General features: G+C 43.6%; 2 protein-coding genes, 1 long non-coding RNA gene and 1 other non-coding gene across 53 annotated transcripts; 3 read left to right on the top strand and 1 right to left on the bottom strand.

Annotated features, from left to right (window-relative positions):
* The first annotated feature begins 19,978 nt into the window (after window positions 1-19,978).
* On the top strand, window positions 19,979-44,146 carry LOC146338002 (CCN family member 2-like). Its single transcript, XM_084815684.1, has 5 exons — window positions 19,979-20,291; window positions 33,947-34,160; window positions 35,337-35,591; window positions 37,727-37,956; window positions 40,229-44,146. Exons 1-5 carry the CDS (start codon window positions 20,226-20,228, stop codon window positions 40,538-40,540), a joined length of 1,077 nt encoding a protein of 358 aa, XP_084671810.1. The 5' UTR covers window positions 19,979-20,225; the 3' UTR covers window positions 40,541-44,146.
* Window positions 44,147-51,303: 7,157 nt separating this feature from the next.
* Window positions 51,304-51,372, bottom strand: TRNAG-UCC (transfer RNA glycine (anticodon UCC)). Its single transcript has one exon. It is a non-coding gene; the product is annotated as a tRNA-Gly (tRNA).
* Window positions 51,373-52,876: 1,504 nt separating this feature from the next.
* LOC146338000 (uncharacterized) lies at window positions 52,877-66,044 on the top strand. Its single transcript, XR_014785137.1, has 3 exons — window positions 52,877-53,285; window positions 56,760-56,820; window positions 65,234-66,044. It is a non-coding gene; the product is annotated as an uncharacterized LOC146338000 (long non-coding RNA).
* Window positions 66,045-70,546: 4,502 nt separating this feature from the next.
* Window positions 70,547-244,909, top strand: EPB41 (erythrocyte membrane protein band 4.1). Of its 50 annotated transcripts, none has more exons than XM_084815657.1 (30): window positions 70,547-70,666; window positions 106,163-106,202; window positions 106,477-113,475; window positions 156,154-156,247; window positions 156,521-156,622; window positions 157,423-157,516; window positions 161,462-161,921; window positions 172,244-172,474; window positions 175,395-175,499; window positions 181,387-181,429; window positions 182,095-182,170; window positions 183,235-183,453; window positions 184,929-185,016; window positions 186,362-186,514; window positions 187,156-187,253; window positions 190,082-190,254; window positions 191,046-191,162; window positions 193,119-193,238; window positions 194,867-194,992; window positions 197,547-197,758; window positions 201,176-201,217; window positions 201,992-202,054; window positions 207,106-207,285; window positions 208,817-208,867; window positions 227,070-227,531; window positions 228,626-228,754; window positions 233,915-234,016; window positions 239,627-239,707; window positions 240,253-240,381; window positions 241,647-244,909. In XM_084815657.1, the coding sequence occupies exons 7-29, from the start codon at window positions 161,469-161,471 to the stop codon at window positions 240,346-240,348; spliced, it is 3,420 nt and encodes a 1,139-aa protein (XP_084671783.1). In that variant the 5' UTR covers window positions 70,547-70,666; window positions 106,163-106,202; window positions 106,477-113,475; window positions 156,154-156,247; window positions 156,521-156,622; window positions 157,423-157,516; window positions 161,462-161,468; the 3' UTR covers window positions 240,349-240,381; window positions 241,647-244,909. The 50 variants fall into 50 exon arrangements, with proteins under 50 accessions (XP_084671783.1, XP_084671777.1, XP_084671767.1 ...); XM_084815651.1 differs by lacking the exons at window positions 106,477-113,475; window positions 157,423-157,516 and adding exons at window positions 97,175-97,298; window positions 150,003-150,294; XM_084815641.1 differs by lacking the exons at window positions 106,477-113,475; window positions 157,423-157,516 and adding an exon at window positions 150,003-150,294 and having other exon boundaries at window positions 156,159-156,247.
* Window positions 244,910-265,700: the final 20,791 nt, after the last annotated feature.

Genomic DNA, 265,700 nt, shown 5'->3' with positions numbered 1-265,700 from the left:
ACGGAAGTTTGCAGGCTGTTTACATGAGGCAGTGCCGTGACCCATTCCTTCCCACGTCCATCTACTTACCCATCTCCCCTCCTATGGGGTGCGAGTCCTGCTTGACACAGCAAGTGGGTGGAGAGAATGGTGCATGGGATGGGAGGCTGAGAAACTGCTCCATCTTCCATTGGTGAGCAGAGGAAACTGTGGAAAGGCAAACCAGAGGACAGAACTGAGATGCCCACTGGAGGTCAGGACCTAAGAGCAAGTCAAGATTGAGGGACAAACCAAGAAGCAGAATAGTTGAACGAGCTGGAAGTCAGGAATGAGGGACAAACAGGAAGCAAAACCAAAGAGTATGCCAGAGAGAAGACATGCCTAGATGCATCTGGCTGACGACTGTCGGAAACAGAATGCTGGGTTACATAGGCCTTTGTCTGATCTAGAAGGGTCCACCTTATATAAGCAGTTTATATGACTGATTGTGTTAGGGCAGAATGGTAAGCCAGGATTCACAAGAGTCCTGGCTTATTGTGAACAAGCTGCATTCTCGTGTGTGCAGTTGTTTCACATCCATTTGGCTCCTCCTGACAAAGCAAGTGGCAAAACCAAGGGTGGGTGATTTCAGGGGGTCTGGGGGCCATTTTCATGGGGCACCAGGGAAAAAACTGCTGGCAAACTGCTAAAAAATCTAGAGAGTCAAATCTCACTTGTTTTGAAGTGAAATTTGGCCATTTTAGGCTTCCACAGCAATATTGATGTTTTTGCTGCCATCACAAATTTCATGAACTCGGTGGCAGCAGCGGGAAGTGGCGAGAGCTGTATGCAGCACATATGTTGCCCATCCCTGGGCTGAACAAACCAGGAATTATTGTTTAGCATGTCATCCAAGCCTGGAATCCTGGCTTGTTGCTCCCAAATAACTTTAAGAACCAGTGACTGAGCTTGCTTTTTCACTCCTCTCTGCCCATTTCTTTTTCTCTGTGTAGTCTTTTAGACAGGAAGCCTGAGGGCAGGGACTGTTTTTACTAGTGTTAAAAAGGCTTTAAATAAATATGTAAAGTTATATAAGCAAGCCAGGGTTTTTAAGCCAAGAACAGCAAACCAGGATCCCAGATTTGGACATCAAGTTAACCTTTCTGGTTAGTTTAGCCGCCCACACAAGCAGGAGTAGTCAAGTGGGAGCGAGTGAGCTGCGTGTACCAGCGCAATGCTTGCTCCTGGTAAGCCTGCATTCTGTGCAAATATAGTCAATAAGTCACCAGAAGTTTAAAGCCATAAAATAAATAAATAAATGTACAATTCCATAAATAGTAGTATCATAAAAATAATCCATTACATGTTCTGCTTGATATTTCTGACGTGCTCTGGCTGCTTGGCATGCAAAAGAAGCAACTTTCTGTATGATGCCCATATTTATGTTAGCAAGTAACCATTCAAATGATCCTTTCCTAAAACCATCTTACATTATTATCACTCTCTCAAAATTCTTGACTGAAGCCAAAACTTTCACAAAGTGTCATGAACATGCAGTTGGTATCTCGGAAAGAGGAGTGCCATCCATCCAACCTAGCTGTTGATCCTTGCCCCTCGGTGTATGTTTGTCAGCATTAAAGTGCATATGTCATGTTTATAAATGGAGCCAAGACTCATTCTGCGATCTTCCTGACCGAGAAGAGTGTCTCTGGACCTCAAATTAGCTGTGTGCTAGACCTGTTCCTGCTGGGGGTTGCTATTAGCATGTTTTTGAATGTTCACAGGAAGCCCTGGCACTCATCCAGCTCTAACTGTGAGAACCTTCCATGGGGCAAAATCTCTACTGGGTTTTCCAGCTTGTTTTGAAAAGAGAGTGCTGCAAATTATCCAGAAACTTAGGGCTGTTTTTAGAACTCTTTCTTGGCCTTCAAAGTGTGTGTGGTTTTATATCTATCTCCACCCACATACACATTAAATATATTTATACACATACACGCACACACACATTTAATACACACACACACACACACACACACATACAGTATGTCTGAATGGACCAGCTGTCCAGTGGAGAGAAACCACGCTCTTTTTCACACTCACTACAGCTACTATCTATCTATCTATCTATCTATCTATCTATCTATCTATCTATTTATTGCATTTCTATACTGCCCAAGAGCCAAAGTTCTCTGGGTAGTTCACAAAAATTAAACCCATAAAATACAACATGATAAAATACAATATAAAAGTTTAAAACTACAGTATAAAATAAAAATAAAAACCAAAATAAAACCTAAGAGCAATGCAAAGATTTAAAATACACCAATTAAAAACAACAGAAACTGAATTTTATTATTTTCAGCCTACTGTTTAGTAACAAGGTTCCCAAAAAAGCTTTCAACTATCAGTAGTAAGACAGTCCCTGCCCTCAGGCTTACAAACATGACACACAAGGAAAAGGAGTTGGGGAGGGAGGAGGAAAAAAGCAAGTTTAGGCACCAGTTCTTAAAGTTACAGTTTTTATAATGACCAGCTGGGAGGGAAATACTTCAGCTAGCCTGATGGAATGGGTGCCACTAGGGGGAAATTGAGGGAGGGCCAAAGACAATTGGTCTCTCAGCAGAGCTGATGGGAACAGCCCTGCTTTTCTCTCCCTCTGCTTTGCCTGATGGAATGGCTGCTGGCTAGGTTCCTAATAAGTTGGCTCCATTGATCAAAATCAGCATTGCAATCCTGTACATGTCTACTCAGAAGCAAGCTCCACTGGGTTCAATGGGACTTACTCCTGGGGAAGTGACAATGGGCTCCTTCAGGGCTCCTTCACACTGAGCTTTCATCCTGAGACTGTTCCTTCATGGAAGTTTGCGGGCTCTTTACATGACGCTATGATAAATTCAAGGCATCTCCTGCACTAAATGCCCTTCGTTCCATTTTTAAATAGATCTCGGATAATGAGCTATCAACTTACCCCGCTTGTGTTCTGCTTGAGTTCCCTCCATGAAAAGAGGAAAAGTGGCAAGAAGAGGAGCGAGATCAATGGAAGACTCAGATAAGGGGGAGAAGGAGGGGGAAAGGCGAGGGGGGAAAGGAAGCATGTGTAAAAGGAGTCCGTCATGATCCTGCAATTAAAATGGAAGCAGAAAGCTCCGTTTGAAATGTGAGTTTTTAGGCTCATGTAGAGATGCTCAGAATCTTAGCTAAACTTAAAACAAACCTCTGGCACACAGTGGCAGACACCCACAAGTGCTACTAAGAACACAAAAAAAAGACCTACTGGAGCAGACTAAAGGCCTGTATCAGGGGTGGGGAATCTCAGGCCAGGGGCCCCAATGCGGGCCTCTGGAGTTCCCACATCACCTTACCCTGGCCCCACCCCCTTCCTCCCGACCACTGATAATTCGGTGATTTCCTGGCTTTTGTGCCATTTTCCACCATTCCAAGAGGTTGAACTGCCTCTCCTAAGGCTTCTTTACTGGCAGCAAGAGCTTTAAAGTAAAGTAGGCTGGTATTGTCGGTATGTTTGCCCCGCCCATTTTGCTTTTGGCCCCGCCCAACCATTTGCCTTGGTCTCTGCCAACCACTGGAATGTGGCCCCTGAGAGCTTCTGTAAAAACAAATCCAGCCCTCTGGCTGAAAGAGGTTCCCCAGCCCTCGCCTATTGAGTCCAGCATCCTGTCCCCCACAGTGGCCAACCAGATACCCCCAATGGTAAGCCTACAAGCAGGACATGTGGGCAACAGCACCCTCCTGCTCATGTATTGCCAGCAACTCAGTGGAGGCTGGTGGCCCAATGTCAGTGGGTCAGTGAATCCGCTCCAGGTTTCAGTCAGAACTCTAAAGGAGCTATTCATGGAGCTGGAGGGCTGGTGGCTCCGGGACCATGATACCTGAGAGAGCGCCTTCTTCCTTACCAAGCTGCCCAGTCACTGAGATCATCGGAGGGCTTGCTCCTGGTGGCTCCACATGGACCTGTGGCCCGATTGGAGTCCACCAGGAGAAGAGCCTTCAGCATGGCGGCCCCCTTTCTTTGGAACTTCCTGCTCCTGGCGTTGTTTCCGGCACCTCCTGAAAACAGCACTCTTCCAGGAGACATTCCTTAATTGACCGGTTATGGATTTTATTGGCGTTGTGTTTTGAAACAAGTGTAATTTTAATGTGGTGTTTTAATCTTTTTATGCTCTTACTGTTTTGTCTTTGTGTTCACCGCTCCAAAATCTGTTCTAGATATGGAGCGGTATATAATTATTGTAAAATAAATGAATGAATGAATAAATAAATAAATAAATAAATAGTCAGTGGGGGAGTGAATCAGCTCCAGGTTTCAGTCAGAACCAGTCAGAACTCTAAAGGAGCTATCCGCCCCACTGACATTGGATCTCCACTGCAGCAACTGCTACTCAGAGGCATACCGCCTCTGATCCTGGCAGCAATATATAGCCATTGTGACTGGTGAGCCACACTAAACCAGTGCTGTGCTGGTCTAATGCACATGTTCCCCATTTAATTCACCCCCTGTCTTGAATAATAAGGCTAAGCTGGAGAAGTTTGTTTTCCTCCTCCTGTCCCCACTGATCCACACAGGACAGTGCTGTCTGTTGGAAGCGCATGCGAGGCTGTGGAAAACAAGAAGACATTCTTTTCTGATGATCGGCATGAAAACTCTCTTTTGTCCATTTCAGCTGTGGCCTGGGAGAGTGCTTTGGCGAAGCCCCTAGGGTCCAAATGTGTCCCGGGACAGAATTCCTTTCTGCTGACATATCGGCTCATGACCTTCAATGCATCATCCGCTTCTCATGTCACCCTGGTGGCCTCAGAGCATTCCTTGAACTTGCAGTGCTTCACTGGGGTGGAAATAGGTGGGGATGACGGAACAACCTATGGAGGGTTGGGATGGGGGTGGGAGGTATCCCATACATCCGAAGGGAAGATCAGACAGTGGAAAATGCTGGCACCTCCTTGTCGGGTCCTTCTGAAGCCTCTGTGTGGCATTCATTGTATATTGTGAAAAGATAAACATCTTGCAGACACATGCGCTCCCAGAGGAGGGTCGGTTTTGGTTCTACTCTCTACTGTTGTGATTCCTTTTCTCCTGCACTCTCAGAAAAGCAGAGCCTGAAAATAACCTTCTGAGACTCGGGTTGCTTGGAGATTGCGTCTGTCTCTTTTAACAAGTCTGCCCCTGCAAAAGAGGACACAGGCAGGGCTGGTGTCAAGGGTAGGCATGGTCGGGCATCTACTGAGGGCCCACATCTCAGCACAGGCCCACTGACAAGAGCTGCCAGACAAGGCAGGCCCAAGACATTTTGTTGCTTGAAGCACAGAACAAGATGGTGCCCCCCCCATTCCATGTATGAAAGCCAACTGACCTGCCAGATGAATCTGTCTTCAACACTGATGATGGTACAGCATTCTGCAGTGCACCTGAAGGCAGCAGGCTAACTTAGGGGGCACAGAGCAGGCTTCATGGCACATAGGTTTTTCCTCCAACACCTTGCTGCCACCTCCCAAGATCTGGGGTGATAGCCTCAGTTTGCCTAATGTTAGGGCTGGCCCTGCCCCTGGAGTTGCTCCTCCTCTTCACTATTGCAATCTGCTCTTCCTCTCCCTCTGGCCCAGACAATGGTGGTGACGAGGAGTAGCAGATGCCACTTCCTACTTGCTCCCTGGCTCTCTGCTTGTCAAGCAAGCCAGTATTAGCAATGATGAGAAAGTGGTTGAGGAGCAATAGCAGCTGGAGACAATGGTGGTAAGAAGGTAGTCATGCTAAAGGAGGGCCCCCACTGAGGGTGTCTCACCCCAGGACTCTCCAAAAGCTACAGCTGGCGCTGGACACAGGTGTGGTTTTTCCCACTCTGTTCCTGTATCCCATCCCGGTCCTTTTGCCTATTATATCCTCTCCTAAGGATGCCAGAGAATTTTGTTCAGTTCGTTTTTTGATGAGAACTTAACAAAATTAGCAAATTTCTTTATCAATGGGACAAAAAGAACAGGTCAGAAAGCTGTTTTGGGAACCTTGTTACTAAAGAGTAGGCTGATAATTGTCAGGAGCGCCCTAGCTGCCTCTTGCAGTCCCCTCCAGTAGCCCACTCAGGACACAGGCGACGAGGATTCTTTCCAAGGCTTTATTCCTTTATTACTTTATGACTCTTTCAGATACTAATCACTAGCGACTAAGCAAGGAACAGCACTGGGGAAAGATAGCAGAGTAGCCTAAGCCCCAGGTAAGGCAGTTGGTCCCCGTTTGAAGGGGTACCGCGGGAAGACTCTGAACATGGGCTATGGAGAGATCCTCCCTCTTTCCCTTGGGTCCTCAGGACGCGATTGTTGTTTGAGCGCCAAACGAGCGGAACGCCTCCTTTCGGCGCCCTCCATCTGTCATCGCTCCCTGCATCTGCACCGAGCATCCAGCAAGCCCCCCTCCAGCGCTCTCTGGCTGCCAGGGTCACTATCTATCCCAGGAATGCTGGCAGGAGGAATCTCTGCCAGCTGCTGTGCTTGTGAGAGATGAGCGAGCTCCTCTCCCACGGATTGCTGTTCTTCCTCAGAATCAGAACTGCTCTGGGGCTCTATGGGCTCAGTTTCCACCCTGACAGATAATAATAATAATAATAATAATAATAATAATAATAATAATAATAATAATTCAGTTTCTGTTGTTTTAAATCGGTGTATTTTAAAAAAAATTATTGTTGCTAGGCTTTATTTTGGTTTTTATTTTTATTTCGTACTGTAGTTTAAAACTTTTATAACATTCTATACTGTGTTATAGAATGTTATACAGTCATTTTAAACTTTTATAAACTTTAACAACATGCAAGTGTGGGGGAAAGCAAAATCAACAGATCTGTCCATCCAGGCAGAGGGTTTTGAGTGCTTAGCTCTTAAAAGTCTGGGTTTGAATCCCTGAGCAGCCAGCCATGTTAGTGCTGAATTTGAGTTGCCACCTCTTTTTTTCTGACAGGCTCCTCATCTTTAACAGCTTCCTGGCAGGCACGTCCAACATGGCCTTCTCTGTGGTGGGAACCACTGTCTCTATTACATTTGGCCAGTGCAGATAAGCAAGAATTTTGTCTCAGATCATTCTTGATAAGAATTTACCCAAATTTGCATATTTCTTCAAATACAGGACAGAAAGAACTTGAGATCTAAGAAATTAGAATGTGTGAGAAAGCGAAACTGACAGATCTGTCTATTCCCACCTTCTCCATCCACCTGCTGTGAGGGAAACTGCACAGAATCTGGTGGCTCAGCTGGAAGCACTGGGCATCTGTTGAGGCCCACGCTACAGTCAGGGATCCAGTACCAAACCATGAGAGCCTTCTCCTTGCTGCCTGTTCAGCTGTCCTTCCTGAGCTAGCAAGCAGTGTGAAGCAGCGGTGCCCATTGCATGCCTTTCCCTCTGCCTCTGGGAGGTGGTGCAGGTTGTGCTTAGAGGGGAAGGCCAGTGAATGGGCAGTGGCAACAGCAGCGAGGGACAGGGCCGGCCCTACCATTAGGCAGAGTGAGGTGGTTGTCTCAGGTGGCAGATGCTGGGAGGTGGCAGCAAGGTGTTGGAGGAGAGAGAACTGTGGGCCATGCGGCCTGCCCTGGGTCACCTAAGCTAGCCTGTTGCCTTTGGATTTTAGAAATACAAGGTAACAATGATATAAAAACAAAAACATCAACACATGCAGCCTGTTTTACATTATTAATCCAAGGTTTTGTTTTAGCATCGTTGTTCCTGAACATACACTTGTTATATGTGTTTTAAGTTCTATTACGGCCACAAAATGATCACTTTTCCATTATTAGCCTTGCTAGTTATGACACCCTTCCCCAGATAGGGCTGCACACTCAGTGGATGCTGATCTGCAGACCCCATATAAAGGTATGGAACGAAGGGGAACCGTGTACCTCAGAATGGGTCCTGCTTGATTATCCCTCGGATCAAGTGGTCATGTTGTGTTAGTTTTCCATTGTCAGCATTGAAGAAAGATTCAACTGCCTGTCCAATTGGCTTTGTACATGGAATGGGAAATCTTGTTCTTCACCTCAGGCAGGAAAAATGTCTTGGGCCATCTCTGGTGAGGGAGGAATAGGTGGGCCCACCTTTGGAGGGGAACCCAGTGATAGGATCTTGCCCAGAGCAGCTCCATAATAACCTGGACTGAGCACTGGACACCGGTGATGGTTACCTTGCCAGAAGGTGGTTATAATGGCATGGCTTGCACCTGTGCTTTATGAGGGGGGTGATGTACAGAATCAAGCAAATGGAGTTTTTTCATGGCCTGGAGGCCAACCATCATCTCCTGTTAAAAGGACAGCCACAGGGGCCCACAGAAAAGTTGACAGCCCTACGAGCTTTAATTCTGTTCAAACAGTTGCCTTAGTAATATGGAAAGCAGTTCAGTTATATGCAATTCTCCTGATCCATGCTAGACGGTCTCTGTTGGAATTTTTCTTGGGTGGATTCTTTGTTGGATTCCATGATGAACAAAGTCAGCTTTTGGAGATGGTGGTAGTGAAATGCTACATCCGCCCTTCTGCTGGTGTTTATGCTTGGGATTCCCAAAGAGGCCTTCCAGTGACTTCCAACATCTGCTTCAGGAACTGTGAGTTGGCTATTTTTAGTCACTGTTTATTTGGACTCAGTGTGTCACTTGTTAGAAATATCCCTACAGCTTTTACAAACACAACACCCGGGTCATGAAGGAAGGAACATTCATCCCACACAAGATGCTGCACTCAAAGACCTGGGGTCCAGCGACGTAAAGGGATGCTGTCAGAATGTATTTCTTATTATTTATTGATTACCCAGGGAGGTGGTGGGCTCTCCCAGACTGGAGGCATTCAAGACAAGGCTGGACAGCCATCTGTCGGGGATGCTGTGACTTGGATTCCTGCACTGAGCAGGGGGTTGGACTCGATGGCCTTGTAGGCCCCTTCCAACCCTACTATTCTATGATTCTATGATTATTAACATATAATACCTTATCTGCCAAAAAGCCATCAAGGTGGTGTACAACAATTTAAAACAATAAAAACAAGAACACTAAAAACAGTAAAAACATTAAAACAACATCTTTTAAAGGCTAAATTGAAAAGATGCATCTTTACACCCTTTCTATTTTTTATCATGACATTTTATTTTATTTCAAAATAGTTAACGAAGTGAAGGCAACAAAAAGAAGAATATAGCTAATAATAAATCAAGATCACTAGAGAAACAAAGGAATTCACTGATTATAATTCTGGGTCTATAACTGATATGCTTATGGAATATCTGCAGTAAAATGGCCTAAGTAGAAGCTCAATACCTAATGAAAGAGTAAAAATACAGTTTATGTAACATATCAAAGAAGTGTGTCTGTGAGTGTGTATGTGGGCACAATCCTATGGCCACTAGGCAGCATCTAGACAGCCATAGGATTTTTCGTTTATGGGAACCAAGCTCAGAGCCAGTCCTCTGAACTCGGTTCCCAGAAATCCGACTTCCCTCCCCTGACGCCTCATAGGAGGCATGGGTTGTCCTCGGCTCTGTGCTCGGAAAAGCAGTGCGGAGCAGCTGAAAAGGGGGTGTTCCTGGAGGCAGGGAAGGGAGGGGACAGCGGAAGCACCAGTATGACACTTCCTATGTGCCATCTGGCCTCCCCCCTTCCTGTTCTGAGGCACCCTGGCAAGACAGCCGAAATCGGCTGTTGAGCCACAAATGCAGGGTGGCTGGAATGTGGAGGAGAAGATCCCCTCCCCACTCCACCCACCCTGCATTGGATACTCAGCTGCCTCTGAGTTTGGAGGCGGCCAACTATCCCTATAGGACTGCATCCTATGTTTATTAGTCAGAAAAAATATAAGCAACTGTACTTAGTTGGAATTTGATCAAAAGCTTGAAGAGCTTCATAACCCTTTCTAAAGGCCAAGAGAGTGGGGGCCAATCATAGTTCTTGAGGGAGTGCATTCCATAGTTTGGGGGCAACAGAAAAGAAAGCCCTTTTGCACAGGCTCAACAAAAGGGTCTCTGCAGGTAATGGCACCCTTCAAAGACCTATCTGGCAGATATTAATACCTGGGCAGGTTCACAGCAGTGGAGGCTGGTGGTTCCAATGTCAGTGGGGTGGTGAATCGACTCTGGGTTTCAGTCACCTTGGATAGCTCCTTTAAAGTTCTGACTGGTTCTGACTGAAACCTGGAGCAGATTTACTGCCCCACTGACATCGGAGCCACCAGCCTCCACCGGTTCATAGTGAGACAGGCAGTGCCTGTCTCTTCACACAAAGACTCCTATGAATGTCTACGTGGGACTCGGAGCATGCATGTTTGCATAAAATGTGCAAACAATAATTTACCTGTATAGATACTAATTTAGAATTTACAACTCTAATTTAAATAGAGATACAGTATATCTTACCCTAGTGGGAAAGAAGGTGGCCAGCGGACCTCTATGGCTGCCTGCTAAATCTGCTGTCCAGGTTCTAAGTGCTGATAGACAACTTCCAGGCCCCTGCTCTGCTCTTCCTTCTTCAAGTTCTTTATCTTTAAACTGGACTTGGAGTGGACTGCCCTTCAAATAGAGGACTGACCTCTGTAAAGTAAGGCATATGGCTACCTTATTTCTAATATTGTTCTAAAGGTGTTTAAAAACAACAACAAACTATTGATGGGGAGAGGATAGTTCGCTCATCACTTTGTCACGTTTTAATTGGTCTTAGTAAAGGCTTTAGCTTGTTGCTACTTCTGATTTGTGTTTCCAGGTTCTGGATGTAAGCAGTCTGTTGCAAGCTCTGTCTTCCATTTCAGCAAAGGCCTTTGTACATGTGCAGAGAAACCACAGCATGCAGGCTTCCGGAGATCGTACCGCCGGATCCTGCTGATCACGTAGCTCAGTCCTGGGGGCGGGGAACACGTTCAGCGAGCAAACTGCAGTGATGAAGGGCTCATTCCAGCTTTCTTGCGCTTGAGCCACTCCATCTGATCCCAAATGACCATTTATGCCCAGGCAAAAGAATAAGCAGGACTTGTTCAAGCATGCTCCTGGTGAACAAAGTGGAGAAACCGGAATGCTTAATGAGCATAGAGGGTCTTGTTTTTCTTATGTTGGGCTCAAACAAGTGTACCAGCTGCAAAGGGAAACTTGTTGCATTCTAGCGAGAAATGTGTGCCTAAGTTATGGGCAAAGGGGACTCATTCATCTTGTCGTCGTCATCATTAATCATTTCTTTCTCTGTGAAATCAGTTCCCCTGTTTCGTCCTGGAATAGCTTTGAAGTCGATTCTCATCGCAGCAGTTTTCCTGTGGCTCTACAGTTGCTCCGCTGGAATTGATACAAGATCAAGAGCTGAGTTCAGCCTGTTGCTAAAGTCAGTGGTGCCATCAAAACAGGACTTTGGGGCAGGGCTCCACTCAGCTGAATGAGCAGGAAGGTCCCCAAACTCCAAACAGCCATATCAGGAGTTACCATATGTTGAAATCAGAAAATTAATACACATTATCATCTAAAGGGTGTGTGTGTGTGTGTGTGTGCATGTATGTAAGACCATTAAGTCCAGAGGGTACAACTACCACCAGCACCACCAGCTGGGGTTGCCATCTTTTGAATTGCAGTTTGATCTGCAGCAGCAATTATAACAGGAGATACAGTTTGGTGTGGTGGTTAGAATGTTGGACAAGGACTGGAGAGAGCTGGGTTCAAATTGCCACTCGACTACGAAGCTTGTTGGGAGATTATCTCTCAGCCTAATCTCCCTCCACAGGGCAGTTGTGAGCGTAAAATAAAGGGAGCAGGGGAGTCTATGTGGCCCTGAGCATCTTCAAGGAAGGGCAGGATGTTAATTGTAACTAACAAACAAACAATAGTATATGGCTCCATGCCATGAAAAGGCTTCACCTGCTGATTTCTGCATATCAAACTTCTCTTAAAGGGACAGGAGAGAACATGCTGCTGTTGTTTTTTTCTGGCTAGTTGGCCCCTTATCTGTTGCAAGCAATCATTTGGGGCCAATTGTCCCCTTTACAAAAGAACCGTAATGATTGGAGTGTCAGGCTCCAGCTCTGACTGGGGAGACGGAGGCCCAAAGTAGAATGCACTTTAATTACAAAGCAAATAACCAGACTTTGGCTTTTTGAACCATTCATAGTAAGTGGGAAAGGGGGGGGATTTTCACTGGGAGGTTTTGTGTGGGTAGGGGAGGTTTTGCTCTTCCCACTACAACTGTGATCCTAATTTTTTTTAAAAATTGCCCCCTATGACAATTAGCATTACAAAAAGAGCCTCCATCACAATGAAAACTGGGCACACTCTGGGGGGTGGTGCTTCTTCCTCTTCCTCCTCTTTTTCTTCCTCCTCCTCCTCCCCCTCCTACTCCTCTCTTCTTCCTCCTTCTTCTTCATGGGTACAGATCCTCAACCATGGGGGGGGGGCAAACTGGGCCAACCTGGGGTCCCAATCCAGTGCTCCAGAGTTCTCCAGATGCCCACACACCATTCCCCCCTGATCATTTGGTGGTTTTCCAGATTCAGTGCAGTTTCACCCCCTGTTCTAAAAGATTGAAATGCCTCTCCAAAGGCTTAGTTACTGGCAGTGAGAGCTTTAAGCTAAAACTTGGCCCCACCCACGACTGGAATATGGCCCCCGAGAGCTTCTCTGAAATGGAATGCAGTCTTCAGGCTGAAAGTGGTTCTGCACCCTGAATTAAAGTAACATCCAGGTTGGCCCCCAGGTTCAAATCCTCACTTAGCCAGGAAGCCCACTAGTGGCCTTGGGTCTGGCACCATCACTCAGTTTAACCTATCTCACAGGGTTGTTAAGAGGATAACAATGGGAGGAAAAGAACAACAGCTCCTTGAAGAAAAGGTGGGGTATAAATTAATAAGTCATTAAAAACCCTTAAATATACATTGTTTACAATCTCAGTCGTGAAGTATTCCCTACTGGGGGGAAAGGGACATTTTGGGGGTGGGAAGAAGAGAGGATTCTGGGGTATTTCAAATCATGTATTTACATTACTTCAAGCTGGGACAAAGAATTATTAAAAAGTGATCAAATAGCTAGAAATGGAATACCTGCTCATCTCCCCAAAAATCTAGAGAATGCTCTGTTTGGGCAACGTTTGGGCTTCAGTTATTTCAAATATGTGGGTGTGGATGGGTTACCACCCTGTTCCTGACAGTGGTTCTGTGCTTGTAACAGCTGCATGCAAAACACCCTAACAGGTGTCATTTTCCTAAGCCTACAGAGAAAGTGAGGAAGGGTTTTAAACTTGCCGGGTTTCTGCCTCTAACCTGTCTCTAAAAGGAAAAAGGTAGCGATCCTACATGCAATTCCCCCTCCACCCCATCCTGCTCTTCCAATGCAGGAGGAAGCCCTTTGTCCTGGAAAGCTTCGTGCTGCATTGGTCTGAGTGGGCCTAAAAAGCATTTGTTATGTGCTGATAAATAAACCCAGAGGGCTCTGAAACTGCAGCTGCACAGCTGAGCAGTGGCATTACATGTTTGTTTGTTTATTTCATTTATGTCCTGCCTTTTTTACTCCTTAAGGAGCCCAAGGTGGCATACATAATCCTCCTCCTCTCCATTTTATCCTCACAACAACAACCCTGTGAGGTAGGCTGGGCTGAGAGTCTGTGACTGGCCCAAAGTCACCCAGTGAGCTTCCATGGCTGAGTGGGGACTAGAACCCAGATCTCCCAACTCCCAGTCCAGCACTCTCACCACTACACCACACTGGCTCATCGTTGTTGCACAAGATATTGATGTTTCCACAGCATGTAAATAGGGTTGCTGGATCACAAACTGGAGGTCACATTTATTTCTTTTAACAGGTCTATGAGATTGCAGCTGCAGCATCCCTGCTGCATATGCTCCAACTGCCCTATTTCCCAGGGACAATCCCCTATTATTTAAAACTTCTCTTGATCCCACAACCTTTCCCCTGACCAGCAATCGTTTGTGGGTTTCCTGGCATTGCTGTTGTTGTTATTCTTATTATTTAGCTATTTGTTAGATTTGGATATTGCCCAAATGGCAAATGCCCTAAGGGTGGTTTACAGTGATAAACAACAGAACAGCCTCCACCAAAATAACCCCCCAAAATGCAACAATAAAAGTATGAAAATAATACAATATTAAATATTTAAAACATTTAACAATATTAAGAGCATTAAGGAGCCAGCAGTAAAATTAATAATCGGAGCAACAGATGAAAGATGAAATGCCGGCTGGAAGAGGAGGGTCTTAACCTGGTGTCCAAATGTATACGGTGAAGGTGCCAGACCAATCTATTTTAGCGCAGTTTTTTTCTAAAAGGTTGAAACGCCTCTCCTAAGGTGTAACAGTTACTGGGAATAAGATCTTTAAGCTACAATAAGCTTCAAGCACCACCCCTTTTGCCTTTGGCCCTGCCCATCACTAGAATGCGGCCCCCGAGAGCTTCTATGAAATGGAATTTGGCCCTCAGGCTGAAAGAGGTTCTGTGCCCCAGATTTGGAACCTGTTCCTGGTCAGTCAACATTCCCTATTTTGTCCCTATATTTTGTCTTTGGGTCTGACTTATTGGGAAAAAATGTGTGAATCCCTAGAATGGTTGCTTTTCAAGGTTTCAAGGCCCCACTCCAGGCTCCCTAGGAATTAAGAGAGAAATCCTAAAATCTCAGCTTTGCTGGTTGGAGGGGGTTATGATGGGGTGGAAGTAAACATAATAGCCTACCTGTTCTGGCTATTCTGTAATGATGCCACAACTCCATAGACCCCCTTACCATACCCTTTCTTGCTATGGGCTGGGTTGCTGCTATGGTCATGTCTCCAGTCTAGATCTTCCATCTGTCTCACACAATTACAGGGAAATTCGTTTCCGTTCCTTTTTGATCAAGATTTACTCAATTTGCACCCTCCGGACTGAACACGGACTCTGACGCAATCCGCAGTCAAAGTCCATATATTTCTGAGCTTGTAATGTGATCTGCAGACCGCCAAAAGTGCATTCAACAGCAGGCACACATTTGAAAAATATGCGTGAAAAATGTGCAATTTTGAAAAATAGGCACAAATATTTTAGCAATGGGAAAAGAATGTGTACATTTCAAAGATGCTCACAATTGAGGCATACAGTTGGAAAAATGCGCACAAAACTATGCACGGATTTTCATGTGAAAAGTAAAAAACAAAGCTCGCAATCTGATACGGACTTGAGTTGGAATGAGTTTCGAGATGGAATTCGGAGAACTACGGCAAGCTCAGGTTTTGCTGATTTGCATGTCCCTACACACGAATCGTAGGCAGAAAGTTGCCTATGAGGAGCATCTGGGAGTTTCTTTTCACACAGCCACAGCCCTATTTTTATAACAGCTTCTTGGGTCAATTTTGTCAGGCATGGGAGGGGGGGCAGGGATAGGTATGAATAAAGTAAATTCAGGAGAAAAGGATTTTTAAGTTTTATTTTAAAAGATGAATTAAGCAAGGAGCATTCCTTGCTCCAGAGAGATACTAAGTAAGTCTGACATCTTTATTTCTACTTCTAAAGCAGCTCAGGCAAAAACAAAGCAGAGAACTGCAAATCGCCCCAAACGTGGGTGTTGGCCTCTCTTTGATCGTAGTCTGAGTCACTTGGCTGGTGTGGTAGGGAAGGGAACAGGGACCCATTGTGTGTGGCCCCATTGACCACACCAAGCAAGGCACCCCCTATTACTCTGAGAAAAATCTGAGGCCTTGGTGGAACCTCAAATGCTTTTTTGCTCTCGTTTTGAAGTCCTGCTCCTTGTTCACTTTCTTCCTCTCTGTTTCCAGGCCCAGAGTTGAAAGCAGACCACATGATGCCGATGGTTCAGAAAGAATCCTGTCTGAAAAGACTTGGGAAAAGATCATTGCACATATGAATCTTCTTTATATGAGTTCACACCATTGCTGCATCTACCTCGGTATTATATACTGATGGACTGGAAGGGACAGAGCACATGCTTTGCATACAAAAGGCAGAGCATAGGTCAAAATCTATGAGTAGGTCTCTGGATGATCTGCACTACATCACCAAGGTTTCTGACTCCCAATACATAGTCCCAAGTGGAGATGTCGGAGAAATCCGCAGTGGAACCAAATGAGTTCGGATTTTTATGAATATGATTCATGGATTCAGCAGTGGACCAGTTTTTCCACATCAGGCAGATTCTTTGGACTTGCGGGCCATTTTTTTTTACTTTACAGAATTTTATGCAAATTTTGTCATAGAAAAATAAGCAAAATTAAAAAAAAAAAAAACTAGTCAAAAATGTGCATTTCCTCCATAAGCTAAAGCATGCAAAATACACATTTGGGGGGAATTTGCGTGTTTTTGCATATACAAATTTGCACAAATTTCAATTTGTGTAAATACAGAAACTTAAAAAAAGATGAAATTCTGTCCACGAGCAGATTACAGAAAAAGAGGTGCATGAAAGTCTGAGAAACACAGACAGAATGGCTTTTACACAATCCATACATTCCTAGTCCCAAGGCATGGTCTGAAGCCACATGAAGCAGCCACCTTGCTGAAGCTAAGCAGGCCTGGGTCTGGTCAGACCACCTGGGAACCACATGTAGCCACCTTGAGCTCTGCAATGGAAGAAAGGTGGGATATAAATGTAATACATGAATAAATAATATTGTCTAACCAAGGCAACAACAAATGGACTTTCTCCATTCCCTTCTAAATTAGGCTGCCAAGATGTTAGAAAGCTAGGTGGAGCAGAACCAGAAGTGGACAGGACTGTGAGCTCAGTTCTGGTACTTAAAAACGAATTATTTGGCTGTGCATGCGCTCAGAAGCACCCTTGTTACTTAATCCTAAGAGTATATTCCCCCTTCCCCAGACTCTTATTTTGTATCTGGCTCTAGTTGGTTGACCTTTAGTAAAAACAAACAAACAAACAAACCATAATAGGTCCTACAAGCTTGATGTCTGCCCACCCCTGACCATTGCTGAGTGGTAGAGCACATGTTTTGCATGCGGAAGGTCCATGTTCAATTCCTGGCATCTCCAAGTAGGGCCTTGTCTGAAATCCTAGAGAGATGCTGCCAGTCAGTATAGACCAGGGGTGGGCAACTTGTGGCCCTCCAGATGTTTCGGCCTACAATTCCCATAACCCCTCACCATTGGCTATGCTGTCTAGGGATGATGGGAGTTGTAGGCCAAAACATCTGGAGGGCTACAAGTTGCCCACCCCTGGTGTGGACAATACTGATCTAGATGGACCAATAATCTGACTCGGTATAAGGCAGCTTCCTATGTTCTATGTGCTCAAGGGTTCCAGATAGGAATCTTTCCCCCCAGTCCTATCTGGAAATGCAATTTGGGCCCTTCTGCATGTAAACCATAGCAACAGAAGAAGAGCCATGCTGGATCAGACAAAAGGCCCATCTAGTCCAGCATTCTGTTCACACAGTGGCCAACCAGCTGCCAACCAGGAAACCACAAGCAGGACATGAGTGCAACAGCACCCTCCCACCCATGTTCTCCAGCAACTGGTGTGCATTGGCTCACTGCATCTGACACTGGAGGCAGGATAGAGCCATCAGGACTAGCAGCCATTGATAGCCTTCTCCTCCATGAATTTGTCTACCCCCTTTTAAAGCCATCCAAATTGGTGGCCGTCACTGCATCCTCTGGTAGAAAATTCCACAGTTTAACTATGCGCTGTGTGAAGAAATCCTTCCTTCTATCTGTCCTGCATCTCCCACCAAACAGCTTCATGGGATGACCCGTTTGGATTCTAGTATTATGCAAGAGGGAGAAAAATATCTCCCTAGCCATGCCATGCATAATTCTGTACACCTCTATCATGTCTCCCCTTACTTGCCATTTTTGCAAGCTAAACAATCCCAGCTGTTGTCACCTTCCCTCGTAGGTGAGTTGCTCCAGCGCCATGATAATTTTAGTTGCCCCTTTCTGCCCTTTTTCCCACTCTACAATAACTTTTTTTTAGGTGTGGTGACCAGAATTGGACACAATATTCCATGTGTGGTCATATCCACAGAGTTGTATATGGGCAGTACGATATTGGCAGTTTTATTATCAATTCCTTTCCTACTTATGCCTAACATGGAGTTTGCCTTTTTCACAGCAGCTGCACACTGGGATGACATCTTCATCGAGCTGTCCACTAGCTGTCCACCTCTGAGCTACAGTTCCTCCCCTTAATTTATAGGAGTCTGAAGTTGCTTCTCCTACCTGCAAAGCAATCCGAGATCAAGAAGCCTGCCTCTGCAGCAGCATCTGTTCATGCCATAAAGAGGGAGAATTGGAGGAGGAGCCCATTAAACCTTCAGCTGAGGTTTGTTTGCAGACCCATCCAGCGGTGTGAAGTAAGAGCGCCAGTTGTGGGACGCAAAGTGGGTGGAGCTTGCTAATATAAATGGGTGGGGACTAGACGTGCTGCTGCAGGGCTGCCTGCTTTCAGCTGCAAGCTCCGCCCATTGTATGCATGATGCACCTACTGTGGGCAGGGTCACAGCAGCGGGCATGGCCTTGCCACTATTGTGTTTAGAAGCCACCCCTATTGTGTTTAAAAGCCTCCCCTACTGGAGGCTTTTAAACAGAGGCTGGATGGCCATCTGTCAAGGTGCTGTGGTTGCATCCTGCACTGTAGATTCTGCATTAAGCAGGGGTTTGGAATAGATGACCCCCAAGGTCCCTTCCAACTCTATGTTTCTATGATGGGGGAGATTTGGACTAGGGGTTTGCAGTGGTGGGAAAGGGTGAGTTTAACCAGTGGAGGCTGGTGGCTCCAATTTCAATGGGGCTGTGAATCCATTCTGGATTTCAGTCAGAACCAGCCAGAACTCTAAAGGAGCTATCCAAGGTGCTGAACCTGTTTTGTGGCTAGGGTTCAATCTGAAACAAAGCCAGTGTGGTGTAGTGCTTAGATAGTCTGACTAGGATTGGACAGACCCAGGTTCAAATCCCAACTCAGCCCTAAAACTTATGGAGTGACCTTAGGCCAGTCACTATCCATCAGCTTAACCTACCCCACAGGGCTGTTAGGAGGATAAAATGTTGGTGGGGGAGCACCATGTGTGCCACCTTGAGCTCCTGGGCAGGAAGGGTGGAGTATATAAATAAAAACACACTATTGCACACTGGCCTTCCACATTGCATCAGCTGTGTGGCATCTTGGAGGAACTGGACATGTTGGTTCAGGCAGCACATCTGACCCTCAGCCAAAGCACAAACTCTCTGATGCAGACATTCTTTAAGACAGGGATGAGGAATGTGTTTCTCTCCAGATGTCGTTGGCCTGCAACTCCCAGCATCCCTCACCATTAACTATACTCGCTAGGGCTGATGGGAGCTGCAGTCCAGCAACATCTGGAGGGCTCATATTCCCCAACACTGCTCTAAGAAGCCAAAGAAAAGTGAGGTCTTTGGACCCTGAAGGACTCCAGACTGAGAAATGAGTTGGAGATAGAGGCAGGTGCTTCTTTAAACATCCATTTTCCAGGCAGGAATCTGAAGATGTCACTGCCAAAGGCTTCTAAAGGTGACCCTCCCAACTTTTGAAATGATTTTGATGAGCCCAGATCAGTTTTACAGCTCAGGTGACTTATTAATCACTCAGTCATTTTGGCTGTGCCTTGACTCAGAAGAGGGGATCACGCTCTGCAGAAATGTGGGTATCTTGTAGCTTTCACACCCCCGGCATGTGTTGATGCACAGTTGCTAGCAGTACCTAATAGCAGTCAAGACAGATAAACGTTCCAGACGTTTTCCTCCTTCGAGGGAGATAAATTAGCCCAGCGTACCTTGAGTTTATTTAACGAGCACAGCTTGAATATCCAATAGAGACTAAACTGATGGAAGGGATGGGTTGGGGCACGGTGGGAGACAGAGAGAGGGAGAAGGAGGAAGGAGTCTGCAAACTCATTCCCATCTACATGCTTTTGTGATTAAAGAATGAAAGGAAGTCTTTTAAAGGGCTTGGCGAGAGATGTTGATTTTCCCCCATGTGGAATGTTATGTCTGTATCCCAGACTTCACCACCAGGCCCACAGGAATTCTGGAGGAGAAGAAGAAGAAGAAGAAGAAGAAGAAGAAGAAGAAGAAGAAGAAGAAGTGTGTGCATGTGTGTGCTTGTGTGTGTGTGTGTGTGTGTGTGTGTATTCTCTGGAATTCAGTGCATTTTTGGTTGCACCCACTTTGGGCTGTTCTCCAGGTTGTCACTCATAACCAGGCACACCCCTTTTAGAAAAGGCTATTTAAAGATGAGCCTGAGCACGGCACCCTCCAAACAGCAGAGACGAGGGATGTGCACAGCAAGGGGCTCAGGATGTTTGACACCTTGGGAGCTGTCATAACCGTCACCCTCTTTCTTTTTGTGCTTGGACCTGGCTGGGTATGTATAGATGCACCACTTAATTGTATGTACCGGGATAAATGCTCTGGATGTCGGCCTTTGATGCATGCTGAATGAGTTACTTGAGTGCATCAGTCCCAAACCAGCCTGGCAATCTCAGTGGTCATGCATTGCATGAACAAGGTCACAGGTTCGAACTCTGGCACCTCCAGGAAGCACAACAGTGTCAGCTTTGCTTTCACAAGCTCTGCACTCTCTCTGTATGGTGCTCCCCAGGACAGCTTAAAGAGAATAAATGGGAGGCAGAAGATGCTTTCACCCCAGAGAGGGGAAGTGATATAGACAGTTGCAGCTCCTGTATATGACAAGGGACCATAGCTGAGTCGTAGTGCACATGCCTTGCATACAGAAAGTCCCAGGTTCAATCCCAGGCATCTCCAGTATGCATGCATGTATGTATGTATGCATGTATGTATTCAATTTATAAGCCACCTATATACAAAATACTCTAGGCAGCAGCTGCTGCTATTATCATTATCATTATCATTATTCCGTTCTCTGCCTGAGACCTTGGAGGGCTGTTCCCAGACAGAGTAGATCTTAATGGGCTTGATAGACAAATGATCTGGGCTGGTGTAACATAGGCCTGGTATAACACTGGCATATTCCTAGGTTAGTGTGGCCCCCACTGCCCTCCATCACCACACTGCCAAAATTTGGTGGTGCAGCTCTGGTGATAGAGAAACAATATGTGTGCAGTGTAACAGAGGCTCAAAGGGGCCAACTTTGGGTGGGTAGGAGCCGCAAAAGTGGTGTACTCCCTGGGTGGGTCCAGGAGCTGGAAATTGGCCCCCAGTCCCCCTGAAGTTGCGCACCCCTTGTTAGCTGTCCCATAATACTAGAACCTGGGTTCATCTCATGAAGCTGATTGGCGGGAGGTTCAAGACAGAGAAAAGGAAGGACTTCATCACACAGTGCATAGTTAAACTATGGAATTCTCTACCACAGGATGTAGTGATGGCCACCACTTTGGATGGCTTTAAAAAGGGATTGGGCCAATTCATGGAGGAGAAGGCTATCCATGGCTGCTAGTCCTGATGGCTGTATGCTACCTCCAGGATCAGAGGCAATATGCCTATATACACCAGTTGCTGGGGAACGTGGGTGGCAGGGTGCTGTTGTGTTCATGTCCTGCATGTGGGTTTCCCGTGGGCAGCTGGTTGATTGCTATGTGAACCGAGCGCTGGACTAGATGGACCCTTGGCCTGATCCAGCAGGGCTCCTATGTTCTTATGCCTGCTGTTGGTGAAGGCAGTGTTGCTGTCTTCACCAGTGTATTACAGAGACAAGAGCATCCCCAGGGCAGGCTGACCTATAATCAAGGTACACATTGTATTTTGTTGGTGTTCAGAGATTTGGTGTTGCTGTGCTCTCTCTGGTGTACTCTAGGGGATGCTCAGGCATGTGAGACTGGAACCGGGCATTGCGTACAGTAACCATGACCTCTAATTCCAAGAGGGAATTCCTGCCAGGGAAAAACCCGTTTGTGCCAGTGGAGGTTAACAGGCAATGTGGCTTGTCAGCTATTTGGGCCAGAATTATAGCCCCCGTACCATGAGCTTGTCGCTTTATTCAGACCAAGATTTCTCAACATGGGCAAATGACCACCCAAGTGAGCGGTGGTGGGGCCAGGGAGGGGCTCCAAACGCAGCAGGACTGGCTTACCACACTTTGGAGTATTGTACATTACCTTCTAAAGAGAGGAGGCCTCCATAAGACTATTAAGTCCAGCATGTAAAATTACCTAACTGCCCTGCTGTAAGTGAGGGGAATACAGGAAGCATGGTGGTTGGTGGAAAAAGATGGGCAAACAGCTGTAGCCACTTGGTTTTTCTGTTGGCCCACGAACTGGTTGAAAACAGATGGGTGGGGCAGGCAGAGCCAATATACATGCAGATGGACTTTGACAGATCCTTGTGGGCTTGCAAGAGAAAGGATTGTGAAAGGTATCCCGGCTGGTTAAGAGGCAAACATCATTGGCTAGAAGGGAATAGAAAACGGAAACTCTGGACTTGGACTTGGAAGGAGACCTGGGGACGGGGTGGGGGACGGGGTGGGGGTGGGGGTAGATGAAAGGCTCGGGAAACTTCCTGTTCTAATACAATGTTGACTTTGGCCAGTGGTGTACCTTTTTGAAAACAATGAGCTTAAAATGAGTTATAATGCCAGAATGGCACCAAAGGAAATCACAAACCCCATTTGCAAAGAGGATAATTGAACTTGTACTCTGGGTTGTTACTATTAAAATCATTTAGTTACATTTTCATCCTGCCGATCCTGCAGTGAAGTCAGGGTACGTAGTTCTTCCCCCACTCTAGTTTATTTGCACAACAACCCTGCAAAGGAGGTTAAGCTGAGAGATGGTGACTAGCCCAAATTACCCAGTGTGTTTCATGGCTAAGTGGGGATTTGAACCCGGGGGACACCTCAGCCCTAGCCCAGCACTCTAACCACTACACCAGCCTTTTCCAGTTGGGTGCCCTCCAGATGTGTTGGACTACAACACCCAGCATCTCACTGAACCACGACTACCCCAGGGTGCTTCCAGACGAGGCTTTTATTGTTCAGTGGCCCAGCCTCATTCACATAATTTTACTGTGAGGGTCCAGATGAAGGCCTTTTCCCATTCGCAACCCTTCAGTGTTTTCTCACCATTCTTCTTCCATCTTTTTTTTTGTTTTGTTACCAGAGCAAATGTGTTAAGGAGAGAAAGATGGAAGAGCCCCACAATGTCTTTTAATTGGTAGTGCTTGGAGTCCTTTGTCTGGACGCACCATGAGTCTTCCATTGGCCCTACCATCCTAGCCTCTCTTGTTTACCCATCACTGCTGATTCTCCCTCTTCTCAACTCCTTCCCAGTGTGATGGGATGGGGCATGTATGCATATTTCCCTGCAAAACCTTTAGGAGCCAGAAGTTTCTCCACCCAAGAACTGCCTGAAAAAGACCTGGTAGTATTTCCAGTTGAGCCTTTTAATCCTGTAATCGCAATGCCTCATTCACGTAATTTTACCAGTGTGTGTGTGTGTGTGTGTGTGTGTGTATGGTCCAGGTGACATTGTCTTCCATTGTAACCCCATTGTACTTCTTCTATCTTTTTCCTTGCCAAAAAAAAATCCCATTACGGAGGAAAGGATGGAATAGGTACGCATTGAGCCAGTTCCTACGACACAGCAGCCCATGGGTTAAATAACCCATGGGCTGTCAGGGACAAGCGGGAGAGAGCAGACACCCAGCACACCCGCCACTTTTGCTTTTACTAGCAGCCCACGAGTGGCTCCTTCCTAGGTTGCTTTGTGTGTCATCCAAACCCAGAGTGTTGGGTTGTTTAGGGGTTAAACAACCCAGCGGTTAACCCAACAACAAACAATGGTTAATCATTGGGTTGTTTAGGGACTAAAACACTCTGGGTTCAGATGACATGCTCAGCAACTTGCCAAGAAGCTGCTTGTGGGTTGCTGATTAAAAGTGGAAGTGGTGCCCGCTCTCTCCCACTTGTGCATGGCAGCTCATGGGTTGTTTAACCCATGGGCTGTCATGTCATGCAAACCAGGTAAATGCCTTTTGATTGGTAGCGCTTGGAACCCTCTGTCTGGAAGCACCCCTAGTTGCAGATTTGTTGTTCAGTCGTTCAGTCGTGTCCGACTCTTCGTGACCCCATGGACCATAGCACGCCAGGCCTTCCTGTTCTGCACTCTCTCCCGGAGTGTGCTCAAGTTCATATTCATTAGTTGCAGATAGGGGTGAGCAAAATGGAAGATGCCACAGCACAGGATGGGTTTCTGTCTAGTAACCTCTGGGCACCTGAAGGTTATTAGTACCCCATTTTAGCTGCCATTGATCGCTGGAGGAAGGTGCTTAGGTACACTGCAGGAGAGGATCCTCTGTACTGAGGGATTGCGAAGATATGTGATGTTTCAAATTGGCAGTGATGCAATCTCTTTGGACAGCTGTCCCCAACCTGATACCCTCCAGATGTTTTGGACTAGAAGTCCCAGCATTGCTGACCATTGGTCATGCTGGCTAGGGCTGATGGGAACTGAAGTCCAAAAATCTGGTGGGCACCAGTTTGGGGAGCGCTGTCTTAGGTTGATGAGCAATGGCTGACAAAACGGCCTTAAAATCAGTGACTTTTTTCGTAGCTTTTACTGACTGTTTCAATGGAGGCTGGTGGCTCTGAATCCACTCTGGGTTTCAGTCAGAACCAGCCAGAACTCTAAAAGAGCTATCCAGGGTGCCGAACCATATCCCCAAATTAGGTTCAGCTTGTTGGATAGCCCCTTTAGAATTCTGGCTGCCACCAGAGCCACCAGCCTCCATTGTTCTAAAACCATGCTCATATGCATCTGTCTCTTCCAACTGAAGAGAACACTTGCTACATCTGATGATGATTGCTCCATGATTGCTCCTGCTGTCACAATAAATCTGTGAGCCTCTTGAGGCAGAAGTGCGGAACCTCTTTCAGCCCAAGGGCTGAATTCTATTTTGGAGAAGCTTTCAGGGGCTGCATTCCAGTGACGAGCTGGGGCAAAAGTAAACGGGATGGGGCAAAAATACAAAACATACCCGCACATTGTAGTTTAAAGGCCTTGCTGCCAGTAACAATGCCTTAGGAGAAACATTTCAACCTACTAGAAGGGGGAGAAGCAGCGCAAAACCCGGCAAATCACCAAGTGACCTGAGGTTGGGGAAAAGGCGATGGGATCAGGGGAAGGTGGCGTGGCTTTCTGGGAAACCCCAGAGGGCTGGATCAGGACCCCTGGCCTGAGGTTCCCCACCCCTGCTCTAAGACGCCACATGACTCCTTTTTCTTTTGCTGTAAAAGACCAACACAGCTATCCCTCTGGGATTGTTACAAGGGGTATTTTGAAGATAACTTGGTAGCCTTTACTGGGGATTACTGGCTCTTGCAAAATAAGCATGCCTCAGTCGTTAGTCATAGCACTTACGCTAGGAAGACACCCATGGCGTGTACGGGTTCATGCCTAGGGCAAACGTGGACCCATAGCTAATTTTTCCTAATTTGGAAAGATATGTAGGGTGGCTCTGTACATTAATTTATATGTATAGATGCAACTTGGGGTGGGGGGAGAAATGCTATAATTGATATTTAGAAATCCTTTCAGGGCTCACCAGCACAGTCCTATGCATGTCTACTCAACAGCAAGCCCCACTGAGTTCAAGAGGGCTTGCTCCCAGGTACATGCATATAGTATTGACTCGTCAGAGTGTGAGCCTAGACCTCTCAAACTGAAATCTCATTTCAGCCAGAAACACACTAGAACTAATCACTATTCTTGGTGTCAGCATTTAGTGGTTCGAGTGTTGGACTGGGAGCTGGGAGATCCGGGTTCTAGTCCCCACTCAGCCATGGAAGCTCACTGGGTGACTTTGAGCCAGTCATAGACTCTCAGCCCAACCTACCTCACAGGGTTGTTGTTGTGAGGATAAAATGGAGAGGAGGAGGATTATGTACGCCACCTTGGGTCCTTGGAGGAAAAAAGGCAGGATAGAAATGCAGTAAATAAAAATAAATAAAATATCAAGGTAATAATACTAGTCTACCTCACGGGGTTGTTGTGAGGATATCTAAATATGGAGCACTTTTTGTACTTAGAAGAAGCACCATAGAGAAAAATGATAACATATAGAGAGGAAGAGATCCAGTTATGTCTGGAAATCATTCTTAAATGCACTGCCTGAATTAAGAGAGAGAGAGAGAGAGAGAGAGAGAGAGAGAGAGAGAGAGCGAACTCTTACAGTACCCAAACAGCCTTTTCCAGGGCAGGGGATCCACTTTAAAAGTCCCATTTTCAACCTGCATTTGAATGAGTTGTTATTACATTCAAACTTTGCATTTATTTTGCAATCAGCCTCCTCCAAGACATGCTCTGCTGAAGACGCTTGACAGACAGAATCGTTGCTGTAGGACCTTTATTCTAAAAATAGCACAGTGCTTTGGAAAATGCTTGCTTCTCCTCATTGGTCCATGTGAGCATCTGACTGTGAGCCTGATTTACCCCAAATGAAACCATGTGCCCACGCTCCACCAGGAATTTTGCAGACCCCACTGAAATGAGAGATAGTTGGGCAAGGAGTGGATTGTTGGGTTGCCCAGGATGATTCCTCAGTGAATTGAACAGGACGTGGTATTTCTATTTTCAGTTTCCAGCTCCAGGGAGGGGGCATGTAGACCTGCAGTAGATTTTATAGACCAGAGCTGGGGAATACGTGGCACTCCAGATGTTGCTGGATTCCAACTCCCATCAGCCACAGCCAGCATGGTAAATGGTCAGGGATGAGGTGGTTGTAGTCCAACCACATCTGGAAGACTATAGATTCCCCAGCTGTGACTGTGATAAGAAAAATCAGTTCAGCATTTAACATTTTATGAGTTACAGATGTTGTTCAGTCGTGTCTGACTCTTCGTGACCCCATGGACCATAGCACGCCAGGCCTTCCTGTCCTGCGCTCTCTCCCAGAGCGTGCTCAAGTCCATATTCATTGCATCATTGATGCTATCTAGCCATCTCATCCTCTGCCGTCCCCTTCTCCTTTTGCCTTCAGTCTTTCCCAGCATCAGGGCCTTTTCCAGAGAGTTTTCTCTTTGCATTAGGTGGCCAAAATATTTGAGCTTCAGCATCTGTCCTTCCAATGAGCATTCAGGGTTGTTTTCCTTTAGGATGGACTGATTTGACCTCCTTGCAGTCCAGGGGACTTGTAAGAGTCTTCTCCAGCACCACAGTTCGAAAGCATCAATTCTTCGGCACTCGGCCTTCCTTATAGTCCAGCTCTCACAGCCATACGTTACTACTGGGAAAACCATAGCTTTGATTAGACGGACCTTGAGTTACAGATAGGTATACCTATGTGTTTCCTGCAGAGCAGGGATAAAAGCGGAGTAAGGGGAACAATTTTCGACAGGAAAGGTTCAGGAGAAGGGAGGGTTAAGAAGCCCCTCCCTCTACAAACACCCGTCTCCCCTTTCAAATTCCAGCCTCAGCAGCTTTACTTTGTAAAACAAACACCCATAAAAAGAATTGTGTGCAGTTCCATCCTGAGCTAGACCATTAAGGGCTCAAATGAAGTGTGACTAAAGTACATACAATTGCAAACGTTAAGAGATAGGATGTTGTTGTTTTAGCAGATCTGAAATCTATTATGTACTTTGCTCTGTATTGACCACTGAGATGGGATTGGAACTCTATTTAAAAATTGACACTAGAATAGGTGGCATTCACACTGCATTCCTCTTATCTTCTGCTTGGTGCTTCAGTGGTAAACTGTTTGAATATGAAAACATAAACGTGCAGGAGACCCAGTATTGTCTATTCCAGGCGTGAGCAGAGTTCAGGCTTGAATCATAGAATCATAGAAGAATAGGGTTGGAAGGGGCCTGCAAGACCATCGAGTCCAGCCCCCTGCTCAATGCAGGAATCCAAGTCAGAGCATCCCGGACAGATGGCTGTCCAGCCTTGTCTTGAATGCCTCCAGTGTGGGAGAGCCCACCACCTCCCTGGGTAATTGGTTCCATTGTCGTATTGCTGCAACAGTCAGGAAGTTTTTCCTGATGTTCAGCTGGAATCTGAATAGGATCTAGTTGTTGTTTCTTTACTAGAACCCCAAGATCCACCAACTAGAGCCTAATGCAAAAGTCATATGCTTAGAATTAAACAGGGGAGGCTGGTGGCTCTGATTTCAGTGGGGCTGTGGATCCATTCTGGGTTTCAGTCAGAACCAGCCAGAACTCTAAAGGAGCTATCCAAAGTGATGAACCCTATTCCCCCAAATGGGTTCAATACCTGGGATAGCTCCTTTAGAGTTCTGGCTGTTTCTGACTAAAATTCAGAATGGATCAGCGTAAATGGATTTTTTCTGCCCTTTTGGTTGCTAAAAGACTGGTACTATGATACTGGAAAGATAAAAGCTCACCACCTATAATGCAATGGACTGAAGACATAACAATGCCAGCAACATTTGAAAGAGTGGTATATGGGCATAACTTGCAAATGGACTTATATGTGGATATCTAGTCTGCTTTTACTGAAGTTTATGTGTAACCTTTTTTTCCCCTTTTTTCTTTCTTAAATACTGTAATATTTGAAACTGAGGATTTTAGAATATGTTATTGAATCTTTATTTTTATTTTGTTTTTAATTTTTTAATTGGGGGGTTGTTATGTTTTCTGTTTGTTTTGTTTTGTTCAAATTCACAATAAAAAATTGGGAAAAAAGCCAGAATGGATTCACAGCCCACCCACCCCCACCCCCGAAACAGGAGCTACCAGTTGCCACTGGAATTAAAGAATTCTGAGCACAGGAATTTGCTCTGCATGCCAGAACTGAATGGAGTTTGCAGTCCTTTTGCACAAAAATCCACTCCTGGTTACTCCAAGCTTTCGTCATTTCAACAGTATATACTTTACGGCAGTGGCGACTAGTGCCCATTGGGGCTGGTGGGGCAGAGGGCAGGACAGATACTCAATATTCTACTGTGATTGTCGGAGGAGCCCCCCCTTGACTATTCTGTCTGGCAGCAGCTCTCCAGAGTCTCAGGCGGTGGTGCACGTAAATAATTTTAGACTCTGACCTTAATGGTATTTCGCCCCCTCCCCCTTTAGATGGTAACGTGCAGGGCCGGCCCTACCATTAGGCAGAGTGAGGTAGTGGCCTCAGGCAGCAGAAGCAGGGAGGCGGCAGCAAGGTGTTGGAGGAGAGAGCTGTGTGCCAAGCGGCCTCCCCTGTGCCCCCTAAGCTAGCCTTCTGTCTTCCAGTGGGGCAGAGGAGGATGCCCCATAGTCAGCGCTGAAGAAAGATTCAGTCCCTGGGATCTTCTATTACAAAGGATCAGGGACCAGATGATCAGAAAGACCTCTACCTGAGCATATCGAAGTGCAATCTGCCCCAATCTCGGGCAGACTCTGCTGTAGAATATTTGCATGCATGGATAGCACTATGTCAAAGGCCTGATTAGTCTTCTGCCATTGTTTTTTGAGCACTGCAGTAGGATTTTGTCACAGACCACTAAAAGGCCAAGCTTGGGCCCAGGTATATCCATGCTGGTATTCACGGGGGTGGTGAGTGGGTGGGTGAGGGTTAGGGTTGGGTTGCGGTGATGATGGAGGAACAGTACTAGAAAAGGAATTTGCACACTGCCGGCCATGAATTAAAAGCACAAATCAAGCAAAAGATTTCAGAGATGTCAGGGCAGGGGGAGATAGAGGTTTGAAAGGGGTTGCTGCTGCTTTTCAAGCGTTTACTTTAAAATTAGTGCTGGATGATGGTTCCAGTCTTGCAGTAGTTCATGGACAGAGGACTAAATCACCCAGAACATGCAAACATTATGTTTAAAAGGGCATTGGAAGTTGTGTGTGCGGACGAGGAGTTGTGTTGTTCATTATACGTGATGTCACAGGTACTGTACAATCAGTGTCCACGATGCTTGGAGGACCACATACCACACAGCAGTTGTAACAGCCAGGGAATACACTAGGTGGAGGGAGAAGTTTCCCAGGGACGACACTGTTGCTGCTTGAATGCTGCAGGAAAGCAATTTATCTGCAAACAGAAGCAGTACCTGGAAGAAAGGTTTCTGGATCCTGCACTACAGATGAGGAGCAACAGTGCATTGATGGCAATAACTGAACGACCAGAAGGTCTTCCAAGTGGATGCTTTTCTGATTGCAGAAATCACTTTCTATGGGCCCCCACATGGCAACCAAATAATGCTTTCATATGGCAGCGCTTCCTGCAATGGTGCATGAGGGTTGTATTGCACTTACCTCTGGCTGCTGAGATTATTGGTCCATCTAGCCCAGAATTGTCTACTGTCAGTGGCTATCCAGAGTTTCAGGGAGTGAACATCTGTTCTCTTCACTGGCTTCCTGATCTTTTAAACTGGAGATGGGGAACAAACCTTGAATCTTCGGCAGGGCAGTGGAGGCTGGTGGCTCCGATGTCAGTGGGGCGGGGAATCCGCTCCGGATTTCACTCAGAACCAGTCAGAACTCTAAAGGAGCTATAGGATAGCTCCTTTAGAGTTCTGACTGAAACCCGGAGCGGATTCCCCACCCCGCTGACATAGGGGCCACCAGCCTCCACTGCTGCAGGCAAAGCACATATTCTACCTCTGAGCAGTGTTCTTCCTAAACAGCATAAAACAGGATTGTGAGACGGAACTGAAAGAGCCAAAGCAAAGGGGCATGCAAGCAGGGTGTGCTGAGCCTGCCACTCTAATGTCTGCGTTCCTACTTCCTGCATTTGGGCTCCAGCACTGGAAGCGAATGCACATAGGAGAAAAGTGGCTGGGGAGTGGGTTCGTGGGGGAAGCTGTGTTTAGGGGAAGGTTCAGCACACATGCAACCCAGCTTGTGCACCCCTTTGGCCATTTAAATTGCACTGCACACCTTGCTTTGCATGGGAGTGGGACAGGCCCTCATTTAAATACCTAAGTTTGCTACCATCATGTGTCATTTGGGCCTGGGAAGGCTGTTGATGGAGGGGACGGGGAATATCTTAATTCCCCAGCACGCTTCTGCAATCAGCAAAAAGCATGCAAATGATATACCCACTTATGGTACCTTCTCTCATTTAGTCCAAAGACAGAATTTGGATTTGGGGGTTGCAGAATCTAAGAACTGGGCCACAGAATTGTAGCCTCCTCCACTGCCCAGTAATGACGAGGCATAACTATACATCAGTATCACCATAGTCAAGTTGTTGTTGTTGTTATATTTATATCCCGCCTTTTCCCCAATACTGAGACTCAAGGCGGCTTTTGCAACATTAAAACTTGTACAGTTAAAACCTAGAAATAGAAATATAGAAATATACAGTATAAGTTGCTTATAGAGGATATGCAGGGTCTTTTATAAAGCAGAGGAGGGCAGGTTGTAGAATGTTTTAGGAAGCAGAGGGCAGTTTCTTGCCCCGAGGAGTTTACAATCTAAGATTTGACATGGAGGAAACAGTGTGCAGGGTTATTTATGAAGCAGAGGAGGGCAGTTGCCTGCCCCAAGGAGTTTACAATCAAAGATTTAAAACAGAGGAACAAAGGGAGGGAGGGAAATGAAGGATGCAGTGGCAGCAGGTCTAGGGGGGGGATATGTGTTTATTTCAGTTGTGTGTATTTAGGCTTGGTTTCAGTGGAGCCTGGAATCCCCAAATCCCCAAAGTGCCTTCCAGATATGTACTGGGACCTTAATAATAGCGGTTCAGCTAATCCCTTTGAATGTGATAGCATGAATCATAAACCAGCCTGACAGCATTGATGCTGCCTGTGTTAGCTCTTTCCCCGAGGTGAGATCTGTGTGGTTCACTGATCCAATTCAAGTCTTTCTTAGAGCCAGAACAGCTGCAGAGACAAGAGCTGGCTTCTTATCCAGAATGGTGGGGAAGGGTTGGTGATGTGAAGCAGAAAGAACATTCAGTGCGTAATTTCCCAGGTACCCAGGTTCGGCCTGAAGTGTTGGCAATCAAAACTAAATACATCTTGTTTTGACTTGTAGGCTGAGCAGATGGGGCCAGGGTGTCACTGAGCATATATGTAGGTAACAGAGCCCCGCATGGAGGCTCTTCTCACTAAGAATGATTTTTGGCTACACCGATTTGAGAGTATTGGGATGGGCTCTTTTGCAAATAGCGTGGCCTCTGTGGCAAGGAACACCTTCCGTTAGCTGTGGCTGGTGGTGTGCCGGCTGTGGCCTCTTCTCAATAGAGATAGGCTGGCTGCAGGAATTCATGCTCTGCTAATCTCCAGGATTGACTACTGTAATACATGGGGCTTCTCTTGAAGACTGCCCTAAAAATGCAGTTAGTTCATTAACACCAGTATGAGCCAGTGTGGTGTTGCGGCTAGAGTGTTCAACGGGAATCGGGAGATCCAGGTTCTAGTCCCCACTTGGCCATGGAAGCTCACTGGGTGACTTTGGGCCAGTCATGGACTCTCAGCCCAACCTACCTCACAGGGTTGTTGTTGTGAGGATAAAATGGAGAGGAGGAGGATTATGTACGCCACCTTGGGTCCTTGGAGGAAAAAAGGCAGGATATAAATGTAATAAATAAAAAATAAAATAAAAACACAGTTGCTAAGCTACTAACTGGAACCAGATGTTGGGAACATAGTGTTATGGGTTTGGGGGTTGGTCAAAATGACCTTTTAGGGCTGCCCCATGCCTCTGCAACAAGATTCAGGATTCCTTCCAAACTCTGTAATCCTTGACTCTGTAAATGGAGCTGTTGGTCTGGCTGTCCAGGGGCAACACCTCTTAAGACCTGATAACAGACAGTTGATAGCCAGTAACTTTCTAGTGATGTGTTTCAATGAACCCAGGAAGGCACAGGTGATGGGCAGAGATTACTCATCTTTCTCCCCCCCCCCCGCCCCAGACAAAGGGAAGGGCGCGTGAGTTCTTTGTAAGGATGTCAGAGAAATCCGCAACAGAACCAAATCCATATTGAACCAAATACTGTGGATTCTGCAGCGAACTGGCTTTTCCCCCTTTGGGTGAATTCTGCAGACTTGCAGACCAAGTTTCTAACTTTCCTGAATTTTGCGCAAATTTTGTCATAGAAAAATACACACATTTTTTTAAAAAATGAGCCCCAAAACGTGCATTTTCCCCATAGGCTAAAGTGTGAAATGCACATTTGGGTGGGGGGATTCATGCATTTTTGCACATGTGCATTTGTGCATTTGTGCCACATTCGGGGAAAAATCTGATTCTGTCAATTGATGGGCAACAGAACAAAAGGCGCCCGACAATCTGCGAAACACAGACGGAACGGATTTTATAAAATCTATACATCCCTAATTCTGTGTGTGTAGGAGGAAGTCCATTGGAACTGGAACTGAGACTGAAAGGGGCAGAGGACTGACGTGCTTTCTGCAGGAAATCCTATGGCACTATGGGTTCCCCAGAAATAGGTTCCCCAGATAGGATATAACTAGGGATGTTGGCGGAATGAGTTTGGCAGTTGGAGTTTGCTGAGCTTTCATAAGCTCGCCCCCCTGCACTCCAGCTTGCTTCTCTGGCATCTTCTGAGGCTTCCCTCCCCTGCAGAAAGTTGTACAAATTGAAGTCACAATTTCTGTAATTTGCACAAATTAAACAAATTGTAGCTGGTGTTTGTGCAAATTTGCACAAACTTTCTTTTTATCGAGGAGGGGGATGAAAAAAGTTCCCAGATTTCGGGGGGAAATCCTGAAAGCCAGGCAGGTAGCAAGGATCCGTCAGGCCCCCAAAGGGCCAGATTTTCAAATGACAGACAGCACTAGGTTCAGCAGGGGGACAGCCTTTTTTCCTGCCAAAGGCCACATTTCCTTGCAGGCAATATGTCTGGGGCTGCATGTCAGCAGCGAGTGGGGCCAACCCCAGCAGTGGCCAGGGCCAGAACCAAAATGGGAGTGGGGGAATGACCTAGATTAGTCTTCCCTGACCTGGTGCCCTCCAGATGCGTTGGACTCCTGGGGATGCTGGGAGTTGTAGTCCAACACATCTAGAGAGCACCAGAACAGGGAAGGCTGGGGTAGACCCCCAGCGGTATCACTCCTCAGGTGATGCATGTCTGCCTTCATCCTTATGGAAGTCTGGTTCTGAACTCATCATGATCCTGCTTTTCTCCTTTGATCCCCTAGGTGGCGTCCCAGCCATGCTCGCACCCTTGCCGGTGCCCCACTCAGACGCTCCAGTGTCCTGCCGGCACCAGCCTTTTGCTGGATGGCTGTGGCTGTTGCAAAGTGTGCGCCCGGCAGCTCGGTGAGCTGTGCTCCCTGCAGAAACCTTGCGATCACCATAAAGGGCTCTACTGTGACTCCTCCAAAATCCACACAGACAGTGGCATCTGCTTAGGTGAGCTGCGTCCATAGATTCTGTCCCCTGCCACAAATAGAAGAGGACAAAGACTTGTTCTCCCCTGCCCCAGAGGGCAGGACTGGATCTAAGATGGGCTTAAGTCATAGGAGGGTAGATTTTGGTTGAACATTAGGAGAAATGTTTTGACAATAAGAGCAGTTTGATGATGGATCCAGTTGCCTAGAGGGGCAGTGTGGGCTGTTCTCTTGCTGGGGGCGCTTATGTCTTCCTGCAGAGAAGGAAGCCATCTGTTGGGTGGCTTCCCAGCCATCTGCTGGGGAGGCTCTAGCTGTGGATTTCCTGCATCAAGCAGGGGGTTGGACTAGATGGCCTACAAGGCTCTCTCTCAGTCTCTGACCGGATTCGCATGTAACAACAATCCATGGTTTAATTAACCATGATTTGTTGAATTGTGGGTTGTTGTTACGTGCAAACCCGGAACTATGGCTTAACTGTGGGTGGTTAACCACAAACAACCTTTGAAGAGAACCGATGGTTTGTTGTTGGATTGTGAACTATGAGTTATTTAAACCATGGGTTGTTGTTAATACAAACCCAATACTATGGTTTGCTTTGCCAGCTACAGAGGCAGTGGCAAGAGTGATAAAAAAAACCCAGCCTCTTTATATGCCAGTACTATAGTGCCACAAAGGGAGTTGGGATAGAGGGAGGGAGTGGGTGAAGGAGGAGGGAAACAAGCAACCCAGAGACTAAGCTTGTTCTATTGTCTGCCAGACAAACTCTGGATAGGGCAAGAAACCATGGTTTAAATAAACCATGGGTCAGTGTTATGTGCAAACAAGGTCTCTGATTCTAAGAAACCAGAGTGCCCTGCCCCCAAGACATACATACAGTTCATAAGAGGCACAGGAGAAGAACCACTTTAAAGGACATCAGAAGTGCAGAATGACTAGGAGAGTATTATTAACTAAAAGTGTGCATATATGAATGGAAAGCAAAACAAACAAGCATTCATTCATTGTTATAATACAGCATCTGCGAGTCTGGTGCCCTCCCAATGTTTTGGACTACAGCTCCCATAATCCATGGCCATTGGCCATGTTGGGTGGGGCTGATGGGAGCTGTAGTCCAGGTTGCCTACCCATGACATAGACACATGGGTTCAGAGAGAAAGGATCCCTGCTCACACATACCCCTGTCTTTTCCCGCCAGCTCATGAAGGGGCCACCTGCGACCTACTGGGGAAGATCTACCTTAATGGCGAGAGCTTCCAACCCAGTTGCAAACTGCGGTGCATCTGCATGGACGGCGCCATCGGCTGCATCCCCCTTTGCACCAACAGCATGCAGCTCCCCTCCCCTGAGTGCCCCTTCCCACGCCGGGTGAAAGTGCAGAACAAATGCTGCGACGAGTGGGTCTGCGAAGGGGGCAGCAGCCAGCAGAACCACTATGGAAAGGGGATGGCAGGTGAGACACACCTCCAGGGAGTGATGGAATAAAGGATGCTAGTTTAAAAACAAACAAGCAAAAAAACTCCTCTCCTCCAGTGTGGTGTAGTGGTTAGAGAGTTGGACTGGGAGCGTTTCTACATGAGGCTGTTAATCCTCTGTATCTACTTTTGTTTTATTTATTATTTATTTTATTTATTACATGTATATCCCGCCTTTTTTACTCCTTAAGGAGCCCAAGATGGTGTACATAATCCTCCTCCTCTCCATTTTATCCTCACAACAATCACCCTGTGAAGTAGGTTGGGCTGAGAGTCCGTGACTGGCCCAAAGTGAGCTTCCATGGCCAAGTAGGGACTAGAACCCGGATCTCCCAACTCCTAGTCCAACACTCTCGCCACTACACCACACTGGCTCTCACAGTTTTGGCACAGAACTGAGATCCGAGCAATACATGAAGTGCATTTCTTTTCCTATTTTTCCACTATATAACCTCTGGTGGCATTGTGGTATAGCGGAATAGCACAATAACACAAGTGGAAAAGCATTTTCTTTCACTTTCACAAATAATATAGCATTTCCCTGCTCTAAAAAAAACTCACTGAAAGTGCTGTTTAAAAACAGAAGTGAAACAACTGAACATTGTTTAAAGAATCTGTAAACAATCGTGAGTAGGGAATGACCAGTGCACAATAAATGCCTCATGCAGAAAAGCTCTGGGACTTGGGAGGTCTAAATTCTAGTCCCCACCTAGCTATGAAGCTCACTGGATGACTTTGGGTCAGTCACTGACTCTCAACCTAACCAACCTCACAGGGCTGTTGTGAGGATAAAAATGGAGAAGAGGATCCTGTAAGTCACCTTGGGTTCCTTGGAGGAAAAAAAGGCGAGATATAAATGTAAGAATAAATAAATGGCAAATAACCAATGGATAAATGGAAAGTCAAGGGTATCCTGAATAACACTTAGGTAGTGTGGTAGGTAGAATGGCTCTTATACACTGCAGATGGGATGGAAAGGGAAAAGAGGAGAGGACCATCTTATTCATTCATTCATTACAATGATTTATAAACCACTTACATAGACAGATTTCCAAGCGGCGTACACAAATCATAAAATGAATCCATAGAATCAGTATATGGTATCTACATATCCATAAGAACAAGATATATCTGGCAGGTTAAATGACACTGGGGAGGCTTGTATAAATACACAAGTCTTTCAATATGTACCAGTGGCGGCTGGCGACTCCACTTCCAGAGGGGTGGTGATTCCACTCCGGGTTTTAGTCACCACCAGCCAAAACTCTGAAGGTGCTATCCGAGGTGCTGAACCTTATCCCCAAAATGGGTTCAGCACATTGGATAGCACCTTCAGAAGTTTGACAGGTTGTAACTAAAACCCTGAATGGAAGCACTACCCCTCTGGAACTGGTGTCACCAGCAGCCACTGAACGATCCTAAAAATAAGGATTGTTGGCGCTGATCTAATTCAGGGGGAAGATGATTCCACAGAGGGGGCACCACCATGCTAAATTCCCTGCTCTGAACAACCACCGAGTGGACCTCAGGACGATGTGAAGGAGGGCCATAGCTGCAGCTCTATGACTAACTTAGCCCCATTGATTTTGATGAGGGTATAAAGAATAGCTAACTTCCTCTGGATGACACCTATATATTTTATTTTTTTGCCATTTTTATTCTGCCCTTCATTCAGGGAGCTCTGGGCAGCACATGTGGGTCCCTTCCCCCCCTTTAATCCTTGTGGTGACCCTCAGAGGTTGGGTAAAAAGATAAAAGAAATAAAACCCCATATTAAAAATGGTTACGTTTAAAAACAGAGTACTGATAAAAACCATGGCTGGTGAGTCAAGGAAGTCTTCCTGGGAGAAAGATGTTTTCAGGAGGTGCCAGAAACAGCAGTGTTGGCGGCTGCCTGACCTCCAGAGGCAGGGGGTTCCTGCAGGGAGTTCCATAGAAAAGGGGCCACCACACTGAAGGCTCTTCTCTGAGTGGACTCCAGTCAGGCCATGTGGAACCATCAGGAACATGCCCTCTGATGACCCCAGTGACTGGGCAGGTTGCTAGAGGAGAAGGCGCTCTCTCAGGTTTGGCCTTTAGGCTTTGCTCACGGATGTCCTTTTGCCCGTCTCAGTTTACAGCAACAATCCAGCTCACAAGCCCAAGCCTGAGTCAAAGCCCAGGCACAGCAGCCTCCAGGAGAACTGTCTGGTGCAGACCACCGAATGGAGCGCCTGCTCCAAGACCTGCGGGATGGGCATCTCCACCCGGGTCACCAGCGATAACCCCAAGTGCCGTCTGGAGAAGGAGAGCCAGCTGTGCATGGTCCGCTACTGCAACGTCCCCTTGGAGAAGACCGTTAAGGTACCGTGGCAGCAAACCCGAGTGGGTGTGAGTGTGGGACGTCAGCATAGGGAAGAGGGTGGGAGCTGCAGGGGCAGGGGGAAATGGAGGTTTTTGGAGTGGGATGGGGGGAAGACAAGCTATGCCTTACATTGCCTCTGCAAGCTGCGCTACATGGAAATAAAGTGCCTAGTTCTCATTGAGGTGTCTGGTCTGTGCCGCTTTAGAATGCAGGCGAGGGCTTACATGAGTGGATGCCACTCTGTACTATAAATCCCACTCCTTACGTACGTCGATAGTTTACTGTAGGGTGTTGGAACATTTTCAGCCCGAGGACAGGATTCCACTTCGGAGAAGCTCTCAGGGGCTGCATTCCAGTGGTGGGCAGGGCCAAAGGCAAAAGGGGTGGGCCAAAGTACAGAAATACTAGCATGATGCTCTTACTGCCAGTAAGAAGCCTCAGGAGAAGTATCTCAGCCTTTTAGAAGGTGGGGTGGGTGGGTGGGGGGACTGCACAAAAACCAGGAAACCACCAAACAGTTGATAGTCAGAGGAAAGGGGGTGGAGTAAGGAGAAGGGAGTGTGGCCATCCAGGGAAACCCGGCTGAATTTTGCCCCGGGACCTTGAGTTCTGCACCTCTGTTTTACTGGATATGCATTTTAAGTGGTTCCTTAACATCACCATAGGGACTAGTGCTCTGCACTGTTCTGCGGCAGTTGTCATTTTGATGAGAGGATGTTTGTTTCAGAATGGTTTTTTATAATCAGCCACTCTGGAAGCACTTCTAGATCTGAAAAGCAGAGTAGAAAGGTTTAAAAAATAAATAAATGACACACAGAAAACTAGGGGATGGAGAGAAGGGTTCCTCTTGTTTTATTTTTCAATTTGTGCTTATTATATTTCTAGCCCTCTTTTCCTCCAAATAGCTCTGGGTAGCAGACATTGGTCTCCCCTTGCTCATGTTATCCTCACAACAACCCTGTGAAGTAGGCTAGGCTATGAGAGAATAATCGGCCCAAGTTCACCCAGTGAGGTTCATGGCGTAGTGGGGCATTTGAATTTGGACCTCCCTAGTCCAGGCTTCCCCAGCCTGGCTACCATGCAGACATTGTAGACTGCAACTCCCATCATCCTTGGCCATTGGCCACACTGGCTGGAGCTGACGGGATTTGTAGTCTGAAACATCTGAAGGGCACCAGGTTGGGGAAGACTACCCTAGTCCGTACCCCTGGCCCTAGCCCAACATTCTAACCACTACACCACACTGCCTGTCTTTGGTTCTGGCTTAGCCAGCTCCTTGACATCCTAGTTTTCTATGTGCAAGGATTTATTTATTTATTTTTGTATGGGCATGCATTCAGTCATGTGAGCCCAACTCTCCTGCAGTCCAAAGCAGCACAAGCTAGGGATAAAACAGACACTAGTATAAATGTGTGTCTAGCAGCTATGTCTTGTTTTCAGCTTTACTCTAGAATAGGTGCTAGGGCCCAATCCAGAACTTAACTCCCTTCCACACACACATACCCCCATGCTAGGGCCTCAGTCTAGATTGGGGGCCCTGCCCCTACTCTGGAGTAAAACTCTAAAACCCTCCTCTTTTTTTCTAAGATCATAACTGGATCATAAGCTAGACACACATTTAAAAGCAGTGCCTGTTTTGGCCCCAAGACACAGATTTACCAGGACCAGAGTTTAGTGGTAGAGCACATGCTTTGCATGTGGAAGGTCGCAGCTTTAATCCCGAGCATCTCTGGGTAGGACTAGCAGGTGGGGGAACTATCTGAGATCATGGAGAGCCACTGTAAGTCAGTGTAGACCAGGGGTGGGCAGAAAATAGATCCCCCGAGATGTTTTGAACTTCAACTCCCAGCATTCCTGGCCATTGACCATGCAGGCAGGGGCTTCTGGGAGTTGAAGTCCAAAACATCTGGAGATCAGTGGAGGCTGGTGGCTCTGATTTTGGTGGGTCCATGAATCCATTCCGGGTTTCAGTCAGATCCAGCCAGAACTCTAAAGGTGCTTGATCCTATCCCTTAAAAAGAGGTTCAGCACTTTGGATAGCTCCTTTAGTGTTCTGTCTGGTTCTGACTGAAACCCGGAATGGATGCACAGCCCCGCCAAAATTGGAGCCACCAGGCTCCACTGCTGGAGATCTACCTTCTGCCCACCCCTGGTGTAGACAGTACCGAGCGCAATGGACCTATGGTCCAACACAACATAAGGCAGCTTCCTAGGTTCCTCACCACAAGTATCCAGCCAGGGGTCAACCACCGCTGTGCTCTCTCTTTTCAGAAGGGAAAGAAGTGTGTGCGGAGCCCCAAGCCACGCCGGGCGATCCGCTTCGAGTTCACTGGCTGCACCAGCGCCCGCTCCTACCGGCCTAAGTTCTGTGGCGGCTGCACCGATGGGCGCTGCTGCACTCCGCGCATCACCAGCACCGTGGAAGTGGCCTTCCGCTGCCCAGAAGGCGAGTCATTCATCCGCAAGATGATGATGATCAAATCCTGCTCCTGCCACTACGATTGCCCCGCGGACAACGATATCTTCCTGGCCGTCTACCACCGGCGGATGATCGGGGACCATGTCAAGTTGGAGAGACAGTAGTGCTTCGCCATCCCGCCTACCTCGGGCCAGCTGGCTGGTGGGGTGTGGAACTATCCGAAGACATTTCTGCTGCCAACACCTTGGACAAAAGAAAGACTGATGGAGAAGGATCTCCGTTACTGGGGGTGGGTAGAAGGCAGCATGCATGTCCAGGTACTACACAGTTCTCTTTGCTGCAGCAGCAGCCGCACATCTGGCATTTTGTGTTCTGGGGCGGAGCTAAAGCACTTGGCTTTGCACCAACCAAAATTTCACCACAAGCCCCAGATCCAAACTTCCTTCTCAATCAACTGTCCAGGAAGTTCTGATCCAGCTCAGGCAACTATCTACTTTCAATATGCTGCAAGCTCTAGGCAATTTTCATAATGTGGATACCAGACACGGTCCCTCGCTTCTTCCCATGACCCCTTTCTCCATCCTGCAACTGCCACACAGCCAAGGCTCTGCAGTTCTCCTGCAGACCTCAGCCAACCACATCACCTTGTTCTTCAGATGCCCAAAGATCGAACAGAACTGGGGTGCATGGCCAGTGCAGTTTTGAGCACTCTTCCAGCCCCGTGCCTCTGGTTTTGGAGTCAGCCTTGTTTGTAGACCAGGGGTGCTTCCAGACAAGGCTTTTAATGTGCAATCACCCTGCCTTATTCACGGAATTTTACAGATGTCGTCATCATCCACTCATAGCCCTGTCATGTCTTTTCACTGCTTCTTCTGCCTTTTTTCCTATGCCGAAAATCAGTTAAGAATGTCAAGATGGAATAGCTGCACGTTGCCTTCTGATTGGTAGCACTAGGAGCCCTCCTTCTGGAAGGACCCTAGCTTGACTTGAGCGTGAAACCAGCCAGGAAATATGAGCTCAAAACAACACAGTTTGCTGTCAATGAAGGTACTGAATAAGTTCTGCAAAACAGACCAGTTCTGCCAAACAAACTCAGAGCAAAGCAAAAGTTTGAAAGTCTTGAACTATAAAGACATGCGACGGGATGTGCCACTTAAGATTATCTGACCTGCAAGAGTCCATCAAGTTGGGCATCCTGTCTCTTGGCAGAGGCTTCCACATCATATAACATTTGAAGATTTCTGTTAATCATCTTGGGTTAGAGTATCTTGGGTTAGAGTATGCAAGGATAGAACCTTCTTCTTTTCTCTATATAGCTCTGGCCCAAAAGAGCATCTGGAATCTGCCACTGGAGATTCCCCCCCCCCCCAAACACACACACTTTTGAAATGAAAATACCATGGAACGTATTATTTTTCAAAGTTTTTGTGCAGTTATGTATGAGAAGCACATTTTCATTGTGGCTAATTTTTATTTATTTCTGCTGTTTTGCTTCTCTGTTTACTGCTTTTCTTTAAAAAAATTTTTTTTTGCTTACTTGACTCAGAAGAGTCATATTAAGCCAGTGCTGCATCTAAAGATGAGGACAATAAATCTTTTTTAAAAAACAAAACAAAATGAAAACATGTGAAAAGCATTCCGAATAAATAGCAGTGTAGTTATACTGCAGGTATTAAGGGCAGTGTGATATTGGCTTCATATATATGCTGATGGAGCCTCTGGGCTGCCGATGACTGACCAGGAAATCGATCTTGGGTCACGGTTGTTAGTTCCATGAAATCATCAACCCAGTGTGCAGCTGCTGTGAAAAAGGCAAAGTCCATGCTAGGGATCATTAGGAAAGGACTCAAAAATAAAGCTTCCAATATCATAATGCTGTTTCAGAAATCTATGGTGTGGCCACACTTGGAATACAATGTGTAGCTCTGGTCACCACACTATAAAAAGGAAATTGTAGAGCTGGAAAAGGGGTAGAAAAGAGCAACCAAGATGATCAAGGGACTGGAGCATCTCCCCTATGAGACAAGGTTAGAACAGCTGGGATTGTTTAGCTTGGAGAAAAGGTGAGTAAGGAGAGACATGATAGAGGTGTGCAAAATTATGCATGGTGTGGAGAAAGTGGATAATACTCTCCTAATACTAGATCCTGGGGTCATCCCATGAAGCTGAACAGTGGGAGATTCAGGATAGATAAAAGGAAGTACAGCGCGCGCACAGCGCATAGTTAAACTATGGAATTCACTACCACATGATGTAGTGATGGTCACCAACTTAGATGACTTTAAAAGACAAAGCCTTCTCATGGAGGAGAAGGCTATTAAGGATAAGGCTACTAGTCCTGATGGCTAAATGCTACCTACCTCCAGTATCAGAGGCAGTATGCCTCTCAATACCAGTTTCTGGAGAACACAAGTGGGAGGTTTCTATGGCACTCATGCCCTGTTTGTGGGCATCCCATGGGCACTGTGGGAGAAGAATGCTGCACAAGAAAGGGCTTTGGTCTGACCCAGCAGGGCTTTTCTTATGTACTTAAGTACTGTAAGAGTAGTTTAACTGCAAGCACAAAGCATTCCCCACCCACTGTTACCTGTGTCCAGTGGAGTATATGCCCAGGTAAGTATGCCTAGGAACATCCTATATATTAATAGTGAATTTGTTTTCTGAATGCTGATCCTTACGTAGCCAAAATGGCGCCATCCATGCACAAGAGGGAGGTTATTAGCAAAAGTATAAGAAGTCTTTAGAAAACAAAACCTGGAGGAGGGGGGGGGATCCTCAAATGGTCCAATAAGGATTGAGCAAACTCTGTGGGCACAGAATGCTGACTGACTGCTTGGGGGGAAACAAAGAAACTGCTGGAAGGGAATGATTTTGTTCCAGGTCCTACTTGTTTAAACAGTGCTGCCTTAGGTGAGGAGAAGCTATCATTGCTGCTCCGGTTTAAATAGCTTTTGCCTTTGCATTGATGGCAGCAGCACAGGGGCTCCTAGGCTCTGGACCCTTTCCCTGACAGTGCCTCATTCCGAGGAATATCGGGTCAGGAACACAGGAAGCTGTCTTATACTGAGTGAGACCAGTGGTCTGTCTAGACAATATATTTGACTAGGGATGTACAGATTGTCTAAAATCCATTCCATCTGTGTTTAGGGATTGTCAGGTGCCTTTCGTTCCGTCATCCACCCATCCACGGAATCGGACTGTTTTTGTTTGTGAATTTGTGCAAATGTGTGCAAAATGCGCAAATTCCACCCAAATGCTTTAGCCTATGGGGACATTTTCATTTTAGCCTTTTTAAAAAAAGAAATGCACATTTTTCAATGACAAAATTTACGCAAAATTTGGGAAAGTTAGAGCTCCGTGGGAGAGGAGCTCGCTCATCTCTCACAAGCACAGCAGCTGGCAGAGATTCCTCCTGCCAGCATTCCTGGGATAGATAGCGACCCTGGCAGTGAGAGAGTGCTGGAGGGGGGCTTGCTGGATGCTCGGCGCAGACGCATGGAGCGACGACAGTTGGAGGGTGCCAAAAGGAGGTGCTCCACTAGTTTGGCGCTCAAACAACGGTCGCGTCCTGAGGACCCAAGGGAAAGAGGGAGGATCTCTCCATAGACCATAAGTTCAGAGTCTTCCTGCGGTACCCCTTCAAACGGGGACCAACTGCCTTACCTGGAGCTTAGGCTACTCTGCTATCTTTCCCCAGTGCTGTTCCTTGCTTAGTCGCTAGTGATTAGTATCTGAAAGAGTCATAAAGTAATAAAGGAATAAAGCCTTGGAAAGAATCCTCGTCGTCTGTGTCCTGAGTTGGCTATTGGAGGGGACTGCAAGAGGCAGCTAGGGCGCTCCTGACAGCAGATGTGTTGTTGTTGTTGTTTTTAAGGGGGGGCAAGTGCAGGCATTGGTGGTGGGCCTTGGCAAGACTTTGGGGTTCTGGCAGTTATCCGAGTGGGCCACCCGCTGACCCCAGGCTTGACTCTAATACATATCAATGTGAACTACATCTTTTTTTACAGGCATCCCTGCCACCCCCGAAACAAAATACCAGCAGGGATTTATCATGGAGAGGTACTAGAAGACCAGGAGCATCTCTACACCACCCTAAAATCCTGCATTTAAAATGGGGCTTTCTGCTTCCGTTTTAAATGCAGGATCACAACAGACTCCCTTCACACGCACTTCCTTTCCCCCCTCCTCTTTCCTCCGCCTTTCCCCCCTTCTCTGAGTCTTCCCTATGTTTCACTGATCTAGCTCCTGCAGCTTTTCCTTTTTCATGGAGGGAACTCAAGCAGAACACAACGAGGATAATTTGATAGCTCATTATCTGCGATCTATTTAAAAACGAAATATAGGTCATTTAGTGTGAGAGACGCCCTGGAGGTTCACAACATCATCTAAAGGGCCCACAAACTTCCGTGAGTGAGCATTCTCAACAGCAGATAAAAGCTCCATGTGAAGCAGCCTCAGGACTGCCCCTGCAAAATAGGGCGTGTTTAGAATATATGGCGCGTCTGTTGCTTCTACTCCAACCCGGTGGAAATGAAGGCAGACGCCCGCCCCTTAACTCCCTTCAGAAACCCAAAGCCCCTGATGATGAGCTACAAATAGCCACACAACAGATGTTCACAGCACCAGCTGGTTATTGTGACCTGAACGTAAGAGGGGCTTTATGGAGGCTTAGCAGCTTACAGACTCTGCACATCATCCCGTCGTTCCAGGGGGGCTGTCAGCCAGCTGTGGGACGCGTCTCCGATGACAGAAGCCTTCAGACAGCCAGGGCTGGCTCAGCCAGGAAAAAGAACGGATGGTCTTGTCTAGCATCCAGACCAAGGAATAATATTTCCTGGCTATAATCACTCACCAAGGAATCCAAGAGTTGTTGTTGTTGTTTATTCGTTCAGTCGCTTCCTACTCTTCGTGACTTCATGGACCAGCCCATGCCAGAGCTTCCTGTCGGCCGTCGCCACCCCCAGCTCCCCCAAGGTCAAGTCCATCACCTCCAGAATATCATCCATCCATCTTGCTCTTGGTCAGCCTTTCTTCCTTTTGCCTTCCACTTTCCCTAGCAACAGCATCTTCTCCAGGGTATCCTGTCTTCTCATTATGTGGCCAAAGTACTTCAGTTTTGCCTTTAAGATCATTCCCTCAAGTGAGCAGTCTGGCTTTATTTCCTGGAGGATGGACTGGTTTGATCTTCTTGCAGTCCAAGGCACTCTCAGAATTTTCCTCCAGCACCACAGTTCAAAAGCATCTATCATCCTTTGCTCAGCCTTCCTTTTGGTCCAGCTCTCGCAGCCATAGGTTACTATGGGGAATACCATTGCTTTCACTATGCGGACCTTTGTTGTCAGTGTGATGTCTCTGCTCTTAACTATTTTGTCAAGATTTGTCATTGCTCTCCTCCCAAGAAGTAAACGTCTTCTGATTTCCTGGCTGCAGTCAGCGTCTGCAGAAAACTTTGCACCTAGAAAGACAAAGTCTGTCACCGCCTCCACGTTTTCTCCCTCTATTTGCCAGTTATCAGTCAAGCTGGTTGCCATAATCTTGGTTTTTTTGAGGTTTAACTGCAACCCAGCTTTTGCACTTTCTTCTTTCACCTTCGTCATGAGGTTCCTCAGCTCCTCCTCACTTTCAGCCATCAAAGTGGTATCATCTGCATATCTGAGATTGTTAATGTTTCTTTCAGTGATTTTAACTCCAGCCTTGGATTCATCAAGCCCAGCATGGCGTATGATGTGTTCTGCGTACAGGTTGAATAGGTAGGGTGAGAGTATACAACCCTGCCGTACTCCTTTCCCAATCTTAAACCAGTCCGTTGTTCCGTGGTCTGTTCTTACCGTTGCTACTTGGTTGTTATACAGATTCCTCAGGAGGCAGACAAGATGACTTGGTATCCCCATACCACCAAGAACTTGCCACAATTTGTTATAATCCACACAGTCAAAGGCTTTAGAATAGTCAATAAAACAGAAATAGATGTTTTTCTGAAACTCCCTGGCTTTCTCCATTATCCAGCTGATATTGGCATTTTGGTCTCTAGTTCCTCTGCCTTTTCAAAACCCAGCTTCTGGCAGTCCTTGTTCCATGAATTGCTGGAGTCTACCTTGCAAGATCTTGAGCATTACCTTACTGGCATGTGAAATAAGTGCCACTGTTCGATAGTTTGAACATTCTTTAGTGTTTCCCTTTTTTGGTATGGGGATATAAGTTGATTTTTTCCAATCTGATGGCCATTCTTGTGTTTTCCAAACTTGCTGGCATATGGCATGCATCACCTTGACAGCATCATCTTGCAAGATTTTAAACAGTTCAGCTGGGATACTGTCATCTCCTGCTTGCCTTATAATTAGCAATGCTTCTTAAGGCCCATTCAACCTCACTCTTCAGGATGTCTGGCTCTAACTCATTGACCACACCATCAAATCTATCCCTGATATTATTATCCTTCCTATACAGATCTTCCGTATGTTCTTGCCACCTTTTCTTGACCTCTTCTGCTTCTGTTAGGTCCTTGCCATCTTGATTTTGATCATACCCTTTTTTGCCTGGAATTTACCTCCAATGTTTCTAATTTTCTGGAAGAGGTCTCTTGTCCTTCCTATTCTATTATCTTCTTCCACTTCCGCGCATTGCTTGTTTAAAAATAATTCCGTATCTCTTCTGGCTAACCTCTGGAATTTTGCATTTAATTGGGCATATCTCCCCCTTTCACTGTTGCCTTTTGCTTTACTTCTTTCTTGGGCTACTTCCAGTGTCTCAGCAGACAGCCATCTTACCTTCTTGGTTTTCTTTTTCTTTGGGACGTTTTTTGTTGCCGCCTCCTGAACAATGTTGCGAACTTCTGTCCATAGTTCTTCCGGGACCCTATCTACTAAATCTAGTCCCTTAAATCTATTCTTCACCTCCACTGCATATTTGTTAGGAATATTAGTGAGCTCATATCTAACTGCTCTGTGGGTCTTCCCTATTCTCTTTAGTCTGATTCTAAATTGTGCAATAAGACGTTTGTGATCTGAACTACAGTCAGCTCCATGTCTTGTTTTTACTGACTGTATAGATGTCCGTCACCTTTGTCTACAAAGGATGTAGTCAATCTGATTTCGGTGTCGACCATCTGGTGAAGTCCATGTATAAAGTCGTCTTTTAGGTTGTTGGAAGAGAGTGTTTGTTATGCACAGTGAGTTGTCTTGACAAAATTCTATCAGCCTATGTCCAACTTCATTTTGTTCTCCCAGACCATGCTTGCCTGTCATTCCAGGTGTCGTTTGACTACCCACCTTAGCATTCCAGTGTCCTGTAATGAAAATAACATATCTTTTTGGCATATTATCCAGTAGGTGCTGCAGATCCTCATAGAACTGATCTACTTCTGCTTCCAAGATCCAAGAGTGCACCCTGGTTATAGCTTAGGATGGGGGTCTGCTTCTCTGTTGTATCTTTGCAAAATAAGACAGCCTTCCTCCAACCTGGTGCTCTCCAGGAGGGTTGGACTACAATTCCCAGAATCTCCCATGCTGGAGGAAGGCTGGGATAAGATATGCCAGGGGTGTGACAATTTGTTTATGGTAAGGATAGACGATTCTGGACTTCTGTCCTTTCCCTCTTGACCTGTTCCTCCATGTTATTGAGGCCAGTGCTGGTTCGAGGTTATGGGGGATGGCCTTGGCAAGAGATGCTTTAGCAGATGCCCTTCTGGTAGTGTCCCCGTTTCTTCCTACTCCGTGCTGCTGTTGCCACTTCTCTCTCTGAGCCAAATAGGTACCCCCTCCTAGAGCAAAAGAGAGAGACAGAGGGAGAAGGCATGCAAAGGTTACTGCTGCTTCTCCTCTCACTGTTTGCTCACTCGAAGAGGGCAGGTGAGCAGGCAGCAACAGGAAGGAGGAGAAGCAGCACAGCCAGGAGACTCTGGGGTTTGCCAGTGGGCCCCCAAATGTGGAGTGGGCCTCGGCAGGTGCCCAATCATGACAGTCTCTGATGTTGGCCCTGCTTTGTCAGGCCCTCTGCTGTGGCATTGCTCCACCAGTGTGCTGGAGCTGACTTCCCTTCTGGAGTCAGCTCTGATTTGCTGCAAATCAAAGAAGAGAAAAAGCAGGAGCTCTGGTCTGTGAATCATGCTGTTCAGCACTAATGCAGTGGCCTCTGTAGATTCAGAAAACACACACCTATGCCCAGTCCTTTGGGGAATAAAATTGGAATGATCTGGTGGCTGGCACAGCTGATGGCCTTGTGGGGAAGAGGGGGCTGGTTTAGTAACACACACATACGCACACACCGCCTTATTTCTGGTTCGTCTCTGTCCTGGGGAAATCCTTACCTATGTCACCTCCCACAACTGGCCAGCTCTAGTTCTGAGAGGCTTCCTGACTTCTATACCCCCTCCCCCGCTTATTAAATTATACATTTCTCTACTCTGCCTGCCAGGCATGAGAAGGTCCACTTCAGGTTTGACTAGAAAGGGAACGGGGAGAAAGAAAGCGATGTTTGCGGGGCCTCCTTTCCATATTAGGCTCCTGATTTAAACCGCATTTCTTTTAATTTGCTGCTTTACTGCTTATCACCCAGGAGAGTAGATGCCAATCTACTTTCTGCCCACTGATTTTAGAGCACATTTGCACCAGCTGGTTTTATGTGAGTGATTTGTAGCTGTAAATACCATGATACACCGCCCACCGTTCCAATTAGCGGCAGCAATTTTACCACTACGTCACTTGTTTGGGTTTTGAAAAATGTCTTGCAAATGACGCATTATCAATCCACCCAGCTTTCTTTGTGCTTAGAGACCTCCCTCCCCTTGACTTTTAAAAAATGTATTCTATATCTAGTTTTGTGCATATCCTCCTATTCAAGAATCCCCAACCAAACAGACACCTTGGGTGTTTCCAGAGAGACCGCTTCTAGCAGTACCAGTCAAAAGGCATGGCACACCTATTCCATCTTTTCCTCCGTAATGGATTTATTCATTCATTCATTCATTCATTTCATTTCTATACTGCCCAATAGCCGAAGCTCTCTGGGCGGTTTCTTTTTCCTGATAAGGAATAAGAACTGGTGGGAAAACATGGGAGGGTTACAAATGGAAGACAACAACATCTGGACTCCAGACACACATACCTGTAAAATTCTGTGTTTGAGGTAAAACGATTGGAGGATAAAAGCCTCGTCTAGAAACACCCCTTGTTCCTTCTCATTCCAGGACAGAGCAGGGCTGTTTCTGAGCGAGCCACAAACCTGGCTATGGCGCCATTGCAAACTTCCTTCCCACCATCCCTTTTGTTGCCTTGCACCACATCCGTTATTAGTGTGTTTTGGGGTGTATGGTTGTTTGTACATGTTCTGGATTTTTATTAAAATAAACAAGCCAACTCAAAGAAGGCCCCAAGGCAATGCTAATAAGGGAAGACAGCCACTTCCCTTATTAGCCACCTCTCCTCGAACTGTTTCTCGTTCATAAGAACTGAAGAAAAGTCCTGCTGGATCAGACCAAAGGCCTATATAGTCCAGCATTTCTGTTCCCATAGTGGTCGACCAGGTCCCTCTTGGGAAGCCCACGAGCAGAACATGAGTGCAATATCACATCCCCATCCATGTTCTCCAGCAATTGGTATAAGGAGGCATATTGCCTCTGATCATATGGTAGCTAATTCCATACAACATGGTCATTATCAAACTTTGTCACTAAGAATTAGCACCTGATTTTGTTTTTTTCCCCTCCTCCCTCACAATCTCTTTTCCCTTTATGTTGTGTCTTTTAGATTGTTGATCTTTATAAGCCACTCTGGAAGCCTTTTTTGTGGCTAAAGAGCAGGGTCAAAACCTTTCAAATAAATACTGCAAACACACAAAGCGGAGCAGGGATAACAAGAGACAAATGAAACCAAAACGAGCTATGGATTGCAATAGAGGGCCCCTGGTAAGAATCTTTGGAGAGTATCTTCTCTCCCCTGTTGTTAGAGACATTGGGCTGTAGGTGGCAGCATGCACTTCGCTAACCAGAGAAACAGCAGCAGCACAGCAGCCCAGAAGGGGAAGAAAGAACTGCAGCATTTGTACAGATAAGGCTGCAGTCCTGTACATGCTTACTTAAAAGGAAACACCGTTCAACATAATGAGACATGCATAGTGTTGCACCAGGGCTAGCCCCCTGCCATGGAGCAGAGTGAAACAATCCAGGCAGGCACTGGCTGTGCTGGCTGAGGATGATGGGTGTTGTAGTCCAAGAATTTTGGAAGGTGGCGGGTTGACCAAGGGCAAATGCCTTAGGGCATTTGCACATATAACGCTAAGGGTCGTCACTCGTTCTACTTAAAGAGAGCAAGTGAACAGGCAGCAACAGCAAGGAGGGGTTTGGAGGGGAGGCTGCTGGGCTGTGGCCCTTTGCAAACGCTCTTGGCTGGCACCAGCCTCTGGGATCCTTGGGCAGCTGCCAGGGCCTTAGTACACTGGCAGGGTCCACACTTGATGCCTACCCTGGAGCCCCCTTTAATTTTTGTGGGTCTTGGTTTTTTTGCAGGGGTTAAAACTAGCCATGCTTTTCATTTCCCACAATGCTCCTGACCTAGCATCACCCTTGGGGATTGTGGGAAATGAAAAGGGTGGCTACAGCAAGCCTCCCAGTGCTGCTCAAACTGCTGCCACAGCCAGGTTTAACCCGCCAGGTCTCACTGGTGGAGGAGGGGGTCACCGAAGGACCTTTTACCCGCCAGGACCCCTCAAACGTGGAGTCAGCCCTGCAAATGGCCCTGAGTGATGACCACCTGATGCCAGCCCTGACTTCTCTGGAGGCTTTTTCTCCAACATCAAGAGCTTTCCAAGTGGAACATAGGAAGCTACCTTTATACTGAGTCAGAGCCTTGGTCCATCTAGCCCAGTACTGTCAACACTGACTGGCAGCAATGGCTCTCCAGGGTTTCAGGCAAGATTCTTTCCTAGCTCTGCCTAGAGATGCTGGGCATTGAACCCAGGACCTTCTGCATGGAAAGCAGGCGCTCTACCACTGAGCTACAGTGCAGGAAGTTGTTGCTGTTGATGTCAGCATGAGCCTCTGAAGGTTTACTCAGAAGGTACGTCCTGGTGGCTTGGATCCAAAGATCCATGAATGGAGTTCCACTCAGGGAACCCATGTACTCGTGGAAAGGGGTGAGGTAATGTCTGCTGATTCCCCCTGCAGCCCCTTGGAACTCCCTGAAAAATCACCTCCCCTGCTCCTGCTGTTATGAGCAGAAGGCTCTGCTGCATTGCACCCCCTTCTGCAAATGGAAGAGCGTCTTCCATATGCTGAACTGCTGCGCAGGATCCAGCCCAGTGATTTTGGTGGGAACTACTCCCTAATTACTAAGTGCTTCAGACTGCAACTTCAAACCTGCAATCTCCAAATGCCATTCCAAGTGATACAGCCCTCATGACAACACTGTACCCCATGCCTCCACAAATATCTGAATCACCTCCAAATATCTTTTGGAAGTGCTTTAGGGGTTGCCATTTTACAACAAATGGGTTTACAGATGAGTCGCAGATCCCTAAAAGAGCAACCAGGATATGCAAAGTGTTTTAAATTAAATACTGTCACTGCAACATGCACTGGATTTTTGGGAAACATATATTTGCAAACCCAAAAGAAACACAGTGAAAATCAAATACATTGTTTTTCTTTTTTCAAAAATCATTTAAAAATCCATGTACATAAAGCCTGAGAAAAACAGTAAACAAATATAAGGTACACTAAACCGATCTAGATTTCAGTTGCAACACAGCGCCTTTCTGAAAAATGCCAATCGCAGCTCAGTTTAAAATAGGTATTGGGTTATTTTACTTACAGGGTGACCCTCTATGTGCTCCCACTGTGTCCAGAGGGGGTTATTCCCAGTTAAGTATTCATGGGATTGCAGCCATATCTGATATTACTGAGTAGCTTATATTCATTATATAACTTCCTCCAAGTATCACCTTAACTCTGCTCTTTCACCTGCTTTGAGGAAACATCTGTACTTGCTCCTTATTAAAGAGACCCCCAGTTTCCCCACAAACAGATGTTGCAAGCACGCCATCTGTTGGGAAGCCTGGGTTCTGCAGGTGCTGCCTCTGTGGGAGTTTCTCTCTGCCCTTCCAGGAAGCAGCAGACAGCCTCCGGTACTTGCTTTGGCATGGTCAGCCATTCACTGCACTTAATTAGACGACAAAGGATTTGGCTGCTGGGTGGCCCAGCTTGGAGAGCAAGCTGAGCTCATCACGCAGGATGTGCCCCAGGTCCCCGCAAGCTGAGCTCAGGACTCTGCATCCCCCAACGGTCTAGCCATCAACATCCGTATCGCCTGATCCCAGGCCACTGCTACCCTGCCTGTGTGTTCGGCTGATGTGTTCCCATCCTGGGGCGTTTTGCCTTGGGCCCAGCTGGTTCGAAAGGGATAAGAGAACCAGAGAGAGTTTCTTGGTAATTGCCATTGGACCTTGGACATGCGTATCCCCAGAAACACTCTCTAGCCTAGCAAGAAGAAGCTGCTTATCAGCCCAGCCCAGCTGCCTCTGGGGCTGGAAGGGAGGATCCTCCCTTTGCATCTTCCTGCATTTGCATGACCTCTGCAACTCTGGGCAGCAGAACAAGAGGCGAGGGAGCTTGACATCAGCTCCTCTTGCCTTGCTGGGAGTTGTTCGAAGTGTGGAGCTGTTTGCCACACGTCCAAGTCTTCTTGGCTCAGGAGTGGGCCCTCTGTCTCCCCCAACGTGGTTCCGAAGAAAGGAGAGGATTGGACTGTCACAACGACTGAGTGGAAGCTGAAAAAGCTGAACATAACACAGTGAGAAGGGAAACAGGCTGGAACGAGAACTAAATTGTGCTGCAAAGCCATGCCGACAAAGACTGACGATTTAAATCGAAGCGCAATTGACTGCAATGGGACAAAGTGGGATTTTCATGCAAAGATTGTGAGCTCCAGATTTATTTATTTATTTATTATTTAATTTATTAATCGCCCATCTGGCTGGTCACCCAGCCACTCTGGGCGATGTACAACATACAATAAAACAATAAAATTCTACAATAAAAACATTTTCTGAAATACCCTAACCCACCCCAAATGCCTGCCTGAACAGCCACGTTTTTAATGCACGATGGAAGCTCATTAAAGAGGGAGCATGATGGAGTTCCCTAGGGAGGGAGTTCCACAGAGTGGGGGCCACTACAGAAAAGGCCCTCTCCCTCGTCCCCACCGGTCTAGCTGTCCTGGCTGATGGGACAGAGAGAAGGCCATCCGAGGCTGATCTTGTTAAGCGGCCTGTCTGGTGCTGCTGGAGGCGCTCCTTAAGATAGGCTGGGCCGGAACCATATAGGGTTTTAAAGGTCAAAACCAACACCTTGAATTTGGCCCAGAAAACAACTGGTAACCAGTGCAACTCCTTCAGCACTGGAGTGATGTGATCTCGCCAGCGGCTGCCTTTAATCAGGCGAGCCGCCGCATTCTGTACCAGCTGCAGCTTCCGAACCGTCTTCAAGGGTAACCCCATGTAGAGCGCATTACAGTAGTCTAAACGAGAGGAGACCAGGGCATGTACTACCGATGGGAGCAGATGGTCGGGAAGGAAGGGGTGCAGCCGCTGTATCAGATGGAGTTGATACAGCGCTGTCCGGCTCACAGCTGACACCTGAGCCTCCATGGACAGCTGGGAGTCCAAAATGACCCCCAGGCTGCGGACCTGGTCTTTCAAGGGTAGCCATACCCCATTCAACACCAGGTCAACATCCCCCAGCCTCCTCTTGTCTCCCACCAAAAGTACCTCGGTCTTGTCAGGGTTCAGCTTTAGCCTATTCCTCCCCATCCAGCCACTCACTGTCTCCAGACGTTTGGACAGGGATTCTACGGCCAACCTTGGTGAAGATTTGAACAAGAGGTAGAGCTGCGTGTCATCCGCATATTGATGACGCCGCACCCCAAACCTCCTGATGATAGCCCCCAGCGGCTTCACATAGATGTTAAATAGCATCGGGGAGAGGATGGAACCCTGTGGCACCCCACAAGTGAGTGGCCACGGGTCCGAAACCTCCTCTCCCAGTGCTACCCTCTGGTACCTGCCGGAGAGGAAGGACCGGAACCACCGCAATACGGTGTCCCCAATGCCCAACCCCTCCAGGCGGTCCAGGAGGATACCGTGGTCAACGGTATCGAAAGCCGCTGAGAGGTCGAGGAGAACAAGGAAGGAGCATTCACCCCTATCCAGAGCCCTCCTCATATCATCTACCAAGGCGACCAAGGCCGTTTCTGTCCCATGCCCAAGCCTGAAGCCCGACTGAAATGGGTCTAGATAATCACTTTCTTCCAAGTCTGCCTTCAACTGCATCGCCACCACCCGCTCAATCACCCTGCCCAAAAATGGCAGATTTGAGACTGGGCAAAAGTTGTTCAAAACTTGAGGATGCAAGGAGGGCTTCTTTACGAGCGGTCTTATCACTGCCTCCTTGAGGGCTGATGGCATCACTCCCTCCTCAAGGGAGGTGTTCACCACCACCCTGATCCCCTCACTCAGTCTCTCTCTGCAGCCCATAATGAGCCACGATGGGCAAGGATCAAGTAAGCAGGTGGTCGGCCTTACAGATGAAAGCACCTTGTCCACTTCATCAAGAGGAAGAAGCTGGAATCGATCCCACAAAACCGGTTTGCCACAGGCCGCCTCTTGCTCACTAACTGTATCCACAGCATGCGGAGTAACACTCCTAATCTGATCAATTTTATCTGCAAAGTGCCTTGCCAAGGCCTCACAGGAGGCCTTAGAATGCTCCAGTGGTTCCGGAGCCACAGGACCGACCAGGCACCGGACCACTTGGAACAGCCTCCTGGGACAGCACTCTGCAGACGCAATGGAGGAAGCATAATATTCCTTTTTTGCTGCCTTCACCGCCATGTGATAGGCTGAAGATACAGCTCTAGCCCATGTCTGATCATCTTCGGAGTGAGACTTCTGCCACCGGCACTCTAGCCATCTCACCTCCTGTTTCAGAGCTCATAACCACAGATTGAACCATGGTGCAGTCCGAGCCCTGTTCAGGGGAGAGGGCGTTTCGGAGCCACCCGATCTAATGCCCCAGTGATTGCGGCATTCCAGCCACCCACCAGGGTCTCGACCGAGTGGCCGCTGGTGTGCTCCAGAGAATCCCCAAGCGCATTCAGGAATCCATTCGGATCCATAAGACGCCTGGGGCGGACCATTTTAATGGGTCCTCCACCCCTGCGGAGGGGTTGTGGAACCGAGAAGTCCAACGTCACCAGATAGTGATCTGACCATGACAAGGGGGTGGTGGATATACCCCCAACTTCCAGATCACTCCCCGCTTCTCCAGAAACAAACACAAGGTCTCGTGCATGACCGGCTACATGGGTGGGCCCAGTTAGAATATGGTGCAGCTCCCAGGAGGCCATGGTCTCCATGAAGTCCCAAGGTGAAATATAAAACCAATTAACAGCTGTGATCAGCCCCATTGAACACAGTTGGATTTACTTCTGAGGAAACCAGCATAGGCTTGTGCTCAGGGCCAGCCCAAATGATTGGGTTGCTTGGGTGGAGGACAACAGGGTGAGGGTGTGTGTCCCCCCCCCCCCCGCTTATTCCATTTACAGAAGCCAACCGGACTCATAGTTTATTTTTTCTTATTTGTTACATTTATATCCCAACTTTCCTCCAAGGACCCCAAAGCGGCAAATATGATCCCCCCTGCACTTTATTCTCACACCAACCCTGTGAAGTAGGTTAGGCTGAGAGTGAGTGACTGGCCCAAAGTCACCCAGGGAGCTTCATGGCTGAGTGGGGACTAGAACTTGGATCTCCCAAGTCCCAGGCCAACACTCTCGCCACTACACCAGCTCTCATAGTTCAATCTTACTTCCAACACTGGCAATGGGACCCCATCCTACATTGTACCTGAAGGCAGCAGGGTAACTTAGGGGGTGCAGGGCCAGCCGCGTGATAGGCACAGCTCTGTACACGAACACCTGAACACCACTCTCTTCCTCCACCCCAGGATCTGCCCCCTGAGGTGTCTGCCTCACTTGCCCTAATGGTAGGGCAAGTCCTGTGCACTGCACAATAATGTACAGATGCATTTAAACTGAATAATAAAGTATATCCCTTGCATGCAACATATTAGACAGAATGGACCATAAAGTGGTTTATATTTTGACCAACTCAACAGAGTCCTTCACAAATGCCCCGTTTAAAATATGAGCTTCTTAAGCTGCATTAACAAAAGCATAGTGTCCAGATCATGAAAAGTAATAGTTCCTCTTATTCTGCACATCAGGCCACATCTGGAGCACTGTGTCCAGATCACGGCACCACATTTTAAAAAGGACATTTTTGTTATTATTACTTTTATTATTACATTAAAAAAAAACCTTTTTTCCTTTGCAGGGAGCCCAAGGTGGCTGACGTGGTCCTCCTCTCCAATTTATCCTCACAACAAGCCTGTGAGGTAGGTTAGGCTGAGAGTCAGCAACTGGCCCAAAGTCACCCAGTGAGCTTCATGGCCATGCTGGGACTAGAATCTGGATCTCCCAAGTCCCAGTACAACACTCTAATCACTACATCACACTTGCTGTCATTGACAGTCGGGAGCGTGTCCATGGGCGGGTGACCAGGTGTCTAAAAACCAAGTCCTGTGAAGAACAGTTGAAGGTGCTGGTTATGTTTATCCTGGAGAAGAGAAATTTAAGGGGAGACATGATAACTGTCTTCAGATATCCGAAGGGCTGTCGCTCTAGATTGCAGGACTAGAACCAATGGGTGGAAATGGCAAGAAAACAGATTTCAGCTGAAGTTCCTTTTTCTTTTTTCTTTTGATCTCTTAATTAAAATAAATAAATAAAATTGCAAACAAAAAACAAACAAAAGCGCAAAAGAAATACATATGTCAAGTTCAATACATTACAAATATAAAGTGAAAATATAATCTAAACTAAGAATAGAGATCTAATAACTAATATATCGTGATGCATAGTATACAATAAGTGAAGAAAAAAAATCTGGAAATGCAGTCTCACCAAGCAAACAGCTCAATGAAACTAGATCAAATTACTTGAAACTAGATCAAGTCCTCTTCTTTACCACTCGGTTGAAAAGAATCAGTTCAAATATTGGCCAAGAACACATATCACCTATCCAGTGTCGCAAGCTAGGACTGGATTTGTCTCTCCAGTGCTGTATCATAATCTTCACTACTTCCCATGCTTGATGAATCCAAAACTCTTGAGAGAGGGATAAAATCCATATGCTAGGGATATCTAACCTTAGCGAGCATAAGCATCTATAACAAGTAGCGATCATTGTCATGTCATGTTAACAATCTTGTGCATTTAAAACCAAAAATGACATAATGATAGGACATGTCCAGGTTGTATGAGTAATTCCAACATCTGAATTACAATCTCCAGTAACTGAGGATCCATAACCAGCTGTTATTAAACATTCTCTGAGGATGTTTAAATAAATAAGAGTTTACATTTGTATTAGACTCATTTTAAGATCGAAAGAATCTCATGTCACTGTTTTCAAAAGAACTGGCCATTGATTTAAAACAAGGCAGGGAACTGACTGTGTGACCCTCCAGATGTTGTTGGACTGCAAAATGGAAGAGGGCCACAGGGCAGTGATAGAGCACCTGCGTTGCATGGAGAAGATCTCAGGTTCGATCCCCAGCATCTCCAGGTAGGGCTGGAAAAACTCTAGCCTGAAACCCTGGGGAGTCACTGCCAGTCAGTGTTGACAATACTGGGCCAAGGTTCTGACTCAGTGTAAGGCAGGTTCGTATGTTCCTGATGCCCATCGTCCCTCACCATTGGCTATGCTGGCTAGGACTGATGGGAGTTGCAGTCCACCAATGTCTAGAGGGCCACACACTCCCCACCCATGATTTAAAAGAATAGGATGTTCAAGGTCATTATTCCAAAGGCCTTGAAGAATAATAGCTGAGTGCCATTTTTCTTGGTAGAAAGGCAGGGCACAGATCAATCAATCACACAATCAAACAAACAATATCAATTTTATCTGCCTCTGAGTTTCTGATAAAGGTAAGTTACATTAGAAGAAACTTCCTACAATAAGAGCTGTTTGATAGTGGTAGTTAAATACCCTTTCTGGAGGTATTCAAGCAAAGATGGATGGGGAACCATCTCCGGGTTTCAGTCAGAACTCTAAAGGACCTATACAAGGTGTGGAAGCTATCCAAGGTGACTGGTTCTGACTGAAACCCAGAGTGGATTCACTGCCCCACTGACATTGGAGCCACCAGCCTCCACTGGATGGCCATCTGTCAGAGATGCTGTAGTTGCATCCTGCATAGCTGATCCTGCATTGAGCAGGGGGTTGGACTAGATGACCTCTAAGTTCCCTTCCAGTTCAAACATTCTATGATCCTGATTTTCCTACCCAGAATCGCTGCCCAAGACCTCCCCCAGCTGCCATTACATTGCTGAAGGTTCTACTCTCCCTTCTGTTTGCTGTGTCTATTTACTCAGGAATAGCCTGCTCTTCACTGATTTAAAAGACGAGATGGTTATCCTTGTGGTCAAAAATATCCTAGAAAAAGAGAATTTGCATACGTTGTCAAGAAATCCCAATACACTTCTGCAGTTGCAGTGCATGAAATGGCTGGCTGAGCTCATCATGAGGGCTTAGCATCCATGCGCTTGCATATGCACGCATGCGCATGACAAAATGCATTAAACTCGGCCTGCCCCCTCCTCAGAGATTTAACTTTCTAGAGGTCTTGGGGAGGGAGCTGAATGCTAAAGAATTATAATGCTAGCCACTCATGCTAACAAAGGCACCCCCAAAGGCAAAAATGGGGACACCTACCAAGACAGCAGGACTGCCCCTAGTTAAGGGACAGGTACAATGTGCAGAATTTCTGTAGTGTAAAATCTGCACATGCTCTTTTCAATCTCCTCCAAGCATTTTGGTGCCTTCTCTTTGGCCACTTTCTTTTTTCTGCTCTGTCTATTTTGAGATCAACAGGCTTAACATCTAAGGACAGCATTCCAGGTAAGGGCAACCCATGTCTTTATTTAGAAAGGATGGCCTTATTTAGAGCTCTAATCTTTGTCAGCGAATAAGCAGAAACCTTCCAAGAGTGTTGTGTCTGTTCAGCTCAATATGCTTCTCAGCCGACCTGTTGTCTCTCCATTCTTAATCCAAACTAGGAGGCAAAAAATACAGTTAATTAGGGGGTGGAATTCAGGAGTGGTGCAGGGCTCAGTGGCTCAGTTTTTTCCAGCTAGTCTTCTAAACGCAAGACATTAAATCCTTTATTCCTTGATAATATGCTACATATATGCATGTTATATATGCATGGTGGTGACCTGACATGTAGACTGTGGATGAGATTGTGTGCTTGAGCTATTGGTTATGCAGATATCCGTTTTGATCTTGTGGAACATTGAACTAGTCTGGATTATGGTAGACTGAATAGTGGTGGTCTCATCAACTGTGTGGGGCCTATACCTTCTTCTTGAGTTAAACTTCCACCCCTGCTTTCAATCCAGGACTTCCCACATTTTATCACCATCTTTGCTACCTAAGAAGTGATATGCAGCCTGTGTAGCTTCAGGGCCAGAGCTCCAGGTTTGTGGGGGACCTTGGAGAAGTGCCCTCAGGTGGGCCCCCTCCTATGCTGGTGGGCTTCAGTGAGCTTACCTGGTGGCAGGTAGCAGTGGCAGCGCTCTGATCAGTGCTGGTGGACCGCTGGGCCTAGGAGGTGCCGTTTTAACTTCCCAGAATGCTCTTGATTACCATCGCACTGAGGTACACGCTGATCAGAGCTTGGCCTGAGGTGGAGTCAACAATGGCAACCCCCATCCCCACCCTGCAAAAAGCCAGCCCAATGCTTTTTGGCACCTGAGGCAGAAATCCCACACACCTCTTTCCCCCTCCCAGGCAGCACAAATACAAGAATAATAAATTAACTAATGAACCATGTGCAGCGCTGCCATGACGACACCCAAAATCAGCTGCCTGAGGCAGCTGCCTCAGTCTGCCAGATGGTAGGGCTGGCCCTGCTGCTTGGCACACTCAGCAAGTCTCACTTAGGCTAGTCACTGTTGCATGGCCAAAAAAGAGGGCAAAAGAGGGCCCATCTTTGCATAACATTTGCATATGCTGATTTATAGGTATAGATGCAGATTTAGAGATAATGATTAGAATTAAAATAGAAAGACAGTCCATCTCACCCTAGTGTGGAAGGCTGTGACTAGGGTGCAATCCAACATAAACTCTAGGTAGAGTAACCTATTGAAATAAATAGGTCTACACATTGCAACTGGTCTACTCTAAGTAGAACTTAAGTTGGATTTTACCTTATGTGACCTGCATGCCTGCAGCTCAGTCAGCTTCAAGGACCAGCTCTTCCTTCTGATCGTTGTTTATCTTGATACTGGATTTGGACTGGGCTTCCCTTCAAATAGAGGGCAGTCCTCTCACAGACCTTCAAATAGAGGACTGTCCTCTGTAAAAGGGGGCATGTGGCCACCCTAGGTGAGGCTCCAATCATGGACTTGGGGTAGGGGTATAGGAAACAGCACCATGCCAGGTCAGACTATTTTCCCCTTTAGGCTAGTATTGCCTACTCTGACTGGCAACAGCTCTCCAAAGTTTCAGGCAGAGAAGAGTCCTTCTCATCTCATCACCGGTACCTGATCCTTTAAAACACACACACCTGCAGGTGCCGGTGCCTGACATGTGCAAAGCATGTGCTCTTCCACTGCATGTGCAAAACGGGCGTATGCAGCTCTAGCACCGAACTTTGATCCCTTCTGCAATGCTTATTTCATAGGATGGTGTGAATAAACAGTGGTGCCACTAGGGTCAGGCCTTGGGGCTGACATCCAGAGCACCACAGTCTAGAGGGGGCCCAAATGACCAACCAGAGAGTGGTAAGTGATGGGGGCAGCAACAAAGAGACCTTGCTTCAGCACCTGGGTTGGCATGGACATACCAGGGCCCACCTCAGCTGGCACTGCTTACCACAGTACCCTTCCTTCCTTATTTTCAAAAAACATTTTATAGTCAGGGGCAGCGTACATGGCTACAGGTGCTCATGTCATTATTTTCACTTTAAAAATAGATTATCCTTTTCTTTTACAACAGAACAGTGCTTATTTCTTTAGCATCAGGGCAGCAGAAGATAATGTTGTTTTACATCAGAACATCAGAAGAGCCCTGCTGGATCAGACCAAGGGTCCGTCTAGTCCGGCATTCTGTTCACACAGTGGCCAACCAGCTGCCCACCAGAAACCCACAAGCAGGACATGAGCGCAACAGCACCCTCCCGCCCATGTTCCCCAGCAAATGGTGCAGTTATGATGATCCTGTGATTTAACTGCGTTTAACATGCAACACTGCCCATACACAGAGTATTTTGTGTATTAAAAACATAGTTTATTTGTTTTTATTTATTTGTAATATTTCTATACCGCTCCACATCAGAAGTTGGCAAACAGGTTTTTGTTTTGTGTTGTTGCTCGAATGTGTCAGGAATGTAGATACTGTTGTAAAGCATGGAATTGGGGAAGGGGGGAGGAAAGAAGACAAGTAATATACAGGGTTATCTAAAGGGAAGGGCGCATAAGACCATTAAATCCTCAGTTTAAAATTACCTAGTTGCCCCACTGTGCATAACCCCTCAGTCCATGCCTCTCTTCTGAAATTCCCTGCAGAAAGATGGCACTGCAGCCCGATGGCCGTCAGGTAGATTATGTTGCTCCAGCTCAAACTGGGCGCTATCCCACTGCTGGCCTGTTGATCTGCAACCTGAGTATGTGGCGCATGTACACACTCTATCACTCATTCACATACCCACACGCCGCTGCTATTCTGTTTGTTCCCCCTGAGTTTGTTTTTTGAAAAGCCTTTCCTGTGCCCTGTCAGCACAGCTCCTGGCTGGAGAGCAGTGACTCAGCTGGTTGGAGAATACTTGCCTGAAGCTGATAAGCCCAGAGACTGCACCAGTAAGCACAACAGGGCCAGCTTTGCTTTCGCATTGTACGTGCAGGCCATGCCCCGGGGCTGCTTAAAGAGAATACATGGGAGAGGAATCAATTTGCCTTTGCCCAAGAGAGCGGAGGTAAATTCCTATTATCGTCATCATCGTCATCAATTTATTCACCACTTGACTATACCTGAAAAGCCATCTCAAAGCAGTTTACAGCATAAACGTATAAAATACGCAATGTCCATGGCCAAAATGTTTAAAAACAGAAGACCCAACATCTCAGTGAAAAATGTAAAAACCAACCAACTAACCTTTCTCAATTAAAACCTTGAAAATCAGAGAACTGAAAATCAACAAACTGGGCGGCACAATCAGTCAGGGAAGGCCGGGGTGCAAACACAGGTCTTCAGCTGACGCCTAAAGCATCCCACAGTTTGCGCCTCCCACATACCAAGTCATGCAGGACAAGTCATGATGCAGACGCTGGTGGTTCCTCCAGATGGGGGGGGGCGCAGCTCAGTGGTGCGCATGCCCCTGGCATCTCCAGTTCGAAAGGATCAGAGCTTCTGCCAAAGTAGACGAACCTGGACTAGACAGACAACTGGCCTGACCCGGTAGAAGGCAGCCTCCGATGTTAACTGAGATCGCCTAGATTAGATCTGCAGCACTGCAGATGTCTGTTCTGTGTTGGGGTGGTGGATGTTTGCTGGACTGAGGGGTACGCTCCCACCTGTAGAAAGGCCCTTCAGGTTTTCAGATAGGTGCCCTTCCCAGCCCTACCTGGGGATTGAAGCTGGGATCTTCTGCATGCAAAGCCTGCGTTCTGCCACTGAACTCGTGTCTGGGTAGACCCATAGGGGATTGCATTGCATGGCTTCAAATCCTATGCGCCCTTACTTGTGATTATGCTCCATTAAACACGCTCGAACACTGACTTACAAATAGACACGCATGGGATCGCATTGTACAAATACCCATGATCCTATGGCGTTGCCTCACCCCAAAGGTCCCTCAGTCAATGTCTCAGGCAGAGGGACCACCAACTTAGCGGCGGAGTGCACACTTTGTATGCAGAAGGGCTGCAATCCCCCCACCCCCAAGCCTCTCTCCAGCCACTTTTCTTGCCTGGCGCCTACATGGTGCTCTTTCCGGTGATGACCTTTGTATTTTCCCAGGCATTTTAGCTTAGTTTTTTTTGTTTTAGCTCTGTTGTTTTAAATTTGTGATTGTATTCGAAATCTCTACATCGCTGCTAGGTTTTGTTCTGGTGTTTATTTCATTTTATATTGTAGTCTTGTACTTCATATTTTTATCGTACTTCTTCTCCTGTATGTTATGGTTTTAATTGAACTGGCCAGACAGCTTTGGCTACTGGGAGGTATAGAAATAAATAAATAAAATTTATCCCATGTGAGCTCACTTCCACTGCTAAAGCCTAAATGTGGGAAATAGGACTGTAGAGCTTAGGGTGGCAGGCCGGGGGAAGAGCTCAGAATCCCCTACTTCCATGTTTCTTTGGCCCTTTAAATTGGGCCTCCCAGACCTCTGCTTCAGGCTGTTTAGGGAGAGACCTCAGCTCAGTTAGTAGAACACTTGCTCTGAATGTAGAAGGTGATAAATGCCAAGTTCTGCACCTAGGGATAAATGCCAAGTTCTGCACCTAGGAAAAAGAAACCAAATGCACAGTTACAAGATGGGGGATATGTGGCTCAACAACACTACAAGGGAGAAAGATCTTGGAATTGTTGTCGATCACAAGCTGAATATGAGCCAACAATGTGATGTGGCTGCAAAAAAGGCAAATACTATTTTGGGCTGCATTAATAGAAGCATAGCTTCCAAATCCTGGGAAGTACAAGTTCCCCTCTACTCAGCACTGGTTAGGCCTCATCTGGAGTACTGTGTCCAGTTCTGGGCAACACACTTTAAGAAGGATGCAGACAAACTGTAGAGGGTTCAGAGGGGGGCAACAAAGATGATCAGGGCACTGGAAACAAAGCCCTATGAAGAGAGACTGAAAGAACTGAGCATGTTTAGCCTTGAGAAAAGAAGACTGAGGGGAGATAGGATAGCACTCTTCAAGTACTTGAAAGGTTGTCACAGAGAAGAAGGCCAGGATCTCGTCTTGATCATCCCAGAGTGCAGGACACGGAATAATGGGCTCAAGTTACAGGAAGCCAGATTCTGGCTGAACATCAGGAAAAACTTCCTGACTGTTAGAGCAATACGGCAATGGAACCAATTACCTAGGGAGGTGGTGGGCTCTCCCACACTGGAGGCATTCAAGACGAGGCTGGACAGCCATCTGTCAGGGATGCTCTGACTTGGATTCCTGCATTGAGCAGGGGGTTGGACTCGATGGCCTTGTAGGCCCCTTCCAACCCTACTATTCTATGATTCTATGACAGGTCTCAGTGGCCAGAGCCAGGGGAGGCTGGTGGCTCTGATTTCAGTGGCGTTGTGAATCCATTCTGGGTTTTAGTCAGAACCAGCCAGAACTCTAAAGGGTCTATCCAAGGTGCTGAAACCTATCCCCCAAATAGGTCAAGCACCTAGGATAGCTCCTTTTAGAATCCTGGCTGGTTCTGACTGAAACCCAGAGTGGATTTACAGCCCCTCTGAAATTGGAGCCACCGGCCTCTACTGGCCAGAGCACCAGGTAGGTTCCATGTCCAGCATCTCCAGGTGGGGCTGAAAAAGACCCCTCCCTGAAACCCTGGAGCCCTGCTGCCAGTTGGTGCATGTAATAATGGAGTAGATGCATAAGCCTGGTGTTCTTGCTGTTCAGGTTTGAATGTAATGTGGAACTACAGACACTTTCCCTGGGGAAAACCATTTGAAGCAATAATGGATTTCATCACATACTCTGCATTGCTTGATTGGTCTCTTGTTTGTCCTACAGAACAAGAACCACAGGGAGTGATGCAAGACCTTATGTTGCTCTAATGAATCCCCAAGCTACTGGATGTGAGCTGTTGAGTTACACCAAATTCCTCTTTAACTGCTGGTGTTCCAAGCAAAAGTTTAATTTTTTAAAGAAAGCATTCAGAAGGGTAATTTTTAATTTTATAATATTGACATTATCAGCTTTTAAATCTATTTTCTGTATATAACATATATGCAAAAGAGCTAAGCAAAGTGTAAAAATGCAACCACAGAGTCAATCACACGGCAAAGGAAAAGAAGCAGCAGAGGCAACAGAAAACAACAGAAACAACAGACAATGAAACACTCAAAGAAAATGTGGCATGTTTCAGACACCTCCTGAAAACACCCTTGTTCACCCAGGCTTTCCCTGGGCTGTAATTAAATTAATCCCGCTGCTCCAACTTACACCTCCTTGTACTGCTTTTATTGTCATCAGAAGTGTTTTTAATCTTGTGTTTTTAATCTTGTGTTTTTAATCTTGTGTTTAATATTTATATGTGAACTGCTTTGGGATATTATATTTAGCAGTATATAAATATCACAAATAAATAAATGAATACATACATACATAAAGCTTGCTTGAATTAAAAACAACAACCCATCTTTACTGCCCCAAGAGATTGGAAACAGACAGGGAGCCTACTGGATTTCACTGGAGAGAGTGTTTCACAGCTACAGAACCACGAGTAAGAAGGCCCTGTCTCTGGTACCAGTGAATGGTATTTTCAGTGCTGATTGGTCAGAAAGCAGCGCCTGGAAAGAAGATTGTAAATTTCATACAGGTTCATATGGGCCAAGGACGGTGCTTAAAATGAAAACACTGTTCACCTAATCATAGAATCATAGAATCATAGAATAGTAGGGTTGGAAGGGGCCTACAAGGCCATCGAGTCCAACCCCCTGCTCAATGCAGGAATCCAAGTCAGAGCATCCCTGACAAATGGCTGTCCAGCCTCGTCTTGAAGGCCTCCAGTGTGGGAGAGCCCACCACCTCCCCAGGTAATTGGTTCCATTGCCGTATTGCTCTGACACTCAGGAAGTTTTTCCTGATGTTCAGTCGGAATCTGGCTTCCTGTAACTTGAGCCCATTATTCCGTGTCCTGCACTCTGGGATGATCAAGACGAGATCCTGGCCTTCTTCTCTGTGACAACCTTTCAAGTACTTGAAGAGTGCTATCATATCTCCCCTCAGTCTTCTCTTCTCAAGGCTAATCATGCCCAGTTCTTTCAGTCTCTCTTCATAGGGCTTTGTTTCCAGTCCCCTGATCATCTTTGTTGCCCTCCTTTGAACCCTCTCCAGCTTGTCTGCATCCTTCTTCAAGTGTGGTGCCCAGAACTGGACACAGTACTCCAGATGAGGCCTAACCAGTGCTGAGTAGAGGGGAACTAGTACTTCCCGGGATTTGGAAGCGATGCTTCTATGAATGCAGCCCAAAATAGCATTTGCCTTTTTTGCAGCCACATCACATTGTTGGCTCATATTCAGCTTGTGATCGACGACAATTCCAAGATCCTTCTCGCTCGTAGTGTGGTTGAGCCACGTATCCCCCATCTTGTAACTGTGCATTTGGTTTCTTTTTCCTAGGTGCAGAACTTGGCATTTGTCCCTATTAAATGCCATTCTGTTGTTTTCTGCCCAGCACTCCAGTCTATCCAGATCACTTTGAATTTTGTTTCTGTCTTCCAAAGTATTAGCTATCCCTCCCAATTTTGTGTCATCTGCAAATTTGATCAGCATTCCCTGCACCTCCTCCTCCAAGTCATTAATAAAAATATTGAAGAGCACTGGGCCCAGGACTGAGCCCTGCGGTACCCCACTCGTTACCTCTCCCCAGCTTGAGAAGGTCCCATTGATAAGCACTCTTTGAGTCCGATTCTGTAGCCAACTGTGGATCCACATGATCGTTGTTTCATCTAGCCCACTTCGAGCTAGTTTGCTCATCAGGATATCATGGGGCACTTTGTCGAAAGCTTTGCTGAAGTCGAGGTATATGATGTCCACAGCATTCCCACGGTCTACAAGGGAGGTGACTTGATCAAAAAATGAGATCAGATTTGTCTGGCAGGACTTGTTTTTGACAAATCCATGTTGGCTTCGAGTAATCACGGCATTGTTGTCAAGGTGCTTCCAGATGGATTGCTTTATGATCTGCTCCAGAATTTTCCCAGGGATTGATGTCAGACTGACTGGTCTGTAGTTCCCAGGTTCCTCCTTTTTACCCTTTTTGAAGATAGGGACAACGTTAGCCCTCCTCCAGTCATCTGGCACTTCCCCGGTCCTCCATGATTTCTCAAAGAGAATAGACAGCGGTTCTGAGAGTTCTTCTGCCAGTTCCTTTATGACTCTAGGATGCAGTTCATCTGGCCCTGGAGATTTGAACTCATTCAAAGTAATGAGGTGTTCCTTGACCATATGGCTGTCGATCTCAAGCTGCAATCCTGCCCCTTCAGCCTGTACTTCGCCTTTGCCAGGGGGGTCATAGACCCTCTTTTGGGAGAAGACTGAGCCAAAGTAGGAATTGAGCACCTCTGCCTTTTCTTTGTCCTCTGTTATCATTTTGCCATCCTTATTTAATAGCTGAACAACCATTTCTTTCCTCTGCCTTTTACTATGCACGTAGCTGAAGAAAGCCTTTTTGTTGTTTTTAGCATCCCTCGCTAACCTCACCTCGTTCTCCGCTTTAGCCTTCCTGACGCCATCCCTGCAATTCTGTGCTACCTGCCTGTACTCTTACCTGCCTGTAATCAAGTTGAATGTTCTCCAGAAACATAGAGGAAGTTTGGCTTAAAACAGATACTATTGTGAAGCCTGACCCTAGGTATGTTTACTCTGAAGTAGGTTACAGTGTGATCAATGAGACTTACTCCTGGGTAAGTGCACATAGGATTACAGACTTAGGTTGCAATCGTATATTCACTTACCTAGGAGTAAGTTCCACTGAGCACAATGGGTCTTACTACTGAGTAGACCCATCCAGGATTGCACTGTTATTTGGATTTCCAATGCCCAGCCTTAAGTGGAAAGATCAAGTTACAGAACATTACCTTTAAAAATAAAGAAATACAGGTGTGTTGTGAACTTATACAACAGAAGAAGAGTTCTTTGCATCTTAGAGCCAGACCAGACATTACTTCAAATCTGTATCTAGTAGCTATATCTTTATTTTCTTTTTCAGTAGCTGCGGGGGCCCTGATCCAGATCATAAAAGCCTCCTTATCTATCCCCCATGCTAGGGTCCCAATCCAGATCATACCCACTGTACCTGTTCTAGAGTAAAAATGAAACAAGAAAGATGTTACTCCTAGATATGGATTAAAAATAATGTCTTACTTCCGGGATTTTAATGACCTAATTGGTTCAATAAAGCAATCACTCGCTTCTCTGTTTCTTAAGAAAAACAGTTATCAAAGCTCAATGTGAACAGCAGCTTACAGCAGCTGTTCCCAACACACACTCCAGATGTTTGGACTACAACCCCCATCAGCCCCAGCCAGCATGGACCAAGGGCCAGGGGTGCTAGGAGTTGTAGTCCAAAACATATGGAGGGCACCAGATTGGGGGAAGCTGGTTTACAGATGCTGCCCTCTTGACTGGTTTCCTGGAAACATTTCTAACAACCAACTGTGGTCTACAGAAAAGAAAACAACAACTCTGGCCATACTGGTAGCAGAGATTAATTAGAATTATCACCAGAACGCCTCTCTCTCACTCCGAAAGGACAATATTCATGTTGTCTGTAGTGAATGTGCCCTAGAACCAGCCTTCTTCAACCCAGTGCCCTCCAGATGTTTTGGACTGCAACTCCCAGCATTCCTGACAATCGACCATGCTGGCTGAGGCTGATGGGGGTCGAAGTCTGAAACCCCTGGAGGCCCCCAGGTTGGGGAAAGCTGCCTAGCACAATGCCTTTGGCTTGGCCTACCATTAAGCAGAATGAGGCAGCGGAGTTTGTGGTGTCATGAGAGGGGAACACATTTTTAGTTATTGAGAGTCAGTGTGGTGTCATGGCGAGAGTGTTGGGCTGGGAGCCAGGAGGACCAAGTTCTAGTCCCCACTCGGCCATGGAAGCTCACAGGGTGATTTTGGGCCCATCACAGACTCTCAGCCCAACCTACCTCACAGGGTTGTTGCTGTGAGGATACAATGAAGAGGAGGAGGATAATGTATGCCACTTTGGGTTCTTTGCAAGAGGAAAAAAGGCAGGATATAAATGCAATAAATAAATAGGGCCCAACCCTATGCACATTTAGACAGGAAAAAGTCCCACAACTCCCAGCATTCCACCAGGCAGCCATGTTATAGGCCTTTTTTCTGTCTATGCAACATAGGATCGGGCCTTTAGTTTATTATAGTATTCTTACTGCCAGACTGGGGAAGAGGAGTTTGTGGGATTTTCTGCCTCAGGTGCCAAAATAACTTGGCTGTTCATGGGTACTCTGCAGCTAGCTTTGTAGTGGGGTTGATAAAGGAGGCACACATCATTTGCTGTCCTGCCTTGGGCAGCAAAATGTCTTGGGCGGCTCTACTTGCAGTATAGGATAGAAACATGCCCACCCATTTCCACTGGGGAGGTGCCAACTATTCACTTAGTAACTCTAAACATTTCAGTGGATGAAAAAAGCTGGTGAAGTGGGTAAGCCTACATATGAGAAACTCTGGGTGTGGAATCCAGTGATGGAGTCAGGAGATCTGGGTTTGTGTCTCCACTCAGCCATGGAAACTCACTGGGTTACTTTGGGCCGGTCACAGATTCTCAGATCTACCTCACAGGGTTGTTGTTGTGAGGATAACATGGAGAGAAGGCGGACTATGTCCGCTGCCTTGGGTTCCTTGCAAGAGGAAAAAAGGAGGGATATAAATGCAATAAAGAAATAAATAAACTGAAGGCATTGCTGAGGACCTCAGAGCAGTGCCCAGGCAATGACCTTCCGTTGCTTGCGCCATGACCCCTCCTAACCAATCAGAATGCCGAATCATTCCATTCAATGACAGTTCGGGGAAGAGAAGAAAAGAACCCCCCACCCCGTCCCTCACTCGGCATTGGCTCCTTGCAGGCGCTGACCCTGTTTCGCCTTCTTCTTAAGAGGAGCAACTCCTTCTCCTCCTCGCTCCGGTAGCGCCGCCGCTTCCCCTCCCTCCGCCCACTGCAGCCGCTAACTCCGGAGAACTCAATCCCTTGGGGAGATGATAGGCGGGGCAGACAGCCAGTGACCGCTGCGAATGGTGGACGGGGGCGGGGCCGGATCGCTGGAGTGACGTCAGGAGAGGCAGATCTCCCGCTGGTGCAGGTGGACCGGGCTCTGGAGCCGGCTGGAAGGGGCGCGCGAGAGAAGGTTCTTCTTAAAGGGCGAGGGCCCCTTAACTCTCCCGCGACCCGCTGGGGCTGGTCCTGGCTTCCTCTGCAAGGTGAGCGGCTCAGGTATGGCCATGATCAGGAAGGGGAAGCGGAGGGCCAGCTTGGGAGGGCTGCTGGACTTCTGGGGCAGAGCCACAGACACCCCCCTCCCGCCCAGAAGGGAGAAGGCAATTTAAGGAAAAGGAAAAGGCAGCCGGTCTATGAGCGCGCGGGCCGTTGGGGAGGAGATCCAGGGAGAGGAAGGGTCCTAGACGCCGCATCCGAAAGAGGAAAGGGGCTGGCTATCCCTCCCCGCCCGTCTCCTCCCAGGTCAGCTTGCAAAAAAAGGACAGTTGGGGGGGGGGGAGCAGAAAGCCTGCCGATGAATTGGGCATTTTCGGAGAAAAAGCTTGGTCTTTGAGGTGGCGGGCTCTCTGATCTGACTCTGGGTGGATGCTCTGATCTGATTGTCACCGCTCTTTTCTCCCCCTGTACTTTCTTTCTGTTTTGTTTTGCTTAAGAGGAGTATAATTTGGGGTGCGTGCGTGCGCGCGCGCGCGCGCGAAGCGTGTTAGGGGGAGGGGTACGAAGATGCCACCCCCACCCCCCGCACTTGTTGTCTCTTCTGGAGCTCCCTTAACCTGCCCAGATTTTCCCGGCGCTCCGAATGACTTTGCATCTCCGGGCTCTGGGTTGTGCAGTGACGTTTTTTGGTTTTGCCATTACTCAGCAGAGAGGCCGAGAAGCGGCTGCAGGAACCTTCCTTGCATCGGCGGTGGCTGCTCGGGCTCGTCAACGCCTCCCCTCCCCTCCCCTCCCCTCCCCTCCCTCTGTGCATGCTCGCTGGTCTAGAAGACTTCCTGCTTGCCTCGGCCCAACTTTGACGGGGGCAGCAGGGGGCTGAGGGCACCTGTTTGTGTTCAGAGGCCATCTCTGCGGCGCGCCTCTCGCCCTCCGGTCTACCAGCTCCTGTCCCTTCTCCAGCGCTGACTTGATTTTTAAAGGTGGATTTTTTGCATTTTAAAAAAGTGCCTTGTAACACTGCAGTGCCCCGCAATTTGGGGCAGGCGCTTTGGTGCCTGAGGGGGATTTTCCTGGGCCTCCGAGTGAAAGTTCAGCGAATTCCGGGCACAGAGGGAAAGCTGTGCCAGGGTAGCACTGCGGAATTTCTGTCTCTCACCTTGGAGAACATCCACTCTGCGGCTTGTGTGCCAGAGCCGGCCAAGTTTCACACATTGCCGTGGAATTCAAGGCTCTGCAACCAGGGCAGAGTGCAAAGCAAACCATCTCTCCAGGAGACAAACCACAAAAGTTTTGTTGCCCTGAGTGCTGGTTGAAGTTTTGTCTAGCTCCTCCTAGTGTTAGTACCACCACCGACAAGTGGGGATGTGTGCAGGGGGCAGTGGGGCAGGAGAGGAGGAAGCAGTTTTGCAGGGTGATGGGGGGGCATCCAAAGAGCCTGTGATGGGGGGGAAGAGGGTAGGGCGTAGGGTGGCCACTAATGAATTGCCAAAAAAGAGGAATAAAAAAGGGCCCAAAAGGGCAGCCATCAGCATAAGATTTGCATGTGCTAATTTATATGGATAGAGGCAAAGGTATACATCATTATTATTATTATCATCATTATTATTAAAATAGAAAAACACTACATCTCACCATAGTGCAGAAGATTGTCACCATAAGAACTTAAGAGCTATGCTGGATCAGACCAAGGGTCCATCTAGTCCTGCATTCTGTTCACATAGTGGCTAACCAGCTGCCCATGGGACATGAGTACAACAGCACCCTGCTGCCCATGTTCCCCAGCAACTGGTGTACATAGGCATACTGCTTCTGATACTGGAAGTAGCAGGACTAGCAGCCATTGATAGCCTTCTCCTCCAGAAATTTGTCCAATCCCTTTTAAAGCCATCCAAATTGGTGGTCATCACTACATCTTGTGGCAATGAATTCCATCATTTATGCACTGTGTGAAGTCCTTCTTTTTCTCCGTCCTGAATCTCCTACTTATCATCTTCATGGGATGCCCCCCTTGGGTTCTAGTATTATGAGAGAGGGAGAAAAATGTCTCCCTCTCCACTTTGTCCACACCATGCAAAATTCTGTACACCTCTATCATGTTTCCCCTTACTCACCTTTTTTCCAAGTGAAACAATCCCAGCTGTTGTAACCTTCTCTCATAGTGGAGTTGCTCCAGCTCCATGATCTATTTAGTTGCCTTTTTCTGCACTATTTCTGACTCTGTAGTAGAATTGCTAATTGTTAAGTCTGCTGTTCAGCTGCTAATTGTGGATGGGCAACAGTTTTTATGGTTCTTTATCTTTAAACTGGATTTAGACAGCCCTTCAAATAGAGGACTGTCCTCTGTAAAGGGGGACACATGGCTACCCTAGAAGACGGGTCTCTGTCTCTCCAGGGTGTCATCTAGAGCTATGGGGTGCTTTCTTTTCTTTTCTGCCTTCTTTTAAAAAAACAGGCAGCAGGAAGATGAACTAATAGAAATAGGGGATAGTTTAGCTGTGGTAGTCTGTTTATAGCAGACGTGCGCCACAAAGAAGTCCAGTGTCGCTTTAAAGATTAACAGATTGATTGGGTGCAGAAGCTTTTGTTGATTAGAGCTGACTTCATCAGATACATGAAATGTAGCCTCAGTTGGCAGATAGACCGGGATGGATACGGGTCATATGGCATTTAATCACAAAGCTGGAATCTTGAAAGCAGTGGAAGCTGGTGGCTCTGATGTCAGCGGGGCAGTGAATCCGCTCTGGGTTTCAGTCAGAACCAGTCAGAACTCTAAAGGAGCTATCCAAGGTGCTTGCAGTCACTGGTTCTGTCTGAAACCCAGAGTGGATTCACTGCCCTGCTGACATCAGAGCCACCAGCCTCCACTGCTTGAACGTGACAAGGCCAGATCAGGGATCAGCCCTGGGACTTCTTGGCTCAATGCTAGGCCGTAGTTACAAAGAGCACAACCGCCTTGCACATGGTCCAGCTAATGACGTTCCTGAATGGACCTTGTAATTGACAGTGGCTATTTTTAAGTGCTCTCCTAAGGACGTATTGATGGCTGATACTGTATGCTTCCAAAAGGTGCACAGTCTGCTTATTTATATTGGTTTGGAGGTCATGCATTTAATATCTTGTGTGCATGGTGTATAATTCCTGTATGTATCCCGTTTAGGTCAGCAGTCCTCAATTTTTCAGACCTCTTAATCCTAACATGAGACCCCACATATATATGCATGTCCATTTTTCCTGTTTCCCTCATATCTGTTTTTCCTCTGCTTCTCTTTTTCCTCCTAAGACAACAGCCCCTCCCCAGTCCAAAGGACAAAGTAAATGGTGATCGTGGTGGTACCCAAAACCTAACCTGCCATAGGCTATTGTGTAGCCCAGTTGTAGGTCCCACCCAACCATCTGACGACCAATAATCTAGCTCTGCCTTCCCCAACCTGGTGTCTTCTAGATAGATTGAGCTACAACACCCATAATCCACAGCAGACATGGTCAATGGCCAAAGTATCTAGGGATGATGGGACTTGGAGTCCAACACATTGGAGTATGTAGAGAGCTTCGGCTATTGGGCGGTGTAGAAATGAAATAAATAAATAAATAAACACATCTCGAGAGGACCAGGTAGAGGAAGGGTAATCTAGGTTATCCCCCTCCCCCTTTTCCTCGTTTTCTTTCTGATATATTTTGGAGACTCCCTCCTCCTAGTTTTTGTTCCTGGTGTTATTATTTTATTTATTTATTACATTTCTATATTGCCCAATAGCCGAAGCAGTCTGGGTAGTTCACAACAATTAAAACTATAAAATTGTTGTTGTTCAGTCGTTGTGTCCGACTCTTCGTGACCCCATGGACCATAGCACGCCAGGCCTCCCTGTCTTCCACTCTTCAGCCTGATAAAACATACCATTTTTTAAAAAAATAAAACTGCGGTATGAAACCAAAGTAAAAACCGGCAGCAGTGTAAAGCTTTAAAAATACAATAGCAGATTTAAAAACAACAAAAACAGGAGAACTAAAATGCCTGGGAGAATAAGAAGGCCAGGACACAGGCACCAGGCGAGCCTCTTTGGGGAGAGAATATCACAACTGGGGAGCCACCACTGAAAAGACCCTCTTCTTAGTAGCCACCTCCCTCAACTCATTTGGTGGGGGCATTTTCAATGTTGCAATTTGATTACATATTTTGCATACGCTGTATTTTTGTGTATCTTAATTCCCCCCACCCTTCCTGTCCTGTTCTTTGTTTGTACTTGTGGCAAATTTGGGAGGTGGAAGGTGTTAGGCTTTGACTTACCAGAGTGCAGAACTTTGTCCTTTAAATTTAATTTTTCACAATAAACACAGAGTATTTCTACACAAGGCTTTTATTGTGATTGGTCACTTACAGAAGGTTGTAGGTCCTTTACATGACATCGTCAACCTCCAGAGCGTCTCCTGTGTTTTTTGAGTTTTCTCCTGCTTCTAAAAAGTTCAGAGATAAGCCAATAAGAAATGTTAATGCAAGGTGTCAGCAGTGTGCAATGATGGCATTGGGCTATAGTGCAATAGTCCACTAGATGGCGCTGTATAATGAAACATATAGAACACTGCAGAGAAAGGAAGTTTTCAATTCCAATCATGTGTCCCCTGTGTAAAGGAGCCCATCGTAATCCCGCAAAGAAACTGGAAGCAGAAAGCCCTGGTAAGGATGTGGGATTTCAGCCTTGTGTGATGAACCTCACAGTCCTGCTCAGGGTTGGTCTTGGTATGCAGCAGAGTGAGGTGAGGTGACCTGCTTTAGGTGGCACCATGAAAAGAGTGGGCGGTGCTGAAGAGATGGATGTTTCTATTTACTATATTTTTATTCTGCTCCAAAACAAGTGTTCTCTTGACAGACTGCACAATCCTAAAAGAATAAAAACACAGCACACACACACTGCATTGCAAACAACAGTAACAACAATCTTTAAACAATTAAGATGACAGGAATGTGCAGCAAGGCTTTTTTTTAACTAAAGGTTTCAGCCCTAGTGGAGGGCATTTCGGGTCTGCTTCAGGCAGCAAAATGACTTGGCCTGGTGCTGGTCCAAGTACAAATGGTTATTTCTTCACATACCGTTGTACTTCATAAATCATTATATCTTGCGTCCTGTAGGCCACAGAAACAAGTTAGCATAACCACACCCAGCCCCATGGTTTGGATTATGTGGGATGGGTGCTGGGAATTTCTCAGTGCAACAATCAAGCCGTAAATCAGGGATGTTGAACCTCTGGCCCATGGGCCAAATCCAACCTACCCGTGGTCCCAATCTGGCTCCACCTGCTTTCCCACTCGCTGATGGTTTGGTGGTTTCCCAGCTTTTGTGCAGTGTTTTCCCTCCATTCTAAAAGGTTGAAATGCCTCTCCTAAGGCTTAGGTACTGGCAGTGAGAGTTTTAAGGTAAAATCTGTTGGGTTTTTGGCCCACCACTGGAACGCGCCCCCCGACAGCTTCTCCGAAATTGAATTCAGCTCTTGGGCTGTAAGAGGTTCTACATATGTGCCCTGAAAGCATCATTTTGGAATATACCCCACTTGAGAGAATAAGCAGTGTTAGAAATATTGATTTTCTTGCTCATTCCTCTAACTTCCACCCACAGCTACCCCCAAAGACAAAGCAATGGAGCATTATTTGCATGCTCTCCATTCCTTCCTCAAAATGGCTTTCCCGTATCCCCTTTTGTTAGGTCCCAAGCACAAGACTGGACCCTCTCAAGGCCAGATGAATAACGCTCACAATAAACACGAAGCCTCACACGAAGCACGGGTGGGAAATCTTTTTTTCTGTTGAGGGCCGCATTCCCTCCTGGGTAATCTGTCAGAGGCTACATGTCTGGGGTGGGCAGGACCAGAGCCATAAGTGAGTGGGGCACCCCTCTTCTCTCTCTTTCTGCCACTCCCTTTTCTCTTTTTGCCACCTCCATTTCTCTCTCCCCACTCTTCCTTCCCATCCAGCAGGTTGCCAGGGAAGGCACAGATTGCTCTTGCCAGAAACCTGAACAGATCACATGTGCAGAGGGCTTTTGAAATTAAGCTGAGGGCCACATGAAACTGGGTTGTGGGCCTCACTTGAAGAAATGCACTGTTGCTTCCATTGCTCCACTGAATTCCTGCAGGGTTCGCCAACCCTTACTCTTTAGCCCACCACCTGATTTAACAACGTTCTGAGTTGTGAACCAGAAGAGCCCCCATTTCAAATCTTGCCTCTCTCATGAACTCACCAGGTGGCCATAGGCAAGCTCCTTCTCTTAGCTGCCTCATCTTATTTATTTTATGATTACATTTACATCCTGCCTTTTCCCCTCAAAGGAACCTGAGACAGTTTACATGATCTTCTTCCCCTCCATTTCATCCTCACAACAACCCTGTGAAGTAGGTTAGGCTGGCCCAAAGTCACCCAGTGAACTTCATGGCCGAGTGGGGACTAGAATCCAGATCTCCTGAGTCCCAGTCCAACACTCTAACTGCTGCACAACACTGGCTCTCATATCATACATTGATAATTATATGGTCCTACCATGCAGGGTGTTGGGGAGAATCCCTGAAATGGCATGCGTGAAGTGCTTTCAACACTAAGCTGCTGCTGTTAAACACATGCAGAAACAAACTGTTGAATTAAACATACATCGGGTGGTCTTTAAAGTGCAACAAGATCTGTGTTCATATTCATGCACATGTGTGTTTGTGGTAACAGATTAATGTGGCTACCCCCTCTGGAACTTGTCGCCATGCATGCTAAGTTGGTGCCTTCCATATCTTGCTTTCAGAGCTGTTACAGTGGGATCAAAATGCAATAGGGGTGTTCTAGAGGAATGGAAGATGGTTATTCCAGTACGTTGCTATATCCTGGGGCTCCAGGATGGTTTGGCTTGGCTGTGTGTCTGCACCACATTTTTGCAGCTATTCTCTCTCTCTCTCTCTCTGCCTGCGTTAACTGCAATGAAATGGGTTGATCTGCAGTGTCAGTGGGGTTAAATGGGTGGAGGAGCTTTCCTTGGAGCCAACAATGGTCAAGATGATGATCTTCTAGGACTAGGCTAGGAGTAAAGAACCTGGTGCCCTCCAGATGTTTTGGAATATAACTCCCATCATCCCCAGCCAGCATGGCCAATGGTCAGAGATTATAGGAGTTGTGATTCAAAACACCTGGAAGGCAGCAGCCGGCCTACCCCTGTGGTAGGTCATCTGCTAGTTTTTGCAGTGCTGGTATTCTGTGATGTTTTGGTTGCCTTCAGAGATTTGGAAGGTTCTCTTCAGCAACCCTGTCTCCAACTTTCCCCCTCAATCTCCTCTCTCACTCCTCTACTGGATCCTTTGATTGTTTCCTTCCATTGGACCATCATCAGAGAGGGCAATGGCAGCATCTGGGGGCAGATGGAGAGGGTTGTAGAGGTAATCTTCTCCCCCAGCACTGTTTGCCTGGTGACTGTGAGGGCATCTTGGCTGATTTATTTAGATGGTGACATTTCTTCCAAAGAGCTCAAGGTGGTGTATGTGACCCCACTCCCCCATTTTATTGTCAGAAGGATCCTGTGAATTTGGTTAGGCTGAGAGATGGTCACCATACCTAAAAAAAGAAAGAGAGGATATTGTAGAGCTGGAAAAAGTGCAGAAAAGGGCAACGAAAGATGCAATCCCGTGCATCTTTAGATGAAAAAAAAAGTCCTACAACTCCCAGTATTCCCCAGTGAGCATTTTCAGCTGGGGAATGCTGGGAGCTGTAGGACTTTTTCCACATCTGAATAAGCATAGGACTGCACCTTAAAATGATCAAGGGGCTGGAGCAGCTCCCCTATGAGGAAAGGTTGCAACATCTGGAACTGTTTAGCTTAGAAAAGAGGTGAGTGACGGGAGGCATGATAGAGGTGTACAGAATTATGCATGGTGTGGAGAAAGTGGATAGGGAGACATTTCTCTCTCTCTCCCAAAATACTAGAACCCACAGCCATCCCATGAAGCTGATTGGTGGGAGATTCAGGACAGATAAAAGGAAGGACCTCTTCAGACAGCACATAGTTAAACTATGGAATTCACTATGACAAGTTGTAGTGATGGCCACCACTTTGGATGGCTTTAAAAGGAGATTGGACAAATTCCTGGAGGAGAAGGCTATCAGTGGCTACTAGTCCAGGTGCATATATTCTACCTCCAGTATCAGAGGCAGCATGCCTATGTACACCAGTTGCTGGAGAACACAACGGGAGAGTCCAGACAGACACAAGTACCTTAGTATGATCCAGCACAGCTCTTCTTATGTTCTTATAGTGACTGGCCCAAGATCACCCACGGAGCTTCATGGCTGAGAGGGGATTTGAAATTAATCCAAATCTCCCCAGTCCTAGTTTGGTGTTTTGCAAAAAAAAAAAAAAAGGGGGGGGGGGAGGCCAGTAAAGGCTGGTGGCTCCGATGTCAGTGGGGCGGTAAATCTGCTCCGGGTTTCAGACAGAACTCTAAAGGAGCTATCCAAGGTGCTGAACCCAGAGCGGATTCACTGCCCCATTGACATAGGAGCCACCATCCTCCACTGGCAGATGCCCAGGCAACAGTTGAACAAATTTCTGCAGAAAAGGGCAACCTTTCAAGGTGATTCCTGCAACCTCCGGCTTGGCTCTGGAAATGCTTCTTCATCTGTGCCTTTGGGATTGCTGGGGTGGCATCCTGCCACGAGCCACTTGGAGAGTCCAGACAGACACAGGAATCATTTAGAGAATGCAGTGTGGCCACTTGCCAGTGCACAAGGGCTGCGATGGAGGGCGGTGAGTCTGCTTTGCTTAAACTCAGTCCTAATCGATGCTGCAGCAGCTTCGGAAACGAAATAACTTTGCCAGTGCTGTGTGGCTGCTGATGCCTGCAAAGGGGATGATCCTGTTTAGTGTTACGGCAGTGTGGTGTGCTCCTGTTAGGCTGGTCAGAAGCAAAGGCAGCAGGGCTCTTGCACCTTTCATCTTTGTGGGCAATCAAGAGGGCATTTCAGCAGATGCAGCTCGCATGACAAACTTCAGCTACCGTAATTCCTTCTTCTACAAAACTACTGAAGGTGCAGGAGCCCTGTTCTCCCTTGCATCTGACCACCCAAGCTCCCATTCAGTGGCCACGCCTTCTTGAAGGAGACTCCATACCACTCCACCCCCCAATAGAAACTCTGCATTCTGTGGCCACTGAGCATGCTTGGTCCACCTTAAGCTGTTTTGGGGTGGAGGAAATGATCACTTTAGGGTTTTCCCCCCTAAATATTTTTCTATTGCTGCAAAGCTTGGGTCTCTTCCACCCCCATCTCAAGCATGCTGATGCCTCCTTGATGCTCAATAGTCATGCTTTGGCTATACAACACCAGAGTTTACCATTACTATTTGTGATGTCAGTTTGGTTTGAGAAGTGCTATCTATAATGCCAGGTAGGTGCACTCTTCCAGTTGTAACATTGGATACATTAACTAGAAAGTCCTATAACCTGCATTATAAATGACCAGACACCAAAGCTACACGTTATATTATTCACGTCTACTTGAGCTGGCCACTTCTATTTTGAAGGAAAACAGCTGTGGGCAATTCTTCTGCTTGCACACAATTCTTTTGTGCAAGCAGGGCCCACCACTTACACAAGGGAGATTTAGTGCTTCCCAGGGGAAGCCCCGAAATGAGTAGAAACACTCATTCCTGGAAGGAGGCAGGTCGGTGGAGCTCCCTTATGTGGGCTCCGCTAACCTGCCTCCTTTCAGAAATGAGTGTTTCCACTTGTTTCAGGTTGCCCTGGAAGTGCTAAATTGCCATTGCGCAAGTGGTGGGGGCCACATGCGCAATGCAGCTGGCAAGGCAGAAGACAATTGGCAGGGGTAGAAGCCCCCTGTTGGATTCTGCCCATTACATCTCAGCTCTAGCCTACCTCACAGGTTTGTTGTGAGGAATATATATATATATATATATATATATATATATATATGGGGAGAACCATGTGCCCAGCCTTGAGCTCCTTCAAAGATAAGTGGGCCATAAAGAGAGAAAGAAATGTGAAGGGGTGCAGAGACAAAAGGGTTAAACTAGGGGTGGGGAACCCTGTGGATTTCTAGATGCTGTTGGACTCAAACTCTCATGAGTCCTAGGCAGCGTGGCCAATGGTCAAGAATTCTGGGAGTTGGAGTCCCAACACTATCTGGAGGGCCACAAGTTCCCCACTCCTGGGTTAAGCAAACCCTCACCACTTTCTTGATCAAATTAGCAGCTCGACACAGCTGCCCTGAAGTGGGAAATCCTGGTTGCATCATGTCTGGTTTCAGGGATTGGAGGATTGTTGTTGTTGTTGTTGTTGTTATTATTACTGTTATTATTAGTACATTTATATCCTGCCTTTTTTCTTCTTGTAAGTCACCCACAGCAGCTTACATGGCTGTCCTCCTCTCCATTTTAGTCCCACAACAACCCTGTGAAGTAGGTTCAGCTGAGCATCAGTGATTTGTCTAACATCACCCAGTGAGCTTCATGGCACGTGGGGACTAGAACCCAAATCTCCTGATTCCTAGTCCAACACTTTAACCACTGCACCACACTTGCTCTCTGTCATATCTGTCTGTCTCTAAGGCGCAGCATCAAGTTTTCGGGTACATGTCAATACATTCAGGGCAATGTATGATCTCTGCCCCCTTTTAACTTGACTGCTCTTCTAACTTGGATTTGTAACCATTGGCTTGCTGTTGTTTTTCAATCTGCTATTTTATCTGTTTTACCATTATAACTGTGACAGTGTGTATTTACACACACACACATGCACGCACGCACACACTATTTTTAGTGTTTTTGCCACCTGCATTGAGGTTATTGTAAAAGACAGACTATAAATACTTAACAATAACTGAACAACAACAACAACAACAACCAGTAGCAGTCTAAAGTCAGCTGATATCAGTGAGTTAAATTAGAAAGAACAGAGTAGCTCTGAAGGATCTGCTGACAATCAAAGGAAGAAACTTTTTAGAAGTCCTGTGTCTTGGTTCCCATATCACTTGTTCTGCCGTATTATTCTGATACCAGAATAGTGAAACTGGGAAAGTCAAGTTTTCACTTGATGTGGCAATATATTTAGCAGCACCAATGCAGTAGTGCATTCCCTGAGAGGTGTGCCTCAGCATTTCTCTAATCTATATAAGAATATGGTAGTGTACCACTTATTACTAGGGATCTACCAGACCAATTTTGCTCATTTTTTTTAAACTGAAGCTTGAGCAGTGCAGACATGCAGAAAATTTTGAAACTTCAAAAAAGTTCAAAGCTCGAGTTTTAATAGCAAACCAGTATGTTTATTTGCTCCATGCCAAACTGTCTCCCATAGCTCTACAGTTCAGTGCCAGTTTATTTGCTCTGCACCAAATAGCACCTGATCTGACATAATGTCTTTTTAATCTCCATTACCCACATCCTCCCAGTTTTTCTGTTTCTGTTTGGGTTTGTTTTTATTCATTTTACTTCACAGGCAGGCTTCACAGGATGCTGCTAGGTCTCAAGGCAGTTGCTAGGTCCAGCAGCCATGACCCCCCTCAGATTGTATTGTTTCAAATGGCACAAATCAAGGAGTGAGGAGGGAGGGGCTGCTCCTCCTCCTTCTGTGATGACCTGTTCATGGGTGGGGTTTGTGTATTTCTGTGTGTGTGTGTGTGAGAGAGAGAGAGAGGGTGGTAGTGGGCAGGGCAATGCTGCAGGAGTGGGCTGGCTGCAAGACTGGTGCCATATTGGACGCCTCTGGCTCAGGGCAGGTGAGAGGCGATGTTTTTTCTTCTCTCCCTGCCCCTCCCTGCAGTCTCACCTTTTGTTTTTCAGGCCCAGGTGAAGGTGAGGGTGGGGTTCTTGGGTGAGGGCTTGGAACACCCCCTTTCCGTGCAACAGAGGAGGGGTGGGTCAGTCTATGATGTCATGTAATGGGAGGGGGTTCTTATTGGAGTGGGGGAGGCTAATTGTGTGGATGAATGAGAGGGAGGGAGGGAGGGAGGGAGGGAGGGAGGGAGGCGGGTTGGAAGACTCCATTTGGTGGGGGGAAGCTTGCTTTAATGTAGTGGGAAGAGGTTGTATTATTGGGGTACTCATTGAAGGGAAGGTGATGTGGGACACAATTGGAAAGTTGAGAGAGGAAGAGGGAGGGAAAGAAGGAAATGCCCCCTGACAGTTGTTGCCGTCGGAAGGGAAACACCCAAACATATTTTCATCCAATCATTCTCAGACTACTAGTGCTCATGGCTACACGGGCTTTACACTAGTATTGGATGAATACAGAACACCATTTTACCAAGCGCAACATAGGGCAGAACTACACATCTAGTTCCATGACTGTTTTTCCCTGAGTGCTTTTTTTCTTTGTGGTGCAAAGCAGTTGCAGTGACTTCAGACCAGGGATGGGTGAAGGAGCAATTTTCATGCCCATCAAGGCTCTCTTTTTCTCAGCCCAATGCTCATCTGAAAGGCACAACATGCACACCAGTAGGCTAGTTCATAGCTTGATCATTAACATTTATGGTTTGGGTTGTGGCTTGGTCACCAGTTCGACACACCTCTGGCACCGATTCAGTTCTTGTTCATGCAGGAAAATCTGACTATGATTCACACTGCCGACTTGCAAAAAAAGGTGGAGCAAGTTAATTTGTTACAACGAAGACTAACATTCTTTGTGTGCATGCTTGGGGGCAAATCCCATAGAAAACAGTGGAACTTGCTAATAGTGCATAAACATGCCTAAGATCTGGCTGTGTGGGCCATCCCTAACCCATATCGGGACGTTTTATGAAGCATGCATGAAATAAAAAGAACGCGTAGGCCTGGTTCAGAAGGAATCCTAGAATAGTAGGGTTGGAAGGGGCTCCTTGTACTGCTTTTATTGTCATCGGAATTGTTTTTAATCTTGTATTTAAATGTCATTTTAATATTTATATGTGAACTGCTTATTATATTTAGCGGTATATAAATATCACAAGTAAATAAATACATACATACATAAAACTTGCTTGAATTTTAAAAAAACAACCATCTTTACTACCCCTATGAGAGTGGAAAGAGATAGGGAGCCTATTGGATTTCACTGGAGAGAGTGTTTCACAGCTGCAGAACCATGAGAAAGAACCACGAGTAAGAAGGCCCTGTCTCTGGTACCAGTGAATGGTATTTTCAGTGCTGATTGGTCAGAAAGCAGAGCCTGGAAAGAAGATTGTAAATTTCAAACAGGTTCATATGAGCCAAGGACGGTGCTTAAAATGAAAACACCATTATCATAGAACAGTGGGGTTGGAAGGGTCCTATAAGACCATCTAGTCCAACCCCCTGCTCCATGCAAGAATCTAAGTCAAAGCATCCCTGGCAGATGGCTGTCCAGCCTCTTTGTGAATGCCTCCAGCCCACCACCTCCCTAGGTAATTGGTTCCATTGTCATACAGCTCTAACACTCAGGAAGTTTTTCCTGATGTTCAGCCGGAATCTGGCTTCCTGTCACCTGAGCCCATTATTCCGTGTCCTGCTCTTTGGGATGATCAAGAAGAGATCCTGGCCTTCCTCTCTGTGACAATCTTTCAAGTACTTGAAGAGTGCTATCCTATCTCCCCTCAGTCTTCTCTTCTCAAGGCTAAACATGCCCAGTTCTTTCAGTCTCCCCTCATAGAACTTTGTTTCCAGTCCCCGGATCACCTTCGTTGCCCTCCTCTGAACCCTCTCCAGCTTGTCTGCATCCTTCTTAAAGTGTGGCGCCCAGAACTGGACACAGTAGATGAAGCCTAACCAGTGCTGGGTAATGCTAAACCAGGTTTTAGTATTATAGGAATGAACCTCTCCTCCTTTCACCTGCACGAGATCAAAATTGCTTTCTTTTCATGATCAAACTCAGGGAGCTGTGGGTTTTCCCCCACCCTTTCTCACCTACAGTTCTTCCATTTGCAGAGGCGTCGTTGCCCAAAGTTTAGGGGAACACTTGCTTCTCAGTGTGATTATCTGCACCGTTTAAATTGCAGTGGTGTTACACAGAAGGAAGCGCCTATTGCAACAGCCTGTTCAGGAAAGAACACCAAACGCCAAGCCTAGGAAATAGGTTTCAGATCGCTGTACCCATGTGCTGCCGTTGCTTCGCTCTCTGTCACGAGCCGACCTGGTGATGCAACTGCCTGAGCTTAAATTACTTTCTCCCACAGCTGGCAGAGAGCCTCGGCTTGGCCTCTGCCAGCTGGCTGAGGCTGAAAGGAGGCTGCAGTTTCCGTGTTCACAATGGATTTGGGGTGTTTTACATAATCTGGAACTTGAAAAACTGGCTGTGGGTCCTGGAAAGCCATGCTTGCTATTGTCCACTGTTCAGAGTTGAGTAAACTTCCTGGATTGCATTCCAACTCTGCTTTCTGGACTGCAAAGGGAAAAGTAGCAAACTTCTCAGCTAATGTGTGTGTGCTTGTGTGTGGCTGTCAGGCTAATTCTTTTCCCAAACAACAATTTGTGTGTTTTGTCAGCGGTTCTCTAAAGCTTGAGAGGACATCTCCTCTTCTCTCCTAATGGGAGGTGTGTTTCTTTTCTTTCTTTTTAATCTCTAGCCTTTTGATCCTCATGACAGAGCCCTTCAATGCTAAGTGAATGAACTAATGGTGTGTATCTGTGTGTGTGTGTTAAGAGTGGCTATGTGTCCTCTTTTACAGGGTACAGTCCTCTATTTGAAGGTGCCCTCTATCTGAAGGGCTGCCCCATCCAATTCTGGTTTAAAGATAATGAACCGTAAGAAGTGTTGCCATCCACAGTGAGCACACCTGGACAGCAGAATTTAGGGATGTCAGAGAAACCCACAATGGAAGCACATGAGATTGGATTTTCATGAATCCGAGCTGTGGATTCCGTCGCAGACCAGCTTCTCGGATTCTGCGGACTTGCAGACCGGTTTTCTAGCTTCCCTGAATTTTGCTCAAATTTTGTCTTTTAAAAATACACTTTTTTTTTTAAATGGCCAAAAATTTGTATTTCCCCCATAGGCTAAAGTGTGACCATGCACACTTTTGGGGTGGGGGGATTTCCGCATTTTCACATGTGTGCAAATTCGGAAATGAAAAAAATTCCGATTCCATTGATGGGCGGAAGATGGAATGAAAGGTGCCTGACGATCTGCGAAACACAGATGGAATGGATTTTACACAATCCATACATCCCTACAGCAGATTAAAGAGGTATGCACACTGCTCATCTGGTCACAGTCTTCCATGCTGTGTTGAGGTGTACCCTATTTCAATAATAATAATAATGATGATGATGATGATGATGATGTTTATTTATTGAGAGAGCAATCCCATGGCCCCTGGGATGCCACAGGATGCTGCAGGCCTCCTTCCCTGCACCTGTCAACAGAGCTATGAGCAAAGAGGAGGATCTTCCTCTGCCAGCTGCTGCAGGAAGCTTCTCTTATGAGGTTGCAACTAGGGTCGTAGTTTGTGTAAAATCCGTTCAGTGTGTGTTTCGCGAGTTGTCAGGTGCCTTTCGTTCCATCATTGACCCATTGACAGAATTGTGCTTTTTTTAGGTTCTGAATTTGCGCAGATTTGCACACGCAAACCCCCCAAAATGTGCATTTTCACGCTTTAGTTTTTGAGGGACATGCGCAATTTTGGCCAGGTTTTTTTGGGCATATTTTCCTTTGACAAATTTTTTGCAAAATTCCCAAAGGTTAGAAAGATGGCCTACAATTCAGTGGAATCCGCGCAACAGATCTGCAAGTTGGATTCATAAAAATCCAAACTTATTTGGTTTCTATTGCGGATTTCTCCAACATCCTTAGTTGCAACTGCAACCTTGTAAGAGAAGTCAGAGAGGGAGAAAAGGGTCTGTGCTGGTAGGTTGGGAGGAGAATGGAGAGGCCAGGATATGCATAATCCTATAGCCTCTCCAGTCCCCTCCCTGCCCACAGAAAGGCAAAGTAACTGCTTTTTGCAATTTAAATGGCAGAAAACAGAAATGGTGGAAAGCACAAAGGTAACTGCTTTTTGCAATTTAAATGGACGAATGAGATTGCCTCCCCGCCTCCTCTCGGCCTACCTGGCTCTTGCCGGCAGGGCCTAGGATAGACAGGGGGTTCTGATCTCAGAGCCCTCTGTGTATCGAGGGCAAAATCCACAGGATTGCGAAATCCATAGGATTGCACTCTTCTTTATGTTTTTTATAGCCCGCCCTTCTGCCCCAAAAATGGCACTCAAGGCGGCTATCAAAAACATCCGGAATAAAAACAAGATGTTAATAGCATAGCATGAAACATAGCATAAGCAGCAATTAAGAACACAATTAAAAACAACAACACCACAAAACAAATAAACTACACCAACCAATTAAAAAAAACCCTTCAGCAACAGAGCAGCATATATGCCAAAAGCCTGCCTGAATAATAATAATAATAATAATAATAATAATAATAATAATAATAATAATAAGTCTTTGCTTGCTGGTGGAAGGACAGCAGAGAGAGGCCCAACTTATCCTACATGGTCAGGAGTTCAAGAGCATTTGCATCTGCATGTATAAATTAGCATAAGCAAATTTCATGCCAATCATTGACCGATTTTTGGTGATGCATTTCCTCTCCTTTTTGGCAACTCATAAGTGACTACCCTAGTGTGTGCCTCTTGTCTCTGGAATGCCTTCAGACTCTCAAAAAGGCTCAATACAAAGTTGGATTCGGAGGATGCAAATGAGAAAAGGGGAAGAAGAAAGCCTCTGCAACTCCACTTTAAAAGCACAGGATGGGATTCCTTTGCATTTCAACAGAAGGGAGTACTTGGGGCAGGAGCAATTATGATTGCTTACACCATGTTGCAGATGTACATGGCACATTGCAAAGGCCAAAGAGACAGGCCCCCATCCCCAGGGGCTTACAGTCCAAAATTTGACACAGGGGAAACAACTAAGGAAGGACAAGGGAATGGAGGCAGGGGTAAAGAATACACCTTTCATACAGCGGAGGCTGGTGGCTCCGATGTCAGTGGGGCAGTGAATCCACTCCAGGTTTCAGCCAGAACTCTGTGGGAGCTATCCAAGATGCGGGGCACTGAAACCCAGAGCAGAGCACTGCCCCGTTGACATCGGAGCCACCAGCCTCCACTGATTTCATAAACAACCCTCAAATAATCCATGGCTTGTATAATTCTCAAGCAACCCTTGCCGCCTAATTTCGCACAATGCAGCAAGTCACGGCAAGCCGGGCGCCCCCAGATGCCCGGCACAAGGCAACAGCCTTTGCAGGTAAATCAGCCCACGGTGGGTTGTCGTGATGTGCGAATAGCCACGTCACTTTGGAGCCTCTTCAGATGAAAATGGCATTTCTTTTCCCTTTCTTGCTGCTACAGGCGAAGTAGTTTATTGTGTCATGGGCATCCTAGGCGAAGCCTAATTTTCCAGAATGGTGAGTGTGCCACATGTGTATACAGAGGGGTTGAAATATGCACAGTAAGGGTGGAAAATTCTTGCCTTTGAATCCTGTTCTGATTTCTGCTTCACACCTCACACCCATAGGTCTGGCTGGCTTCTCCACCTTTCATTTGTTTTGTTTAAATTGCTGGGTAGGTTTCTTTGACTAAATGGCAGTCTGAGAGCTTATTTATTTTTAAAGCTGGTTTTTAAAAAAATACTTGAAAACCTGCTCCCAGGAAATGGTGTGTGTGTGCGTGTCCGCGCATGCGGGCGCAAGGGAGTGCCCAACAGCACTGGTGTGTTTCTTCACTATGTACGGACAGAGCTGCGAACAATTTCTGGCTTGATCAGTCAAGATGGCGTATGATGCGATTGCCAAGATGGAGTACAGAATGGTTTGACTGCTTTAGAACTGTGGGAGAAAACCCCTCCCAGAAGTAGGGAACAGATTTGGAAAGGGAATCAAGGTACATTTTATTGGTCTTCCCTGGTTGGCCTTTCCTTGCTCAGTCTTTTTCTTCTGCCTATTGGCAGCCTAGAAATACCAGGTGGCCCAAAAGTAGGTATACAGTTGTTTAGAACGTTGATGGGAGGGGGAGAGAATGTGTGAGTAGAAGATGTGTGGGTGGAGTCAGAATGACAGCTGGGAAGAGTGAGTGACAGGGAGTGACAGTTAAATCAGTTAAGTGTAGAGAGTGAGGCCCTACTTAAGGGCCTCACTCCTTTCACTCTCTACACTTAACTGATTTTTAACTGTCATAAGCTATACTGTATACCTACTTTTGGGCCACTCTGTATTTTAAATAAATACTAAAATAACTAAATATATCATGTATGAGAGTTACTTGGGGTTTAAATGGGAGAGGAGATTTGTAGTGGCAGCATTCAACTCCTCCTTCCTGTATGGCCATTTGGAACATGGAATTTGAATTGGATGATGGCAGGTGCATTGGTCTTATTTTAGGGTTGTTACCCAGTGTAATGAAATCTTGGGCTGCAATCCAACACACCAGGGGTTAGGGTTGAACTCAGTGGGCTTACTCCTGAGTAGAAATACATACTCTTATGCTGTAAGTCAGTGGAGACTCATGGCTCCAAAGTCAGTGGGGTGGTGATCCGCTCTGGGTTTCAGCCAGAGCTGTGATGGAGCTATCTGAGGTGCTGTAACTTAGATAGCTCCTTTAGAGTTCTGACAGAAACCTGGAGCGAATTCACCACCTCACTGACACCGGAGCCCCCTGCCCCCACTGTTCTAAGTTGCACAAAGGCGCGAAGCAGGTTTCACATCTGGCTCAAGAACGGAAAAGTGGTATGTGATAGAAGCATTTGTGACAGTGCCCAGGGATGAATGCTAAACAGTTGCTGGGCTGCTGAAGATGAACATAAGAAGCCGGGCTGCTGAAGGTGGTGCAACCAGTGGAGGCTGCAACCAAAATCAATTCAGCACCTTGGGTAGCCCCTTTAGAGTTCTGGCTGGTTCTGACTGAAACCCAGAATGGATGCTCAGCCCCACTGAAATCGGAGCCAGCAGCCTCCGCTGGCTGCAACACTGGTTTTATGCTGCTGCACCAGCGTGAGCCCTCCTGGCAAAAGGCGGCCGAACGGTTGTGCCTCGGCTTGGCACGTTCCTGTGCCGCTCCACATTTGTGCGGCGGGTGGAGATGAGCCTGGGGTCACCGCACGGTATCCTCGGGCAGCCTCTGGGCCTCTAGACCCCTGGCAGGGTTCACAGCTACTTTGCCCTGCCACCCTCGTGGGGTTCAGTGCCAGACAGCCACCCTCTTTAAGTTTTCCAGAAGGGTCTGGATCAATACTACACTGAAAGCAGTGTGGGGAGATCAAAATGGCAGCTGCCTGGTGCTGATGTCAGGTAAGCCTGCTTGCGGGGGGCGGGAGCACTGTTGGAAGAGGACCCCTGGTGCTGATTTGTAGGGTGGCTATGCATCCTACTTTTCAGAGGACAGTCCTCTACTTGAATGGCCATTGGAGGGCACTCCTCTATTTGGAGGGCTCTCCAGTCCAAGTCCCATTTAAAGCTTAGAGGCCATAAGACGGGAGGGCAGATCAGGTGCCTTGAAGTTGCCCATCTACAGTGAGCAACTGGGCAGCAGACTGTGCAGGCAGGCACACAGAACACCTGGCCACAGTTTTCCCCACTATGGTCAGATGGATGATATTTCTATTTAAATGCTTACTAATGATTTCTAAATCTGCATCTATGCAGGTAAATTAGCATATGCAAATTTATATGTAGATGTTTTTCCCTCTTTGTTTTTTTGGGTGTGTGTATGTGTTGTATCTCCTCTTTTTTGGCGATGAGGGAGTAGCCGCCTTAAGCTGTGAGCCATCCTTGGGCTGAGACACTTACGTGTGAACAGATTCATGCTCCAGCTCAGGGCCAGCCCTACCATTAGGCAGGATGGGGCAGTCGCCTCAGACAGCAGATGCTGGGAGGCAGCAGCAAGGTGTTCAAGGAGAGAGCTGTGTGCCTTGCAGCCTACTCTTCACCTAGTAAGTTAGCCTGCTGCCTTCCAGTTCAGTAGAGAACATTGTCCCATCATCAGCATTGAATACAGATTCATCTGCCAGTCCATTCAGCTTTTGTACGTGGATGGGAGGGGGCACCTCAGGCAGCAAAATGTCTTGCTACGTGGAACTCCTTAGAAGTAAATCTCTCTCTCTCTCCCCCACCCCCCGAACTCACCCAGCTTTCCACCTCAGGCTTGCAAGAGACAATATTTCTTCTTTTTTTAAACAAAGTCTGTCCAAACATCCTGAGAAATGTTGCTGAGGTATTAATAGCTCTTTCATGAGGTTCTGATTTCCTTGAAACAAAACCTGGAAGTGAACCTTAACAGCCGGGGAGTGCATCTCATTGCTTTTCAATAAGCCATGCTCTGTCTTTCCAGACTCCAAATAAGACATGCTGCTGACTAGGGTGGCCACTTATACATTGCCCCCCAAAGAGGAAATCCATCACCAAGAAAGAAGACAAAAGAGGGCAGCAATTTCTGTAAAATTTGCATATGCTAATTCATATGTATAGATGCAAATTTAGAAATGATTATTATAATTTAAATAGAAATATGGCATCTCTCATCATAGTGTGGAAGACTGTGACCAGGTGTGCCTGCCCAGTCAGTTTGCTATTCAGGTCCTAACTGTTGATGGGCAACAGTTCTTATGGGTCTTTGTCTTTAAACTGGAGTTGGACTGGACAGCCCTTCAAATAGAGGACTGTCCTCTGTAAAAGAGGACACCCCACATACAATAGATTTCTCTTCTTCAAGATTTCCTTCTTGCTACAGAGCAAAAGATCCTTGCGCAAGAGATGCAAGCAAATCTTCTTCTTACAAGTGATTTGCAATTCATGTTGAGCAGGTCCATTGATAGTAATTACTTGTGGCCACAGTTGACCTCAGCCGGATTTGAGCAAGAGATCTAGAGCAGGAATGCTGTGTGTGTGTCCGTCCCATATCCTTACCAATTGTGCGAGATAATTGCTCCTGCAAATTGCAGTGCAAGCGATGCTCTGTTATGGGTGCTGGAGGACATTATCTGCAGCCTGGTAGAAGTTAAAGAACGGCTCCTCCGCTTGCCGTTGCAGGCAGTGGGGCAGACCTGTAGCTCACCACGTGCGAAGAACTTTGCCTATGTTCATATGAACGTGAGTGCGCAGCGGTGGGCACTTCTGGAGAGTTTTCCTGAAGAATGCTTCCAGAATGGCTCACCCAGGTTCTAAGAAATATACCATCTGCACTTGCTGGTTGCTCAGGGTTTGTGATTTATAGCATGATCCTGTGCATGTCTACTCAGAAGTAAGACTTGTTGAGCTCAGTTAGCTTTATTCCCAGGTAAGCGTGCATAGGGTTGTAGCTTTGGGCTATAATCCTGTACACGCTTCCTTGGGAGTAAGCACCACTGAACTCAGCTGAGCTTATTTGTGAGTAAACATGTTTATATAGGATTGTGCTGTAAATCACCTTTGGCCCATGGTGCATTTATAGCGTAGTCAGGACTCTGAATTGCTTTTAAGCATTTGCAACAGACTCTTACAATGAGTGGATATTAAAAACATATTAAATAAAATATTAAAATATTTTAAGCCTCTTTGGGAGGTGTTGGAAAGCCACTTTCAAAAGGTTTTTCAAACTAGTTTGAAAGGCTTACTGGTGTTTAAGGTACTTTAATTCAGAGACACATTGCCAACGACTGGCTTTCTCTCTGGGCTGAAGGTTTGTTTGTTTTTTAATTGGTCTGGATTCAGGTATGATTGTGGTGAATTGGTTGTCAAGAGTACGAACGTAATTCATAGCACTGTCACACCCCATAAAGCCCTGCCCTTTATGGCACATTGATGAGCAGAAACTGGGATTCACACAGCCCTCAGTTCATGGCCAGATTAGCCCCCTAGCAGGGATAAGGGCTGATCTATTTTTATGTTTTTATGGCCAATTCAGGGGATGGTGGCTTTGCAGTGTGATATAAGTTTTGCAGTGTGAGTTACATGTTGCATTTGAACTGGCCTGATGGCTCACTTGGAGGTCTTGCCTTCCCCTTCCCACCTTCCCTCCCTCTGCCATTAGAGCAGCCTGGCCCAATGTGAGGCCTTCCAGACACTTTGGACTCTGACTCCCATCAGCCTCAACTAGCATAGCCAATGGGCAAGAGTGATGGAAGCTGGAGTCCAAAACTTCTGGAAGGCACCAGGTTGGGAAAGGCTGCATTGTATTGTGAGTGGGTACAAGGATTAGGGCCTTTTCTAGTGTGGCACCAAGATTAAGGAAACCTGTCCCAAAGGCAGTTCACCTGATTCCTTCTCTGCTCACCTTTTGGTGAGCAGTGGAAATATATTATTTCAATATGCTTTTTAGGATACCTTGAACTGAGTGATATTTTAATGGTGTTGCCGAGATTTAAAAAAATCTTTGTTGTTGTTGTTGTTAGTAGTAGTAGTAGTAGTAGTAGTAATATCTTATGATGATTGGCCTGCCAATGTTTGTATTGTGTAGTTGTATTTATAAATTGTATTTTATAAATTTTGTAAACTGCTTTTGGCATTTTGTTGGCCTAGCAGTAGTGGTCATAAATGGGGAATGGAGAGAAGCTGAAATTGACAGGATTCACCCATCCCTATTCTCATTGGTTCTAGCCAGCATGGCCAATGCTCAGGGATGATGGGAACTGTAGTCCAACAACATCCAGAGGGCCACAGGTTTCCCACCTCTGAACCATCCCTTAGATCAGAGTTATAAAGATGATGGGACAAAAAGAAAGGGAAATGAGAGACAAGTGGCGGGGGTGGAAGAGGAAAAACCTGTGAAAATGTATTCGATGATTAAGAACGGCTTGCAAACCCAGTGACAAACAGAGTCTTAATAACGTTTACAGCAAAAAATAGTCGTGGAACAAGTGCGTGGAAATAGAAAGATGTAAAAACAAAGCAAAACAGAGAGCAATAACATATCTCCGTGCACCCAGAGGTCTTTAACTGTTGAGGCCAATTAACATCCTAAATAGTAAACATCTGATTAAGAGTCACTCTCCAGTACAAGCTTCATTAATTACAGCTTTAGGCATTGGCATAAGCCAGGGCGAAATGTGACCTATTTGTTCGCTTCCCCTTCCCCTTGGCCACGTTCCGCAGTAGCGTGACTTCCCCACAGTGTTGTTGATGTTGTGGGGAGCGCACGTGTCTATGACGTGAAGGTCACGTGCGGGAGGCAGATTGTCCCCATCCAATCTGCAGCCGTGTCTGAAGCAGCCTGATTCTGCAGGCTGGCTCATGGGGTCAGCATCACTTGGAGATTTTCTCCGATGAGGAATACAAGACAGGATTGTGCGCGAGCAAGTTTAAAATATTCTTCTGGCCATGAGCTCACTTGCATGGGTAGATACGCACATCAGCGGACACCTACTGCTTGCCTGTACTGTCTGCTTTCTCATTTTCTTCTCCATTGCGAGGGTTGAGAGTGATTGTTTTTCTGTTCTGGGTAGCAAGGAGCTGGCATGCCTAGCTCGTGTAAGAAATTGCTTTTTATAACTGGGCTGTTACGTGCAGTGGTTAATGTTGAAGTGCGGGTGCTGGTCATGACAGTCTCCATAGCCACACCACCAAAGAGAGACAAAAATGCAGGCAGCTGCATTGATCCATATCAACAAACCATTTTGAGCAGTTTTCTTCACCCCCAGGCGTGGGTCTTTTGTCAAGCGAATGGGTCTTAACTGCCCATTCAAAACCAAGCCACCCCCAAGATACTTTGCATTACAACAGGGGACAATATATTGCAGCAGGGAAAATTCATATCTCCCCAGCTACTGTGAGGATTGCAGTTAAGCTCAGGGGAGACAGGGAAGTCTGAGGGGGATGGCAGATGACGTCAACATCCTTACTAATCAAAATGTCTTGGTGCTTTGATCCTGGGAGTCTTGGCTCAGCTACACCACTAGTTATGGGCCCAGTGTGTGTTGTGAGAGCAATGCATGCTCTGTGGACCTAATCAGTCATGACGGCATAAGAAGGGCCTTGTCTGGATTAGATCCCAAATCCATGCAGTCCAGCCTCCTATTTCTCTTCTGTCCTCTCTGCGACAACCTCTTCAAGGACTTGAAAGGTTGTCACAGAGAGGAAGGCCAGGATCTCCTCTCGATCATCCCAGAGTGCAGGACACAGAATAATGGGCTTAAGTTACAGGAAGCCAGATTCTGGCTGAACATCAGGAAAAGCTTCCTGACTGTTAGAGCAATACGACAATGGAACCAATTACCTAGGGAGGTGGTGGGCTCTCCCACATTGGAGGCATTCAAGATGAGGCTGGACAGCCATCTGTCAGGGATGCTCTGACTTGGATTCCTGCATTGAGCAGGGGGTTGGACTCGATGGCCTTATAGGCCCCTTCCAACCCTACTATTATATGATTCTGTGATCTCTTCTCAATCATCCCGGAATGCAGGACATGGAATAATGGGCTCAAGTTACAGGAGGCCAGATTCTGGCTGAACACCCAGGAAAAACATCCCGACCTTTAGAGCAATTCGACAATGGAACCAATTCCCTAAGGAGGTGGTGGGCTCTCCCACACTGGAGGCATTCAAGCCAAGGCTGGACAGCCGTCTGTCAGGGATGCTTGACTTGGATTCCTGCATTGAGCAGGGGTTGGACTCGATGGCCTTGTAGGCCCCTTCCAACCCTACTCTTCTATGATTCTATGAAAGGAAGACAGACAAGGAAGCAAGAGTTGGAAGTGCTCGGAACTAGAGCGGCTTAAAGAGCCTGAGCCACGTCAGAAGCCAAGGCTTGTGGACAATCCTGGCTGCGCCACTGCCCCCTCCTCCCAATGGAACCAATTCCCTAGGGAGGTGGTGGGCTCTCCCACACTGGAGGCATTCAAGCCGAGGCTGCACAGCCGTCTGTGAGGGATGCTTTGACTTGGATTCCTGCATTGGGCAGAGGGTTGGACTCGATGGTCTTGTAGGCCCCTTCCAACCCGACTGTTCTATGATTCTATGATTCTCACAGTGGGTCAGTCAGATGCCTCTGGGAAGCCCACAAGCAGGATGTGAGGTCAATACCATACTGGATCATAGCTCAGTGGTAGCACACCTGCGTTACATGAGGAAGGTCCCAGGTTCAATCCCCGGCATCTCCAGGTAGGGTTGGGAGAGACTCCTGTCCGAACCTCCGGAGAGCCACTGTTGCCAGTCAGTGTCAAGAGTACTGGGATACATGGACCAAGGGTCTGACTCAGTATAAGGCAGCTTTCTGTGTTCTGAACCAGGGGTGCAAAATGTATTCGGTCCAATGGCTGCATTTCATTTCAGAAAAGCTGTCAGGGGCTGCATGTACTGTCGAGTACTGTCAAATAGGTATGCCAGTGGCCTTTAAATCATTTTCCAGGAGCCACTGGACTCTTTGGAAGCTTAGCCTGGGAGGGGCCAAAGGCAAAGTGGGCAGGGCCAAAAACATGACAACTACCAATCATACCAGCATATTTCACAAAAGCTGGGAAATCACCAAATGATTGGTGTTGGGGGAAAGCATGTGGGGCCAGGGGAAGGGGGCATAGCCTTCTGGGGTTGCCCAGAGTGCTGGATTTGGGACCCTAGGAAGCTGGATTTGACCCCCCCGGCCTGAGGTTCTGCACCCCTGATTGATGCAGTGCCCTCGTGAATATTTATTTATTTATTTAATTTCTTAATCGCCCATCTGGCCAGCCACCCGGCCACTCTGGGCGATGTACGCAATATAAACATTACGCATTAAAACATTATATTCTAAAATACCCTAACCCACCCCAAATGCCTGCCTGAACAACCACGTTTTCAATGCGTGGTGGAAGCTCATTAAAGAGGGAGCATGGCAGAGTTCCCTAGGGAGGGAGTTCCACAGAGTGGGAGCCACCACAGAGAAGGCCCTCTCCCTCATCCTCACCAGCCTAGCTGTCCTGGCTGATGGGACAGAGAGAAGGCCATCCAAGGCTGATCTTGAGCGGCCTGTCTGGTGTTGCTGGAGGCGCTCCTTGAGACAGGCTGGGCTAGAACTGCATAGGGTTTTAAAGGTCAAACCCAACACCTTGAATTTGGTCCGGAAAACAACTGGTAGCCAGTGCAACTCCTTCAGCACCAGAGTAATATGATCACACCGGCGGCTGCCTTTAATAAGGTACCTTTAATATGGCACCTTAAGAGTGTTACATAGGCCAGGCCTTGTCCCTGTAGAGCTTGCGATTATCCATGGTGATGGCCAAAAGGGAAAATAATGGTGCAGGGACAGGGAGGAAGAGGACGATGTGGGCAAACTCCATGAAATGAACTTAAATATGGGTAATATTTTTTAAAAACAACCTGGGATGTTATTGTAACCATTTGGGTGTTTGGAAGTCAGATTGCCCAAAGTGAATGAGGAGCTCCAGATGTTTATCAGCTTTGCCAACTTCGGCAGCTTTTACCAATAATGATGGGGTGACCATGTATCCTCCTTTACAGAGGGCAGTCCTCTCATTTGAAGGGCTAAAAGAGAACAGTCCTGTATTTGAATTGATCTCTATTTGAAGAGCTGTCCAATCCAAATCCAGTTTAAAGACAACCATAAGAAAGGAGAGCAGGGTCTGTGTCCCCTTTTGTCCTCTTTTTTGGTGATGCATTTCTTCCTTTCAGGAAATGCAGAAAAGCGGCCACCTTATAGGGATGATCTTTGTCTTCCCCTTTCCCACCACCACCCCAGTTTGGTTTCAAGATGACTTCTCATGGATGGAGGTCAGGACATAATCCAGAAAACCTGGTAATTATGTGCTTTGGACAAATACTCAAAAATTCCATTTTTTCCCTTCATTTCTGGGTTCTCCATTCAGAATTTTTCAATGAGAACCTTTGAAGCAAAGCTCTTCTCATTGTGAAAGTTTAACTTCAAGCTCAAATTCAAATATTGGCATTGCTTGATTGAATATTTGAAGCCTGCCAAAACCCCAGTCCCATAAACTGTCATCCTGTTAAATATAATGACCATTGCACACTACTGCCAAGTGATGTCAGATGCTAAATACCATTGCATGGTACCTATAAAATGCTATCTGATTCAGTGTAAGGAGAATGGCACTGGTTGTTTGCTAATGGTTCACATTCGCCAATTGATCTTTCCTTAATGGGAGTTAAGGATTAAGGAGATTTCCTTAATGGACCATTGGACAATCTACCTGCAGGGTGGAGTCTGAGACAGCCTGTGTGTAGTTGGTGGAGCAGAGAGGGCAGAAAGAGAAGAAAACAATTTGAATGTGGACAGAAAAAGCTGTTGGGTTTTTTGTAGTTTTTTTAGTACTTATTGGCTGAAGATGTGTCTTCACAGATGTGTCAGTATTTGTCCACCCCTGGACAAATACTGGGGGCGGGGTGGGGTAGGGGAGGCCTTTTAGCTGAGTGGGAGAACACATGCTTTGCATGCAGAAGGTTCCAGGTTTAATCCTTGGTAATACCAGCTAAAAGGATCAGGTATCAGATGATGGAAAAATGCCTGCCTGAGACCCTGGAGAGCCACTGCCTATCAGAGTAAATAATCCTAGACAAGATGGACAAATAAGATGACCTGGTATGAGGCAGCTTTCCCTGTTCCCTGAAGCATTCTTGGGCTGCCATTGTTCTTTGGGGAATCTGATGCAGGATTAGCAGTTGTGCTGCCTGCTTTAGGAGTTTCTGTGATCTCTACTTGTACATTTTCAAATACTGTACAAATATGTAAACATATTTATACAGACACCCCCAGTGCACTCTTCCTCTCATCGAAGCTGCAACCTTGCGCGCACTTCCATTGAACTCAGTGGGAATTACTTTGGAGTAATAATAATCAGTTCACTCTGCAAATCCTGCAGGGCTCCCCTGGATGTCATCGTTCAAGGAAGTGGGGAAGAAAATAACATTACCACTGCGTGTTGTCCTCTAATGGTATGATTTTTTTCCCCCAATGATGGCATGCTAACCCTTGAGTACTGTCAAGGAGGTATGCCAGTGGCCTTTAAATCATTTTCCAGGGGGCTCCTGGACTGTTTGGAAGCTTAGCTGGGGTTCTCTTCAATGAGAAGAACAGCTGAATAGCCTGTCTCTATTTTCAGCTCCTGTATGTGGCTGCAGGGATTGGCTTCCAGAGGTCTACACATTGCCAAAAACATCACTGGCGACACTGTTCCCAAGCTAACTTTAATAGTAAGGTGCCTTACACCATTGGTCCAAATTGTTCAGTATTATCTGTACTGTCTTGCAGCAGTTCTGCAGGGTTTCAGAGAGGGGTCCTTCCCAGTCCTGCCTGGAAATGCTGGGAACTGAACCGTGAACTTTCCACATACAAAGCAGGTGCTCCACCGACTGAGCTATGACCCCTTCTCCAACAGTTCGGAATACAAGAAGCTGCTTTATATTGACTCAGACCATTGGTCCATCCAGCCTTGTATGGTCTATGCTCACTGGCGACAGTTCTCAAGGAACTTGGACAGGAATCCTTCCCAGCCCTACCTGGAGATGCTGGGGATTGAACCCGGGACCTTTTGCATGCAAAGCAGATGCTCTACCACTGAGTTTCCATGCTTCCCTGTGTGGTAGGCACTTCAAGTAGTGATTGGCAGGTTCTCCCAGGCTTGAATCAGATTGGCCAGGAATAAGCTTTGCTGTTTCCCACAATTTGGGAAAGAGCTCGGCTGAATCCAAGCTAGCTGGAATCAGTTTGGACCCCCAATGTGGCTGTGTGGCAGGGGGATAGGAGTTGACGTGTTCGTTAAAGTCACATCATAGCTGAGATGAGGATTACACAGTGGAGGCTGGTGGCTCCGATGTCAGTGGGGTGGTGAATCCACTCCGGGTTTCAGTCAGAACCACTCAGAACTCTAACGGAACTATCCAAGGTGCTGCACTTTGGATAGCTTCTTTAGAGTTCTGACTGAAACCTGGAGCGGATTCACTGCCCCACTGACATCGGAGCCAACAGCCTCCACTGGGATTAAAGGGCTCTGTGATTTGTCTTTCTGAGTCAGGAGATGTGAATCCTGGCAGCAATGCTAATCTTTCACTCCTTTTTGACATACTTACGCGAGAGTAAATCTCTCCTGAGTGTGACTGTGTAAGCAAACATGCTTGGGATTGCAGCCATCTGCGCATTTGTCAGTGTCCGTGTTCATTGCTGCTTTGGTTTTTTTCTTTTCCTCCTTCGGTCTGTGCCCACTGAGACCGTAGGTAATTTATATCCCAAAGGGTCCCATGTCTAGTTTTACACCAGAAGTGACACAAATGAGATGGAACCAAGAACACAAACCCAGCATAATTTCTCCTCCCATTCGATCTTTTTAGACCAAGCCTTTATGGTTGCTAAAGCATGCATGATTGCCACCTCCCCACACCCCCCAAAGCAAAAGGATTCAGGCTTTTTCACTGAGATAATATCAAATCTTTCTTTTTTCCCCAGCACGATCAATCCCCAGCTGCACAGCTTTCGCTTACAGTAGCTCGGTTGCACGCTGCTGCCACCCGAACATTAATCGTTCTTAGGAGACTATTAAAACCCATAAAGGAGATCGAAGACGCGGGACGGTCAATGTCACCGCTCACAGTAGGCGACTGGCCCTTCCTGTTTCCAGCTCTGCCGCTGCCTCTGCCTCTGCCTCTGCCTCTCTCTTTTCTCTTTCTCCTTCCTTCAAGCCTTTTGTGTACCAGGCTTCATTTGCACGCTGCGTAGCAGGATACCAGAGGTAAACCATTTGGAAGGAACACCAGCACCAGTGTCCAGGAGCACCTGGCAACCCCCGGGAGGGTTGAATGAGGAAGCTCATTTGTGCAGCTATGTTTAATTCCTTCTACGTTATAATCTCTAGGACCATCTGTGTCCCTCCCTAGGCTGGGGAGGCCTGAAAGCTCTTGGGATTTATTCCAGAAGGTGAACGTCAAAGAGGGATGTTTATTTCGCTGGCTACCCGGATAACATCCCCAGGTCAGGGGAGGACAGTTTTTGTATGCTTTTGAAAGAGCAGCTGAGCTGGATCCTGACTAGGCAGGGAGCCCTGTGCCCAGCAAAGCATTGGCAGAGAGAAACGGGGCTTAAACAAAACAAAAAAGAAAGTGGTCCTTGCCCAACACTGTGCATTAAAGTTCTTTGTCATCGGTGCAACTCGCCACTCCAAAGGCAGATAAGAACATAAGAAGAGCCCTGCTGGATTAGAGCAAGGATCCATCTAGTCCAGCATTCTGTTCACACAGGGGCCAACCAGCTGTCGACCAGGAACCCGCAAGCAGGGCATGAGCGCAACAGCACCCTCTCACCCACATTCCCAGCAACTGGTGTACATAGGCTTACTGCCTCTGCTACTGGAAGTAGCACATAGCCATCAAAAGTAGAAGCCACTGACAGTCTTTTCCTTCAGGAATTTGTCCAGCCCCCTTTTAAAACCATCCAAATTGGTGGCCATCACTAGCTTGGATTATTCCCTTGCCCAAAACAGAACCTCCAAGTTCAGAGACAGTTTGCTGCCTACTGTCAATTGCTGGACAGCAACAGCAGGAAAGGGCTACTGACTACTGCCTTCAGTCCCCTGGCTCATGGTTCCTGAAGGTATCTGGTTGGCCATTGTGGGAAGATGGATTAGATGGGCCATCGGTATGAACTAGCAGGTCTGCTGTTATGTTGAGAGATATATAGCATTACATATAGTCCCTGTTCAAGGAAATGTCCTCCAGTTGCCTGCTCTCTAACCAAGCTTCTTGTATCCCATGTTGGGAAAACAAATTTTGGAATGTGCTTTGGGAAATGGGAAGCATGGACAACATTATGTCATGGTGCTGGGCCTGTATATAAGTTGGATGTGAACACCTTCGTGCTGGATCCATAACTTTGAGATGTACCTTTTATGGATTATTCATGTATTATATTTATTTCTCACCTTGCTTCCATGATGGGAATGAAGGTGGTATCCATAGGGTTCACAGGGTGTCCCCTATTCAGGTCCTGATTAGCTTCAATAAGGTCTGGATCCATTGCGTGGATCCAGACCTTGACCTGGGGCCATGGTCTTGTTACCTTGTATTTCCTCAATTTGATTAGCTGACATTATTGACTGGCTCAGTTCAGATAAAATGCTAAATCACGGTTTAGTATTACGAGACTGAGTCATGGCAAGCCTCAAGGTCCCGTACTCCTTGTTCCTCCTCCTTTGCACATGAGGGGAGATTGAAAGCTTCAACTTTTGGTTTTGACCAAACCTCCCCATTACTGTTAATCAGGTTCCCCATAATCAGTTTCCTGCTACCGACAAGCTTGGGGAAACTGTGGTTTATACTACTTGTGATTTTAAAAATCCAGGCTCTGAAACCATGGTTTAACGTTGGTTTATTTAAACAAACCACAGTTAGGATGAACCACGGTTTCCCGGTTCAGATGTAACAGGAAACTGCAGTTCATTCAAAACCAAAAGTGGAAGCTTTTAATCTCCCTTGCATGTGAAGGAGGAGGAGAGGGGAGGAGGGCGCATGATTGCTCAAGGATTGCTGCAGCTTGTCCTCATAACACTACCATCTGCATTTGAACATTATGCTATATCTGAACCGTCACTGACTGCTTTGGCTTGAGTCTGGTGATGGCAGCATACACAGGCAGAACCCCCACCTGACATTGCTCACATTCCAAGCTTATTATTTCATCTCTCCCCCCGCCCTCTTTCTTCCATGTTGCTGAACACAGCATAGATAGGGGTTACCAGCATTGGAAGCTGGTGGCTCCAATTTCAGTGGGGCTGTGAATCCACTCTGGGTTTCAGTCAGAACTCTAAAGGAGATATCCAAGGTGCTGAAATCAGAGCCACCCGCCTCCATTGGATGGCAGGTGGTCTCCCATTGAGGGAGTGGCCGACCCAGCTCTGCTTAGCTGCATCATGCACTTTCAGACCATGCTCTGGGATTGTTCCTATGATCTCCTGCCCACAATCCTATCTGTCCTCACCTCTTTATAGAGTGCATATTCTCCACAACCTTTTAAAGCCACAGGGATGTTGATAGTGGTAGAGCAGAATGGGATCAAGGGCTATGGCAGTAGCTCTTCCTACTCTGGTTTTAGCTCTGCCTTTTTGTTGCCTCCTTCGAGATGTTGGGATGGTGTTGCCTATATGTTTAAGAACATAAGTTGATCATGCAAAACCAAAAGTACATTCAGGTACTGTCAGGAACTGCCTGGCCTTGAACTGGGAGCCTTTGGGTCTGTGTGCAGCTGCCCTGTGTGGTGAGCTGCTGAGTGAATGGTCTGTTGCAGCATCTACCTAGGCAGCTTAGTATCTGCATGCCCTGCACTGACCCCACCCACCTAGGCTGGTCATTGGATCTTCCTGGACAGGAAGGTCTATAAGAGGGCTTCCTGTTCCAGTGAAATTTTGCTTAAGCAATAGAGTCTTCTTGAGCTCTGGCATACTTGTCCTTCAGTCCTGATTTCTGGCTTGTTCCTTGTTCCCTTCTGGTTTGTCCCTTGGTTTGACTTGTCCTTTGGTCCCAGCTTCTGGCTTGCTTCTTGCTCCTGCCTTCAGTCCCAACTACTGGCTTTATCCATCACAGCTACTGGTTCCTGGCTCATCTGCGATTGTCGCCCACAGCCCAGCCTTGACAAATACTGAGGTAGCAGGTGCAATACAGATGGGGCCAGTCATGTCTCCTAGCTCATTTAGAATCCCTCATCCATCTCCTGTGACGGCAGACAAAGAACTGCTGGGGAGACCATAACCTTGGTTCTGGTGGCCAGTGGGCTGGATTCATTACATTTCCGTTGTCTGGAGACAGGAATTCCTGGTTCCTTTTGATGCTGTTTCTCCCTCTCCTACAAAGGTAAAGGAGGCAGCTGTTCACAGAAAACAATGGAGAAGTCCAAGACTTTAGCATGGCTGTGATTGGGCAGGAGTGTGTGTTTCCCCTCACCTCCCCTGAAAATAGGGTTTCCTGTGCTTTCTAACCTGGATGTTATTTTGTGAGGGGAAAACAAGGATCATTTTTGGAGGCTTATTCCCCCCCCCCCCGCACACACACACACACACACACACACTTTTCAGGCAACATAAAATGAAACTTCCAGATCAATCCAGAAGCCAGGCATGTTTGTAACTCTAATTCAATTGTTGTGAACTGCCCAGAGAGCTTTGGCTATTGGGTGGTATAAAATTGTAATAAATAAACTGTGCCTCTGTCTTAAACACTATAGAGTAGTGTAGCCCCCACACAGTTGGCAGGTCTAGGATGGAAAGCATTGTGCAAGCAGTGAAGGTGTGTTGCCGTTTATATACCAGCTTAAAAACCCCCAAACCTGTGTGTTTATTTGTTGCTGCTTTCTGCGAAGGATTTGGGATGACCGGCTGTCTGGGAGTGTTAATTTAATTTTAAAAAATATTTTAAAAAATCCACTAGAGGGATCAGTCAGAACCCGATGTCAGGGTGGATATTGAGCCATAGAGCCCCAGAGTAGTTCTGATTCTGAGGAGGACTAACCACCCGTGGGAGAGGAGCTCACTCATCTCTCACAGGCACAGCGGCAGGGAGAGATTCCTCCTGCCTGCATTCCTGAGAGAGATAGTGACCCTAGCAGCGAGAGCGAGGGATGGGATCTTGCTGGATGCTTGGTGGAGACGGAGGGAGCGGCGCCTGATGGAGGGTGCCGAGAGGCGGCGCTCTGCCCGCTTGGCGCTAAAACAATGGTCGCGTCCCGAGGATCGCCAGCATCAACATCATCAGCGGCCCTTCTCCGTGAGCCCCTGCCAAAGGAAGTGAGGCGGGTGGCTACTAGGAGGAGGGCTTTTTCTGTTGTGGCACCCCGGCTCTGGAATGAGCTCCCTAGTGAGGTTCGCCTGGCGCCTACATTGTACTCCTTTCGGCGCCAGGTGAAAACCTTTTTATTTTCCCAGGTGTTTTAGCTTTCTAAATTTTTATCTTTGCTGTTTTAAATCTGTATTTTAAACTCCTGTACTGCTGCTAGGTTTTATTGTGGTTGTATTGTTATATTGTGGTTTTAATGTTCTATATATTTTAAATTGTTTTATTGTGTGTTGTTTGGTTTTAGTTTTTGTGAACCGCCCAGAGAGCTTCGGCTATTGGGCGGTATAGAAATAAATAAATAAATAAATAAATAAATCGCCGGGTAAGAGGGAGGACCTCTCCATAACCCATAAGTTCAGAGTTTTCCCGCTCTTCCCCTTCAAACGGGGACCAACTGCCTTACCTGGAGCTTAGGCTACTCTGCTAACTACCCAGTGTGTTTCCTTGCTTAGTCGCTGGTGATTAGCATCTGAAAGAGTCATTAAGTTGTAAAGGAATAAAGCCTTGGAAAGAATCCCTTTCGTCTGTGTCTGAGTTGGCTATTGGAGGGGACTTAAAGAGGCAGCTAGGGCACTCCTGACACCCATCAGTAGTGTAGTGGCAAACTCAGAAGTGCAGGGTCACACTTCGTGACAGTCACAGCCACGCCCCCTCACAGCCACACCCCCTCTAAGATTGTACAACCTTGTAAGATATACAGCCTTCAACTGGGATCCAAAAACAGTGCAGCTCAGAGTAAGGCAGTGGTATTTCAACTGGATGTCTGAGAAAAAATGCAGGAGTGTTAAAATCTTTTTCACACACACACACACACACACACACACAAACATTTTAGGTTTTCAAAATATGATACTCTATGGAAGCTTCACCCTCTCAACTCAGCCCTCATGGACAGATCCCTTCTCATTTAAACAGCCCCCTTGCACTCCCCTGTAACACCCCAACATTACCCATTAGCCTTCCCTAAGCTCCTTCATTATAACTCACCTCTCCCCCTCCAACAGAAACATCCACACACCCAGCTGGATTGAAGTACACACACACACACACACACACACACACACAGAGTGGTGTAGTGGTAAATTTGGAAATGCAGGAGCTCATTGTGACAGTCTCCAAGGGCAGTCCAAAAATTTCAGGCAGCTGTGTTGATCCATATCAACAAACTAGGTCTAGGAGTTTTCATCTCCACCAGGAGCATGTCTTTGGTAAAGCAAATAGGTCTGAATTGCCCATTCCAGACCAAGTCATCCCAAATACTTTGCATTCCAACATGGAACAATATATTGTTGCTTGGAAAATTCATTCCCCCCCACAGCTGTAGTGAGGATCGCAGCTAAGCTCAGAGGGAACAGGGAATTCTGAGAGGGGTGGCAGATGACATCAGAGTCCCTACTAATGAAAAAGTGCTGGGGCTGTGTCCCTGTGAGCCCTTCCTCCACTACACCACTGGAACCCATTAGAGTTGGAGTTTGACAAATTGAACCCACCCTCTACTTAGTCTCCAAATTCCATATCATATTCCCCCACCCACCCCCTGCGCATCTCCATTGGATTGTCTGCCATTTCCTTGCAATCTTTTGTCTTTTTCCTTCTGAGGTTGTGAAAATCTGTTCCATATGTGAGATTACCACTGAAAGCTGCCATAAATCCACACTGCTGAGATTAAAAAGCAAGAAATGCTGCTCCCACAACCACCAACATATGCAGAATTTTGGAGCATTGTCTGTGTTTTAAATAACACATGACTTTCCCTTGCTCCAGATCTTTTTATTATCAGAAAATAAGTCCAGTATGAATTTCTGTTTGGTTTAACTGTCTCTTACTCTCCAGGAAATAGTCTGCTAGACTTTAGAAGAAGGAAAACCCATAGGTATGGACTCTTGACTTTGTGCCTTAAGGATGCAAGTACATATGGCTATTTTTAAAAGCTATGTTGGTTGGCTAATAAATATGTTGTCTCTCTCACTCTTTTGCATATGTTGCGCTCTGATGGATTCTTCTGGCTCACCTGTGGGCTTCTTCTGATTGGCTCCTCGTTTCGGTGAGTACGTGCTTCATTGCATCGTGAATGAGTGGAAATATGACTTCTGGAAATGGGTGATGTTCTCTCTCTCTCTCTCTTTCTCTCTCTCTTTCTAATTCAGTTCTCCTGGTTTTTATCCTTCAGCACTTCCCCTCTAATGCGATTGAAAGACTAATGTTGATTGGATTCATTTTTGCAAAACAGGAAATGCAGTAAGATATGTGAGACAGAAATTTATACAGTAGCAAGTTTTTCTCATGCAATGGATTGGTTATTTTAGGACTCTGTTTTGCCACTCAGTTCTGGATTATTATTTGCCCTTTCAAGTGTAAAACTACTTCTGAGCCTTGGTAAAAAGATAAATATTTGATATTTTATTTGCATCCTGTGTATTTATGTAAATTCTCATGGAAAAAATGTCAGTTGCTGCATTGATTTCTATAAAGGAGATCCTGAATTTTTTTTTTTTTAAAATAGAAGAATGGAAGGAACTTGATCCAAATGTTCTTGTTAGCCTGATGACATTTAAAGGAGAGAAATTAACAGAGGATGAGTATCAATGACTCTCCAGGTTCAGAGGAAATATACCTCTAAATACCAGCTGTTGGAGAGCAAGAACAGGGCAGGGTTCCCATATATGCATCTGGTGGGCCACTGTGAGAAAACAGGATGTTGGACTAGCTGGACCTTCAGTCTTATAATCTGAATGGTGCATAATATCGGGGCCTTTTCTCCGGTGGTGCCACAACATTGGGACTAGCTCCTTAGAGATATTTGGCTGGAGCCATTGCTGTCATCTTTTAGATGCTGGGCTAAGTCTGCCCTGTTTTGTCTAAGCTTCTAAGAACAATTAATACTGTTCTGCTTTTAAATTGTCGCTGAGCCTTGCTGTTAGAGTATTTGACTGCATGTTGATCTTATCCATTGTTACTATTTTGCATTGTTTTAAACTGTGAACTGCCTTGAGCACAAGAATGGTGTAAAGTTAGGCATAGAAGTCTTTTAAATAAATCAGATTCCGAGCATATTTGCTCACCAGAACTTCATCCTGAGCTAAATGGGACTTATGCCTTAGTGAGTGTGCTCTGAATTATAGCCACTGTGGCTGCTTCCTCTTACTATATTCTTCCATCTTGTTTGTTGTTATTACGTTGGGTGCTTTCATATTTAGCCACATTCTCTTTGGTATTGACACCATTTGCTTTACTCATTTATTCCTAAGAGTCCAGACAATATTAATCCCATCATTCCCAATTGTCCTCCCATTCCTCCCCACTCCAAGTGCTGATATCTCATGCTTTAAACAAAAGAAGAAGAACCTTGGTGGTGAAATTGACACCTCAACATCAAAATCAGAACTGACAAGGCATGTCAGTTTCAGCATTACTAGCTGCAATGGTGAGGAAACGCCTTGTCAATTCCACAGAATACCTCTTAGTAATATTGATTTAAACAGTGTGCTCAAAAGCTGATGCACAATGATAAGGAAGAGGATCACTGCCTTGTTGTGGTGAAGGGGCTTGCTTAACTCAGTGAAGCCATAAGCTATGCCATGCAGGGCCACCCAAGATGGACAGGTCATGGTGGAGAGTTCTGACAAAATGTGGTCCACTGGAGAAGGAAATGGCAACTCACCCCAGTATTCTTGCTGAGAAAACCTCATGGAACGTATGACAAGGCTAAAAGAGATGACGCCGGAAGATGAGCCCCTCAGGTCAGAAGGTGTCCAATATACTACTGGGGAAGAGCAGAGGGTATTTCCAAGTAGCTCCAGAAAGAGTGAAGCGGCTGGGCCAAAGCCGAAAGGACACTCAGCTGTGGATGTGTCTAGTGGTGAAAAGAAAATCCGATGCTGTAAAGAACAATATTGTTTAGGAACCTGGAATGTCAGATCAATGAATCAAGGTAAGCTGGAGGTGGTCAAACATGAGATGGCAAGATTGAACATCGACATCTTGGGAATCAGAGAACTAAAATGGACAAGCATGGGTGAATTTAATTCAGGTGACCATCATATCTACTACTGTGGGCAAGAATCCCTGAGAAGAAATGGAGTAGCACTCATAGTCAACAAAAGGGTGGGAAAAGCAGTACTGGGGTACAATCTCAAAAACGACAGAATGATCTCAGTACGAATCCAGGGCAAACCATTCAACATCACAGTAATTCGAGTCTGTGCCCCAACCACTGATGCTGAAGAAGCTGAGGTTGATCGGTTTTATGAAGACCTACAACACCTTCTAGAACTAACACCAAAAAAAGATGTCCTCTTCATCATAGGGGATTGGAATGCTAAAGTAGGAAGTCAAGAAATCACCGGGATAACAGGCAGGCATGGCCTTGGTGTACAAAATGAAGCAGGACAAAGGCTAATAGAGTTTTGCCAAGAGAACATGCTGATCATAGCAAACACTCTTTTCCAACAGCACAAGAGGCGACTCTACACATGGACATCACCAGGTGGTCAATATCGAAATCAGATTGATTATGTACTTTGCAGCCAAAGCTGGAGAAGCTCCATACAGTCAGTAAAAACAAGACCTGGAGCTGACTGTGGCTCAGATCATGAGCTGCTTCTTGCAAAATTTCGGCTGAAATTGAAGAACGTAGGGAAAACCACTAAACCATTCAGGTATGACCTAAATCATATCCCTGATGAATATACAGTGGAGGTGAGGAATAGATGTAAGGGATTAGACTTGATAGAGTGCCTGAGGAACTATGGACGGAGGTCTGTAACATTGTTCAGGAGGTAGCAACTCAATCCATCCCAAAGAAAAAGAAATGCAAGAAAGCGAAGTGGCTGTCTGATGAGGCTTTACAAGTAGCTGAGGAAAGAAGGGAAGCGAAAAGCAAGGGAGAAAGGGGAAGATATATCCAACTGAATGCAGAGATCCAGAGAACAGCAAGGAGAGACAAGAAGGCCTTCTTAAATGAACAATGCAAAGAAATCGAGGAAAACAATAGAATGGGAAAGACTAGAGATCTCTTCAAGAAAATTGGAGATCTCAAGGGAACGTTTTGTGCAAAGACGGGCATGATAAAGGACAAAGAAGGCAGGGACCTAACAGAAGCAGATGAGATTAAGAAGAGGTGGCAAGAATACACAGAAGAACTATACAGGAAAGATCTGAATGTCCCTGATAGCCATGATAGTGCGGTCACTGAACTTGAGCCGGACATCCTCGAGAGTGAAGTCAAGTGGGCCTTAGGAAGCATTACTAACAACAAAGCTAGTGGAGATGACAGTATTCCAGCTGAGCTATTTAAAATCCTAAAAGATGATGCTGTTAAAGTGCTGCACTCAATATGCCAACACATTTGGAACACTCAACAGTGGCCACAAGACTGGAAAAGGTCAGTTTACATTCCAATTCCAAAGAAGGGCAATGCCAAAGAGAGTTCAAACTACCGCACAATTGTGCTCATTTCAAATGCCAGCAAGGTTATGCTCAAAATCCTACAAGCTCGGCTTCAGCAGCATGTGAACTGAGAACTACTGGAAGTATAAGCAGGGTTTCGAAGAGGCAGAGGAACTAGAGATCAAATCGCCAACATTCGCTGCATCATGGAGAAAGCAAGAGAATTCCAGAAAAACGTCTATTTCTGCTTCATTGACTATGCTCAAGCCTTTGATTGTGTGGATCACAACAAACTGTGGCAAACTCTTAAAGAGATGGGAGTACCAGACCACCTTACCTATCTCCTGAGAAACCTGTATGAGGGCCAAGAAGCAATAGTAAGAACCGGACATGGAACAACCGATTGGTTCAAAATTGGGAAAGGAGTACGACAAGGCTGTATATTGTCGCCCTGCTTATTTAACTTATATGCAGAGTACATCATGAGAAACGCCGGGTTGGATGAATCACAGGTTGGAATTAAGATTGCTGGGAGAATTATCAACAACCTCAGATACGCAGACGATACCACCCTAATGGCAGAAAGTGAAGAGGATCTAAAGAGCCTCTTGTTGAGGGTGAAAATGGAGAGTGCAAAAGCTGGTTTGAAACTCAACATTAAAAAAACTAAGATCATGGCATCTGGCTCCATCACTTCCTGGCTTATAGAAGGGGAAGAAATGGAAGCAGTGACAGATTTTACTTTCTTGGGCTCCCAAGATCACTGCAGACGGTGACTGTAGCCATGAAATTAAAAGACGCTTGCTCCTCGGGAGGAAAGTTATGGCAAACCTAGTCAGCATAGTAAGAAGCAGAGACATCACCTTGCCGACAAAGGTCCGTCTAATCAAAGCTATGGTTTTCCCAGTAGTAACGTATGGCTGTGAGAGCTGGACTATAAGGAAGACTGAGTGCCGAAGAATTGATGCGATCCAACTGTGGTGCTGGAGAAGACTCTTACGAGTGCCCTGGACTGCAAGGAGGTCAAATCAGTCCATCCTAAAGGAAATCAACCCTGAGTGCTCATTGGAAGGACAGATACTGAAGCTGAAGCTCCAATATTTTGGCCACCTAATGCGAAGAGAAAACTCCCTGGAAAAGACCCTGATGCTGGGAAAAAAATTGAAGGCAAAAGGAGAAGGGGACGGCAGAGGATGAGATGGCTAGATAGCATCACCGATGCAATGAATATGAACTTGAGCACACTCTGGGAGAGAGCAGAGGACAGGAGGGCCTGGCGTGCTATGGTCAATGGGGTCACAAAAAGTCGGACACGATTTAGCGACTTAACAACTGAACAACAACAACAATGAAACTGACAAAGCTTGACACAGTTTTGCTTTTTAAAGGGCAATGATGAGGCATAGGATGGAATGGGCTACCTTCCCCTTTGCACACAGGCCTAAAATTATGCACTGTTGCCACCAAATAGGGTTAGCACCAGTACAGCATTAGTAAAAAAAGAAAAGAAGGCTGTTGTTGTTGTCTGGAAGCTCCTTCTGTTTCTGTTTATTAGAGATCACTGCCTTCCCAAAGTGTTGTTGTTTGTACTGATTCAGTACTTGACTGATGGCTTTTGGAATCTCTTTTGGCCAGGCGTCAACAAGTCCCTTCCCCCTGGCACCATGTTTACCATTGACCACTCCCACCCTCTCAAAAGTGAATGGAAATAGCAGGAAGTGTGCTTTTATCATATTTACATCTTGCCTTTCCTCCATAGAGCTCAAGGCAGTGTAAATTTTCAAAAGTTTTCAAACAGTCTCCCATCCCGCTGCTAGCTAGATGCATACCTGTTTAGTTTCAGTGAGGCTGTTGGATTACGTCCTTTTGGACCGTTCCTTGGGATCTAGAGTTTAGTGACATGGAAGCTGAACTATTCAGAGAGGGGCTTTTGTTCAGACTAAAAAGATGTGGAGCAAGGCAGTGATGAATGGTGACTTAGGGCACAATCCTGTACATGCTTAGACAGAAATAAGTCCTGCAACTCCCACCATAGCTGGCTGGGGCATGCTGGGGGTTGTAGGAGTTATTTCTGTCTAAACTTGCATAGGATCTCACCCTTAACTGCCTATGTTCATGTATGTCTTTGGTAAACTCTTTCTCTATGCATGTACTGTAAGCAGCAATATGGCTGGCATGCCAAAGTGTCGAGTTTCAAACCAAACAAATCAATGGATGCAAGAAGTGGTATATTATACAAAGGAGCAGAATTATACACACAAAATTGAAAGTACCAACCTTTTCCTTCAAATGTATGTGGAGTGTAAGTACAAATACATGGGAAGTAAAAGGTTGATACTTTCAGTTTTGTGTGCATCATTTTGCTCCTTTGTATAATATATCACTTTGGGGTCCATTGATTTGTTTGGTTTGTGTCTTACATTGAGGGTCCTCTTCCCTTTTGCTTTATAAAGTGTTGCATTTCAACACTAAAGGCTTGCTAAAAACTTTTCCATGCTTGTCTGGGGAACAAAAGCTTTAACTGGATCCAGCAGCTGGCCATTATTCATTGATGAAGGAGGTAGATCTTTACCTTTGCCAGTACGCAAGGTACTTAGAAGACTTTGACTAAACGTTACTATGTTAATGATGGCAGTGATAAAAGGTGGAGTATTATTGTTTTGCTCATGGCCACAACTGATATTTTGCTGATAGAGGATTTGTTAGTTCACTTACGTTGCCTTCAGACTCATGTTTACATACCATATCTTGTAGTTACACTTGAATCGTCACTGCAAACCTTTGGCAGGCTAGGCTCCTTCAGTAAAGCTTGCTTTCAGCTTATCAGGGGACAGTGTATATCCAGCTCTATAAATGCTGTTGCAACAGTTCTGCTGTGGGTCAGAGGGCAATATTTGTTTGAACTTGAAAAGTCTTTGGTGTGGCAGTCACAGTGAGAATTGTGGCATTGCACACAGCATGTCAAGTGACCTGGTCAGGTCAAGAACACCCTTGACCTTTTTGGGTTGGTGGGCACCTTTGGAATTTTGAGAGGGTGTTGTGGGCACTCTCAAAAAATGTCTGCCATGAGCTCCCTTGCCCATTCATAAAATGGCTGTTTTAATTTTAAAAAAATTGTTTTAATTTTAAAAATTGTAGGAAATAAAATTAAAATCAGGAGGGATAGGAAGGCTGGTGAGTGCCAAGAGAGGTATCCGAGGACACATTGATGCTCATAGGCACCACGTTGGAGATGCAAGAATGATTTGCAGCCACATTACTTAAAGGACCACCTACATCAATATGAACTTGCCTGAGCATTATACAAATATTCTTTATTATGGTTGTTTAGACCTGTTCAGGTTAAAATATCAAGACAGATACACAATGATCAGGACACAGGCTACAGTTTCTGCAGTTTAGCTAAGACAATCAGCTGAGCTCTTGTTCTCATGATGATTAGAAAGAAATTAGCCACCTGTTCAGTGATATGTGGGATCCTCTCTGAAAGACAATTGATTACCAATCTTTCATCTGATGCCCTGGGAAGTTAGTCAGAAGAGGATAAATTATACAACATCTCAAATCAGAGTAAAAATGAGAAAGTAAGAGTGCATGTGTCTGAGTTTCAGGGACTCCTGCATTACATGGACACAATCTACTTTGAAGTGGGATTTCCAGAAATCTGCCCTGGAGTACTACTGTTGGTAGAACATTACGTCGTGCAAGTATGAATGCTCTGCGAGCTTGTATATTCATAAGAGATGTCAGATAAGAAGGTGAGGTACCATAACTGGGCAGAATCCCATTGGTCCTGGTTCTTCTAGCTTGCCTGAACTTGCCTGAGCATTAAGATCAGCGCTGAGGACGCTGCTTATGTATCCTCCAAGAGGAAAAGTTTGGTTGGTGGGCACAAGAGAAAGGGTGTACTTGGTGGTGGCTCTAAGTTGTGGAAATCCACCCCCTGAGAAATGTATTAGCCCCCTCTTTATTTTCTTTTAGGAGGGCCCTGGAAATGTTTTGGTTTTGGACTGCTTTTAATTGTGGATCTTTCCAGATGAAGTTTTTATCTAGCAATCACCATTGCTCAGACATGGAATGTTATGGCGGCGGGGATTACAAATGGATCATCTGCCATTTGTAACTCTCCTGTTTTTTCCCACTGTTTCTTCCACCTTTTTTTCTTATCAGAAAGAAATACATTAAAGAGGAAAAGACAGAATAGGTGCACAATGCCTTTTGATTGGGAGTGCCAGGAACAGCGGACTCTGGTGGATCCAATTTTGGTGGGGCAGTAAATCAACCCATTTTGGGGATATGGTCCAGCACTCTAAAGGATATAGGTCCTTTAGAATTTTGGCTGGTTCTGACTGAAACCAAGAATGGATTCATAGCCCCACTAAAATTGGAGCCAGCAGCGTCCACCTGCTAGGGGCTTTCTGTCTGAAAGCATGCTAAGAGTGTAGGTTAGGGTTTTATTGATTGTTCTCAGTGGCACTGGCTGCTTCCAGACAAGGATTTATTGTGGAATCACCTTGGTTGTTCACTCACATTTTATGGGTGGGTGAAGTGGGGTTCCCCACAACATCGTCATCCTTTTGCGGTACTCCCATGTTTTCCCAGTGCTGCTTCCCAGATAGTGTGGAAAGTTGATCGCAATTCCCCTTGTATCTTACAGCAGAAGAGTAATGATTTATTAGTGCTTGGCGCTGTCCATCTGCAAGCACTTTCTGTTTTGAGACATTATGGCTAAAATGATTTGATTCCTCATTTATCCTCTTCTGTTTATTATTGCCTGGTGTTTATTCTTCTTCTTGTGTTTTACATTTTAAAAATTTTTGAGGAAATGTTCTATTTTGAGAGGCAGTTTATACATTTCCTAAATAATAAATAAATAAGATTAAAGAGATGACTAACTTACACCCACTGATTAATGACACTGGGCACTGCCTGGGTTAAAATTATCTCCTATTTAAATCAGTGTGGTTTACAAGGGCTTATTATATATATATCCTGACTCACAAGTTAGCTTACAATAATGTTTTAATGAATACTACAGTTGTTGTTCAGTCGTTAAGTTGTGTCCGACTCTTCGTGACCTCATGGACCATAGCACGCCAGGCCTTCCTGTCCTCTTCTCTCTCCCAGAATGTGCTCAAGTCCATATTCATTGCATCGGTGATGCTATCTAGCCATCTCATCCTCTGCCGTTCCCTTCTCCTTTTACCTTCGATCTTTCCCAGCATACAGTACGATAAATATTAATAGATTTTTTTTTTAAATGGCATCTGATAAAAATATACAGGAAGTCAGCAGTAAAATCAGTACAAGGCTTGGTGGACTAAAGAATTATAGGGTCTGTTTAAAGGCTACAAGAGAGAGGGCCAAAGTACTTGGGAGAGGGAATTCCAAAGGTGTGGGGCCACCAATGAAAAGGCTCTGTCTTTGGTACCTGTCAATATGTTCATCCTTAACAGTGGTATGCCTGAGAGCAGGGCCTCTGAGGTCAGTCTTAAGACCCAGGTAAGTTCATATTTTTAGGTGTGATACCCTGCTTAACCATCATTCGATACCTAAGGCAGCTTACATAAAGGCAGGAAGTTATGAATGATAGCATTATAAAGATCTGTAAACCCTCACAATGAATGAATGAATGAATGAATATATATATATATATATATATATATATATAGAGAGAGAGAGAGAGAGAGCTTAATTCTCCTGTAATCAGTCAAACCTAAAAAGGGCTGTACTGTGGTTGGATTGTGCCCCGTTGCATTCGTGCTGTAATATTAAAAGATGTACATTTATGTCCCACTAGTCTATACCAGCCTTCCCCAAACTGTTGTCCTCAAGCTGTGTTGGACTACAGCTCCCACCATCCACAGCCGTGTTGGCTGTGAATGATGGGAGCTGCAGCCCAACACACCTGGAGGGCACTGGTTTGGGGAAGGCTGGCCGAGAGTCATTGAGAATCTAGTGGTAAATGGTGCAACCAAGCTCTTTTGCTTCCATCTGGCTCTTGGCACTCTGACATTGTGCTGCGAGGCAACCAGCTGGGCTAGGTGATATGCTGGGTGAGCTTGTATTCTGCTCTAATGCAGTCGGTGTGATGATGAATGGCAGGGGGAGGGGAACAGGGCAGGACATGGTACTTATTCCCTTTTTTGACTGTGCTGGCTCTGGTGTCTAATTGGTGTGCGAAAGCAGCGGCTTTTGAAGAGGTGACCAGTGGAGCAACATTATAGAGCTCTCAGAGCAAGATAGATATTAGGGTCGAGAGGGGCTGTAGCGATGGCGGAAGATGAGCAACTCTGCAATGGCTGCAGGGAGAGGAGCTAACACTTGTTTAATGCATGGCGTTAGTACATTATACACCAGCAGGTGTTTTATTTTAACCATTGAATTAGTACTTTATTTGGCAGGGTGGAGGAAATTAAGGCTATTAAGGATAAGGCTACTAGTCCTGGTGGCTATATGCGACGTCCAGTTTCGGAGGCAACATGCCTAGGTATACCAGTTGCTGGGGAACATGGGCAGTAGGATGCTGTTGCACTCATGTCCTGCTTGTGGGTTTCTTGTGGGCAGCTGGTTGCCACTGTGTGAACACAATGCTGGACTAGATGGACCTTGGTCTGATCCAGCATGGCTCTTATGTTCTTAGGGGTGGCATTCTTTTATTTTGTTCTGTGTTTATCCTGCCCTTCCTTCAAAGTGTAGATGTTTTTTGCTCCCTTCTGTTTAATCTCCTTTCTCTTTAACCTCACAACAACCCTGCGAGGGAATGTGTGACTGGCCCAAAATCATCCAAGCAGTTCCATGGCAAAGTAGGGATTTGTCTATGTCCAACCCTCTAACCCAGCCTTCCCAAACCCGGTGCCCTCCTTCAGATGTTTTGGATTTTAACTCCATCAGCCTTGACCAGCATGGCCAGTGGCCAGGAATGCTGGGAGTTGTAGTCCAAAGCATCTGGGGGGCATCAGGCTGGGAAAGGCTGCTCTACCCAAGGCACCATACTGGCTCTCCAGAAAATCCAGTGAGTACTGGCTCTAGGTGCCCCTTGGTACACCAGGAGACAGAATTAGAACCCGCAGCCTCAGCAGGTAATTCTGGGCCAAAGCAACATACTAAATACAAGTGTGTTGAGTATGCGTTACAATCTGTGTAACTACTGTTCTCATACCAGTCCCTCCACCTACTTTGGGCTCTTCTGTCCCAGTTATCTCTCAAAAGCTGTGCCACACAGTTGATAATTTATTTAGGGTGCTTCCGATTGGAGGGCTCTAACACTCCCAGTTAGAAGGTGTTGTGCAACTGTTCTGTCTTTTTCTCCTGAATGGATTTTATGTGGTAAGGATAAAGCTGGAAGAAGTGCTGGGAAAACACAGAGGGGGTTACGAGTGGAAGACATAATCATCTGAACCTATAATGAAATTCTGTGATTGAGGCAGGGTGATGGTTGGATAAAAGCCTTCTCTGGAAGACCCCTTTGTTTCCTCTTTTATTCTCCCCCACCCCGGCCTCTTTGTCTTTGGCCCTGCTCACCCCTGGAATGCAGCCCCTGAGAGCTTCTCCGAAATTTAATTCAACTCCCTGGCCTACAACTGTCTCAGACAGTCTTGCCAATTGCACCTGCCCCATTTCCTTCCCCATCAGCCTCGATGTGGGTGCATGTTCCTGGGCATTCCTCTGCTCATGTTGGGTACAAATTTGTTGCAGGTGATGGGTGACCCTTGACATCCCTTCCCACTGTATGGCTTTGTAATGGCCTGTAAGCACCTGATTTTCTAAGGAGCAGAAAAGTTTTTCAAAAGCAAAAAAAAAAAAAAAGGCTATGGAAGCTACACATAACCATTTTTGAATGAGTGTATTGATATTTGTGTATGGCTTTTCTTTGGGAGCCATTTATATCCTATAAAGAGACAGTTGAAATCATCCATCCCAAAGTGTGAAGCTGCTGGGGAAAATGTACTTTCCCTTTTGACTTTTCACCGATTTGCTGAACCTAACGGATTTAATGGGTGGGAGGGAAGAAGGCAGATAAATGACAAGAAAAACACAAGCGAGATCAGTGTGAGAATCCAGTGTGGGATGTGTACCTCAAGAAGAGCCGTGACAGCTTTGGAAAGGTTTAATATGGTGGGAAAGCATCAGTAGGTTCATCATGTACATTGCAATATAATGATGCTGCGGCTATGCACACCTTGGTCCATGGTGCCCGCTGCTAACCATCTTAATTATTTTCCTGCCAAAGGAAATACATGGAGACACAGAGGACTATTTGGCTTGGTAGGAAATGCCTTGATTAGGACTGCAAAGTGCTTTCTTGTAACTCCTGTACCTTCAGGTTCTCAAGCAGTCTTCACTGTTATCCTTTGGGGGCTGCAATTTTCCTTGGCTGGTCTTTGAATGTAAATGGCAATAGTTATTTATAGCCTCGGAATAAAATCCTTTCACTTTTCTTGTTCCAGACCACAAGAGGCAGCCAGATTCAATTCTTATTATTTTGTCATGAGCTCTGCAGTATTTTCATCTTCTTCTCTTCTCCCCTCTCTTATAAAATCCCAGCGCCCAAAGAAACATTCCAGACCAGCTTACGCGGCTTGTTTTTCTTATTATTTGGAACACAGAGGCCATAAAAGCAAATCTGGAAACTCTTTTTCATGAAGCTAAATAAATAAAAAAATAAAATAAACAAGGTTAATGCTAGGATTAAGGAGGATTTTTTTTTCTTTTACAAGAAAATAACATTTCTTAAACAGAAGCAAGTTGAAGCAGGCACTGGTATAAGCTAGTTACAATTTAATTTACAGGGGTTTAGCGAGTGTGTGTCTCTTTGGTGTGTCGTCAAAGAGCCTTTTCATCATTCTAAAATCATTATTTGCCTGAACCTTTAAAGTCTGAGGGAAAGTGAGGAGGGGAAGTATAAATCAAACTAAATGTCACATATATAACTCTTTTCTTGCAGTACATCAGTTTGTTCTAAAAACTAATTGTTCTGAAGGGTATTGGGTAGTATAGAAATGGAATGAACAAATAAATAATTTGTGTGTGTGTCTCTCTCTCTGTGTACTTACATCTGTATCTAGATTTATGTGGTTTTTCCTAAATACAAAAAGATGTAGATAGAGTCAGTGTGGTGTAGTGGTTAGAGTGTTGGACTTGGAGAGTCCCAAGTTCAAATTCCAGCTCTGCCACAAAGCTTATTGGCTAACATTGGGCCACTCACTGTCTCTCCACTTAACCTACCACGCAGGTTTGCTGTGAGGATGAAATGAGAGACTATGTATGGTGCATGCCTTGAGCTCTTTGGATGATTAAAAATGTAATAGCAGTAGTATTAATTTGTCATCTAGATCTGGTATGTTTTAGCTGTAATCCCAGCCAAATAAAATCTCATATTGATCACATATGTTTAAATTCCATTCGCCTTTCATCAATACATTTGCTTTTGGTAAGGCAGATTTAAAAAACAACCATGATGACTCTGATGATTCCATTGTGGCTTCAGTGACAATGGAACAATTTCTTCCTAGAAAGTCTTCATAGAAGACTTTCCCCCCTTCCACTAATACAGAGATGGCCTGTGGGCTGCATCTAGGCCCAGAGACCACTTGGTCCAGCCTCTCAGAGTCTAGTAGGGAGACTTTCTGCACACTTTAAATGCAATGGATATTTCTAAATTCAGCAATCGGAAGTAGTAACTGGTTGTTCTAAAACCTTTTTTTCCTCAATGGCCCCATCCACTCAGGGGTAATTTGTTGGGGGGCCCACTGGTGAGTGGGGCCATTCCTTCTCTCTCTCTACCATCACCTTGTCTATGTCTCTCTTTCTCTCTCTGGGTGATGGCAGAGAGAGAGGGGGGTTGCAGTGGCACATGCCACCCCACCTCTCTCTGTGTTATCACCCTCTCTCTCTCTCTCTCTCTCTTTCTCTCTCTCTCTGTGCCACTGCCACCCCCTCTCTGCCATTACCTTTTCTCTCTCTCTTTCTGTGCCACTGCCATCCTAATCTCTCCCCCCTGCTATCACCTTATTTCTCTTTCTATGCCACTGCCACCCCCTCCCTCTGCCATTACCTCTCTCTCTCTCTCTCTCTCTCTGTCTGTCTCTCTGTGCCACTGCCACCCCTCCCTCCCTCTCTCTCCCATCACATTGTCTCTGCCTATGTTTCTCTCTCTCCCTCTCTCTCTCTGTGCCACTGCTGCCCCTTCCTTCCTTCCTTCCTTCCTTCCTTCCTTCCTTCCTTTTCTCTCTCTCTCTCTATCCCCCCATTACCTTGTCTCTGTCTCTCTCTTTGTGCTACTGCCACCCTTTCTCTCTCCCCTTTCTCTCTTCCTCCCCTGCTCTCTTCCTCCCCATCCAGTGGGCTGCCACAGAGGGACAGATCACTCTTGCCAGACGTCTGCACTAATTGCTTGCAGGGGCTTTTGAAATTAGGCCACGGGCCACATGTGGCCTGCTCCTGTTCTAACATAACATTGGATGACATTTCTTTAGTTCTAACACTTGCAATTGTTCTGGTTACAAGATATTTTTGTCTTTAATTGAGATGTCGTGCTTTTACCTGTCTAATCTGTAGGTAGCTACAAATAGCCTCAAAACCAGGGAAATGCACCCTAATCTAAGGGGTCTGGGATGCAACTCTGGACAGCGCTGTCTTGGTGCCATATTGGGAAAGCCTCTTCTGAGGCTTTGCCTTTTAACAGTGCAATCCTATACGTGTCTACTCAGAACTAAGTCACATTTATTTCATTGCGGGTTGCTCCCAGGAATGTGGATTTAGGAACAGTAAAGATCTCCTTTTTGAGAGGCAGCAGAGCTGGCGTCAAGAATAGGCATGGTTGGGCACCTGCCAAGGGCCCACATCCCAGCAGGGGCCAACTGACAAGAGCCCAGTGGACATGCTCCTCTTCTTCACCTGCATGTTCCCCTGCCTCTCACTCTGGCCCAGAGAATGGTGGCTGAGAAGGAGGAGCAGCAGCTGCCACTGCTACTTGCCCACTAGCTCTCTGCCTGTCAAGCAAGCGAGTAGTAGCCATGATGAGAAAGAGGATGAGGAGCAATAGCAGCTAATGACTCTGGCAGTGAAAAGGTAGACTCACAGAGGGAGGCAGCCCATTGACAGTGTCTTGCCCAAGGGTCCCCAAAAGCCCAGTGGGGAGGCACCGTAGCTCAGTGGGAGAGCACACATTTTGCATCAAGAAGGTCCCTGGTGCAATCCCAGGGATGTCAAGCTAAAAGCATCAGGTAGCAGGTGGTGGGAATGAACTCTATCTGGAACTGTAGAGAGCTGATGCCAGTCAGAGTCAACAATACGGGGCTGGATGGACAAATAGTCTGACCTGGCATAAATCAGTGTCCTACCTTTATCTTTGCAGCCATCCACTGCCACAACGGTTGTCCTTTTGTGGAATGCACTCTGCATGACTGAGCTGGTTTCTAGTCAGCTGGGTGCTCAGTGTATACAGCCCTCTTGGGCTTCAGAAATTGGCCATCTCTGTTTAAATGCATGGACATGCCAAGCTATAGGTAGGTGGGACATCAGACTGGATGGACTGTGTATGGGGCAACACCATTTCCCCTTTTAATATGGATTTTTTTAGCAACAGATGTTCAATGGTTGCTCCTGTTTAAATCTTTTCTGTCCCATATGCTACTTAATTTTGACATAGGCTGCACTACATGTGTGTAATGCCACTGTATGACGTGTTTCTTAAATCTCATTTCGGATGAATTCCAGCATAAACAAGTGGGATCTCCAACAACATGTTGTAGCATGGAGTTCCTGTTCAGGATGCCAGCCATTCCATCTTCCAGCATCTTCCATCTATTCCCCCTTCTCCCTCTCTCAACAGTCAGCACCTTCAGTCCTCATGGGCTGTTTTGAATTCCCCCACTTAAGTCACCCTCCTAAACATGATGTGTAATTCTGTAAACCTTAGGGCTGCCTTGAACCTGCTGATGCTTCCCTCTTATCCAGAGATTGTGCTATTTTTGCTTCATAAAGATGCATACTGGGAGAATAACTATGCTATTGGTATATAGAGCTTCTGCAATTCACTTAGGTTATAGATAATTGTACTCCCTTTCTGCAGGCTGGGTATAGTGTTTGTGGTGCTTGTTTGGAAAAATAAATAAATAGAGGTTTAGGTGTATTGAGCCTCTGATAATGCCATTAGGCAATTCTGAGAATCTTGGTGAAATACCAATCTAATTTATTTCGTTACGTATTACATTTCTATCCTGCCCAATAGCCGAAGCTCTCTGGGCAGTTCACAAAAATTAAAACCACAAAATACATCATAGAATACAATATAAAATATAATAGATTAGAATGACAGTATAAAAATACAACTAGAGTAAAACCTAGCAGCAATGCAGAGATTTAAAATGCAATAGCAGATTTAAAACAACGGAGCTAAAAAAACCTGGAATGCTAAAAATGCCTGGGAAAATAAAAAAAGGTCTTCACTTGGGGCTGGAAAGAGCCTCTTTAGGAAGCCCATTCCACAACTGGAGTGCCACAGCAGAAAAAAAACCTTTTCCTGGTAGCCACCTGCCTCACTTCTTTTGGAAGGAGCTCTCGAAGAAGGACCACGAAAGATGATCTTAGGGTCCAGGCAGGTACATGTGGGAGAAGACAGTCCTTCAGATCACCTGGTCCCAAGCTGTTTAGGGTTTTGGATGTTAATACCAGCACTTTGAATTGGGTCTGGAAAAGTACTGGCATAATATGATCATGTTGGTCAGTCCCTGTTAGCAATCTTGCTGTCCTGTTTTGGACCAGGTGAAGGTTCTGGACCATTTTCAAAGACACCATTTTAATGGTGGAAATGTCTATGGAAATGTGGCCATAAAATCAAACTGTCACTGATTGGTGTGGGAAATGCTACATACTGTACATGCTGCATACTGGTGAAGAGCTTCCACCAGTTTTGTCCAGTAGAGCCGCTATGGTGAAACGATTAGCCATATACAGCAATATAAGCTCAGATCTTCTCAGACGGGCAACAGAATGAAGTGGGAAAGAACTGGTAGAGTTTTGAGGTGGTGGAAGGGACTGTACCACTTCTGACTTCAGGTGGGAGATACCATTTCTAATGTTTGCTTGCATTACAATCCCCACCCCCTTGCAAATAGTGAATTAGCACAGCAAGGAATGAGCTGGGATATAACATTCTCTCTGGTGCATTAACTTTCTTCTTGCAGGGAGCTCTTTTTAATGCAAGGCAGTAGTTAGATATGGTGTCTCCAACCTGCAGTCTGCAGTGGTGCAGCCCATTCTACCACCTCAGGATTCTACCTCCACACTGTGCTGCATGTTTTGACCAGACCAAAGACTATTCATTTATTTGCTATATTTATATGCCCCCTTTCTGCCAATGCAGTCAAAGGTGATTCATTTTTAAAACATTGGTATATGATTTAATACATGATTTAAAAAGAAAAGAAAAAGAAAGGAAGAGGAAGATGAAGACGAAGACGAAAATAAAACAAATTTAGGTACAAGACAGTTCTGGGAAGGAAGGAACTAAATGTTCTTGCTGTCTCTTCTCCCTCTGATACAGTGAGGTGGAACGTTTGTTCAGTGGGCTACAGCTTATATTGCCCATCACTTATGCCAGATCAACTTTTACCCAACACAAAAGCATTGCAATGTATTAGCAATGGAAATGGCACTGTTTGAATATTTGTTTTATGTGCCTGAATGTTGCGTAGTTGTAAAATTTTCAAGGGCCTTTACAAAATAATAACACTGCTGCTATTGGCAAGTTCTGACTACTTATGCTGCCAAACTTTGCTAAAATAGACAAAGTAATGGGAAGATATAGGCAAGGAACAAAGCAGAGAGTCTGTCGTCTTAATTTTTAATGACTCCCGTCCCTCCTGCTGCCATTGGATTTAGCCCCACGTTGTCCGCCTATTGTGAGAACACACTGTTGGTCAGTGTCGACTCTCTGTTTTTATAGTAAGTTTATTCCCTTGGAAATATGCCTTGGTTTCCAACTGTCTTGAATGCCCTCCAAATGTGTAATATTGGTCCACAATTTGAGTGCTGAAAATGCATTTTTAGTGGGAAAGGAATCAACACTGAATGTCTCTAATGAGGAAGCTCTTCAGTTCTGCCTATTTGTAGGAAGCATAATTGAAGCCCAGTTTTTTTTTTAAAAGGGCTTTTCCTTGTAATGAGGTTGTACTGTTGTAAAGTATACTAATAACTACACAAAGCAATTGCTTTGCCTAGCTTCCAACATTGTTGTAGGGCTATCGACTTCCATGCTATGGGATATTCCTCATATGAACTGAGTGTATGTTAGTTTTGGAACAAATAGAAAATTGGGACCATTCTTATTTTTTATTTATTTCTATACTGCCCAATAGCCGAAGCGCTCTGGGTGGTTCACACTCTGTTGCATTTCCATTTGTTTCTAAAATAATGCACAGCGGAATGATTTGTTCAATTTATGGGTGGGGGGATTACCTTCTACTTTGACAACTGCTCATGGCAGCCATCATTTTGTTTTTCCTAGGATGTCATAGTCACTGTGTCATTCTGGGGGTTGGGGTGGGGGAACTGTCCACCTATGGAAGCACTATTCCTGTTGGCTACCATTTTGTTTCCCCCACAATGCCTTGGAACAGCACAGTGTCTAGGGCATTCTTGGAAAAACAAAATGGCAGCCACCAGTAGGGGCCACTGATGTTTACTCCACTTGCTGTCATAGGCAGGTATAAAAAATGAAATGAAAGACAAAAGAACAGCAACTAAAAAAAACCCCTGAAGATGAAAGTGAGTACCAAAACAAATGAGAAGGTAATGTATAAAACATTAAAAAAAAAGGATTTTGATGAATGAAATTATGAATGAGGCTTTGAGCAAAGAAAACAAATAAAATCCTGAAAGGGAGGGGGGAATTTAGCATACTTCTACCCAAGATCCTGGACAGTGCCTTGGTTCCAGCAAGCTTGGTGTCCCATGTGAAAATTGGTATCAACACAGGAACTTAATGATTTGAAACTTTAATACCACTTTTGTATACAAAAATGCACAAAGCAATGAACAACATAAACATTACACATATTATAACAGACCATGAACAGCAGCAGTAAACCTGCATCAACAACTTTGGATATGCAAAACCTGGCAGCCACTCAGTTGCTCAAGTGTCTTGTGCATTTGCTTATTTCATTGCTGCCATAATGTCTGTTTGGAGGATTTGCATGGGAAAAATGTGCGAGCTGTGCGTGAATGCACAGTCTGAATCTTTTTCTTAGCAAGTTGCTCTTTGGACATGACTGAGTAGTGTAAGAACTGAAAGCATGAGGTGCTTGGGCATATGGGTGCCAAAGCATCCAAAGCTAATTTGACATCATAAAAGGGGCAAGAAAACTTTAGCCCCCCCTTCTATGGTTTTCCCAACGATATGGAGGAAATGAACATCTCAGACTCTAAAGTGACATAACTTAGGGCTCAATCCTATGCATGTTTAGACAGAAAAAAGTCCACGTTGGCTGGGGAATGCTGGGAGTTGTAGGACGTTTTTCTGTCTAAACATGCATAGGATTGTGCCCTTAGTAAGCCTTTTTGGGGAGTGGATTGTGGTGCCATCACAGGGAAGGCCCTACATAGGGATACAGAATCTCTTTCAGCCGAAGGTTGAATTCCATTTTAGAGAAGCTCCTGGGAGCTGCATTCCAATGGTGGGTGAAAATGCTACAAAATACATTGTTGAAACATAAAAATACCTCTCTTCATGTTTTGTATTTATGTGCTCTGATTCAAATACACAAAGATATTGAGGTGGTACAGTCTGTCTCCTCACCCCAATTGTTCATGTGTCCAAAGTATAGAAGCCAATATGACACAGGTTTTGTACCCTCCCCCAATAAGAATAATTAGAATGATAAAGGATCAGTTTTCTGCCCTGATCTCAGTACCACAAGGATCACACTCTGTGTAAGTGATGGTGAAGACAGAAGCAGGGGTACTAGTGATGGCAGTTTGAACTAAAATGGAATATATGTGAGATCTTGTGAATGTTCCCAGGTAAGGTGGCCATGTGTCCTCTTTTATAAAGAACCATCCTCTGTTTGAAGGCTTCTTCTGTTGGAAGGGTTATCCTGTCCAATTTAGAGATAAAGAACCATAAGAACTGTTGCCCATCAAGAGTTAGCACCTGGACAGCAGACTGAAGAGGCAGGTCACCTGGTCATAGTCTTCCACACTATGATGAGACTGACTGTATTTCTATTTAAATTTTAATAATAATTTCTAAATTGCATCTATACATATAAATGAGCATATGCACATTTTATATGAATCACTGTCCTTTTGTGTGTGTGTGAGACGCATTTCCTCTTTTTTGGCGATTCATGAGTGGCCACCATAGATGTATCAGGTTCTTAAGTAACTGTTATATGGCAAACAATGTGTTATGTGTGTGTCATTTTATGTCTCTGAGGCACAGTCAGGTCTCTTTCGGCTTATGCATGTGTGGAAAGCAAAATGTGGCCAAAGCGTTAAACAGCTGCCACTGTTTTTTCCCTGCTGAAGTGAAACACTTTAAAATATATATAAATAAACTGTGATTAAAATAGTACCTCTGTACTTCTGAGATATAAGTCTTCATTCTCTGGAAGAAAATTGTGATCAACAGTGACCTAGTCTGTTTTCTGTCTTTGAAATCCCCTGATGGTGGCCTGCCCATTTCCCCACCTGCATTGTTCCTTGCAAACCAATAAACTTTTCTGATCTCTTAGCTTGACTGCTCTTTCTTTCACTATAATCCCTTCACCTCTCTATCCTGTTAACTATTAGCCCTAGGAGGAATCACGACTCTAATCATGTCATTTCAACCCCTCTCTTAATGACCAATGTTTGTTTTTGTGCTAGATGACAAGTTGAAAGAATCTAGGATTCAGCAGCTACGCCTCCTCAAATGGCATCCATTCAAGAAACTGTCAAGCACTGAATCTGTTTAATACAGCCCAATGTCTTTATTTTAACGAAATCTTTATAGTTGCCTGTCATTATTAATATGCATGACTAGAAACATTTCCCCCCAGAAAAGGCCCTTAGCACGTGGGGGGCTGCATCTGTGTGTTTCTTCCACAACATGAGCAGTCTATTGTCAGCAACTAGCATCTCCTGTGGTGCTGTCTGTGCCATGGAACCCCAAGGGAGAAAGCAAAATGGTTTGAAATTCCCCGAATGCAGATTTGCAGCCAGCTGGCTCGGACACACAAAACTGGAGGTGAAAGGATGACGCTTCTGACTTTGAACGGAGCCTGTTTGGTTTCCTTTCTTTTCCCTCTTGAAAACAAACATTGTTTTCCCCTAACATTTATTTGCCCAGGTTAGTAGCAAGGCTCTCACTGAATTATAATAGATTCAGAACAGTGTAGGCAAAAGCTGTATCCATACGCCCCCAGTTCTTCCTTGGTACCTTGCAAGTATACCTTATGTATGCATCTGCATCTCAACTTTCTATCCTATTAATCAAGATGGCAAATAACAGAATCACCAGGGGGAAAATATATAACAAGCTGAAGACTATTGGGTTGGTTCTGGGCTTTACCCCCATCGGTGGGAGCACTCCCAGAGTGGAGTTCTGCTCAGGACACTCCAGCCAGTGGGAAGAAGGGGGAGGTATTCTTTGCTGATTCCGCCTCTCTCTGCAGCCCCCATGCTGTTCTGGAGGCTCCCCCAACTGGCTACAGCGTATTTTCAGGGGGCATAGGGGACTGGAGGGGAAGGGGGAACTGGCGAAATTCACCTCTTCCCCCGTTCTGGCAGTGGAAATGCTCTGCTGAATCAGAAGCCGTCCACAGATGGAAAGAACCCTTCTATCCACAATAGGCTGACTCTGGGTCATGTAAAAGCACCAGCAGCCAAATAGAAAAATGCCCATTGGAAAAGGTGCATCCTAGTTGCCTAGTGGACAGGTAGAGCAGAGATGGGCCCAGGTGGCTTTCACCTGGAAGGGTGTTCCAAAGTGCTGGTGCCACAACAGAAAAGACCTTGTCCTTCATGCTTATCTGCCATACTTCTTATGGTGGAGGGACCCAGAAGAGAGCCTCAGGGGTTGACTTTAATGCTCTGCACATTCATATGGCAGGAGAAGATGAATGTAATATATACTTGAATACATACATATATTAAAAGCCACTTAAAAGGAATGTGTTTCTCTTTATAGGAACATAGGAAGCTGCCTTATACCGTCAGACCATTTGTACATCTACCGTTATTGTTGACTGGTAGCTGCTCTTCATAGTTTCAGGCAGGATTCCTTCCTAGCGCTACCTGAAGATGCCAAGGCATATGCATACAAGGCATATGCTCAGCCACTAAGCTGTGGCTCCTTCTTCCCCAAACCATTACACATGTAGCCATCCTGCTCAGCTTGGCAGGCAGAAAGTTACTGGCCTAAATGAGCTTCATGACTGAAGGGGGTATTTGAAACTAGGCCTCTCCAGTCCTAGTTGACCACTCTTAAGTACTACACCATACTAGATGGTGGCAACATCACCACTGATATTATGTTGGGGAGCAAGCATTGAAGGAGAAATTTTTCTCTTCTCTCTCTCACATACACTTCTAATGACAACTGTAACCCCGTGACTATTTTTACCGGAGTGATATGAATTTCTCTTCTACCTTAAGAACCTTGGGATATTTGCTCTTCTCTCGTGCTTTGGCAAAGTAGCCCTGCTGGTGTAAGAGTTGCATTTCACGTACATGGGTACCAAGTTACAAGTTTTTTTTTGGCATGCTGCTTAAGCAAGAGGTGTACAGGCACCAGTGTTCATGTCAGTGAAGAGGAGAAGGAGGCCTGGATGTTGCTTATCTATACAGTTATGGAATGTATTCTTAAAATATCATGCCTCACCTTTCTCCACTGTACCTAGGTATTATTTTATTTATTAAGAATACTTGTATTAATAGGATAAAATAATTATTAATAGAATAAAAGCTCTAAGCAGTTTACATACAAAAGTATTAAAAATAACTTAAAATAAACTGTTAATGACCAATGACAATAACAAAGATAAATTAAAAATACAATGAAAAGAAACAATAAAATGAAGCAGTGCCATAATCAATTATATGCCAGGGAAAGCTTGCGTAAGCAAGCACATTTTTAGGAGGCCAAATTTTTGGCCTCCTGAACCACATGGGGGAGGGTGTTCCAGAGGGTGGATGCCACTACTGAGAAGGCTGTTTTCAAGATGTTACGTGGCAACATTCTATTAGTCATGGAATTGCTAGCAAGGCCTCCTCTGAAGATCTTACAGGTTGGCTGGGTGTATGTAGGGGGTGGCGGTCTGCTAGGTACCCCAGTCCTGAGTTATTCAGGGCTTTGTATGTCAGCAACAGAACCTTGTACATTAGCCAGGCAGCATAACTACATCACATTCTGGTGCTGTAGCATCTGAAATAATAGACTGGTGTACAACAGAGCTGTTGTGCATCACTGGCAGTCCTAAGCTGCCAAGCGCCTGCCCTAGTCTTTGCCTACCAAGTTCCTGCCCTCTGTGTATGTATATATGTGTGTGTGTGTATGAATGAGATCCAGAGTCAGATATGTACAACTGGGCTAGTGGAAGCAGACTTCCCCACCCCTCCACCCCATGGCACCCCCTCCAGTCCAGCCAAAATGCTGAATGGGGTAGACTATAGTGCAAAAAGCTGAGGGGAGAATTGGAGAAACCCCCAACCTTGGGTGGAGGCACGTGCCATAGGTGGAGCTCCACTCACAGAAGATGCTTCTACTCTATTTGATTTTCAGGGATCCACCCCCTTCACCTCGTACCACAACTTACCCAGTTCAGTAGGGTCCTCTGACCCTCTGTGCAGCATTTTGAGGGGGCTGAAGAGGCTGCTGTGGGGAGGAGGTGTGAGGAAGTCCACTTCTGCCAGCTCAGCTGTGTGCACCTAAATCTGGATTCCCCCTTCCCCCCATACACTTCCCTTCAAAACAAACATTAGGTGGAAACTGTCCCTTTCCCGTTTGAAGGCCCTATCTCATTACAACTTCCTTCTTCAGTGCCCATTTGAGCAAGCTGGTTTGCTTTCAAATTTAGGTTTAAAAAAGATGCAGACAAAAGACTTAAATGATTATGGCACAATTCTTCTTCCTGATCTTACTATTACTCATTATTGTTCTTCTTGTTGTTACTATTGCTATGCCATCAATGTGCATGGTGCTGTTCTACAAAGTAGAATAGGACATGTCTCTGCTTTAAGGACCTTACTAATATAAAATGTTCAGGATGTATGACTTCTTTTCCAGCCCTTAAAAAAAAAAAAGTTGATATGGTAGTCACCCTATCAAGTTACTGGCAACCTCATAAGAATATAAGAAGAGCCCTGCTGGATCAGACCAAAGGTTCGCCTATTCCAGCATACCCATTTCACACAGTGGTTGAGCAGATGCCTCTGGAAAGCCTCAGAAATGGAGAAGGGGAGGCAGTACATGGCAGCTTTACCACTGAAAGCAGTACCTATTCTCCCCCTACTCCCGTGGCACCTTGGGGAAGAATCATTCCTTATCTCAAGGATGCTGAACCTCTGGCCCATAGAAGTTCTGCATATGACCTGCGGAGCCTCTTTGGTTTTCTACAGGAGGGCTGCCTTGCCTCCAAACCCTGCTCCCTGGAGGAATCCCACCCCCTCTTGAAGGAATATCCACTAGATCTGGAGAAAGAAAGTCTGGTCCTGCCTCTTGCTCCCTAAAATTAATTAATTAATTAATTAATTAATTTATGTAACACCATCTACATACATTGCACTTTACAAAGAACATGTTTGACAGATCCCTACCCGAAGGGGCTTACAGTCTAAAAATAGACACAGGGAATCAACAGAGGAAGGAGAGGGAAATGGAGATAGAGATAAACAGGAGAAGAATATGCAATTATTTCAATTACATGTACTCTGGCTTAGTTACAATATGATACACTGAGATTAGGGGATTGTTCCAATGGGTTCAAGGAAAAGGTGGGGATTTGAAGGAAGTTAGAGAGGTGGTCAAACAGAGGTGACTGGGAGGCAATTACCTCTATGAGGCGCAGCAAGGGAGAAAGGGCGGAGTCTTTTTCAGGGAGCAGGAGATCTTTGGACAGCTGAGGGTGGTAGAGCTGGATGAGCAAAGATCACAGGAAGGGATGTGTTGGGATATAAGAATAGAGAAAGAAGTGGGGGAGGGGGGAAGCCATGAAGATGGTCAACTATAAGGGATGTTGCAGTAGTGGATTTCTTGCATAATAGGGATTGGACTAGATGATCTCTGAGGCACCTTCCAACTCTATAAGTTTCTGTGTACAAGAAGCATGTGCAAGAACCAGGAGTGGGCAAGAACTTGGTGTAGGGATTTAGTGAGGGGTACCACAATGACCGCAATAGTTGATGGAGAGGCGAGGAAACAAGCCACCATTGAGGCTGTTAGCACAGGTACTGGTTCTCCAGAACTTCCATGCTAATGAGTGGATAGGTGCAGTCTGAAGAGTGGAGATGCTAAATTATGAGACATGAGAGACTTGAAGCAAGGGGTGCGGGGCGGGGGGGAGGTAGGAGCAGGAAAAGGCTAAGGGGAAGTCAAATGGCTGCATTTCCCTGTCACCACAAATACCAGCATCTTGTTCTTAAGTGGTTAGTGATCAGGAACGAAGTGGAATAAAGATAGGAAGCACTGTGTACATTACAAACACTATATAAATAATGAGGATGATCAAAAAGCAAGGGACACTGCAATGGTGCTCATAGTGCTATCTTACAGGGGAAGCAAAGTAAGTAGCATGGGACTTCTTTGTTTAAGGGTGTGTGTGTGTGTGTGTAGGAATACTGCTACTTTTTAAATAAGAGCCTGCTGGCAAAGCTGCCTAATAATGTCTGTGCTAGAAAGAAAGGTGTCACCCCTATCAAACTTATTGGCAGTAGATGCAGGGAAGACAAAAGAAAGAAACTTCACATCGAACATGCAATTACTTTATGGAATTCGCTACCACAAGATGTGGTGATGGTTACAGCTTAGATGATGGTAAAAAGAGAATAGTCCAGGAGTAGGCAAGGTGTGCCTGTGGTCACAAGTGTGCCCGTGGTCACCTTTCTTGGTGCCCGCTGAGGTGCCCTCCCCCTTACCAGGATTGCTTCAAAGGAAAGTGAGGGCCTCCAGATGCTGCCACCTTAATTTCCCATGAATGACTCTGGGCCACACATGGGGTTCAGAGATGTTCTTAGGAAATGAAGATGGCGGGCAACTGCAGACCGAGACTTCCCTCTGCAGCGTGCCCAGCCACCAAAGAAAAGGGAATAAAGAATAGGGGATTCTTGTCATTTCTGCCTGGTAAGCAAAAGAAATAGGAGGGAATAGGTTAGCCGGCAGAGGTGGGGGAGAGAAAAAGAATTTGCATTTGGTAAAATAGGTTTCTGTGAGCACTGAAAACTATGGGTTCAAAGTTGTTGTTTAGTATGCTCAGGCTCAGACCCCACCTGTGCCTCGTATTCAATCTTTTGGGCAGGTTGTCCTTTGTGACTAACCACACCCCATGGTAGCCATTTGTGGAGGCAGCCAGAGCAGTGTCTAAAATTGCCAAATGTGTCCACAGGCCCCCAAAGGTTGCCAATCCCTGGACCAGAGATGCATCCATGCCGGAGAGGTGTATCAAAAGCCATTACGCCACGAGGCCTAAATGAACGCTCCACGTGGAGAGGCAGTGTACCTCTCAGAATACCAGCTATTTTAAGACCAACAAGAGGGAATGCCTGTTTCCTTGAAAGCATCTGGTTGGCCATTGTGCGAAACAGGGTGGTTGACCAGTTGGTCCGTTCCAGCAGGGCTGCTCTTAGGTTCTTATTCTGTGCTTAAAGCCCACCTAAGTGTAATGTTAATGTTGCTGCTGTTTTATTGCACCGTGGCGCCCCTGCCCTTTGAGAAGGGGCCTGTGGCGAGAAATTATCAGTATTGTTTTCCTCAGTGTTCTTTATGTGGGGAAGATGAATCTTGGCCACTGCTGACGCGAAACGCAGCCTTTTCATTCCAACCAGGCTAACACGATTAACAGGAGCGCGCGCGCCCGCCCCATCCCCTCACAGCTGGCCCAGATGGCCGTTGGGGTTTGTTTGGGTCTCGAGCCTCCACAGAAGCGCGCGCCCCTTCCCCCGCCCCCGGGTCGTTCTGGCGCGCGCGCCCCTCTCTCTCTCTCTTCAAATAAACCCTCCTCCCCCTCGCGTGCCCCGCGCGCGCTGCCCCCTTTCTCCCTCCTCCCTTTTACCACACGCTGCTTCTCTTCGCTCCGGTTTAACCCCCCCCCCTTTCCCCCACCCCGTAGCGAATGGTGGAGCCTCAAATCGGCTCCGCCTTCTCCTCTCGACCAATAGAAATTTACTACTATGTTATGGGGCGGGGCGAGGCGGTTGAGGGAGATAGATTGAGAGAGCGAGACCGAGCTGGGGCCCTCTCCTCGGCCGTCGCGAAGTGCTACCAGCGCCCAGCATCGCCCGCTGGCAGGCGAGGGAGGCGACCGGGGGCCAGGCGGTTCCACAGCGCGCCCTTTCTTCTCTCCAACCGCCCCCCCCCTCTCCTTCGCTTTACCTCAGCGAGGTGTGCGTGTTTCTGTGTGGGGAGCGCGAGAGAGACGGACGGTGAGTGCTGAGGGGAGAAGGCGACGCGGGCTCGCTGGCGGCGGCGGCGGCGGCGCAGAAAAGGACCTCCTCCTCCACGCGGGGCGGGGAGAGGAGAGTGATGTATGGCCCGGGGAATGAGGTTGCGTGAAGGCGCCGTTTGCTTTGGGCTGGCTGCGGCTGCTGTGGTGAGCAACCGTCGTACAGCGCAGCCCCCCGGCTCTGAGGCGCGGGAACAGCTTCCTGTGTTGTGCCATGTGGGGGGCATCAGGATGTGGTGCGTGGACGAGGAGGAGGAGGAGGAGGGGTCGTGAGGAGGGGGCTCTCTGCTGGGTTCTTGCCTGGCTTGGTAGAAAACCACGTTTAGCAGCAGCAACGCCTCTGGAAAAAGAGTGTGTGTGTTTATGAGTGTGATTTGTACACACACACACACACACGTACACGCGCGCGCACACACATATATGACTCGCATCATCCGTGTCAGAGGATGGAGAGAATTATGGGATGGAAGGCACTGTGACTCAATAAGGAGATCTCATTGGATTGGGCAGGGGTGGGGGTGGGGGGGGGAGAGGAATGGGAGATTAAATGGAGAGATGGCATCCATTTAGTAACCCACTCTTTCCCCCCTCCCCTCCCCTCCCCTCTTGGAGATTTGCTTGTAGAGGGATGGAGGCGCTGAATTAAAAGCTCTCCCTCTTTCTCCCCCTCCCATTTTTAACCCGCTGTATTTTTGTTGTTGTCATGACAGGAATGGGGAGGTTGATGGTGGGCACAAGGATATGGCGGTGACAGGTTGGAGTTTCAAGAGGGGAGGACCCTCCGCAGTTGTATAAGCATTTAGAGGGAGGGGGGAGAAACAAAGCACCTCAGGTAGAGGAGAAGCCTTGCAAACAGATAGAGTCGGTGCAGTTGTTGTTAACCCTAGCTGTTCTCCCTGTGTCTGCTGCCTACGAGAACACTGTCACTGACCTAAAAAAACGGTTTACCCACAGAGAGAACTAATTTTAAATGCTACCGTATATTTTAATGTTACAGTTAGAGTTTGATGGGGTTCCTCGTCTTTTGTGTTGGTTATATTCAGATACCGTTTGGAAATACTTCTCTGATTTTACTTCTGTGCCTCTTTATGTTAAAGGGTACTGTGCAAGTAGTAGAAATTATTTTTGAGATCAATTCCAAAATGCCATCCAGCATGCTTTAAAGCTAAAACATTCAGAGAGACCCAATGATCTGAATACTGCACCACTCACTCCTAGACGTAAGATTATGTAAAATTGTTTGGATAATTAAGTTTTTAATTAGATATGATAAATATTTGATGCGTGATGTGTATACTTCCTGTTTTTACATCAGCGGGAAATGGGATGGGTGGTTTGTTCTTCAGACAAGACTGTGATATTTATACAAACTTTGAAGCTGAATTAGTACATGGAATTACAAATAACCTGAACTACCTTTTAGCCCTTTTGGAGTGAGTTACATTTCTAGGTACTTGTTTTCATTTTAAAAGGAGTAGAGTTTCAATTTTGGTTGTAACACAAACTAATCAACTTAATTTTTAGAGTTGCACATGCTCAAATCACTTTTTCTTTTTAAAAGCATCAAGTAAATGTTCATTTAGCTATTGATACGCTGAGGTGCAGTTTGGTGTTGCAGTTTTTAACTACATCCACTTAGCAACTAGTATACATGGTAGCATCTGCTGTAGTGAGTTTTGATCCACAGAAACTTATGCTGCAATAAATGTATTACAGTGCAATCCTATGCATGTCTAGTCAGAAGTAAATTCCATTGAGTTCACTGGGTCTTACTCCCAGGTAAGCATGCATAGGACTGTAGCCTTAGTCTTTAAGGTGCTACAGGGATCTTTGTCATTTTTGCTGCAACAGACTTGCAGCAATTCTCTGCAAATACTAAATGTAGTTGGCATTATAAATTTTTTATTCCAGATGTACAGTACAGTGCATGTGTAAGATCGGGGACTTTGACATACTATAGCTGTAGACCTTTTGATACATTGAGCACCTTAAGCTTTCAGTAGAAGCTGGTAATAAAGGTTGTATACTTATAAATAACATATGCCCACCTTGATGAAATATTGCAATATCAAGTTGTAAAATATAGGTTCAGGAGAGAAAATGTTTTTCAGAAATAATTATCCCCCAGGAATCTAGTATTCATCAGTTCAGCAAATATCCGGTTTATCTTGAGTCCACTGGTAGCTTTATCAATTGTGCCAGCTGTCAGAATTTTGTTTAATAATGTAATCCTCAGTTAATAGGAGAATTCCAGCTGCTGAATGTGTTGAAGCAACTTGTTCAATATAGACTGGGCATAGCCTTTTATAGACAGTAGAAATCTGTGAGGCCTTGAATTTCATATATATTTGTTGCAGTTTTCTTAATTTTATCAACCTCAAAGAGGACTTGGATTATGCAAAGATAAATTGCTTTAATTTTATATGTGCGGTTTACTGAAACTGAACTTTCAAGACAACTCATTTGTTATGAAGTTGTATTTTACTCTTCCATTGAGTAAATCCTTAGAGCTTTCCTTAGAGGAAGATTTTATATGAAATGTTGACTTCCTTGCTAAGGCAGATTTCATACATTCACTTTCTGGTGATCAAAACATAGCAGCTTTGCCAGTCCTACCATTAGGCAGGGTGAGGTGACTTGGGTAGTAGGTTTTTGGGGACAGCATGAGCTTTAGAAGATAGTGAGGTCAGGCATTTGCCAGGGCTCCAAGACCAGCCAAAGGCCTATTGCTCCCATAATACTGCCATTCTCACTTAGCACCAACCACCCTCCAAAATCACAATCAACCATCTTAGTTTGCACATTCCAGCTCTTCCAGGATTCCAGAAGCCTACTGAAGATTTATTTGCCAAGAGATACAGAATTTCAGAGCTGGCACTATTTGGGATACAATTTAAGGGTATCAGATAGTCAATATATTTTTATGACCATGAGGTAGACTATTAAGATTTTTTTTTTTTTTGCATCAGGTATGAATGGTTGGCCTATATATCAGCAGAAAAGGTCAGACAGAAACTAACAGACACTTGAACGCTTCAAAACATGTGCCCGTTTATTACAAAGTAAACTAAACATTGCATGGCTTAAAATAGACATTGGGGCAACCTGTGCAAGGGTTGACCTGGTATATATTTTCTCAGTGATGTTGCCGCTGCTGCACACTTGCAGTCCCAGCTAGGGGTGTATGAGAATTCCATTTTGGGGATGAAATCTTGATGGATTTTTCCAGTGTGGCCCTGTTGGACCTTATTCTGTTTTCCCCCACTGGCATCTACTCAATCTCTAGATAGTTGATCCAATATGCAGATTCCATGGTTTGTTTGTTTTGAAAATGGCGGCAATTTGTGCAAATTAGATCTTTTTTGTGAGGGGGATCTTGAAATTGGCACAAATGAGGTCATACTTTTAAAAAAAATTAATTGGTGATCTTGTGGAAGTGCACATGACTGCAAGTCCTCCTGTCTACATAGCCCCACAGAGGCATAGTCCCCATTTGTAAATACCCTTGTCAGTTTCATCCTCTCCACACTGTGGGTAGTATTAAGTATGGCTGCTGCCTGCGTGCCCTGCCAGCCCAGGTCTGTGTGCGGCTGTAATATAGCGCCTCCAGGGGCAAGCCCCAATGTATGCAAAAACACTGGTTTCTCGAAGGAGCAGGTCGTGCCCCTTCCAGAAACCAGTGTTTTCACACACGTCGGGGCTTGACCCTGGAAGCACTGTTTTGTGGACCTGGGCTGGCTGCATGTGCACTGGCCCATTTGGATACTACCCACTACTTCCTTTAGCCCAGCAGAATCATATTCCCTACTTGTCAATGTCATCCTCCACTTTGGTGCTTCTGTTCTGAAGTGGGGTGTGTGTGTGGAAATTGACAAGTTCTTTGACAAGTATGGAATATGGCTCCACTGGGCAAAAGGAAGCAGTAGGTAAAAAGGATGAAACTGGCAAGGATATTTGCAAGAGGGAAATATGCTTCTGCGGAGCTACATAGTGGACAGGAGGACATGCAATCATGTGCACTTGTGCAAGATTGTCAATAAACATTAAAAAATGTATGACCCCCATTTGCACAAATTTCAAGATCTGCTCCCAAGGAAAAGAAGAAAAAAAGACCCAATTTTTGCAAATGGTGATTTGTGCAAATTGCAGAACCAGGAAAAAAGCGCAAAACATTTCTGGAATCGGGAAGAAAAAAACATCGCAGCTACAGGCCACTTACCAGAATGGAAACACTGCGGAATCCCATTGGACTTAAATGGAATGGAATTCTGAGTGTTTCACATCCCTAGTCACAGCTTACCCATTTTCCTGGTCAAGGCAACTGTATGTGGGATGTTTGTGTACCACCTATCCAGCAATGCTCTTCCTGTCAAAACAGTGTTGAGCTAAAGGAGCCATGTGTCTAGAAGCTTCAACAGTGGTGTACTGGGAATTGTCAGGTTTTTTGAGAAAACTTTGTGACAGCTGTACTACCAGAGGAAAGAAGCTGGCCATCTTATCAGAGAACCAATGCCCAGCTGGCATTGTTGAGGTCAAGCATAGCCCTTCAGATAGAAAACTTTAAATCATGTACCTGTGCTTGTTTGTCTTGGATGATCTGAACATTCAAACTGACATTCTTGGATATGAATCGCTTCCGTTCAAAGTGTGCTCAACTGTGAAGTTTAACTCTTTTGTAAGATAAAAACATGCTGGCATATGAATCAGTGAAAATATATACTTCATCCATATATTGATGGATATTAGTCTCTGTATGAATGTATCTCCTTTCAAAAGATGGGTGAACACAGTTATTTTGTGTCTTTGTTTAAGCCCCCCACCCCCTCCCAGAGTTGCAAGAATATTTTCAAAGTCTGAGTTATGGAAGATAGTTGTCAGATAAGTCTTCTCATAAACCATAATCATGGCTTGTTTTGCAATGGGAAAAAAAAACTCCTGGAGTTTTAAACAATTGGCGACAGGTCTAACCCTCTTGTATTCCAGTAGTGTCAGCAACTATGTTTTTGCTGCTGTGCCCTTTGATGTTTGCTGCTCAGGAGGACAAGTTGACAATGATCTTTAGCCTCATTTGCAATAAACAGGTGCAACATTTGATGTTGGTGTTTTGATCTGTCCTACTGGAATTTGATTACTGTTTGCAAAAGTATTGGTGGAAGTAACCTTAAAAGGCTACATCTCAGTGGAGTGGATGTGCTGCTCTCCATATGCTTTACACAGGTTATCTTTCTCTTTGAAACCAGATGCATCACGTTGATTTGTAGAATACTGGAATAGCATCAGATAGATATCTTTATGATTACAATTTCTTTTAATGTACTGCGCTTGGTTGCTTTATATATCACATCCTTGTTGGTTAGTTTGACTGTGTAGATGTTGTAGGGTTATGGTTTTCAGACTATGTTCTGGGGAATATGGGGCTGCTTTGGAAGTTTATTGGAGTTCAATAATGGCAGATGAAAGATAACTTGCTCATCACTACTGATTTTCTTTTGTCCTATGTATTTATTTATAGCATTTTTATCCTGCCCTTTAGCCAAAAAAGCTCCCAAGGCAGCTTACAAATATAAGTAATAAGACAGGACCTGCCCACAGGCTTACAGTCTAAAAGATCTGACACAGAAGGAAAGGGGATTGGGAGGGAGGAGGAAAAAAGGTAAATTCAGGCACTAGATTCTTAGTTGCAGAGTTCTGTGTAGTTGCAGGGGGGCGTTGGATATGTTTTAGGTCACACTCTTGGTTCATGAGCAGTAGTGGTGAGTTTCAACAGGTTTCGCTGGTTCCCTACGTGAACTGAGTGTGTGTCCTAGAATCTGATCACATCCTAAATCTTCTGCAACACACTAGATTTCCCTGACAGTCATTCAGGGGTTCTTTGGCAGATGAGTCAATGTGGAAAGGGTGCCCTGAAGGTAGATAGTTTGAAAGCCATTGTTGTAGAGGGATGAGATTATAAAACTTTTAACTTTTCAGAGGGTTGTACAATGAAGTGTGCGGACAGATTTGGCTTTGTGTATCAAATGGATTAGACTGGAATGTTCATGGCTTGTAGTTAATCCAGATAATATTATTAGTTGCTAATGCGTGTCCTGTTTAATCTTGTGAGCAGTAGTTCCATATTAAACTTCTAGATATTAACTCATGCAGTTCTAGCTTTCATCTAAAGATACAGTTTTATGTTAGGACTATATTCTTTCCTGAATGGTTAGGTTTTGGGGTTGCAAGAAACATAGGAAAACCTTTGGGATTCTGATACTCAAGCCTTTGTAGAAACGGTAAGCTTGTTATAATTTCATTTGTCCTATTTGTAAACCACAAGTACGCTGCCTAGGCAATGCTATTGTGTTTGTTTTGATATGCAGCTTTAAAAAGTCTGCTAAAATAGATACACACAAGATATCGTCTCCTATATTCATTCTTGTGTTCATAGTGAAGCATCTGTGCTTATAAACACGCATCTCTTTTCATCTTGTGATGTTTTGTGCTTGCCATCCCACACATGTGGTGTTACGAAGAATAGTTGCTCCCATCTGTTATTTGGAAATAAGAGTGATGTGATATTGTTGAAATTCTGAAAGGGCTTCCGATAGGTTCAACATGTGAACTAAAAAAATTATGAATGGAAGGAAAATTTGTATTAGGTTGTGTAAGGATTCATATGTTGTCCTGTGTCTCAGGAAGCATAAATTCTCATTTTGAAAGTTTAGGCAAATTAGTTAAATCATCTTAGAACTGTGGTGTTTCTAACTCAAGTGATGGTCAAACATTCAGTGATAAGATTTTTGTTATTAACCTAGTTGGTAGTTGAGAAAAATGTTTCTCTAGAACTCCATTTCACCTTTCCTGTGTTGTTTCCCAGTGTCTGTTTTCTTATGGGGGAAAATGTAAACCCTGGAAGTCTACCACAAATGTGTGTAGTATGAATTTATGTCACTATGCCACCATTGGTTTGCAAAGTTTTGTCCACATGAGAAGGACAAAAACCTAGGTATTTTCCCATTAAACACCTATGTTTATGGTATAGTCAATCCCTGTGACAATAATATCCCCATAGGCAGTCTGGATATGTTATAGCGATCATAGGATAATCCCTATCTTCTGCAATAACTGTCCTTTAAAATGTTTCCTCCTAAGTTGGCTGTTCCTTTCCCAGTTTCTTGAAAAGTTGAGACTGGCAATTTTTATTCTGAAAGCAAGGAGAAACCTATTTTAGATTAACTGAAAAGGCATATAGAGAGCCAGTGTAGTGTAGTGGTGAGAGTGACGGACTGGGAGCCGGGAGATCCGGGTTCTAGTCCCCACTTGGCCATGGAAGCTCACTGGGTGACTTTGGGCCAGTCACAGACTCTCAGCCCAACCTACCTCACAGGGTTGTTGTTGTGAGGATACAACGGTGAGGAGGAGGATAATGTAAGCCGCCTTGAGTTCCTTGCGAGAGGGAGAAAGGCGGGGTATAAATGCAATAAATAAATAAATATGAAGTGTCACATTCCACATTATGGCTTCATTGGTGTGATTTAGAGCTAGTTCATATATTACCAGCAGGGATGTAAGAGCTGCATTTGAAAAATGTGGGTCATGAAACCAGTGACATGGTTGCTCCCTGTGCATGCATTGCCCTACCCAAAGGGCCAGTAATAGTTTCCTTGGGAAATAACAATGTCTGTGGTCCTGCCCTCATGATCCATGTCTTTCAGACTTTACCTGGAATTCTATAGGTAGGAGCAGCCATGCTGCCCCATTTCCTGTACCTCTCCTGATGATATATGGATTGGATCATCAGTTATATGTGCCTCATGTTGGGTATTTGAATGATCTGAATACTGCATCTGGATCCAAAGCCCCTTTGTTCCCCTGAGAAGACATAGGATCAGCACCCTCAATTACATTAGCCTGGTGCTGTTGTAGTTAATGCCCCATCATAGAAACCATTTATAAGGTTTATAAGCCAACTTTTAGGGGAAACCTTTCTAATCAGCAGAATGTTTTAAAGAAGAAAAAACAGCCCTCGCCTCCCATTTTGGCCTGCAAGAACCAGCAGGACTTTTAACATGTGAATTCTCTGCCACTTCACTCCTCCACTCCAGTTAGGATTGCTCTGTAATTTGGAATTGGCTTTCATGGCCAAATTAACAAATGTCTGTCCCCCCACTCCAACTGTTATCTTGGACCTGGAATTTAGACTGCTTGCAATATTTTGCATACAAAACTCTAGCTGTGGTGACCATATATTATTCTAACAACTGGTGCCCTAGCTTTGGAATGCTTTCCCTAAAAAGTTGTGCTTGGTGCCTAATTTATATCTTTTTTTCAGTGCCCAGGCATTTTAATTTGTATAACCTGTCAGTCTGCCTTTGTAATTTAAATTGGAATGGAAACTTTTATTGCTGTCTTTCATTGTTGTTGTTGGGTATTAGTTTTATTGTACAGTATTGCATTGTATTAGGTTGGAATCTCATATAATGGAGGGCAGTATAGAAATGTTTTAAATAAATAACTCCATATCTTTATGTAAATATCATCATTACTGTATGTCAGGAGTAACATTAATGTGTCTAGGTGTAACATATAACCCAATATTCTGTCCAAAAACTTTTTTTTGTTTCCCAGTATGTTTTGGCTAATGGACAGATCCACAAAATAAGAAAAAGTTACCCTATGGTGTTTCATAGGGATGAGTTGGGGGAGGAATTTTAGTAAAGGATTTCAGAAGAATAGCTTGATTAGAATTGCTAGGAAAGCTTCTGAGAAATCGTTATCTCCCTCAGAATAACATAAGCTGTCTCTATAAAATGCCAAATAATGAGCAACTAAAATGCTTAATGATACATAATTAACAATTTGAAAATGTAAATAAGTAAAATGAAATAATTCTGCAAAGGGAAGATGCACAAAGACACAAGCAGGTTCACAATGAATTCTGAGAAGTTTATGAAAACTAATTGGCAAGGTGACCAGATGTTATAACCCCCACCTCTTGCACCTTCCAGTGTGCAGCAGACCATTCTAATGAGGACTAGGCACAGGCTACTTCGTCAGGGGTAGGACAATCAGTGCTTACTCAAGGTCCTCCCAGCCAGGGAACACAGCCCTGTCATCATCTTCTTGCTCAGAGTCCCTGAGAGAATCTCCCATTACCCCAGCCTTACAGAAGTCTCAGGCTACAAAATCAGGAGGGGTGGAGCTGATCACATAAGGTTTCAGTTGGTTTTAGCTCCCAAGCTGAGACAACATCCTCCTGTTGTCTTACTATGAAAGAATTCCAGCCAGCAGGACGCTCTTGGAGCTATCCAAGATCCTGCTTTCTCCCTGCCTTGATACACCTTGTCTTGCTCTTGCTACCAGCTTCCACTGTGGGCCTCTAGGGACCACAAAATGGGACACAAGGAAAACATTTTTTGATCTATGCTTTGTTTGAAGTGCATTAATTAGCTAGTATTAAACAGCAAAGACTTCCTAAATGCCAGAACTATACATTAAAAGCACTTAGCAAAGCCCAAATGTGTATATTTCCAGCAAACTGAACTGCATATTTATCTCATGTCTAATAACGGGGGTTCCATACTGCCTTGATAACATTTAAAAGTAGTTCCCTTAATGTTCAAAGAAAAAGATATCCTTTGTTTCAGAGGTCTTCTCAAATCTCCATGGGTATATTATCTCCCATGACTTGTGCTGAGCATACTGTGTAGTTTTTCACCTACTCAATTTCTCATTCATATTCAATGAATAATTTGTATATTTTAGACAAAAGGTATTTGTTATTTACCACTATTTTCTTAAAATAGTCTCCCTCTAAGCTTTGATCTTAAATAAGCACTTAAAATGAAACTAATTTGGAAAAATTCAAACCAAGAAGGATTAATATGGCTACTATATTTATAGTATTATTACAAGAAAGTGACTTTTTATGCATTGGTAAATCTGTATTGGTAAAATACATGTTCCTTCCAAACCAAACATTTGAGAGGTGAGTGTCACTGTTGTGGTGCTGCTTCACCAGAAATGGGTGTGATCTGTGTACAGTGTTGCAAAGTTCAAGTGTATTTTTTTTTTACATCCTGTTCTCTTCCATCATTCAGCTACATTAAATGTTAAATTATCAGTAGTGTTCACAGGTGATTTTTCAGTCCAGAGGTTTTCCTGCAAAATGGCAAATTCAGAAAACAAATTAATGTTTGATTGGCTGGCCAGGGTCTTGATTTTCAAAGTTTGTGGTATTAACTACATTTGACTGTTTTAATTCGATAGAATACTTATGAATTGTGTGGAAACCAGAAATAACATTCTGGGTAATTAGTTGTAATGAGTTATGTAGTTAGTATGAGTTAGCAAGGACTAACCAACAAACGAAGCTGCTTCCATCTCACCTTATCTACAGAAGACTTAGGAGGACAATAGCAGTAGAGTACATGCTGTTGCAATATAAAATGGTCCAACTCTGTTTAGACTGTGGTTTTTGTGTTTTGGCTTTTGTTTTCTGCTGTCTTCTACATCTTAACGTTCAAGTAAATACTGACACTGTTGAAGTTTCTTAATTGTCCTTTAAGAGGTGCAAAGTTCCACATTAACAGTTTTTGAAGTAGAGATCTATAATGTAATACATGGTGTATAATATTTGGAAAATATGAATTTGCACCGCCCAGAGAGCTTCAGCTATTGGGCGGTATAGAAATAAATAAATAAATAAATCAGGTATTGAAGGAATCTTAGGGCAGGGGTGGGAAGACTTCAGCTTTGCAGGATCTTGGGTTTTTTTTTAACTGGAACTCCAAAGTCTACCAACCAGAGGCAGGTGAAAAATAGTGGTTCAGGAAGGTGGATGTATTCTTACAATTAAGAAATAGTGTGCCTCTAGGCACATGTTTAGCCTAGAATTTGTTTTTGAACCAGAACTGAGCTCAGTCATTTTACACACAAATTCACTTCTGGGTTCTCCCCAAACTTTCAACATTTCAGTTTGGGGTGCTGGGAGGGGGAGCCTTTTTTTGATGTTGCTATTGCTAAACAGTTGATCAGAAACCCCTGTCGATCACCCAGAAATCTACTAGTAGATCCAAATCTACCTTCTGCCCACCCTTGTCTTAGTGCCACATGTATTTTACCTACATTGAGAGAATATCCATGCAGGGAGAAAAGAGGTGGTTTACTCATGAGGGAAATAGCACGTGGTTATTTTTTCAAAACACATTTGGAAGCTACTGTTCTTTTACACATGTGTTTTTAAACACTTGTAATCTTTTATTTGTAGTTATTAGGACTTGCAAAAACTTAATACAATTCTTGAGAATTAATTTAACCATCTGTTTGGGGCATTGTTCCATCTGTTTGGGGCATTGGGTGCTCTTGGATCCAGAACTGTCACTTGAGGCACAGGTGAACTCAGTGGCATGGAGCACTTTTTATCAGCTTAGGCTGGTATACCAACTACGCCCTTATCTGGACAGAGATAGCCTAGCTACAGTTATCCATGCTCTGATAACTTCTCGTCTGGATTACTGCAATGCGTTATACGTGGGGCTGCCTTTGAAAACGGTCCGGAAACTTCAGCTGGTCCAAAATAGGGCAGCAAGATTGTTAACAGGGACTGGCCTGCGAGCTCATATTACGCCAGTACTTTTCCAGCTGCACTGGCTGCCAGTCCATTTCCGGGCCCGATTCAAAGTGCTGGTGTTAACATTCAAAGCCCTTAACGGCTTGGGGCCAGGTTACCTGAAGGATCGCCTCCTCCCATATGTGCCTGCCCGGACCTTAAGATCATCATCAGCGGCCCTTCTCCGTGAGCCCCTGCCAAAGGAAGTGAGGCAGGTGGCTACTAGGAGGAGGGCTTTTTCTGTTGTGGCACCCTGGCTCTGGAATGAGCTCCCTAGTGAGGTTCGCCTGGCGCCTACATTGTACTCTTTTCGGCGCCAGGTGAAGACCTTTTTATTTTCCCAGGCATTTTAGCTTTCTAAATTTTTATCTTTGCTGTTTTAAATCTGTATTTTAAACTCCTGTACTGCTGCTAGGTTTTATTGTGGTTGTATTGTTATATTGTGGTTTTAATGTTCTATATATTTTAAATTGTTTTATTGTGTGTTGTTTGGTTTTAGTTTTTGTGAACCGCCCAGAGAGCTTCGGCTATTGGGCGGTATAGAAATGAAATAAATAAATAAACAAATTGTTAGCACTTCAGCCACAATCCTCCCTGCCCCACCCCCTGGTTCTGAAAAGATTAAAGATTGCATATTGGACAAAGTATGCTTTCAGAAATATCACATGGTACCAGTCCCCACTGAATTTCATTTTGGAATACTGCTATTGCTCTGTCACTCTTATAATTCTTCTTTGATTTATCAGTGTACAACAGTCTAGTTGAAGTTTATTTTAAATTTAATCTTTGCTCGCTGTTAATAAATTACAGGGAAGAATGAAGATTTTCTGCTTAAAATTATATTCATAGTTCACACTGTATTTGATTGGGAATTGTTATACTGACTTTTTTGGACTACTAAGTTTAACAAAATGTACCCAAGCATAAGATTATAAAATACAGAATATGTTTGGTATAGTAAAGTATAGTATACAGGTCTCTGGATTATTGAAAAATGAATTTCTGAACTGCAAGAAATGCTTAAGTACTATTTTAAGTAACAAGAATCAACACAATTGAAACAAATGCTGCTTCACTTGGTGTAACTTTTTGAAAATGATAAAAGTAGCAGATTGCGGGCCTGTTAGGAATCATGGCGGGGAGGATAAACGATGCAGAAATGTATCCCCTTCCCCTCTATAGTGTAGCCATATCTGAACCATCTGAAAACAATGCTGAGGTGTCTGTGTATATCCCATCCTCCATGCTGTATGGAAGATTTGGTGAGAGAATTGGAGTTGAACAGCACGTCCCCAACCCCAATTTCTTCCTTCCAGAATCCTTTAAACTGCTAGGGGATCTGCCTCCTTGGCAGGTGAAATAGTTCTAGGAGGGGTGTGGGGGGGGGGATTCAGTTTGGATCAGAGGAAGAGTTTTCCTCTCCAGTCCCTTTTAGCCATTCTCCAAAGACCCTTTAAGCTGCAAAAAGGAGGAGACCCCTTTAACACTGTAAAGGATCTTGAAGGTGGAGACTGGGTTTGGGTGGTGTGCTTTCACAATTTGTGTATCCTCCAACCTCAGTTCCTTCCCTCTCCACACAATTAGGTTTAAGGGATGCAAGTGGCTGGCCACTTGTTTCTCATCAGTCTAATGGGAGTCTGAAACACTGAGGGCTTGTGTCACCTGCACTCTGCTCTCATGCTGTCACTCAGTCTTTCCATTTTGGTTCTTCCCATATTTATTTCTTTTTCCACAAATACCTGGGGAGTTTCTTGGGTATGAAGAAGCCATCTCCTCCTTTCTGCATGGGTTCATTTAACTCTCATGGTCATTGATGTATGGCTACCCATTTTGCTGTTAGAGAGAAATTATACTAGAAGGTAATTTTAAAACAAATTAGTTCCAGTTTAATCAATCAAAACGTTCAGGTATGTTTAGGTCTGAATTTGCCCACCCCTGATGTATATGTTACTGGTTATTTCTTTTCAAAGATCTACACAATTAGTTCCAGGCTCTCAAGAGAGCTTCAGACCACAGTTTCTCAAATAGTAAGCCCCATGCTATATTACAAACTATTTTTGAAATTGAATGTGGAGAGTTTCAAGTTTGTGATATGACATGGGAGTCTGATGTTGAAAAAGAAAAAGTGGAGGAAAAAAATCCCAGCAGGCCACTTGCAGTCCTTTGGGTTCCCCTGATAGCTCTTGGGATTCCAGCCATGGTGTCATCTTGTGAGCCAAGGTCAGACACATGCTTTTAAATTTGCTCAACTTTTCATGTTGTATAGGACTCTTAACACTGAATATGCACACTAGTTCAGCCACCTATTTTGCTATACTTAGCTTGGATATTAAAAAAAGTGAGAATTATCTTTACTGTTTTGTATTAATACAGTTGTGGCACTACAAGCCTTACAGGGTTCTAGCTAAAATGGGAAAAACAAAGCCATCCTTTTATTTGAAGTGTTGAATCCAAAATGAATATGAACACATTTCTCTGGTTATTGTGAAATAACCAAGGTTGCAGTCCTGTGCACATTTAATAAGGAGTATGCTCCATTAAGCTTACTGCTGAGTAAACATAGAGTATGTTTAGGTAGAAGTACGCTCTCCTGAGTTCAGTGGGACTTACACTTTCATACAGCCTTCCCAACCTGGTACCCTCCAGATGTATTAGACTACAATTCCCAGCATCCCAAGCCAGCCCTTTTGGCTGGGGAAGCTGGAAGTTGTAGTCCGACACTTCTGGAGGGTGCCAAGTTGAACAAGGCTGCTTTAGTGTGTGCATTTAGGATTGCATCCTTATGCAGCTTGCTGGACAGCTCCTTACTAATATGAAAGCTACAAACAATGTGAAAGAGCAAGGGCTCTCATACATACTACATACTGCTGTATGTAATATGAAACAATGATAGCCTTTTGATGGTCATCCATGTTACAGTATGGCGCTTGCAAAATATTAGTGTACTATCCAGCATAATTTCTTATCAGGTGCAGTTTTAATAATTTATTTTAATTCTATGTTCTATGAAAGTGCTTGCAGTCTCTTAATTCTTACAATAATTTAACAAACAAAATAGTTTCAATTTGTCAAGGGCTCCTTGGAGGCCTCTCTCAGTCTAATCCAGTAGCCAAGTCCAGACACAAAGGGATTCTTTTCAAAGCTTTATTCCTCTTTTACAACTTAACAACTCTACTGTTAGCAACTAGATATGAGCAGCAGAGTACCTATGCCCTAAGTTGGAACAGTTGGTCCCCGTTTGAAGGAGAATCACTGGCAGACCCTGAACGTATGGGCTAGGGAGAGTCCCTCCCCTTTTCTCTTGGCTCCTCTGGGTGCAACCATTGTTTGCGCGCCAACCGGGCACTACGCCTCCTTTCCGCGCCCTCCATTTGGCGCCGCTCCCTGCGTCGGCATCACGCGTCCAGCAAGTCTGCTTCCCGTGGTCTCTCACTCCTGGGACTGCTATCTATGCTAGGAATGCCGGTGGGAGGAATCTCTGTCAGCTGTTGGCCCTGGGAAGGATGAGTGCGCCTCTCCCAGGAGCGGCTCCTCTTCCTCAGAATCAGAACTACTCTGGGATTCTAGGGGCTCAGTGTCCACCCTGACACAATTTGCTTTTGAGGAAATTCAAATTGGGTGGTTTTAAGACTGTTTTCACTGCATAGACAGAAATACAAGCCATTTATCTGATTGGGACTGAATATGATCATAGCCAACTTTTTGGTCCCTCACTGCATTTTCACACTTTGAGTTCTTTTGAAGGGGCATCCTCCCTATGGTTTTAACTTTAACAATGATATCAACCATGCTTGCAGAAAAGAGGATTTGTGTGGCTTTTTATTCCTTTATGCTCCATGAATGTGGATTTTGACAAAATTGTCTTGGTTGTGCTGTCAGCTACATACTGAAACTAATAGGTAATTTGTCTGGTATTATGCCTTTAACAATTAAAATGATTTTTGGATCTGGATGTAAATTGGGTGCATTTTTTAAATTGTGTAAGTTGAAGCTTAATGGTGGTTGTAGGACAAAGTATTACTCATCAAACATATTATTTGCTTAAGCACCAAAAAGCAAAGAAAGCCATGGTCATCCACAAGAAAAAAAATCAAAATCTGTAGCTGGCATACCTTTAATACAACCAACCATAATGTCATAAAATAGTATCAAGCTTTTGACTTCTCCAAAACTCTTCTTCATCTGAACATAAAATCATAGAATCATAGAATAGTAGGGTTGGAAGGGGCCTACAAGGCCATCAAGTCCAACCCCCTGCTCAGTGCAGGGATCCAAGTCAGAGCATACTTGACACGTGGCTGTCCAGCCTCGTCTTGAATGCCTCCACTGTGGGAGAGCCCACTACCTCCCTAGGGAATTGGTTCCATTGTCATATTACTCTTAGCTGTAAGGAAGTTTTTCCTGATGTTCAGCCGGAATCTGGCTTCCTGTAACTTGAGCCTATTATTCTGTGTCCTGCACTCTGGGATGATCGAGAGGAGATCCTGGCCTTCCTTTCTGTGACAACCTCTCAAGTACTTGAAGAGCGCTATCTTATCTCCCCTCAGTCTTCTCTTCTCAAGGCTAAACATGCGCAATTCTTTCAGTTTCTCTTCATAGGGCTTTGTTTCCAGTCCCCTGATCATCTTTGTTGCCCCCCTCTGAACCCTCTCCAGCTTGTCTGCATCCTTCTTAAAGTGTGGTGCCCAGAACTGGACACAGTACTCCAGATGAGGCCTAACCAGTGCTGAGTAGAGGGAAACTAGTACTTCCTGGGATTTGGAAGCTATGATTCTATTAATGCAGCCCAAAATAGCATTTGCCTTTTTTGCAGCCACATCACATTGTTGGCTCATATTCAGCTTGTGATCGACAACAATTCCAAGATCCTTCTCGCTTGTAGTGTTGTTGAGCCATGTATCCCCCATCTTGTAACTGTGCATTTGGTTTCTTTTTCCTAGGTGCAGAACTTGGCATTTATCCCTATTAAATGTCATTCTGTTGTTTTCTGCCCAGCGCTCCAGTCTATCAAGATCACTCTGAATTTTGTTTCTGTCTTCCCAGGTATTAGCTATCCTGCCCAATCTTGTGTCATCTGCAAATATGATCAGCATTCCCTGCACCTCCTCCTCCAAGTCATTAATAAAACTGTTGAAGAGCACTGGGCCCAGGACTGAGCCCTGCGGTACCCCACTCGTTACTTCTCCCCAGTTTGAGAAGATCCCATTGAGAAGCACTCTTTGAGTCTGATTCTGTAGCCAACTGTGGATCCACCGGATCGTTGTTTCACCTAGCCCACTTTGAGCTTGTTTGCTCATCAAGATACCATGGGGCACTTTGTTAAAAGCTTTGCTGAAGTCGAGGTATATGATATCTACAGCATTCCCACGGTCTACAAGGGAGGTTACTTGATCAAAAAATGAGATCAGATTTGTCTGGCAGGATCTGTTCTTGACAAATCCATGTTGGCTTCGGGTAATCACTGCATTGTTTTCAAGGTGCTTTCGGATGGATTGCTTTATAATCTGCTCCAGACTTTTCCCAGGGATTGATATCAGATTGACTGGTCTGTAGTTCCCAGGTTCCTCCTTTTTACCCTTTTTGAAGATAGGGACAACATTAGCCCTCCTCCAGTAATCTGGCACTTCGTCTATCCTCCATGAACACTCAGAGTGATGAAGAATTCTGGGGAACTCAAAAGCTTGCTCACTATTCTCTGACAATTTAGTTGGTCCTAATAAAGGTATTGCCTGCCCATGGATTTTAGAATATTAATGGCTTGTTCTCATGAGCCTTGGCAACATACTTGATGTAAGGTAGTTTTTAAAAAAAAATCCTTGAGGACATGAAGCTGTGTTCACACAAAATGGTAAGCCAGAATTGCTGAGAACTCTGACTTGTCAATATGAGCAATCGTGCTGATGCATTCTGTCTGCTTGCTCCTGCTTGGCTCCTCTCGCAAATGGGAGCGGCTGAAGTAACAAGGAACTTACCAGCTGTAGAAAGCTTTGGGTTATATCCAAAGCTGAACTCCTGGTTGTCTCTCCTAAAAAGCCAGAGTTTGAAGCCAGGGTTTGTAGTTGGCTTCTGAATCCTTGCCTCTTAGATAAGTGACAACCAGTATCTGGGTTCAGACGTAACACTAAGGTTTCTGTGGCTGGTAAGTTCCTCGTTACTGTAGCCACTGTCACTTCCAGGAGGAGCCAAGTGGGAACAATTAGGCAGTGTGTACCAACATGTTTACTAATTACTGGTAAGTCAGAATTCTCAGCAATTCTGGCCTACTGTTTTATGCAAATGCAGCCGCTAACTGGTACGAGAGTTGGATGAGGTACTACTTACTCTGTTTTGGCGAACGTGAAACAAAAAGTGAAATAAAGGCTTCTAACTATAAAAACAGCCATGGTAGGCTATGAATTTGATCAGAGGAGTAATGAAGTGGGTGGGGATGCTTTTTCCATTCAAAATCACAATCGCAACTACTTTTCTACCACAGGGGAAAAGATATGGGACTGGGCTTATGACTCTAGCTTAATTAGGGGAGGAACAAGCCAGAGATATCAGTTCAATATAACACTAAACAAACCACAGATGGAGGCTTCCTGACTTGTTTAGCTCCTCCCTCTGGCAGAAGGAGCCAAGTGGGAGTGATTGAGCAGCGTGCATCAGCATGCTTACTTGTTCACGATAAGCTAGAATTCTTTAGCATTCATTATGTGTGAATTGTATCTTTTTCTCTGCAGGTGGAAAAAAAAGGTTGAGGAGAGTAACTCCCATTGGAAAAGATCGCCCCCTTCATTACTCCTCTGATCAGATTTGTCAACTCCTGTGCTGTTTTTCATAAATAAAACAGAATTGACTAAAACAGGGAGGCTATTATATGGGTCTGCCATATGCCTTAAACTGGGGCCTGGTCCAGCCAGGACCCACACACTAAACAAATTCAAGGATACCAATATGACTCAAGTCAACTTTTATGAAAGAATGATAGAGTTTATTGATGAAAAATAGATGCAGAGAAAGCAAAAGCAAAGAAAGCTTACACATGCCCTTAATTTTCGGTTCAGTCGCTCTGGTTCCCAGGGGAGCGACAGGCACCATCCCATGGGGCTGGTTATCTGAGCAGGTGGTGCACCTTCCTCCTCTCAGACGAGAACAGGTAGCATGCCAATCTTAGGATTTTATAGGGCCTTGTCTCATCATTTAGTCAGAAAACATACCCCCTCCTCTCTTCATCTAGAAGGAGAAGGGGGGGGCTTTCTCTCTTGACAGCCACATACATTTCTCATAGCATAGGAAGAAACAACCCTTATCAGCTAGAAGGTACAAAACTGTACAGCTACAGTTACAAAGCAACTACTGGGCATTGTCTTTTAGTTTCTGATAGTAGCAAAAAGTGTGGCCTTTACTCTGTGAATACAGCTATGTGAACCCACTCTAAAATCATGACAGTTGCCAAGTGCTCTAGCAAATTAGTGTACTAACGCCCTTAATTACTGCATTAAATACTGCATATGACTCTGGGTAAATTCACACCTGACTGCCCACCATTCTTCCAAAACCAAATCCAATGCACCATATAGTAGACATTTCGCCCAAGGAGATATAAGCAAGATCAGCTAAAATCAAGGAGGGTTTGTCATTTATTTCATTGATATGTGGATTGCAATCTAAGACATTAACATTAAACAGTAGCTTGTAGGTAGAAAAGTTCATGATACCTTTTTCAATAGTTCAGTTCTTTCAGAATATGCAAATTGATGTCTGAACTGGGCCACATTTTTCTACTGTATAATACTCCCCCCCCCCCGTTTTCCTGCTTTTTTTTTTTTTTTTTTGCTACTAGCTAAATGGTGATGGTTTTCTTAGATTTCTTATTTAGTGTAATGTTGTTAATAGAATGATTCCTATTTAAATTAACATCTTGGGAACTACTTAGGTTGCAATTCAGTGCATGTGTATCTGGGAGTAAGCTTTATTGAACAAAGTAGAGCCTATGTGTCAGTAAACATGCATAGGATTACACTGTTAGTCTTTGAAATTGAAACTTGCAGACTATAAGTAGTCCTGTCTTTGGACTTCTAAGGAAACCTGCAGTTAGCACAACAGAGAAATCGGACAATAAAAACCTTGCCTAAAAACTGGCCAGGTTTTCAAAGCATATGCCCCCTGTTGTCCTCCTGGCAACATCTGCGTTAGAGGTTTCCCTAAATGGAGTCAGGGATATTAAGCATTTCCCAGTTGAGTGTTTTTAATACAAAATGAAACAGAAGCTTAATAGGGCAGCTGGTGGGGACTAGGGATGCATTGGGGAAATCTTCATTAGCTGCCTCTGTATTTCAAAAGAGGTCCCAAACAGAAGGGAGAGGTGAATCCAGAATTAATGGTAAGAACAAAGAGAAAACAAGCACATTTATACGGCGTGATGACTGAGTGGCTGTGCTTGTAAAAGATAGAGGGTTAGATTAAAGAAATTCAGCTTGAACATGAACATGTGCATATCAGTTATATTATTGCAGTATAAAGATAATATCTGAATAGATTAGAATCTATTCCAAGTTAACACATTATATTAATTTGAGAGATTGAATGACTGAAACTGCTGAATATACCAATTGCATACTACAAACGCAACAAAAAATGATCCTTGATTTCATATTTGAGGATGGTTTACCTTCTAATTTTCCCTAAATTGATGCCACTCATCCTAATCCTTTTATGGTTGCCATTCATCCTTTTTTTTTTAGTGTTTTGTTGTTGTAAATTATTGGTTTTATTCTTGCTACCTGCTCTGGAAAGTAATTTTAATCAAAAAGTGGACAATACATTTTCTAAATATAAATAATAATTATAAACTAGTTCTTGCTATCAGAAATCACATTTGTTGCACACATACTGGGGTATATGTGTTATATAGTAGTGTTAAACCTCTAAGAGCTTCTTAGGGTGATTTAAGTCACCATTTACATCTGAAATGAGAGAATATAACTGTTTGAAATACTTTATCCAATATAATGCAAAACTGCTAATCAAGCTCATAATACATAAAAACCTAGAGGCTGTTTTTTTTTAAGCTGAGCGGAATCAGGTAAAAAGTAACACAATGAGTTATTTACGTTCACTGTTGCATGTTTCATAGCTTATCCCTCCTTTGAGGCTTACATTACTCAAAGTGCAAGCCAGTCTTAAAGAGAATTCTGCCATGAAACAGGTTTTTAAAAATTAAGAAAAAGGTTTGCCTCATGCCAAGAAGATAATGAAACCACTGAGATGTCCAGGAGAATCAGCAGGGTTGCACATCCTCTGCCTCTCTGCTGGCACAGGTAATCAGTTAGGGTGACCAAAGCACTTTCTGTTTCAATACCAGAAATGTGACTGAATTGCATCTAGATCATCAGTCTCATCTAAGAACTCAAGAGTCTGGAGCTGTACGCAGCAATCACCTACTTGAGCATCTTGCCCAAGAAGGGGATATTAGCAAATGGCCAAGTGTTCCACACCCAAGGTTTTTTTCCCCCATGAGTGGCCAAGAATGGTCCCAGCTGTCAGAATAGTACACATCTTTGGCCATTTTTGGCCTCTGTGCCGACTCATGTAAATAGAAGAAGGGAAAGTTAATGTTTGAAGAAAGGGCTGAGGGCAGCTTCAGGACTGCTGTGATTCTTTTGCTAGTTTCCAAGTTGATGCTTTCTTGGAAGGTCCGTAGAATGTGTCATAGAATTATTTTTATTTCTTTTATATGGGCTATTTCAGAGTACACATGGACTTCTATATAGAAAACACACATCTTGTTACTGAACACTTGCACCTGTAAGTGGAACTTAACAGATAACAGATCAAGTATTTGAACATTGGACTCAGTTAGGAAAAGTGTGAAAAAGACTTTCTTGCTCATTCTAACTGGAATGGTAAATGCATACACAGGATATACTTTAAAAAAGATGAATTTTGTGGAAATTCAGAATGTGAGAAAATCCAGAATTACTGAAACAGAAATTGTTAGAGAGATCTCCTTGTCTAATTGCCCCTTCCACATTAACTTCCTTATTTCGTTGTACACAATATCTTGTGCTAAGAAAATATCAAGAAGTTATTGCTAGTTTAAGTAGAACCTCAAGACTTCAGTTAGCCAGTGAATGGAAGTTAATTGAAGGACTTGATTAGATGATTAGTTAAAAAAGAACCAGACCACCCCTGGACTGCAAATCAGTCAATCCTACAGGAAATCAACCCTGATTGCTCATTGGAAGGACAGATACTGAAGCTGAAGCTCAAATATTTTGGCCACCTAATGCGAAGAGAAAACTCCCTGGAAAAGACCCTGATGCTGGGAAAGATTGAAGGCAAAAGGAGAAGGGGACGGCAGAGGATGAGATGGCTAGATAGCATCACCGATGCAATGAATATGGACTTGAGCACGCTCCAGGAGAGAGCGGAGGACAGGAAGGCCTGGTGTGCTATGGTCCATGGGACTCATGAAGAGTCGGACATGACTTAACGATTGAACAATAACAACAATATTTAGTACCAAGTTTTAGATCATAAGTAAGATCTTCATGATCACCATTTTCTTCATTCTGCCACTGTTCTTGGGGAACACCATCTTCTAACATGTCATTTTGGCTTGGAACTACATGATACTGGAGACTCAGGGCTTCCACCCTAAACAGAATTCCCGGGTCAAGTAGTTTACATTTCCAATGTGTGTAGTAATACTTTCTTCCATGATGTTATCCGATCATATATTGCCCTGCCCCACTCCCCCTTCAGGAGCCGCTGGATTGCAGAACTAGACTGAACTTGGGTAATTTTGTTTTGATTTTCTTTTTTTATTGATGTTTATAGTTGTGGCTGTAACACTATTACTGACAGACATAATGCTTTGGAGGCAGATCATAGGGTTGGTTACATTGATCCATGAGCAGAAGGAATACAGCCACTAGTGCTGTTCTGCAAGTGCTGGTTTCTGCTTGTGCGGGAAGTTGCATAAGAAGAGCACGCTTTGATTTAGTTTCAGTTTTCTCAGACAAGGCACTAGTGTGCATTGTTAAGCCCTCCCATGAGCAGAAGACCTTTCTGTGAGGAGAACACATTTGAATCTAATCCAATACATATTTAAAGTTAATGTTAATATATGTGCCGTGTTAATTTATAAACCTCTTGCCCTCTATTTTACAGTCTGAAAAGCAAATACCTCATTTACTCTTGTTTTCATTTGTAAGTGCAGAAAAATGGTTCCTGGTGATGGAGGTTTGAAAATTCAGAGAAAAAAATATGAAGGTGGAGGAAAGGGAAGCACAAGAAAAAGAACTGCTTGTATGTGCCCATCTCAGCTTCTTTCATTTTTCCTCCTGCTAAGCTCGTTTGTCTGAAGCCACTATGGCTTCTCTGTAAAAAAAACAGCATTGTGATCTAATTGTCAGGAAGACATGGAGACATTAATCTAACCCAGTCCATAGGTGGGGTTTGTTTCAAAGCGGCATATCCTGTCAACAGACCAGGCTAGTATAAATAGATAGCTATGCAAACAAAGTTTTTATCCTGGGACCGTATTTTAAAATGGGAAATGTCCTTTTTTCCTCTCCCTAGGGAGTGTCTTGCTTACTTTGTCGAAATAACAATTCGGGCTGTAGCTGCACATCAACCAAACTCTCATCCTCCACTTCAAAGCCTTGGGTGGTAGATGGATAGGTTTGTAAAGCATAATGTTTTTGTTTGTATTTTCCCAAGTGAACTGCATAGAATCTAGTAACAAAGGAGGTTGTTTTAGCAAGCAGCCCAAAATATAGGTCAATTTCTCTCTCAACCCGCTCTTATTGCTGAATGTGAAGGTATCTATTTTATACGGATTCTGTGCTGTGATAAATAAACACAAGCTAAATAGGAGGGAAACCTTAGTGTGATGATGGTATTGGAGATATGGTTGCTTTAAGCAATATACTATTCAAGAACATTGTATCAGCTCTCATTATCCTATCTGGTGTAATTACAGCATTAATCCCATATTTTTATTATAGTCATACATTGTTGGCAAATCACTTTTCCTAGATAAAATTTTCACATTTTCCCATATGAGAGATTTTAAATTTATAACGTTTGAAAAAGAAAATTGGCTACTAGTGTGATCTGGGATGGCTGAATTTTTTCCACTGGTGTGGCAAATGAACTCCCAACTTGCATTTGGTGAAATACTGCAAATGATGTTTTTCCAGTTTAAGGAAATGGGTACTGAAGTGATATTTCATAGTTTAATTTTGAAGGAAGCCATAATGTACAATATGTTAAATCCTCAGAGAGGCCCTATCCTAAATATGTTTCTTCAGTAGTAATTGAAAAAAAAAAGAGTTAAAACTATAGCGGACTGAAATATGTGTTGGCTTTATGCTGTTTTGCCCTGTGTAGGTAGCAGTAACTTACTTAAATATACATGTGAAGCCGCTTAATTATTTGTTCCATCTCTCTAAATCAATACTATATTGTACCCCAAACAGGTACAATATAGTTCCAAACGGGAACTGGCATAGCTGTGGCTAGCTAGGAAGTCCCTGATGCAAATCATGCATGAACTCACTAGGTAGCCTTAGGGTAAGCCATTCTTTTCTCAACCCTCCATCTGCAATATAGAGATAATAAGACTAACCTATATTACAGGAGTGTTGTGAGGATTACCAAGCTAATGTGTGTGAAGCCCTGGGAATTTCGAATGCATTATATAAATGATAATTGTTGTAATTCATATGTGACTCTTATCTTTCTCAGCAGCCATGCTAAACACTGCATCGCGGATTCCATGAACTAGCGACTCCCTTAACCGAAACATGAAAGTTTCCTTCCTTCCTTCTTTCCATCTCTCTCTCTCTCTCTGTCTCAATGCAGTAGCCTCACATGAACAGAGTTGCACAGTTTATCAGATTTTAGCAGTTCATTGTGATTGGATTAAGTCAAACTGCTTAAAGGCGTATATGGTTTTGTCAAAGAAATGTGTTCTTCACTTAACGTCCAGAAACACCATTGCATGAAACTTTTCCGTAGACAAAATTAGAGCTGCTGTGTTGGATAGTGTTTTACTTGGAGCACTTGAACATTGGGTTCAAATGTTTCCTCATCTATGGAATTCACTGGATAATTATGGGCCAGCCTAACCTACCTTACACACTTATTGTAAGGGTAAAATGAGAAAATCCTATAGATGGCAATCTGAACTCAATAGAGGAAGGGTAAAACCAAATAAAATAAAAGCTGGAGAGACTTGTTCTACTCCATGTAGTGATGGCCACCAATTTGGATGTCTTTAAAAGGGGATTAGACAAATTCCCAGAGTCTGTCCATGGTTACTACTCCTGATGGCTATGTGCTCCCTCCAGTACTGGAGGCAGTATACCTATGTACACCAGTTGCTGGGGAACATAGTTGGGAAGGTGCTGTTGCGTTCGTGTTCTGCTTGTGGGTTCCTGTCAGCAGCTGGTTGGCCACTGTGTGAACAGAATGCTGGACTGGATGGACCCTTGGTCTGATCCAGCATGGCTTTTCTTATGTGACAGTGTAGCTCAGTAGTTCTCATGCTCTCTCTTTTCAGGGAATCCTTTCTGTGTGGACCTGTTTGCTGAGAAACCTGTGTGTATTTGCCATGGATTCCCTGTGTACTGCACAATGTTGGGGCTTGTGCCTTAGGACACACCCAGTTCACAGGCCAAGCCTATTATGCTTCACTGTTGACCTGCATGAGCAAGGACACACCTCCCCTGGGACTCCACATTGTAGGAGAATAGTGCTAGTGATGGATGAGCCACCTTTCAGGGGAACTTGTCCACCATTACTGATTTGTCTCCTAATAAACCTCAAAGGAACCACAGGGTTCCAGAGGACAAAGTTCAAAATCACCAGTACTGCTTATAAGCAGGAGAACGTACAGTTATTGGTCTCAACGTTTTTTGATTCCATTTAAGAGTTTGATGTTTAGAATCTTGTATTTGAAAGAAAACATAGGGCATCATCAATTTTATTCTGCAGTTTCCTATTTTAATTGAGGAACTATACGTTATTACACTAAAGAATACATGGCCAATTCGTAACCCTTTATGGCAATGCAACCAAGTAGCTGAACAGAACTAGTTTTCTGAGAATATAGGGGGAAAAGTTAGCATAAGAGTAATTTGCTTTGCTTTTCATACAATATTTATATCCAGTGAGCAACTTCTTAATAAATGTGGGCTATCTTGCATAGGCAGAGCTAGGTCCTAAGCCCTCAGCATTGCCATGGAACTCTCCTGTGGCCACCAACTGAAGTTCATGGCCATTTCTACAAGTTTTACAAATTCGGAGAAGGTTTCAACTTAGCATTGTGCTCATGGATTATTTTTTAAGAGGAGATTATATAAGTGCTTATATAGGGAAACATGGTATGTGGAAATTTGTTATCTGTGTATCTTTTCTGTAGGCAGAGCAGTTAATGAATTCAGCTGCGCAGATAAAAGAAAAATTTTAGGTGAAATATCCACATGCTCACACTCATTGGATCACTTCAGACTCCAGATTCATGATTGCTATAATTGTAATCTGCTTGGTCCAATAAACCATGGTTTGATAGTCTGGTTTGAAGAGAGGTCTGAAACTAGAGTTTCCCATTTTGGATATCAAAGGAAACTTGCTTTAAGAAGTCAAGAAAGCTTTCAGGAAGCTGGGTGCATGGGGGGAGGAGGGATGAGAGAGGAGCTTTTGGGCACGTAGCTTGCTCCCCAAGGTGATATTCCATCAGACCAACATTGTTATGTCTGAACCAGGCGATGTCAGAATCAGCCCACAGGTAAAAAGTGGGCTGGGTGGCACTTTTCAAACAGATGGCCAGAATTTTGGATCTGAGTAATCCATACATACATTCTAGATAAAAAATATAATAAAAGGATTCATAAACTCTTCCCCACATTATGTTCTAAATTCCTGTGTCCTTGTTCTAAAATTTACTGGGATTGTAATGCAATGCACCCTCAATCACTTGATATTGTCAATCTTCTGGTTAAGAATTATGTCAGATGGGCAGTCAGATGCCTATGGGAAGCATCAAAGCAGGACATGAAGGTAAAAGACCTTTCCTCCTGTTATTCCCAGCAAAAACTTAATTCTCTTTGCCTTGTGATTGTTTAGAGAGCAAGTGATCAGTGTGGCCACATTACTTATGTGTTTAGGAGAGCTAGGCCTGGTTTGTACATAACTCTAACCCATGTGTTTTTTTGGAATCTGGTTTGTTGTCTCTGAACCCATTCCCACAAACAAACCATGATTTGTTAACCAGCTACCAATCAGAACTAGAACCCATGGTTTGTTGTTAGCTTGTGAAGTCTGGCTTGTTTAAACCATGGCTTGTCATAATGTCTGAACCCAGAAACGTGGCTTATCCCTGGCTCATCTGTGCTGCTCTCTGCCCTAAAACAGAGGTACCTAGCAAAAGCAGCCTGAAAAAGACTACTCTGAAGGCTGCCAGGATGGGCAAGTGAGAAATAGGGAAAACTAGAAATAGGGAAAATAAGCTGTGTTTTATTTGCTCATCTGCAAGACAATTCATGGCTAAAGCAACACATCATAATTAATATATGGCTAAGACCCAGTTTGCGTGTCATGACTAACTATGGGTTAAATAACCCATAGTTAGCCATGGCCACACTGCAGCGAGCTGCATGCCTGTTACTTACGCTTTACACCTGGCTTTGTAAACAACCCAGGAACGTGCTGTGAAGTGTGAACTTGGCACTCCTGGTGGTTTAGGGTAAACAACCTAGAGTTTTAACCCAACAATCACCCATGGCCTTCCTGGGTTGTTTACAAAGCTGGATGTAAAGCAGAAGCAACGAGTGTGCAGGAAGCAGCATGCTTGCTCACTCCTGCTGTACCCTGACAGTTCATGGGCTAAGCAACCCATGAATTGCTGTTACATGCCAATCAGGTTTTAGTATTATTTGCGAACATAGCCTTACAGTGCAGGGTAAAAAGTGAGTTGAGGGCAGTGTGAGTGCCTGATGTTTGTGCAATTTGAGAACTCTAAGAGCTGAGTATTTGGCAGGAACGACACAGTAACAACAAACATCTGCTGTGCAGTAAAACTAGTTCTGATACTGGCATTTGTCATTTGTTTACAATATTCTTTTAAAGTTTTTTAATCATATGTTGTCTTTTTTAGGCTTAACAGCAACTTATAATAAATTCTAATACTGATTTCTAAGATGATGCACTGGAATGAAGAGTAGTTTGGCACAATTGGGAATTCGATCTTTGAGTTGCTTCTGTGATCCTTATTGAGAATGACAGCATCTAGATTTCCTGGATTTTTTTTTAAAAAACCCATCTAAATGTTTATATACTTTAAACTATGCATTTGCATGCAAAACTATATTTGTATGTAAAAGCAATTATTCATAACAAAAATTGCTGCTGTCATGGCAAGCACTCTGATAATCTTTGGATCTTTGTGATTGGCTTGTATTTTGTGCTCACATAGCATTTCATCAGTTTAAGTTTCTTACACATTTATCTCAACAGAAACATCATGACAACTGAAAAGAGTTTAGTGGCAGAGGCTGAGACTCCTAAGCAGCAACCACCAAAAGAGGAGGAAGTAGCACCTGAAACAGGAACACAGGAAGCTTCCTTGGAGAAAGCACCTGAGGGGGATAATCAATCAAAGAAGAAGCCGAAAGCATCCAATGGTGGCACGCCCACACGAGAGGACCAGAACAAGAACAAAGAGCGCACTTCTGAAAGTCGGGGCTTGTCACGCCTGTTTTCATCATTTCTCAAGAGGCCCAAATCTCAGGTCTCTGAGGAAGACGGCAACGAGGCAGAAACAAAGGAACTTGGTGAAGGAGGCCAGAAAGAGGCGGATATAGGAGTTGATCTCAATGAAGAGATTCTGCTGAAAGCCCCAATAGCTGCTCCTGAACCTGAGCTAAGGACTGACCCATCTTTAGATCTTCACTCCCTAAGCAGTGCGGAAACACAGGTAAATATGACACAAGCCACTTTTTTGTCTTCCTAACTCATTAATAGACATCCAAGAAGGTTCTTACCTTATCCTATGCATGTGACTTTAATGGAACTTATTCCTGAGTAAGTGTAACTAGAACTGTAGTGTTAGTATTTTGCTGGTGAAGAGATTTGTTTAAACAGTTCCAAACTGTGAAATATCTCATACCTTTAGTATAGAATCCAAAGAAGAAGATAAGCATTCTGGTAGGTTCTAGATTCTAACATAAATTATGCAGTGTTGTTTAAATAGCCAACTATTCTCTTTGACATTTTATGCTTTGTTGAGTTCCCAGTGTATGTATAAATATCAGTTTATTAAACAACAACAACAACAAAACCTTTGAAGACTTATGAAATCACTACTGCATATGTGTGTGTGGCATAGTAGCTTGAGTGTTAGGTTTGGATGAGGGAAAGACAGATTCAAATACTTGCTCAGCCACAAAGGTTCCTGGGTGGATTTGGGAAGTTGTTGTTTTGTAGCTTAACCTACCTTGCAGGGTTATTGTGAAGCTAAAATAAAACATTTGTAAAAATGAATAATTGCAAGTTATACTGTAACGGTGTCATTGTATGGTAGAGTTTTATACTTTTGTAGATAGTATTTCTACCATTTAATTCAAATCAAGAGTACCATAGGAGTATCTGTGGTATAAAGGTTACATAATTCATGATAATGAGAAATGCAAGTTTGATTTGACTTCCACTTGTAATTTCCTAGATGATTTTGAATGCCATGCTTCAATTTGGACATCTCGAACCCAATCCTCCAAACTTTGCTTTGGAGGCTGTGGAATTTTGTGCTCTCTTCTCCGCTCTTGCATGTGAGTTCTTTCTTCTATTTCCTGGTTTTCTCTAGCATGATATCTGACTTTGCAAACTGTGGTTAGCATTACTTCCAACCCACAGTTTGCAAAGCCCCTCCAAATAATGTTTCCAAATTACAGCTTGGAAACAAGGTGCTAACCATATTTGCCAGTTCGGACGTCATGGCAATATATGCTTAGACAAAACCAGGATTGAGAAGAGGAGAAGGGAGCATGTGAGCCCATGGCTGGCTTATTCCTGTCCTCCAAACCATGAACTGCCAAGTCCCATGCATATATGGGCCAGGCTTAGAGAGCAGAACTGATAGAGTCCAGGATACTGCCAAGAACCAGTACCAGCATGCATTAACTTTTTACGTGTCTTGCCAGGTTCCTGAAAATGACAGAGGCGGACTTCTATTTAAGAATATTGAATTGTGAGGAGTCATCCTTTTTAACTAAGTTGTTGATCCTCTTTCTTCCCAAACTGCAGGTCCTGAATTTCAGGATGGCCATTTATCTGATAAATACTTGGTGTCTTCACCAGTAAAGTATTTATTTATTTATTTATTACATTTATTTGTTGTTGTTGTTGTTCAGTCGTTCAGTCGTGTCCGACTCTTCGTGACCCCATGGACCATAGCACGCCAGGCCTTCCTGTCCTGCGCTCTCTCCCGGAGCGTGCTCAAGTTCATATTCATTGCATCGGTGATGCTATCTAGCCATCTCATCCTCTGCCGTCCCCTTCTCCTTTTGCCTTCAGTCTTTCCCAGCATCAGGGTCTTTTCCAGGGAGTTTTCTCTTCGCATTAGGTGGCCAAAATATTGGAGCTTCAGCTTCATTATCTGTCCTTCCAATGAGCACTCAGGGTTGATTTCCTTTAGGATGGACTGATTTGACCTCCTTGCAGTCCAGGGCACTCGTAAGAGTCTTCTCCAGCACCACAGTTCGAAAGCATCAATTCTTCGGCGCTCAGCCTTCCTTATAGTCCAGCTCTCACAGCCATACATTACTACTGGGAAAACCATAGCTTTGATTAGACGGACCTTTGTCGGCAAGGTGATGTCTCTGCTTCTTACTATGCTGTCTAGGTTTGCCATAGCTTTCCTCCCAAGGAGCAAGCGTCTTTTAATTTCATGGCTACAGTCACCGTCTGCGGTGATCTTGGAGCCCAAGAAAGTAAAATCTGTCACTGCTTCCATTTCTTCCCCTTCTATATGCCAGGAAGTGATAGGGCCAGATGCCATGATCTTAGTTTTTTTAATGTTGAGTTTCAAACCAGCTTTTGCACTCTCCTCTTTCACCCTCAACAAGAGGCTCTTGAGATCCTCTTTGCTTTCTGCCATTAGGGTGGTATCGTCTGCATATCGGAGGTTGTTGATAATTCTCCCGGCAATCTTAATTCCGACCTCTGATTCATCCAACCCGGCATTTCTCATGATGTACTCTGCATATAAGTTAAATAAGCAGGGTGACAATATGCAGCCTTGTCGTACTCCTTTCCCAATTTTGAACCAATCGGTTGTTCCATGTCTGGTTCTTACTGTTGCTTCTTGACCCTCGTACAGGTTTCTCAGGAGACAGGTAAGGTGGTCTGGTACTCCCATCTGTTTAAGAATTTGCCACAGTTTGTTGTGATCCACACAATCAAAGGCTTTAGCGTAGTCAATGAAGCAGAAATAGACGTTTTTCTGGAATTCTCTTGCTTTCTCCATGATGCAGCGAATGTTGGCGATTTGATCTCTAGTTCCTCTGCCTCTTCGAAACCCAGCTTGTACTTCCGGTAGTTCTCGGTTCGCATACTGCTGAAGCCTAGCTTGTAGGATTTTGAGCATCACCTTGCTGGCATGTGAAATGAGCGCAATTGTGCGGTAGTTTGAACACTCTTTGGCGTTGCCCTTCTTTGGAATTGGAATGTAAACTGACCTTTTCCAGTCTTGTGGCCACTGTTGAGTGTTCCAGATTTGTTGGCATATTGAATGCAGCACTTTAACAGCATCATCTTTTAGGATTTTAAATAGCTCGGCTGGAATACTGTCATCTCCGCTAGCTTTGTTGTTACTAATGCTTCCTAAGGCCCACTTGACTTCACTCTCGAGGATGTCCGGCTCAAGTTCAGTGAGCGCACTATCATGGCTATCAGGGACATTCAGATCTTTCCTGTATAGTTCTTCTGTGTATTCTTGCCACCTCTTCTTAATCTCATCTGCTTCTGTTAGGTCCCTGCCTTCTTTGTCCTTTATCATGCCCGTCTTTGCACAAAACGTTCCCTTGAGATCTCCAATTTTCTTGAAGAGATCTCTAATCTTTCCCATTCTGTTGTTTTCCTCGATTTCTTTGCATTGTTCATTTAAGAAGGCCTTCTTGTCTCTCCTTGCTATTCTCTGGAACTCTGCATTCAGTTGGGTATATCTTCCCCTTTCTCCTTTGCTTTTCGCTTCCCTTCTTTCGTGAGCTACTTGTAAAGCCTCATCAGACAGCCACTTGGCTTTCTTGCATTTCTTTTTCTTTGGGACGGATTTCGTTGCTGCCTCCTGAACAATGTTACGGACCTCCATCCACAGTTCCTCAGGCACTCTGTCTATCAGGTCTAATCCCTGAAATCTATTCCTCACCTCCACTGTATATTCATCAGGGATATGATTTAGGTCATACCTGAAAGGTTTAGTGGCTTTCCCTACGTTCTTCAATTTAAGCCGAAATTTTGCAAGAAGCAGCTCATGATCTGAGCCACAGTCAGCTCCAGGTCTTGTTTTGACTGACTGTATGGAGCTTCTCCATCTTTGGCTGCAAAGGACATAATCAATCTGATTTCGATATTGACCATCTGGTGACGTCCATGTGTAGAGTCGCCTCTTGTGCTGTTGGAAAAGAGTGTTTGCTATGATCAGCATGTTCTCTTGGCAAAACTCTATTAGCTTTTGTCCTGCTTCATTTTGTACACCAAGGCCATGCCTGCCTGTTATCCCGGTGATTTCTTGACTTCCTACTTTAGCATTCCAATCCCCTATGATGAAGAGGACATCTTTTTTTGGTGTTAGTTCTAGAAGGTGTTGTAGGTCTTCATAGAACCGATCCCGCCTTTTTTCCTCCAAGGAACTCAAGGCGGCGTACATAATCCTCCTCATCCTCCTCATCCATTTTATCCTCACAACAACAACCCTGTGAGGTGGGTTGGGCTGAGAGTCTGTGACTAGCCCAAAGTCACCCAGTGAGCTTCCATGGCCGAGAGGGGACTAGAACCCGGATCTCCCGACTCTCAGTCCAGCACTCTAGCCACTACACCACACTGGCTCTCTATTTCTATTTAAAGCAGGGGTGCTGAAACTCAGGCCCATGGGCCAAATCCAGCCCTCCTAGGGTCCCAACGCAGCCCTCTAGAGGTCTCCAGAAAGCCATGCTCCCTTCTTCTGGCCCTACCCCCTTTCCCCTAACCACCAATTGTTTGGTGGTTTCCCAGCTTTTTTCTGTTTTTTCCCATTCTAAAAGGTTGAAATGCCTTTCCTAAGAAATACTTATTGGCAATAAGAGCTTTAAGCTAAAAAATGCTGGTATTTTTAATATTTTGGTCCTGCCCACCACTGGAAGGTGGCCCCCAAGAGCTTCTCTGAAATTGCATTGGGCCTAGCTAATAGAGGTTCAACACCTCTGGTTTGAAGTATTTTGTACCACAAAGAAAAACACTTACACTTGGTTTGCATGTGAATGAAGCAAAAGCCTAATCGTTTCCCCAGCAGACACTCTGACCATGGGTTGTTAATTGTGACATCCAAACCCGGAATTGTGGGTTGTTGGGGGAGAGACATTCCAGACATTGAACCCAAGAACCAACCTTGCATTCTAACTCTGGGCTGTTTCTCCCATAACAGCTTACAATTCTGAGTCCAGACATCATGATAAACAGTCCTTGTTTAGCTCAGTTGGCTGGCAGATAGCATGCTTGCTGGCTCCTTGTTGTTCACAACTACCCAGAGCTTAAACAAATCTTGGGTAGTGATGACATGTGAACCAGGTTTTAGGTTAACTTTAAAATCTTAAATTAGTTAACATGATGAAATTTGATGAATTCACTTCTAAGCTTTTATAATTAAATATTATTTATAGCTAGCAATAATATAAGAACATAGGAAGAGCCATGCTGGATCAGACCAATGGTTCATCTAGTCCAGCATTCTGTTCATACAGTGGCCAGTCAGCTGTCAACCGGGAACCCACAAGCAGGGCATGAGTGCAACAGCACCCTCCCACCCTGTTCCCCAGCAACTGGTGTACATAGGCTCACTGCCTCTGGTACTGGAGGTAGCACATAGTCATCAGGACTAGTAGCCATTGATAGCCTTTTCCTCCAGGAATTTGTCCAAACACTTTTTAAAGCCATCCAAATTGGTGGCCATCACTACATCCTGTGGTAGTGAATTCCATAGTTTAACTCTGCGCTGTGTGAAGAAGTACTTCCTTTTATCTGTCCTGAATCTCCCACCAATCTGCTTCATGTGATGACCCTGGATTGTAGTATTATGAGAGAGGGAGAAAAATGTCTCCCTATCCAATTTCTCCACACCATGCATAATTCTGTACACCTCTATCGTCTCCCCTTACTCTCCTTTTTTCCAAGCTAAACAATCCCTGCTGTTGTAGCCTTCCCTCATAGGGGAGATGCTCCAGCCCCTTGGTCATTTTAGTTGCCCGGTTTTGCAGTTTTTCCAGCTCTACAATATCTTAGGTGTGGTGACCAGAATTGGACACAGTATTCCAAGTGTGGCTACACCATTGATTTGTATAGCAGCAGTACGATATTGGCAGTTTTATTCTCAATTCCTTTTCTAATTATGCCTAACATGGAGTTTGCCTTTTTTACAGCAGCCATACACTGGGTTGACATCTTCATCGAGCTGTCCACTACAACCCCAAAATCTCTTTCCTGGTCGGTCACCGCTAGCTCAGATCCTACCAGGCTATACTTGAAGTTGGGATTTTTTTGCCTCTCATGCATCACTTTACACTTGCCTACATTGAACTGCATTTGCCATTTAGATGCCCATTCTCCCAGTTTGGAGAGATCCTTTTGGAGCTCTTCGCAATCCCTTTTTGTTTTAACCACCTTAAATAATTTGGTGTCATCCGCAAACTTGGCCACTTCATTGCTCACTCCTATTTCCAGATCATTTATGAACAGGTTGAAAAGCATTGGTCCTAATACAGATCCCTGTGGGACCCCACTATTTACTTCCTTCCATTGGGAGAATTTACCATTTGTTCCTACTCTCTGCTTTCTGTTCTTTAACCAGTTACTGATCTATACTTGGACCTGTCCTCTGATTCCATGACTGCTAAGTCTGCTCAGGAGTCTTTGGTGAGGGACTTTGTCAAAAGCCTTTTGGAAGTCCAAGTAAACAATGCCTACTGGATCACCCCTGCCTACATATTTATTATGCAAATACACAATTGCATTACTCAAGAGACTGTACAGTTTTTCTTGGCTTTTATCCTAGAAATTCATGACTGGATTGTCACCACTTATGTCTTGTTATTATAATGAACAGATTTTACTAGGGATAGCGGAGAAATCCGCCACAGACTCCAATGAGACCGGATTCTTTAGAATCCCTGGAGCCCGTGGCGGAACAGACTACCCACCGCCATGCCCCGAAATCCCCCCCGGACAGACCCTACCTGCCCCTGTGCGGTCCGTCCGCTGCCATCCGCTGCTCTGAGGCCGCAAATGGTGTCCAGTGTAGTGGATGCCATTTCCGTCCCTGCTTTAGCTGTGATATGCTATGTAAATATTTACGTAGCCTATCACGGCAAAGAGCAGGGACGCCAATGGTGTCCGCTACGCCATTGGCGTCCCTGCTCTTTGCTGTGATAGGCTACGTAAATATTTATGTAGCCTATCACGGCTAAAGCAGGGACGGAAATGGTGTCCCCTATGCCGGACGCCATTTGCGGCCACAGCCCAGCAGCGGATGGAAGTCTGGCTGCGGATGGGCCCGGCCGGCAGCTCCGCAGACTCGCCGCGGAGCAAGCCGAGGAGGATTCTGGGGGGAGGGATGAATCGCCTCCCCCCCCCTTACCGCGGACCCCCCCGGAACCTGGAGGTGAGTATTTTATATATCCCTAGATTTTACAGTAAGGATGTGTTGGGAGATATGTCTGTCTGGGATAAGAGAGGCATATATTCAATAAGAGACTTTAAAGAGAATGGGAATATTATGCTATTCAACCAAATAGTACAGAAATTGTACCCTGATAAGTCTAGGTTTGTTCAATTCTTTCACGTCAGACATGCAGTTAGCACTTTGTTGCAGAAACATGATCCCATATGTGATTTAACCCAAATACAGGAATTTTTTTTATCAACAATTAATAAGGGATTGATTGGTAAAATATATTTGCTAGTCAAAAAGATGCGACATAGAAGGGAAGTAAGATACCAGCATAAATGGGAGAAAGATTTGGGACTGAATATATTTTAGGAAGTTTGAAATTGGATAGGGAAAAATGTAGGTAAATATTTAATTGCTATGAATGTGAAACAGAACTATTTTAGAAACATACATCAGTAATATTTAACCCCATATAAGATCAAAATAATCTATATGCTGGAACAGGGTACTGCTGGAGATATAATAAATCAGGATCTGATTATGTTCCTATCTTTTGGAAATGCCCTAAGATTAAAACTTATTGGAGATTTATATTATTTTATATTTTATTGAACACAGTTACAACTTCCTTTGAAGATTTTATTAATTTTTAAAGTTGGATAATGATATGATTGTTAATTTATTGGTGGCTGTTAAATACCTACCCTTACTGGAAGAAAAATGTTCCTCCTCTTTTGAGTTGGTTTTATAGAATTTAGAATATAGTGATAATGATGAAATTAACTATTATATTTGCTGAAGAGAGAGACCGTTTTATAAACATATACATGTTTATTATGTTCTGGATGATCAGTTTAAGGAAATGTTTGTCCATATTCTTTATTTACCATGATAGTATTATTCTTTTTACTATATATTTCTCTCTCTATATATAGTGTGTGTGTGTGTGTGTGTGTGTGTGTATATATATATATATAGAGAGAGAGAGAGAGTGTGTTATTAAGTACTTTATACTTTCTAAGTAAGAAATTAATTTTTAAAAATTTAAAATCTGGGGAAAAAGGAATCCAGGAATGAAACAAAACACACATGGCAACTTGAAAAGTTAAGAGGCAATTTTTAAATATGGTTGTGATTATAGTGCAGGATAGGAGATGTATTCTCCGAAATAAAACTTGCCCATACACAGACTCCTAAACTTGTAGGGAGTGAGGAGCCTTCACTCAGTGGTGGTGTTCAGACAATCATGGGCGGAAAGGAAGCCATTGTGGCTTCTCCTCCCACTCTGCATGTGCTTTGTGTGCACCTGTCATTTACATAATTACCCTCGCTGCAGCGCAGGTTGCTGTGTTGTCTGAACCCGGTATGTGGCATGGTGGGGGTGGCTTCGTACCCACCCTACCACCCCTCATGGGTTGTAGGGTGGCAATGAAGCCACCCCCACTGCGCTGCATGCTGGGTTTCAACGACATGCCAACCCACGCTGCAGCATGGCTAATTATATAAATGGTGGGCACATGTGCAGCATGGACAGGGGTGGTGGGGAGAAGCCACAGTGGCTCCCCCCCCCCCCCCGGTTTACCCATGATGAGTTGGTTTGGGGGAAAGGGAAGGCAAGTGGACTCCATGACAAATGAGAGTCCTTTTTCAGGCCAGTCCACTTGTCCCCTCCTTTCCCCCTCCCCTTCCCCTAGAATTATCACAATCCTGTATAGCTAATAGATCAGTTCTGAAAAGATAGGGGGGGGCAATGAAAAAGGGGTCCTGCTGACTTGGATTCACATAGAGATGGGGGAACTCCCGTGGAAGGGGGGAGACTTTAAATGCGCGGGCTCAGCTAACTAGGGGATCTGGAGCATTTCCCCCACCTATCAGAAGTGCTAAGATCTCCCAGTTAGCCAAGGAGCCCTGTGATTTAAAGTGCCACCCCAGTCCCTGTGGATCCCCTCATTCTAGAGCACCCCTCCCTGGGTCTTAGCACCCCATTTCCATAGAAAAGTGTGTGCCACCCTACCCCAGAGTAAGTAAATGCTTCTGTTTTGACAATTGCCAAAAGAGAAGAGTTACGGCAATCTAAGGAGAGAACGGGGTGGGGGAATGGGCACCCATAAAAAGTGGTGCAAGTGTTGCTTTGAGTGTTCTCTTGTATGCTTGACATGTAAGGGAGCAGCCGAGATAAGCCCCAATATTTTTGTATGCCTGCAGATGTGCACTTCCGCAACTGTGAATAACCAAAATAAAAATTAAAAAATTAATTAAAGGGCGGTGGAGGCAGGTGGCTCTGATTTCAATGGGGTGGCAGTGGAGGCTGGTAACTCCAATTTTGGAATCCATTCTGGGTTTCAGTCAAAACCCAACAGAACTCTAAAGAAGCTATCCATGGTGCGGAACCTTATCCCCAAAATAGGTTCAGCACCGTGGATGGTTTAGAGTTCTGGCTGGTTCTGACCGAAACCCAGAATGGATTCACATGGATTCACCAAAATTGGAGCCACTAGCCTCCACCGATAAAGCAGATATGCACACATAAAACAAGGCTGCGGAAATGTGGAAAAAAAATTCCCAGCCCGTCTTTTGCGCAAAAAACAGAAAAATAATAATAAAGAAAGGGCTCTGACTGCAGTCGTCATCATAGCAGGAATGGGGGGCTTGGCGGGAGCTGGGGGGCAGTGGCAGTCCCTCCGAAGTGCCCAAACAGCACTTTGGAGGGGCCACTACTGGCAAAGGGAAAGGGTGCAGGAAAAAAAGAGTTCTGACCTCAGTGGCGATGGTGATCGGAGTGGGGACAGGCAGGCTTGGCGGCAGACAATATGGGTTCTGCTGCCAAGCCCCCTGGGATGCTAGGTGGAGCCGGCTGGAAGACTGAGGGGGAGAGGAGTGGAAACAAGCTAGGTACTGTGGGTGGTGTGTCTAATTGTCTGTCAGGCACACCAACCACACACTGTGGGTTGTTTGCAAAACTACCCACAGTGCATAGCTTGTCACCCATTGTGGGTTAGCATGTCGTGTGAATGCGCCCTCTGCTTTGCTATCAGATGACCTAATTATGCAATTAAAAAATGTCATCATAGCATTCCATGTTTTGTTGAAGATTATTTAAATAATTTTTAGTCTCGGAATTAGCACTTACCTGATCTCCTATTGTTGATAAGTTAAATTCTTAGCCACTACTTCCAAGTGCAATAAATGTTTAAATGGAGTTAAAGATTCCCAATATATAAAATTCCTATCCATTAAGAAGTTGCTTGCTTTGCTACCATGAGTATGTTTTCAAATATGAGACAAGCCAATCATATGCAAAATATAGTACTATGATTGTTAAATACTATAAGGCAGTATTTGTTAATTAGAAAAAAAGCTAAATTTTGTTCTATAATTTTCAGCCTGCTCAGGAAGATAGGAGAGAAGATCAAGATCCAGAGAACAGAGATCTTGAAATTAAGGAAGAAGGAGAGCAGGTGGAGTGCTCCAATATAGACGAAAAAAAAGAGAGCACCAAGGAAAAAGTAGACAAAGAATTAAAAGGTGCTCAGAAAACAATAAGAAGATCCAGAAACAGCATGCACTGCAAGATTACTTTGCTGGATGACACAATTTTTGAGTGTTCTCTGGATGTAAGTGTATTTATATTAGAGAAGATATATTAAATGTCTGCCTGAGTTCTTATTCCAGCAGAACATGTTGGCTGTGTGTTACCTCTCCTTCCTCTGCTCCCCACTGTAGGCACAATCTATATGGCAGTGAGCACTCATGTTGTAACATTGACCTGGTTTGCACGTCACGATAAGCCATGGTGGGTTGTCACTGTGGGATGTTTCAGGGTGGCTTGTTGTGATGTCTGAACCCGGAGCTGATTTTCCATTGTTGGTTGTTCTCCACAAACAAGCCACCCTGAGAACCCATGGCTTGTTGTTGGCATGTTCAGGGTAGGCTGTGTACAAGATGGCTTGTGGTAATGTTCGAACCTGGGAGGGCATCTTCATTGTGGATTGTAGGGAATGGCTAGACAGCTGCTTGGCAAGAGCAGCGAAAAACCCTGCTGCTTCTCGTGATTTCACTAGTGCCTCTGCCACCATCCCTCTTCCCTTGTCAGCGCCCTCTGCCCCATGCGCCTAAAAACTGAGAAGAAAGGACACCAGAGAGTGTCCTGAACACACTCCAACCTTTTTAATTTTTTTTCTGTCTTGTGTAATTGCGAACATTCAAAAGTCCGCTGCTACGAAATTTGCTTATTTTTACCGGTCCCCTTCACTGCTCTGCCTTGATATTTGCACATATTTACCTTGAAATTTGCGTATCTTTACCGATCTACCTCACACTCTTCTCTGCTTTGAAATGTGTGTATGTTTACCAATCCCTTTCACTGCTCTGGCTTGAAATGTGCATATGCTATGCTGCTGACATAGCGAAGCCTCAAGGGTTCCTGGGATACATGCTAGGAGCAGGTGGGAGGACTAAGGGGAAAACAAACCATGGCAAGCTGCAGAGCACCTGATCATCTGTTGGGGGTAACATGGGTTAGCGAGCGAACAACCCACCTACTGTCACTTACTTTTAGCATGGCTTATCATGACATGTAAATCGGCCTAGAAGGAAACAGGTTTTTCCGCCACTGTAAAACCAAAGTCTAATTAGAAAAGAAATCTTCTAATTTCTGTTAGATCTCTACACATAGAATACACAATATCCATTTCACTCTTTAATAATAACAGTGAAAGACTATACAAGTAGGAGACATACACAAATCGTAGTTTTAACATAAATGCTACATAAATGCCTAGAAATTCGAAAACCATAGTATCAGCAGTATTTTCTTAAGATTGCTATCCCAGCTAATTTCAAGATGGTCCCAGACTGGATAATACCAATTTAATCAAAACACATTTCTGAAGCGCGCACAGTCTAGGTAAATTTACAGAGAGAGAAATGAAAAGGGATCAAGTGTCCAGATGCTTCCGTCTCTCATTTTTCACAGGATGATTTTAGGTTAAGCAATAAATTATATATATTTTTAATTCTATATCTGAAATACTAGAGAAGATGCTTTATCAATCTAGTTCTTAGCACCATGACCTTTCTGAGCTTGTTAATGCCCTGAACAACGTGGTTAAATCTGGGTGTACATACATGTCCTGGTTGAGTTTCCATGGTTGCTTGAGCAAAACAGTTATTTCAGCTGATCATATTGTAATTAGGCCAGTGGATCTATGTACAACACTACTTACACTATTATTATCACATAAGATTAACTTCTGCCCTTTAGTATAACAGTGGCTGAGTGTGTATGTATTTTATAATTTTTAGAATCTCATCCTATGTGCTGAGACTAGGACTGGTGTTGGCTTTGCACATTGAAGTGGAAGTTATTGGAGATACTGCTTCATATGGGGAGGGACCATTGTTCACTGATAAGCATATGTTTACCTTGCATATGGCCACATGTTCCATCCCTAGTATCTTTGATTAAAGGATCTCAGGTTGATATCCTGGAGAACTGCTGCTAACCAGAGCAGACAATGATCTGATAGTATACGGTGGCTCTTTATATCATTTGGTATGGGATCTGTTTTGGGGAAGGATTGCTGGAGTGTAGAAAGACAAGCCATAGCAAAAAAAAAAAGAGAGAGAGAAGAAAGCCTCTCACCCATCGGTGGCTCAAGGAATGTTCTTAAGCTGATTGATGTGTTTGAGGCTCTAGGGGAAACTACTGGATTGGCTTTCAGCCAGCATCACATGTACAAAGTTCTAGAGAAATGCAGTTGGTTAAACAGGCTGTAATTCACCCGCCTGTTATTGGGTTTGTTGACCTAATTCCTCACCACCAAGCTACTTCTTGTTTCCCATCATAGCAAACAAATACAAACTGGGTTTCTGGGGCTTTCTGCTTCTCAAGAGAAAAGTTAAGAGCGGACTCTCCAGTCAGAACTATTTTTTTAAAGGAAACAATAGGTTCTCAAACCTGTATTTTCTTTTATAAGGCAAGAAAGTGCGTGCGTGCGTGTCTGTGTACTTGCATGAGAAAACAGGTGATGCGTAACCCTCTTCCCCCAGCAGCTTCCCCACCCCAGCCATTTTTAATGTCCCCCCTCCCAGAAAAAACAGAAGTAAACCTGAATGGGGCTAGGTGTGGGAAGGCTGGATGGGGCTGCAGTGGGGGGAGGCTAAATGCCCTCTTCCCCCGGCATTTGTATTACCTTGGCAAGCACAATTTGGGGAATTTGTGTTTGGCAAGGTAATATTCCCCAGATAGAAATAATTCCTAAATGTTGTCCTGAGCAGTATGAGTATACCTTTTAAGTATACCTTTTAAGTCTCCATTGGCATTCAAGGGAACCATCCTAATGAAAGAGTCTGTTGTATTAATTCCTTTTATATACATGAGGCCTCTAAAAAGTAAAAGCATCGTGACGTTGGAGCCAGTGCCCAAAATAGGAATGGAAGGTAGCCGTGTCCTGTGAGCCTGTGGCTGTGTAACACTGAATACAGAAGGTAAAAGTGACCATAATGGTATATCATATTTGTGTTTGTATGTAGAAACATGCCAAAGGACAGGATCTTCTTAAGAAAGTATGTGATCACCTCAACCTTTTGGAAGAAGACTATTTTGGACTGGCCATTTGGGATACCCCAACCTCCAAGGTAAAAAAAAAAAAATGCAAAAAAAAGTGTGTGTGGGGGGGTTAAAAAGTGTAAATCTGCTTAAGATAGTGTGGCAAAACATTAACTAAAGAAGGAATTATACAGGGGAAAAAAAGATATAAAACACTGAAATTCAGCCAGTTTAAAAGAAAATAAAAGGTAATACAAACTTCTATAGCGGGGGTTCTGAACCTCAGGCCCACAGGCCAAATCCAGTCTGCCTCAGATTCTGGTCCAGGCCTCTGGACTTCCCCAGATGGCTATGCCCCTCTTCTCGGACCACTTATCATTTGGTGGCTTCCTAAGTTGTGCATGTCCCCCCCTTTTTTTTTTAAAGGTTGAAATGAGTCTCCTAAGGCTTAAGTACTGGCAAAAAGAATTTCACACTAAAATATGCTTGTATTTTTGGCTCCACCACTTTTACCTTTGGCCCCATCCACCATTGGAATGTGGCCCCTCAGAGCTTCTCTGAAATTGAATATGGCCCTTGGGCTGAAAGAGGTTCAGTACCCTTGTTCTATAATTTGACCTGGTGCTGCTGGAAATTTGCTTTATGCTCTGACATAAACCACAGAACCTGCATAGTACAGTACACATAAAGGTATTATGACTGATCAGTACCATGGACAGCATCCCCTTCCATAGGACAAAACCTTACTTAAAAAAAAATACAGTTTTGAGGAGTAGTTCTGTGGGAGCTCTTAGCCAATTATGCCAGTGTTCCAGAAATTAGTGCCATTTCAAGATTTTGATCCAGTCAATAAAAGCTGTCTTTACAATTGGCTGTCCCTGGGTGTATTTTATTACTAAGTGCAAATGGTGTAAGAAAGTTTATTGTTAAGGTGATGGCTCTTCTTTCTGAATATTCTTTCTTCTTAGGGAGACATTATAGACTATTGATAGCCTTCTTGAGGTGAACCCACCTGCATTTGAAGATGGCTGCACCATGGTCAATGAAAATGTATTCACACTTGGCGGTCTTGAGGCAATATTTAGTTTAACGTTTAGTTTATAGATAGCTTTTGTATCAAAATTATCCTAAATGGGGGAATTGATGATGATTTGACTAACTGCCCTGATTCAGATGCCAACTAAGATCCAAGGAGTGTGCACAAATAAGGCAATTATAACAGCCATTTTCTTTACCTGTGAACTAGATGTTTTTGGTGAAGTGCAGAAATCCAGCTATGGGTAGATCTTTGATTGCTGCACTCTGATGATACATAACAAAGATAACAGCTTTGATCTTCATTCTCTCTATGCCCTTTTTCTGTTTCAGAAGGCATGTATTTCAGTAGTTCTTTTTGTTGGTCGCTTCCTTCTGAGCAATTGCCCAACTAAAATTTAGTCAAATTATGGAATCAGATGGGACCAGTGGAAAATTTCTTCCTTCAGTTATCCTTTTTGATGGAAAAGGAGAACTGTCCTTTTGGTACTAAAAGGTTATTTGGGAAAGGAGATGGAATTGGGCTCTTAGGATATGTGCCCTGTGGTGAATATCTTTAGAACCCAGTTCCTTCTACCCATCTCACACACATACCCTTTTATTGGCTCCCTTTTGCTGGTGAAGGGATTTTGGGGGGTAGCAGGCGATTGGGCTTTGAGGAAGAGTAACAGAGGATGCATGTCCATGACCAGCTCCCCCTCCTAATCTTCTGATGGGCTGAACTTCTCTTTGTCACAAAAGGATATCTGGGGCTCAGAGGACCCATTTCGGAGGGTGTACATTATCTCTCCCTATTCAGCCAACAAAATTGGCAAGAAGGAAGTATGTGCATGCAAACTGTGGCTGGGACTGTTATTTATGGTTTAGAGGTCTGAAGGTTTCTTAGTGGGGGAGGGAGGGGTTGGTCCCTCTTTTTCTTGCAACGGTTCTTCTGCCCTATCCTCCATGTGCCTGTTTATGTTCCTGGCATATCTGCATGTGGTTATTCCACTTTACTAATATAGTGAGTGATGCTTAACAACCACATTTTCCGCTTGTCTATTAAAGTGATCTTTATTTTAAATAGAACCTCTCAATAGGCTTAGAATCAAAGCAACTCTATAATAGTTTGTAGCCATTTGCCGCCACCATCATGTTTGTTAATATGTATGTGTGTGTACATTGCAGCTATATGCAAATAGATGTGGGAGCCTTCTTATGGGTGGTGAGACATTTGTTTATCCCCAACAGTCATTTTTGTGTTTAAGAATGCACGTGTAACACTTTTCTTCAGGGTCTCTAAAGGGACTCACAGCACAGGCCTTGTACAGAGACCATTAACATACATCATTTTAATTTCTTAATTAAAAATAATAATAATGCACATGTAATAACTGTACCTGGATAACAATTCACATAGCACCAAAACAATAAAACAGAGCACAGCTCTCCCAAAGTTCTGTCTTTCAGCTTGAGTCCACAACAAAAATATAAATAAAATGTCTCTCTGAAGCTTGATTTTTCTGCTGGCCAAAGAAAGAAAACAGTCTCTACTCAGTTCACTCCAGCTCTGCAGCAGTCTTCTCAAAATGGACCAGGATCCAGCAACACAGGAACAACTTTGTAAACATCCCTTTATATAATATAAAAGAACATAAACAAGGAACTCATAGTGTTTATAAAAACAACAATATGTCTCTTTAAAAAATTCTAAAGGAAATCTCCCTACTAACCTGTCTCAAGGGTTCAGGGTCTTACAGAGAGGAGAAAGCAAGCTTCTTCCACACTGCATTCTCATTCCTTTACTGAGCATGTGCAGGAATATACCCACTCAGAATTCTTAAAGAAAAATATACCAGTGGGTTACACATGCACTGAGAACAAATATCCATGTGTATCCCTAACGTGCTGATATTACGTGTGTGTGTGTGTGTATAGTACAGCGAATAGGAAAGCTGCAGCATAACATTTCCTGCTTATAGATGTGAGAAATAATGTATTCTCAAGGAAAGGCGTATTTTTCCACTCAGCCCAATCAGAGAGTAAAAGTTAATGGCCTATCTATTGAACATTGAAGGAGCTTATGTAGAACTTCTTGCTTGCCTGCAAGAATTGTTTCCTGCTGATTTGTGATATAGTATCAGGATAAATGTATCATTAATTATCCAGACTCCTCAATGTCTTTCAGATTAGTCAAACAGGGTGAGTTTTATGAACACATGATTGCATTCAGAGCCAGTAAGCTGTGTTTGGGGTGGCTTTCCACAGTGAAACAAGCCAAGAGTTGCAGTATCAGCATGTGTACGTCTTTTTAAAAAAAATTCCTGGCTTGCAGAATTGAAGTTCCACAATAGTTATTATGGATGGCCTTTGTGTCCACATGTGTGGATTTTGTAGCTCTAGATCACTCAGAATGATCTAGAATGTTGTGTAGCAGGCATACTTTTAAAGTGCTTCATATTAAACCTAACCATGGCTATACCAAGAATAAGTAGAGCAAAATGTTGTGTAGGCTAAGAAAGATGAGCTTAAGAGGCTCAGTGGGATAAGAAGGCTATTCTTTCACCTCAGTAGACCTGGTTTCCAGATCCTGCTTAAGTCATGTAAAAACAAAGCAGGTAACCTCATTCTACTCTTGTGTACACCACCTTGATATTGTACAGGCTGATTTTAAGAACTGAAATACAGTCTGTCAATTTTGTTCGATTGCACAGGCAAAACTCTCTGTAGAATTAGGCTACAATCCTATACTTCTGAGCAGACATCCATACGATTGTCCTGTTAATATTTCTTCCTTCACTGTTTCACTTTCACGTTAGTTAACTCATTATACACAGAAGAAACAAATTAAAATTGTTTTAAAATACCATCCCACTGAGTTGCCATACATTGTTTTAGATACATATATTAATTGCAAGACTCACAGTCAGAGATTTGTTTGTGATCAGATAAGCACATGAAACAGCATAAACAATACTGGTTGTTAAAATTAGTTCTAGTTAAAAGGTTCTTAGGTGATAGTTTGCAGAGGTAAATACAGCGGTGTGTATATTCATTTGCCTAGATACTTAAATGTCCTAATGCTCTAGTGTGGCAGAAATAACTGAATTGTCACACACTCTCAGTATTTTTTTAAAATAAAGTAAATTTAGAGAACTTTGGACAATTTGGAGCCCCACAGAGTGAGAGATGAAACATATATGTCAATCTTGTGTCTGTGAACCAGCCGTTCCAGTTGCGAGCCATAGAATGTCAAACCACAGACTGGGTTCGCACAATCGTGAGGGTAAAAGTAGCCATTGTGGCTTCTCCCCCTGCCCCTGTTTATGTCACAACCCATGCTGCAGCATGGGTTGGCATATCATGCAAACCCGGTGCATGGCAGGGGTGGCTTCATACCATCCTACAACCCAAGATGTGCAGTAGGGGTTGTGGGGTGGGTACAAAGCCAGCTGTGCTGCACGCTAGGTTCACACAATACACCAACCCATGCTGCAGTGTGGGTAATTATGTAAACAACTAGCACACATGTGGGGGCAGGGGGAGAAGCCACGAAGGCCTCTTTTACCCCTGCAATCATGTGAACCCGGCCATAGTCTTGTTTCTCTTTCCATGAAGGTCTGTCTGGTATTATCTTAACTAAGTTTTCCTTGCCAAATAAAAATGTTTTATTTTGTCAGGTTTGGGTTTTGTTGGTTTAAATTACCTTTAATTTGTCACTTTTTATTATTTCAAGGATGTGAATTAAGCTACTCACTCATCAGCAGACGCAAGTGTACCTAACTGTATATAGCATGGGGCTCTGTCTTTTATTAGATACATTTTTAAAATTTTATCTACTAATATCAAACTCATTCTGTGAATGTGGTTCCCAATGTAGCTTCAACTGCAACATCCATGCACAAGAAAGAGGTATCATTGTCTTATGGGTAGAACCCTGAACAGGAACACTCCACATTGCAATCTGTTACATGTCCCACTTGTACTTTTTTATTCACCAGTTTGATCTCTGTACAAGTCTTTTATAAATTTTAAAAATAAATAAAATAATACTGCACGTGATTCATCCTGTCAGACTGAGTTCTTTAAGCAAGAGTAAAGACTAAAATATATGTGACATTGACGCTGGAATCCTATGCATACTTACCTGGGAGTGAGGCTCATTGAACTCAGTGAGCCTTCTCAGTAGATATGCATAGGATCATACTGTAATGGCAAGTTTGCAGTTGCTGGGGGCTGATAATTATTGGATTTGTGGCAGAAATGGATGGGGAATTTAACCCTTTCCTCTCCTCCTGTGGTCCTGATGAAAACCAGTCCTCTGAAGCTGTTATTTGCAATGAGAAGAAATCCCTCATAAGTGTTGATGGGAAATTTCCTCCCAATGCAAATAGTGACCTCAGAGGAATAATTTTTGTCAGGATCACAGCAGGGGAGGAAAATGTTAAACTCCCTGTTCCTGTTTGGTGCAGTCCTGCTAATTATTAACACACACACGCCATTCAGCTGCAAAAATGCTTTTTTAAAAAATGCATGTTTTAATGCAAAGACACCTTTAACATCAGGTGTAGTTTGAATATAAGAGAAATTTAACTTTGCCTAAGTAAAGACAGGTGCTTAATCCATAGTTTAATTCCTAATGCATTGATCACCACAGCCTCCCCAAAGGTCGGATTGTAATTAATCATTTACAGTGTAATCCTACCCAGAAGTAAGCCCCATTGAGCTCAGTGGGACTTACTTCCAGGTAAGTGTGTATAGGATTGCAGTGTTAATCATTTATAGCATGGGATTTGAATTAATTTAAAATAATGCAGCATCCAGCTCTACTGCAAGCTAAAATAACCCAATTAGCATCCAGAAATGGTTGCTATTTAACATGGTAACAATGCATTTTCATGTGATGTTCTTTATAACGCTTGTCAAGCTGTGTAATGACTAATTGGTACTATTTTCTTACAGACATGGTTGGATGCTGCCAAAGAGATAAAAAAACAGGTTCATGGTAAGTGCCTTGAGTGTATTTTTTTAATTGTAGGTATTCATAGCCTTGGCATACAGTCACTCATAATCACTGGAGTTCATGTAAAGATGATGGAAGCGATCGGCACAAATTTAAACAGGATGTGATTCTTCTGTTTTGAACTTTGTCTGTGGGGATTTTTGTTCCAGTAAAACTGCTTCTTCGGTATAGGAATATGAATTTTATAGGTCATACCTGTTTAAAGCATGAATTTATTTAAATTGAGAATAGAAGAGCATAGATGAAAGTCATACGATAGGAACTTCAAAAATTAAATTTGGAGGATGCACTTGCCAGGTTCATAGTTGTGGGTCAGGATCCACTAGAGTCATGATTTCATCTACAATGCACCGCTCTGAATGGGTTGTAATTGGGGTCCATCAGTCTCCATCATTACAGGCTTTTAGGACAGATCTGAAGACCCATCTATTTTCCTTGGCCCTTTCTGTGTTTTATTAGACTGTTCCTGGTTTTTAGCCCAGGTGGTGTGTTAGATTTTAGTACTGTCTAGCCTGGATATTTGCTATTTTTGCTGGTTGATTGATTTTATTTTATTTTTTAAAATTGTATGGGATTTTATTATGTAAGCTGTCGTGAGAGCAGTGTAAAAATATTATTAATAAATAAATGATTTTTTTAAATTACAGGAGGCCCATGGAATTTCACTTTCAATGTCAAATTTTATCCTCCAGATCCAGCACAACTGACAGAGGATATAACAAGGTTTGTAATATCCTTAGGAAAACTTAAGTAATCCTCTTGTTTAGGGAAGGGTAATGGCAGGATATAAATGTGACAAAGACATTATAAGATTTAAAAAAAAATTTAAACACAACAGCTGGGATCCAGATAACTGAATGACTAGTTCTGCAAGCCCAAGGCACCCTTAGACTTGTATTTCCAAAACAGCAGCTGCCCTGTGACATATAATTTGAAATTGGGGATGTTCCAAAAGTAGTTTGTAATGTGATGTTTTGCAGTGGGGTGTATCTAATATCCAAAGGGTAAAAATTCCATTGGGTGCATACAAGTTCTTGAGTGCACCTAAAGTAGCTGATTGGGTCCTGAGAATAATATTTATTATTTTACTCATGTCTGAAACATGAGTAAAATAATAATTAATTATTATATGAAGTAATTATATTTAATATAATTTAAAACCTTTGGCTTTGTGTACCTCATATAGTGGCATAGGACATCTGTAATTGCTGCTCCATGCCCTACAGAGAAGGGCATGCTCTAGACACAACTGCAAAACAGGAGGCAGGGCCTCTGTGAGTCTGCTGGCCCCTGGGAGAAGAGTATGGTGGTGATTGCACTGAACACATTGCCCCAGGCTTTATTTGTACACACATGGGCCTCTGTGTCCTGTCCTCCATTTTATTTGGCCTAGCTTCATGCTCATTATATATGTCTTACTTCTCCAGTATCCTTTTCTTTTTGAGAAAGTTATTTTATTTTACGACTGGCAATTCAGAAGCTGAATAACAAAGAGATCTGAAGAGGTGTGCTACATAATGATGATGATTCTGTTTTAATTCCAGATTTGCAGGGTGAGCATCCTCACCTGATTGCTGCATTATAAAATGTCTATGATGAATACACGCAAACGATATTTGGGTCTCAGGAAGGCTCTCTGTTCATCTGTCCTGGACCAATTTTCAGTATAGTTAGTTGCAGGTGAAGACTAGTTGTATAGTCCCAGGTGTTTATGGAGAAAGTACCCATCATCTTGACATTGGAGCTTTGAACTCCCTGTTGTGATGCTTCCTTTCCTTCCTTTGCAGATATTACTTGTGCCTCCAGCTGAGAAAAGATATTATCACTGGGCGGCTTCCTTGCTCCTTTGCTACATTAGCTCTGTTGGGTTCTTACACAATCCAGTCTGAACTAGGAGACTATGACCCAGATCTGCATAGTACAGATTATGTCACTGAATTCAAACTGGCTCCAAACCAGACAAAAGAACTGGAAGACAAGGTCATGGAACTACACAAAACATATAGGTGAATATTAAGTCTATTCAATATAAAGTAAAAATTTTGTATATCTTTAATGAAAGTGATTTATATAAAAAAGAAATCTGTAAACAGTAGGGATGTGCATAAGATTCACCCGAAGCCTGAGCTTAACCAGGCCCCTTCGGACCATTCTGGTGCTCCTTGAGGTGAAGCAGGCTTTCCTCTAAAGTGACCAGAACTGCACCTGGACCTTGAACGAGGGGTTGTTCATGCTTTGAATTTCAGAAGTGTACTTCCAAAAATAGCATTTTTTCCTTTCGTTTCTCTTAAATGCCGATTTAAGAGGGTTGTGTGACTGATAGGTCCACCTTCTAATCATATGGCATGTTTCTCCAGGGGCTCTCCAATCACTGTGCTTTGGGAGAGGGCAAGGATGGGAATGTAAAATAGTCACTCTTATGCCAACAGGCTTTAAAAAACCCCCAATGGGGTGGGGATTTAAAAATAAATAAGAGAACCAGTGGAAAGGGAAAAAAAGCCCAATTCCCACCACCTTCTGCCCAGCCAGTGAGAGCCAGCAAGGCTTTGGAAGTGGTGGGTCATCCACCACTTCACTTCCCCACCCCAGTTAAGATTGCTTTATAAGGCTACAATTCTATGGGAATTAACTACAGCAGCTAGAGGCCTCTGGAGCAGCTGTACCCCACAGTCAGCAGAGCTCCTGGTGGAGAGGTATCTCTGCCCCATTCTACCCCCTCCAGCCAGTGGATCTGATAGTTAGGATTGCTTTCTTAGTTACCTTCCTGAGCAAAGGTTTTGGGGAAGCAGCTAATATACTCTTTTCTTTTGCCTTTGAGGATTTGAATCTTAACCATATTTTTCTGCCTGCTTTGGTTTTTCTCTATACCCATGCCAAGAATGTGGTATAATTTTATTTTAAAAAATTACTTTGCATCAGTAAATTGATAAGGAACTATCAAGGGTTATGAAGAACAAGAGGTTTGCAAGATCAAGTTCCTGTTCGGTGCGAGGAGACATCCATCGTGGGTTAACTCCTCCCACTGCCCAGGACAGGCAAGCTACATGCGACCAGGCTTTTTGCCTTGCTCTTGGCCATTGCGGCTTCTTCCAGCCAGTTCTTTTCTAGCTGAACTTTTAGACAGAATAGTGATTGGGGAGCCAGAAACAAAGAAGGAAGAAAATGTAGAGACAACTGAAGAGATAGAACAAAGCCCTATCTCTGTTAGGGATCAGCACACTTCATCTGGAAAAACATAACTAATGAGAGTGCTCAGCCTGCCACAGGGTGCGGTATTGATGTCTCCTGTGCACCGAATCAGGATGGAACTTTACAGTAAGTACCCAACTTTCCATTTTTGTATATAGTGTTTTTTTAAAAAAATCTTCATATTGTAGCATTGGACTTAACAAATAATTGCAATTAATGATTTACAAAAAAATCAATCCCTGCTAAGCAAGCAAATGTTCGGCCCCTTATCCTTACCATTATATTTCTGTAGATCTATGACTCCAGCTCAAGCTGATCTGGAATTTCTTGAAAATGCCAAAAAGCTGTCTATGTATGGCGTTGATATTCATCAAGCCAAGGTAATTTTTTTTTTCATATTGTATAACATTTTAAATTTTTATATGTTTTCATATTTGTGTTTTCATCCTTGAGTCAATTCTCCCTTATCAAATGCAAGATCATAAGCAGGGATGTACGGATTTTGTTAAATCCGTTCTGTCTGTGTTTTGTGGGTTATCAGGCATCGTTCGTTCCGTAGTCTGCTACGGAATCAGATTTCTTTTATGGATATATTTTGTTGCCTTATGCAAATCATGCAAACATGTCCTGTTCCAAACCTGAAAGGGAATGCGAGTAGGAACGCAAATATGAGGAAATGTTTGCAATTTCCTGAACTTGTGTTGAATGTATGCACTTGTGAAAATACCTCCCAAAGTAAAAAAAAAAAAGTGGTCCACAAGTCTGCACGACTCAGAAAAAGTTGGTCTGCTGTGGAATCTGCAGGTTAGATTCATAGAAATCCGAACTCTCTAACATCCCTAGCAAGGAGTTCTTGATTTTGGAGGAGTACAACTGAGATTGCGGCCAGGGTTTTTCTCAGCCTATCTATAACTTAATGGAGCTGCACCCCAACCTCCAGTATATAGTAATGTCATTGACAATGTCAATGTCATACAAAATGAGATGTATTTATTGTCTAAAGTGGAGTATCCCTCCTACAGGTGATCTAGTACAACCTCCATTCAAAAATGGCATAGCATAACACTTTTTAAAGTTGCTATATGCTGAAATTATGCACGCTATAATCAAATCTTTACAACTTTTGGTTTATAGGTAATGATCAGTCAGAGGTAAATAGTAAAAACAGAGTCTTGTGATACCTTAAAGACGAACACATGTATTGTGTCAAATTTGATCCTGCAACAGATCCTGAATCTAGGATCTGAGTAGTCTCTCACAAAGATTTAGGCTGCGCTCCCATACACACTTACCTGGGAGTAGTCCAGATTGGGACTACTACATGTGAATGGCAGGGGTGGGGGTGTAAACCTTCCCACCCAGCTGCTTCCCCTCTTTAAATTTGCTGTGCTGGTTCTGGAAAGAGCTCACTGGCACCAATGGTGTTTTTTCTTTCTTTAGCTCCCCACGGCCTATGTGCAGAGGAGGGGGAGATTTCACAGGGGAAAGCAGCTGGATGGGAAGGTTTATCATACACCCCCTCACATGCAGTGGTCCCAGTCAGAATTGGGGCCATACACATTTTACACTAGAAAAAAAGAGAGTTGAGGTCAGCTACATTTTATGCATTCAACATAGTGTGTAGTTTAGCCCTGAGAAAGGAACAAAGGCCAAGTGTTTTTTATGTTGAAATGTGGATCTCCAAACACCTCTAAAATATGTTCCAATGTTTGTTAACTTTTGTAGGACTTAGAAGGTGTGGATATCACTTTGGGAGTCTGTTCCAGTGGCCTTCTTGTCTATAAAGATAAATTGAGAATCAACCGTTTCCCTTGGCCAAAAGTGTTGAAGATTTCTTACAAGCGCAGCAGCTTTTTTATCAAGATTCGTCCTAGTGAGGTAGGCTGTGGAGTCATATACTATTTTCATTCCAATTTTCTTTATCTTTCTTCTATCTCAGAAAAATATTGAAGAGAGAGAGAGAATGAGCTGTTCTGGCTTGATTCCTATAACTATGTGAGGCTACCCTTGACCATTGTTTGAACATTGTACAAAATGTGGCTTCCTAGCTATTGGCTAGAAGCAGCCACAAGGGAGCATGTTATACTCTATTAAATGAGCTTTTCTGGGCTCAGGTCAATGTGGTGATTCTTTCCTATAATGTGAAGATATTAATTATGGTGTTGGTTTTGGAAAGTGGATATTCGCTTCAGTTTTAGATGTATGTGTCTGGTGTATGTATTACTGATGGACAATGGCATAGTTTAGGGCTGAAACTGTTTGCATCAGTCAGATTAAGAGATTCTTCCTTAATTTCTTGAATTTTGATGAAATCTAAATTTGAATTTCAGAATTTGAGAAATAAAGGAACTTCATGAAATTTTGCTATGGTTAATTGGTTCAACAAATTTCTTTTTCCTATTTTGGAAAAACTTTCAAAGAGTAATATTTTTGAACAATGACAATTAAGAATCTCCCCATTTTAATTCTGCACAGTTAATTTGTGCCAATGGGAATTTATTCTTTACTGTTCTCTGTAGCATGAACAATATGAAAGTACAATTGGATTCAAACTTCCTAGTTATCGAGCAGCTAAGAAACTGTGGAAAGTCTGCGTTGAACATCACACATTTTTCAGGTATGTAGATTTTTTTAATTGCAAGATTAAATTATAAATAGTGTTTATGTGTATTTAAAGTCAAATTAATTGTGACTCCAGATGGTATACATTGTCCAGGAAGTAGTGTTTTGCTGTGACCTCTAAATTCAGTTGGGTAGGTTTATTTATTTATTTATTTATTTATTTATTAAATTTATTAATCGCCCATCTGACTGGTCACCCAACCACTCTGGGCGATGTACAACCCACCATAAACAATTTAAAACAATAAAATTTTACCATAAATTTTTTTTAAAAAAAATACCCTAACCCACCCCAAATGCCTGCCTGAACAACCACGTTTTTAATGCACGACGGAAGCTCATTAAAGAGGGGGCATGACGGAGTTCCCTAGGGAGGGAGTTCCACAGAGTGGGGGCCACCACAGAGAAGGCCCTCTCCCTCGTCTCCACCAGTCTAGCTGTCCTGGCTGATGGGACAGAGAGAAGGCCATCCGAGGCTGATCTTGTTAAGCGGCCTGTCTGGTGCTGCTGGAGGCGCTCCTTAAGATAGGCTGGGCCGGAACCATATAGGGTTTTAAAGGTCAAAACCAACACCTTGAATTTGGCCCGGAAAACAACTGGTAACCAGTGCAACTCCTTCAGCACTGGAGTGATGTGATCTCGCCGGCGGCTGCCTTTAATCAGGTGAGCCGCCGTGTTCTGTACCAGCTGCAGTTTCCGAACCGTCTTCAAGGGTAACCCCACGTAGAGCGCATTACAGTAGTCTAAACGAGAGGAGACCAGGGCATGTACTACCAATGGGAGCAGATGGTCGGGAAGGTAGGGGCGCAGCCGCCGTATCAGATGGAGTTGATACAGCGCTGTCCGGCTCACAGCTGACACCTGAGCCTCCATGGACAGCTGGGAGTCCAAAATGACCCCCAGGCTGCGGACCTGGTCTTTCAAGGGTAGCCGTACCCCATTCAACACCAGGTCAACATCCCCCAGCCTCCTCTTGTCTCCCACCAAAAGTACCTCGGTCTTGTCAGGGTTGAGCTTCAGCTTATTCCTCCCCATCCAGCCACTCACCGTCTCCAGACATTTGGACAGGGATTCTACGGCCAACCTTGGTGAAGATTTGAATGAGAGGTAGAGCTGAGTGTCATCCGCATATACAGGTTCCAAATGATAATACTAACATACAAGTCAAGACCTGCTAAAATACTCAGGGGGAAGAGCGGTGGGACTGGACTCAAAAGAAGCATGCCCTTTGAGCCCAGTACTTCCCTTTAAACAGTGATGAGCAACACGCAGATCCTGGGCTGCATGTGCCCCCTTCTTTTGTGTGGCCCTTGCCACAACATTGAAATTTGGTGCTGTGGCAGCAGCAATTTTTTTTTTTTAAATGGTCGGTTTGCCCCCAAATGTCAGCAGCAGACCACTATGCAGTCTTCAAAAGGACAAATTTAGCTTGTTTTCAGTGTAAATTTGTCCTTTTGATGGCTTCATAGTTTGCTGCCAAATTTTGGTGGCATGGCAGCAGCAGCAGGAGTGCAGCCCTTGGTGGGGAGGAATCTGAGGGGCTGTAAAATGGGCCCCAGACCCCTGAAGTTGCCCACCCCTGCTTTAAACTATGAAGACAGAGTATGCATCCTCAAAGCCCAATTCTTCTCTAGTCTCTTTTAAGCCCCATGTTGAAGGAAATCCAGCAGTGGGCTGTATTTATCACTTCAGCTGACCAAATTCCCAGTCCTAGCTGCCCGACGCTAGCAGATGCATGTTGCTCCAATTCCCTGCTATTTTTCCCTGGGAGTATGAGTCTCCAACTTAAGTGAATACTCTGTCCTTCACTTTTCCCTTTCCCCTCCAATTTGGGCCTTAGATATGTCCACACACAGACATCCCACTTTATTAATGTAAGAAGTGTTGATACCTAAGTCAGTTGACCATATATGTTGGTAGAGTTGAGCAGAAGCCTTTGAATTGTACAGAACTTTTCAGGCAAGAAGGTTGAGACATTATACTCATAAGTGAGTAATAAAAGGTAGGCAGTCAACTTTTTCCATAATAATAATAAATGAATTTACTGAGAGTAGGATTCCCTTAATTGAGAAACAGTGTGGTATACTGGATAGTATGCTGTATGACCTATGTTCAGATCTCTACTTGGCTTTAAAACTCAGAATGACCTTGGTTCAGTGATTATCTTTCAGCCTCACCTACCTCTCACAAGATGGCTGTGAGGATGAAATGGGATAACACCTTGTGCATTGTTCTGAGCCTATTGGAGAGGAAGGGTTCAACTGTAATGAATAACAGAAAATAATTTACTTAATGAGCATATATAATTTCTGTCATGAACTAACTTTAGAATGTTTGTATTCGTAACATTTCAGGCGGTGTATAATAATGTGTTCTTCATTATATGTATACTTGCAAAATCCTGATTGTTATTAGAGATGGGTGTGCATGCAAATGGGAGAACTGTATATTGCAGAGAATTGAGAAGGGGATGAATAATGCATCTCTGTGTGCACAGTGATGAGTTGCACCCTCCCTTGAGTCCCTGTTGATGGATCACTTGAGTGGATTTCTCCCCTACTGCAACATTATTCCTAAGTGCAGCAATTTATTTTCCCTGTATGAGCAAATGGCACTCATATGTGGTAAAAATAAAGGAGGGCACTTGGGGGCACCATTGGGGTGCTGCACTCACCCTGTCATGTTAAATCAGAGGACTAATACGATGGTTCCTACTGATTTATGCTATGCAGGTAGTTGCCATCATGTTGGATCTTATTTTATTTGGCACTATTGATTCCTTGGTTGGAAATGAGTAAAATTAAAACACTGTGTGGCTTTTAGGCTAACATCCACTGAAGCAATTCCCAAGAGCAGATTCCTGGTATTGGGCTCTAAATTCCGCTACAGTGGTCGGACACAGGCTCAGACAAGACAAGCTAGTGCTCTGATTGACAGACCTGCACCACAGTTTGAACGGACAGCAAGTAAGCGGGCCTCTAGAAGCCTTGATGGCGGTGAGTATCTAAACTTTCTCCAGTTTGTCATAAGGATCCCCAGATTTCAGTCTTAATCTGTAGATTTACTGCCTACAGATTCTGCTTAGCGCTTCAGTTTAAGTTGTTAAGATATTCATATTCATTCTAAAGTTGTACTTTACCAATTGATATTTGAAATAATTAATTGGTTTCACAAGGTCATTAATTGTGTGTGGCATAGAAGAGGAAAGACTTTGGGATTCAGTAATGTAAGGCTTAGTTCTTACCTTACCTTGACTGCATGGGAGCAACTTTGCTCCTTTCCACACTGCTGGTTAATGTGAGGAACCACTTTCTTGACTCCAGAGGATTAATGCTGGTGTGGAGAAGAGCCACAGTGTAGGGCTCTTCTATTTAGCCCAAGGCTTCTTATGTTAACAGGTGGCATGGGGAGGAGTGGCTCTGTAACAGTTCCCATGCTCATGGGATAATGTAAGAACTGACCCTAGAATTTTGAAATGTTCATAAGCGTAGCACTTAAATTATCCTAAAAGAAATAATGGTATGCATTCTAATGCATCCTTTTAGATATAATTGACAATTGTGCACTTGGTGAGATAGAATTCTAATGTCCTTTCAGATTTGGAAGTAATAGTCTTGTAATTAAGGCAAAGTTCCACTTTCCTTAATCGCCCTACTGAAAGTCAAATTGAAAAACCAACAACAAAGAACAAGAGCAAACAATAATTATATCCAAACTGAAATCTACAACCTTCTCTTTCTATATACTGTGTTCTGTATATTCTGTAACATGTGCACAATTTCTTCAGCTAAACGTGGCTCTCAAAAAATTGAGTTCAGACCCATAAAGGAGGAGAAGCATGAGGATGTGGTGTTGGTTGGGGTTCCGGAATCAGAACCTGTGGAACAGTTTCAGGAGAAGCCAGGTATCATTGTGGGTAGCTCTGATTCTCTCTCCATCTCTCTCTGCGGTACCTTTTCTATCTTTTCATGAGCTGAGACATCTTGTCTCTGACTTTTCCTTCATAAAGAAATAACATGAGACTTCACTGGTCAGAACACTGCTGGTCACTTCTGTACTTCAGTCTTCAAAGCCCTTCCTTCAGCAAACTTCAGTGGGTTGGGAAAATGCTTTGCACAATGGATTAATTGTCACTTCTACTTCAGATCACCCATCAGATTGTATTTTACCAGATAATGTAACAGAATACACTTTCTTCTAAGCTACTTGTGAAGTTAAATATCTAGCACAATTCTGCCACCTGCACACTGAAATAGTACAAAGGTAGTACAACATGCTTCTGTATGTGCTGTGGTGCTGTTGTCTTTGTAGAAGGATGCCAGCTCTCTCAAGAGGCTTTGTTCAGCCTCCTAGTGTGTAGGAAATGATTCTCCGGTGTTCAAATATAAACACTAGATTTTTGAGAAAGCTGAATTTATGCAGAAGGAAATATACAGAAATAATCCTATTTCATTTGTTGAGCTACCTACACCAGGTGAACTACTTACATCAGTGAGCAAAATGCTCTGACTAGCTCCTGTTGTTAAGAAGAAGTGGCAGAATAGAAGGTTAATGTGAAGAAGCAGAATCGAGACCAAGTTCAAGACCTATTACTACAGAAACGTACTCAGCTATTATAACAAATGAATTCCAAAATGTGTATCAGAAGAAATGTTATGCAGTTTCTAAGCATCACTTCTCTGAGAAAGGAAATGTCCAAAAAAGTATGCCTTTAGAGACATATCTAGGTTTTGGTAAGAAAATTATTATGACCCTATGAACAGTAAAGCTTTAACAACATTGAAAGTAGCAAATATGTCCTATAATCCTGGGAGAGTTTGAATATAATGTTAGGACTGCAAGTATATTAATATTCTCCCACACAACAATTGAAAAGGACTCAAATATGAAAGCATGGATGTGAGGTGGGGGGACCTCCATCTGAAGATCTCTTCCTTCTTTTCAGATGTGTGCATTAGGTGGTTAGAACAGCGCAAACAGCATATTTGTGTAGCACTATAACATTCTAAATTCTTCATGTAGGTAAAACATAAAGCCCTGTTATAGCTTAACTAAACTCCAATTTATAGAAAGCAAAGATAGCTGCGTTGGTCTGTAAGAAAAAATGCCAAAATCCACAATTGGTGAATATCTTTATTACGACCAACCAAAATATCAAAAAGTACTGAGCAAGCATTCATGTTCTCCAGAATTCATCATCAGGCTGGATGGTATAAAAGGTGGGGGAAAGAAGGAAAACCAAGTATGACAATTAGGCTAGATATTGTAGCCATTATTAGTATTAGTATTTTATTATTTACATTTCTATACCACCCAGTAGCCAAAGTTCATTGGGCGGTTCACAAACAGTAAAAACATTTAACATACCATCAGAGGTTAAAAGCCATTTACATAAAAACACACAAACAGGCAATATACCCAAGACATCATATATCTAAAACAACTTCAAGCAAGCAATCTCAAGCAATCAACCATATCCATAAGACAATCCAGGATCGATTAAAACAATAAGGTCTATGTTTAGAATCAGTCTCAAGATGGATATTGCAGACTAAATGAATAGTCTGCTAGGTGCTACAGGTATCAGGTTATATCTAGGATTCTTAAATAAAGAAGAAATGGCTGATCCCCATTTTTGAAAACATAAAGTCTGGCTGGGTCTTCTTTCCCCCACCCCCAGCTTTTTGTACATCCAGCCTTATGAGTTCTGGAGAACCTGAAAGCTCCCTCACTGTTTTGTGACACTTTAGTCCTAATAAACGTATTGCTGAACTGGGGATTTTAAAGTTTCAACATTATAGATAGTGTGTTTTTTAATTGAAGCCATACTGGTGATATATTAACTATGCAATTCTTCTAGCAAAAGATACTCTTGAGAATATTGAAAAACAAATAGTGACTGAGGAGGAGCTGAACTTGGAAATGTTTAAAGTTCCTGATCCAGAAACAAAATTAGTGGAACAATTAAAAAAACAGCCAGGTACAAGTGTGACAGTTTCTCATTTCAGTGTGGTTCAACATTCCTTACAGTAGTAGCTAAATCTGCTTTTCCCCTCTTCTCTTGCATGTAAGCAGTAGTATAAATCAGAGGGCACCCAGGCATTTATTTTCCAGTGCTGTTGTGAACCCAGTTAAGCCAGAGGAGGCGTTGCTAACTAATTCAAAAGAGTAGAAACATAGTGCTGGTTAATGAGATACAGGGATCAACAATACCCATTGCTAAGGTCTTGTTAGTGTAATCAAATGTTGGAAAATTTAAATGCTTTAGCTGGGATGTGGAGAGCCATATGTTTATAAAGAAACAGGCTTTTGCTTATAGAGCAGCCATTTTTTTCCCTATGATAACCTTGTCCAGAGCCCTTTTCTATGCAGAAGCCTATTTTATTCAGCTAATTATGCAAACAGCTTGTGCAAAAGTTTGTATGTCCCCTGTATGGAATCTCCTAAGGGGCATTTGGTTCCCATCTCCTGAGTATACTTCAGATAATTAAAGGATCTCTCATTCTGAGCGTTACTCTCAATTTATACGGCTAGTTGGGATGTCACGATTGCCCCCACATGGCTCCTTCTGCCAATGGGAGCAGCTAAACAAACCATGGATCTTCAGTCCATTGTTTGTTTACCATGATGTGATTCTGGCTTGTCTCTCCCCAAACACACAAGAGTCATAAGCCAGCAACAAATCATGGCTTATGAATCTGGTTTATTTGGGGAGAGACAAGCCAGAATCCCCAATTCAGACATCACACTAAACAAACCACAGACTTAGAATCCATGGTTTATTAGCTACTCCCACTGGTAGGAGGAGCCAGTTGGGAGCAATCGGATAGTTTGCACCACCATGCTTGCTAGATCCTGAAAAGCCAGGATTCTCCAGGACTCTGGCTTATCATGATGTCCAAATTGTGCTACAGAGAAGGGTACAGAGACAGGCAGGCAGGAAGCCTGCAAAGCTACAGATTTATTTATTTATTTGTTTGTTTGTTTATTTATTTATTACATTTCTATACCGCCCCATAACTGAAGCTCTCTAGGCAGCTTACAAAGATTCCCAATCTTTGTTGCGATCTTGCAGCGTGTAGATATATATGTTGGGGTTAACATGAAAAGAGGCCCATATATACCTAATTTTCTCTTTTTCAAATGGTTTCCTTGGGAATTAGGAAAAGGTAATGCTTGGGGAGGGAGGAGTTTGTAGTGAATTGCTGCTTGTGAGTAGAGGGTATAGATACATTTCTCAGAGACAGGGTCTTTCCTGAACATTTGATTCCTAATAATAAGCAGTGAGCAGTGTGTGCATGCATGTTTACTTCCACTGTTCTTGCTCAAGACAAACAGTTGTCGAACAGCTTACCAAACATGAAATATGCCACCTTTATAAATAAACCAATAGCAATTCTATGCTGTTTCTGTCTGTATGTAGTGCATGATTTACTGAACACATAAAAGGACATTATTGGAATCTTATTTCTCAAAACTTAAGATGAGACTTAATACTCTGTAGGGTTAGTATTTAGGCAAGACAAGCTCTGCCTGCACATTTACTCCCCAGTCGTTTTTTTCCTTTAATTCTTTGAAGTTTTTAAATGCATGCATAACTTTTTTTAGCCATACATGTTCTTGAAATGTTTGACATAAGCACAATAAAAGAAGAGGAGGAAGAAGAAAGAGCAGTTGTGGTGCTCGATCTAGAACAAAAGCCGCTATTTCTTGAAACAGTTCAGGAGGAGTCAGGTACACCAGTAATGGTTTCTCACACTTTGTGGCTAATACGTCCTGCTTTGCAGTTAATATGAGTTCTCTCTCATTTACCACATAAGAATTCAGTAGTGCTCATTACAATGAGCAACACATACCAGTGGCATGGCTCTGTCACAGAATGGAATGTGAATGTAGGGGGAGCAATAGTCCCTTCAAGGAGCTTAATATTATATTGCTTTATGGAAGAATTTAAGTGAATTTGGTTCTTCTGACACTATATGGCATTGTGAAAGTTAGGAAACATCCAGAAACAGCACCTCTGAAAGGGGCTGTATGTGGATTGGATGCAATTCTGTCCTTTGTGGTATGCACGCTCTGCAGCACTCATGCTATGCTGTACTCTAGAGCAATTGCATGATCAGTGTGGGTAAGCATGAATTTGCAGTGGAAGGGTGGAGCAGGCCCACAGCGTGGGGGAAAGGAAAAGAGCCTTTGGGGGCTAGCAAAGACGTAACAGAGAAAGGACAAAATGCACGATCCCACAGCCTGCTTACAATTAACCACACATTAGTACTTCCAGTTTAGTGCTAAAGAGTCAAATCTAGAGTGTGAGAAGGGTTGGTGTCCAAGATCGCACTTCAGCTTGAGTATTACTTAATTTGTGGATGATCAAGTATACTTAACTGATGAAACATATACAGTTTTTGGATTTAGGCTTTGAAAATGACTTTTGTGAGGATATAGGACTTTTTGGAGAACATATAACATTGTGGACTGCTGAGAATTTCTAAATGCTTGTTGGGTATCCCATACAAATTTGGCATTAATTGGGTCAGTGGCAGATGCGACCCCCTGTTGCCTCAGAGCTCTTTGTTAGGGTCCCTTCTGAAGTTGTTGTTACAGTGTGGAGGTGCTACAGCTTTAGTTCTTTTCTGCACTGCAAATAGTGTCAGAAGCTTCAAATCATGTGGGATGAGTCCATGATGTGGCTCCTTCTGCTGCTAGCATTGCCCCAGTTTCCCGGAGAGGTAAAGTTGGTGCAGGAAAGAACCACTTCTAAGGCTCTTCCCACATAACCTAGGGCTTTTGACATTCTTCCTGCAGAAGAGGAAGGAGCTGGGACCTGGCCACCCTTCCTAACAGAGAGATGCCAATTCATTTTTTAAAATTTATTTATTTCATTTCTATACTACCCAATAGCTGAAGCTCTCTGGGCAGTTCACAAAAATTAAAACCAAACAGCACACAATGAAACAATATAAAATATATAAAACATTAAAACTGCAGTATAACAGTACAACCAGAATAAAACCTAGCAGCAATGCAGGGATTTAAAATACAGATTTAAAACAGCAAAGCTAAAAGTCTAGAAAGCTAAAATGCTAAAATGCTTTGGAAAATAAAAAAGGTCTTCACCTGGCACCAGAAAGAATCCAATGTAGGTGCCAGGTGAACCTCACTAGGGAGCTCATTCCACAGCTGGGGTGCCACATCAGAAAAAGCCCTCCTCCTAGTAGCCACCCGCCTCACTTCCTTTGGCAGGGGCTCATGGAGAAGGGCCACTGAGGATAATCTTAAGGTCCAGGCAGGCACATATGGGAGGAGGCGATCCTTCAGATAACCTAGCCCCAAGCTGTTAAGGGCTTTGAATGTTAATACCAGCACTTTGAATTGGGCCTGGAAATGGACTGACAGCCAGTGCAGCTGGAAAAGTACTGGCATAATATGAGCTCTCTGGCCAGTCCCTGTTAACAATCTTGCTGCCCTATTTTGGACCAGCTGAAGTTTCTGGACCATTTTCAAAGGCAGCCCCACATATAACGCATTGCAGTAATCCAGACGAGAAGTTATCAGAGCATGGATAATCGTAGCTAGGCTCTCTCTGTCCAGATAAGGGCGTAGTTGGTATACCAGCTTAAGCTGATAAAAAGTGCTCCGTGCCACTGAGTTCACCTGTGCCTCATGTGACAGTTCTGGATCCAAGAGCATCCCCCAAACTACGAACATGATCCTTTAGGGGGAGTGCAACTCCCTCCAGAACAGGTTGAATATCACCTAGCCAGGCAGACGAACCACCCACTAACAGTGCCTCTGTCTTGTCTGGATTGAGTTTCAGTTTATTGGCCCTCATCCAGTCCATTACCGTGCCCAAATTTTCAGTTGGACAGAAGATTCATACAAGTTTGTAGTTGGCAACAAACTCAAAGGGTGTAAATTTTCTTGTTTGGAGTGTATCATTAGGAGGTTAATAGCAGTAATCAGCTGGTAATATATTAGTGAATATTATTCATGCCATAATTAGCCATTTATTACAAAGACACTTGAAAGCTCTTTACACAGTGTGGTGCTCACTAGCATTAAATGTGTGGCACTCTGGCAGTACCTAATTTTGCTTTCTTAACTTTTTTGTTCAGTACTTGTTAAAAACAAATTCTCGGCTTCTGCACTAAATATGCCAACTGCTTTGCACATCTTTCTTTTGCAGTGCTGTGACTTGAAAATACTTTTCCTCCTCCCTGCCCCGCTTTGGTGGTGGGGATCTTTATCCCCCCTCCAATTTTGCCTAAAAAATATTATTTCTACTCAGCAGTAGCAGTGGTTACACCTGATCGAAGTCCACGCCCTACATCTGCACCAGCTATTGCTCAGAGCCATGTAATTGAATCAGCTCCACCAGCTGTACTTGATACCAAGGAACCAGCCATCCCTAAAGCTGAAAAGGAAGCAGTGAGAAAAGAAATAAAACATGAAGAAACTCTACCAGAGAAGGCCAAAACAGAGCTGCCTGAAGGATTCCAGGTATGTTATACCATTATTGTGAGCCATATATCATTAGTTTGTGTGTGAAAGAAGTATAGTGGTGGAGTGGCATTTGTATGAGATTTGATCCAAGTCAGGGCCAGATCAAGGCATCTTGCTGCTATAAGCAGCCTGTGAAAACATTCCCTTAGTTTAGAGTTTGCCATTTATTCTGTATTTTCACCCCATACTAGAGGGCAGGTTACAGCACTTGCCCAGCTCTGTTGTCATTGCCTCCTGATGCAAAAGAAGAAGGTTCAAGCCCAGCATTCTTGTCCTCAGTGGCTAAACAATTTCCACTTGTGACTGATCAGGACATTTCTAAAACTCTCCTTCCCCATGGCTGTTTTCCTTTCCCTTTTGATTCCAAAGGTACCACATAGGCCTCCTTCTCCAACCTGACTATTCTACCTAACAGGGTGACTGTACCTTCCAGCTCTATTTAGTTGCAGTTGGAGAGACTTGCCACACCCTCTGGCTCTTCTCTGACACCACTTAGGATCCTTGTGGGTTTCCTCCTTGGCCTCCCAGCAGAGTTACACTGTCGAGGGTTGCACCCCAGTATTCACCCCAGACCCTGTGATCCTGGTACATACTTGTCAGATTGGCACCCCAAGTGACTACACTGGTTGCTTATGCAGTCAGAACTCTTGTGATCCCAGTGCTTCATTTGAAAGTAATAAAATATATTTAACTTCCATTGAAATCCATGGGAGTTAAGGACACAATTAAGTACTTAATTCCTATTAATGTTGACTGTACTCACATGTGCTTTTACTTTCTGATTGGGCTCAGTAAGAACACTAATGCGATTAGAGGTAAGAAGGGATCTACTTTCCACACTAAAAGTTTTGATTGTAACCCTCTTCTGATTTTAAACATCGTATAAAGATTACTTCAACATTTCATAAAATTTGATTTGTCATAAAGACAGAGCATGAAACCAAAATAGAAAGGCTCTAAATACAATAGAAAGGCTCTGTTCTCAGAAGTGCTACAAAATTTTATTCAGGCCCAATGTGTTTTGGAAACAAAATTTCCTTCTTCAGGGGCATTTGGCAACCTGTAAAGGTGAACTCTTTGACTCACTCATTCACTGAATCAATTCTCAATGTGAGAAAAAAGGTACTGCCTTAAGTATAAAAGGTATTGCCTTAAAATTGCATTTTTATGGTGACATTGACATTTTATTTAATTATGTGAACATGATTACGTGTCTTACATGATGATCTTTTATTAGTTTGATTGCTTTTTAATATTTGACATGGGACTGTTTTTAAGCATTAGAGACCTGTAGCCTAAATAAATAAAATGGCTGTTTAATTTAAACTAGGAGCAGGTAACTTTTTTGGGCCCATGGGTACATCTGACATTTTGAAAAGGTGTCCTGGGTACCACTACAAATTGATGTGGGGGGCATGGCCAATCCGCAATGTTTGTTTGTTTACAATATTTATATATCACTCCATATCTAGAACAGGTTTTGGAGTGGTACAAAAAATAAAGCAGTAAAATAATAAAAATATTAAAATACCACATGGAAATTATACTTGTTTAAAAACACAGTGCCAATAAAAAACCATAACTGGTCAGTTAAGGGCTGCCTCCTGGAATAGTGCTGTTTTCAGGAGGTGCCGGAAACAACACTGTTGGTGCCTGCCTGACCTCCAGGGGCAGGGAATTCCAAAGAAAGGGGGCCACCATGCTGAAGGCTATTCTCCTGGTGGACTCCAATCGGACCATAGGTCCATGTGGAACCACCAAGAGCAAGCCCTCTGATGACCTCAGTTACCAGGCAGGTTAGTAATGTTGGCCCCGCTCTCTTGATTCTGACCTCTTCTCCCACCCCAGATTATGGCAGTTCTCACCTTCTCCCCCCGCCCCCACTGTTTTTAGGCAGGGCACTTGTCCCCACCTCTATTCAAATTAGTGGAGCAATATAATATAACCTTCTCCCCCCGCCAAGCCATTTTTCATCAGGAGACTTTTGTCTCCTCCTCTATTCAAGTCAATGTCACTTCATTTACTTTAAATAGAGGTGGGGGAAAGTGTGTTGATCAGGAGGTGAAGGGGCAGTGGTGGTGAGTGGAGGACAGCCCAAGGGCCTGGTGGGCAGACTCGAGGTTCTTGGCAAGCACCAGTGAACCCATGGGTGCTGCATTGCCAACCCCTGATTTAAACCAATAAGTGAAATTCAGGCCTTTCCCACATTTTTTTGATCCTCACTTCCCCCTTAGAATTGCCAAATCATAATGTTGCAGTGACAATTGAAGCCACAATGGGTAGAATTCCCCTGGCAGCGTCTTCTAGAATTAGCAGTCCTGTGTCTCTTGGCTCCCAGGCCCACAATCTACAGTATTCCAAAGCTCCCTTGTATGCATATCAGTTGTCCACACAGTCCCTTCTGTTTCTAGGCCTTACTCCAGCCTTGTTTTCTCCTTGGTTCCTCATGTCTTCAACTCCACGGGCTAGAGGAAAGTATCTTCCATTTACGGAAGGGCTGTTTTACACCATGTGTTAAAGCATTGCATGAGAAAAATGAAACTAAATCCAACAGTGTTCTTCTAATTGTACAAGCATAAGAAGAGTTATACGGAACTGACTTTTTTAGCACAAACTGTTCTGCTAGTGATTGCTTACACAAATGTTTGCAGAGGGTGTTGCTGACTATTTTTGTTCTGCTCCCAGTTCTTTGAACCCAGCAGCACATTTGAACTATATATTATTTCAGGTTTGTGCTTAAAGACTGCCTCCTTTATTCCACTTCCTTGGCCATTCTATTTCTAGGTTCCCTTCCTAATCTCTTCTGTATCTCCCATTCCTCCCCCACTGCCCCCATAGTATACAGAACCTCCTGGTCTTAAGTACCATGAAGTTTTTTCAGAGCCCCTTGTTATTTTCTGTCTTTGATGCAACTATGAATTCATCAAAACATTTAAAGATATATTTTCAGGTATATAGTTGTATAACATGTATTAATATTCTAAACTATTTACTGAGAAGAGTTTAAATTATTGAGTGCAAAATAACTTCTTAAAAATTATGCTGAACTAACAAATTGTCACTGTAAGGTATACTGTCACTTATTTCTGTACCTCTTCAACAGACTGCATGTTAATGCATGTTTACACAATGTTTCAAAAACAAATGGCTGTTTTTGAAACAAAGCTGTCTCAAAAAGCCTACTAACAACAACAACAAATGTTTTTACCGCTTTATTTTTTAATGTAGGTGGGGAAAGTGCATATCGAAGTGTCAGTACCCACCACAAATGGTGACCAAAATCAGGTTTGTCTGGTTAGGTTGCTTGCATTCTTGCCTTTTTTTAAAGAAAAAGAAAAAAGGCTAAAACATGAATGTTTCAAAATAAATAAATAAATCCACTTTTTTGTCTTTTTAAAAATTATCACAAAACAGCAGCGTGCAGAAAAAGAGGAAGACCCGATAAGAATGAGGAAGGTTAGCTGTTTTTTTCAATTCCATCAAAGCAAAATTATCATATCACTCATGCATATGTGATGTATTTAAAAAGACAGTGTTCCAGTTTCTTCATGTGGCTTTATTTTAGTCAGTTGATGCTTTTGTATAAAATAGCCTCCTTTGTCCAAAATTAACCGGATGAAGTTTTTTAAAAAAATTCTGAATAAAAACATATTCTACACTGCATTTCATAGTGCTTTACAAAACTCTAGCAATACTTCCATGAGAACTGTGAACAGTCAGCATTTCAGGAAGTGAAAAATATTCGACTGTAGAAGTAATAAGATATGAAAGTATGTTAGATTGTAAACGTATGTTGGTATATCATGTATTAATAAATCCTGGTTTTAAAAATGCTTTTTTTAGATACACTGGGAAGCCAGGAGGACAGTTCTGATGTCCTGCACAGCTGTGCTATTTAAAATCTGTTGCCTTGTACACAAAGTACTAGATCACGTCTTTACAGCAGGAAGGCTCACAAAACAAATAGGCCAGTGAAGCTCTGGGGACTGTCTTTTTAAAGGAAACTCATTACATTCTCCCATAATTCATGAGCAAGACCTTACACTTTCCTCAGATCCTTCACATGATCTTGTGGCTCCATACTCTATGCCCCATTGGCCTACCACAGCTCTCCAAATGTTAATTTAACCTTTTTCGTTTTCCAATTTGCAAATTCCTGCAAAAACAACCTTTTAAATTTTTTTGTGCTTTTTTGTTTGTTTGTTTCCCCCCCTTTCTTTCAATTCACAGAAAAGATCAAAGAGACTAGATGGTGAAAACATTTATATAAGGCATAGCAATTTAATGTTGGAGGTTGGTATGAATTTGAAGCTTCTTTCAGTTGCCTTTGCCTGGACCTTCTGCATTCTTTGCTGAACTCTTTTTCCTCTTCTGCTGCTGCATTTGTGTTTGGGGTGGATTTTTTTTTGCATGCTGCATGAAGTTGTGTAAAATAGGCTTTTGCATGCCAGCAATAAACATGACACTATGCAGCCATTTTTCCGACCTGTTTAGATTTTTTTCTGTTGTGTTTACCTGAAAATATGTGATTGAGATACTCCTTCACTTAAGTGTATTTCTAACAGTTCAGTAACTCAATTACACGGTTGTCTCTAAATAGCCATCTTCAAGCCAGGGCCCCCAGGGGTATGTCTCACACCAAGGAAGTAGCCAGGATTTCAGAGCTGTATTTTGTGATGCCATTCTGTTACCTGCAACCCCAGTGCCATCTTGAGGATATTTAATTTGTGTTTATTCAGTACACCAAATGTGTGTCCTGATCTTTACTTGCTTTTTTAAAATGGCTTTTCATTTTAGCTAGAGGAACAATGATTTGATATCAGAAAAGTTGCTAGAAATTAGGATAAGACTTTTATTAGGACCAACTAATGCGTCATCAAGCAAGGAACAAGCATTTGAGATCATCAGAACTCTTCTTCAGGCCCAAGGTTAAACGAAAACTAGAAAAGGTTCCTGGGCAGAGTGGAAAAGCCTCAGTCTGCACTTTGTAAGAAGGGCTAAGCAGACTTAATTAGACTTTGCTAACCTACCTCAGAAAATTCTCTAATGTTGTACTAGAGAGAGAGAGAAAAAAGAGGATGTTCTTCTGTTTTTATTTGTTATTTATTATTACATTTATATCCTGACTTTTTTTAACCTCTTGCGAGGAACCCAAGGTGGATTACATGGTCCCACTCCTCTCCATTTTATCCTCACAACAACCCTGTGAGGTAGGTCAGGGTGAGAGTCAATGGGGCTGTTCACATGTAACAACAACCTCTTGGTTTAAGAACCGATGGGTTGTCAGGGGCACATGGATGCGCTGCCTGCAGTGCCCCTGCCTGTTCTGCTTTACTCCACAATCCACAATCAGCTCAGCAACCCATGATTGGCTCCTGCTGAGTGTGATGTCCAAACAGGGACTGCTGGATTGTTTAGGGGCTAATCACTACACCACACTGGCTTTTGAAAGTATAGAAGCAAGTAGTTATTTGGAAATGTTTCTGACACTAATTGGAATGTGGGGTCTCTGTAAGGCAGAGAGCAGAAGTGAAGAAAAGTATTGGCCAAACTGGAAATGAAATTTCAGATGGTGCACTAGGTAAAGAATAAATGAAGCCAAATTGGGTAGTAATACCTAGTGACTGGAGGGCATGTCTCTTCCCACCCCACTGACAAAGTCCCATTGTTAGGTGACTGGAGGTTATCTTCCTCCAGTTCTAGTGTCCTCCTTCTGGACAGTTAACTTCAATATTCTTCAAAACTACCTGCAACCTAGCAGAATTACATTTAGCATTCTTGCCTTAACCTTCGCTGTTTTATGCTAAGGACCATGGTCACAGTTCATTGTGCTCTACTGTATGCTCAGTACTGCTACTGAGCCACTTGTTTTTAATCAATAGAATGTACATATCCACTGTAATTGTAGCCTCTTGTAGTTACTTTCTCTAAAAGGGAGCAGGACTGGTTTTAAAAATGGAGTGACACCGGTAAATGATCAAGGCAAGGGAGCATGCTAAAGACATCATTTAATGCATAATTTAACATTCCTGTGACTATCCTACATAATAGGATAGACATAGGAAGTCGCCTCATACCATGTAAGACCAAGCCATCTAGCTTTGTGTTGTTTACACTGACTGGCAGCTGCTTTATAGGATTTCAGACAGGAGTCTTTCCCAGCCCTACCTGGAGATGCTAGGGATTGAACCTGGGACCTTTTGGTGCAAGCATGTACTCTATCACTGAGCTACTTCCCTTCTCAGCCTACATAAATGTATCATATCATGAAGCTATGAGATGAGGGAAGACCAGAATAGTTGTAAATCTCCATGGGATGAAAAGGTAAAATCAGAGAAGAATTATCAGATGAGCTTGGCAATATCAGTAAAATTATGTAGAAATATCATTTTCTACCTCCCCAAATGTAACAGATTCTTCAAGAGCACTTAAAGGATTGGTGTTAGAAAGTTCATTTCTTAAGTCTCCAAAGAATTTTGAAAACAGGAAGTAGAATGTCCTCACAGTAGACTTTCTCTGAATGCATATTTTAAGAAATGCACTTAGCTGCTTCTGCATCAGAGAGAGGTTCTTTTCCTTTCGAAGTACAATTCACTCTAGTTCAACTGATTTAACTAACAATTTCTTGTAATTCTAAAGTCACTAAATTTTCTGTAACTTTGACTACATCTTGGCTACCTTGCCTGGATTATATTTGTATCCTACATCTACAGGGTCTTGGAAAGTGCTGAGCATTCCAATCACATATTATTGATACTGGAAAATGTGTGGCTTCATATACTGACTGTATTCCTGTGTGTTACATGTTTATCCACAATTACAGAAGCAAGAGTTTATAGGAGTTTCTTGAATAGTGTCCTTTTAAAAAATTGCACTAACTACTTCTTTGACATTTTAATGTAGTGCTTTGATTGCTACAATGCAGAGCTTTTGGACATCAGTAAAATGGTCTGTAATCCAGTCAACAGGAGATCTTCTGACAAGAGGCACTGAAGATTTCACCCATGATCTTTTAGTCCCTCAATCAAATTGTTTAATCTATTATCTCCTCCCAGTAGAGGTTTTTAATTTGATGTGTTTGTTTCTTTGCAGTACTGTTATCCTCCTATTGCCATACAAGGCTGTGTCACATAGCATATGTGATCCAGTGCCTACTACTAACTCTTTTTCACATGCCTGATCTGACCCTTAACTGTTTTGTTGCAGTTGTTCACAGTTTTTGTTCACCAAAAAAAGTGGCTAATCAGACAGTTTGGAATAATTGCCTGCTATTCTTTTTTCTTTTTCTTTTTGGCTCTGTGCATTGGGCAAGTAAGATGGGTTCCCTCTAACTGTGTTTAGCAAAAACAACCCGAAAACAACCCCCGTTCTACTGAAGTTCTTAAGTATATGCCTTAGCTAATCAAAGAAATCAGATGAGCACAACAGTAATTAAAAGAAGTGCAATAGGCACAATTAAACTTATTTTGAGATATAGCTTACTACTGTTTTCAAGTTGTGCTATTCATCATAGATTTAAGCCACCATACAACCCTTCAAAACAGTGGCCCAGGTGGTGGGGGGGGTTTGCTTCTTCAGGCATCTTCCTCATGTGGGTGATGTTGCTGTGAAGCAAGCGCAACTTTAATTTTTTATGGGTTATTTATAGAACAGTGTAGGATTTTACAAAAACGGCCCACAGAAATTGACTGTTTTGACTAGGACAACTTTTTTTCTGCCCATACTTGTGGAATAAAACAAAAACATTAGGGGATATTAATATGTTAATAGTACAGCACCTCTCCTTTCCTCTCCGTGGCTGGTAACTCTGCCTAAATGTTGTTGACAACCTACTTAATAGGACATAGCTATCAGGCATTCTTCATCAGCACCCATACCCAGCTGCTTGTTTATTGGCTTTTTTATGTCCCAGATTTTCTATGGGCCCTTCCCTGGCTGTATCTGTATGTATTATTTTTTCCCAGTAGCCTTTTGTGTATAAGCATTTGGCCTTTGAAAATCTTACGACTTTAGGTCTTAGATACTACATCACTGGCACAAGTAGACCTAAGGGGTATACCTATTAAATAGAAATATGCCATCTATTTTTATGTAAGAGTCAGTGTACACATTCAGAAAAACTATGTCGCATAGCTTTCCTTGGGTCTGTATCACTTCAGAGTTGTTATGATACACCCTTTGGATATTGATTTTGAGACAAAGGGGCCTGTGGAGATCGCACAATTCCCAAAGCAAAAATACAGTCCAAAGGGGAACAACCCAGAGATATACCTAATGCAGAAGATGTTTGCTGGACTCTTGGTCAGGGACTAACAATTCAGACTTTTCTTTGGGGAGTCTGAACTAGGGATGTGATCGCCTGCGGAAAAAAATGAGAAACATTATGGGGGGAAATTATTTATTTTCCATTTTTTTGAAGGGCCCTTTTTGTTTTTCTTCTATCCCAGATATATATAGTTTTCCATGAGCAGGATATTTTTGTCATTTGTGGGATTGGGTGGTATTCAACCATGTAGTCCCCCCTTCTGCATTCTTAAATAGTACAGTCCCAGGGAGACTGTTTTATGTATTTTTTTCTAAAGATGATAAAATAAATCGCCAAACCATTTTACAGTGGAAAGTGCAAGGAGGAAGTAACATAATTTTCAAGATTTAGGTTCACTAGTGACTCTCTCTGCCTGTTCTATAGCAGGCAAAATTTACCTTTTGGCTCTTTTCAGAAAACGTGTGTGTGTGTGTGTGTGTGTGTGTGTGTGGCTTAAACCAATTTACACTAATGCTTTTGCCAAAAAAAGGGTGCAGAGAAACTGCTTTTTTATGCTCAATAAGGTATCATACAGTGTAGGAATAAAGAGATACTGGAATTAGTCTCTTATAGTGCAATCCTATACCTGTCTACTCAGAAGTAAGTCCCACTGATTTCAATGGGGTTTACACCCAGGTAAGTGGGTATAGGATTACAGCCTTAAATATGCTAATAGTATTTGTTGTGCATTGGGGGATGTATAATAACTTACCTTTCAAAAGTAATAGAAAATAGGGGAAAACAATGCTGAATTAATAATTGAGAGTTAATTTTGTTAGACTAGATAAGAAAGAGTTGGTTGAAAATTATTCTTAGATTTACTAGGGGAATGCCTTTCGCTCACTAGTAAAATATGTCCCTCCATATCTAAGGGAAGAAGAAAGGTTTTGTTCCCAATCTACTTTAGTTCCGATTGTAAGTACAATTAGTGGAGATTGAGCTACTTAGTGCAGCAAATTTGATAGCATGGGGGACTGTAAATACATTTTCAATAAAATTTTCAATACTTTTTGTTTTGGATTTTTTTCTTAAATGATAGGATCTAGATAAAACTCAAGAGGAGATAAAGAAACATCATGCTAACATCAGCGAACTGAAGAAAAACTTTATGGAATCGGTTCCTGAGCCACGGCCAAGTGAATGGGACAAGCGCCTCTCTACTCATTCTCCCTTCAGGACCCTTAACATCAATGGACAGATCCCCACAGGAGTAGAAGGAGTGAGTATTCTACATAGCATGTAACTGGTGATTTGTTTGGCTTTGTTCTTAAATAAACGAACTTTTAGTTGTCCAGGAAACAAAATGCCATTAGAAAAATGAACGAAAGATTAAGCAGGAGTATTTATGGTTTGTTACTGATTCATTTTCTGTATATTGAATGGGATACATTTTCACATCTTAGCTGACAATTTTTGTCAGCGTTTTTAAACCACTTTTCCTGAAGTGATTCTTTCTCACATCTGTAAGACTACTGCAGAAGTCAGGGGGTTGAAAAGTCATAGTGTGACAGATCATAATATATTTTTATTTATAGCACTTCTCTCAAGTGAGACCCATATTAGTTGACAATTTTCTTGTAATCTATATTATGAACATCTCTGCCATTAACTGTCATTAGAGGGCAATTGTCACAACCCTTCAAATAGTGATTCTGTATTAGTAATAAAATATCTGAATATGTTTTTGAAACTTATTATGAAACTTAGAATTATAAACGTTGCAGTGCAATTGTAGTTACAGTTAATTGGATTCAAAGGTGCCCTTCCACATTGTAGAAGGTGTCTTCCATTTTCGTGAGAAAAAGTTGCATGACAGAATGGTAAACGAAATCCAACATCATTTTTCTGTTTGCACAAGAACTTGTGAAACCGCTTGCACGTGCAGAAGTGTGAGAACTGCTGTAGAGCCTACCTGTTATAGTACTCTCTGAACTCTTGTGCATGTATTGTGGAACAGTGTTAGCAGCTATTTCCCTTCTGATAATGAGTCTCTGGATCCAACCCGGTAGCTTGAATGTGATAATATATGCAGATAATTAAATTTCCAGTTGCAATGAATACTGCTTGTAATTTAATATTCAAGGCATCTGGTATTTTTAATGTGGAGTAATCTTAGAGTATCCAGAAATTACTATTAGGTAATTAGTTAATGGGGAGATGATGAGAGAGAAGGCAGGGGGGTGACAGTTGATTTTAATTGGATTTTCATTGAAAGTTAAAAATGTGAAATGATGAATCCTTGTTGATGACAGTGAAACAGCATGCAAGACCTCATAGCTGGCTCCTGGAGCTCTGATCAAAGTAGCCTTTCTGCAGAATGCTCTTGAGTGGATATTGCAAGGATTGCTTGCTCATAAGGGTTGATCATGAGCAAGGGGAATAGTTCATTTGCACCATCCTACAGCACTGGTTACTGTACCTTGATGGTAATGTTGGCGAACGCTTATCTATTTCTCAGGTTCATCTCCATGATCCTGTGTGCAAATGTTGCTTCAGTAATAACTTAGACTAACAAACTTCTCAATAAAAGTAATTAGTGGTTGTAATAAGAGGCATATGCAGGCACCTGTATGTTGTCTGTTAAACTGCTGTCTTACACAGAAGGAAGAATGTACTATAATTAGCAGTCATTGGAAGCTACGTTTTCATTTAACTGTTGCAAAAGTCTTGATATTCTGGATGGTGATGGTCATGATGGTCATGATTAATTCACAAGACAACTGAACTTTCCATACTTTGTGCATGTCCAGGTCAAGGAAGCCACGTTTCAGTCCTGTGAGAGGCAGGTTGGTGGGCCAGAGGTAAAACTGCTGTTTTGATATGTGCTTCTGAAGCAGATTTTTGCTATTGTAATGGCACTGAGCAAAATGAAAACCCTCAACAGCAGCTGCTGAGTGGCATTTTCTTTTGGCTGCCTTTTAAAGTAATTTCATCTCTCACAGCCTCCTGATCTAACACCTTAAAGGGATTTGCACTGCTGCAAGCCTTTGCAGCTTTTCAGTTGCTTTTTTCAGCGCATGGCTGGTTGACAAAGTTGCATGAAGATGTTGCCATATATTTGGAGAGAAAGAGCGATTATGAAAGTTTAACTGTACCCTGTTCTTTTTATGTTGTCTTCTTCTCTTTTTCTGTTTTTTGTTTTAACTCTCATGTTACTCTTGCATTCTATATAATTTCTCTTTTGCTGCCCAGCCCCCCAGCTACTTTTTCCCTGATACCCATCACTTAGGGGTGTGCAAAGACCCTGTCCCCAAATATCAGTCTGATCAAAGAAGATTGACTCAGCTGAGAGAGCTTAGAGCCAATTTTTTCCTATCCTAGATATCTCATTTCATTTGCCATACTTAGCAAAAATAAAGGGATGAAACATCTTTAACAAATTAAAGCAAAAATTTCCCACAGGTTTTCCTGTCTATTGCTCCATTTTGACATAGTGTTGCAATATTGTTTATATTGTTTTACACACTTTACACTCCTGGTGACACAGATAAAATAAAATGTGGAACAAAACTCAATTCTTTGTAATCTTACTATTAAAAATGAAAATGGCATTTTCTTGATTTTTAAGGGGCTGAACACTTTGCACTTTAACCACAGTATAATTTTGAAGTGGAAATTTTGATACTATCTTCCTTGGCAATACATTCTACAAAACCCAATCGAGTCATATTTGCACTACAATTTGCGTATCAAATCTAACAAATAATTTAATGCCAATTTGAAGATCACTGTAGCATAGAAAGTTATGATCAACATTTTGTATGAGATTATCTCTCTTTAGAATTCAGCAAGATGTTCCACACACATTTCTATAATTTAACTCTCAAATACGTATTTTAGCATGTGGGTGGAGTTAATATGAAATGGGTTTCTGTACAGAGAACTGTTAACAATTTAGGACTAATCTACACAGTTAGAAAGCAGCTGGTTTCTCCATGCAATTTGGCCCCATGTATAGGATTAATGGAGGAATGTACTGAATGCACCAGCAGTGCACATCTTGACTCTCATTCACTGTGGCAATCTCTGTGATTTTTGTCCTTGCACATCCCCAAGTATCATTTTTTAGCACTTTCCATCTGTCATTTTGTTCATCTCTGTCTCTCTTGATCTTCTACCATAAAAGCAGACACAGGAACGTCCTCTGTTAGTGCAGGATGAAGACAATATTAAAAGGCAAGAGATACCTACTGAGGGAATTTTGCTCCAACAAGCAAATGAAGAAATCCAGCCAAAGATTTCTATCACAATTCCTGAGGAACAGAAATCACTCAAAACATGCCGCCTCTACTCTAGCATTTTTCCTTCTCCACGCATTCCTTTTATGATGTCTTTTTTGGTGATCCTTGCACTGACTGTATGGTGGCTGGTTTTTTTGTGATGTTGGAAACAGAGGGGCTTATGTGAAACACCATCAAGACTAAAGCTCTTCAACTCCTGGCTGAAGCTGTTGTGTCTCCTTCCATATTAACCCTCCTGTCTCTGTAGTTCAGTTTCCCAGGAAGTCTTTTGAACCTCTTTTTTTAAAAAACACACACATACACACAATACTTGGAAGAGGCATAATGGATCATCAGGCAAGCTGTGCTATGACAAATGTTGAGGTTTTGCAGTAACTGAATAATATCACACTGTATCAAGCATATACCTGCTCAGGAGGTTTCTAAAATGTTTTGAGCTCTCATGTCTGCATGCATTCAGTATGTATTTCAATTTTATAGTTAGCCTTTGACTTCAGCAACTTGGTGAGAGAAACAAGATGATAATTTTCTTGAACTCCATATCTTGCCATTTGCAAAGTTGATTTATAACAAGTCCCATTCTAAGAGAGCAAAATAAGCATATAACTGCCATCTGTAATTAAACAAAGCTTTTCAGGAATAATTCAGCGGTGTGGGCTCATATGGTACAGTATAGAGAATTGGGTTAGTCCCTTTAATATAAACTGAAATGAATTTCACTCCTCACTACTAAAGACTTTTCACACTTCAATCTTAAAGACAGTTCTTTGGAAATTGTGTCCCACTTATCAGTATGACTTCATGCGCTGGGTTAGGATGCCAGGAGCATGCTGGTTAGGAATAAAGTGGACTTCTGCCTGACATTGGTGGCGAAGGTGACATATTCTTTTTCCATCTGCCTTGTGTATAAAACAATACACCACTATGCATTTATTGTCTGTCTTGTCTGTATGACTCTCCTTGAGATGAAAGGATTGTAGCGTCTAGTTTCTGTCTGGGGTGGGGTTAGGGTGATAGAAAACCAAGAATTTATTAGAAGCAATGCTTTATAACTGTGAATTTAAATTGCTTTCTTGTTATGTTTTCTGTTCTTTCTATGCTTTTTTTGCTTTATTTCTTTTATCTGTATCTTTTCTCTGTCGTATTTATTGATTTTTTTTTCACTTTGACTACAGCAGTGATTTGTGTGGAATTAACATGTGTTAATATGTGTTTCCTGTTTTTTGCATGTTCATTTTCATAGTGTATGTGGTTAAGATGACCTAAACATTTGATAGAGCATTTGTTCAGATTGTAACTCAGACATCTAACTATTTATTTATTAACTGTGTTTGTTTAAACCTTTGCATGTTGCTTCACTTTTGCAGTACCCAGATGTAAACCTCTGGATAGCTATTTGAAATCTACATTATTTATATAACTTTAAAATACAAAGTTCAAAGTTTGGCTCTTCATTTCTGTATTGTGCTAAATTTAGGGATGGGAGAGAAATTCGTTCCGTTTGCATTTTTATGCAGATTCACCAAATGCACGTTACCTGAACCTGGAGACAAACCAGAATGCAGTTAAATGCCGATATCTGCACTTTTTCAGAGTTTGCACATTCGTTTTAAAAAAAGCATATAAATGCATATAGTACAGGAAAAGTGCACTAAAATGCATATATTACAGAGATGTGTACGTAAGAATGCTTTATCATAAGGAAATTGACTGTAAAAATTTATATAATTTTTTTTAAAAGCATACAAAATGCATACATTTTGAGAAATGCACGTGAAAATACATACAAATTTTCATGCGGACTTACAAAAAAATAATTGGCAAACTGTTGAGGAAATGGGACAGAATGAACATAATATAGGAAAACTAAGAAAACTGATCAGAATCAAGCTTAAAGGATTAATCCATCCCTGGTGCTAACATGGGTGAAGGGGTCTTATACCCAAATAATATATTGAGGAGAATTTCACAAATTATTTGAGAGCACAGGTGCAGTACTCAGCTAGGCTGAGAAACTAAAGCTCTGAGGTCAGAAGGAAGGTACTGGGCATGCTGCTTATTAGCAGATTGGGGGGTGGGGGAGAAAGTTGAGAAAAATAAGCCAGAGGCAATCTGCATTCCACTGATAAAACATTGGGAATAGATGAATCTATGGACAGATCATGACTTTGGCAGCTCATGTTTGTGTAGTTATATGTGCATATGCACAGACAAATGGGAGGAAAGAAAATGGAATGGGGGTTATGTACATATCTTTCTCTTTGTGATAATATTGAGTTATAAATTAATTCTCCTGTATGGTATTGTGCACTTGTAACTATGCAGATAAAAATCTGTTTCCTGAAAATAGTGATGAGAAAGAATGAATTTAGCCAGTGATTTATGGCTTGTCCATAATGTTCATGAATTTTGCTTGAACTGTTGTAATAGTTAATGTAGGTTACCTCAGAGCTCTCTAGACAAATATGGCAACTTTTCATCCTTTGCAAATTATCATTGCAAACACTTCAAAACTTGTACTGTCTGCAATTGTCTCCTGTTAAGCTTAAACAATAATACATACTGTATTCTTCTTACAATTGAAGAAACTACTCATCCTGTAATAGTTTGTAGAGTGGTTTTGTCCTATTTATTTTTAGAAAATAGACACAAGGCTTTTGCCCATAGAAGCTGGTCCTTAAGAATATCTGTTCTTGTGGTCTAGCATTTTCTGTACAGAAGGAATGAAAAACATTGGTGAGAGGGAAGCAATATAGATCCCAGGAGTTGGGCCCAATAGAGACTAAGAAGGATACTCTCACTTAGAATTAGCTGCAGAACATGGGAGCAGTGAGGGACCTGGAAGCTAGGGAAAATGAGGAAGAGAAACTATGAAATGCAAATAAGCTGGTGGGAATTTCTGGACCTTTTTCTAGATTTCTCTGCTCATTAATTTAACTTCAAAAAAACTGATAGAGAAATGATCAGTTGATAGGGGTATTATCCACCAGCAGCTGATGGATCCAAATAGATTCTTGAGAGCCCTTGGGTATTTTCCAGTTGTACCAATCCTATCAAAGCCTTAGCCACTCTGTGGGATGTGTAGATGACTGAGATATATCTCCCATATATTTGCTGGGAGACAAATTCTGCAAAACATGGCCCCTCCAGGAAATTCCTGACTTGTGTGGCGGATAACTTCCTCCTACAGAAAGTAGAGGAAGGAACTAGAGGATAGGCTATCCTTGGCTTGATCCTAACCAACAGAGATGACTTACTGGATAAAGTAGCAGTTACAGGAACTCTGGGGGAAAGCGACCATGTTGTACTTGAGTTCTTGTTTCTAAGGGAAGCAAAAGCTGTCTGTAGTCAAAACACGTACCCTGGATTTTAGGAAAGCTGATTTTAATAAACTCAGAACAATCAGTAAGGTCCCATGGCAAGTGACGCTAACGAGAAAAGGAGTCCAAGATGGGTGGGAGCTTTTAAAAAAGGAAATTCTCAAGGCACAATCACAAATAATTCCAACAAGAAGAAAAGGTGGAAGACAACAGAAGAATCCAATGTGGCTTCACAAAAAGCTTAGGGATGACCTGAAAACAAAAAAGGACACATATAGGAAGTGGAAAGAAGGCCAAGTAACAAAGGAAGAGTACGGGCAGGTAGCACAGAATTGCAGGGATGGTGTCAGGAAGGCTAAAGCTGAAAACGAGCTGAGGTTAGCGAGGGATGCTAAAAACAACAAAAAGGCTTTCTTCAGCTACGTGCATAGTAAAAGGCAGAGGAAAGAAATGGTGGTTCAGCTATTAAATAAGGATGGCAAAACGATAACAGATGACAAAGAAAAGGATGAGGTGCTCAATTCCTACTTTGGCTCAGTCTTCTCCCAAAAGAGGGTCTATGATCCCCCTGGCAAAGGCGAAGTATAGGCTGAAGGGGCAGGATTGCAGCTTGAGATCGATAGGCATATGGTCAAGGAACACCTAATTACTTTGAATGAGTTCAACTCTCCAGGGCCAGATGAACTGCATCCTAGAGTAATAAAGGAACTGGCAGAAGAACTCTCAGAACCGCTGTCTATTCTCTTTGAGAAATCATGGAGGATGGGGGAAGTGCCAGATTACTGGAGGAGGGCTAATGTTGTCCCTATCTTCAAAAAGGGTAAAAAGGAGGAACCTGGGAACTACAGACCAGTCAGTCTGACATCAATCCCTGGGAAAATTCTGGAGCAGTTGATAAAGCAATCCATCTGGAAGCACCTTGAAAACAATGCCGTGATTACTCGAAGCCAACATGGATTTGTCAAAAACAAGTCCTGCTAGACAAATCTGATCTCATTTTTTGATCAAGTCACCTCCCTTGTAGACCGTGGGAATGCTGTAGACATCATATACCTCGACTTCAGCAAAGCTTTCGACAAAGTGCCCCATGATCTCCTGATGAGCAAACTAGCTCAAAGTGGGCTAGATGAAACAACGATCCGGTGGATCCACAGTTGGCTACAGAATCGGACTCAAAGAGTGTTTATCAATGGGGCCTTCTCAAACTGGGGAGAGGTAACGAGTGGGGGTACCGCAGGGTTCAGTCGTGCGCCCAGTGCTCTTCAACATTTTTATTAATGACTTGGAGGAGGAGGTGCAGGGAATGCTGATCAAATTTGCAGATGACACAAAATTGGTTGGGATAGCTAATACTTTGGAAGACAGAAACAAAATTCAAAGTGATCTGGATAGACTGGAGCGCTGGGCAGAAAACAACAGAATGACATTTAACAGGGATAAATGCCAAGTTCTGCACCTAGGAAAAAGAAACCAAATGCACAGTTACAAGATGGGGGATACGTGGCTCAACCACACTACAAGCGAGAAGGATCTTGGAATTGTTGTCGATCACAAGCTGAATATGAGCCAACAATGTGATGTGGCTGCAAAAAAGGCCAGTGCTCTTTTGGGCTGCATTAATAGAATCATAGCTTCCAAATCCCGGGAAGTACTAGTTCCCCTCTACTCAGCACTGGTTAGGACTCATCTGGAGTACTGTGTCCAGTTCTGGGCACCACACTTTAAGAAGGATGCAGACAAACTGGAGAGGGTTCAGAGGAGGGAAACAAAGATGATCAGGGGACTGGAAACAAAGCCCTATGAAGAGAGACTGAAAGAACTGGGCATGTTTAGCCTTGAGAAGAGAAGAGTGAGGGGAGATAGGATAGCACTCTTCAAGTACTTGAAAGGTTGTCACAGAGAAGAAGGCCAGGATCTCTTCTTGATCATCCCAGAGTGCAGGACACGGAATAATGGGCTCAAGTTACAGGAAGCCAGATTCCAGCTGAACATCAGGAAAAACTTCCTGACTGTAAGAGCAATCCGACAATGGAACCAGTTACCTAGGGAGGTGGTGGGCTCCCCCACACTGGAGGCCTTCAAGACGAGGCTGGACAGCCATCTGTCAGGGATGCTCTGAGTTGGATTCCTGCATTGAGCAGGGGGTTGGACTCGATGGCCTTGTAGGCCCCTTCCAACCCTACTATTCTATGATTCTATGAGAGTGGGATTGCCAAATGCTGTTTTCCAGTGAATAGAGACTGTTTGACTCTCTGGTTTACCAGAGATGTTGGAGCAGAAAGGATGATGGCTTGAACTCGTGGCAGAAATTTCTGAATGACTCTGACCAAACAAGGTAAAGAGCACATCCTAGAACTTACTCTCTGTCAGTGATGATGGCAAAAAATTAATTCATTTTGAGCACCATTGGATCTGTGCAGTGTCTTTTAGCAGAAATTTATCAGGTGGTTTGAGGCCTTCAAGTGACTTTATAGAACCCATGGAAACCTGCTGTAACTTATTTTTTAAGTGCTTTGAGGATACAGTCACTTGCAACTGTTTCAGTGTAGGTGACACTAGTCCTGCAGCCCAGTCAGTGGAAGTATCTGGAACACTGGTTCAGCTTTTCAGATGAATTTCAGTTGTTGAGGCCTGATGACATGAGCAAAGTGATTGGAGGAATGCATACTACTATCTGTTTGCCCAACTTTTGCCCCTTCTGGCTTATAACATTTTGCAGGAGAGGGTTGACTGGCTGGGCCTAGAACATGATAAATGCCTTCTTGTCAGAGGGAGTGCTCCTGGCTACTTTAAAGACTACCAGCCAATCACTATTCTTCCCTTTTTAGGCAAGTTGCTCGAGCAAGAAGTGACTTAAATAACTCAACTAATTCTTGGATGGCACTGATTCTCTAGATAAGGGTTGGGCAACTTTTGGCCCTCCAGATGTTTTGGCCTGTAACTCCCACCAACCCTAGCCAACAAAGCCAATGAAGAGGGCTTTGATCCACTTCAATCTCGTTTGCATCCTAATTTTGGCATGGATATTGTCTTGGTCACTACCTTGGTGAATGTTGGAGAAGGACAGGGGAGTGTGACTCTGTTAATTCCTGGACCACTAAGCAGATTTCAGTGCTATTGATCATGGCATCATTTTGGATCAGCTGTCTGGAATAAGGGTCTGAGGCACTGTGCTCAAATAGTTGTGTTACTATTTAATTGGTTATTTCTTCAAGGTGATGCTGGAATACTATTCCTCTGACCGATGATACTTGTACTGTGGTATTCCAGAAGGCTCTATTTTGTTTTGCATGCTATTGTTAAGTGAGGTATCAGTATATAGTAGAAGTGCTGGAACAGTCTTTCTTATCCATAATGCACAGGATGAGGGCCAATAAGTTGACACTCAATCCAGACAAGATGAAAATACTCAAGAGTTTCCACATAATGACAACCCATCAGTTTAAAAACAACCCATCAGGTTGTCATGCATGAGCAAGCATGCTGACTGCAGCACACACCTCTTCCACTTCTACCGCACAATCCAGAATCTGTTCCTTCATAGGTTGTGAGGCATGATGTGCGAACCTGGACCATTGGGTTGTTTAGCCCCTAAACAACCCAGTGGTCCAGGTTCACATGTCATGACCCACAACCTACAAAGAAGCTGATTGTGGGTTGTGCAGTAAAAGCAGAAGAGGGTTGGCATGGTACAGGCAGTGCATGCACTCATGCATAACAACCCATCAATTTTTAAATCTGTGGGTTGTCATTACATGTGAACAGGCCCACTCATGGCAAGTGGTTCATCTGTCTTGGAAGGCAGTATCAGACTATTTCTGGTTAGGGTCGCACTCCCCACCCCATCCCCAAGGGATCCTGTTCATAGCATGAGGGTGCTAATAGGTGTTTGAATATGAGGCTGCCTTTAAAGACCACTTGGAAAGTCCAGTTGGTCCCAAATACTGCTGCTAGACTGCTGAGTGGGACCAGTGGAATATCTCATGCCAGTATTTAACAGCTGGTCCATTAACTAGCTGCTGGTCCATTTCTGAACACAATTCAAAGTGTTATTTTAACCTTTTAAAGCCTTATAAGTTTTGGGACACAGGTATATTAAGGATCATAAACTTCCTCATGAACTGGCTCAAGTGCTGAAATTATCTTCTGAGGCCTTTTTCCAGATGCCCCTATCCTCTGAGGTGAGGTGAGTGGTGACCAGGGAAAGGGCCTTCTCAGTGGTGGCACCCTGCAGTGAAACTCTCACCATAGAGGTATGCCTGGCACCAAGTTTCTTATCCTTTTGGCAACTGGCAAAGATCTTTTTATTTATGTATACCTCTACTTCTTTTATCTGCTCATAGTGATAAATTGCTGCTAACTCCTCTCTTCTGGTGTTTTGCTTTTTTAAATTACTTAATGTAATTTGAATGTTTATTTATTTATTACATTTCTATACTGCCCAATAGCCAAAGCTCTCTGGGCAGTTATTTTGAGGCACCCTAAGAACTCTAATTAAGATGAAAGCAGAATACTAAATCTCATAAATATTATTGATATTTACTGTAGATCTTGCCCATCAGCCCTTGCCCGTAGCCACTGGTGAGGGATGATGGGAGTTGTAGGCCAAAACATCTGGAGGGACACAAGTTGCCCACCCCTGCATTACTACATGGTTGTGTGTACAGAGCTTTATGTAGTAGAGAATTTAAATTTGTAATATTTATAGCCTCACTGGAAATATTCCATACAGGAAAATCTGGCAGTCCAGGGTGATATACATGAGGTTCTTCCTTTATATCTTCATGGTAACTATGTCAAAGAGGTTAAGCTGAAAATGTAGTGAAAGTAATAGAGTCTATATAATTTAAATGAATGCGTAACTTTGTAAACGTTCAGCTATGGGGCAGTATAGAAATGTAATAAAAAAATAAAAAAATTAAGTGATTAAACGACTTCCTGTTCAAAGCTTTATGTTGATCTTTACAAGTTCAGAACACCTCTGTTGTAGTGAAAGAAAATGGAGAATAAAATTCTGGAAAGTACTTGACCTTCTCCACGGTGTTTAATTTCAGATCATCTGTTTTGTTTGCCATGAAATCCTGAAACTCAGACTAAACAGCAAGAGCAAAAATACCCAGTAGTAGCATATAGTGAAAGATACTGAATGGAGACCACCAGACTTTTGTGAGTCTGTCAGAGTCTACCCCTGCCCCCCGTTTCTCTTACATGAAGTGGCAACAGTAGGCAAAGGAGTATTGACTTGCACAGGAAACAAAGCCAGGAATGTGATTTCTCCTCTGTTGATTTTAATTCTACTAGTGGAATGCCGGTTATTATGACAGGTTCATAAGGAGGGCAAAAATGCTTTTAGAACAGTGGTGGGCAATTTGTAGCCCTCTAGATCTTTTTGCCTACAACTCCTTTCAGCCTTCACCACTGGCCATGCTGGCTAGGGCTGATAGGCAAAAATATCTGGAGGGTTATGGGTTGCTCACCTGTTTTAGAAAGTCATAGAGAAAGGGAGTAGCTAACTAACATAGATGTTGATCTGTATATGTTGACCAATGCACAGTACACATATCTATGCATATATGCCAGGTGCGTAAATGCAAATAAGCGTTTTTATAGTAGTAAGGCAGCAAGACTTGTACATACTCCTGGACCACTCACTTGAAATGCGCTCAAATATTCCCATGTTTGCCTACATATTTATGGAAATGCTATGGGGGAAGGCTGGGCAATATAATCAAATGTTCTCGTGTTTTAAATAGATTTTTCAAATATTCTCTCTTTTATTAATTGCTTACTATATATGGACTATGGTACACTGATATACACTGGGGCACTGTCATGATCTGTGTGGATTATGCACTTTACCTAAGAAAGCTTTAGAGATTTTCTGGGTTGTGCCACAAAGACATCAGCAGTAGAGCTTTGTACATCTCATTCCTGGCATACCCAGTTAAAGAATCTCAGGTAGGAGCTCTTTCTATGCTTGAGACTTTGGAGAGCTTTTGACTTTCATCTAAGTGTATTTTCTTATGGTGGAACTAGATGGTAATGGAGATATGTGGTGGCCACTGAAAGCAGCAGCCCTGGCTCTTTTCCTTTGCCCAGGTATGATGTGACATTATTGTGCTCAGTTTCCCTGCATCCCACTCCACTTGATCAGCTGCCATGTGGGAGCATGAAAACACAGAGCATAATGATGATATTGCACTGTACAGTTTTACTACATGTTACTGTGGGAGAAAGGAAAAGGAGATATGGGACTGCTATTTCAGCAACAGCTATGTGATTGTCATAATTTCTAACTCAACCCTTATTTTACCAAGACTTTAAAATAATAGATACCTCAACACAACCAAAAAAATATTCTCTGTTTTATGATAAGCACGCGTGCGCGCACACATGCACATATATATATATATATAATTCTAAGCTTGGTGTCATGTACATTTATTGCAGTTTACCTTTTAGTGTGATTCTTTTTCAGGTAAAAATTGCTATGCTGATGTCAACAGTCTCCTTAGTGTTAACTACTTCCCCCCAAGAAACTAATGTAACTCTGTCTGGCCATTGTTGTAGCAGTGTAGCAGGCTTTGACACTAATTATAAAACTATATGAAATCTGAGATTAGCATAACCAGCTAGAGGATATTTATTTATCCTCTGCTATGATATTGTATCCCATATCCGAGTGTCTGTCTTGCCTCATACATTGAAGAATGCTAAGATCTGTCTGTTGTCAAGGTGAACCATGTGGGAGGTTGCATTATTCATAGAGACGTCTGATTTGGCCACAGTCACACATGCCTTAGTTACATCCTGTTTGGACTACTGTAATGCACTATATGTGGAGCTGCATTTGAAAACTGTTCAGAAACTTCAGATGGTCCAGAATGCTGCTGCCAGACTGTTGACCGGGGCTGGTTACAGCCCCTCTCTTGCTCTCTTGACTGTCTTGCTACAACAGCTTCACTAGCTACTGGTCTGTTTCTGGGCAGAATCCAAAGTGCTGGTTATGACCTATAAAGCCCTATATGGCTTGGGACCAGGCTACCTGAAAGACTGCCTTCTCCCATATGAGCCAGCCCAATTCCTAAGATCTTCTGGAGAGGCCCTTCTTTTGAGACCACTGCCTTCAGAACTGCATTTGTTAGCCATGATCCCAGGCTATAGAACTTCCTCTCAAGGGAGGCCAGGTTTGCTTCCTTTTTGATGTCCTGCTGGCAGACAAAGTCCAGTTTATTTAAGAAGGCCTTTAGGTCTGGTGGGTTGGGTGCTGTTTTTAATATTTTTTCTGTAATTGTTATGTTTTTATTGTATTTTACAATAATATTGTTTTAATCAATTTTAAGTAAGCTGTCTTGAGTGCCATTTTTTTGGTAGAAAGGTGGGCTACAAATAAATGTAGTGCCCAATGGATTTCTGCAAAAAGCACAGAACTCCATTTAAATGGAACACATTTTAACTGAGGACTTAAAATGATCTTTTAAAGCTACATTAGTACATATTTAGCTCTTTGAACCTAACTCTGGGTCCTTGTAATATATTTACAAATGCTTTCGCTAAACTAAGTGAAGTTATTTATTATTGTAAATGCCTGATCCTCTACAAAGGGTGAAGGCAATACATGAAATGAGCATTCTATAGAGCCATGAAATATTTGTTCTTTCATCCTGTGTGTAAAAGGTTTTATTTTGTTTTTTACAGTGGATTCTAGCGTAGCTTGGTCATTCAACTAATTTGATTAATAATTTCATTCCAAATGGTTCAGCACCATTAAAGATAAAGTTGTGATAACACAAAAACTAGTGGAAATTGATGTCACTGACTATCATCCCCAAAACATTTCTTAATGTGTCCAGTTGATTTTAGTATAATGTGCTTGCAACTCCAAGTAAGTGAGCTTTAGTGTTGCCATCAGATGACTTTGAAGAGGGTGACTTTAATCAATGCAGCAAACCTTGTATAAAATTCAGTCCACTTTTTCCTCAATTTTGCTTCAATTTAGAATTAGCTCTTTTGTTTTTTGTTGACTTCAGAGAAACAAATCCCTCTGGTACTCAGTTCATTAGCAATGTCAAAATCTACCCAATGTATTGAAATTGACTAACTGTAGTTATAAACTAATGGTAGCTCTTGCTGTGTTTGCTTCAAAGTCTTATCCTGTAAAGATGGTAGAATGAAAAGTTGTGTTAAATTAGGGATTTTTATTTTCTGCTTCATAATACTACTTGCTCAAGTACATTGCCAGCCCTGTTGAGACTGGATGTTTTTCATCAGTTGGTCTGTGGAATTCTTGCTGGTGAGTGTGGTACATAACTCCTACTTAATTGCCAATTGTGCACTTCTAAGCACTTGTCAATGTGTCTGCTTCTGCACCTACTTTCAGTATTGGGGATAACCTAATACTAATGCAATGTAGCATGAAATAATCACAAAAAAATCTGATTAGAATTTCTGTTAACTAGAGATTTTTAATATTCAGGATGCAATATTTTTGATTGTGCAAATTTTATCAGACAGAGTAATGCATATCTGAGCAGCTGCAGTGTTTCAGGCATTCATTATGGAGGTCGCTCAGCTTTGGTCATAATTGAAATTTATGTAACCAGACAAGGCAGAACTTATAGGTATTTTACTTGTAAAGTACCTAAATAATAAAGAAGGGTCAACCACTGCCACTTTTGCACTATACGATATTAGTTTATCCCTAGCTTGATTTTTAATTTCTTTTGGTGCTACATTTATATCCACTTTCTTCCTCCTCCAAAAGCCTACCAAGAAATGCTTCCCCCATTTCACTATGATGCTATAGAGTGTACCACACACGCTGCAACGATGCGTGCGTGGAGCTGTCAACAAAATAGCAGTGAATCGGGAAGCCCTTACAAATACAATATCTCTGTGTGCAGTATCAGGGTTCTGTTGTGCACAAAGAGCCTCTGGATATGTAACTTTTTAATATTAATATAGCAACTGGTTGGCGTTATCCAGTTGTCCTCAGACTGTGGCTTGCAAAGATACCCAGGGAACACTGCATCTTATTTCTTTTTTTCTTTGTGAACTATATATGTTTGTAGCTTTAGCAAAACTGCTGCAGTATTTTATGCCAACATGTGTCAAAAACCAATGGTCTGATACCTTAGAGGCTATCTGCTTAGTAGTGTTTGCAGCATCTAAAACATCAGGCCATTTGGGTTTTGATTTATTTAGGTGGGGTTTTAAGTGCCAGCATCTTCGCTTTGTTTTGTTTTTCTAAAGCTTGGTAAGATCAGATATTTAAGTTCAAGCACCAATTCAGATGTGTTGACATAAAAGAGATAGCCCAACTGCTTGTGTGTGGTCCATATGTGGGTCCCAAAGATTTTGTGTGATCCCCTAGGAATTCTGTACTGCAGCTCTGGTCATAATAGTGAAGCCTCTTTCCCTTTAGCTAGCCTCTAATGCCCCTGAGTCAGGCTCTTAAAGGAAAATTATCCAAATCTTCCTGGAAGCTGTGCATCAACCCCTGAATAGCAGAGTAATAGTGCAAAGGGACTTTTAAGCTTAAGAGATTGGCAATATCTGGTATAAAATACCTAATCTTTGTATTTTGATTATAAAGACAGATGATCTCTCAAAGGAACTGACTTTTGGCTGGTGCGGACAGGTGGCAAGAATAAATTCTTCCTACCTTCTGATCTTACCATGCTTCCCCTCCCCTAGTTGATTTGCATGTGGCTGACCATTTGCAGCTCTTGTTTGCTTTATAGGTGTCATTTTAGTATGTGTATTATTCCCGGTCAAAATTGTATTTTGTTGTAGAAATTTCCCAAGCAACATTTGGCAAAATATTTCTAATGCAGATAATTTTCTGTACCATCCAGTGAAATCAGTTTGTTCAAGGATTTCAAGATCACATTTCTGGCTGATTAAAATCTCAAAGTCAGCTAGCAAATTCCCAGCATATTCCCAGCATATTCCCAGAGAGCCTGCCTAATTCAGTAAAGATTCAGAGCCAGAATTGGGTATACTGCTCCTAACATTGGTGCAAGAGGACATCTTGTCCATGGAACTACTGGCAACCACAGCCATTGGTGCTGTGGGACCAATCCTGGAATGTTGGTGTATAGCCTAGAAGTACCAAGCAATGGGTGTAGAAGGGGTAAAGTTAGGGGCAGGACTACTACGCGCTTAGTGCAGCATCCAAAGTGTTAAGACAAAAGCCCATCTTTCTAGCTCCAGCACATAATTGTATGTGCTGAAAGCTGTAGCAAAGGGGATGGAAAGGGGTCTCAAAAGCCAAATGGAGCACATCTGGGCAGTTTACCTGGCTTACATAGGATCCTGCTTTAACTATTGCAGTTCAAGCAAAGGATTGTGCCTCAAAGATCAGAGATCTGGATAGGATCATGCCCATTTGGCTACCCAAACTTTCAGCATAAAACGGACAGCTCACAATATATTAGCATTTAAAACAAGATAATGGTGGACAGTTTTTCCGCTCAGTGATCTCTAGCTCCAGGTTTTCCACCTTGAGGTCTTGTTGTTTTAAAGCAGGATATAAATCATCTAAATCAATTTTACTGAGTTCAGTACCACTTAGTCCCAGGTAATTGTGCATAGTCCTTCTATTTGCAAATAAACAGACAAAGAAAAAGAATGCTAAAATCAATTGGTGATATTAGTGGCCTGGTTAACTCTAAAACATAATAGTACACAAGGGATAAGATACTTTTAAAAACACTTTTTGCACATAGTTGGATTGAATATGCATTTGCAGATACCAAGAAGCAAATGATCTGCCATATACAGGGCAGAAATAAATAATGATTTCTTCTTAATTTAGAAGAAATAAGTGATCCTTAGACTGCAATCCTGTGGTCCTTGGGAGGGCATCCCAGGGGCCATAGGATTTATAAGAGAGAGGGGTCCACCATTAGAGGTCTAGGTCCAGCCTTGCATGCCCCCTCCCAGCCCCTACAGAAATCTCCACAGCCCTTACCTCTCCTTTGGAGAGGGGGAAAAGGAAGTATTCTGGGGATGAGCCAATGGGTGGTTTTGTCCACAGCTCTACTGGCCCCCAAGCCTCCAAACTGGTCCCTGATCTGTGCCAGCTCTGGAGCTGACATAGATCAATTTCCAAGTACTGGTTTCAATGAGAGGGAATTTGTAAAAACAAACCAACCTACAACTGGCTGGGAAAGGAAGCAAACAATGAAAATACTGCTCCTCCCTCACTTCCATCCTGCTGGCATGAACGTGGCAGGGCTTTGGATACTTCAGAGGCTCTGAGGTTGGAGCTCTCTGCAACTAACAATAGGATTGCTCTATTAAAGTGTTTATCATTGGGTTTTCCTTCCTCTTACTTAATAAGATAGAGTGCAAGAATAATTAATGTTTTATAATCTGTTGGTATATAATCACCCACTAGAAATATACAATTTCTAATTCTGTGAATTGCCTGTACCACTTAATATGGAATTCTTACCACTTAATGTGGAAAATTTACCCTAGAAAAATATTGTCCTTCAAAACTGCAATCCATGATTTGGGTATGTGGTTCTCTCCCCTCTCCCTTCCCCTCTCCCTTGCCCCATTACAAAAATTCTACTTTATCTAATGGATGTTTGGGGGTAGGCTAACTGTGCACGTTTCCTAGTCTTGTGCATGTTTTAACTCTTGTCTTTTCTTCTGTTACTATTCCTTTCCTTCAAGTTCTAGCTAGAGGGCTCGCAGAGATGTACGAAGACCTAGTTGAGAACTTTCTAACAGGCGCATGATGGAAGACAGAATAGCACCAGCCTTGGTTAAATCCTCTGGCTTGGCACAGTCTTCCAAAGTATCTCAGGTGCTATGGACACACTTGCTTTCTTTTAGGAAGTCTGGATTTCTTTGTTTCGACCATCTTTTTATTGTTATTTACTTTACAGTAAAAGTTCAAAGGAGCTGGTATTGCAGAGTTGATATTGCTCATAACAACTGCAGCATTTCTGTGATCAGATCTGGCATTCAGACAAACACCACTGTAAATGGTTAAATAATGAGCTAGTATCTGGTGTGATGTCATGAGGCTGTGATTTCTGAATGTGGTATATGTTTGTCTGGGATTCTCTTGGCATCATGTCTTACAAAACAGTCAGTTATGCTGTCTCCGTTAAAGTTAAGCCTGAACTTCTGCTGTGCTGGGAGCTTCAGCAACCAAGATGGTTCCTAGAGTTGTGCATAAAAGTGGGTATCCCAACTCATTAGAACTTTGGCCATAAATAAAAGGTATTGCTTCCAAAATAACAGTTTGAAGAGACAAGTTCTCTAAAGTACTATCATTTTTTATATATAGCTTCAGGACAGATAACATAATTTTCAGTCACAATATACAAGAATTAACGTGTGTGTGTTTTTCTTTATGAAAAGTGTTTCAAGGCAAGCATCATTTGCAGCAAGGTGAAGGCCTCCTTTTCATATTTTATTTTTTTAAGGACTTAATGCTTTAAAAATGGACCTAATACATGTACATAGAGGTCTCTATGCAGCACTTGCTGCAGCCATGCTCCATGTGCCAGTGAGGACTAAGCCAGCATGGGGCTTTTTAGACTGAAAAGCTGTTGTGGAGTGTGGATTGGGGCTATGGCACTGGGAGAGTAACCCTTTTCTTCTGTACTACTTTCCTGCTTTAAATCTTATGCCTCAAACTGCTGCTAGCTGTGGAGTGGGGGAAAGATAAATTCAAGATGGGTGCCTGTCAGTTTTCCCACCACAGCTAGTAGGAGCTTTGTGAGGAGTGCAATTTAAAACCAGGGAATCTGCACTGGGGGAAAGGGTTAATCCCTGCTCCCCCACATTTGCAGCCCTGGTCCAATTTGGGGGCCTTGTAATTTTAAGTCTTTAAAGAATCCAAAACAGGTGATCATATCTGATGCACATGGTGCTCTCCAATAAATGTCTGTTATATCACACTGGCAGTGATCTCTGAATGTCTCACCTCCAACAGCAGCAGCATTCCCCTGCTGGCAGAGCCATAAGGGGAAGGACATAGAACTGGGTAAGAGACATAAGGGGAAGTGCAGAGGAGTGTCCAGTGACATCCAGTCCCAGTTTGTTAAAAGGCATATTTGCCATTAAGGTGCTGGATGTTACTACAGTAGGGAGCTGAAGTAGCTCTACACCTTTTGATGGCAGTTGGACCATGGCAGGCCCCTCTGACAAAGAGGGAAATACATGCAGCTATTCCACCCTGGTCACAGAAAACATGTCAGGATAAGAAGTACTATTGATTTCAGTGTATTGAGCTGCCTGTAACTTGGACATTTTGAAAGCGCTTGAAGTGCTAATCTTCTGCCATCACATTGATTACAATAGATTGCATATCGGGCCTTTTACGAGACCTATTCTGAATTTTGCTATGTTTCTAGATGCAGCACACACTGTTCCTAATCCTTTCTGGCCTTCTTTGTGTATTCATTTCTTTTTAGAGTATGTGCGACTCTCCCTTCAAAGAGGATGCAGATGCAGATGCAGAGGGGAAAAATATTACCTCTCACTTTGAATGGGAGGTCTCAAAGCACTCAGTAGGCTTTAGTGAGAGCCAAATGTCAACCACACAGGAATCTACACAAACTCATAAATCTGGCACTTCTTCTGTAAGCAGCAAGGAGGAGGAGGGTGCCGCTGCTCTTGTTGAGAGTGAGGAAGACCTAAGGTGTGAAAAGGGATTTTACTCAGACGTGGAAAAAGAGGCTGAGGATTCAAAGCAGGTTGAGGTGGAAATATCTGTAATCCCTGTTTCACCTCCGCTGCACCTCCATGAGCAAGAGGAGGAAGCCTGTGATGCTGAAGAAAAAAAGATAACAAGCGAGCCACTTAAAAAGCTAAATGGAGAATGTCACAACTCAAATATTGATAATGAATTTCCTGCCCTCATTCGCTGTTTCCAGGTAGTAAATGTGAACTCAGAACATCTCCTCTCTTAGCAGTCTTCTCTGCTGCATTTTCTGGAGTCAGTCTGCAAAACACTGCAGCAAGCATATGCCACAAATCCATGAAGAAGGATTATGTTTAGACGGCCTGAAATCATTCCCCAAACTAATTGGCTACTTAATCTCCTATAGTCTGCACAAGTTATTCCTCCCCTTTTTACCCATTTATAAAATAGATGTGTCTTAATTAAAGAAAACAAAAGTTTTCTCTTGCTTGGAGCAGAATGTATTGCGAAGAAAAGGAAAAACAGAGATCCTTAAGGCATTACATTTTATCAGAGGTAAATGTCTGCTCTGTGTTGTGAATGCATTGCAGAAGATAAAGAAGTAAAAGTAACTGTAGCCTCCAATCTTACTCTTTTTTTCCCATTTACAACAACAAAATGTAATACTTCAGGTCTGTAGTCATCAGATTTGTAAATCTTCCAGAAAACAGTCCCCTCACCCCCAATCACAATATTTGTTTGCCTGCTTCAGTGTTCCTGACTTAATCCCATTTGCTAAATATTTGAATATTTAATCTGGTTATAAGGTGGTAACTGACAGACTTGGAAAAGGTGAAGGGAACATGACTGAATGGGACAGGCCTTGTGGTGCTTTTACTAATGGTACTTTCTCTTTTGATTAATTGTCAGGTGGTGGCACAGCTGATTTTTCTTTTCATATTATTCTTGAGATTTGTATATCCATAAAAGATGATCTGACACTGACTTAATAGAAGCTACTGGACTGCACGCATATCACACTAGAAATATTATCTTTGCACTTTCTCTATAGGTTTCCCACAAATGATTTAAATCCATCTAATTTCTGAATGAATTAATAAATGCCAGTATGCAGTAGACTTGAGCTCCACCTATTCATAGATCAGTTTGACAGTTGAATGAGTGACCACTTCTAAAACATGCTTTGAGTGCAAGCAATATAACAACTGAGATATATACACCGAGTCCATGGTGCTTTTATCAGACCAGTATCGGAATGATTGTCAGTAATATTGTTTGAATATAATCGGGCTAAATGTTCTTTGTTTCTAAAACCCTGTTTTGTAGCCACCCCTTGTGAAGACTCAGACAGTTACGATCTCTGATGTGTCCAATGCTGTGAAAAGTGAAATTCCAACTAAAGAAGTTCCTATTGTCCACACGGAGACGAAGACTATAACCTATGAAGCAGCGCAGGTAGGGTGTTTCATATCTGATGTTACAGTGTTAGTGCAATGATTTGTATAGAAGTTAGAAAATGGAAACAGGGAAAAATAATTAACAAAAAACAACCGAAATGGGGTCTGGAGCTGCTACAGAGCACCATTATTCTGGAACTGCTACAAAGTCCCTAAAGGGTCAACATTAGCTTGCAAACATGCTAATTTTGAGGAGTGACAGGAGCTCCCTACAGCCTGAAGGTCACATGTTGCCACCCTTGATATATAACCTCAGTGAAGATTAGAAAATATTGTTTCAGTGGGATTTATGTATACTAAGGGCAATTCCACAGATTATAATTGTTGTGAGAAAAAAACTGTGTTCTACCATTGTTTCCTGCAGCAGACACAAAAGTGTGAATATCATATATGTATGAATATACATTTTGGAAATCCTGTGTACACATGTCTAGGAAGTCTAATTCTGTGAGAGTTGCCAGACTTGTGTTCATGCTTTTTCATGTTTGCTATGGGAAAGAGTAGTGTAATGCTGTTGTTTCCTATAACAAACAAAATGTGTAGGGCTTCCCTGATGTTATTTGGATCATGGCCAGTATACTTAGATGATGCCTCCGATGCTCATGGAAGTCACAAAAAAGGGAAATAAAATGCATATTAATAGGAGAGACTTAAATGTTCAAGTTTAGTTATTTGAACTTTGAGCTTTAGACTGGCACACGAGTCTTAAAACCTATTACATTAACTCTGAAACAAGATTGTGGACCTAGTAAAGGGTTTTCCTTCTAGAAGATGACTAGCAGTACATAACATCCCTCTTGTCTTAGTCCCTGACTCTTGTGGGAATTTAATGGGGGAAATCCTTCCTATTGAGTAGGTACAGACTGTGCCTGGTTATGTTTCAAAACCGAAGGCAGCTTGTGGCCGCTGGACAGGTGCTTTGTCTCTGCATCATTCTTATACATTAGTCATAGATCTTGTGTGCATGTTCATGCAAGCACAAGAGACTGGACAAATCCTTAGCAACCATGAGCATCTCCTTAGGGAGGCCCACCTCTCATTTGGAAACCACTGGCCTAGAGAAATAAAACAGTGCTGCTCTGGAAAGCATCCGAGTTCTAAAATAGCACTTATAATTTATTAATGTTTGTTCTCAATGGCTTCTGATTTGTAGAGGCTCTGGAAATCAAGATGTTTGTTTTTAGATGTGAACATTTTGCCCAGATGGGGTAAACTTGTTCTTTTCATTTTTAGTGTCTGTTTTGCTTTTTTCTGACTGAACTTGGCAGTAAGATTTTTTTTTTGGTACTTGCTCTAATATTGAACCATGTTCTCCAAAGCGAAATAGTATCAGTGTTTGGCATAGCTGTCATAGTTTGGCATAAGCTGTCATAGCTTAGTGGATCAATGAAAAGAACATCTCTGGGGTATACACTGCATGGGAGATGGCTGGAGCAGAGATGGAGGAAAACTCAGGGCAAATCCAGTTGAACACAACTTGGAACTAATCATAAACCCTGTGCTGTGGCAGTGATAGTGGAGAAGAAGAGAGTCATCACTACCACCAGCCTTGCATCTGTTCAGTTTGCATCCAGTGGAGCTGTTTCAGTGATGGGATTATTAACATCCTTATACCCAAGAAAGAGGACTATTAACAGCCCATTGTGGTTAGATTGGTAGACACTTTGCAGATAGATTAACTCTGACCAGGGCTCCATGGTTTCTGCATGTCACAAGAGGGTGTATGATACACCTGCTTCTCAGGTTTTGATGAATGTTTTTATTTATCATTACCCAAGGAAGCAGACAAGATCCATGGAGACCTACAGTATGCTCCCTTACTCATGGTTGGTAACTGCTGTTGTGAGTTATCAATGAGATATTGAAAGAGGCAGTGATTTGCCCTTAATTGGGGGGGGGGGACACCTTTGGATTTGGCAGCATTGGTAAGGTGATCTGAGTAAGCAGTGGTCACAGAGCTCCAATTCAGAGCAGTTTTGGGGACTGCACATCTTCAGTTGCCCTCCTGGATGGTCTGTATCAACTTGGACAGGGGAAGTGTGACCCTGCTTATTGATGTTTCATACACTTGATCATCAAATCCTTTTTGAAGTTGAAGGTTGTTTCACTCCTACATGACTGGCTAGTATTGGAAAGCAGCAGTGGATGACTACTGCTCTCCCCTTTTGGGATGTATACTGTGGCATACTGCAAAGTTCCATCTGCAGTCCCTCTGTTTTTTATATTTATACATAGCATTCCATTGGATCATTCAGCAATTTGGAGTGCAGCAGCATCAATGTTCTGATGACACACCGCTCTATTCCCCGCCCCCCCCCCCAGTCAAATCTAGGAGCAGCCAGGTCCCCCCTAAATGACTGTCTGGATGCAGTTTTATGGACTGGATAAGAGTTAATTGAAACTTAATCCACACAAGACAGAGATTTTGATGGGAGGCTGACTCAGAGGTGAGGGGTTAGTGAGTTTGCCTGTTCATGACAAGGTGTCACTCCACTTGAAGGACCAAATATCCAGGGCTGGAGTGTTCTTAACCTTGGCTTGCTACTTGATATCAGGTGGCAGCCGTGGCAAGGAATGCTTTTTCCCAATTTAGGTTGGTGACCTGGCTGCAGCTCTTCCTCTCTGATAAGGGTTTGGCTCCAGACATCCATGCTTTATTCCCATTTCTGTTTTTAGAATATTACTTAACTGCCCTTCATCCAGAGGATTCAGGGTGGTGTACAAATGTGTGAATAAAACTGTTCATACAAACATATAAATATAATATAATAAAAACAACAAATAACCATAACAGAATACAAAAAAAAAAATGAAGCAAAATAAAAACGGACTAAAAGTATAAATGCAGAACAAAGTGGTGGGCAACTTGTGGCCCTCCATAAGTTTTGGTCTGTAACTTCCATCAGCCCTATCTACTATAGCCAGTGGTGAGGGCTGATGGGAGTTGTAGGCCAAAACATATGGAGGGTCACAAGTTGCCCACACCTGAAGATGTAGAAGGTGGGATTTGGTCAGCTCTTGATTAGAGATTTACTAGCTGAGTTTCACTGAATTACTGTATTTCCATATCATAGTGTGCCAGTCAGATTGTGGGGTGGGCAGTCACACTCCTTATGTCTAACCCCACTTGAGAGATGCTTAAAGTGTCATCGTAATCATGTTTGGCTATTTTGGGAGCTTTGAAATTCCATGTCAGTATTCTGATCATACAGACGCCATGACTTCAAAAAGTCAGCTTTTCTTTCTCCCTTACTCCTCACCCCCCAAACCTTCTTTTTGTAACATCTTGCCTGATGAAGCGATCTGGAGATATCGGAAGCTTTCACATGTTTTGAACTTTTGTTGGCCTAAGAAGGTTACACGAACATAGACTTTTGAATTTAGGTTTTGGCCAACACGGCGAACTTCACTTTTTGAAATCCCTTTACTTCTATTGGAAGCTGCTTCCACCTAGTGGTCACCCTGAAGGTATCCCATTTGGCATTTCAGTAAGTTTCACATAAGATTTTAAGTTATTTACTAATAACTCATCCTCATGAATTCGTACATGAGGAAGTATCTCAAAGTGAGTTGAGGTAACACAAATGTGTGTGAAGGCAGACTTTAGAAGAGTTGGTGTTGATCTTCCAGTCTGAGGTGGCAAAGCAGGGCAAGCATTAGCTTGCTGAAGGGATCTGTGCATAGCTAATTATATTTCAGTCTAATAATGTTACCATGGTGACCCGTAGAAGTAATGTTAGACACTACACACACACACACACACACACACACACACGAGACTTTGGCATCATTATTTGGGTGTTGCTCAGATGCTTTGAAACATTAGGCACATAATGGCATAAGATATTTAATGCATCTTGCTGTGAATAGGGTTTGTTAAAAATCTAGATGTGATTGAAATGTTGCACTGTGCTGCCTAAGCACCTTTTTTGTAATTATCTAGTTGTATTGACTGAGAGATTAGTTTGAAAATGTGACTGGAGTGTGTGCTTTCCCAGGCAGTACTTTTATGCGGCATTACCCAAGGATTGTGGGAAAGGGAGAAGAATAGTGGCAGTGACCTGGAGAGATGCTGTATACCAGGGGCTCTGAACGTGGCCCCTGCAGGGACCTCCAGTGGCACCCATGAAGCTCTCCCCTTTCTGCCACTTAAAACAACGTTTTAAGAAAAACCTTGGGAAATGTTAGGGTCTTCTTTCTCACCCTTTCCAGCTTCTAGCCTCACTACTTCTCTCCTCACCACCACCTCTTTAGCTCATTGTTTACTAGCCAGGCCCCCACGGCAGCCATTATGTGACTAGCCACATCCACCGTGGGAGCCATTTTGTGGTGGTGCCCACAGAAGTTTCTCAAATTCCCAAATGTGCCCACGGATCCAAAAAGGTTGGGAACCCCATGTGTCCTATGAGGTATATCTCGTTCCTAACTCATGTAATATTGAAAACATAGTGTTGGTGTTAGAAACCACAGTGGACTAAGAACCTTGTTATTGTACCACTTACTTTGAGGCCGGTGCAGCTAAATTGGTCAGGGAGCAAAGTGTGATGTTGGGGAGCTGCAGGCTTATTGTCTGCCACCATTTGAGTAGAGCTATACATGCTCTCATCTGGATGTTGAACTAGTTGGTTAGGCTTGCCCCTAAATACCAGGTGTATTCAAAAAGTGGTTGAGAACATTGAAGGGGAAAAACAGGCTAGAACACAAATGGCACCAGAGCTAAGCAATTACTGCAGAGTTCTTTTTCAAAAAACTACACAATGCTGGTTGAAAAGAGAAGCTGTTTCTTCACTGTCTCAGCATCTGCAAAGTGCTCTCCACTTTCTATTTTTTCCATGTGGCAAATGGGCCAGAGCTGCCCATCTTCTTTACCAATAAAATTGTGCCTCAAATTCAGCAAAAGAGGGACAGTTACTGCTTTGAAAGAGAACCTCCAAAACATTTTAAGAAGTACCATTGTTGTATTGATTCTGGAAACACTAGTTGTACCCTGTGCCACATTAATGCAGACTTGATTAGTAATGTTAAAGAAAGTCCTTGCAAATTTAGCAGCAATCTTGCAGCTCATTACACTTTATCAGTATAGCCTTCTTTGCTGAACAAATTACTTGCCCTAGATGAGCAATAATATTATTTATACTTTTATGTATCTCTGCCACAGACTGATGATGGCAGTGGAGACTTAGACCCTGGAGTTCTGCTAACTGCTCAGACCATCACTTCAGAGACCACCAGCAGCACTACCACTACGCAGATTACAAAGGTAAAAGGCAGTACTAACAAGTGTGTGACCTCACTGATAAGCTATGTGCTTGTCAAGCAGTTGCACAGCTATAGTCTCCTTCTGTCTCTCTTTGGGGGACCCTATTCTAATAGGATTGGTAGCATATGCAAACTCCAGGGCTTACTGGTTGTAGGGCTCATGCCACCTTTTTTCCTTGTTCTGTCAGTGCTCTGGTAGTACACAAGAATCAATTATGCTTCATGAGGGTTTTCAGCTTGGACAAGCACCACCCAAGATAGGATTTTCCCCTCCTATTTTCATCTTCTTTCCATACCTTGTAGCAAGTGTTCCTGTTCATATGGAAATGAATGATTTATTTGTTTATACATATATTCATACTCCACTTTTCTTGCATCATGAAACTCAAGGTAGCATAGAGTTCCCAGATGGTCTCCCATCCTGGCACTGACCAGACTCTGATCTATCTAGCATGGGAGAAGAGCCAAGTGTAGCAAAACCACTTTGGACACCTCTCAGCACAAAAGTCTTTTTCCAAGCTAGTTGCAGATATGTTTTCAAATTTGGAAGTTACTCACAGGAGTCTTGTGTCATTAAACTGGGGAAGGTATTCTGAGAAGAGACCATTAGCTAATATTATCTAGGCACAGGTGTCTTTTGAAGCCACAAATAAAGCAGGCTGTGCTAAACTTCACTGCCCAAAGAAATGGTGCCTGCATATATGTGTCCAGCAGCTCCTTTCTGTTGCTCTAACCCAGGGGTTAGGCAACATAGTGCCCGTTGGCACCAATGTGCCCCCAGACACCTTTCCTGGTGTCCACCGAGACATCCTACTTCAGATTTTTATTTTAAGAACATGTTTATATTTTCTTACTGGCAGCTGTGATTGCTTCAAAGTAAAGTGGGAGCCTTTAGCTGCTGCCATCTTAATTTCCCATGAATGCCTCTGGGCAGGTTATTTGTACTTTGTGACTATCCATGCCTATTCATGGCAGCCATTTTATAGTTGTACCCATATATTCTCGAATTTTCAAATGTGCCCATGGGCCCAAATGTCGCTTACCTCCATCTAAGTGCTATTAAAGGGTCTGTGGTGTTTTAGAAATCCATATCAGAAGGAAGTTGCCAAGAAGCGCAATCTTGTGTCAAAGACAGCTATGGTTATTGGTCCATATAGAAATGTAAGAGTTCAAAGGCAGCTTTATTTAAAGGAAATGTGTTACTCAAGGAAGCTAAAAGTATTTTCTATTTTGAGGGATGAGGTGACTGATAGCTTAATGGACCCCTAATCGTAGTCATCTTGAGATCTATAGTTATATTTGAGAAGAAATGTTTTAATTAAGGTTAATTGTCGTCATCCACTCAGTTTAGTCACCTGTCTTGCCACTTACAGGGTGTCTATAATCTTTATGTGTACATGCATGTTGGTATCATTTAAAGAAGTATCACCAGTATACGTAGGCTGACCATATTTCCTTGAGACAAAAACGGGATATTGGGATGACAAAAACAGGACGGGGTTATGTAATATTCCGTATTCATGAAAAAGTAAGACGATAACAAAAGTTTTATTACGTGAACATATTGAGCTAACGATTATTCTTCAGTGACAGAACTCATACAAAATTTTAGGTAGTCGTAGAGGGGAATGTATTTCACCGCTATCGTACCATGAATATTTCTCCGATGAAGTGATCTTACGCAGCAAATTTCAGTCTTTCAACACCTTATCAACAGCGTGTTGAACCGAAATATGAGTCTGAAAAGTCCGAATCAAACTGAATGTAGGGCAGAAAGAATCTCTATGGGCAGAATGATGGTAGAAATAACAGTAAGACTCACCCTCCTGGCTCCCACATGCTGAATGGGGCTTAGCGACCACCTCTTGAATTCTCTGCCTCTGCAGACAAGCAAAAATTTTTTACAAAAAATTTTTTTTACAAAAAATTAAAAATGGGGCAAAATTGACATTTATATTAAAACGACGGGACGGTCGAGAAATATGAAAAAACGGTAATGTCCCATTTAAAACGTATGGTCAGCCTAATATATGGCATTCTTTGCAAAGAGCCTCTGTCCATGGATTCCGCCTGCCCTGTTTCCTTGTGGCTCCACTTCCAATAGGTTTATACTTTTGCCCTTAGGGCAGGTTCACATATTTTGACAAGGGTAGGAAGGCCACAGGCCACATGTGCACCAGTGACCACTTTTTGCAGCCCCCACTGCCAAAAATCAGTGACACAGCAGTAGCAAAAAAGTGGTGGTTTGCTGCCAGCGTTCGGTGGCACAGCAGTGGCAAAAAAGGGCTATTTTCCTTTCAATCTTGGCAGCAACCCACTACTTTGTTGCCACTGCCTCACTGCTGATTTTCAGCAGAGGTGGTAAGTAAAGAGGGGAAGAGTGCAGTTTTGTGGGTTTGGTGGGGGGGGGGGCAGTGACCCTGGAACTGCTGAAGTTGCCCTCCTCTGAGTTAAGAGAAGGAGTTCCTGCTGAGTCCTATCAGTAACCTTCTCTTTTCTCTGCCGTTGATTTTGCCATCAGTTTTCTCTGGCAACATTTTTACTTCTGTACATCATCTAATCTGTGGGGGCCTAGGTCTGCAAATACAGCCAATTGCTCCCAACCTTATTTTACAGATAATACTTCTGCATAGCTCGGTGTGTGTGCATGTTTCCTCCTCTGACTTTCTGTGGTGTATATAAAAGTTGCAATCTTGTCTGTAGTTAGGCTGTTTAAATCCCATCAATTACAGCTCAAATGCTCTGTGCAGCTAAAAGATTTGAAAGGTGCAATGTAAGCGGGAAGTAACTGGGTTGCAGTAGTATTAGAAAGTAGATACTGTATAAATAAAAATACATTTCAAAGAGATCTAAGAAAGAAATCAAAGAGATTTCTTGCTTTTAGGCTCATATTTTGCCCTCTCCCTCCATGATTTTGCAACTCACAAAATACCACTGTGCTATGATAAAAGTATGCACTGGGCTATTTACATTATTAAAGCTTCAGTGCACTTCATTACACTGAACTTAGTGGGACATACTGTTGAATAGACATTAGGCTGTAAGAAAAAAATATATATTTCCATATACTACTGAATTTTTACTAGCAGTTCACTGCACATTCAGCTGTGGAAGAAACTCTATATGCTCTTGGTCTTGCAAAGTAATGGAAGCATGCAGGATTCTAAGATGTTGTAAAAGCCTCCTGATATAATCTTGGGAGTGTGGAAGGAGAAAAGTCAAAGTTGAAAAGGGCACAGTCAACAGTTTAACTTGTAGAGAGACAGAAAGTGAAGTTGCCTGGTGGGCTTCTGTTCAATGTTTTAGTTAACAGAAACCATGTGTTCGGATCACACTTTGGGCAGATCAGCAAAACAACTGTTGTGCTTTCAGTTTAGCACTGTGGTGCACAACCCAGAAGGATTTTCCCTGTAAAAGACAGGTAAAGTTTCCCCTGGACACTGACAGCAGGAAGGTTGCTATTCAGGTGGCGCAGCCAATACCTCAACAGTTGATCATACCCATCAGCTTTGTGGATGAATGGGGGTAGGTCCTGTGTGGATAGAAGTCATCAGCTTACCTTGAGTCTGCAACTGCATGCACTATATAAATGCATCTAATACTTTAAAAAGCACACCGCATGTGCCCATTGCAGACTGGTCAATAAAACAGACAGGAAGCCTTTTATTTCTATAGCCTGACCAGCTTATGAGAATTTAAGAAATAATGGATAACTAGTTTTCTCTCCTTGGATTTATGAATGACACCCTTCCTTCCTTCCTGCCCTACCCATCAGGTCTAGTATTTCTGCTTAGGCTGATAGCAATTCGTAAGCGCACAAACCCAGTATTAGCAAATTAGACTTTGTTTTGCAGCGTTAGAGTGATTCCACTTAACTTAATAATGAAGATGTATTTTTGTGTTAACAGAGAGAAAGGAACTTTTGCATGTTACTTTTTTTTTCAAAGGCAGCTCTGATGATAGACAGATTAAGTTTACTGGGTTCCGCTTCAGCTGGGCTGTTTCTATTGTTGTTACACAAAATGCCTTTAATGGCTAGGGCTGTTTACACATCTGTGCTGATCTCTTATTGGTGCCAGGACTCCTGGCATATGAAGAATGCAAAGATTTAATTTAAAAGAATTCTGCTAGCATGCTAACAAAATGGAGCTACAGTTTTCAATCAACTAGATTAACCACTTTTAAAAAGTTTGACTAAAGAGGTGTCCCAATTCATTGTACGGGATTTTTAAAAATCTGTTTTTAAAACAAGCACTTACAGAAACTTTGGAAGACAAACACCATAGAATTATAGTTTGAAGGGACCTCAAAAGTCATCTAGATGCAGGAAATCTACTGCTACAGCATCCCTGATGGTGGTCGTGCAGCCTCTGCTTAAATCTCTAAAAAAGGAAAGTCCACAACCTTAAGAGGCATTCCACCCTTCTTTCTAACATAGGAGGGAGTGACTCTTCTGACATGATGCTTGCTGTGACATAATCAAAACAAAGATTGTGTCATCTAAAAACAGTAGTAGGTTACTTTGCTTCAGAATTATTATTTTTATTTGTATGAATATTTAATCAGTTAATCAACTAAAACTCATACTATTTTTATTAAGATTTACTTAATTGAGTGACAGTCCTAGTATGAAGACAAATGACCACAGAACACAATCAGTTCTTACTTTCCCCATGCTTGTTTCTAAAAGCCAGTTCCCCATTTCTGTAGATGCAAGAATTCATCCCATCAAGACAAAGGCTTGTTTTTCTAGTTCCTTCTTGAATCTGATTTTTGTCTTTTCTCTTTCTCCGCTTCTCTTAATGTGGAAACCAGCCCTTAAATGCAGAAATTGGATAGGAAAAGGGGGATACAAATTCTGGATATTTCAGATGTGAAACCAGTCAGATGTGAAATCCACACACACATTTTGTGTCTGGTATAGGTCTGCATAATCTAAGTGCATTTCTCACCCTTCAAGCTTTGAAGATATATGTCTGTGGAAACCATACACGCGCGCGCGCACACACACACACACACACACACTTTTCCTATTTGCATTGTTAGGATGTCAGCACAGAAAAGTAATTTCTGAAGCAACAGCATGTTAGTTTTGGATGAAGAAAATCTAGCATCAGATCCCCACTCCAGCCTGGGCAAGTCAGTGTCTTCATTCAGATCCCTATTTTGAAAAATGGAAAGAGTAGTGATCTAGCTCACAAGAATGTGAGTCTGAACAAGAAAAGGATTGTATAAAATATATCCTCCACTTAGCATCTAATATAAGAAGATTGTAGTGATGGCAGTTTTCGCATGATCATTCACAACTCTCCGCATGAGAGCAATATCAATTAATAACAAAAATGTTTGCAAAAGTTGAGTTTACAGTCTTGGGAACTAGGGTATCAAAGACTGATTATCTGCCTTGAGCACCATTACTGGAGGAAAGGCAGCATATTAATGTAATTAATAAATTATGATTGTGATCAAGATCTGATGATTTCACCTTCTGGTTGCTCTAATTAATAGCAGGATATTTAACTATTGCTTTATTTTCATTTTTTAACTGTTTTGTAACTTTTTGCAATCTGTGAATTGTAAGCTGATGTTCATGTTTATTCTCTCATAACAGACTGTGAAAGGTGGAATTTCAGAAACACGAATTGAAAAAAGAATTGTCATCACAGGAGATGCAGACATCGATCATGATCAAGTAAAACATTTATTTTATTTGAATTAATTTATTTGCATTTTTTCTGGAACTTTTATCAGTGGAGCAATTGGAGTCTTAAATACTCAAGACATCTTACATGTCCTTTGGAGTCTCTGAAAGGATTTGGGGGTTTACCTATAAGATCAGAACTCTAAAGCTAAACCTATAAGATCGGAACTCTAAAGCCACATTCTGAACTTCTCTTTGAAGCCACAAAAGTCCTTGTTGCCATAAACTAATCAAATGTTTTCTCTTGGACAGATTACAAGGCTTCATTTACAAGGGTCCAAAGAGGCCATTTTATTTTGATAGCTAAAATAAAATTTGACAAAGGTTTCAGTTGGAAATTATCTGTGTTGAGTAGATATGTCATTGATTGTGCAGAGTGGTAGAGGATAGCAATCCTAATTTTGATCCAGAACTCTGGGTCATTGGCATTGCTATATGGGAAGTGGATACTAGAGCTAGATTGTTCTAGGAAACACAATGGTTGCTGTCCTGAACACAGTTCAAAATAGTTTTTTCTTTATGCCATCTTAATTCAGGTTCTTGTTCAGGCCATCAAAGAAGCAAAGGAGCAGCACCCAGACATGTCTGTGACCAAGGTGGTTGTCCATCAGGAGACTGAGATTGCAAAATAAATGGCAAGTCCAGCTATATATGATGTATATCAGGTAAGAAGTACTTAACACAGCACAAAGTTAAACTGTGGGATTCACTAGCACAAGATGTAGTGGTGGCCACCAAATTGGATGGCTTCAAAAGAAGATTAGACAAATTTATGGAGGATAAGGCTCTCAATGGCTACTAGTTAGGATGGCTATATATTACCTCCAGTATTGGAGGCAATATGCCTTTGTATACTAGTTGCTGGGGAACATGAGCTGGATGGTGCTATTGCACTCATGTCCTGCTCAACTGGTTGGCCACTGTGTGAACAGAATGCTGGACTAGATGGACACATGTTCTGATCCAGCAGGGCTCTTCTTATGTTCTTAAACTTTCAACACCGCTTGACAGAGTTTCCCACCAGGTTACCTACCATATGTGTGGAGCACTTTGTCAACACTCAAAGAATAGAGCCTGAGAATTGGACAGCTGTGCCAAGTTTATTCCACCAGCAAAGTTTAGTTAACACTGTCCAGTTTTGATTACACACATTGGTCAAGATCTTGCTAAATCTGTGAATGACAAGAACTGGGCACTTGTGGTAAGATTCACATATTCACAGAGCAGTATACTCTGGTTCACATTCTCAGGTTTCAGGTGTGTGATACCCATGGAGGAATTATCCTGTGGCCAGCTTAAGGAACCTGGTCTTTGGAAAAGAGGTATTTGGCAAAGCTTCCTGGACCATGCATATTCATTGCAACAGAGCAAGTTAATTTCCATTTCCAAGCAAGCATCTAGGATAGCGATCTTCTAACCATGTTCGATAAACATATCCTTGGATGGTTTGACTTGGGTACTGGAGGCTGTCTTCAGACATACAGATTTTATTTGTTTGCATTTTTATCCCATCTTTCTGCAGTTGTGCACCCAAATTGGCTAAATCCAAAATAATGATAAATACAATACAGTATAGTATCGCAACTATCAAAAACATATAAAGCAAGCAGGTTTAAACTTATAGATCATTCCCAAGCACTTCAGTATTGTGTTCACAAAGGATAACAAGGAACACAGTGGTGTTTGGTCTCATACTACTTCTGTGGAGTAGAAGAGAACTAATTCTCACCTATGTTTTGTTACTCTGGACCTCACGCCTGAATATTAAATACACATGTGCAAAGGGTGCATGCATGTATTTATTTTTGTATGTGCATCCTGACCCATTCACAGGAGGATGCCAGCAATTCATTAGCATATGTTGTAGAATTTCAAACATGTGTTCTGTTTTCACTGGTTGGTAACTGGGCATAAATGTGTATCTTCCTAGGCGATGTCTGTTTCAGTCTGCGAAGGCCACCCAAGATATACCAGCAAAACTGCAAGGAAACTACCTTGGAGCACCATGACCTCAAATTTGCCAGATTTTCTTTCAAGCAAATATTCTATCATTTATTACTAGGAAGTTGTGCTTTTTGATGCTTACTTGGAGTTCTCTTTAATAGAGTGGATCCTTTTTTGATTATCATTTTTATATTGTGACTGACAATATGCCATACTTTTCACAGTACTGAAGTATTTTTTTTACAGGTTTTCATTTTTTTCTTTTTTGCATTCCCTTTCCCATCACCCTTTCTGGATCTCCATTATGATGTTAAAGACCCACACAAAAAGAACATGCAGGGCTTACTAAAAGTGGTTGCCTTTAACTGCATTTCCCTTCATCTTCCTCCTCCTCAAGCAGCTTGCATTCTCACATACCTTTGAACACGTTACAGTCTGGTGGAGTCAATGGCCCCTCCTACCAGAACAGTCAACAAATCACTTTGTGCAATGTTTTGATTTTCCTCTTATGATTGATCTAAAATATTCCAGAGTTCCCAGCCACAGCTATTTTATATACACCAGGTGCAGGTATGTCTGCCTCTTTGCCTCTGGATTTTCCTGGCTTTTGTGGGTTTGTCAGCCAGTAGATGCTTGAACATAGAAGGAGGTTGTGGTATTTGCACAGGTGTTTCAGTAGTTGTTCAGGAATACTGGAAGTTGCTTCACCTTTTATACTGTGAATTCTAGAGCTTTTAGATGAACTGTGACAAGGCACCTTGCCTTCCTCCATTCTTTCTCTCTCTCCCTTTTTTCTTTTCTTTTTTATACTCCTTGGAAGACTGCATCTCTTATCAATCTTATCTGCCTTTTTTTTTCTTTTCTGATTTCCATTAAATTAAGCCTATTAGAACTGTGTGTTTAAGAGGAGTAGACTCTAAACACTATACTAGGCTGTAATTTGCAATAGTTTTTCCCCTTCCCAGTCATTTGTGTTTGGGGGTTTGTTTTATTTTTGTTAGGATAGTTTTAAAATCATACTGGTTTTTAAAGCACTGTTTAAACTCGGCATACAGACAACATATCAAAGTAAGGGATATATGAAACTCAGTGATCCCATAAAGACAATCCAGCGTTCCTAACCCTGCACTCTTTAAGCAGTTTCAAAGACTTTATCCAGAATGTAGGTTGTTTCCATGGATTGCTGTTAAGAACTAGGCCTTTTGAAGAGTGATTGTACTTATTTCCATCATAAACTGCTCCTTGCAAGACAGTATAGTAGACTGTACTTCTTGGGCACAGTCCACAGAGCACGCTGCTGTTGCACCTCCTTCCTTCATTTCAGTGGGGTCATATAAACTCCTTACATAATCCCATCAAAATGAGTGGAGGATGTACAGCAGCTGTCCTTAGTGAATTGCTCCATCAGGCTCCTTCACTGCCATGCTGGAATGAAATGACAGAGCCCAGGACTGGCTGCAGTTTTCGGCATCTTAACACAGGTGTGATCACTGGAGAATGTTGCATGCCATCAAATATATATGTATAATTGGAGCAGGAGTAGATGTTTTCCTGTGGGTGGGTGGAATTTTTTAAGAAGGTTTTCCCTTATATCATTCATTATGCTTTTAAATTACACTTTTAAACAAATCACACAAAAGATTGTTGGTAGGGAACACTCTAGTTGGAGATAAGTTTCACTTCCTATAAATGTTTTTGCCACTTGCATGATGAATTATGGGATTCCAGATTCAGGTGCAATGCGCTCTTCACAAATAGGATATACTTCCTTTAACCATGACTTGGTCGGATGGCTTCATTGGCAACACTAAAAGCTGCAGACCTGATCTTTCCTTCCAGCAGCACATGAAATTTCTGTGAATGTATAACCTATAGAGTTATGAACAATGTTAATTCTATGAAAGGTAAGAGATTGTACTGAGTATGCCACATAAATAGCAGCCATGGGTGGGGGCTTAATTTTAGCATATGAGAAGTGGTAATGAATGCTTTGTGATATTTAAGTTGAAGGACAACAAATGTACACATTGTTAAAAGAATTTGAGTTCAGTGAATATAAGCTCTGGCTTATTGTTTGGAACTTTCCTTTTAAGCTACGTGGTCATATCGTATGTATCTTCTTCCCTCAGATTCGAGTGCATTTCAATTAGAAAGTCAATACAAATGTCTTTAGAGCTGAAAGAGTTATAAGAGTGCAAGAATTCAGCCCTGCTTGATCAGCTTTGCTCTAATGTGCAGTGGGGCACTGCTAACCACAATGAGCTTCCAGTGGCTGCCATCCAATGCTGGGAGTAAAGCCGAGCTGGAAACAGTAGGACTTATTTCCAAGTGAATACGCATAGGATTGGGCTATAATGCTTATTCAGGGGATTTATATGTCCTCATTCTCTCTATAAAGGGACTTAAAAAAATACTGAACTTGAAAATAAATAAAATCAGACCATAGCACTTAAACAAATGTACTTATTGTGGAAGATGATTTTGGGTGTGTCAGTTTCTGTAATGTTGAATTTAAGTACATCTGCAGCTTTTTATCCTTTGATATTAAAAGCTTAAAGTAGCAGCCTTGAAAGAATTCTATCATTCCGAAGAAGGAATCTTTTTAAAATGTCAAACCTTACTATACATGCAGCTCTGCAACTCAATTATTAATGGAACTCTTGTTTTTCAATATGTTCTTTAAGTGTATGTCTTGTCCTTCCACCAGCTGTTACTCAGCATGATGTGTACAGTGGATAGCTAGCTGGTGTTGTCTTTAACACTCCACTTCCAGACATTTTTGCATGAAATGGAAGTCCTTCATTGAATAGATAATGAGGGGCATGCATCTCAGAGTGTCCCTCTTCCTGGCCAATGTCCCACTGTTTTCTCTTTCATTTTAGGAGCTCTCCATCCCCACTGTGTTTTGGTCCCCAAATCCATCCATGCAGGAACCCTAACCAACAGACACCTTGTCCCCTCCCTTTTTTATGGAGTGTGTTGGGGGCAAGGGGGATAATTCAGACTTTCTACAACCCCAGCTGCTTTCCTGTCCTGCAAGAACATCTGAATATCCCTCTGACCTATGCTTTAGCTTATTTTGCACACACTCCAAATAGTATACATAGCTGTTAGTGTAAATATTTAGCACTAGTTAAAAAAAATACCTAGAATCTCAAAGGAGGGAAGCAAGTATGAGTGGACAACATGAGAAACACTCCTGGAATGTGGAAGAACAAAAAAAAAAATGCAACTGGGCAGCGAGGCGGACATAGACCTGAGGTAGGATGTGGCAGGACAAGAAATACTAAGTGAATAACTAAGAGTCACTCTAGTTTTGCCTGTTTCTTTGTTTTTGTTTTTATAGTATTTATCCATCACAGACCATCTTGGCAAAGGTTTTATGTATTTAGCACTAACAGGCTTAGTCTTGCCTTTGTCTAATCAAAACTGAGCTTTCCATGTTAAGTAGAGGATCCCTACCTTCCTTTAGGTACATTCAGGATTGTGTGTACTCTGCCTAGAACAATACAAAACACATGCTTCTAAGTAAACTAATTTCGTGGCAAGAAATGCTGCATCATGCAAATTATTTGCTATTTGGATCATTCAAAAAGCTGACTTACATGACCGTTGTGTCTGTCATTTATTTTGCCATTTCCCCATCATTCCGCTTCCGATAATTGTGAAGAGAAGTATAATTTATTTCACAAAGTATTGTAGTATCTCCCTCCTTTGACTATAAATCTAATTCAGCAACTTCTGTGGCTTCTAGATATCACCAGACATTGCCCATATACTTCTGTGCTTAATTTTGCTTCAGTAAGATCTGGAAACCTTCAAATAATAATAAAATGAAGTTCATTAGGAACCTGAATTCTGTGGCCAGTGCCACATTCTGTGATTTTTCTTCCATAAAATTTCTGCAAGCATACAGTTTTGAATACGCTCCTTTACATTGAGGAAAACTTTTGCTTACCATTTGGGCTTATAAATAGTCGCTGGTCTTGTTACTTGTGGCAACCAGGATCACCTCCTGGCAACCAGACAGAGGGCAGCTGTTGTAAACTGAAGAGTGTTTTTTTTTTTTTCTTTCAGGCTGATCATGAGCCACGAGTGACTAACATTAGGTATGCATGGGTGGTTGAAAAAACTGTGGGCTGGTATTTCCTTTTGGAATTTATTTGCAAAGCTGGCTTAGCATTTCCCAGCAGGTGTTGTGAAAGCCACTTAGTTCTAAGATACCAGGGGTATACCCACCTGAGCAGTCTACTGCTCAGGAGTGAACTGCCACTTCTTGTGAAGGAGGAATATTAGCAGGCTGCTTGCACTCAAACCTGCCACCATCACTTTAACAGTATAGAATATACTTGGCTTCTGGCATTCTCAAAATTGCTGGGGACCAGTGCAGCCATCATCAGTGCAGTGAATGAAATATGGTCTATTTATAATCCTGAGATAACAATATGTTCCCAGTTGCTTCCTCTCCCATCTATGAGATTATCCAGAAACTGTCTTAACTGTATAGTAAATGGAAGCTATTTATGTATGAATGTGTGTACAGAAGGAAGGGCAGCAGCATGGGGGATTCATACTGACCAAACTGGAAGTTAAAAAATTACAACTTCACTTGCCAACAATGAAAGTATGACTAAACCGCGGGGTGTTTTTTTTTGGGGGGGGGGGTCATAAAGTATGGTTTGCCATTTTCATAAAATAATTAAACATCTGTGTTCTAATTATGGGGGGTTGTTTTTTGTTTTTTAAACATTGAATCACAAATTATTTCACTGCAGATATGAAGGAGCTTTGTAAATTTTTTAAGACTGGTGAATTGTATAGAATAGTGAATTACTTCTTTAAAAAATAGGAATGGAGTAAAAAAAGCAAATCTTTATAGCTTATGTAGCTGTTACTTTGGACTTTTGTAGTCAAAGAGAAAGTAGATGTAGCATTTAGACATAAGTGTTCAATCTTGCTACTTGTATTGCATTTTTCAATAAATTTTCAAATAAAAGATGCTACTGTGGTTCTCCTTTAAAGCTCTATTTTATAAACACAGCCTGAACTCTCAAAACCTGCTGAGTTGTAATTCTTAAATTTATCTGCACATACAGCTCGAGAAAGTATGTTTGCTGATTGCACCATAACAAAGATTGACAATTCTTGGAAGTTGGATACTTCCAACTACTTGGTCAATGTGGAGAATGGGAAAACCTATTTCAATTCTCTTTTCAGCCATGAACTTACCAGGCACCTTTGGACAAAGTTGCTGTTATGGTATTGTTACAGCAGTAATAGCAATCCACCTCAGAGGATTGTTCAGAGAACAAACTCGAGCATTATCGCCTTCAAAGTGCTATGGAAATTCATGACAAACTGCTATGAAGCCTCAGACCAGCATCTCTTGCAACTATTTCCAGCCTTAGCCTTTTCACCTGAAATGAAAAGACTGTCACCTTGCCTTGGCTGCTTCCACCCACCCTCCCCACCAGACAAAATCTGCTTCCCTTAATGGCACCCTTGAGCGTCTCTGTGTCATGGTAAGGCTGTCTCTGCTTGCAGCCGTATTTACTGTCAGGGCATAGTGTCACCAACAGCTGGTACAGACATAATACTGCCCATCTCCTTATCGATACGATGGCATCACATGCACCTTCTCTTGTCTCCTAATGTCATAATTAGTTATGTTTGCAATGACATTAAGATTAAGCAGACAAAATCTGAAACCGGAGTTTGAAGCTGGTTGACAACATCAACCAGATAGTTTTCTCAGCAAACGTTCAGAAAAAGCTTATCTGGTTTCTGAAAGTTCTCTCCCAGCTTATAAGTTCAGTTTGTACTGTGTGTGTGTATCTTAGCCCATTGCTCCTGGGAACTGTAATCCCCAGCACCAGGCACGGCAGAGAGCCACTTGGAAATTCAACTACACACCCTGTCAAACCAAACAAGGCTGTGCACAAGAAGGGGTGTTAGATCCGGATGGATGACAACTACATAAAATATTTGCAAGGATTTATCAAGTGAATTTACTCAATCATAAGTTATTCATCAGACAAAAGGTTGTGTTGGGGTGGGGGGTGGCAGTCCGGTCACATAGTTCACAGCAGTCAGATGCTTTGCAAAGGGCTAACACTGAGGGATTTCTGCGTATATATCAACAAAGCAACTGGCTTTCAGGTGCCTGGTCTGCTGAATGGTGACTAGGTATGGGCAGAATTGCAACTTATATTCTGAGCTGGAGAAGATGTTCTGGTCGAAATGATGCTCAGTTGGTGATACATCCAAGCATTATGAATTGGACAATTTTTAGATTGTGGACCAGATAATTGCAAACTTTAGCAACTTTGCTAGTTAGATCCTTGGTTGAGTAAACTATAAATACTACCTATGGTTAATGTTTGTGCATATGTTACTAATCATGGTTAAATTTGGTGTAGAGTTCCCAAGTAAGAGGAAGAGAAGGAGTGTGCTATCCCATGGCCTGTGATCACTCCCTTAACCATAGCTGGGGAATGGGGTTACATTTGCACAATCTCATACTCACTCATAGAATCATAGGGTCGGAAGGGGCCTACAAGACCACTGAGTCCAACCCCCTGCTCACTGCAGGAAGCCTGATTCCCAGGCGGTCTCCCACCCAAGAACTAACCAGGGCTGACCCTGCTGAGCTTCCAGGATCAGATGAGACTGGGCGCATCGAGCCCTTAAATCACATCACTTTCATGGTCAGAGGCCTTCCCCTGTACTGGAAAAATGCTTCTGGAAATGGTCACATGCACTGTCAACACAACTTCTAAATTAGTAGTACTAGTGGGTGATACCACAGGTAATATACGTCTGAGAGGGAAGTATCATTTATGCAGCTGAAAAGCACTTTTTTTTTTTAACTCTTTCCCATTAGTAATTGTGCTGAATGTTGTTTCGTCTGCAAACATCTCACCTTTCCATGATGGACTGTAGTTTCAGTGTATGGGCCATGTCTGCTTTGCTGATAGGTGGGTGAACAGACTGTTCATTGTGTGCTGAATGAGGTGTCCCTCTTCTCATGCCAGAGCAGGAATTCCATAAAGTCATTCAGTATTTTATGCTGCAGGACCAGTGGGGGGAGCACGTTGCAAGGTTTGGAAACCCTGGAAGTGACCTCCTTTAATGTATAAGGAGCTGCTCTTGGGGAGCAAAACCCGCCACCATCCAGAGAATCTGCACTTCAAAAGCCTCTGTTTCCACATCCTGGCTTCCTCAGCAGACTCCCGTGTTGTTTTTCTGTGTCTTTTTTCCTCCTGAATTCAAAAGGTAATTTGGCATGGTGTTTCGTGTGGTCTGTAAATCGCCCTTGGAATCCAAGAGAAATCCACATAATTTGCTAAAGCCAGCATGGACTGCCAGGCCATATGAATATAAGAACACAGGGCTCTAGCTCAGTGGTAGAGCGCATGCTTTGCATACAGAAGGTCTCCAGGTAGAATCCTGCCTGAAACCCTGGAGAGCTGCTGCCAGTCAGTGTTGACAATACCAGGCTAGATGAACCAATGATCTGACTCAGTATAAGGCAGCATCCTATGATGGGTCAGACCAAAGGTCCATCTAGTCCAGCATTCTGTTCATACAGTGGCCAACGAGCTGCCTGTGGGAAACCCACAAGCAGGACAGGAGTGCAACAGCAGCCTCCCACCCATGTTCCACAGCAACTGGTGTATGATACTGGAGGTATCATATAGCCATCGTGGCCAGTAGCCACTTTGCCTTCTCCTTACACAAGTGCTTAACTTCATTTTACCTTGATGCTTCGTCACTGGGGCAGAGATGCTTCATCACTAGGTCTCCTTGTGCTCGGTGAGCTCAATTTCTGCACCATATAACAAGCAAGACACTTCAGTGACAAACCGTTAACATTGGTTCTGACAAGCAATAACCCTCAGTATAATAATGCGACTTTATAGGTCCCAATGCAGGTGCAGATGAAATTTTACTTGCCTCAAAATGGGAGTGCCATAGAGTATTTTCAAAAAATGAAACTTGAATGACGCTGGTGATATTGATGTCCAGGACCCATTTGTGTTGCATGTGCCTTTTGGCAAACACCACTTTTAGCCTTACAATGATTAACAAATAAATCATTATGTTTGCAGTGTTTAAAATTTGGAATGTTAACTCAGACCTACCTGGGCTAACAGAATAAGAGCCATATCATCTACACCAAAAAGCACTGGATTGTTTTGATTGTCAAGGGGGGTGGGGAGAGAGAGAAAAAAAAAGACAAGGGAGATCCTGAACCACACAATTTGTGCAAAGCTTAAATAGCCATAGGGCCCAAATAGAACCTTGTTCTATTCCCCTTGATTTAAACTTTTAATCTGAAAACCGACAAGTCCTCCTCAGATTTTAACATCAGTATTTGAATGGAGCTACTGCATAAGAAATATGAAAGGTCAACAAATGTGACATACACCTTTCTTGATGGGCTGTTAACGTACTTTTCAATAAAATAATTCCCAGCTCCTTCTATAGCCATTTTTAAGTGGTGAAGCTGACTACTTTTTCCCTTTGCCTCAGCAGTAAGTCCAGCCATACTATCAAGATTTGTCAACCAAGGGTTCCTAAGATGCCCTAGAGTGGGGGTTCCCAACCTTTTTGAACCTGTGGACACATTTGGGAATTTGAAAAACTGCTGTGGGCAGCACCACAAAATGGTTTCCATGGAGGATGTGGCTAATCACCTAATGGCTGTCGTAGGGGCCTGGATAGTCAAATGCGTGGTGGGGAGAAAGAGCAAGGCTAGAACTAAACAGGAAGAGAAACAGCAAGGCTAGAGCTAACGGGAACAGCAAGGCTAGAGCTAAACAGGGAGAGAAACAGCAAGGCTAGAGTCTGGGAGTGAAGAGAAACTGCAAGATAAAGGGGTGAGTGGGAGAAAGAGTGAAATTCGGGCTAGGAAGGGAGAGAAAGAAGGTTAGGGATGGGGAAGGGAGAGAAATAGTGAGGAAAGAGGTTAGATGGAGAATAATAGCAAGGCTAGAGGCCGGGAGTGGAGAGAGAGAGAGATCAATGTGGAAAGGTCTGTGTGGATGGAAGAAGATTGGATGGGGCCAGGAAGCAACTCTTTCCTTCTCTTCCTGCCCGCTGAAAAGGTGATCAGTGGCAGGTTCAGGAACAGGAAGAAGGACCTGGTAAGCTAATGTTTTTCAAGTTTTTTTTTAAAAATAAAAATACATTTTGAAGGAGGCAAGGAGTGGAGATATTCTCTGGCACCGTGTTGGGGACACTTGCCCTGGAGGCTGGAGAGGGACCTTGTCAAGTTCATCATATGTGCATATCAACCTTGGACAGTAAAGTGGTTTACTGTTTGGGTGACATTAACATTATTATTATTTCATTTTTATAATGTCCAATAGCCAAAGCTCTCTGAGCGACATATAAAGTTTTCAAAGACAAGCATTCCGCCATATATTTCAGTGTTGTGGAATTGACAGGACTTCCCCTAATGCTATCACCTCCACAACTAGCTGGGTGAATGAAAGTGACAAAACCTCTCTCACCAAGCTTCTCTATCAACTGAGGAAAAGGGGAAAGGTTGGCAGTTTCACTGCTTAAAAAAAAGAGACTCAAATAATTGCAGCAGTGTCGGGGCAACTGGCTTCCCCTTTGCCTGGTGACTGGATAATGTACAATAACTATTGAACTGGGCTAGGATTAGTATAAAGTTAGTCCAAATTATTCTCTCTCTCTCTCTCTCTGTTTCTTGTTGTCTGGAAGAGCCTAATAGTCAATTCACTCCTGGTAGATGGTTGGGGATCTAGGCAATGGTGGACAAGAAATGTCTAGCTGGGGGTCAGAGAATCATAGAATAGTAGAATAGTAGGGTTGGATGGGGCATATAAGACCATCAAGTCCAACCCAGTGAACACAGCCTTCTCAAAAACTCTCTGGAGGGCCTTTTTATCCATCTCTGTGTAAAGCATCCAAGGCTTGAGTCCAGAAAGGAAGAGCCATCCTGGTATTTGGATATGCAGTAGGGCTGCCATGTTTCATCAATTAATTGGTTAGATTAATCTATTTCAAAAGTTTTTAATCAACTAAAACGGTGTCCCTGATTAATCCAGAAGCAGTTTGATGTTGTTGTTTTTAAAGAAAACATTTTTAATACATGCTCTTATAAAAACTGCAGCTGGCAAGTACCATGTTAAAAGAGGCCTTTCCCCTTTCTCCCACCTAGGAAGGAATGCCTCTTCTAAGATTATGCCTGCTACAAAATTAATAATAATAGCAGTAGCTGCTATTATTAATTCATTAATTAATTCTTATTAATTAAGTAATTAATTATTAATTAATTAATAAGAACAACAACAACATGTGTCATCTAAAATCAATGGAAGTATGCTTATTGTTTCAGAAATACTTCTACCCATTTTTGCCCATATGCAAATGTATGCAAATTAATTTGCTAAATTAATCAGCTGAAACACATATTGTTAATAGATTAACAATCCTATGCATGTTTACACTAAAGTAAGTGCCACTATGTTCAGTAAGGATTATTCCCAAGAAAGCAGGCATAGGATTGCAGTCTAAAATTACTTAAATCAGGTTGCAATGACATGCAGCAACAGGAAAAATGGAATCTCTTGTTTTTTGCCTTCCACGCAATTGTTAAAGATGCTGCGTCTGTTCGTGAAAGAAAATGACCCATGCTACTGACATGATCAGAGCTGGGGAATGTGTGTCCCTCCAGATGTTGTTGGACTCCCAGGTCCCATCAGCCTCATCCAGCATGGCCATTGGTCAGGAGTGATGGAAGTTGTAATCCAACAATATCTGGAAGGCCACAGGCTTCCCAGACAGAGACACCAAAACAGAGTGGGAAGAGGCTGGGGAAAGACAAGCCTCTGCAGCCACCCCTGTTGCTTTTCCAGCCGCCCACAACCCTTCTCCGCAATCTCAGCTGCTGCTTTCTCAACACTGCTTTGCTTGCAGTTTGCAAGAGGGTTTGCAACTGGGTCATTTGCAGCTTGATGTGTACAGTCTGGAGTAGGCCTGGAGCCAGTTGCTGCGATCACGCTGTCTGACTCCAGGAAAGATCTCCATGAGGGCTTGTGCTGGAGAAGGAGGAGGAAGACAAGAGCTCGAAGAGCGCTTCAGTTCGGTCCCAAGAAGGGCATTGACTAAGCTGACTCCTGCTCTGCAAACAAGAACTGTGACAAACTTCACCTCTGAAGTGACAGAATGGCAGAATTGACAGCAGAGCTCTGCTGGATGATGGGGAAAAAGAGCTCTGCTGGATGACATGAAAGCAAGGTCCACCTACGAAAGGTCCAGCATTCCGTATGGCACCCTCACCTCCCCAAGGAAAGCTGGTTTCAGCGTCAAAAGGTGAAGATCATCTCCCTTCCTTTCCCGTACCATTGTGTATCACAGCAGAGACTGAAACCGCCCCCACAACTTTCATAAACGAATAAAAACGGCAATGAAATGCTTTTCAAAGCCAAGCAAATCAATCCGCTTCTTCGCTGATGGAAAATGCTGGTCCCGGCCTAACAGGATGCATTGCTCAGACGAAGGGTGGGAGACTGAACTCAGAAAGAGGTAAGATTCCAAAGCTGGATATTTTTAATGTATTGCCGCTGCCACCCCCTGCCCGAAAACAACTCCTCCCCAGCAGGAGAGAAAGGATCTGGCTTGCTTGGCAGGAGTTCAAGTTTGTTTAACCAGGCATATGTCAAAAGATGGTCTCTGCCCCACAGGGAATTTTGGGAAAGGGATCAACAGAAGAATAAATAATATGTAAATAGGAGCCAAGGGCTGCAGTTTCCCAGAAACAGCTACTTTGCAAGATCCTGGGCTGTTGCTATTCCAGAAAGGATGCTGAACCAAGGAGCCTCATGAGCTGAGAGCTATGCATGCGGTAGATGTTCCGTTTTGGTGACCCATGGACAGGTCAGCATATTGTATATGTTAAAAGGATGAGCAACTTGTGGGCCCCTAGATGTTTTGGCCTACAACTCCCATCATTCCTCACCATTGACTATGCTGGCTAGGGCTGATAGGAGCTGTAAGCCAAAGCATCTGGAGGGCCATAAGTTGCCCACCCCTGCACTAAAGTTAGTGATGTCACCAAACGTTATAGTTACCTGGTTCAGAATACAATTTGCAGTCGTAATGGGCTTGTAATATGTTCTGATCCAGGTTCATTTGCTTCCCCCCAGTTGTTCTCCAGCTCAGATTGTAATTCTAGGTAGAGAAGAACTCCCACACACTTACCAAGGGACAACAACCTGGTGGTGGGGAGGTTCACCTCTTCCTCCCCTTCTCTGCCTCTCCATCCCCCCATGCAGTTTCATGCTTGATGTTCCTGTTAACTTAGCACAGAGTATTGGGCACCCTGGGAACATTCTATTTCCCTTGTCCCTAGGTTCTGGGAAGTTGCCATAGCAGTGTTCATTTCAGGTGCCGGAGAGGAGAGAAGGAGGCCTTTCTGCTCTTCTCTCCACTTTCACAGCCACAGCTGCCAGGGAGTGTGTGTGGGGGGGAGGCAGCTGTGGTGACTCATGGAGTGGTGGCTTATGGGTGCAGGGTGAGCAGCAATTATGAGCAAATGTAGAACTTTTGGAAGGAAATGTTTTCCCCCAAGCATTTTCTGAAGTTGCTCACAGTTGCTGACCTGATTCCGAATCAAGCCAGGAGAGTTTAGCCATGACTAGGTCCTTTCTTAAAGGGAGAGTGATTTTCACGTAGGAAATTGTACATACAAAGCAGCCCCAAGACACTGGAAAATAAGATTAATTTCTTGCAGAGTGCTGTCATTGCATCTGTTCTGTTAGGCTGCTTGACTGGATTGGCCATTTTTGGCTGGCTTCGTAAGCCCATGCAACTTGGTAAATGCCTCTGAGAACTTTGTTTTTTGAAAACTTGGCACAAGAGAGGATTTAACAGTGGAGACTTTTAGATCTCTTAAATCTGACAGACAAAGCTCTGCATAAAACATTCAGTTCCCTATACAGTTTACATTACACTTTATAATGCTGACTGCCTGGCAGTCATTACTCATTCTCATAACAGCTTTATTAGGTAAATCATGATCCTCACTTTTACAGCTAGAAAATCCAAGCTGAGAGAGAGAGGGGCTGTCTTGTGCAAACAGCAGAAACAATCTGAGGCACTTTAGTGCTGAATTAAGAGCCTATTTTGGTATTACAAATTGTCTCAAAAATCCAAGGCAAAAGCCTAAGTCTGGTGTAATAGAAACAAGAAAAAGCACCACTTGTCTTTTGGGGCATCGCCTCACTCCTAGAACCTTGAGCTGATGAAGCTACAGCTAACTATTGACTGAAAGCACTGTATACGAACTGAATCCAAGAGCTGCAAAACTGCTGGAAAAGCACTTGCACTCAGTAGTGACATGAAGCAGTCCACCATAAAGCACTACTGCTAAAAATGCACAACCATTTGCCGGCTCGGGTGGCCATGTGCCCTACTTTACAGAGTCCTCTATCTGAAAGCATTCTCAGTAGGGATGTTGGAGAAATCCGCAACAGAACCAAATGAATTTGGATTTTGATGAATCTGACCGATGGATTCTTCAGTGGAACAGCTTCCCCCCGTAGGGTAGATTCTGCAGACTCGAGGACCATGTTTCTAACTTTCCCAATTTTGCACAAATTTCATCATAGAAACCTACTCAATTAAAAAAAAACTGGCCAAAATTGTGCAGATTTTGGAAGAATTTGCATAGCTTCGCATGTGTAAATTTGCACAGATATGCACAAATTCACAAACTATCCCCCCCCCCGATTCCATCGATGTGCCGACAATGGAACGAAAGGCACCAATCTGAGAAACACAGATGGAATGGATTTTACACAATCCGTACATCCCTAATTCTCGGTCTGAAGGGCTGTCCAGTCTAAGTCTGCTATAAACATAAAGACTTTTCAAGGGGAGAGCACAGCTGTGGCCTTGAAGTTGTCCATCATCACATGGCACCTGGACAACAAATGGAGCAGGCACACAGGTTCAGAGCTGTGCACAAATGGCCTTTTGAAATTCACCACCCTATTTGTGGGCAGAGAAATGCAGGGGGGGGGAGGAATTTAACTGAATTTCTCCAAGGGGGGGAGAAATTCTCAATAGCTTCTCACAGGTCAGGCTCACCATTAGTGGGGGATGTAGCACAGCTTCTTTCTTTTTTCAGAAAGGTTTTTGGTGTTTTTGTACTGCCACCAGAAGTGGCAATAGCATCCACTGCGTTGGCAGGCTGGCCTCCATTTTGCATCCTCCAAAATGCAGGTGTGAGGGGGCAGTGTTGTGTCCAGCTCCAGGGAAGAGGTGGAGCTGGTGTCGAGCCAAAATCTGACCTCCAATTTCCTGAAAGTTTTCTTCCCCTGGGAAAGAGGCTTCCATCATTCTACCTCGTTCACAGGGCATTTTATAAATTATTTTTGTGGTGCTTGGGAGCTTAATCACTGTGAGGGGACTGAGGGAGCTGTATGTGTGTTTTGAACTGTGGTGCTGGAAAAGACTCTTACGAGTCCCCTGGACTGCAAAGAGGTCAAATCAGTCAATCCTAAAGGAAATCAACCCTGAGTGCTCCTTGGAAGGACAGATACTGAAGCTGAAGCTCAAATATTTTGGCCACCTAATGCAAAGAGAAAACTCCCTGGAAAAGACCCTGATGCTGGGAAAGATTGAAGGCAAAAGGAGAAGGGGACGGCAGAGGATGAGATGGCTAGATAGCATCACCGATGCAATGAATATGAACCTGAGCACACTCCGGGAGAGAGCACAGGACAGGAAGGCCTGGCGTGCTATGGTCCAGGGGGTCACGAAGAGTCGGACAAGACTTAATGATTGAACAACAACAACAAATGTGTGTTTTCTTTCTATTACACATCTCTCTGTTGCTCTGCAGCCTCCCAGGCTGCCTGCACATCTTGATCTGAAAAATCCCTATGGGAGGAGTTACTTCATGATGTCTTCTCCTGGGCCTTAATTAAAGTGTTGGAAGCCGAGGAGACTACAGGCTGCTGGAGAGATGATTGTACAATGTCAAACAGGACACTTGTGCACATCCCTTGGCCATCTCCTATGTAAGGTAAGCACAAGAAACTCAAACCCAGTCCATGAGAATTCCTCTGAAATTTTCTTCAGCATTGAATTTCTTTTCAAAAGCAATTTCTTTTCTAACAAATTGAATGAAAATGGTCGGGGGGAAAATCTGAGTGAAATTTTCAGCACAGCGCTACACAGGTCACCTGGCCAGGGTCTTCTCTGCTATGGTGAGATGTAATGTATCTGTATTCAAATCCTATTAAGGATTTCTAAATTTGCATCTGTATGAAAAATTTATGCAAACCTGTCTCTTTTGTCCTCTTTTTTTGTCAACATGTAAATGGCCACAGTGGAGACACTGCAGTGTCCTATATGGTTTATAGGTGTGAGGAATTTGGACTGTAAAATGTGTGTGTGCATATAAGCCTTTTTATCTTCTTATATACCTTTTGACGTGTTAGACCATGTTTATGTACTAGACCACTGATGAAGACGTTAGGTCAGAATGCATTTGGTTTTGCTTGGTACTGGTTACTCCTGGTATTATTGGCTATTACAGCACAATAGTACTGTATTTTCCTCAGTTGTCTCTTAATATATTTTTAACTTGCATAGATAAAACAGTATTATCAGATATTTCTTATCTTCACCAGTTTGCCTTTCCCAATTTTTTATCGGTATTTAGTTCAGGGTTGGGATTCATTTCCTGTTTTGTTTGGTCTGCCACATGGCCACTGTTGCCAGCTCCTCACATGTTCCAGTATCCATGTGTGCAATGTGGTTCTCTTATCTTTGGCCTGTAGGCATGCATAAGAGTGGGAGAAGAAAGAAGGCATGTCTTAAAGCTCCCTGGGGAGGCATACCTGCAGTAACCTAGCAGTGGGTTCTGTTGCTGCATTTGCACCCCTTGGAGTATACAGGGTTTGCTGGAGCTGGGTCTGTGACAAGATCGCTGGCTCACATGCTCAATTTTCCATGTGGCTGTGGGCACATGGGCAACTGAGGAAGGCTCAGACCACTTTGCCTGGAGGCAGTTCTGACTGCATCTGATCCAAGCCTGAGAAAACTGCAACACAAATTGTGTGTCGATTGCCCGCTGGCCACCACCAAGCATCCTTCCCCAACATGGCATCCTCCAAATGCTTTGGACTTCAACTCCCATCAGCCCCAGCTAGCATGGCCAATGGCCAGGGATACCTGGCCATGTTGGGTACAACTGGGAGTTGTAGTCCACAACATCTGGAAAGTTACAGGTTGGGAAAGGGCTATCTAGAAACTAGACTTGTCTTTAGGGTCCCCAGTAGTAAGGAGGTAGCTGTGGATTCTTTGCAAGGAAGAAGTACCAGTTCCCCTCTACTCAGCACTGGTTAGGCTTCATCTTGAGTACTGTGTCCAGTTCTGGGCACCACATTTTAAGAAGGATGCAGACAAACTGGAGAGGGTTCAGAGGAGGGCAACGAAGATGATCAGGAGATTGGAAACAAGGCCCTATGAGGAAAGACTGAAAGAACTGGGTATGTTTAGCCTTGAGAAGACTGAGGGGAGATAGGATAGTGCTCTTCAAGTACTTGAAAGGTTGTCACGGAGATCTCTTCTCAATCATCCCAGAGTGCAGGACACGGAATAATGAGCTCAAGTTACAGGAAGCCAGATTCCGGCTGAACTTCCTGTTAGAGCAATACGGCAATGGAACCAATCACCTAAGGAGGTGGTGGGCTCTCCAACACTGGAAGCATTCAAGATGAGGCTGGTCAGCCATCTGTCAGGGATGCTTTGACTTGCACTGAGCAGGGGGTTGGACTCGATGGTCTTATAGACCCCTTCCAACCTTACTATTCTATGTTTCTATGATTCTATGAAAGCAGAAGGAGGGTAAGCTTGATTGATGGGGGTTTAGACTCTCAGGCAATCATCCAGCTGGACTCCCATGTTTTGATTGCACTGTTTTATTTGATTTCAAGATTGATTCTGAATTATGTGAAGCCTTTGAGTCTACTGGCAACCTGCCCAATTTGTTAAGCTAACTATTGAGCGTGTGAGACAGTAAAGGCCTTTGCTGCTGATTAAAACAAAATTGGATTTCCCCCTTAGTACGACTCTTGCACCAGCCATGGTCCTGTGCCAGCCTCCGTGATATCCCATTTCTACATTACAGGTCCAGCAGTGGAGGCAACAGCCTTGCTGCAAAGAAGTAGCCTTGTAGCAGAGAGGTGGGGTAGAGACATGAAATCACCATGGCTTTGTGGTGCTTTGTTTTTTGTTTAACCAGGAGATATGGGGGTTGCAGTGTTGGAGAGTGGGAGTACACAGCATTCAAGGAACTACAGTGTGGACCTGCCTGCAGCAAAACACTGCAGGGTAGAGTGCTTCTGTTCAGGATTCCAACCAGCCAGGCCTCTTCTTGGATACCCCATTCCGTCCCCTCCCCCCCGAAATACCATTCCCCTAACAGCCACAATGTGTTATGTGGCAACTGAGCATGCTCAGTCTTCATCAGACTGGGTTATAGAATCATAGAATCATAGAATAGTAGGGTTGGAAGGGGCCTACAAGGCCATCGAGTCCAACCCCCTGCTCAATGCAGGAATCCAAGTCAGAGCATCCCTGGCAGATGGCTGTCCAGCCTCATCTTGAAAGCCTCCAGTGTGGGAGAGCCCACTACCTCCCTAGGGAACTGGTTCCATTGTCATATTGCTCTAACAGTCAGGAAGTTTTTCCTGACGTTCAGCCGGAATCTGGCTTCCTGTAACTTGAGCCCATGATTCCGTGTCCTGCACTCTGGGATGATCAAGAAGAGATCATAGAATCATAGAAACATAGAATAGTAGGGTTGGAAGGGGCCTACAAGGCCATCGAGTCCAACTCCCTGCTCAATGCAGGAATCCAAGTCAGAGCATCCCTGACAGATGGCTGTCCAGCCTCGTCCTGAACGCCTCCAGTGTGGGAGAGCCCACCACCTCCCTAGGTAACTGGTTCCATTGTCGTATTGCTCTAACAGTCAGGAAGTTTTTCCTGACGTTCAGCCGGAATCTGGCTTCCTGTAACTTGAGCCCATTATTCCGTGTCCTGCACTCTGGGATGATCGAAAAGAGATCCTGGCCTTCCTCTCTGTGACAACCTTTCAAGTACTTGAAGAGCGCTATCATATCTCCCCTCAGTCTTCTCTTCTCATGGCTTTAGGGGTTTGTGGTGTGCGTGTAGCTTTTTCCCCTAAAGATTTTTGGGGGTACTTCTGTAAAACTTCTCTGCCAACCTAGCAGTTCGAAAGCAAGAAATTGCAAGTAGATAAATAGGTACCGCTTCGGCGGGAAAGGTAACAGCATTCTGTGCACCTCGGTGATCAGTCATGCTGGCCACATGACCACGGAAGCATCTTCGGACAGCGCTGGCTCTTCGGCTTAGAAATGGAGATGAGCACCACACCCTAGAGTCAGACACGACTGGTTGGGGACACCTTTACCTTTTACCTTTACCTCTGTAAAACATGGGATTCTCTCAAGCATGCGAATACCTCCCTTTTGTTTCTCACTGGCCCTGTTTTGGGTATGGCCCTGTTGACACTCAGCTCTTGAGTTTGCTGTTAGAGGGAGGAAAAATCCTACCAAAAGAGACAACGTTCACAAAAAATTGGCAGGGCTGCCCTGGGGGAGTGGGGTGGTGGTAGCAGTGGTGGTGTTTGCCATTTCCACAACATAAACATGAAGGGCTACACGAGCAGTTCTCACGTTGATGGGAGGATTGTTTTTTCCTGGAATAAAATATTACAGATTTGTTTGTGTACTGTGTCCATCTGTTCTCCAGTACTGCAGCACATACCTCTCTCCCGTGTGTATGTGTTTTAAACAAACGGCAGACATGAGACTGTGTTGGGGAAAATGGCCCAACAGAAGCGTTACTTTGAGCAATGAGAAACAAGTGTACCATTACATCAGCTATAAAGGTCCCCTGAATCAAACGTGGCCTTTTATGATCTGTTGCCTGTTGGCTACAGATAATTTGCTTCATTTTGACAACAAATGAGCAAAAAATAACCATTAAGAAATGGACTAAGTAATACAAATGGAATGTAGGACAATTGGGAAAAGGAGCCGTGCGTCTGTGGTTTCCATCAGCTGATGGCTCGTAAAGGAAAAATGGGATCAGTGTGAGAAGGCATGGGGGGGGGCTCCACTTCTCTCCCCCCCCCCCCCGGCCAACGCAGTCCTTTATAACTTTAATATTGCATAACAAGGGAATAACTTCAGTTGGAGCAAATGTTTCCAATGTGGAAATACATGAAGGGGTGAAGTTGCCTCTGTCTGTCCATCATAGATGCTCTGCTGTGGGGGAGGGGAAGGAGGCAAGCCCTTAAGTTTATTTATTTGTTTAAAATATTTCTATCATGACGTGCAACCATAAATCGAAAGGCAGCTTACAATGCTTTTTTTTTAACCTATAATGCAACAGATAATGAATCAAATAAATACAACAGGAACGGAATCATCAGGGAGCCAGTGTGGTGTAGTGGCTGGAGTGTTGGACTGGGACTCCGGAAATTGGGCTTCCAGTCCCCACTCAGCCATGAAGCTCCCTGGGTGACTTTGGGCCAGTCACTGGCTCTCAGCCCAACCTACCTCACAGGGTTGTTGTGAGGATAAAATGGAGAGGCGGAGGAGAATGTAAGCCGCCTTGGGTTCCTTGTAAGAGGGAAACAGTGGGATATAAATGTAATAAATAAATATCGGCAGATTTAAAAAGCAGCAAGGCCCCATTCCATACCCTTAAAAGCTCAGGTAAACAGCAAGGTAGCCCCTGGGTGTCTAAAGGACAGCAGAATATGTGTGGAATGAATGGACATTGGGGGAAGGAGTTCTACAACTGAGGCACCATGAAGGCTCTACTCTGGCAGCCACCGACCTTAACTCAGCTGTGACCACCACATGTGTAGACTTTATCGCAGGGGTGTTGAACCTTAGGCCCGTGGGCCAAATCCTGCCCACCTTGGGTACAAATCTCTCCTCCTAGTGTTCCTCAGATGGCCACACCCCTGCTCCCCCCCCCCAGCCACATCCTCTTTCCCATGACCAGAATTGTTTGGTGGTTTTCTGGCTTTTGTGCAGGTTTCCCCCCCAGTCTAAAATGCCTCTCCTTACTGGCAGTAAGAGCTTTAAGCTAAAATGTGCTGACATTTTTGACCTGCCCCTTTTGCCTTAGGCCCCACCCCTTGGAGACCAAGCCCTGTCTCCAGAAGAAATCCAAGGAAGCTCCATGGGCCAGATTACATTCCCCTCCTATGTCCTAGACCCGAGAGTCAAAGGTATGAAATTACAACAAGCTTATGGCACTGAGAGTTGAACTTGTTGTCCTGGGGATGGGCCCCCAAATCTGAATCTCAGGACCAAAGCATGAGACCTAGCAACCATTATCCGCATGCCTCTAAGCACCAGTTGCCAATAGGGCTGTGTGCCGCTTCAGCCCGAGCTCCAAGTCGAAGCGGGGTGCTTCAGGCCACCTCCAAGCAAAGTGGAGGGGGCCCGAAGCAGCCTGACGCGAAGCAGGTCGCTTCGGTGTGCTTTGGAGCAATCTGGAAGCCCAGCCGCCATGCCGCCGCTGCTGCTGCTGCCGTCCAACCCCCAGCTCCTTACTTGGGTCCTCTGGACGCACGCCGGCAGCTGTCTTATTGTTCTGGAGGGAGCCATTTTTAAAATGGTGACTCCCTGGTATTTCAGGAAATGCAGGGAGTTGCCATTTAAAAAATGGCTCCCCCCCCCCCCTCCAGAACAACAAGACAGGTGCTGGCATGTCTCCAGAGGGCCTAGGAACTGGCGGCGACAGCAGATCCCTCAGCAGTGGCTTCCCTGCCAGCAGCACTGCTGGCAGCGTCCCCCCCCCCCCTGGCAGCACCGGCAGCGGTGGCTCCCCCAGTGGCAGTGCCCCCCCCCAGAACAAGGGCCCAGGTAAGGAGCTGGGCAGTGCGTTGCAGGGGCGAAGTGGGACTCAGATGTCCAAGTCCCACTTCAGCTTCATAGGCCGAAGCGAGTCGCCCCCCCCCAAATCAGCCTGAGCCAAATTGGGCCCACCTCGGAAGCCCCAAAGCGGCCTCCAAGCCACATCGTGGGGTCCATGCACAGCCCTAGTTGCTGAGCACGAACGACTGGAGAGGGTTGCCTCTTTCATGTTCCTGAAAGATTCTGACTATCAGAAACAGGATTCTGGACTAGATATACTCGTGTGCTGATGTAGCAGGCCTCTTCTTGTGATCTTCATGACTTATCAAAGCACTTCAGTAGTGCAATTCTAAGCTTGTTTCCTTGGAAGCTGTCGGAGAATAGGAACAACTCCGCATCCTTCCAGACATTAGGGGGCAATAGAGAATACCCTGTAGTTCCTATTTCCTGCTCCCGCCCCTTCCTCTTCCTTCTTCCTCTGCCTTTGCAGCAAGCAACATGCAGTCTCTCCAGGAAGGAAGCAAGTAACTATATATAATGCCTTACCTGCAGTCACACACCCAGCTTTAGGGGTGCTTGTAGTTAAACAGTGTTAGATAGCCTTCTCTGCCGATGGATATAAAAACACTAATAGTAAGTTGATTTGAACTTTTTTAAAACTGGTTCTAACCTGTGGTTATTGCCCCCAACATTAAACACTGTGTTGCCACGCTTTCTCTGTATAAAGCAACTCTGCTGTAAGTCACATCAGACCTTCCAACAGAAGTAAGCTCTGCTGTAGTCAATGGGGCTTGCTCCCTACTAAGTGCGTTTTTAGGATTGCATCCTACATGATGTATGTAGAACCATCCACAGAACCTTTAATGTAAACCTGGGCCTCTGTGCCCAAATGCCCACATGCATAGAGCCTCCTCCCACATGATCCATCCATTCCTTATTGGCAGCGCATGGCATTTCACAAGAAGGGCCAACTTATGTAGCCCATAATCTATATTGTATTGTGCTTGTTGTGGCAGGGAAGTCTCAGATACCAATTGGCTGAGCTGCTGTAACACCATAGAAAGTTCACAAACAGGCCAAGCTCTCAGGGAACAAAGTTGCCAGATGGTTTGCAGTACAGCTTCTGTGAGGGACAGGGAGCTTGGCAGTCTGGCTGAGTTTAAGACCTTGCACAGACCTTAGGAGCAGTAGCTTTGCTGAGCAGGCTGAGGACTGGAAAGAGAGCCCAAGAGGCAGGGAAGCTTAGAGAGAAGGAACACAGCAGCGAAAGCCATTCAGATAGGGGAAAACCCAAATACCACCCATCTGTTGCAGGACTATGCCTGCTAGCCCCACACCTGACATGCCAGCTTGCCACACTCCTCTATCTGCTGACTTGTGGCATTAGTTGAAAGGGCCCTGGGGCATTCAGGGTTCCTGATCACAAGGAAGAGTCCTACAGGCGTACGGCCCTACACACATAGGGCCTTTTCAGACAGATGCTGGGGATGTGGCCACCAGAGGACATGGCCAGGTGCTGCATCAGTGTTGGGGTGGGGCTAGCGGGTGCAATCCCATTCCTCCCTCAGATGTCCTTTGCTTTGGATCTGCTGATGTCTCATTCCTCACATGGAATAGCCAGGACAGTGTCACCATTAGAGAGAGCAGCATCTCAGCAAGGTGTGGTCAAATGGGTAGACGGATGTGGTGCCCAGTGGTCAGACTAGAACTGGAGAGGCATGGATTCAAATCATGACAATTCTCACCCTCTGGAAGCCACTGCCATTGATTAAACCTGCGAGGGCTTGCCAACTTGGAAAGGGCCCACCAATGTAGGAGGGGCCTGATTTAGCCACAATCTGAGCTCAATTCAGTCTCCGTTTTGACTTCTTAAGCCCTAAGCATTTACAGCAGGGGTGGGCGACTTGAGGCTCACCTGGTGTTTTGGCCTACAACCCCCATCATCCCTCACCATTGGCCATGCTGGCTGGGGCTGATGGGAGTTGTAGGCTAAAACATCTGGAGGTCTACAAGTTGCCCATCCCCGATCTAAAGGAACATCCCCTCTCATACGCACTTGCTCATAAGGGTCACATCTATCGGGGAAACTGAATTGTCCAACAAAGAATAAAGAGAGGACCCAAGATAATTTATTTTGGATTTTAGCAATACTCTTTTGGAACCACAGCAACTGATTTGCCCGGTTTTGAATTACTGCTCAGACCCTCAGGTCATTTTTGGTGGTCCTCCTCAAGGTGCCAAAGGAAGCTGCCAAAGGAAGTGAGGCAATTGGCTACAAGAGATAGGGTCTTACCAGTTTTAGCACCCCATTTATGGAATGCCCTCTCCAAGGAAGCTTACCTTGTGCCTGTGTTATCTTTTCAGTGCCAGGCAAAGGCCTTTCTTTTCTCCAGGGCATTGTAGAGTTTGGATTTGATGGCTGTGTTTTATATATAACATATGATACTTATGTGATCCTCTCTCTCTCTCTCTCTCTCGCTCTCTCTCTCTCTCTCTCTCTCTCTCTCTCTATATATATATATATATATATATATAATTTCCTATGCAGTTTATTGTTTTGTATTGCATTGAATACTTCTAGTTTTTGTAATCCGCCCAAAGAACAGTTGTTATCAGGCAGATTTAAAATATAATAGGTCAATATAAATCAATGAAGCAATCAAAAGGCATTTGGCTAAGAGCCCCTTCAAACCTGGAGTCACCTCTGCTGGCTCCCTCATGGATATTTCATGCCCCCTCCTTGGATTTCCAGCTTGCCCGCCTGCCTGCCTGCCTGCCTTCCTTCCATGTAAGTTGCTAGCCCTTTTACTTGTGCTGAAAACTGTACAGGTGGTATCCCATCCCAATGGCTCGCAAATAATAATTCAAATAAATCACTTTCTAAACTTATCAGGCTACCTGCATTTATGGTCTGGTGGTTCTCCAATCATTCCCCCACCACCATAAAATGTCTGGCTACATGCCTGGTGCTCTGCATCTACTGCGTACAGCAGTTGCACCCAGTTCTGGGAAACTCCTGCAGCCCAAATCCTGTTCTCAGACTATATTTGAACTGCAAGAGTTTTTCTTTCTTTACTTTTAGGAAACAA

Source organism: Heloderma suspectum, chromosome 10, assembly GCF_057233095.1.
Source record: "Heloderma suspectum isolate Gila_16-S chromosome 10, 16-S_ref, whole genome shotgun sequence".
NCBI lineage: Eukaryota > Metazoa > Chordata > Lepidosauria > Squamata > Helodermatidae > Heloderma > Heloderma suspectum.
This window is presented reverse-complemented; position numbering and strand designations above follow the sequence as displayed.

Bases quoted from the DNA above. Each gene is read 5' to 3' on its own strand.
- LOC146338002 (XM_084815684.1), top strand. From the start codon at position 20,226: ATGTTTGACACCTTGGGAGCTGTCATAACCGTCACCCTCTTTCTTTTT. The intron at 20,292-33,946 runs GTATGTATAGAT...TTGATCCCCTAG, and splicing joins TTGTGCTTGGACCTGGCTGG to GTGGCGTCCCAGCCATGCTC. The intron at 35,592-37,726 runs GTGAGACACACC...TGCCCGTCTCAG, and splicing joins CTATGGAAAGGGGATGGCAG to TTTACAGCAACAATCCAGCT.
- EPB41 (XM_084815676.1), top strand. From the start codon at position 97,264: ATGGATGGAGGTCAGGACATAATCCAGAAAACCTG. The intron at 183,454-184,928 runs GTGAATATTAAG...ATATTTCTGTAG, and splicing joins GAACTACACAAAACATATAG to ATCTATGACTCCAGCTCAAG. The intron at 234,017-239,626 runs GTAAAAGGCAGT...CTCTCATAACAG, and splicing joins CCACTACGCAGATTACAAAG to ACTGTGAAAGGTGGAATTTC.